The sequence below is a fragment of the Nesoenas mayeri genome (genome assembly GCF_963082525.1).
Source record: "Nesoenas mayeri genome assembly, chromosome: 16".
NCBI lineage: Eukaryota > Metazoa > Chordata > Aves > Columbiformes > Columbidae > Nesoenas > Nesoenas mayeri.
Window position 1 is genome coordinate 15906354 of NC_137562.1, and position 288016 is coordinate 16194369.

General features: G+C 46.6%; 3 protein-coding genes across 6 annotated transcripts; 1 reads left to right on the top strand and 2 right to left on the bottom strand.

Moving 5' to 3' along the window:
* Positions 1–15793: 15793 nt before the first annotated feature.
* Positions 15794–36861, bottom strand: CSE1L (chromosome segregation 1 like). The gene is made up of 25 exons (XM_080354769.1): positions 36779–36861; positions 34078–34173; positions 33360–33502; positions 31016–31117; positions 30430–30575; positions 30033–30123; positions 29668–29775; positions 28683–28775; positions 27751–27918; positions 27520–27649; positions 26135–26200; positions 25426–25628; positions 24497–24581; positions 23722–23783; positions 22820–22956; positions 22554–22657; positions 21992–22089; positions 20964–21114; positions 19997–20205; positions 19228–19325; positions 18934–19019; positions 18221–18302; positions 17662–17808; positions 16643–16874; positions 15794–15955 (listed from the first exon to the last, which is right to left on the bottom strand). The coding sequence occupies exons 2-25, from the start codon at positions 34160–34162 to the stop codon at positions 15866–15868; spliced, it is 2916 nt and encodes a 971-aa protein (XP_080210895.1). The 5' UTR covers positions 34163–34173; positions 36779–36861; the 3' UTR covers positions 15794–15865.
* An 846-nt stretch (positions 36862–37707) lies between these two features.
* ARFGEF2 (ARF guanine nucleotide exchange factor 2) lies at positions 37708–70418 on the bottom strand. 4 transcript variants are annotated; one of them, XM_080354468.1, is made up of 40 exons: positions 70204–70253; positions 67171–67300; positions 66305–66335; positions 65375–65498; positions 64880–65026; positions 64490–64669; positions 63861–64068; positions 63131–63202; positions 62695–62843; positions 62147–62277; positions 61393–61627; positions 61046–61145; positions 60683–60822; positions 59504–59612; positions 58833–59031; positions 57987–58098; positions 57230–57435; positions 56300–56384; positions 56037–56208; positions 54787–54938; positions 54472–54600; positions 53686–53844; positions 52392–52539; positions 51336–51435; positions 50902–50942; positions 50647–50816; positions 49905–50056; positions 49560–49732; positions 48815–48975; positions 47915–48045; positions 47693–47822; positions 47188–47323; positions 46299–46437; positions 46170–46224; positions 45808–45922; positions 45430–45560; positions 44233–44401; positions 43699–43837; positions 42513–42630; positions 37708–40887 (listed from the first exon to the last, which is right to left on the bottom strand). In XM_080354468.1, exons 2-40 carry the CDS (start codon positions 67193–67195, stop codon positions 40711–40713), a joined length of 5250 nt encoding a protein of 1749 aa, XP_080210594.1. In that variant the 5' UTR covers positions 67196–67300; positions 70204–70253; the 3' UTR covers positions 37708–40710. The 4 variants fall into 4 exon arrangements, with proteins under 4 accessions (XP_080210594.1, XP_080210593.1, XP_080210592.1 ...); XM_080354467.1 differs by lacking the exon at positions 67171–67300 and having other exon boundaries at positions 46299–46398; positions 70204–70418; XM_080354466.1 differs by lacking the exon at positions 67171–67300 and having other exon boundaries at positions 70204–70418.
* A 15796-nt stretch (positions 70419–86214) lies between these two features.
* On the top strand, positions 86215–199407 carry PREX1 (phosphatidylinositol-3,4,5-trisphosphate dependent Rac exchange factor 1; the record flags this gene model as incomplete). Its single annotated transcript, XM_080354510.1, has 40 exons — positions 86215–86373; positions 132186–132257; positions 135716–135838; positions 139806–139910; positions 142154–142255; positions 152322–152483; positions 156699–156832; positions 160068–160183; positions 161149–161298; positions 163696–163843; positions 165800–165900; positions 167721–167824; positions 168496–168545; positions 171573–171648; positions 174175–174247; positions 175387–175529; positions 176636–176728; positions 178791–178939; positions 179813–179898; positions 180619–180755; positions 181147–181318; positions 181778–181965; positions 182706–182867; positions 183431–183641; positions 184514–184775; positions 185725–185931; positions 188440–188528; positions 188917–188999; positions 189619–189709; positions 191480–191608; positions 192299–192340; positions 193437–193654; positions 194288–194387; positions 194747–194890; positions 195512–195626; positions 196057–196123; positions 196815–197002; positions 197689–197791; positions 198346–198413; positions 199365–199407. 40 exons carry the CDS (start codon positions 86215–86217, stop codon positions 199405–199407), a joined length of 4965 nt encoding a protein of 1654 aa, XP_080210636.1.
* Positions 199408–288016: the final 88609 nt, after the last annotated feature.

Below are 288016 nucleotides of genomic sequence, written 5' to 3' on the forward strand. Positions count from 1 at the left end.
TTTGCAGCCAAGTACATACATTTCACACACACACGCTGGTCACCCACAGATTCTGTTAGGGCAGCAAACCAAGGTTTATTCTTTCTTTATTTTTAGACGAAAAGGAGGAGAGAAATCGCTGCTGCAGGTACCACTGGGGGGCTCTTAGCAGCAACACAAGCCCACTAGTGTCCGTGAGCTTCCAACACGGAACCTGTGAACGCCCTTCAAGTGCGCGGGGGCAGCGATGACTCGCAGGGAGATTTCTAGCCAGTTACTGACAAAACAAACCTAAAAGGGAGAACCTACGTTAATACATTCATGGATACAAGTATGTATTTATTTATTAAGAGGGAGGAAGCTCCTGGGAAACGACAGATACACCAACAAATCAATCGTCTGGAATACTTTTACTCTGAAAAAACATCATAAACAGATCAGGCTCATCATACTACCAGCTGGATAACTTTGGTTTTTACTAGAGAGCGAAATTAGTTCAGATCTCATTACTTCAGAAGACCCATATGTAGATGATACTCGAATCAAGTCCTATATCTGATGAGTGCATTTGCAGCAGTTGCACATCGGGTGCACAGTAACTGTGAAGATGGTATCAGAGAGTCTATTGAAAGGAGCTCCAAGAAGCTGTAAAACCAGGATGAGATGTGGAATAAGACTCCAGGGCAACAATTTTATAATCACCAAGTTTCATTCCCAGGAGTATCAACAGAAATGCTGAAAACTTCCAAAACTTTCACCAAGAATAATCGCCTGGCAAAAGCCGTACAATGAAAGAGTCTCATTCCCCTTTCCTGCTGAACTGCAATGCCCTTCACAGTCATCAAATTAACCACACATTCTGAGAAGACAGCACCAAAATGTTCTATTTTGAAGTCAAAAACATCAGGATCTTCCAGATCCTGCTGGAAAGCAAGTCTGAAATCCTTCTCACAGAACTGCCTGCAAGCTCTTTGCTTTTAAAGCAAGGCACTACTCCTCATCTATTTGCCATCGCCTGGTTTAGGGACCGTGGAATTTCAGCTCCAAAATACACGCATTAAAGTGGTTTTCCAGTCAACCACACAATGCAGAGAGGAGCAGTATACCGAACCCTCGGAATCTTTCTTCCCAAGAAGGGAAGTCCCTGACAAGGATATTATTAGTTCACTTTCTATATTTACGGCGGCGCACGGCAGAACCTGAGAGCGGCAGCTCAGGCCGCTGTGCCCGGAGCCAGCGGGGCGGCCTGGAGCAGCTCTCCTCCCAGCACCCCCGCACAGAGTAACGTTCAGCTGCTACTCACACAAATCCGTGGAGACTTGAGGTCACATCCTAGTGCTTGAAACAATAAGGTTTTGGAAACCCATCCAATTTCGAATAGATTTCAGCTGGGCACATTCCATGACCAGACAAAAAGAATCGTCGCAGACACGTCCGTAGCTCATAACCTGCTCGTTCCCAGCACAGAGACCAATCCTGGCTGCTCAGTCACGACTGGGACGGTGCTTGGGGCACATCTTGCTAGAGTTCACCCCCTCCCTCCCCAGCCTTTCAGCCTCACGCACAACCCAAGCGACTTTGGAACCGACAGCAAACCCTGCGCAGCGTCAGAGCCCGGCTCATCTCCTGCATCGGGAGACTGCGACGATCCCACCCGCCCTCCTTCGCAATGACAAGTGCAGCCATCACTTGACGATGGGAATTACCATAAAAATACTGGGCCTCTGCAGCCATTAATTTAACAAGAGGGAAAAGCTGTATTTAACAGACCCGAGTGAGTGCACCTTTCCGCGGCTGTTTCTAGAGGCGGAGGAAGGAAAAGCTGCAATGCGTGATAGAAAAGAAATGTTAAGGAATCAATAAGCTAAATCTTTACTTGAAAGAGAAAGGTGAAACCTGCAGAGCGCGCTGCTCTTCAGGGTTTGTCCCAGGACACTCGAGTAGCTGAGCCCGCCAGCCTTTTGCCACAGCAGAACACAAATTCATTATCAGGGAGAACTGAATTGCAATGAAAATAACACTTTTCCAGTGAATGCATCATTTTTCATCTAAGTGAATATAATGCTTCCTTCTACATAAATTGCTTTATCATTTCTACATAAATTGCTACATCATAATCATGTTTCTCTCTCCTTCACCAACAGGCCAGATCAGAAGTCGCACCTACACCCTGCAGGCTATCCCAGTTCAGAACCCCTCCAGAGCTCGTTAGACTGAGTTCAGGCAGAACCAAAGCAAAATGGGCATGAAAAACACCTTGTGAACTGTTAAAATTACACAAACTTCCAACAATTTTAGACACTAGGTAGCAACTTACAAGATTATACCTTACACATTCATATATACAAATATATATGTTTTCTTTTTAAAAACATTTAGCTCATATGCTGGCAAGCAACTTCAAAGAACAGTATAACAAGCAAACTGGAATTTTGTATTTTTTCAGCTACCTGTGAGGGTTATGACACTGTAGTTGATTTGTGTGAACTATTCCACTAGGGTATAAGAACTTACTGTTCATCATCACACATTTAATGATAGGTTAGTTGGAGATTATTAAAGGGTTTCTAGTGCCTTCACAAATACACCCTCTACCCTATAACGGGCTTACAGGATCCCAGCTACCCAAGAAAAAGCACCACGATATAGAAAGTTGAGGCTGACGACTTACAAAGGCTGTTCCAGAGGACAGCGGAACCAAGACGCCAGTATTTCAGGTGATTTTACATGTAAGCAGGGTGAGCCACTTCCAACTTCTCAAGACAAATACCAGCACAAATAACTGAGCCCACAGGCACTCGAGGCACTGTTCGGACTTCACACACAAAGATACATGAACCAAGAAATGTTTCACCCATATAGTCTCAGCAGCTGATCACCTAACGTGCTCCTCCCCAGCCCTCCATGCTTACTCACTCTTTGCTAACTTGGACATTCATATTTTGAATTTTATTGAGACAGCATTGCACTAGAATATTATCCTCTCGATGGTAAAAGCTGCCATCCAACACCACCGTGACCTCTGGACAAGAACAAGCTTGGAGATGGATTTCCAGGTGACAGAGCGCTGTCACCCACCGCAGAGTTTAGAGTTCTGTGGGTTTTTGGCACATTAATGGCTGGAATATTCCCAGAAATCCTGAATACATCAAAATGCAAAGTTCAGAAGTCACTAAGGAAACCAAAATGCAAACAAAGAACTGCACAAAGATGTGAACATAGCCTACCCAGCCAGAGAGAAATGAAAATCTTCCTATAGAAAAGAAAGAATGTAGCATTTTCATATAAAAGTTCTCTTGGGGCCTTTTTTGTGTGGTGATTGTCAAAGGTGTTGCAGACAGAAGCCAGAGGATCAAACAAAAACCAGACACTTCCCGTGGATAATGACACTTTACCACAACCTGTGGTTTCTTTAATATCATGCAAATAAAAGGTAAGAAACTTTAAAGTTTTAAGCAAGTTTCCTGTACCTTTAGGAGATCCAGAGAGCGGAGATTGGATTTAGTTCTGAATAGGGTATTTATGATGGAGAATGCCTAAAAGGGAAAACAGAGAGTTAGTGGTTTGCTTCCCAAAGCTACAAAAGCATCGTGTGCAGCACAGGCCTCAGCTCTACGTGGGGTTTCCCTCGTGTGCCTGGGTGGCGAGAAGGTGCGTGCCCGCCGCGCTCTCCGCCGCGCCGCCAGCGCAGCCTGCTCTGCTGAGCACCAATCCTGCCCAGCCACGCCAGCGTCTCTCCTCGCTCCTGCCCCAAACCACGGCATTTCTCATATACAGCGCAATTTCACACCAGTGCTCTTTGCAGGATTAAGAGAGTCACTTGCAAGTTTTCTTTCTGTAGGAAGGCTTTCAGTTCCATAGAAATTAACCCGCTTCAGCTACTGAAGTTAGACCCAGTCCTTCATCCCCAAAGCCAAACCAGAAGCAAGCCACTAACCTGAGAGCCAAAACCTTTGGGCTACATATTCAGCCTAATGATTTATCTCATAAACAGGCATATAAAAATCAACCTAAAACTATTTTAGAATACAACTGTTTCAGTACTGAATGTGAAACCCGTCACTAAATGGAAATCAAAACGTATTTTATTCTGCTAACAAATACAGCGCGAAGCGTTGAATCCTCTCTTCCATGACTAAAGTCAACTGTGCACAGACACAAGCAACGTCGCTACCAGCAACAAAACGGGCAAGATCTCAGTCTTGATTGAGGTGAGAAGAGGATGCAGATAAACAAGCCCTCGCATTTACTTCAGATGGCCATTTGAACATCCTGCGACGGACCTCAGCCCTGCAACCAGCTGTCCTGGAGCCCTGCAACCAGCTGTCCTGGAGCCCTGCAACCAGCTGTCCTGGAGCCCTACAGCACCGAGGAGCACACAAAGTCTGAAAAGCGCAGACATCGCGCCTATTGTTTTAACTGGAGAGTGAAGAAGGAAGACGAGAGGATTACAGTCCTATCAGTTCAACTTTGCTCCTAGAAGTTTTTCTGGAGGCTTAATTAAGCACCTGGAAAACAAGGAAATGGATGATACTCCCAGGCAGGACCGACGCTGAGTTGTGTAAAGACAAGGGCATCTTCTCCAGCCATCTCTGGGGGTCGAACCAGGCTCAAAAACGAATCGCTCGGTGTCAGTTGGAAGCAGCGCAAGGTCCTGGGCAGGCCCTGTCTGCCGATCCAACACGGGGCAGAAAACCCACCAGCTGACACCAGCGGGGCGGGAGAAGAGTCGCAGCCAACACACCATTACCGAGCACCAGCCCACGCTGACGGGCTCTTTTAGAAAAAACTATCATCATATCGAGACGCAGAAATGGAAAGACAGCCCGAGAGAGACCTGGAGCAGCCCTTCCGCTCCGCACTCGGGGTTCCGGAGCCGCGGCCGCAGCCCAGCCCCACGGCGGGCACCGGGCTGGGCACACAGACCCGGGCAGCAGAGAGAGCAGGGAAAGGACAAGACAGCTTTGGAAAATTATAACCTACAAGAAAAACACTAGAGGATTTGGGCTTGCACATGCTGAAGAGCAGCAGGCTGGCTGGGGCCTGGCAACCAGCAGGCTCCCAGCACATAAAAGGTTTTTGGAGTGGAAAAGAATAATCTGTTCTTCATGCCTAAAGTGACAGAACTAGAGGCAAGAGGCTTAAAAGTGCATCAAGAAATGGCTTTCTGATAGTAATGATTGCAGTGAACTACACTGGTTTGGGTGACTTTAGGAAAGCAACTGATAAACACCCCATTTAGAGCGAGGCAGGCACACCTGCCAGCACAGAGGGACGGGCGCCCGCCCCCCCTCCCAGCTGGGACCCCCGTGACCGCAAACACACCAGTGTCCCATTGTCCACCCAGCCGTGACAGTGCATCTCCATCTCTTACCGGGGAAGACAATGGCCTTGGTGGTAAACAACAGGTTGGGCAAAAAGGGGGATCTTATGTGGGTCCTACCAGCCTTGCTCTGATAAAACACCTGAAAATACAGGAGAGACTAAACCCTCAAAAGAAAAGATAATTACTCCTTGTCAGGACCAGAATACGGAAAGGTGTCCTGGTCTTAGGATGGGAACAATCAGAGGGCCAGAAGTTATGACATTCTCATCATGCTGCTCATTAGGAACTTGTGTGTGCACCCGTGGACACTGCGTGCACTCCTGCCCTGCGGCAGGCAGGGCTGGGACAGAACACGAACAGAGCAGAACGAGAAACACAACAGATACCAGACGAAACTATCAAGATTCAACTTACAAGGACTTCCTGACATCACCAACTGAAAATCACGTCATAAACAATATCCCAGAAAAAGTTTTAGCTACAGGAAATGAGGTTTTAAATCAAGCATTAATTTCTTCCTGAAAAGCAGATGCGTCACTACAGTGCACCTGAACGGTTACCAACCCATCAGGCGCTTGGGAAGGAAGATTAATCGTTCCTTATCAACAACAAACTCTGTTCTTGGAGCGGGAAAGTTCATTTACCCCTATTTCACAGGTGGGCAACAAGAACACCAACCCCAGGTGCCATCCCTGCCAAAGGACGCGGCGCCCACGCGGGGCTGGTGGAGCCGAGACACGAAAGGAGCTGTGGATGCACAGTCACCTCTGACCGGTCCCTCCTGGTACCTGCAGGTGTCCCCCGGGTCCCCGGCCCGGCGGGCACAGCGGCGGCTCTGCCCGCACTGACACCCTGCAGCACGGGAGGGACCGCGGCGTCAGACAGCCCCACGCTCAGCGTTTCACCTGTTGTTTGCAGACCGGGGAACATCTCAGTGCAGGCGCTACCCTGACAAAGCATCGGTTACAAAGAGTCCCTCTCTCCTCCCTTTTTCAAAAGGTGTTTTTTAAATAACTCAAACATGGTGGCCGAGTCTCTTTTGTCCCACACTCAACCATTCTGGAGCGTGAAGAACAAACTGCCACAAATTCGAGGAGGTTTGTTGAGATGCTTCATTTCTTCATATACTTTCAAACCCCCCCCATCACTGGTAGGTTTGTAATATATAGCATAAAATTCTAAAGCGTTTGACTGCTGCAACAGTGGTTAAGAACAACATCTAGATATTTACACTTGGAAAGTCTAAATAAATATTCACTACCAATCAATATTAAAGAACCCCCACACGTTTGCGAACTTTACAGACTTCAGCCCATTTACACAGCTGTAAAGCGCTGGCTGTTTTCTTCTGAGATAAATCTTTATGCTATTTGGGCAAGACAAGGACTATTTCAAAGGCAGCATCCACTGTAGAAAAAGAGGATGCTCTTTGTGAGAACTGCCAAGACGAATTTTCAGGCGCGGTTACACTAAATATTAAGCAAATTAACCCAGAAGCTAAGACATGGGTTGCTAATAAGAGGACAGGTGATGAAAAGCTAAAATTTGAAAGTAAAATCTGAAGGAAATGAGGGAACTAGCAGATGTACACGTAAAGCAGACGGTTCCAAACATAACACACAATAATAAACCAGAAAGTGATAAGGAAATCGTTAATAAAGATAAATGCTTAAATGCTAACTTCTAGCCGAATTAGTATTGGGACAAAATACGTAATGATACTTTATCCTGCAGCAGAGCAGGCGACAGCAGCGCACTGACACCAATGACAGGTCACCCGGGAACCAGCGCGCAGAGCTGCGGTTCTAGTGCATCCTCAGGAAGTCCATTGAAATCATAATCGACCCCTCAGCACCGACCCCAGACAAAGCAATGATAACATTTTTTGAAAGTTTGTACGTTCTCAGAACAAAGCTGCTGCTTTTCAGCAGGACCTGAAAGGAACAGAGCGCTCTTCAGCTCTGCTCTGACTCTGTACACTTGCGTCTCCCCACATTTCTTTCAACCAATTAATACTTTAGTTTGGCTACAAAATACCTAACACTTTGACCGGCTGGTACTGATGGTGAACAAATGACTAATGATAAATGTGATGGAAAAATTTCAAAGAAAGAAAGAGTAGCTGCTTAAAATAATAATGCTAATTAAAAGAACTGTGTGTTGCATACATCCTTTAAGGAGACTTTTGAAATGAGATTCTGATCCAATATCAGAAAACAGAAAATATAGTAAAAAATCCAACCGATCTTGTCCTTAAATGTTCATCAAGATGTGACGACATCCAGAGAATATCTCTGTAAAAGTTTGAACATAGGAATTTGTTGCGCATATGAGATGATCAAGAGACAAATCAGAGGTGGCTGTATTGCACCATAGCTATAGCTGCATCATTAAAACTCAGATTTTGATGTTCATTAGTATTTAAAAAGAAATACATTCCTGCCAGTTTGAGCAAGGAAACTACATAGCACACTTGTTTGGTCTGGTTAAAAGAAGATTTTGTAAATATACTATTCCAAAAGTAGACAAAGGGCTTCATTGAGATATTTTATTTCACTGCTATATATACAACTGGCCTTCCTTTACAATCCAAATAATGTTCCTCCCAGGTTTGCCTTAAACCTGCCAGAAAAATGAGGACAAAAATACCCAGCAGATGAATAAACCAGAAAAATGGCTGTCAGTGTTACCAGCCGTGGTATCACCCGATGGACAAACAAAATGAACCAAACCCTGTGCCACCTCTCGGACAGACAGCGGCAGCACGAAGATTTAAAAGGAACTTGTTGCTGTTACATATCCTGAAAAACCGAAGTGTCGTGATCAAAACGCAGCGAGCGGCGAGGCTGGCGCAGCGGGGGCTGCCAGAGCCGCCGGGCAGCGCGGAGCAAGCGCTGGTGCCGCCAGCACCGGCTGCCGGTGTCTGCGCTGGGTCTGGACCGGGGAGGGCTGGGGGCGGCTGCTGCTGTTGTCACCACATCTGCACCTTTAATCACAACAGCCGGACGAGCCCCGTTCAGGCTCTGGAGTTTTGCTACCGAGATCATGTGCCCAAGACTTTACAGGAGTCAGTGACTGTTGTCGCCGCTCTGGGCAACCAGGAGGAGCCGGGTGGCTGCGGCCACTTCCCCGGGGGTCAGAGAGCCCGGAGCGGCTGCGGGGGCCAGAGCCACCGCTGTCACCCTCCGAGTGGAGCCGGCGCCTCGGGCAGGACCGCCAGCACCCCCCGGAGCCCCGTGGTGCCGGGGCCGCCGCAGGCCCCGTGTCCCGGCGGCCGGGGCGCGCAGCCCCCGCCGCTCCCGCCGCCCTCGCCGGGGACAGCTCACCTGCCGCTCCCGCCGCTCTCCCCGCGGCCTGGGCGGGCGGGCAGGGCCCGCGCTGCCCCCGCCAACGGCCCCGCCGCGGCTCAGCAGGCACGGCCCCCGGCTCCCCCGCCGCGCCCGGCCCCGCTCCCCCGCGCCGGGCCGTGGGGACCGGGCCGGGGGCCGCACACCCGCCCCGGGGCCGGCACAGCCCGTGCGGGTGAGGCGGCGCGGGGGGAGCGGCGGTGGGAGGCGGGGGCCTGGCCCTCCCGCCGCGGGCTGTCCCTCCCGCTAGGCCCCGCCGCCACCCCCCGCCCCGCTGCCTCGGCGCCGGGGGGAGCCCGGGCCGCCTCCCCCCTCACCTGGCTGCCTGGGCTGCGGCTCCCGGGCCGGCTGGTGCTGCGGGCCAGCGGGCGGCTCAGTCCATGGGCCGGGTCCCGGGGGGCCGGGCCGGCAGCGGCAGGAGGCGGCGGGCACAGGGCAAACACTAAAGAGAATGAGCGGGGCCAGCTCCGGCCGGGAGGAAGTGACGGCACCGCGCCGGGAGGCGGGGCATCCGGAAAGCCAATCGAGAGCGGTCGAGCCCACCTGTACACCGCCCCCCTCCGCGCCCTCAGCCAATGGGCGCGAGGGCCGGCTGCGAGCACCGCCTTCCGCGCCATGACTACAAGTCCCGGCGTGCCCCGCGGCAGCGCCGCAGCCCGCCTGGGGCGGGGACTACAGCTCCCAGCATGCCCCGCGCCAGCCCGCTGCGCCTGGCCAACATGGCGGCCAGGGCGGGGGTCGGGCCGGGGCAGCTCCCGGCTCCTCCCGGCTCCTCCCGGCGCCGCGTTCGCCCAGCGGCGGGGGGCGAGCCGGGGTCCCGGCGCGGGGCGGCCTGGCTGCCCGCACGCACGGCCGGGCCGCGGCCCACGGCGTGGCGGGAGCGGAGCCCGCCCGGGGCCGGGCCGTGCGGGAGCGCGGGCACGTCCGGGCGAGCGGCCGGAGCGCCGGGCGCAGCCCCGGGGGTCGCGGGGCCCCGCACCGCTTCGCGCTTCGGGTCTGCTGAGGGACGAGCGAGGAGGCGGACACTAACCGGCCATTTTAGCGGCCGCCGCGGCGCTTCTGCGGAAAAAAACTGACACGAAGGAAACGGGAGGAGAAAGAAACGGGACTGTAAGGGCGCTCGGGTTACACACCGGCGGAACGTGATCGTTAAACAAGGAGTGACCAGCGAATGGCAGACAGCGCTGCTAGAAACACTAAGAACTCCTCAGGCTTCTAAACACGCGCAGGTGGGAAAGAAAAACCACGGGGAGCCCAGCGGCGCGGGAAACGCCGAGCGGAGCCACCGCCGGGCGGAGCGGAGCCACCGCCGCTCCACAGCTGCATCCGAGAGCAGCGTCCAAGTCCCGTGAGCTAAATCCACACACGGCTGTAACTGCATCAAAGCCCGTGTCCCACAGCTCCAGCAGGCGGTAATTCCCTGCCCTAGCTTTGCTGGGGCTTTGGGTACTCGGGGATTGTTTCTGCTGCCTCCTGAAGCGACAACCTGGAGTGAATCCACGTACGTTACTTAAACCAAATCCAAGACGTGAATCTATTTATTTTGTATTAAGACAAATTCCAGCACTCCACTACTGACGTCTTAGAATTTCTAGTAATTAAGCCTTTAAATACTATTATATTGCTCTTGAAAGAAGAGTGAAACTACATGAACAGTCATGCACTCTCCAGTGAATGTGAGACGAGAGCAGCTTCCCGGCCTCTGTGGTCACGGTAGTAATCAACGTTTGAATAAATGCTATCACTAAATATTCTAAAGACAACATTTTTCCTAAGCTGTATGATTTCTTCAAGCAATACAACCGCTTTTTACAACAAGTCTGCACTAGCAAAGCAGCTCGCAAAATTACAGTCCCCAGTTGTGCTACAGCCAGAGTAGGTCAACCCATCCTGTTAGAAAAAGATACTAAGAGAACTTTTTGTTTTAGAAATATTTTATCTTTCTTAATAGGTAAAAATACATTTTAAGTTACAAGGTTGCATTGAAGCCCTATGGCATCATTCAATTGCAAGTCAGTAATTTCTGCCATTATTCAGGAAAAAAAACGTGGCACCCAGCCCACAACGTTTACTAACCCAATACATGGAACTTGGTTCTACAGTCAATGCACAAGCCTGCGTACTTAGTCAGAAAAATCACAACTACAACATTTCAGCAAAAAACAAATTAGAAATAAAAGCCAAAATATCTAAAGCTCCGTGTCCATTTCTGTATTACATACTGATATGGATTCCAAAGATACCACAAAGAAAATACATCATACACTTAAAATCAACGGACAATATAGCCTTTAAAAGACATTCTCCAGTATTTAAGTTTATAGATACATATCCCATATCACATTTACACACCTATTCATATGCTCTTGTGGTCTGTTGTGTAATAATATGTGCTGTTAGACGCTTTAATTATTCCAAGCCAGCAACAGTTGTGTTTCAGAAGGAAATGAAGTTTCAGCGGTTGTGTGACGGTTACTGCAGGGCGCAGTGTTTGTAACAGGAAACTTGTGCAGGGTTCTCGTGGAAGGTTCGGTGAGACAGGGAATTACAGCTTTTTGTTGTCGTTTTTCTTCTCCACATTGATTACGTTAAAACTTTAGTGTTATGTTCTCTTCTTCCAGAAAATTGTGACTGTCTGGATGAGTGTAAAATCTGCATGACTGGGACAAAAAGCACCTGCAGCCAGAGTACAAAGTGGAGCATAACTGAATTAAATATATATGTAATTCAGAAGTCTGCAGAACGCTTTGTTCACCACCTCAAATATCCAACACATTTGTGTTTGTTTGAAGGATATTTACTCCTCTAATATATCTATTATTAGTTACTCAAAAATGTTACAAGACTTTTCCACTTTTCTTTATGCAGCAGCTTAAACACAGATTTATTTCTAGCTAATAATTTGTAAACTATTAGAAACTTCCATTTTCTTCCCTGAAGCACTGTAATTACTGTGTTTTCAGATGTTCAGGGAGAAATCTGGAATTTGTTATTAATATATTTTCTGTGTTAAAATATTCAAAATACCCCTTATATCAGTCACAAAATCAGAGCGTGAATTTCTCACCACAGCTTTCGCAAGTGAGAACTTTTTACTAGGGAGCTAAATACACGAACTAGCTGTGCTAAAACCCCTTTGTCCTGCTTTTCTGACACATGACTCATTTGCAACAAAATGCCTTTTACTTTCTATTAAGACTTATTACTTTATTATTTTCCTCTGTTCCCATCGTGCACACAGCAAATCCAGCAGCAGCTTTGGCCTCACAGGAACGCGAGATGATCAGTTGAGGGAACGTCCCCGGGGCTGTGGCCCCTTTGCCCCAGCGGCCCCAAGAGTCACAGCGTTTGCAGCTGGTTCTGCTGCCCCAGCCCTCACCCCCCAGCAGCACCTCAAACTTCCTCCGGGTTATATTAACAGCAATTATGATTCATTTCTATAGGTAATGGTAGAAAGCTAAGGGAAAATACAGCATCTATCCTAATTTCTGATAGCTGAGTAGACTTATAGATAGATGTAAATTTCCACCAGGAAGGCACGGCTGGAACACGTCTTCATCGGGTAACGACTGCACCGCTTTGAAACCAAATGCCTGAGACAGGACAAAATATTTTTGTGATGCTTCTGTAATACCTGAAGGCGCCTGACTCATCTCAGAATCCACAGAACGGCACCAGGTATTGAGAAACACTGCTGTTTCTATGAAGAAAGGATTAGGCTGTTTTAAGACAAAAATCAGTAACTCTTATCTTAGCCCATATTTATATGGAGAAATAGAGAATCAGAACTCTGCTTTACTATGTGCTGCCACCACTGCAGGAACGCTGGTAGTATTGTGGCCCATTCACAACCCAAGAACACAGATAAATGGCCTTATTTTTGTGTGTGGTGGAATGTCTTGTTTTGGTTTTGTGTTTTTTTGTGGGTTTTTGTTTGTTTTGTTTCTCCTTAAACCATCAATAAGTATTATTTCTTCTGCTACAAAAGCCTTAGAACACTATTTACAAGCTGACAACCACAAGTCAGTCAGTAGGCTGCAAAAGCCAGCAGATTAGAGTCCTATGGTGTCAAAGTATCGAAGTATCCCGAAACAGGTGTCCCTGTGCACATTTCATACTCAAAAAGGAGTAGAGAATTTGAATAATCTTCTACTGTTATCAGTTGCAGGGGAAATTGGCCACTTATTTTCAGAGTGTTTTAGAAGATGATCCCAGGTGATGGGCAGGAGTTAATTGTCTAACATAGAATTAGATGCTCCCAAGTCCCCAGAAAACACATTGATAGCAGCATTGCCAGCCTGAGCTCTCCGAAGAAACTGGTATTTGCCTCACTGTTTAACAAGGAATACACCAAAGGTCAGCCTGCAGAAGTTAAACAATCTTGCGAAAACTGTTATGACATTGCTTGCATCAGTTTCCACTCACATTAACAGTTAAATAGAGTTGGAACACTGTGTTCCCCTCACACCTTGAGGAGGGAGCAGCGGCAGCGAGGTCCCCGCGCAGGAAGGGGCGGGCGCGGGGACACGGGCCGGGGCTGCGGCACGCACGTAACGGTTCATCTCCCTGGAAGGAGCAAGAGCTCTACAGAACCGCCTGCACGCCCTGTGAAATTGCACACGATTCAGGACTAAGCGCCACGTCACCAACGGGGCCACACGGAGCCGCTCAGCTCTGAGCGAACTAAAGGACAAGTATGCCACAAGTATTTGTTGCAGTCATTTAGGCACTTATTCACACGGACTGTCTGTCCAACAACAAGGAGTCCCACATTGCAGGAAGTGCAAGACAGCGAACATTAAGATTCACCAATAATTCTCCATTCAGAAGAGCCAATTTTTCTTTGGCTCCCTCTCAAAAAGGTTCTGGCTTGTTGCTGTAAATTCTGTCCAGTTCCATCTATGGTTGGTACCGGTACGATCGAAACACCTGTTCACTGACATACATCACAGCAACCTGTTCCCTAAAGAAAACGTGCTTAGGACTGCAGAACTAAGATGGTCTAATACAACGAGCCCCTTAACACGGCACAGTGCTGAAGAGCCCCCGCAGCACAGGGTTACTCAGCGCAGGGCACAGGCCGGCTGCTCGCGGATGCGGAGGCAGCACGTCGAGCTACTGGTGCACGACCACTAGTACCAACTCAATTCGGGTTTGAGGCTGGCAGGAAAAAGAAAAAGAAAAGAAAGGTCTGCACGTTCTCTGTAGAATTGTTCTCCTAATTATCCAAGGGAAAAGACAAAGCTGCAGAGCAGGCAGAGCTCGGAGTATCCTTTTGGCTGGCAGGTTTTGAATGACCGCGGCTCAATTAACACTGACATTCGAGGTAGGCATTCAGTTCCTTGCAAATGTCACATCTCCCATGTGGCTCCAGCCTGTCTATTGAAATTCATTCCGCAAGGCGCTTCGGCAGGCTCGTAACACACACCACAGTCTCTCATCAGCATTAAGGCGGATGCTTTTCACGATCACCACTGTATTATTTCACTCGAGAACTGCTTTCACTTCACACCTGTGAACAGAGGCTCTGACACTAAATGGCAGACCAGATGCAAGAAAACCTCTTGATGCTGACTCATTTAATACATTTTTAGGCACTTAGTAGTTTAAATCCATTCTCTAACAAGCAACTCTTTTCTTGATATATTAAAAGATATGGCCAGCATGCACACGGCATCTCACACGGCAGCCCCAGATACTGAAGAACTGAGACACAGCTGATTCTGCCCCATGCTTCCCCTCAGTAACTTCTGTAACTTTCTTGATACGAAGCCCAGCTTCATGAGGCATTCTAACTGTGATACACCAAACCAGTCCTGATTCAGCTTCATGAGGCATTCTAACTGTGATACACCAAACCGGTCCTGATTCAGCTTCATGAGGCATTCTAACTGTGATACACCAAACCGGTCCTGATTCAGCTTCATGAGGCATTCTAACTGTGATACACCAAACCAGTCCTGATTCAGCTTCATGAGGCATTCTAACTGTGATACACCAAACCGGTCCTGATTCAGCTTCATGAGGCATTCTAACTGTGATACACCAAACCGGTGATGATTCAGCTTCATGAGGCATTCTAACTGTGATACACCAAACCGGTCCTGATTCAGCTTCATGAGGCATTCTAACTGTGATACACCAAACTGGTCCTCATTCAGGTAATCTGCAGAAATTCTGTGGACAAGTAACAAACAATAAAATCTGTCATCTATCACATTGCTTGCTATCCCGTCAGTCTGAGACTCCATTGTTATTCAGCAGTTTGTCAGTCTCTGTAATAAGCGTCTTTCCATGCCTGCAGCACCAGGGCTCTGGATTGCTGGCAGTCTGGACCAGAACGGCTCCGGCATTTCACTGGTCACCGCAATGGCCATAACTACAAGGCAAACTGATGCGCTTGAAATTCCACGCTGACAGACCTAATCAGTATAGCTCTAAAAATCACTGCTTCAGTTTTAAGACAACCCTAAAAATCCACTTGGAGACTGATAACCAGTCTAAGAGGGTCTGTTACTTCGCTTTTACTGCGCTGCACTGACATTCGTGCAACGGGAAGGGCTGCACCTGCTGATGAGCGTCAAGAGGGACAACAGCTTTGGATCGGCAGCCAGAGTTCTAGATTTGCTCTGTATGATCCTGCAAAGCACTGAAACTCAAGATAAAGACAAACCCTCACAGTCTGACTGGTTTGTATTCTATCCTAAGGTTAAAACATTATCTGTTTTTAAACCAACTACATTCTTCTAAAACAGTAAGCGCACAGTGACAGGCATTTTAAACAAGTACTTCTTATTTATTCACAATTTAGATAAAGTTTAAGGAAAGACAAAAGAAATACAAAGGACAACATCAAAATGAAAAGGAATATTAGTGACCAAAGTGAGTTTCTACAGCCAGTGCTCTCCATACACTTCAAAACGTTATCCACACACCGCAGATGGAGATTTCAAACCAATCCCATAACAAACCACTAGGACTATTCCCTTTGGAGCTGACCCGGGAATGGAAGTTAGCCGCCTTTATGAGTACACAAACCACCACATTCTCTCAGTTGCTGCTTAAAGCCACATTTATCTTTCACAAGATGGATTCTGCAATACATTTTCAAGTAGCATTTTTCATTTTGTCTGAGCTCTGCTATAAAAGAAGTCAGCGTCAACCTTTTGTATAACAAACCAGCTCTAGATCTTGCTTGTGGAATAAATGCAACTCAGAGCAGTGTGACACTGGCGGCCTGGAGGTATCCTTGGAGATACTGCAACGCTTCTGCATTCAGACTGGTGCTCAGCATCGATGGAACCTTAAAACACACAGAGCAGAAGTGTCAACGTGCACACACATTAAACTACTGCTATATCCTGTTAATCACCGTGTCAATATATGGTACAAAGTCAGATGACATCCTGAGAGCAGCAGTTTTTCATATCAAACGCAGCTGCTGGAATTACTGTTCCTGCTGCTGATGGTTTTACATTCTACTTACCTGAGTCAAATATGGAAGAAGAGTAGAGAAACCCTCCTGTTACTAAAGCAGATATCTGAACACAACAAACACCAGAGCTCTCAGGCTACATTTACTTACCAAAATCTTGAACAAAGACGCTACGGATTTAAATAGTTGACTGGAAACTTAACTTGTTTAATTTCATATGAGCTGCCTGAAATTTCCTGAGTACATACAATTGAGCTGGAGACAAGTATTAAGTCATGTACTAACAAGGGGATAAGTTTTCCTTTAAGAAATGGAACATTTAAGCTTATTGCTAAATTAAGTACTGTGAAAATAAGACCTTTCTAAGGTTACAAAGGAAAAACCTTACAAAAGCTACATGCCATTAAAGAATAAAAGAGAGTAATACCTCGCATTCTGGTTGTGACACACTTCATTATGCTGATCAGCAAGCATTAGCAAGAGAGAGCCATTATCAAAAAGGCATTTCTCCTCTGCAGGATCTGGCATTAGCGCAGCACGTACAGCACCACCTACCCTGCCTGGGCACGCTGTGGACAGCTTGTGGAGAGACTGGGCCAGATGGATCCTCGGGTTGTTCACCATTTGACCGACAGGATCGTGTTCTTTTTTCCCAGCGAAGGCGAGCTGAGAGAACGCGGTCTGATAGCCGGGGGTGTCCTCTATGTCGATGAAGTGCTCCTCGTCGGGGATAGTGTCGTCCTCGGGCAGCTCAAAGAGCCCAATGAGGGCCTGCAGCAAAGGAGTCCTGTACGCAAAGGGGGATAAAACCGGACTGCTTAAAATACACCGGGATGGAGTATCTTGTACGAGAATGTTCAGATCACTTAGAACCCTTTCCAGCTTGGCCCCTGGAGGTATCCGATTAGCTATTGAAATCGGAGGTGCCCAAACTAAGCTGGACTTTAAGAATTTTCAATCTGTGTATTTTACAAGCATGATGTAGGTGATCATACTAAAAGCACAAACAAGGTATTTTTTATCAGGTCAAATTCTCATGAAACATAGCTAAGACGAGCCATTCTTTCCCAGGTGAAACCTTTTCTCTAAGTACGTTTTAAAAAGTTCTAGTTCGGAGCTCTACTCCCTGTCACTGAGTTCAGGCCCCTGACGCCCCAGACGGCCCTACGGGGGCTTCCCCAAAACTGCTGTCAAGCTATGACCTTAGAGCTTCTCTGCCAGGCTGTAAGTACCTCTGCTCAGGTCTCCTGACTAACAGAACAGCTGTAAGTCAAAACTGGGCCTAACTGTTCAGAAAGAACACAAGCTAAAAGCAAGCAGTGTATTTTCTTAAACGCAGCCCTAGTTAGCTGAGCCACTGCTCTCTCCATCACAAAAATTTCAACCTAGTTCTGGCATCTGCTTTGAAAATAGAGTTATATTTGTGGAGAAAAAGTGGTAGGAAAAGCCTGAAACTCAGCCCTGTAACAAGAGCAGACCTGAAGAAATCACAATAGAATACATTTTGATGCAGCTCACATCTTCAAAAACTCAAGCAGGCTCGCTAAGGGAACTCCCGGCAGTGCTGTACATACCACAGCTTGGTGTACTCCGTGTCCATCATCGGAGGACATTCTGTCAGTATTTTTGTAATGCCAACAGCACAGATTTTCTTTTCAACTTGTCCTGACACTTTCTGGATTTCGGGAATTATGATTTTCTCCAGAACCATTCCAAACATCCTACCACGACATTAAAAAAAAGTATTAGAAAGCCTTACAGTGACACAATCAAACTAGACACAATATGAAGCACTCGGAACAAGAAAGCCCCGTCATTTCTTAGGACGCTGCCCCGTTGCAGTAGATGTGTGATAGAAATCTAAGCACACAAGCTTTCCGCAAAGGGAGAATAAAAACATCACTCTCTCCTTTTTATGATCTGCTTGGGAGATCAGTGTCTTGAGTACCACCAAGGAACTGTGGCAGCAAACCAAAGACTGCTAGACAAAAAACCAACCACAGCAAAGAAACACTTGGCTAGTCCAATTAGCACCAATTGCAGTTTGCAGCTTCAGCTAAAGGAGACAACGGCTCCTACTCGAAAAGAAAAATCACACAGCAGTCTAAAATAATATTACAAAATGATACTGACTTTGGCTGTATGCTGTCGAATATTTCCTGCAGAGCTAGTGCCCCATACTTGATGCAGTACAAGTTAATGAAGACTAGGAAACCTGTAACAAGAGAAAGGTTGAATTCAAACTCCACAGGAAAACAAAACAATAGCTTTAGAGTCAGCAGCAAAACACATTCTAACAAGTTTTTAAAAGGGATAGAAACAGCAGTCCTTATAAACTCGCAGGTTTTGGGAGGTACCTTAACTTGCTGCCTTGAAGTTTGTCACAGGTTTGCTAGTTTAACGTAAAACCTTATCAACAATTTAATTCATATGAAGGCTGAATGACACATGCATAGAACATTTAACAGTAATAACACAACTACATGTAAGAAAGGAAAGTGTGGTCATTGTGCTCTGTGAGAGTGTAAGATTGCTGGTATTATTTGAGGATGAAATGGAGACACTTGCAGATAATGTCACACGGTCAGAAAGTATGAGGAATACACAAGTCTCCTCTCTCATTCAGTTCCATTCCTTCAGTTTCCATGGAACAAGCGTCACCTGCCGAGGTAACTGCCTTATATGCCATCCTTGATTACAGCGACCACTTGAAGCAAGTCACTGAGGTTCAGAGTCACTAGCGCCCCTTCATCCGCATCACCACAGGATCGCCATTCAGAACAGCTGCACGACCCAACCCGCGGGCATCACCAGCACTGAAGCTTTCCACATAGCAAGGAACTTACTTTTAATAAACTTTGTTGTTTTGGAATTTTGAAGTCTTTGGAATAGTAGAATGAAGATCTGTTTCCTGTACTGGGCAACCGATTCACTGGAAATTTAAAAGAATAGTTAGTAAAATCCTAGTATGGATTGAATAATGTCATTTCACAGAAAACATGGATAGCCTTATTCTAATCTATTTTACTTACAAATGTGACTTACTCCATTTGTTAAACATTAGCTATGAAGTGTACAAACACACTAAATATTAAAGTCTACAGAAATTAGTTTTGAATGTAATTTCAACTCGTACTCACGGAGGCATATGCTCTATAATACTGTTCAGAAGATAGAATCCTTGATGGTCATTAGCTTTGGAGGCAATCAGCTTCTGGAACACACCTAACAACCCGGGCTGCAAGAACAGCAGAGACAGCGCTTTATACAACAGCTCTTCACGTGTGACCCACCAGAACGCTGGCCCTCACCATCCAGGACACACACCCGGCAAAAGCTTTCCTAACCTAACCCAGGGCTCTGTTCCATCAGGACCAAGTGAAGCTCCTTTGAGCATTGGCCTTGATCACAACACCAAAGCCGGTTTGAACGTGTGTGTCTGCTCTATCGACAGCGCTGTCTAATCGAGTCAGGCTCAGCAGATCACGCAGAAGTGACACAAGTGTGCAGCATAAACCTGCTCCAAATGCACCAGTTCTCAGATCCAATGACATTTTAGCTCTTCCTCACTCTGAGGACTGTTCTGAACAGAACCTGAGTTGTTCTGATCCACAGGGTTCAGCACGAGTAAAATGAGACGGAAAAACTGTGGAAACTCATCTGCCTGCAAAGACTAAGTGCAGGAATTTTACATCTTAATTGACAAAAACATGGAGCCAAGGATTTATCTTAACCCCGTAATGGAAGAGCCTGCATTCATAGTACTTTTTGTCTATGTAAGCACCACTAATTTAAAGTCCAAGCACAAATTCTGCACCAAACCAGCTATTCTCTAAAGGAAAAATTCCCTTCAAATTTTTCCTGTGAAGACATGTGTAGAGGCACTCTGACTAAATCCATCCAACTTACGATTTTGTCAGCAGCAGCACTTGCTATTGTATTGGCACCCCGCTCCAAATACGCCTGCAGCAGTCGGACCAAGGGAGGAATGTTTCCTGTCCTTTCCCATAACACTGGCTGGAGCAGATGAGGAAACAACGCCATATAGGATGTCGGGATTTCATTTTTATGCATTTCTAGAAGTAGGGACATCACTTGAAACACATATGGAATGAACTCTGGAAAAGAAATGATGACACAAATTCAGCAAACACAGCCACAGTCAGTTCCTAGGAACCACGTATCTATTGATTTAACTTACAGTTTTGTGAGACTAACACAAAGATCACAGAATCACTGAATCCACTGGGTTGGAAAAGGCCTCAGAGATCATCCAGTCCAACCCTTGGTCCAACTCCAGTCGGTTTACTAGATCATGGCACTAAGTGCCATGGCCAATCTCAGTTTACAAACCTCCAGGGCCGGTGAGTCCAGCACCTCCCTGGGCAGCCATTCCAATGCCTGACCACTCTCTGCACAGAATTGCTTTCTAATTTCCAGCCTAAACTTCCCCTGGCAGAGTTGAAGCCCATGGCCCCTTGTCCTATTGCTGATGCCTGGGAGAAGAGACTAGTCCCCACCTGGCCTTGTTGAACTTCATCCCATTGGAATCAGCCCATTTTTCCAGCCTGTCCAGACCCCTCGTGCCTTCCCGCAGCCCGACACTCCCTCCCAACTTGGCGTCGTCAGCAAGACAATATAATTTAGAAGAATAATAAGAGGCTTTAGAGCAGCGATTGTTAGATATTTTTAAAATAAGCCAATACAGTTGATGTACCCTACAGAACAACCCAGATGCTTCCTAGAAGTGTTTATTAGGACAGTGAACATGCTGCGTTCTCACTTGAATCTCCTGTGTCACAGAAAACCTGCCATGAGGTAAATCATAGCAACCTATAGCAACAGAGAGAGCAAAAGCACTTTGATTTTAACTTACCTTGCACATCATTCTGTAGTATCTCAGTGAACACCATAAACAAAGCCTCTTCAAAGCTTCCAACTGCATCAGGGTTTGCTTTGCACGTTATCCTTATCGACAAGCATATTGATTCAAACATGTAATGGTTAAAGTGAGGTTTGCTTGGATTCTACAAACAAGTTATAAACAGATAAATCAACCCAAACTTGCAGACAAGTTACTTAGCAAAATCTATTTATTTAGCAACATTTATTTTTTACTTCAACTGAAGTCTAAAGTAACAATTGGGAATAAGGATGCTTATGACTTATTTATTAATATGCTAATGAAATTGATTCCACAGGTAAAGCAAACATAAAAACCTTTAAAGCACAAAGGAGGGGTGTTTTTATAGGCATTTTGAAGACAAGGAGGGTTTTTCAGAGGCTCTGCATAATCTAGCAAGTAGCTGGAGCATCACAAAATGAAAACTGGAAAAAAGAGATTTCTGAGTCCTCTAAGTGTCTAGTCCATTCTTTCTTGAACGCCACTTTTACACTGCAGCCGAGTTTAAACCATAAATAGTAGAGGTTTTTGGCTAGTTGATGAAGGTATCCTGAAGCATTCCCTAATGTGCATGTTCAAGAGGCTTAGCCCAGCCTGAACAAAACACTATGAGAACTTTACCCGCCAAAAGCAAGAAGATAATTCATTTCCTTTAATCCCACATTTAATATTAGCCTCAGAAGCTTCAGGGACAAAGAGTAAGAGTTGTGAGAAGAACAGATTATTGTAAGAGTAGCCTCCGCACAAGCAAACATTGATATTGGAACAAACTAGTCTTGCAAAAAGATTTCACATGCTGTTTCAAATTTCACATGAGAGCCGGGGAGAATGATTTGCAAATGTCCTAAACGGAAGGCTCTGCTTTCACCTAATCTGAAAACACCACCAGTTTACAGTATCCTAACAGAACACAAACAACAAGACACACATGAGCCTTTAGCGAGGCGGCTCTGGAAGGTGAGGAGGGAACACTTCTCAGCCCGTTTCTGCTGGTTCTTTACCTTGCTGACGGCCAGCAGCTTCTGGGTGAGCTGCGTGATGACAGAAGGGATGTACGGAATTATGGATTCTTGTAGCAGAGAAAAACTCCTCATGATGGCTGCAAATAAATGGACAGTATTATCTTCTGGAGACTAACACACACCGCTGTCATCCATCAAACACCTAAACCCTTTACCTTCTAGTATTAAATCGGATCCCAAGGAATTATGTACAGTAAGAAACAGCACCTACTGCAAGAGCAATCAATCTCTAATCATGACAAAGGATAAAGCAAAGCCTCATTATCCCCATTCCACGGGCAGAGCACAGAAGATTAAGCAACTTCGCAAAGTAAATAATTTGTCACAATACCATTATGTTTAGTGTTTCTCTTTGGTACCACATATTTAGTCAAGGATGACTTAGTATAGCCTGGTAAATGAGTGCAGGCTGCACACACCTCTTTAGCATGTTTGCATAGGTTAGCTTTTCCAAATAAAAATTTCAGTAGCCTGTAACCATACGCCTTGAGCTCAAGTTAACAAACTTACTCTTATATTGCAGAACTCATAAAGCATTTACCTTTCATAATGTATTCATTTTCAGATGAGCCAGGGAGCGTCAGCGCTTTAAAAAGGTTCGTTAACAGCACTTCTACAAATGGTGCCATTTCTGCAGCTGTAATGCTGTGAAACAAAACGTGGGTCTTCAATGATGAAAGGTAGTCACAAACTTCAAACATTTACAATACTGTAACGCTAAGAAATAAAAGATCCCCTACAGATACTTCTCACCCTTAAAGGACAAAACCTATGTGGTAATGACTTTATTTCTGCTTGAAAACTTACAGGGTAGTATTATTTGTCCCCCGCATGGTAAACAGTCTTTCAAGAGCATGGGCTGCGTACGTATGGACCACAATGCTTTCTGCTTGAAGATGATTGATTAAGAGAGGAATAGATACCAACAGTTGTTCTTTAGGTACCTACAAGATGTAGCAGCAAATTACACACGTGTCACACAAAAACACAGACGGTTCAACACTAGAGCAAAAGCACCTGAGCTCATCAGCTCACACGGAGCCTCGGCAGAGGGAGAAGCCTGAGAAGGCTCCTCCAGCGGGACAGCCAGCGGGGACCCCGTGCTGCCACTGTGCGGGTACCGGCCCCAGCACCAGCGGCACCGCTCCCTGTCAGCCAGGGCACGCGTTCCCGATGTAGATTGCTTTTTCCATTGTACTTTGAAACGGCAATTAAAAAGACACCAAGCTTTAGAAAATAAATTTAAAAAAAATCCCAGATGTTTCATAAGAGATGAATTAAGGCAATCTAAAATTTAGAAAGAACGTATTTTCTTACTGCATCTCACAGATCAGAAAAGGTAAAGGACAAAGCTGCTGTACTCTCATTAACCACTGCAATTATATGAGCAATCAAGTGTGTTTAGACTGACATCCACTCGGAAAAGTCTGAGTGTGTCACAGAACTAAGCATGCTGAGATGTTCAGAGCTCCCACACCGTATGGACAGCACACGGGCCACGCGTTCACCGGATATCCGTAACAATATCATTTGCTTTCAAAATGAAAAATCCAGCACGAAGTGTTATTTATTACTATCAAACACCTGTTGAATTAATGTAAGGCCAGGGTAGATAAACTAGGCTCAGCAAGTATAAAGTTACAATCTACAATATGTTTATGTCATAAGAGTAAAAAAAACAAAACCCAAAAACCAAAAAACCACCTTACTTGATTTCTAAAAATCATGATGTATTTGATCCCATCTGCTTTCAGCACAGGGAATTCATTCACTGCAACACAAAAAAATGCAAATGTTGATACTTTTAACGTAAATGTGATTACTGAATGTATACTGTGTATAGACATCAAGTGATTTTTATCCTCAAAAATAATACACACAACGCTATTCTGCTCTGCTTAGTGTCTCCATTTCTGCATGGGCGCCGTTAGAATATCCGTTTTAGTTACAAATCGCACCCCAGTAGCGTTAAGTGTACGGTTCAGCTCTCTCAAATGAAATTTTTCTTTCTGGCTCCAATTACAAATCCCAAGACAACACACTATGTTCCCAATATCATAAGATAGTTGCTGAAGCATAACATAAATTATGTGTCTTAACTGTAGACATCAGCAGTCCCGCTGCCATGGGCTGACACGGGCTCTGAGCCACCCGCTGGTATTTCAACACCTCGGGGTGTTGTACAGCACCCAAGCTGAAACCAAGTGGCTCTGACCGCAGGGCTCACAGGGCCAGCGGTGCACACACTGACACCGCAGGCAGCCCCAATCAGCTCTGCTCAAAGCTCCGGCAATCCGCTCTCCCCAAAGCTCGCCGAGCGCCGGCCACACCAGCGCCAACAACCTCCCGTGTGCCAGGTGTTCGGAGGCTCCTGTCCCAGAGGTTCTGCTGACACATGAGCGCCTGAGGCTTAAGAAACCGCAGCCGCTGTCAAGGCTGTAGCTGCATCACAAAAACGCCATGTAAAAATTAACATTAACTTACCATTAGCAGACTTTAAGTCAGGTTGAATGTGATTCACAAAGAATTCTGTCAGATTAACAAGTTCATTGGCTTGTGTTATTCCGTGCTACAAAAACAAAACCCAAATCAGCTCTGGTTTTAGATGTTGATATTCAGCTAGTTTTCTTACTCATTTTTATGTACTCTTAATAAAAGGAATCTAAAGCATGCGTGCATGTCATGAGATTGTTGAAACCACGTCTTTAGCAGAGAGCCATCCAATTCATTTGTCGTAATGTTTCTAGTATTGAGGTTTCAGCTGCAGCGCTGCTGAGGTTCAGAGCGAGCAGCTCAGAGCTGAGGAACAACGTGTAACACAGCAATAGCAAACCAAAATTTTACATAGAGAATAGAGCAGCAAAATAAACACTGTTTAGGTTTCTCTCATGAAAAATGCAACTAATTTTTAAAACGGGATTTTCAGATGGATATTTATCAATCAAGTGTTCTAAGTGATGTTATCCCATATGTGCCACTAAACAGCATAGAAAAAGCAAGACGTACAACTTAGTTTCCTAATGGATAGCAGACTCAGGTTCAGATTACACATCAGTTACCAGCAATCCTGTGCAGTAATACACAAGTGGAGTTGCGGGAAAAGACTGAGAACCCTCAGCAAAATTGCATTTAGGTGCTGTAGAACATATTTTACTATGTTTGCCTCAAACCTGTCCTGTAAAGCCACTGGGGGTTGAACCACAATAGCATTTAAAATACTTACTAGTATATTAAAATCCATTCTGTAGGACATTTGATACAATGCTACTGTTCCCAAATACAGTTTAGCTCAGGTGTGACTTTCAGTGGACCCAGCCCATCAGCTGCTTTCTCCCAAACACGCAGATCCATTCCCAGCCACCACAAGCATTCACTTGCCATCTCCAAACCAAATGAATAGAATGCAAAAGTACCTTCTGTGTCTGAGCTTTGGATGCCAAAGACGTAACAAGGTAAATGGCTGCATCTTTGTGCTTCCAGTTAACAGATGGATTCTTTGCATACTCTTGCAGCATAGAATTAACATATCCAGAAAAAATCCCGGTCACAGGTCCTTCGAAAAATTTGCACAAGCCTCTGACTAGATCACAAGCTGCTCTGCGCCTGGTGTCAATATCTGCAGGAGAATCAGAGGTTCTTTGGCTATGAGAAAGTAGACAGCTTTTCATATTAATAATCAATCATATATTAATAATATAGAGCTTCTCAAGTGACAGCCACACAATATGTTGTTATTGCAATCTCCACACTGGTGTGAGGGTATACGCAGACACAGCCCCTCCAGGGCACTTCAAACTCCACACACGGGAACTGAACACACCACGGTGGCCCCTGTTCAGCACTGACTTCCAGGCTACATCTGCTGAAATGAGAACGTGAGCGGCACAGGACACGCACCAAGCCAATTAAGGAAAAAACCCTACAAAAACATTGTTCTAAACAAAAAGACACTGTGGCGGGCACAATGTGACAGTAAACGCCATCGGAAACTGGATAAACTCTCGTGTGGTAAGGACATCTGCCCAATTCACAAAATAAGTTATAAAAGCTTCAGTAAATTGCTTCAGCTCTTTCAAGCTATATTTAAAGACGAAGTATTCTTAGTATAAATCTGTGGATTACCTGATCCTTCCAAATCCCTTCTTATATATTCTTCTGAATTATCTTCAAATGCTTCTTCATCAGCCGCTGAAAATATAAATATAGAGAAGTTTAAACACTGAGGTCTCTGGTTTTTATGGCAAAAAGGTGTCTTCTTATCAACTTGCTATTTTTTCCAAGTACTTTCTATAACATTAATCAAAATGAATCAGAAATATCCAGCCTGAGTAGCCTGTTCAGCTTGCTGCTGCCCCACACCTGAGTCCTGCATACTCATGAGCTGATGTATGAGGCTCCCAGAGTCACAGACTTAAGAGAGAGAAGCTTCTTATCACTGCAGTACATCTGCACTGCATTTTAGATGCTAGGAGCAATATGAGCCCATTAAAGCTCGAAGAAATAGACATCACGATTTATTAGGCCTACTCATCCTCCTCGAATTATTCTGATAGTCACTTTAATCATGAAAAGTTATTGGTGGCACACGACCTGGGCTTCCTATACTTTCCAATCTGAGATCCCAGTAAGACAGAAAAATTCTTGGATACACTCATACAATTCTGCAAAGCGTATAAGACAGCAAATCTGTTGTAGAAACACACGGAATCCCAGAGTGTCAGGGGTTGAAGGGCCCTGTAAAGCTCACCCAGTGCAATCCCCCCATGGAGCAGGAACACCTAGATGAGGTTACACAGGAAGGTGTCCAGGCAGGTTGGAATGTCTGCACAGAAGGAGACTCCACAACCCCCTGGGCAGCCTGGGCCAGGCTCTGACACCCTCACCCCAACAAGTTTCTTCTCAAATTTAAGTGGAACTTCCTGTGTTCCAGTTTGAACCCATTGCCCCTTGTCCTGTCCCTGGTTGTCACCAGCAGAGCCTGGCTCCATCCTCCTGACACTGCCCCTTTCCATATTGATCCCCAGGAATGAGTCCCCCCTCAGTGTCCTCTTGTCCAGCTCCAGAGCCCCAGCTCCCTCAGCCTTTCCTCACACGGGAGATGCTCCACTCCCTGCAGCATCTTGGTGGCTGCGCTGGACTCTCTGCAGCAGTTCCCTGTCCTGCTGGAACTGAGGGGCCACAACTGGACACAAGATTCCAGGTGTGGTCTCCCCAGGGCAGAGCAGAGGGGCAGGAGAACCTCTCTGACCTACTGACCACTCCCTTCTAACCCACCCCAGGTCCCATTGGCTTCCTGGCCACAAGGGCCCAGTGCTGGCTCATGGTCACCCTGCTGTCCCCAGGACCCCCAGCTCCCTTTCCCCTACGCTGCTCTCTAACAGGGGGGCTTTAATCCAGTACTAAAGTACACAAGAAGTAATCCTCAATTCTTAGTCCTGCAAAGCCATATATCATTATAATTTATCAGATTTTATTGTGTCTTTGAAAACTTGAGTCTCAAAAGTTACCTCTAAATTCCATATTGGGAACAATAACTTTTTCACAGATGCTTGTCAGCGTATTCTGGTCTTCAAACAGATGCTTGTAATGCGGTCTCTCACAAACCGAGGCCAGAAACTGGATTGCATTACTAACCAGCTACAACAACACAACCAGAACACGTAGTTTTAGCACAACTGACCAATTTATAATTCACGATCCATTATAATTCATTACAAGATCAGTTTATAACAGCTTACCAAGTCATATTTCACTTCCTGGCCTGTTGTGACCAACAGATTCCAGATCGCTGTTACGAAACGTGGCAGGTAGGGCTGGAATTCTTCATCATATTTTTGGGCATATAAAGCAGCATTATCACAGATTTGGGATTTCAAGAGCTCCAGTAATCCAGCTTCCTCTTCATCCTCACATAAAACAAAATTAAGAACTTAAACATCCAAACTACCACACTACTTAAATATTAAAAGCTTCAACGTATTTGAAAGAAATATTTGCCCTATTACTTTACCATGCTCTAAATAGGTCAATGAAATCCCTGCCCTGTCCTTAGAATTACTGTATTTTGCTGATTTGTACTGGAAATGTGCTGCAAGTCACCATGTCTACATTTCAAAGGAAAGTACTATGCACTCTCAGTCATTTAGACCTGAGAAAGTTTGACATGAAATGAAATTAAAAATGTAGCAGGAAAAAGACAACACAAGATGTCGAAAAAAACATGTTTAGAAGACACTGTATCTTGCTGCTGTAAATTGGAATAGTTGTAAGAGTAGTTCCCTCCCCTTTCCTATACCAGCACATGCTTGCGGAGCCACAAGCAGAGAGAACTGGGAAACAGTGGAAATTTCAAAGCAAAGGGGGAAGCCCAGTCCAAGGCCGGCCCTGGTCCAGCTGCCACCGGCCGCAGGACAGTCGGTGCTGGGCAGCAGCCACGGGCACAGCACAAAAGAGCAGCAAAGCGGCGTCCAGCAGCTGTGTGAGTCCCAAACAACCCTGACGCTATAGCACAGGATACACTTCATATGTCTTCCTATGCACCCTAAAGAAATGTATAGTCGCTTTGGCTCCATCATGTGGCAAACTACTGTACTGTATCTAGAAGACATCTACATTCTCAGTCACCTCTCTCCACCACACAGGCAAACCAGGAGGTGTATGCAGTACTTACATCGGTCTGTAAAAGCTTATTATCTAAGGTTAAAAGAGTATGAAAATTTGTCATCCATGTTTCCATGTTGTCTTCAAAAAACTCAGGAAGATCCTGTGAAGGAAATGCATAAATGTACATTTTAATTTCTGATTGCATTGGTTAGATAACATACCCACACTGCGTAATTCTTATGTATCCCCCTAATCTACTGAGGGACTCAGTGTGGAAAACAATCTTCAAAAGGAAACACTACTCCCTCCTCCTCCAAAAAACCCTCCAGACAGAGGCTTTGGAATACACCATTTCCAAAATCACTAATTTCTTACACCCTATAGAGCCAACAGCTTAATAAAGAAAGAACCTCATTGCCGTTTATTCTCCTAACAAGGGAGCACAAGCCTCCCTCTCAACTCCAGCTTGCCCTTCTCCCAACAGGGAAGAACAGCCCAAGCAACCAAGTCATGACCATCACACTTTACAGACTTATGTTCGCGCTGAGACACTAAATACATGTCACCTCAAAGTATCTTTTTACCATTTTTTGTATAATGCATTTATTTAATGTTGGAAATGCAGATCCGATTTCAAAGGGAAAGCCCCACGCTGCCAGCAGAATCCCCTGCACCACAGTGCTGCAGAGCTCCTGCTTTCAACGGACTTTGACTGGGTTCCTGTCAGTGCAGACGTGTCTCTAGGGGAGCACAGTGAGTACACGCTCAGGCAGTTGACTTCTGTCTCTCACAGCTCGTAACCAGAGCTACCCATACGCCACCGCCCTGCCATGACAAGAACTCAGCCCCTCTTGAACTGGGTGTAGATGGGGCCAAGCTAACACGTTAATTAACCCCATCCTCACTGTGCCTCCACTCCAGCCTTGATGCAGACTGCCAACTTTAATTTTTGTGACAAAGCCTTAAAGGCTGCCTCAAATGGATCCTATAAATAAGAGCATAACAGCTTTGTGGGATCAAAGCAAAACTATTAAAAGAACAAGGAGAGTCACCTGAAAATTTAAACTGTAGAACAGCTTCGCAATTAGAATGAGAGAAGAAAAGAGAATCTTCAAAGCACTGGCATCATTTGCGTGTGTGCTGCACAGGTCAATAGTTGCCTAGAAAAAGACATAAGATTCAGTTAAGTAACACACACAAACCACACTGACAAGAGCTACTGAAAAGCATCATATAACACTTAAAAAATACAGCTCCTTTTCCTCCCCTTATCAAACCCATCAGGTCTCATGTCATGACTCTAGTCTGAACCTCATTAACAACTTCAAAGCAACTATTAAGTTTTTATTTTGCAGGCATTCACAACAAGTGTTTCAGAAAGAGAAACTTTCTTTACAAATGATTCAGAAAGAAATACCTTAAAGAGATTTGTCAAGGGCAAAGCAAAAGCATCGAGGACAAGTTTGATCTCTGTCCATAATTCATTTGACTTAAATTCGTGCCGGTACCTGACAAGTGAAAGCAATACACGAACAACTTAATACAGTCTTCGCATTCATTACCAATTTCACTTGCATACAATTAATTTTTTGTGCTGAACCTTGAAAGAAATATGGTCAAGTAAGAAAGAACTACACAACATAGTTCAATACCATGTCAGCTGTATACATTCAACAAACACTTAAATTCTTATTAAAAAGTCAATAAGCATAAGTAGAAGCCATAACTGTCGACTCTTCAAATCTACAAAATCAAATCTAACAGCAACAACTTAGAGTTGGACAGAAATTACAATTCATAAACTCATATGATACCTTTTGAATAAAGAGTGAGCGGTGCGAAGGACCCCGTTAATGACATGGAAATCTCCACTCTGAAAGCGATTCACCATTTCTGTCAGCAAGTCTGGCCACTTCTGCGGAAAGTCCTCCCGACCAATAATACTAATGGCATCGCTTAACTGGAAAGGAAATACAAGCAGGACATGAGAGGACAGCAGGCTCCCGTGACAGACACGGCACTCACACCACAGGCTGCAAATGTCCAAGAAAAATGCTCATTATTCTTGTCACATTCAAAAACCACTGGGCTAAATATCTGCTAGTTTTCACCACAAATAAATAAATCTCACTTTAAATCCAATGTGTACACACATGTGTACACAGTTCACTTTCTGGAATTACTACATTTAATTGCCTAACACTAGAACTTAGCTGTAAGATTAAACAGTAACTGCCTCTAAAACAAGAATTAAACTAGGCTGTGACAATATACTCCAAGTTACTTGGGCTGGGATGACCGCACTGGTGAGGGAACTGAGCTCTGTCAGTGCCCAGAGCCTCCAGACACACTTAAATAGTCAAAAAGTCTCACGGACGCAACCAGGAACTGACCCATTACCTGCTTTTGAATTTGTTCGGGGCTGCTCAGCATCAGGGGCACTATGTTGGCTTTAATGGCTATCCTGTCCGATTCACATATTTTGTTCGGTTCATCCTCAACCTAAAATTAAAACAATAACCAGTATACTCCAGGCAATGAGCAAACATCAGCATTTCAGAAAACAATTGTTTATACTGATTTAAGTAACTATTACATAGCTAAAGAAATTAAGAAGATTTATTTTGTGCAAGCTGCCTCAAACCACACTTTCTAGAAATGGCACATGAAGATGGGCACAGGTAACACCAGCAAAACTGTAACTTCGAGTTATCTAATCAGTTAAAAGTGCCAATCAGTTCGATGTCCAGTCAGCCAATAGCACCAAGTGGTAATAAATGACAAAATTTCTGCTAAAGAAATAAAATAAGGAGGCTTGCCACCAACCAGTGACAGCAGCGATAGTCACATTAGCTGTGACCACAGCACTGAAGCTCAGAAACCTAGAAATTATCCAGCAATTAAAGATGTCAGCACCTCCAGAGTGTAATTCCACGGTCTCAAGATGCTTAAGCCAGATGGCACTATTACCCTCCTCCTTGCGTCCCTTTCACCAGCTTCCCATAAACTTAAAGAAACTCAGTCATTTCAAAATTTCAAGAGTTCTGTTCAGCGCTAAACAAGCAGCTACAAAAGTAACACATGAAGAACTTGCTTTTCTGCTCCTATCACAAGAATGTACAAATCATTATATACATTAAAAACCACTAAAAGAAGATGACCTCTAAAACCTGAGCTTCACAAGTTTGTATGATGTGAGAGGCAGCAATAACTGCAGTAGGGAAGCAGGACCCACTGCTATGCATTTAGACAGATGAGGACAGAGGTGGCGGGGAGATCAGTAACAGCACATCCTAGTTTTCAAAGCAATGAACCTTTACGCAAGACTCAAGAGGTGGCACATGGATGAGTATTTCGTACATACTGTAAAAACAAATGTAAAGAAGTGAACTGTTCCCTGCCGCCAGAAGTGCCCTGTACACCCAGCTCTCCAGACCCTCGTGCACGTCCTTGAGCAGGCAAAAAACCCTTTAACATCCACTGAGCTTTGCATCAGCCAAGTCCAAGGCTGCTAAACGGAACGGCAGCACTAGGTAAGCAAGCCCAGGGCTGCGTTTTGTTTTGTAGAGCTGCTCTTGAAATGAAAGCTTCCATTCTGGACAAAACAATGTGCTTGAAGCCATACAGCAATCATAACAGTCCTCTGGAGGCACTTACTGCATAGCAGCTCCACCTACTCCAAACCAAAACCTCACCCTGGATTACAGCAGCAATCCACAAAGAGGAGAGCACTTACAAGTTCTTCCACAACAGAACACTATTTCTTCTTACAGTATCTTACAGATCAAGATGCAATTTGGGAGAAATGGCTGAGAATACAGTATTACAGAAAGGAAGTTCTAGAAATTTCATGCCAGACTGAATGTACTGATCTCATCAAACACAACCAGATGCAGGACTGCTGCAGCTTCTTCACATCGTATCAAGGGGAGGGGAAAAATCACATGCAAATTTGTGAACTGGTACCAGCTAAGATGCAATGATGAAATACCAGTTTCCCCATAGCAAAGCAATGTTATACAGTTGATATTTTTCAGATACAAATGGTACTTTCAGTGAGACAAAGTATAAACAGTAATAATTTAAACCTCTCATCACTGAGGGAGCTGAGCTCTCCCATCTAATACTTTCTACCAGAAATCAAATTTCATGAATGCTGAAAGCTCTGAATCAAAAATGTTTCTGCCCTCTCCAAAACACAGGATAAAACAGGATTAAATGGCAATACTTTAGAGTATTTGCAGACATGACACAGAAGTGTTAAACCGGCAAGGCCACCAAAATAAACTGTCCCACGCTGTTCTTTGCCCCAGGAGCACTTTCATGAAAGGGAAGCCAGTATCATCGCTTTCAGCTCCAGCGCTGGCTGGAAATGTTTGTAACAGTACGACAACAGATCCAGGCCAAATCAGCCAGCTCACATGTATAGACACTGCCCATCCATTTTAGTTCAAATAATATTACTGTTAGTAAAATGTCCTTTAAATATTATGCTTCTGCAAAATACTCATATATTAGAGAAAACCATACATTTTATCACCTAGCTCTTTTTAACAGAATGGACTCCAACGGTCCAGGTTTTAGTCCCTCATCAGTAAATTACACCTTGTGTTTGTTCTCTGAATGATCTTTCTTTCCTCACAGAGTACACACATTACACACTCTTCAGGGTTACTGTAGAGTTTCTTATTGTACCTTAAAGGGATTATTAAATCTTAGCACAACTCCTCACGAGGATACCTACAATTCTCCAGTTCCTTTTAATGTAATTCTTGAACGTTACAGATGCACAAACTTTGATGACGTTTTCCTGTGATTTCTCCAGCAGCGTTAAGAGTAACAGCGGGTAGTTCTGGCTTCCTTCAACTGACTCAAGAAACTTCTCCGCTGCAAGAGAAGACACTGAGGTTAGCAAAGGCTGAGCTGGTTTTCAGAACTGGGAGTCCCATGATTCCTCAGGTGTCTATTTAAAATAATCAACACATCAACATATCCCCAGAGTTTCACAAGAACAGCAACAGGAACAAGTCTGACAAAAGGTACTGTAGTTTTTTATCAGACTCTTCTACTATCAAACCTGTGCTATGAACAAAAGCCCTCAGTTCAGAGCAGGATGTGGAAATATTGCCTCCTGACTGTTTTTACACACCACAAACTGATAGAAGCAAATCCTGTTCTATTGTGAACAGCAGCACTGTTGTAAATAATTACAGTACAAAACTAAAAATCAGGAATACTGGAAAATAAAATTATAAAAAGCAAACACAACTAATTCCTATTCACATTCATCCCTCATTGGTGGTGGGTTTTGTTGTTGCTGGAGTTTTTAAAGACGTTTTAAAGGATACTGAGGATTTCTGCAAAGAGGTTACTGCATAAACACCCACTGAAGTTTGCTATATATACAGACAGAAGAGCTAAAGAAGCCCTGAACCTTCTGGTCACTCACGAGAATCACTTACCGGGACGCCTTATACCAGGATCCGGATCTAGTGTTTTCTTTAGATACTCAGTTAAAGTCTGTAAATTGGCATCGCTCAGCTCCATTTTGGCAGAACCTAAAACCCACAAGTAGTTTTGTTATAAATACAGATCAGAAGAATCTGTCCTGTAAGCTACACGTATGTAAAACCAGAGCCCACAGAAGACACACCTCAGCTTCTTCCGACTCTGCCTCATAAAGCACGGTCCTACCTTATACATCTCATCCAATACAACAGCAGCTGATGTGCACCAAGCACAAACCAGAGAACACTCCACTTCCTCACCACACGGAACTGCTATTGTCTGGTTTCTCGAACCCAAACTCCTAGAACAGGATCACACATCCAGCAAACCATGAACCGGCACAGCCCAGGGATCATCTCTTGCCCTTTTGGGACCAGAGGAGTTTATTCTTCAGAGAACTACTGGCAGCCCGCAGAGCTCCGCTGGCTGAAGAGCTGGACAGGGCTGCCCCGCGCAACCGCAAACACGACACTGAGCGGACGGCGGGTCAGGGCTTGGTTACAATCGTACTCAGCACCACAGAAAGGTGTCAACAGAAATTCATTTCTTATAAGGAGACAAAAGGCTGTGCAGAGCCAGAGGGTTTGCTCGCCCTGTAAAATTAACTTCGATTAGGGTGCGAATTAATTTAAACTGCAATACTTGTTACAGAATAAGTCTGTGCAATAAGCCTAAATTACTCCTCTCTAGTAATCCTCCCACGCAGATTCTCTTATTTACCATAGTGATATATTAACTCCACTGCTTTAATTGGAATAATTACAATTACAGTAACAAGACGTGCTTTTATGGCCATGTTGTTCAGGATATCGTAATGAATTCTGCCCATCTTTCCTAGCACCAACAGCACAGTTCACTCACTACAAATAATGAGGAAGCAAAGATTTTCTTTTTTCTCTGGAGTCTCTAATCAGTAAGACTGAAATTTGCCTGTCCCACTTTGGATTTTTTCTATATTGATTACCAGTGCAATTAATAGAGTTTCTATTTAAGCATGTTTGCAAAGGCAGAGAGTTTTAATGACACGATTTTAATAATATAGATGCCACAGTCAAACTGAAAACAGAGAACAAAAGTATCACACTGGATTAAAAGAATGTTAACTGAGGTCCCAACCTATGTTGCCAAAAGCAGAAAGCCACGAGAGGCGGGCCTGCCACGTTCCAGCACCCTCCCTCGGGCCGCGCGCTGACCTGCGGCTCTTCAGCAGGTCACATCGACCAGCGAGACCCCAATGGAGTACAGCATAAGCAAACACCACCAACAGCCGGCTCGTCTGTCCGACAGAGCGGCCTCACGCACGTTAGTACGATGTTGAAACCAATAATTAATAACAGAGAATCATCTGCTCCAGGGAAGTTGTAAGGCCAAGGTGCAAATCCACACAGAAATCATTGATGAAAACTAAACTTGATTCAAATGGGAAAACAAAGAGATGACAAGACTGAATGACCTTTTAAAAATACATCCCATATGCGATATAGAGAGCCATGCGAAACACACACACCTTACAGCCCGTGAGTTCACTCTGGAGGCCAAATGAAAGGATTTGAATCCATTACTCAATCCCCCATACAAAAGGATAAATATTTTCACCTCCTACCTACTTACTCTCGTTTCTTTCTCTTCTTCTAGTCACTTTGTTTCTCACTAAACAAACCTGGTGCTACTCGCTAGGGATCCAATGCTTTTTGCTGCGTTGTGTGAAATGTGCCTCCTGAAGAGGCCTCAGAAAACGGAGTATTTTCAGACCAGCCCTCCACAAGTAAACCCAGTAGCTGTGCTTAATACACTAACTACTTTAGTACAGACCGCTCAGGAAAGAAAAACGAAGGGAGCAGCGGCCGCCCAGCCTCAGGCCGCGGCAGCCCGGGACGCGGCTCTGCCCGCCCGGCTGCCCGCGGCTCTGCCCGCCCGGCTGCCCGCGGCTCTGCCCGCCCGGCTGCCCGCGGCTCTGCCCGCCCGGCTGCCCGCGGCTCTGCCCGCGGCCGTGGCGGTGCAGATGCTCTTTACAGCCGCTTCCCCAAAGCGCGGGGGTCACCGCGGGCCCAGCCGGACACACTGTCCCCCGCCCAGGCTGCTGCCCTCAGCGGGCCGGCTGCCCGGAGCCCTCCCGCAGGGCCGGGAAGAGGAGCCCGCCGGGCCCGGTTGTTCCGCTCCCGCCACCACGGGCCGGTCCAGCCTGTCCCCGCCGCCCCGGCCCCACTGCCCCTGTCCCAGGCGGTTTACCGCGGGACGGGGCCGCTCCGTCCTGCCCGCCGCCGCCGCCGCCACCCTGCGCCTCCCCCGCTCAGGCCGCCTCATGCGGCCGGGACCGGGCCTGCCCACCCCGGGCTGCGGCAGCGCGGGGCGGCCCCGAACGGCACCGACCCGCTCACGCTAACTCGCTCCCCTCCCCCTCCCCGCCACCTCCAGACTGGCAGCAGCGAGAGCCAATGAGAGGAACGCCCTGCACAGCCCCGGAGGCCGCGGGCCAATGACAAGCCGCGGGAGGCGGGCCGAAGCGCCCCAGCATGGTGAGCTGCGTCTCTCGCTGCGCCGCGGGCCCAGCGCCCGAACCCAGTGCGGGGCGGCTCCGGGCCCTGCGGGCCGCTGGGCCCAGCGGCCGCCACACCGGCACCGGCAGCAGCGCCGGGCGGCGCGGCCCAGCCTCACCTGGCGACTCCCCCCAGCGGCGGCAGCGGCGGCGACGGATCCGACAGCCCCGGCTGCGCTTCACATTCAAACCGCGGTGAGAGGGCGCGGCGGCGGCACCGTGACCGCATCACGCAGGGCGGGGCCACCGCTCGGCCGCCGGGCCAATCGGCGGCTCGTCCTGGCCCGACGCGCTCCTCTGTGAGCCAATCACTGCCGCGCTACGGCCGGCCAATGGCCGCGCTCTTCCCACAAGGCCCTGGGGCGCCGCTCGGTGCGGCTGCGCCGTGGAACCGCCCCCGGGCATGGGCGGGCGGGAGCGCGGGGCGGGGGAGCGGAGCCGGGGCGGGGGCGGGGGGAGCGGGGCGGGGAGAGCGGAGCCGGGGACGGGCCGAGCCGGGGCGCAGGGGGCCGAGCCGGGGCGGGGGGAGCGGAGCCGGGGCCGGGCCGAGCCGGGGCACTGGGAGCCGAGCCGGGGCGGGGGGAGCGGAGCCGGGGCGCTGGGGGCCGAGCCGGGGCGCTGCTGCGAAGAGGCGGCCCCGCGGCCGGCGGGACGGGACGGGGCTGGGGCCGCGGGGCAGGAGCCCGGTTATTGATTGGAAAAAGGGACGTTCCCATCGTGGAAAAGGGCGGGAGAAAGGAAGCCAAGGAGTGGTGTATTTGGGGAGAGAGAAGAGAGGAAAACCAACCAACCCCGAACAGAAAAGAAAACAGAAGGGGGGGGGGGGGGGGGGGGGAGAAAAAAGAAGGAGGAAAAAAGAAGAGGGGAAAGGAAACAAAAAAAGAAACAAAAAGGGGGGAAAAAACACCCCCCCCAGCACCCCCTAGAAGCGAAGCCCCGCACAAGAGTGCTGAACTCCCCACTGAACAGAGCAGGCTAATGAAATACATGGGAAAAACAAGCAACACTTCTTAAAACTTTATTGATTAACCACTTGATTAAAGCATGGAATATTATAACAGTATTATACACAGTATCTTCATGTAGAAAACTTTACATAGTTCTTTTTTGTATTATATAATTTTGGTATTCTCTCAAAAATGTATACATCCATTGGGCAAGGAACGCTCTTTAAATTATTGATAATAAATGCACTTAATATGGAGATCTTCAAAAAACTTAGGCATTTTAAATATGTGAAAACATACATTTTACACAGAAATAACATTAAAGGTGCTGAACAAACTGAATTTACATATTAAAGGGAGCTGCGCTTCCGACAAAAAACTTAGTTCTATTTCAGACTAGAAGTTACATGTCCTTAATGACTCATTCTCACCAGTACGACAGCGAAAATTTGGGGTGTTTGCTTGTATTAGTGGACGTTGGTGCAGATTGTTTGCAGTTCCAAAAGCGAGACATGGATAACAAACCACTGTAAGAATAATATTTTCTTGTACTCTAAGACAACAGAATCAACTTGAAAGAGAGTTGTTAGGGTTTTCCTCATTAGCATCCTCCCCCTGCCTATTTCCTAGAGGGTCCCAACATAAGAATAACAAATATCATGCAGTCTCCATATTTAAACTGTTATAGGTTAATGGGTTTATAGTTTAATTCGTTGCATACCACTACTGTAGAAGTCTAAGAGGCTGTGGGATTAGTGTGTATTGCAGGGTGTGCGGATGCGGACCCCGCTGTCGCTGCGCCCAGCGCTCCCGCCCGTGGCGGCGCGTGGTGAGGGGCGCACAGCCGTGCGGATGCAGCCGTGTCAGGTATTGCACTTAACGGACCATTTTTATTGCTTTAAGAGGGATGATCGATTCCACACAACAGACAGGATTAAGGCTGTTACCATCCAGCTGCGTTCCAGCCCCCCTTCTCCATCACACACTACACAGTCCAGGATGGTTTGATGTCACGCGCCTATTTCAGCAGTTTATAAAGGGTATAGATACAACAAGAGCTTTAGTGAAGTGAAAGAACAGTCTCAGAGCTGTGGCGGAAGGAAAGGATGGGTGAAAGGCCCTTATTGTACCTGCAGAGACAGCACAGGTGCTGCACGCACAGTCAGGAAAGCCCCACACGCAACTGCAATGTAAGAGGTGACGGTTCAGAGATGGGTCTCGAGACAGGAGCTGCCGGGCTCTCAGAACTGCGGCGCACAGACAACGCACGCGGCTGGCGGGGCGCTGGGACACGCGCGTACATTCACTGAAGCTGTGACATTCAACAGCTCAAAAATGAGCGTTTTGAACGTTTCCTTCAGGACTATCTAGAACAGGAAGTAAGGATTGGCCCATTTTTACAGATTTAAGGAGAATTAAAATAAATACTTGATTTTTATTGTAACTGATGAATGGACGTTACCAGGGAATGATCCACACTACTAAACGCAACACAAAAGGACATTTCAAATGCAGCAAGTTAAATACCAGCACTACTTATTTCTCAGTCTTTTAAAATTGTAAAATAGAGCCATATATTCCTTGCTACTAAATATTAGTGTACAGACAATGTAACAGGCATTTAAAAGTTAAAGAGCTACAACCACCATTTATTTTTCTTTGGTTAAAAATAAAAAGTAAAAATAAAAATGTGAAAGCCTTACTATTACCATTGACTGCAACCCCGTTCCCAACAGTGCTTCTATAGAACAAGCGAGTTCACGGAACAGCACCATGTGAATCCTTTGGATATAGCTCACCAAAACCAAACAAAAAATCCCAACAGCTTGAGAGCGGAATATCCCAAAACAACCTCAGCCAGAACCGCCCTCCCGGGGCACTGCAAACGCACAATAACAGGCCCAATGCTTAACACCGTCAAGATCGGTTTGGTTTGGGTGTGGTGGGGTTTTTAACACTGTCACATTTGAGGTTTGGCTCCTATGGAGAGCGTCAACTCGGGTCTCCTCCAGCTGCCCCCAAAGCACCGACATGTATTGGGAACTCTCACAGTACATAAATGCACTTCAGTTTCATTTTGCTGGAGCAGTTCCATGGGAAATCAGTTTTCTTTTGGATCACAACAGGAATTAATAGTTGAGAACAAAAATAATTTGCACAAGAAGACAAATGGGAAGTTGCAGGTCTGCAGCAAAGAGACAGAACCTGATACAGCTTAAGGACGGGACTTCTTGCTAAACAGACACAATTACTGCTAAATACACTATAGTCGAGGGTAAAAAAGGTGGGATTATTAGTTCTGAACTTGGTTTTTGGTATTACTGTCTATGCTCTGTCCATGATCTGGCAACGTATGAAAGTAAACACAAAGTTTAAAAGTTGGTTTGTTTTTGTGGTTTGGTTGGTTGGTTTTTAATGCCTTTAACGCAAGACTAACAGGCTGAATAGAGCAGATGCTGCTGTGTGCTCCTGGTGTAACACCTGCCATGGAAACAGAAATAAGGCTCAGAAGATGAAGCACTGATATTAAAAAAGGTAAAAATTACTTGCTAAGCAGGAGGAAAACCCTTTCCCCAAATATCCTACAGGCGTGTCCACTTCAGCCACTGCAGCACGCTGCCTGCTCTCACCATGTGCACACAAAGAAAAACCCAGAGTGATCTAAGGTGGCCTTCAGCCACTGCAGTACAGTTTATTATGAACACATGTGCTGACATCACAAGGCTATACAAGTATATTCATTACTTCCAAGGGGCGTAATTTCTACTGAGGAGTCCAGCCGATTGATCGGATTTAGCTGGGATGCAAGACCGAACAACTGATAACAGACTAGAAGAGACAGACTTGATCAGAAGGATGACAAGCATCGAAACAAAGAGACTTTACATCTACTGTATTAACTTTGTAAGCAATAATTTAAATAAAACTGCTGATAGTTTTGTAGGATGGACAGAACAGGATTTCTTTCCTCCTCCCCGAATGCCACTGTGGTAAGAGCAACTTGCTGTGTTGATACACCAGGGTCCCATTTCTTCCCACCCGCTTCAATCCACCTCTGGAACATCACTGTATGTACACGGCCCAGCGACCGACCCGGCTTCGGGCTACCACGAGGGTAAGTTCATCCCGGGCGGCCGTATCTGCTCCTCGGTGACGCAGATTTTGAACACGACCCCGATGCGCAGGAAGAACTTGCGCAGCACAGCTCGGAGCTCGGGGATCAGGTCGAACTGCATGATTTCACACAAGTACGGATAATACGTTGAAGCGTGTGCCCGAAACTATCAAAGTAGAGATTTAAAAAAAGAGTGTTATTCTCTGTTACTGTAGGAAAGCACAGAGTCTCTGCCACGGCCACGGCTGCTGCACCGTGCTGACAGCAGGTCTGACCGCCGGCAGGCTCCCCTTCCCCTCCAGCCCCTGCCCGAGCGCCGCGGGCGCTGGGCACCGCTGCCCCGACGCAGCCTGCGGGTGGCCCGGGCGGCCCAGGCTGCAGGGGGTGCCAGGACTGCTCGCCCCCTCTGATGGGAATCTGTCCCGTTCGCTCCTCCAGCCTCGACAGAACATCTCCCACGGCACACACGGCACACGCAGCCTCGTGCGGCTGAACCGCGCCGGGAAGAAGTCTCCCCACTACGTGTGGGCATTTCTTCCCCTCCAGTGACTCATCACCTCCAGAACTCATTCACCGTCTGTTCCAGTACGTCCTTCCCCTCTCTTTCTGCTAATAATGACTTTATGTGCCTCTCAATTTATTTTACAGATAAGAGGTAAATGAGTAAAGTCCAACCTACAGAGAGCTCCACGTACGGGAGCCAGCCTGTGTCCTCATTCCTGTTGCACCCTCTCAACCCCTTCCAGGTCCATTACCCCTTTCACTATGGGAGAGCACAATGCCAGCGGTGTTTAAGACGCTCACCTGGCATGAGTTACACAACAAGAAATTGGTTTTGTCCTCTGTTGGTTTTCTAATAACACTCAGTATTAGTTACAGGGAAAGCTGATGGAACTCTCTGTTTCACCACAGAAATGTTATAATAAAAAGATGCTGGGACTGTGTACTAAGGAATGGCCAAGGCACTTTTTTATCTACAAAGAATTAAGACTATTCTGACAACGCACTGTAACCACACTAATTTCTTAAGATATTGGTAAATCGCAATAAAACATCCCAAGCTACACAAGAGTGAAGTGAAATGACACACTTTGCAAGATAAGAAGAAAAAAATCACCAGGAAAAAAACCCACACTTTAAAACAAGATTAAACAATATTGGAAAGCTTAAAAAAAGATACGCAACTTCTGGAAGTTTCTCTACACGTCCTAATGTAGGGAATATTTGCATTCACCTTTTCCACAAACGGGTCAAGATCCTGAGCATTATGTTTTGCCACCGCTGTGAAGGAACCAGAGTTCCCAGTTCACAGGGTGACATTCCCTCCGCAGTTCTGTGCAGCTGTGACCACACCAGCCCGTCCCTCACTGCTCGCTCGCGGTTGCTGTGAGAGCTCTGCAGGGACTCAGTGTCCCTGTGCAGCTGTGACCACACCAGCCCGTCCCTCACTGCACACTCGCGGTTGCTGTGAGAGCTTTGCAGGGACTCAGTGTCCCTGTGCAGCTGTGACCACACCAGCCCGTCCCTCACTGCTCGCTCGCGGTTGCTGTGAGAGCTCTGCAGGGACTCAGTGTCCCTGTGCAGCTCTGAATTGCACGGACACAGTCTGAGTTTTTACAGTGTGGAATTCTTGGAAAGGCAGGAAACGCGATGCTGACTGTGTTTCAAGGAGAGCACACGCTATGTGAACGAGCAAGCCACCGTGCAACACAGATAAAGACTGAATTCAACAGGAGCAGAAATGAGAAAACACCCGAATGCAAACAGACAGGACTCGCAGCCTCCTCTTACCTTCTCGTCACTGATCTTCAATGTTTTTGTTAGAAGCAGCAGCAGGAGATTGGTCCAAGCTTCCCTGTGGCTTTCTGAGTTCACAGTGATAAAGTACGCCAGGGCTTCCCTGCACACACTAGAGAGACCACACAGTTCAGACCGTCCATAAAGAAAACTCACAAGCATTTTATAACCTGCACTGTGTGTCCTCTCGTAGCGTATTTTGTTTTTAATCAAAATGCATTTCCATGGCCAAGTTTTCAGTCATATGCAGCTTTAACTACACAAATGTGTCTCAATGATGTTTCTCTTGCAGTGGTTGTGACAGATGCCTGAACTGAAGTAGTTTTTATGTTGTCAACAAGGCACCATGGAGCCAGAGTGTGATTTTCCTCATAAACGGTAATTGAAGTGTTGTCACCTTCAGCCTGCAAACGTTGTTTCCTGATCCTTACACCAGGACAGCTTAACAACATGACAGATCTCCCTCCAAAGCTCAGCTGCTCTAGTAAAGATCTGCAGAGCTCTGCACCACAGGTCAAAGAGGGATTACTACTGTATTAACACTTTGGTCCATGCTGTAGGCTGTTAAGGTACAAACTGTACCAGTTACTGTGGCTTACTTTTGGGCACTGTTTTAACTGAAGAGGGAACACAACCTCCTCTTCTACACACTAAAAAGAGGAATCTGTCCATAGGTGCTTACAAATCAGAATGGCACTGAATCCACCGCATTAATGCCAACAGCAACTTTAAGAGTTCTCTACATCTGATCAGACATTAGTACTCTGAACTTTCATGTACTAACAACTCACTTTTCAAATAAAAGGGACCACAAGACCCTTTTAGATTTATTTAGCATAATTTTCTGTGTTCACCTCAGCCCCCGATATACAGCATCTTACCCTGCACTGGTTACATTACCGTACCCTATTATACATCTGAATACCAGTATGTACTCAGATGAAGAAGTATTCATATACCACCACTTCATAAAGAAAAGCTTATGTCAGGCAAGAAGGCACTTCATTTATTCCAAGTAGATTGCTTCCGTATTGCTAAATCACCCTTCAATGAAGAGCGGTCATATCTCTATCTGTATCTATATACGTGGCGCGCTCTGCTCAGCCGGTGACCCAGACGCCTGTGCCAAGCGCAGCACCCGGCTGGGAACAGCAGGCAGCAGAGACGCCGCGGCTCTCACCTCAGCAGCCGGTGCTGGATCGCGTCCCACGAGTCCCGCCGGCTTTCGTCCACGTACATTCGGAAGAGGATTCTCAGGCAACAAGCCAAGCTGCTGGTCTCTTGCTTTAAGAGATTGGGCTTTGATTTACCCTTGAACCCTAGAAATCAGGTGAACAGAGGGAGAGAGGGAACAGCCACAGCTGCGGTTACTCACCAAGAGGTGGATTTTATCAACAGCACCTCCCACAGCGAACATGATGATTTCCTATCTGGGTAGCACTTCCTCCTCCTTGATTTGACTGACACCCAAGCTATTCTTACAAAGACATTTAACTACAGCAGCACCAAATGTGTACTTCTACTTAATCAAAAAAGCAGATAATTTAGCAAATGGAATTATTCAAGTTATTCAAGTTATCAGGAAGGAGACAAGTAATAACACACCACTGTCAGATTAACTGGAGATGATTGCAGTGATACACTTTCATATCTTGGTAGCTCAAGCTATAAATGGAGCTCGGTATCTTTATCAAACTAAAAATAACAGCCTCACCTGCTCTCCATAACACAGTTCGCTGTTCGTAATTTGAATTAAAGGCTTTTGAAAATGAATGAGACTCCTGCAGACAATCTAGTAACTTAAAGAGGTGATGTGAAGACATGTACTTATACATTCCTTGATCTTCTGTGTCAATGTGGATGTCTGCATCCAGAGAATCTCGCTAAAGGAAAGAGTGAGGGGGAGGAGTGTCAATAACATTCTTTTTACACAAGTGTAAGAGGCTTTGATACTTCACAGACCATACAACACTGATTCCAGATTCCATCGTTAGATACAAGCGAAATATCAGCGCGATACACCCCAGCAGGACGGCCCTGCCAATGTCAGGGTTGTACTCTCTTCAGTAGGATCTTTTAAAAGACAGAAATTATGACCTATCCTAGTTATTAATATGAAAAAATATACTAAGAACAACAAGGGAAGAACCTCCCTTATCAAGGCATAACAAAGTCACAGCAACTCAATATTGCACATTGCCCACCCCTGGGAGCTGAGTGCGTCTGCTAAATTCTGAAAAACATCAAAATGAACCATAAAAATAGTGCAAGTTTCAATGCTGCACAGTGTAGAAATCCCCCATCTTTGGCCAATGTCAAGTTTCATTACAATTGGTCAATATTTTCAGGTAACTTCGTCAGGAATTTAAGCACACCATCCCCAAACACATGAACGCAGTGCCCGAAGCTTCCAGCCCAGGGCTCTGGTTGCACAGCCAAGAGCCGCTTGCGCTGTTCCCTACAACCAGAACTCTAGGGACAAGGACCTTTCTGAGGCAGGTTAAGGAGTTAAATCTTGATCATTAACCTCGCTGAAGTTCAGCTCTGCACCCCCTCCTGTGTGAACCCCTAGAAGCTGAGCAAAGCCTCGGCTGTGGCCAAAGGAAGCCAGGCTGAACAGCAGGGAAGAACGCTCTCCCCAAAACAAACAAGAAAACCCTTCTTGATGAGTATGTGCTCATTACAAAAACAACAATATATTATATTCATAATAAAAGTAATAGTAATATAATAATCCAATGTGCAAGAAACAAGGCAGTCAAAAAACCAAATCACAGCTCAAGAACAACGCTGCACACATTCAGTGTAGTTCTGAGAGCCACCAAAAGGAAGAGACCGTGTGCTCTGTTTTGTGAACGCACTTCAGAGCATGCAATAGTGCTGCCACAGCGTTAGAAGTAAGTGATGGTACCTGAGCTGCAGCCATGTGCTCAGCATCCTCCTTCTTGCTGGTTGCTGGATAGAACACTATATTGTCAATGGTCTGTATCAATTCCAGCTGCACCACACACTTGATAAGGAGGCCAGCAAATAGCTTCTGGTCTGATGAAATGGAGTGAGACAAGTTTCAGAAGCAACTTACAACAATTCACTTACAACAGGTTAGCAAAACACATTACATTATCATTTTGATACTTAGTGATGATGTGAATTATCTTATAAAGAGAAAATTCCTCTGCAAAGCACAAAAACAAGTTACAAGTGCCCCCAAAATTTCTCTACAGGGCTACAGAAGTGGACTAAGAGAAGGTATAAGAGTTCATTTAATAAACTTGCACGTTTCCCTTACTTGTATAAGAACCACCTTTCCAGCTCTCATCTGTCGGATTTGAAAATTGACTTTGTCCTCTTTCTGAAGCATTTTTATCCATGCTGCTCAGAGACTGGTGATCTAGGTCTAAATCCTGGAAAAGAACGCAGAACAGTTCTAGCAACCCCAGCTCCCAGCCAGCTCGCAGATTGCAGCACTAATCGTAGATTCAAAGGCTTCCTGCACCCATTCTTTGTATCTTATTTCACAATGACACCAAATACAAGCTAATGGCAATTCAGGTATTTGTGGTTAAGTGTATTTACTACAATGAAACCTTTTGAAAGCCAACCTGACACACAACCCTTCGAGTTAGTTTGCTGCACTGAATTAACTCTTACCCAGTGCTTTTCAGCCGAATCCTCCTCCATTCCCGCCGGCCTCCACGTCAGCAAGCTGCGCAAGGGAAATGGGAAACGCTGTCACTCTGCAATTGGGTATTAGCATGAGAACTAAGTTTATGAACTTACACGTGAGGAATAGTAGTTTTGAAGATTTCCAGCATACAATTGCACGTCTGGCCCCAGACTTCAGGGCTGAATTTCTGTCCATTCAGTATTACCAGGTTTTCTAGGCAGTTTGTACCTGATCGAGCCAACTGCTCGTTATCTGTGAAAGAAACGTTCCATAATTATTAGCTCCCACAACATGAGTGAAAAATCAAGCATTCTCTATTACTGCTCCACTAAACATTTTAACCAATATCGTGAAATGCATGATATCTGAACTCAAAGCCTCCTTATACAGAATATTACAAGAATATCAAGCTTAGGAACCTAATGAATGAAAAATAATGTTTAAAAATAGACTTGATGAGATTGAAATCCAAAGAGGGAAGCCAAAGGACAGGAGGAAGCAGAACGGAAGCGCACAGCGAGACGAGGGCAGGACAAGCGCCATCGGAAAGGTGATTTCCTGCAGGGTGGCCCCTCCACACTCCGTGCTGGGAACACTGTGCGTTCAGGCAGAAGAGCTGGAGCCCAAAAGACTTTCTTTAACAAGTCATATCTTACAGTATCAGATGGCTGAAAGAAGGGCGGGGGGGAATCAGAATGCATACATGTATACGTATGTGTGAATAAATGAGGTGTTTTACCCATGGTGGTTGGCAGAAGATTAACACAACTCCCTACAAGCATTTGCTCTGTCACAACAGCACCATGAACACGTTACAAACACATTAACTAACTGATTAAATAGAATGATGCTCAAATATTTAAGACACTGCATGCATTTGTTACATAACATATTGTCCTAATGGTAGTTTTTATTCTTCCAAAATCCAGTGAACTTTCCCCTTCTTAAATAACGAGCATTTAAAAAAATACATTCATCCAAAGATACAAAGAAATAATCTACCTTGTTTTACACACCAGTGTAACTGTGCAAGTATGTCAGGGAGGAGGATCTCATTTAAAGCTTCATAAAATTGCGTGAATACATCACAGATGGCGTAAAGTGCATGGTTGCATGTAGTGGTCATCCACTCAGATTTCTGTGAGGAGAGACGAGACGTGGTTTTGTGTGGTTTCCCTGTGCCGACAGCGCTTGGCCTCACTACTGCAGAGGTCTTGCAAGCAGCATTTAGTTGGACACATGAATACTGTTCAGAAAACGACACATTTTCACAACGAACTGTGAATATTCTCCTTGAAAATGTACCGACAAGACAGCCAGACGGGTCCCCGGGCAGCGCTGCGCGAGAGGCCTCTCACAACACAGGGGACGGCGCCGCTGGCGCAGCGTGTGCTGGACGCACACGGACCACAAACGGCACAAACTGCTGCCTCTACTGGGCGAGTTCCTACAGAACCTCAACTGTTTGCTTGCTGCTCGGGTTGTGTGTGGGGGGGGTTGTTTTTACCTCTGTCTGTTGTTCAGGGAGTTTCATGTTATCAAAAATCCTAAAGACAATTCTGAACAGATCTTGCCACCAGTGCTTTTCGAAGGTATGGCCATAGCTCTTCATTATTTCAAACATCACTGTTAAGCCTCTATAAACAAACCCAAACAAACAGAGGAAAAGATGTTAAAGTGCATACCTAGCATCTCTTCACCAACTGAAGTAAAAATAAAGCTTTATTACCTTGTTCGAACATCTAATTTGCAACGATTGATGATACAAGAAAGTTCAAATAAAATGGGAAACCATCCTCTGACCCACACTCTGTCCCCAGGAGCAACATTCATGTCATCGCTTGTGTATTCTCGTAATACCTTGGAGATGGAAGGAAAAGAAAGATTAAAAACGAAAAAATGTTAAGGATCTTCCATGATGGCAGGTTTAGACAGTGCCAGCGGCACACATAGACCAGAAATGCTGGCTTAGCTTCGACTGTAACACTCAGCGTGGAAAATACAGCACAAATCTGAGACAAATCTACCTGTGAAAATACTGGGGAAAAAAGGGAAGATAAATACTTCAATCCATTCTACTGAAGTCCTGCTGAAGGCTTTACAAGTTGCAGAGGTTTGGACTTTAGGAAGCAAGATTGACAGGCAATAATTCTATAAATACAGGAAATAAGGAAACCTAAGTTTGGCATCAACCACTTCTCCCCTTTTCGGCACGCTGATCCGGCACGCGCGCCCTGCAGCGCTGACACAACTGCCACCTCCTCTGCAGCAAAGTGATCACATGAAGTAGTCACACAACAGACTGATGTAGAAAAATGTGTTTGTAACCATTTTAACTAGATATATTTAGTGTGATAGAACAAGAACTATTGTTTTCCAGGTCATCATCACACTATAAAAAAAGGACTATTTCATTTAGTTATTTCAAATTTGGACTGATAAGACTTGAATTTTTTTAGCTAGTCCTAGTTAATGCTTCCACAATGACAAAATTATTCCTGACTCTGAATAAGCTTTTAATACAAATGCTGCTGGGAGACTGAAAGCTCTCTTAGTTACAAGATTAGTCTCAGTTTAACAGTGGAAGACAGTGTGAGAATACACAAGGGTCAAAGTTAAACGAAAATACCTGTGGTCGTTCTGAAACATATTTAGCGCAATACCGAATAAGTCTAATAGCTTCCATGCTGGTGTCCGGAAACGCAACGTTACAGGCGAACTCAGAAAGACACTTCACTGCATCCTGAAATGAGTCAATCGCTGCTGGGAAGTGCTGCTGAAAAATATTTGCTGCAAAGAACAGATAAATACATTTAAAAATGGAGTGATATTGCAATCCACAGATAAACCAGCACTGACCTACGGCTGCCAGCCACGGCGCGTCACACCAGACAGACAGACAGGAAAGGACCAGACTGAAGGCCTGTTCACGAATATTTGGGTTGGTTGTTTTTCTTGGAAAGCGGTGGCAGCATGTTCTTAAAATACACTTTAGAGCAGGCAGACTGTATGAATTAAACTCTATAAGCAAGCGCACAGCAGTGTCACAAGCTTTATGATCCCCACCGTATGATACTGAATCAGCATGGAAGCTTGTGAAATGTGGTGGTTAATCCAGAAAAACTTATTGTGACAGATGGGGCAACATACAAACTTACTAAATCTATTCCAAACTTCCAGAGTCCTATAGCAGGCTATCTACATCTAGTTATTCCTGCCCATAGCAATCAGAAGACTTGAGGGGTAAGACCTGGCTGCAAGACCTTGTGTTTATTTACCTGGAAATACAAGTGGCTTATTCAGATGGGCCTTTTAAACAAGAACCACAGCAACTAAGTTGACTTGGGTACCCACATATATCCAGCATTACTTACTAACTATGTGTGCTGTGGTTTGGAAGGCCAGCTCCACAATATTCCCATCATGGTCTGACGCTGCTTGATGAAAGACTGCAAAGATATTCTTCCATCCTGAACGAATGTTACCAGCTTGAGAATTCACCATCTGAGCAATGCAGCGTATCACCATGTCCCGAATAGTTGGAGATCTTAAAAACCAAGAACAAATGGAGAGTGAGACTTTCACAAACAGCACAATTCACAATTCCCTGCTGGCACAAGTACCTGGGCCACTCCCATTTATGTGACAATCTGACCCACACCAAGTGACATCTTTAAGCAGGACTAACGCAAGCTAACGGGACGTGCAGTGCACCACACCTGTTTTTCTTCATAATATGCTCAAAAGGCCTTAGGAAGTCTTTCTGGAAGCGGAAGTTGGCTAACTCTCCCTTCTCAAGAAACTTCATTGACAGCTGCCTTAATGAGTCCACTGCAAAGATGGCGACATCCTCATTAGGGTTACATCCAACCTGGAAGAAAAACATTTTCAGACACCAGCTAATGTATTAATTATGAGTAACAAATTCATCATTCAAGTTCCATGTCAGTCCACTAGAAATCACTGGCATGTTCTGGTTTTCAGACACTTAGAAGATGGGGGGTTACTTAGAAAGGGCTTGCGTAGTCACCTGCTCCAACTAAAGGGACCCCTGGATTTTGTACGCAACAAGTGCAGAACTATAATGGCCAGCGAGACACTAAAAGCCAGTTCAAAAAAACCCCACCCAAACACGCTTTAGTTTCCCAAGGAAAGTAACTTTATTGTTCTGGGATCATCTGTACGTATTTTCAAGAAAGACCATCTTGGCATTTGACCAGAAAGATAAGACAATGGCATAAAACTACAAATCCAAAATCATATAATGAAGTGATTAAAGTCATACCCGTAAGCATTCCTATTTCTATACTTTAGATTTTAAACACGCATTTCCTTTAGGAGCCTTTAACTGATTTTTTTTCTTAATATCACAACCTACAGCACTGAGACCACAAAAGGAAAAAGCTGATTAAAGAAGTCCAGTTATTGATATATGCTCTGTAACCTGATTTTAACAAGTACCTTATTGAAGTGATCTCCAATCACGTGCCAAATCCTCGACCACTGCAGCCTGATGCGGTTCATGTTGTAATAGGATATCTCCACTATCTTCTGCAGGCTGAACATGCGCGGGTGGTGTGGGGAGGCCAGCTCGTCCATGGACACAGCACACAGCCAGCGGACAAAGTCAACTGGGCATTGAAACACACCCCCGTAAGTTCAGGATGCTACACTGCGAGAGTTCCTGTAACCCAACCAGTCACCGTACACACGTACCTATTGCATTTCCATCCAGCCTCGTTGATCCCGTAAATATCCTGTGGAAGAAAGGAGTAGCAGTTTTAGCTGCACATCCACAAGAGTCAATCAGTACATCTGGAGGTTTTACAATCAACCCTCCATGCCATGAACTCTGCAGCTGTTTCATTCTTACTCCTGGGCAGCAGTTCATGTCCTTCTCCTGGTCCAAGAATACACATAGCGCCTGTTCTCACATAAACTACGTCAGCTATACTGCAATGTAATGAGTCTTGTATTACATGCCTAAAGAGACAGACCTATCGGCTCCAGAGGAAGGATCTCTGTATCAGCATTTTCCTCACAAGAAAAACAGGCTTCAGGAAGAAAAGCCCCTGTCAGAGCCGGCACTAAGTGAGGACGGCCAGCAACCCCCGCTCCCACGTCCCCAGAGACAGGCTGTGTGTCAGTACCTGTCGACCGCCACCACCACGCTCTGGGAGCTGGTCTCTCCCACCGACTCCTGGATGCTCGCCATGTGCCGTCTGTCGGCCCCGCTCCCCACCAGGGTACCTGCAACACAAGCCACCACAAACCAGCATCAGCATCATGAAATCAGGACTATAGATTAAGCCTAGCTTTATACAGGTAGACAATGACTACTGCTTTCAATTAGCTTGTAAGTTACATGGAGCAGATGGTGCCTTTGCCAGATCAGTGCCAGATTATTACAAAATTAAACATCTGGTAAGAAGTATGTCTTTTTTATCCTTAGGGCATTGTGTATTGACCATCATGTTTAAGTAACAATGATGTATGCTGTTAATAAAAACTGGAAATGATAAAATATTGCTTTAAAATATTAATTCTAAGTCAGATACAAGTAGTTAACGGTAAGCACAGTTCTGTTACATTCAGCATCATCATAGTGTGTAGCATTGACTCCAAAGTATTTTCAAATTAAAATGTTTCCTTGATAGCTTTCCAAAGATTAAGGCAACTTGCCTCATCCCTCTGATTTACAGCTTGAAATCTAAGGTTTGTTTCTTGCACATAATGCAGCAACAATAGGAACTGGAACAGCAAGACCAACATGCAGATGTAAAAAATTCCTTTGGAAAACCAATTATCAATCATTGAAACACCTATCAGCTCCTAAAGACTAATGGCTTTTTTACTATTAGAGTGTAAAGAGAAAGAACTGTTAATACTGGTAGCAAAGCCATGACTTAGTAAGTATGGTACAACAGTCTTGACAACAACATGTTCCAGCAAGTAAATCTGGAGGAGTTTTGTTAAATATCTTAACCCAATTACAAAGTTAAAACGTATTTGGTAATTAGTCATCTTAAACTCATCTTAATATATATACATCTTAAAATAGAGCAGTTCCATTTTTTTTAAGTTTCAATAATCCAATATAGCTTCACCTGGGAACAGGTAAATCTATTTCAGTGTAAGACTGAGCTCTCTCAGCCCTCACACCTCACTTACACGTGCACCTGTGGCTGTCGAGATCACCGTCTTACCTAACCCCAGGCCCATGAACTCTTCCCCTCCGGACGCGTAGCCTTTGATGCTTCCCTCCCGCTCGCGCCCAGAGCCAGGCAGATACCGAGTCTTCACTCCAGTTCCTATCAGCTGTGCCAGTTCCAGCTGACTAATACATTTCAAGATCTGAAAGCAAAAGATACTTAAACATTTGGGTTTCTGGACACTATTATACTTTTATTCCTAACATATATTTATGTTTAATATTTATAACCTTTAAAACAACTGTGACAATGTTAACAGTTTTGAGGTACCTGAAACATGACCAACGCAACTGGAAATGAAGTGGAGTGATTCACTCCAGATCACCAGCTGCCATCAATCATGCCAATATGAGAAAAAATAAACAGCACTGAAAAATCTAACTTGGATCCCTAACTACTATAGGAAACCTTTTTATTAATCCTCACAGCATCAGCCTTCAAAACTATGAACAACCTGGCAGTGATCTTCTAGGGTTCACTGTCCCACAGAGATGCAAAGACTGAATTATTGCAGCTGCCACTTGGTGTAACCATGTCCCAACAGACAGTGAAAATGCCAAACCGGCGCCTTGCCAGCAGCACAAAATCCATTACCTCTTCTCTCTTCTTCCCCACTGCAGCTCCCCTGGGACCAGCACTTGTGAGGGTATGCTGTAAGCCAGGCCTAACTCATCTCAACCTTTTCTCTTGTGTTACTGTGTAGCCAAAGCCTATTGCCAGAGAACACAATGCAGCAGGAATGGCCCTTTGAGGAGCAGCACAGATTTAGATCTGATGAAAGAGCCCTGGCAAATATGCTTTAAGACAATACATACGATCCTGATGGCCTATCCTTACCTATCCCCCACCACGCTATTTTAACCCTTATTCTTCATGTGACTGTGGTATAAACGTTGCCAGACACCGCACAGACAAGTCTGGGCCTGTGAGCCAGGATATTTTTGTTCATGTGAACAAGAATGCAATAGTTTCTGTGCAGAATTCCCTGAAGTCAAATGAGATTTTAATATGGTTTTAATTACAAATCAAAAGCACATACAAAAATTACAGTATTGGTCATAGAGTGTCTAGAGGGTCTGCCAAAAAGTACAGTGCATTATTTTATATATGGATATACATATATTAAATAGCTACTAACAAAACAATGCACTTGCATCCCTATTTTAGATGAGTTCTGACTCATGCGGGGAGCTAACGCGGTTACGAAAGACGGGCAGTAGTAGGACAAAATCCTGCAAGTTTTCAGAGGACAACACAGTTGCACTATTTAAATTAACCAAGTTTTTACCTCATGCCAAGAGTTCCCAAGGTAGTTGCCATCTGTGTGAGCAACCGTAATAAGTGTCTTAATGGTGTCTATGTTCTTCTGTTTCATTTCTGTAATACTGGAGCTGGCAGTCAACAAGGAAAACCGAGCAAGCGCCTGTACATAAGCATCTCGTTCGAGCTGCAAGACACACAAACAAGCAACGTAACCAAGTCCCTGAGGAGCTGGAGAAATCTACTATGCCCACACCATTTCCCTTCTGTGTATACTTGGCACTATCAGAGCACTTCCCAGCTGAAGGAGAGCGGGAGGAAAATTCACAAGTGATCTTAATCGAATCATAGAATCACAGGATGGTTTGGGCTAAGGGACCTGCCCAGCCCCCCAGAGCCCCCCCTGCCATGACAGGGACATCTTCACCAGCTCAGGGTGCTCAGACCCCGTCCAGCCTGGCCTGGGATGTCTCAGGGATGGTTCATCCACCACCTCTCTGGCCAACCTGGGCCAGGCTCTCACCACCCTCAGGGACAACAATCTCTTCCTCATTTCTAGCCTGCTCTCCCCTCTTTTAGTTTAAAACCATCACCCCTTGTCCTATCGCAATGAGCACTGCTAGAAGACTCAACAACAAAAGGAAAGCTTGACAATATCAAGATCTTCAAAACAAACTACACCAAGATGCTAGTATTTTATTTTACCATTTCAAGAAAGCAGATGAGATGCTTCCTTTTTCTGGTATAAGTTGTTTGTAGTTCTTCATTCCCTCCCAGAGCCCTCAGCAAGCCCCACGCTAAGTTTTGTACAAACCTGCATCCCAAAGATACAGGCTATTCTAATTGCACATCGTATTCCTTCCAAACAAAGGGAGGCAACTTCCGTGTCATCGCAGTTCTGCAAGCCAACGCTGTACGCTGCCAGCAACGGGGTCCATACGAGCTAAAGAAAGGAAGAAACTAAGTTCAGAAACCTATCACAATTTTAGGCCAAAATACTAGGTAACCAAACCCAAACATATCCAGAGAGTCCACCTGTGCATCACCTCACTTTTCAGAGGAATTTGTGACTTTTTTTTCATGCTCAGAACTCTTAGCAATGAAAAGACGATGAGAACTTCCCACTCACCTTGAACATGGGCCTGACGTGATCCAGGTGAGTGGCACTCGTGAAAGGAGCCTTTGCGTGGCTTACGGCCTCCATAAGCGCTTTGGCTGTTTTAGCCATTTGTTCCATCTCCAGGTTGTACAACAACCTCCGCTGCTTCTCATTAGCTACACCTAAGGGGGACACCGCACAGCTCCATTGGTTTCTTTTATATAAGAGCACACTCCCTGTCTTCATGTTGAGCATCACAAAAAGGTATAGTAAATGAAATCTAAAGAGGGAAACCTTCCAGAATGTCAGAATTCAGGAGGCTGCCATAGGTTGCAAGGAAGGGACTCCAGCACTAAAACCCACAGCCCAACTTAAGGCTTCATTCTTTAAAAAATAACTAATTCGGCCCTTTATCGTGCACCACATCACTGGAAGCCAGAGGCATAAACTAGCATGTCGCTCTGCTACAAAAATGGATGGAAAATCCTTCATCATCTTAGGCTGACACCCTCAAAACAAACCAACTGGATAAATTAATAACTTGGTGTTTCTTTATCATTATACTAAAAGTTGCAAATTCAATTTTCAAGCAAATCAATTTTGCTCCTATTTTGAGGTAGGAAACCTGCAAACAGCAGGGAGTGCATTGAAAAACACACTATGCCGAAGACTCAGAGTTGGCTGGTTTGAATTACACCGATAGCAGCTGTTTGAGTCAGAGCGGAGCGCAGCCGGGATTCGGTTGCTGGTGCTCACTGCGCACAGGAGCCTTTATTTGGTGCAGACGGGATAGGTGACCAGAGATCACAACACACTCTGATCTCTCCCTTTTCAAACATTATCATAAGGGCTGTAGCACTTAGAGCCTCTGAACTAGAACACACTACTGACAGGGAGAAAAACCAACCTAAACCAAAAACCCACCTGCTGCCTAGCACATAAAAACAAGAAGTTAACTTGCAAAGTAAGTGCCACCTTCAGTTATTCTACCATTTCCCCCTCACACTTCCATTTAAAACCAAAACCAAACCAAATCTAGTTTCTAGTGCCTCTGCAATGGTGCCAAATACACTTACACAGCTGTTCCCTCCACAGAAGCAGCAGTATTAAGTAATTACTAAGCCAATTTCATTCCAAATATCTGTATTAGCCATTCTAAATACAAGTTATGTATTGCACAAAGGTGTTTTCAAAAAGGCATCTGAACTCCACTACGCCATCCAGAGTTACTGCAATAGTTCAAGAGCACTGTGGTCTTGCCAGTTCTAGATCCTTCTTACTTGGTTTACTACATTTGGTTGTTATTGCGTATTCTTTTGTCTCTTTCATGGCAATTTTCTTTCCTTCTATTTCTTCATAGATTGTGGATAAATACTCTACTGGCAGGTCTTTACTGTCATTGATTCCTCGATTCATTTTAATGTATTGCTCCTTTGTCATTTTATTTTTTACCTGTAAAAGAGAATTGAGGTTGGATATCAGACTTTGAACGCAAGTTCCAGGCAAACCGGAACTTGTACAATTGGGGTTTTTTGGTTTCTACCTGTGGACTGTGCAAGTCCGTCGTCAGCATGATAATAGAGTAGGCCAGAACATAGGCGGTGTCAGCGCTGGCAAACAGCGTTTGCCTGGGCGGGAAGAAACAAACACAACAGGTTTTAGAGTCCAATTCCTCAATCCACCAGCTCTATGTCTGCATGCAAAAAAACACGCAGAAGTGCTACGTGTTCAACTAAAGAGCTAACAGAGCCCAAAATTAGTCCTTACAAATGAATGAAGGCCCAAGTGTTTTAAAATGCAAATAAAAATGGAAAAAAAATCTCGTCTTCGCAGTGTGAAAATCCAGCAACGACTGCCATTTTCAAGTGCATTCCCAAAAGATTAGACTGTCTCCTTCTTCGCATAACCCTGCAAAAGCTAAAGAACAGCTTATTTTTCACTCCCAGGGTTTCATGGAAAATTATACACCACCAACCCAGAGACACAACACCTGGACTAAGGAACAGGAGCCAATTCAGCCTGAGCACTCAGCTAAACCTCAATGTTAGTTTATTGCATTACAAACAAGCGCAACACTGCCTACTTGATGTCAGCTAACATACGTACAACTTGTTCAACATCTAACGGGCAAGCAAAACCACGTAACATCTTATTAGCTATTTTTGCCGTGTATTCTTAATTTTAGCAATTGCTACTTATTACTGTTGGTTACACTTGACTGATCTACATGTACTTAAAAACATACTTAGGGCTTCCCTCTTCCAATGGATCATTCCAGCAAGTATTTGGGATTTAGGGAAGAGCCAGCCCCAGTTACACTTTCAGCGTGCCGTTTCCACTGTGGTCAGCACCCACAGCCGCAGCAGCAGCCGCTGCTCGCACGGGCCAGAGGAGCTCCTGACCCGGCCCCCGAGAGCCACAAACAGCACAACCGTTCTGCAGGTGCTTCTCCAGCACAGAGGGTTTGAATTACCGTTGGTTGCATTCAATATATCTAGCAGCAAACTTCTCCATTAATCTATCGATCTTCTGGGCTTCACCTGGCAGACGAAAACCTTCCAGAAATATACGTAGAGCAGAGACAAAGTCCTTTCCACAGAAATCAAGCTGGTCTACATAGGCATACATCACTTCCTTGTTAAACTTGTTGCTTTCCCCAAGAAATTCCCCTACTTGAGTCTAGAAACACAAGAGACAGTTATTAGTGTGCAATCCAACTGCCAGCTTCGCAAGAAAGTCCATGATCCCAGAATTGCACAGCTGTCAGTTTTGTAAGACTGATGTGCTCACTGAGCGGGCAGAGCAACCGCAGAAGGGACGACAAGAAACCAGAGCCATTAGAAAATACCCTTAATCCGAATATTCTTGCTTCCCTCACCCCCAAGGCAAGATCTGCATTCCTGTGAGCCAAGGAGGGCTCAGCGGTGCCCGGTTCTCCTGCAGCGCAGAGCGCTTTGCCACTGCAGTACATGATCTGCCTTTGCTGGCAAGGCACAGGTAATGCAGATAAAACACATTCCCGTTTATGGGGAATCCCTTCAGCACTTCATTGTAAACACAGCTATCTGCAAATCCTGGCGCAGTAAGTAAATACAAGTAGCACCAGTATTAAGTAGAGCAGCTTTCAGTTATGTACTAATGAAATATGAGCTAAAGAGAGAGCACATACAGACATCAGAAGATGGGGGAGATGACAGAGGCAAGAGTATTGTTATGCTGCAGGGTCTTACCGAACAGAGCCGCTCCTCTTGGTGCAGAAACTGGGCCATGTCCTCTGCCGTGGTGCCAAGCATGCCCTGCTCCTGCAGGTACTGTATTCCTCTCTTTGGTTTCTTATTAAACCTGTTCAGGCAAAAAACACGGGGAAACTGAGACCTACAACTGAAAAATATCACAGCCTACAAAATTTCAGTTTTACAGAGCCTTTCTAACCCAAAGACTGTTCTGTAGCTCTGTCTTTGTTTTCCAGATGGAAAAATGTCAACAAATGTATTAACTATATCACACCACAGGCTACATCTCATAAGGTACATTCGGTTGCTGATAAGCTTAAAAGTTACAGCCAACTCACTTAAAAACTGACCCTTTTGAAACATTACGAATGGTAGTTTCCATTAGATGTTTAAAATGTTGCTGTTTGAGACCTTTTTATAGCATTTGCAGACACAAAGATCTTCAAATGAAAGAAAAAGTAGTAAAGCAGAGCTGGAGAATTATTTAATTCTTCAAATGCTACTTCAATAAAAGACACCAAATGGTGTAAGAGCTCTGAGAGCTGCTCAGATCGATGTCCCTCTGGGTACACACACACTGTCCTCTCTGGTGCGGCTGGACCAGCACGAAGGAAAGCTGGGCAACCACCCTCCGCCCACCTGAGACATCACTGAGTTCTCTCCAGCTACAACAGCCTCGCGCAGCTCCTGACCACCGCAGGCAAGAGGCGCCAGCAGGAACAGCACTTTGTAACTGCTGTCCCTGGCGGTCTGACTGTGCAAGACCATAAGAAACAACATAGGTGTACATACAGGGGCTTTTTTCATGAGTGAACTTTTACTTTCCTGTCCTACTGGACTTACAGTTCTATCCCATGTTCGATTATTTCTTTTTGTTGCTTGATGACTTCGAATTGCTCCGGATCATCCGGGACTGTGGTCTGGGTACCCACGCTCCCCACGCCCGACACGGCGGAGTCCAGCGAGCTGACGCTGCTCCGCCTGCCCGCGCCGTCAGCGCACCGGCCGTCAGCCCCCTCCTGCTCAGGTGCTTTATACGGACCTGTTCGAAACGGGGCGAGACCTCAGTGATCCTCCTCAGCCAAAGGCTTTTAGGTAAAAAACACAACCAAAACTAGGAGAATTTTATGAGTTAATATTATTATTTTACCACATATACTTTTTGCCATTCTGTACTACATGAAGCTGCTGTACTGATGCAATTCTAACATAATCCACCAAAAGACAGAAGAGCAGCAGCAGCTACGGAGAAATTATTGCACTTCAACTTAGTAACTGCAAGATTTATCACACGTCTTGGCAGGCAATGGCCTGGCTAAAGCTGTTAAACAGAACCTGGTTATTTGAACCAGATACCTGAACAGTCAGTTACTGCAACAGCGTTAATAATAATTTGTAAAATACTTCATTTGTATCAACAAATCTTTACATCAAAACCTGGCATCCACAATTCCAAACAGCTTCTAAACGCTCTTATCAAACAACTTAGTGTCTCCGTAAGGAAGCAATCTTACCCAAGCTAGCCTGATGGTTGGGGTTCACATAAAGATCTTTGCTCCATTCTACCATGCATTTTAAAATAGAAACCAGGCATTCAAGTCCTTTTTTCCTTAGGCTTAGTTCCTACAAAAACAAACAAACAAAACCAAAACCCACTAAAAAACCAAACCAATACGTGCATATTCACAAGTTTTTAGAAGGCATTACACCACAGCATTCAAATCTTCGAAAGCTCATCAGTTAGAGGGAAATCAATCGGTTATACCAAGTTTCTGCCCCATGACTGCTGAGGCAGATACATCTGGGCCAAAAGCAACCATACCCAGACTGACACCAGAACACGTTCCAGCTGCCTTAAGCAGACGGTCTATTCACAACTGACACGTGCAGCCAAGAAGCAACAGGCAGCAAATCCTACAGGCAGCCTGCTGGTGTACGAACAACCACCACCACCTGTAGGCCTCCGCAGGGTCCTGCTCGTGGAGAGATCTGACAAGTGTCTCACTACCTTAGTTATGCAGTGAACAGTTCTATTCAAAGTCTGAAACAAAAGTCTCCTGGTTTTTACCTCCATTTCCTAGTCAAAGAACCACAGGGGGAAAAGGGAGAGGGAAAGAAAATAATCAAGCAAGCATTGATATAATTCTGGAAAGCGTGAGGCGCACTCAGCTCCGAGACCAACAGCAAGTGGACTCCAGCTCTGGCAGCCGTTAGGCTGGGCTAGAAAAGCAGCGCTGTAAGGCAGCATCAGTGCCAGCAAGAGCTGCTCCTGCTGGAAGCAGCCAGCACTGCCCCTCCCGCAGGGACCGGGAGCGCCGAGCTTTAAAAACATCCCCTTTGTGGTGGAGACACAGCATAAAACGTTTGTGCAAAGCACATACACAAGATGAAGGCATTGCTGGGTCATAAGCTCCAGAAGTAAGGTGGGGAAAACCTCATTTGATTCTCTCTCTCCATGGCAGCCCCAAAAGAGCCCAGAACAAGCCTAGTGTCACAATGCAAATATGCAGCAAAATCACCAAGTAAATTAACCATACTGCTTGGGCATCCAACTGCAAATCAGCTAACCAACAAACAGCAAGTAACATGAGTAGGTTACAGACAACACAAACCACGGGAGGTATCGATAACAATGCAAAGACAGCACCATTTATGAAGAATTAGTACCTTATCTTCCAAGCCGTTTCTCCTACCTGCAAAGGTGTCATTCCCAACTCATGCCCGCTTCGTCCCTGCGCGATTTTGGACAAATCATTTACAAGGCGTTCAAATATATTAGCAGCGTTTAAATCACAGTCATAGTTAACATAAATATCCACTACACACTGAGCATCTTGAAAAGAAAAGAGAGTGCAAGTATTAGGGTTCAGTGTAACAGCACTTTCAAAAAGAATCAGCCAGTTGGAGCAGGTAATGGGGGCGAATCTGCACATCTAACCCACCACTAGGGGATCAAATTCAATTTTTCACACTTCAACATTATATGTGGCATTTGTCTTCAAAATCATTTCCATCTGCTGCCAGAAAGTGACTGCTGTCCACACCAACGAAAATACCTGCACAAATTCTAGTTAACGTCTGAATCACCATCCATTTGTGTTCAAAGGAGCTTGAAGAAGTTTCTAGAATATTCAGGAAGATCTCTTTGAAGAACACCTGCAAAACACGTGAGGGAAGGGACTTGATGATCTGAAACTTACTAGAACCATGTAAAATGTGCAAACTAATTTCTATTCAGTAATTCCTCTTGAACAAGAGTATCATCTCATGCACGTTACAATTTTAACACAGTAAGCAAACAAAACTAAGACATTAACTTCTAAATTCCAGCTGTCTTTATCATTGCAATACTTCCATTTGGTAACTACAAAATCACACAAATGATGGTTAAAAAGTCTCTCACCTCAATCTGCATTTTTAAATGGGTCTTAAAATTTGACAGCAGCGTGAGAAAGATGGCAAGCGAGAGCTCAAACACGTCAGGAACAGAAGAGACCCCGTTTTTAGACAGCGCTACACAAAGATATTGCTTGATCGCATTGATGAACATTTCGTGTGTCCTGAACACCGGGCCAGCATTCTGCAGCACTGAGAGAAGCAGCTGCAGAGACACTATCTTAGAACGCAGTTCATGGGATCTAGAAAAAAATCCAACATTAAATAGATTTGTATTGTATTTCTGAATGCATACTCGTAGTCACCATCAGCACTACAGCTTTTCTTCCATGTCACGAAGAAATAACTGCTATTTTAAGTCATTGCAATGCGGGGGGCAGCAGGGGTGGAAATCAGTCTGCAAGTGACTGTGGACAACATCTACCATCTTAATTTAGAGATTTTCCATTAGCATTAACATCTTCGACTACGATACCAGACGAACGCAGTGCCATTAGGGAGCATTCCCCACTTCCCCATCAAAAACTTCAAACACCATAGTCAAGGCCGTTCCAACTGATAAGATTTACAAGCCCATTACATACACACACAAAAAAATCCTCAAGTATTAAATTCTTAATAATTTGAAGCAAGTTTCAATCCTAGATTGATCAAGCTGGCTGCAACAAGGGCCTGCCAGGTGCATTTTGAATACTTGCTTTACTACTTCTGTCTCCAAAAGCCACCTGAAGAGGCCAATGCAATAAGTACGGTCTCCTTACTTGGGGTCTGGTGGGCCGTCACCCAGTGGTTTCATGGAGAGCTTGCACAGGGACCTGAACACCAGGAAGGCATCCTTCTGGAGAACATGGGAAAACCTGGCAGCCGCGGGATGTCCAGACACATCCGCTTCCTTGAGGGCAAGAGACACAACATCAGATCCTCAGTGAGACAAAGGCACAGAGCAACAAGGAAGACCCCACAGCTCTCTGAGAGGCGGCTACGGATTAAAAAATATAACAATAAAAGTTCATTTGGCAAAGTTTAAACTAAGCCTAAGCAGGACTGCTAGTGATCTGGATCTTTTCCCACATGTTGACCAACTCTTCCACTCTGTCCCCATCCTGTATTAAAGTACAACTAGCATAATTAGTTTTAGAAGTTGGTTTCAGTATCTGCTTAAATTGCAGCTGCTGCTTCCTTTTCAAACCCGAGCAAGACACGCACGTTAAAGCTCCTGTCCCTTCCCTCCCCAAGACCCCACCTCATCAGTTGGCATGATAAAAACGTCTCTCCTAAATACACATCAGCATCCAATGGAGTTATTTACCAGATTGTCAGTGGAGGAAACAGACTGCCCATCATCTGGAATCCCGTTTGTTTGTACGTTTTCGTTACTAGAGCCAGGAAGAGCAATGTCTGCAGTCTCTAACGAAGGCAGAGCCTTCACTGTTTCTGTCACCTGCTTCTCTTCAGCCACTAAAGGGGAAAAGGAAAACTGATTAAAATCACCCATTGAGTGTCTTCCCCACGACTTTGTGAAGCTCCACAGCCAGTGGGACAGAAGCAGCGCTGCTTAACTAGGAAGTCTCTCAGGTACCAGCAAAAGAACAATATCGTGAGACAGTAAAAACCTGTTCTTACTGCCTTAGGTGTTCATAACAAGATACCTAGATAACAAAAAATAACTCCAATGCTTTTATAATCACACAAATAAAAGCTTGGCAATACACCTGCATCTATTTTACTTGAGAAGGTTTTGCTACCTTTCATGGCTGACTTGACCACATCTTCCAAGATGCTTTTAACCATCTCCTTCCCTTCATCAGTTGTTTCCTCTAATGAAACAAAGAGATAAGTTTGAATTTAGTACTTGTGCTTAGGAAGAAGAGTAAAAGGAGAAACATGACAGAGGCAGAAGGACTAACAATTAAAGTGTTCTTCAGTAGTTCTCCTCCAGCGCCATTCCCAAGAAGTCATAAAGATACTCACTGATGTTATTCCCACTGTTTAAATCAAAACATTGATATTTTTAATGCAGTGATTTTTTTTAGTTTGTATTTATCAACTGTTACAAACTTTTAGATTATCCTACATTCCTAATTTGGATACAGCATCTGCTTTTGATAGGGTCTTCATAATACAAATTTGTACCATGGGACTTCAAATACCTCAAAGAGGTTCTGCCACTTCCCACACACCATGATTGTCTTCCTTTCCTTCCTCTTTATCAACCTAATCAAGTCAAATTCCATTATAATTCTATATACATAAACTACACATAGTTTTACTAGAATTACAGGGAAGACATGAGCCTTTCTTCAATGGTTAGAATGTTGTAGACAGGAGCTAAGGATGGCCTGCACACTCTGAATGAAAATCCAAGCATGGTTTCAACCAATAGCCCCGCTCACTCCTCCTCAAAATAGCAGAAAAGTGTGTTTTCCGATAGAAACATCATAACCGAAAGAGCAGACACAACCTATTCATGCTCACCTGATGCCGGAAGAGCGGGATCCTGCTCCGGTTTTCCGTCCCCGTGCTCGGGCTCGCCGTTGGTGAGCAATGCGCGCAGCGGCGCGGCCGGCGCGCCCTCCTGCTGGCCATGCTGCGCGCCCGTCCTCGGAGACCTGCTCACCAGCGGCGCCGCGGCACCCGCGCACGTCTGCTGATGCGCCTTCTCTGCTTCTCTGGATTCCTGCATCTTCAACAAATAACACGAACAAATTAATCTACAGCAAAAAACGTAAGGGAAAACAGACACCTGTGATGGCTGATGTTCCTTTGTGAATTCATGTGTTAACAAGAAAGAAGCAGTGAAAATATAATCACTTGGCCAGTCAAATTGCAAAGAAACACTTCAGGCTGATTTTAAAAGCGTCTCATCATTTGTTTACACCAAGCCATTTGGCAGACACCACGGGGTGGAACCTTGCTACCATCAACAGCCTTCGGATGGTATTTTTAAACAGTAAGTTTCACTGCAGGCTTTGTCAGGTTTTTAAGCTACAAACCAACAGATACCCAATTACAAAGACAGACCCCTTAAAAATAAATAATAATAAACTTTCTGTTCCCTTGTCAAGCCTCAACATCTGAGACGAGGAAAAGTAATAGTTACATACAGCTTGATTTTCCATCCGTGTGAAGATGACATTTAACATTTGCGTAAGGGTGGCTTTGGCAGTTGTCTGGTTAATAAGATTTTTACTGGCCAGATAGATGTTGTAGCAGGTTCTAACCGTCTGAAGAACCGTTCCTTCATGAATTTCTATATACGGAGACGTTACTGCAGTGAGGAGAGCCTGAAAAAGTCCACAACACAGTAAAATATGAACTCCAAACACGTAGGCAGCAATACACTTCATGCGGATCTTCCACAACAATCGGTCGGTTTGTTATGAAACATATGTATCTGTTTATAACTAGGGCTTTCCATTAAATTATTTTCAGTTACAAAATCAAAGATACAGAAAGCAAATCAATATTGCACCAAAATGGAGCAAATAAAATACCTTGATGATCTGCAGTTGTACTCCTTCATCTGTTTGAGGACCCTGAAAGCAGTTGCAAATGGTTTCAACTATTCGGTCAATGAGCCGTTTCCCAGGAGCTCCGCTGTCTGGAGCATTGCCAGTGATATGTCCGTATGCGATGAGTTTCTAGGTAGAGAACGCAGGTTACACGACCATATACTGTTAAGTACAGCAGAAAAAGGGGGTTTTAGACTGGTTTTAACACAAAGATTTAACACCATCAATAAATCTTGCTACCAAACACTCAGACTGCCCACACATCCAGATAAAACAGATTTAGTAAGGGACAACACAAGCTTTTTCCACCCAGACCATTTCTTCCTACCATAACCAGACAAAATTCCAACATCCATGTTTGTACGTATTCACGGCAGAAAGGTTCTGCCCTTAAGCTGCATTTTTCTGGCAGAATGTAAGGAGGAACAAGGTATTACAGACTCAAGAGTGCCAGCTCCCATCTCCACAGCCACGCACCTGTAAGCAGTCCAGCGAAGTGCTGACGATGCGCGGGGACTTTGACTGGCAGGCCAGCTCAAACGGCAGGAAATATTTATCTGCTTCGATGAAGTTTGCTCTTGGTGGCTCAGCAGTGCCTTCTCTAGGTCACATAAGAAGAGTTATTAATTCTTCTTAACGCATATATCACAGCAAACTATGCTTCTGTCCTTTCTAAATTGAAAGCTCAAGAGCACACAGAGGCATACAAATGTAATGCAAGTTTCTCTCACACTTACTCCCTTAAAGAAAGCTCCATTTTATTAAAAAAACACATTAAAGCCACTTCGCATTTATTTATATTGCATCTGATCTTCTCATATCTTCTTCAAATTAACTCTTGCCTTGCTACACTCCAACACTGTCCCACTGAAATACTGGGGAACTCCCACACAATTAATGATAAATCCATCAAAGTTATTCTGAGTTAATTAAGCAGGCCCCATATGGGGAATACTAAGCAAAGAGAAACACATTTGGAGGCTCATTTCAAATCATAGTGCAGTGGGGGAAAACTGTTTTAGAATTTAGATTTAAGTAGCATTTAAATTGGTATTGTTGGTCTAGAAGTTAAGAGCATACACTCTCAAACAGAGGATACGTACTGCTCTTCATGATGTCCTCCCAGGCCATATTAACCCCAGCAAAAGGAAGTGAAAAACTTTTGAGACACCTCTGAGAAGTTTTGCAATGTTTTCATAGTGAAATTCAAGGCAGTTATGGCCTGAGTGCCCATGGCCACAAACGTTGTGTAACGGGAACACGCGGGCCATAGCACGCTTTGGCAGAAGGTGTGAAACGGGGTATTCACAAACCCATTGCCAGAATGAATATACACTCTTACATTTCCATTATCAAATTATTCCACTTGCTGTTTTCTGGCATAGTTTACAGCAATTAATAATTTACCTTTGCTTTTCCAGCTCCGCTTTTATTTCATCTGGAAGAAAAAGAAAACAGAGCATTTAACCCCCAGTGTAAGCTGCGTCAGGCTCTGGGCACCGGGGCACAACACCTTTTCGCGTTCCTGCCCAGCACCAGAGCCGGCATCACCAGGAAGGCCTTGCAGCAATCTCTTCCAGAGTTTCGGGCCATAATAAAAGCAGGATGAAGCTCATGCTGAGAATAACTACCATTCCATGTTAAGTAGATGGTTTAAGTTTGCTTGTCTTGGAAACTATATATTAAAATGAAGGCAATAATTGCCTGCCTGCAATTAGATGCATCATATGTCAATGTACAGTCAAGTGTGTCCCAGTGGAAGAAAACTGGATCCTGTGCAGAAAAAGGCATCGCTTGTGTGAGCTCAAGGACACGAGCAATGTCTTTCCATAGGTTGTCAGCACACACAGCAGTGCCAATCCAAACACACAAAGCAGCAGCAAGCGCTTCCCCCGGCCCCGCGAACGCTCCTGCATTGCCCAACTCCAGCCGCCCTAAACCACAAACCCAACACCCGCCTTTATCGATTCTCTTGAGCCACAGAGCCCTTCAGGAAAGGCTGCCACAACGAAGCACCATTGCCTGCGCTTTGCGCGGCGCTCTCAGACCACGCTCGCCAAGCAGCTACAAAGCTAAGGAACGCAGATTCATTTTAGACATCTGCCATTTGTACCCAGAGACTCCTCAGACACAGAACTGGACTCCCCAGTGAAGGCACGGCTTGAGAGATTTTGTTTTAACTCATTAACAAGCTAACTAAACAAATCCCGTTGTTTACAAAGCTTGGTGATATGTACATGGAGGTACCTGGGCAATCAAAGAAGGTCACATACCCGGGCTGGCTGCACGGTGTGTCATTCAAATTGTCCTAACAGGCAGAGTCACAGTTGGTCTGAGAGCCCCAGGAGCACCATTAGCATTGGACCAACACGAACTGCTGCGATCCATACGGCCTGTGTTCCACTGTCAATTGCTCAGGACAGAGATTGTTTCAGTAGATTTACTAAGGACCACGTGTACCTAGAGCTCCACGTAAATGCTTATTAAGCAGCTATTTATGTACAATACACTGGCTGTCTGTTGAAAACCAGTTTTCTTAAAAACGCAGTTTTCTAAAGCAGAGAACGGCGTCTCTGTTTATAATGGAGGGCGCTCGCTTCCCGCAGCCCTCCCGGGGCTCCCCAGCACCGAGCGCAGGACACCGCCGGCACACCTACTGCTGAGCAAGAGCCTCAATGAAGGAATCTATTCAACTCTGCCTACTCAACGTTACCACTGTGTATTTCAAAAACCAAACCCACACATCACTAAGAACTGGTTTTCTTCCTTCCACCCTTCTTGTGTTCACACCCTATTTGAGCCTATGACACTTCTCATATCTACACAGTCATTAAGATATTTTGCAGTGCAAAACTGCACAGTGTTAATCCAGTGAAATGTATGTTACTGGAAAAGGAAGAGAAAAAAGGGCAAGAACAGTTTACAATAAGAATGAAAGAAAACCTATATTTCTTACATAAGAACGGCAGCAATTTTCAGTAGTAATTTCCTGAAGTTCTCAGGAGCTGAACACATTCAAAGTAATAAAGAACTCATGTAAAAGAACACAAAAGCATCATTCCCACCATCAGAAATACATTCCTCTGTCTCACCAAACAAAAATGTAAAGCCTATGCAATTACCATAAACACTACTGCAGTAACACCACAGCGGAAACGGCAGAAACGGCTGCAGGACAACTTCTATTGGGCAGTTCTAGAGCACAGCCGTCCCTCTCTGTTCAGAAAAGGATGGATCACAGCCTCCCAGCACCAGGAGCAGATGCAACCCCCACACGACCCACGTGTGCCGACTGCTCTGTGAACGGTACAACACCTCAAGGCTCCACCAGAAAGACCACGGTATAAACAAGACAGCAAAGCAAATGGGATTTGGTAAGAGGCAAAAGGGACTATTCAAGGTATGAGATGGAGAAAAGAGAAAAGACAACAACTGACGCAACTCCCAATTCCATAATGTTAAGTTCACATTTCTCTCAAACTCAATTAGTTTTACTCAGAGATGACTGGACTTTTTTATTATTATCAAAAACACTGAAGCTTCTTTCACACTTAACAGTTTGTGTGGATTACGAAGTTTGGCCTGAACTCCTCAGGCAGCAAGCAGTGCTCTTCCCACATGCCCTACCACGTTTGCCATTGCACAGGGCTCCATAATTAAGCTAATACTTTTGAAATTGAAGTCATAGTCTTACTTAATATAAAGTACAAGCTTAATTAAACTTAACTGAATGTAACTAAAACTGTGGGGTTTTTTAATTTGTGTTAAAAAAAAAATAAAGCTTAACCTAAAAAGAATAGTTTGGAGAAAAAAAAATAAATCACATGCCAATATGAATGTGGTTTCTTTTATTTACAACTCAAAATCATGCAGCAACATTCACCAAATAGAACAGAGATCCTGCAGTACAGTCATCAAGGCCCCACTAGCGCAGGGCAGTTGGGCAACAGGCGGTTATCTCTGCGTGCTGACCTCGCTCCAGGCCAGGAAAGCACACGGGCTTTTCTACCAAGCCAAAAAAAGCCCATCACGACAAGCATTAACTGACCTCAAACATACTGTACCTTGAAATAGAAAGACACAGAACAGTTACAATCCAACACGTAAGTGCTAATAGGTGGCTGTTGCACAGTAGCCCTCCCCAAAAGTCATGATCTTCGATGTGTTAGTAAACATAATGACCTTCACTCGTCATCTTTCAGGAAAGTTCCCTTTCTTGCCCTCTAAATATATTTACATAGCAGAAAAACAGGTTCTCGGTCCTGTAGATGCACTGGGGACACGCTGGGGGAGGTACGGAAGAGATCAGGAAAAGGAAGTAAGCAGGAAAGCTCTCTAACTGCTGGGGCACACGTGTTACGTTATTGCTCACTATATCGACTTTAAATAACAACTAAAAAACACGCCTCTACCTGGTCACCCTTTCCTGGATACACCATCACTACAATTAGCTCCTACAAATTTCCTGAAGGTGTAGGAAGGAAGACAAAAACAACAGCTATTTTTGAAGCTTGCTTTCCCAGGCCACTTGACAGAACTTGCATTTGCCCGTTTTCCTTAAACACTCAACCTGTCTGTTTGTCTGTTGATACCATAAATGTCCCCTAAACAAAGGAAAAATATTGGTGCAAAGCAACAAGAGCTCTCATAGATACGTCACCTTTGCAGAGCAGGAGAGGCCAGAGAACTCCAACCATAAGAGCTATACTGAGCTATATCACCCAGGTTATTTTTTCCCCTTCAAGATATACCATATGGCTTCAGAATCTTAACACAGAGACCTATATCCTCAATCTGTACTTGTGGGAGCCTTCAGGACCAGTCCAGCAACTCCACAGCAGCCGTTTTGGTTCCGCAGACACCACAGACACTGTATGTATTCGGCTACACCGCTAACAGTTTTTAGCCAGCCCACCCAGGAGCTGGAGTTTAGACATCAGATCACGGGCCCTGGAAGATCTGAGGCTCTGCCAGTCAAAGGCCTGAACCAGCCTGGCTCCTAGTTCAAAAGCTTATAAAACCGGTTCCACAGTGACAAACCCAGACCATTCCTGTGTCATGCCGGGACCAGAACGCGGGAGCTCAGCTGTCTGGGGGTGTCCCCCCCGCATCCGCGCTCGTCCCGCCGGGCAGAACTTTCCCCGCCCCAAACCCCGAGCTCCCCGGGGCCCGGCCGGGAACCCCGCGGGGTGTCCGGGGCGGGTGGCGCCGCCGCCCCCGCCCGCAGCGCCCCGGCCGCCCCGGCAGGAGGGCCCGCGGGTCCCGGCCCGGCGGGGCGGGAGAGCCCCGCGGCCGGGCCGACTCACCGAGCGCCACCTGGCAGGCTCTCCGCAGCTGTCCGTGCGGGGGCCGCTTCGCCTCCTTCTCCGCCAGGATCTTCTCCAGGGCCCGCGACACAAACATGCTCTTGGTGCGGACGTCCTGCTCGCGGGCCGCGGGCTGCATGGCGGGAGCGGGGCGGCGGGGCCGGGAGCGGGTCGCTCACAGTCCCCTCACCCGGAAGAGCCGCCTTCCCAGCGGCCGCCACCGCCACGGCGCCGCCATACTGCCGCCGTCACGTGACTCGGGCCGGCACCCGCCTCCCCGCCGGCCGGTGAGTGACAGGCGGGGGGCGGGGCTGGCGGCGGGGGCGGGGCTGGCGGCGGGGGCGGGGCTGGCGGCGGGGGCGGGGCCAGAAGCGGCGGGGCCGGAAAACGGAGCACTGACCGTGATTGAATAAAATTACCGGGAGTCCCCGCAGCCCCGGGCGAGCTGCCGGGTGCCGAGCTGCTGCCGGGTGCCGAGCTGCCGCCGGGGTGCCGGGCTGCCGCCAGGCTGCCGAGCAAGAGGCATCGTTCCCGACTGTTTTCCTTCGGAACGGCGTTGCGGGGCTGGTTTAACCTTTTCCCAAGCGTAGCACTTGTTTAGCGCGGTCTTGCCCGCTGGGGGGCGCCGCAGGCCCGGCTGCGGGAGGGCACCGCGCCGCTCGGCCCGCGGGGCGCTCGGAGGCACCGGGGAGAAGTTACACGCGCTGACACCGTGAGACCTCGGGTGCCAGAGGCGGGGGAGGCTGTTGTCACGCCGCCCGTGGGGCTGCGCCGCGCCGGGCCCTGCGCCGCCCGCGAGCGGGGTTACCCGTGGGCCAGCGCCTCTTCCACGTGCCCCGGCCAGCCCGTGGAGCTCAACACGGACCCGAAGGCTTTGTTCGGATTTGCACCTCTCGGCTGTGACCCGAGTCCCCCGGTCCATACAGGCCCACGTTCACAGCTGCCGTTCAGCCTGGCTTAGCCCCAGGAGTCAGTTGCAGTTCAGCGGCAGATCGGGCCCTCTCGCACACTGACAGAGTTCAGCTGGTTTGGATTGCCTTCTCCTTTTCCATGAGCTTTTGATGGCATTAATCTACACAGTTGTCTTTTTATTTCAGTTTAGTTTTTAAAAGATCTATAAGCGGAGCATCTGCTTTCTGTCACTTCTTCACAAATGAACTGCTGTCCAAGCTGTAAAGTACCAGCTGAACTCAAGAGGTAACAGCAATATTCCACTGATGTCATGAGCCAAGCCGCTTTTCATAGCTAAATCATATATGACTAATACATTTGTCATGGCGATGTGCCGGGTTGTGGTTTAAATGTTTCTAATGACGCTCAGTAACTATTTATATGACTACTGCTTAAGAACAATCTGGCGGTTCATGTGGAACATCTCCCGTCTGTTTGAGCTGGAACACGACTTCCCCCCGCACCCTCAGGTACTTTAAATCGCTCCGAGGTGGGATTTTTCAGTTGTAGGTTAGTTTTGCATGCAACACCATACAAATGGGAATGCAACAGGACAGGATGTGTTAACTGTTACACATGCAAGATCAGAGCCAGAATGAGGGGCTGCTGTAAACCGCGGGGCCTTTCAGCGTTGATTTCATTACTAATGATTTTTTCCTCTTCCCACAGCAGTTCAGCTCCCCCACCACGTTGCTGTGATGTACCCCAATTACCCATGGCAGGCACTACAGAAATCTGCAGTGAAAACCTGATTCTGCCTCCAATTACAGATGTGTGCAATAAAAATGTTGATCCCTTATCAATGTAATGTGGCTGCTTTCTTAAATTGCACGAACTTGCGCGTGATAGGACACTGCCTTGTTCTTCGTGTACAATATGGTATGTCTTTCTGTTTCTGAAAGTTCTAACAGTTCCCAGATCAAGAGACGCCTGTTCTTGCAATAACAGACGGACTTTCGGTGGTGTCTTGTCTCTGCCTCTCTCAGGCCACCATCTGCCTGTGATGTTTTACGTGTTATCTTTACAGAAAATCTCAAATGCTTGCAATGGCTTCATACACTTGTCATATAATGCAGCACTGGAAATGTAGAAATCCATTTAGTGCAGGCATATGGTTAAGTAATATTTTACTATAAATAATAAAAAAGCATAAGGAATAAGAGATTTATAAAATAGAAGCATCACTTCCTTTCTGCACCAAGTAATGCAAACAAAGCCAAAACACAACCAAGACAGACACAACTCCACTACACTCTGCCCTCGGGTACAGCCGATCGGATGGGAAGGCCCCTGAGCACCCCATTTCCCTGCTCGGAAAGCAGGCCCGCGGTGGTGCTGCTCTGCCAAGGGGCAGCAGGGCCACAGCGCCTGTCGCTCAGAGCGGCACCAACACAGCGAGCCGCCGACACAAGAAAATAATGTGCACGCTGGTTTCATAAGCAGTGAAATCCCCTGGGATTCCGTTGCATGCGTTCAGAAGCTGAGAAAGCAGAAGTCTGGGGATCTTGCCATGGACCTGCTTTGTCTCCTACACCCAGTGCACGAGCAAACATTTTGCTGGCAACCCAGGCAGCCCGAGAAGGGCGGCGAGCGGTACAGCTGCCCCTGCGTCGGTGAGGACGCTCTGCCGTGTGCCCTGAGCTTGCCCCGGCCCAGCACCATGGCGCTGTTCAGCCCTCAGAGAGCTCCGAGCAAGCCAGAATGGGAACACCCTTCATACCAAAGAATTTGTTGGGCAGTGCTGGGTTAGATCTGGCTCATGTTTTGTTAGAAACCTCAAAATGTGTTGATAACATAGCTTGGATCACTTTGATTACGGCTTATCCTTACATGTCAGTGCCCAGCCCAGAAGATGATCTGTTTCAGCCCCTAGTGGCTTGGGTGTGTTTTCCATATGCCACACTGATATGTCAGCCTACAGAATATTTTAGTGCAGATGAAGGAAGGGACCTGAGAACAGACACAGGTCTCTCAGGTGACCTCTCCTCCAACACGAACCTGTGAGTTATGCGCAGAACAACCTGCAGCGTCTGTCAGCAGACGGCACGCTGGTTCATTTAAAGATGCACGAAGCAGAAAACAGGCTCAGAACCTCCTTTCTAGCATTGTAACGCATGTGAAAGTTTAGCACAATATAAAAAGGCATATATTAAATATGTCCCAGGCTTTTTCTTTCAGTGCCAACGCGAGATGGAGTCACCATGTTCTGGTGAGACGGCTGCGGGAGCTGAGACGACCCTTTCTATGGTGAGAGCCTGGCAGCCCCGTCCACCGCGTGGCTTTTCCGACACTGCTAAATGCAAGCGTCCGCCAAGCGGGAACACAGCTCCCCAGACTATTAGATTGCCTGAAAAGGCGTGAGATTTCACAGACATTCGAACGGGTATGTTCTCTATTAGCCTTCTGATTGTAAAGATTCTTGTTTTGAAGATTTTCTGTCTATCTCAAACGCTATGAATCCACTTGACAATGACAGAAATGCTCTCACAAATCATGGCTACTTTCCTAAAGCAGTAGTGGAATATCCTCAATGACAGGATATGCAAAGACAAGACTAGAAATTGCTTGTTTCTAACCAGAATGTCACTCAAAATAGCTCTGACTACGGAGACCGAATTAGAATTATTCCACCCAGAGATCTCATAAAGAAGGGATCGTGTATTCTTTTCCTCCACTCTTCTAACATCTCTGTTGTTTGACAAGAAAACAGGAAACACATTTATTGTCTAAATGACCAGGACAGATAGGACAATGTTGTGATTCCCACAGTTAAACTCTACGGAACTCCAGAACAAGCTGGACAACACATCAATCTTCTTTGCAAATAACCATTTATCATCCAAAAAAAGGGAACAAATAATATGCAGCCTTCAAACTCAGTAGCTACCAAGCAGGTAATCAAACTGCTAGGAACAGCGGGGTGAATATGGCAGAGACACACGTATGTGCACGAGTGCAGTGTGCCTGTTTTACAGCTGTCTGGAGGAACAGCAACAATGTCAAGATGGGGCCATGAGGTTGGCCTGTCAAAGAAAGAACAGCGTCAACCTGGTAATGGCGGAAGGGACTAAGAACTCTGCCCTTTAGAGGTTTCGAGGTGCTTTTGGTTGGTAGCTTGACGTGGTACTAGTGGAGCCCCTTTACTCTCGTGGTGAGTCCCTACCTATTCAGTGTAGCGTTAGAAAGGAAAAGCGTTTGAGTTTCCTTCCCGCTGGCCAGCGCCTCGCTGGGGTCCCGCACCCAGCACCCAACGCGCCCGAGCTCTCCAGGGCGTGCCGCAGTGTCCCCATGTCCTCCAGCCACACAAGGTCCTGGTCTCCACAGACACACAGCTCTAGCGTGAAATCGGGCACGCTCAGCGAGCAGCGCTCTCATCACCTTGAAATGAGATTTTGCAATTCATTTCAGTGACAAAGTAACGGGTTTGGTATCGTTCTCAGAAGAGCTTTCAAGGTTTTTTAATTGTTTTCCTGAAAGTATTTTAAATCACATTACCTGATATTTTGAGGGGAGAACGAGTTATTTGGCTAACTCAAAAGCAACATAGACTGACTCAACATTAGTACTGAATATAACACAGCGCTGCACACAGTTTAATTGCATGGTGTGTGCTCATGGTTGGAGGCACGAGGAATGAAAGCCTTTCCAACAGAAGGCAGACAAACAGGGAGAGGATGCATGTAGCTGCATGTATGTTTGCAAGCGAATTCAGTGCCAATTACAATAATTGCTGTTGAAGTGATGTAAAGAGCAGGTTGCGGCCAACACGTCTGTAGTGCAAGCCGTAAATCAGGCGCATGCAGTGCCTAACAGGTGCACGCGGTTCAGTCTGTATAAGCCGCTTCCTTGGCCCGCAGCCTCCCGGGCCGCTGCCCGCGCCAGGTGCTCCTCGCCGCCCGCCGGGCTGACCGCGGCGCTTTCCCCCCCACGGCGCGGCGCCTGGCGCGAGGAAGGAAACCTCACCCCAAAACACGTGCGAAATAGAAGGAATATTCTCGGGAAAACTGGTCTGCACAGTAGCTCGGTTCCCAGCCCAGCATTAGCAGAAATTCCTTGTATAATAGATGTTCTTTTCCCTCCGGCTGCCCATTTTTAATCATTTCCATAGGGACTGATTCTATTTATTCTGCTTGGCTTCTAGCTGTTTTCTCTGCTGCCCAGTAATGTACTTATTAGTGGATTTCCCAGGGGACTCCACATTTGATTCACTGTCTCAGCTCTCTAAATTTTTTCCAGTCCAACACTGCACGCCCTAAAATCAATAAATCCAGATGGCAAAGGGTTGTCCTGTTGCTAACAGTGTAATTGAGGTAACTGAAGGATCACTGAAACAAATTATTAAGCAGGCATTTATACAAGTGTACGGGTGGTGTCAGCAAGACATTTCCTCATGAGGTCCATGTACAACTCTCTCCCTCTCACTCCCACTGGTTTCTTCAGGTCCGGACCTCAGACTCCTGTATCTTTCCAACCAGCCCGGCTGGCAGCAGCTTCACACTGAGCTTGTGCTCCTGCCCAGGGAAGCTCTAACTGGGGAACAGGACACTGACAGCGTATCTAAACAGCACCAGGCAATGCCATGATATGGAGAAAATCACTCGCCAGGAGAGGCAATGTAGCTGCGTTTGCACTGTGCTGTGCCCGGCGAGTTACAGCAGCTGTGTCTGCCGTCGGCCCCACGGAGCACCCCAGTACCGCGAGGACCCCCTCTGCCCCGCAGACCGGCCACCGAAAGTCACATCGGGATTTCTGCACAGTGCTGATATTTGCCTTTCACCTTACTATTTTATCTTGAAGTGATTCACAAAGGATAAGAGCCATATAGGGAATATGTGAGACTTGGGCAATTCTAAGGCAATAAGAATGGAATTCTTCTTTCAGTATAAAGCCGGCAGGACAGGTCAGGTGTTCAGCTGCCTCTCTCACAGGACAACCTGGACTTTCTTATAAAAAAATCTGAAATGCTTTGGCTAAATCCAAACTCTGCAGTTTTCATATATTTCACGTTTCAAAGGATCAGCAACACGTCCAAAGCAAGCAGACACTCTCCCACACAATGGTTTTGTTAGAAGCCCATATTTCAATCAAAAACAAATTAGAGAATACATTTATTTTGTTAGTCCTGGCAGCAGGAGCTGCTACTGAGATCAGCAGCGCTCTGGTGTCTCTTGGGCAGAACACCAGACCCACAGCACTGGGTGCTGTAAACCACATCCTCAGATGTGCCGTACAGACACAGCTGAAGACCCTTCAACCCTGAGCTGCAGCCTCTGTTCATTGTCATCGGAACACATAATGTGTACCATTAGACGCATAACAGTGTTTAGACAATCAGAGATGTGACAGAACGTGAAGATCAGAGTTTAACTCTTGGTGTTCGCGTACCCCAGTGAGATGACCCTGGCGGCCTGTTTCACCGCGCGCCCCTGCTGGCGCTGCCTGACACCGCGGTGCACTTCTGCGGGGCAGCAACCCCGAAAACCGCCATTTCAAGAAGCTTCACATACTCATGCTTCAAAATTTTCCCTTTATAGTCTTTAGAACCATACCTAGGCCAGAAAAGCCCACAATTACCTAAATATATATAAACATTTGAAACAACTTGTCTTTTTAAAAATTGCAGCTGGAGTGCGAGAGCAGATGGGAAAACCCTTTTGCGAAGCAGTGCTGTGGATGGAGCGCGGGGTGAGAAGCCCAACGGAGGGGGAAGACACGGTGAAACTGAGCAGCTCCCGCAGCCGCAGCGCCCGGGAGGCGGGAGAGCCGGGCGGATCGCCACTCGCTTCCCGAGTCTCCCGAGAGGTGATAATGAGACTGTTCGCCGCATAAGCAAGCGCTGGTTAGACCTGCGTGTATGGGAGCGCCGCAGAACTGACTGATTGCACATTATACCTTTCTGACTTATTGCACGTTATATCTTTCTGACTTATTGCACGTTATATCTTTCTGACTTATTGCACGTTCTATCTTGCACACAGAAAAGCCTGTTTTGCACTGTACTTTGCTTTTCAAATAGGTAATAGTGTAACTATTCCGATTTTGTTGACAGAAACCTTGCCTTGAGTAGAAATGAAGGAAATATAATGCTAAGCTTCCAAAGATCCTGGTTTACAATATAACAAAATCTTGTTAGAATTTCTTAAACCGAAATTGAACAATAATTGCAGATTTCTAGGGTTCCACCCATCGCTCTCCACGTCTGCCACAGGCCTGTGCGTCAGCCCCGCTTTCTCACTAGCGGGACGATTCAGTCACACGGACAGTTTGATATGAGCAGCACCAGGAATTAAATTGGTAAATGACCTTCTCTCTGACCTTTCATCTGACCTTTATATCTCATCATTTCTGGTAAGGCACTCAGAGAGTCACCAGAAATGTCCCTGGCTTTCACCATACAGTACAGATTTTATTCATGCATGTGCAGAACTCTTGGTGTGTTTCACAAAGCCAGCTCAAGACAGTTCCTTGGCTCCTCGGTTCGGATTTAAGGCTTGTTTCCTCCCCTCTCAGCGGGAAAGGCTTCCTCTCTGCTCATTACTCTATTCATTTATTCTCTATTTGCACTTAGGTATTCTTGAGAGGAATCTTCATTTGGACAAAAGGAGCTTTGTTCTGGTTTTCCCTCCTACATCTCCTGCCTACTGGGCCAGAATTAACGTGTGTAGCCCAACAGGACCAGTGAGATCTGCAGTCACCCTTACTTTATTTAAGCTTCATTGTCTTTATCCTTTCAGTGTTGCCCAAACACTTCACGAGATTAAATATTACTGGAACAAAAGAAATATGTTGACAAAGCTGAAGCGTGTGTCTGCAGAAGCGGAGGGTACGGGACTGATCCTTCTCTCTTCCCTCCGGACGGGTTCAGCTTGTAAAGCCAAAACAGATTTTTCTGTGCTGTTGTCACTGACAATTTTTCCACAATTTCTGAGTGTCTCTGTCTTGTCATTGTGTTGGCTCTTCGAGCCTTCTTTTTAAAACCAGTATTTTAGTGCTCGTTTCCCCCTGTATCTCTTTACTGCATTACTTAAATCCCAGCTACCGTTGTAAGGAAACTTCTTATACAAAAATGTAGTTACAGGATGTTGTACTGACACAGAAGAAAGAAGCTGCGAGCTGTCCTGGTCTGGGGGTGTTGGTAAACATGCTCAGTCTGAAACTGAAATGGTTCCGTAGTTTGTTCAGTCAGCAGAGTGGCAAAATAATTTCCATATCGGAGTTCATTCAAATTTCAATAGGGAGACTGAGATTTACCGAAGCCACCCCCCGCCCTCATGCACACGGGCATCGCCAATGGCTTCAGCTGGCCTGTCTGAATTAGCGCCTTGCACACGCTTTGTCTGTGGCTGTGACCTGGTGCACACCGATCAGAAACCCAGCCATGGTCTAAACTTCCCAAAGGACCCACAGACTTCTGCCCCTCTAAGAGGAGCACAGCAAAGACGGGGCTCTGCAGGGGCTTTTGTGCTGCAGCAGTGAAAACACAGCCCCAGCAGCAGCCGTTCCAGAGCCGCGGCCGTTCCAGAGCCGTGGCCGTTCCAGAGCCGCAGCCGTGCCCAGAGCCGCGGCCGTTCCAGAGCCGCCTTTGTCCGCAGCCGGCACAGAGGTGGCTCCTCTGCCCGCGCCTGCGGGAAATCCAACGTAAGCGGCGCTCTGCCTTCCCCCCGGCCCGGGCAGAGCTCGCGCTGCGGTCTGCAGCCCGCAAGGGCTTCCAGAAAAGTCCGAACTGCCGAGGTCTGTTTCAGGGCTTGGGACTATTTATGTAATAAATCATCACGGAGATCGGCAATAGGTGTAAAGTTGTAAAACCAGCTGCAAAACCTACTTTGAGTCAACATCCTCGGAAAGGGAAAGAAAATTCTGCTTAGTGTTTCGTATTTTATAGTCACTTAGCGCCAGGGTGCACCTATGAGCTATAAAATCCAAAGACCATGCCCGCTGAAGACAAACACCTTAGATTTCAGTAAGTACTTTCTGTTTGAACAAAGCATTCTGTGGTATGTTAGCTACATTCAGTTCAGATTAACATGCCCATAACAATCCATGACGATTCCAGGACAGCATTGAGTCTACCTGTTGGTACTTTTCTTCAGTTTTGCCAATGAAATAGTATTTTTTCACTTCAGTCAAGCATTCTGAACAAAACTTCACACTTTTTACCTACGGACTTAGACTAGAAAGCGTTGGGCAAAATGAGGATTTCTCAAAAGTACCGAGCTTCTGAAAGCAACGGGGCCATGGGTGACACATTTGCTGTCATTAATGCAATTTGATTGCTAGAAAAACTGCAAGAAAACCAGATCTGCCCCATTTCCTTCCATCTTCAGTCCAAGACCTTCTCCATGTTGTGTTCTGGGCCATTGGTGCTTACACCAAGTTCCATCTTCTGTGGCAAAGCACATAGGCCTCCTCCGCACTTTAATCTGCTATCACTGGTTTCCTGTTATGACTCGTACAGCACTTACACGGTAATTCAAATGAAAGTGTTCCGTGATTTCACGAGTGATACTGTCAGTTTAATGGCAGTTTTATAGCTACACTTAATGTTGCTGCATGGATGGGTGGATGGGTGGATGGATGGATGGATGGATGGATGGGTGGATGGATGGATGCCTGCTGGTTAGCATGTATCTCATAAAACAGTTTTTCCTTTCATCTTCAAATCTCTGTTCCATGAGGGAGAATCTTTTTCCAGCTCTAGTTATAAACCCACACAAGTTTAGAAGTGGCTCCATCATTCTAGTGTCCACCTCTTCATGACTGTTTTTGTACACATTGGTTGTGCTGACATGGCTTTTCCCGTAAGATATACTGATGGTTAAGAATAATAGACACACTGTTAGGAAGAAGCAATTTATAAACAGAAACAAGCACCATCATTTGTGTTATTTTTTCTTCATGTACTTATAGAGAAAAAAATACAAAAAGGGAATTTTGCTTGGCTGTGTTAACTTGGGCCAAATACTCACTTGCAATACCATCTGCAAACCTCGGGCAGCCTCTCTTAGCACTGCTCCAAAACAATACATTTCATAAGAATGTTGATTTGTCAGCAAAAAAATGTAAGGAATTGCAAACTTGTAAATGGTCTCACATGGGAAAAAAAAACACTTGGAACAGCCCTAGTTTAATGGACTGTTTCATCAAAATCTGACAGACTTCCCATTTGCGAAATGAAAAAATAATGACCAAAATTTAGAAAAATCTCCAAGCATATTGAAGTTTGATGCATCTTCTTTTCCCCACCTCTAGTTCTGGTTCTTTAGATAAAAGTACCTACGCCTGCTGTCAAGACAATGTTTCTCTATTGTTGATTTTAGGGGTAAAGAGCCCATCATGTAACATTATATGTCAGGAATAATAGAAATGCTTCTTTCACATTACTTAAACCCAAAACTGCTTAAAAATATCCTGGATTGAGCAAGACCTTTTGATTAATTAAACCAAAAATCTTCTCTCTATTCAAGAGCCCAATGAGAACCCTTAATTACACAATCAAAAATTATGTCAGGAAAGAGCATCATGAAAATCTAATTATGCACTTTTTAGTACATGATTAGTTTTAAGTAGGTGGGTAAGACTGAGGAAGAGCAAAAGAGGGGAAATATGATAAAAGAGGTGAATCAGGCAGTGAAAAGAAAAGAGGTATCGGAGGAGTAATAACCAATACACCCCCCTCCCAGGGTGTCTTCAAAAATTGGATGTCTTGACTTGATTGCAGAATGTATGAAATAAGACATGATTCTTCCTCAATTATAGGCATTTAGGATTCGACACAAAGCTCACTGAAGCCTATCAAAAGGAAATAGGCTGCATTTCCAATTAATTTATGAGTTCAACACCAGAAATATGTTCAAAGAGTTTTGTCCATCTCACCTGACCTTATGAGGGAAACAACTGTCCATTCTCATTGTGCTGTCCCTCTGCTAAGTGAAATTGTGATATAACATTCTACAAAACGTTGTGTGCGGGTCCCATGATAGAGTTTATAGTATTTCCTTCTTACTTTTCAAATCCTGCATCCTTTTTGTCATGAAGTTGTGCTACCCTTGGGTTTTCTCAAGTATGAGTTACCAAATCAGTAGGTGCACGGGGAGGCCGGGAGAGGCGCAGGCTTGGGCGGCGCTGCCCACGGGCCCCCAGACGGCCCGAACACTGTGCCGAAAGCAGCTGTGCGGCACGCGGGGGCCCCTCCGACCCGGCTCTGTGAGCCAAAGCCGGGAACCGGGAATTCCTGAGCTCCGGTGTTGCACATATTGACACAGCGTTCTCGAGCAGCCTCTTCAGCTGTCTGCGTCTCAGTGTCCACACTTTCAAATGGACATAATAACACCCACGTCCTTCTGCCACACACCGTGAGTCTAATTGAGTGCTTTCAGAGTTTAACCGAATGTGTGTACAATACTATCCTCTAATCAAAGGGAATTCCACCCAACCCTGCCCAGCAATTCTGCTTCTTTGTTCTCCATGCACACTGTAAGCCTCTCTATATTTGTTCCAAGTCACTTTGCAGTCAAGTTACCTGAGCATTTCTATTTTATTTTATATTTGTGCTGATATTAGAAAAGGAAATGCAAAAGCTCCACTGGCAGTTTAGGTTCCTGGAGAGTATAGACCTGAGAAATTATTTCTGCAAAGCTCACCACAAACTGTATATATCTATAAACTCTATATATCTTGCTTGAAGATAAATCATTTGTAGAAATCAAAGGGATTAATTGCTAGCTCGAATAAATCAGCAGTGGTTTTAGTGAGATCAGTAAGCCACAATGATTTATATAGGGGTAGGTGAAAGGTGATTCGTGTCCACTACATACAGGCCAGACTCTGATTTCAATTACACGGATGGAAATCTCTATTAGCTACATTATTTTGACTGAAGTTTCTTGAATTACTCTGTATCTCTACAGATACAATGACAGGTTTTAAATTAGCTGCTGCAATTCAATAAACAGTTCCTGGAGTAAGGGTTTGTTTTCTGCTCAGCAGCAGCCATAAAAGCAAGCAGCACTTTAGAACCTGTATAGAAACAGCACACAGAACATCACAGTACCATTGAACAAATCCTTGACACACATATCTTTAATGTATTGCAGAAATCCATTACTACCATCTCTGAAAGAATATAGTAGAACTGCTATAGATACAGAAAAGAGCAATAAAGATGGTCAGCCATGTAAAATGGCTTCAATGCGAGGAGAGTCTAAGAGGCTACGGCATTTTAATTTGATGTGGAGACCTCTGAGGGGAAACATCCTGCAAAATCTTCAACGGTGAGTAAAGCACAAACCGTGATTACACTCTCTTGAAATACTGAAGTTAAGGTTCAACCGAGTAAATGATGAAAACAATTATACAAGCAACCTTGTACACTAACATACAGGAACCTGTGATTCAGTGGCTCTTTTAACACAATAATAAGAACAGAAACACAAAGAGACGGTGGAGATCAACATAGGAAAGTAATGTTCAGGCCCCTTGTCTCTTAGATGCTCACTGTACCAAACACCCTGTTGTCCACATGCTTTTCACCACAGAGAGGTTCAATAACCTGTGAAACTGCAGCATACTGAATTCCACTGAAAAGCTGTATAAACAGTTTAATAAAGCATGTGAGGCTGGAGTGTATTTAGTACCACAATAAATAAAGAAATAAATGGGATGAGTTCATATAAATCATATGTACAATGTGTGCACAGACAAAGGGTCATGCAGAACGTGTAATGCACTCGAACATCTGCTTTTGTCATCAAGTCACTTTGAAACTAAGCATGAATGGCAATTTTTTTATTCAAAATTTCCTAAAGTTTGCAGAAAAAGCATGTGTTAACTTCAGCAAACTTCAGAGCAGTATGCGTTTGGAAAGCCTGATGAACTTTCCTTTCAGAAAGGAGTAACAATGGCTGAGGGAGAATAAAAAATAGTGGGGAAGAGGCGGGTGGGTGCTCCACCAGACCTTCCTTGCTGAGGATGAAGGCTCTGCCAGTATAAACTAACAAATCACTCCAGATTTCTAAATCTTATTCTACAGCAAATGGGGTCCCAATCACATCCCTCACAACTTTCCTTCATCGGGCTGAGTGTGAAAGGTGTTTTCTCCTACCAGAGTGAATGCAGCCAGGATGCAGCCAAACCCCGTGTACGATTTGCCCCGTTCCCTCCCTGATGTTTGTTTTCTTTGGTACTGTGGACCACGCAGAGAACCTATCAACTTGGTGCTACTGTGGTAGACCATGTTCAAACAGAACAGCTCCAAACCACTTACAAGCACACGTAAATTAATTACATCTTCATGAAAGACTGTGAATTTCATGCTAATTGATATGTCAGCCTCCCGATAATTGACTCCCTGACTGTTTTACAAAGTAGCAGCTCTTTTTGTTTGCTTTTGAAGTGCTCACTTGAAAAAATATGGGCAGTAAAAAATCTCTTCAAAACTGAACAGTATTTGTAAACTGCTTCCTTCTAAAAATATAAAAAAAATAAAAACAAGCAAAAAGGAAAAAAGCTAAAAGGAACATATATTCAGTTGAAGCTTCATTCAGTTAACACACAATATTCCTTTAAAAATAAAAGAGCTTGCTAGCTAATTATGGATGTTCGTCTTTAAAATGAAAAGCCGTGCTAGCAACTCATAAAAGATGCATTCTAAAGTAAGGATTATGTGTATGTTTGAGATAATTTGGACTTTACCAAAATGAATTTTCCTACAGCTAAAAGAAAACCTTTCTAAAAAGAGTGGAAAATCTTCCTTTATTTTTAATGTATACTTTTTTCTTAACATTTTAATCTTTCCAGTCACAAGTAGCACCTTTTTAAAAAGCTTTACATAGTAAGGTTTCTAATACTAACAATAAAGCTAGAAAAGTGTTTCGAAGTAGCGCAGCTCACACCCGGTGTCAACACGAAGCACAGCAGCGGCGGCACCGCGCTGCTCAGCAGCACCGCACCGCTCACCCAGCACCGCACCGCTCAGCAGCACCGCACCGCTCAGCAGCACCGCACCGCTCACCTAGCACCGCACCGCTCAGCAGCACCGCACCGCTCACCCAGCACCGCACCGCTCAGCAGCACCGCACCGCTCAGCAGCACCGCGCCGCTCACCCAGCACCGCACCGCTCACCCAGCACCGCACCGCTCAGCAGCACCGCACCGCTCACCCAGCACCGCACCGCTCAGCGGCACCGCGCCGCTCAGCGGCACCGCACCGCTCAGCAGCACCGCACAGCTCACCCAGCACCGCACCGCTCAGCAGCACCGCACCGCTCAGCAGCACCGCGCCGCTCAGCGGCACCGCACCGCTCAGCAGCACCGCACCGCTCACCCAGCACCGCGCCGCTCAGCGGCACCGCACCGCTCAGCAGCACCGCACCGCTCACCCAGCACCGCACCGCTCAGCAGCACCGCACCGCTCAGCAACCCGCGGAATAACCGCCAGACTTGTGCGGCAAGGACGGGAGACACTTAACAAATTAACAGCTCCCAACCTAACACCTTTCTCATTCAGCCACAGGGTGGGGGCGTAGCTTTGGGGATGCTGATTTTTCCTGCCAGCGTATTGTTATTCAAATCGTTAGCGTCTTTCAGAAGTCTTGCCACTTGCCCCAAACAGAAAAAGCACTTGATGATTTTAAAAAGACATCAGCTGGAGACATACTGGCTAAATAAATGAAGGTACTGTAGTGACTTTCAGAAGACAACACAAGGTTAAACGTAAACAACTTGAAAGAAAAACTGAATTCAGAGTCTAACCTGACCTTCTGAAGACTTTGCTCGCCAGTCGTCGTCTCAGGCCTGGCCCAGGGCCTTCATCCCCGCAGCGCTGCTCAGCTCCGCCATTAGCACGCGCAGTACGGCCAAGGTCTGCATAAAATCCTCCATTATCCCTTGCACTTCCCTTCCCCTCAGCGCTTTCCCTCAGACGTTTTGAGCCATCGTGTTTCAGAACGACTTTGTGAAGGAAACATTTTCCACGGATGAGGCTGCAGAAGCTGGTATGACAACGTACCCCGAGAGGCACACTCGTGAAGGTGGTGCGAGTTGTGCGCCTTGACCCAGGGCTGCACCAGAAGCAGATGTGGCAAGCTAGTATAGCGTTGTTACTTGAGAAAGACGGTTTCCACGCCGAGGACTGTAAGCATGGTGGGTGTGCTCTGCACAGCGCGGACCTGGGGCCTGCTGCAACTGCACCTCAACTGAAGAGCTGGTTTTCATTTCGTGTAATATGATAAACGTGAAGCCTGAATCAGACTTCACGACAATTGTGTATGTCGGACTGCCATGATTTTCTCCTGAATGGAAACCAGGTGGAATGGAGATCAGTTTAGACAGAAAAAAGTCACTGTTAAGTTAAAATACCCAAGGAAGTATTTATTACATGGATTTATTACATTGTTTGTGTTACTGTTTAAGATAATAGATGTGATAAGTGTCACTTGAAAGTTCACATTTTTAACATTTTTTAAAGTTCCTCTTGAAACTCTTCATCCAAAATAAATTAGTAGGTGCTTGTGTTTTGAAGAAGGCCTGGCAGCTTTCTTATCATGCAATGGGTGTGTGTGTGAGGGGGTGTCTGTAGCTCGGTGTGTGATGGTGTGTGTAGGTGTGAGGGGGTGTCTGTGTGTGTGGTGTGTGTGTGGGTGTGTGTCGCTGTGTGAGGTGTGTGTTGGTGTGTGTGCGGTTGTGAGGCCGCGTTCCCGCCCCGCGCGCTCTGGCCCGGCCGGGCCCCAGGGGCCGGGCTCCCCCGCCGGCCCCTCCCCGTTCCGCCCTCCGCGTCCGTCCCGCCCGCCTCTCGCCGCCCGCCCTCGCCGCCGCCGGGGCTCCCCTCCTCTCTCCATTCAGCGCTGCATCGCCGCTCGCCGCGCCGCTACCCCGGCATGTCCCGCCGCTGGACCCCCCTCAGCGACCGGCCCCTGTAGCTCCTCCGGCCGCGGGGGAGGCAGCGCCGAGGGCGGCAGGAGGGGCCGCTGCCCAGCCGCGCCGGCACCGCGCGGCCATGGGGGGCTCCTGAGGCGGCCGAGGAGCGCGGCGGGAAGCGGAACGCCTCATCCCCCGGCCGCCACCATGGAGGCGCCGCCGCCGCCACCCGGCGCCCCCAGCGCCGCGGAGCCCGCCGGCTGCCCCAAGGACACCGACCGCCAGCTGCGCCTCCGCCTCTGCGTCCTCAACGAGATCCTCAGCACCGAGCGGGACTACGTGGGGACCCTGCACTTCCTGCAGTCGGTGAGCGGCGGCGCGGGCGGGGGAAGCCCCTCGGGGCAGCGGCGGCGCCGGGCGGGCGGCCCGGAGCGCAGCGCAGCGGCTCCTCCCGGGCGGGCCGGGGGCTGCGAGCGGGTCCCGGCGGCGCTTGGCGCAACTTGCGGGGAGCGCCCGGGCCAGGCCCGCTCCGCTGAGGGGCGTTCGTCCTGCTCGGGGGGCCGAGGGGGCTGTGCGAGGGGCCGCTGTGGGCAGAGCGGAGCGGAGCGGCCGCGTGTGTCCTGCGGGGGAGCGGCCGGCGGGGCGGCGGGGCCGGTGTGCAGCGCCCCGGCCGCGGTGCGTCCCGGCGCGGCTGCCCTGGCTGGGGGTGCGGGCACAGGTCCGGGATTCGGTCTTCCTCTCAGAATGCCTCATCCCCTGTGTTACTGCTGTTTAGAAATTACTGTTACACGCACTTGGAAACTCTACCCTTGCTGCCTGTTGTTTATAAATAAATAAGTTATATGTTTTGCCTTCATGTTAAACAATACTCTGGGGTTGAGGCGGGTGCGTCTGTGCATGTGGAGACAATTATACCGGCCTCTGAAATTATCCACGGACTAGTTGAGAAGTAAAACTCCATCTGGATGTTTCCCCTTTCCGATGTAGGCTGTGGATGTGGAATTCATCAGCATACCACCGCACGCTGCGAACTGCTGCAAGAGCCTGCAGTAAAAGTTACTAGATAACAGAAATGCCATAAAAAAGCAGAAGAATAAACGATTTGATCACACAGAGATCAGGAATCAAAGCAAGGGAAGTCTCTGCAGAGATTTCTAAAAGATTGGACAGGGCAGAAATTCTTTCTGGTGTTTTGCTAGATAAGTACTAAACCCTGATTTCATCTAAATGGGCTTAGACCCTGGACCCTTTTCGACTTGTCTTTCTGGCAAGGTTTTTGTTTGTTTGGTTTTTAAAATCAGTTTGTCTTCAGTGTTTTTCAGATGCACCCAAGTGCAAACTGCCTAGCATAAAAGATAAATGGAAAGGATGTGGTTGCTTTATGAACTAGTGTCTATTTAAATCCTCCTTTTCTCTCTCAAATAGTTGAACTCGGAGCCTTTAATTTCAGAAAGCTTCCACCAGAAGTGCCAGTTAGCTTTCTTTAGAGCAGGGCTTGTGTCTCGCTGTGAAGAGAGTCTTAAAAAAGCTGCGAGTTGCAGAATTGCCCCACCCTGGAGATAAAACAAAACACAAAACCTCAGAAACTCCTCTGTCCTAAGTACTGAATTTGGGATTTTGTCAACTGCAGGCTGGAATGCACATTCAAGCTGCATATATTTTTAGCTTCGGTTCCTACAGCAAAATGCATTCATAACATTAACTAATGGGATTTCCATATATTGAAAAACAGAACAAGTATTTTACTTATTCATTAACTTGGCAGTTTTCCTGAGAGCAGTAGTGAGTAATGTGCCTTAGGTAATGTCAGGAGCAGATACCAACAGTGCACTTGGCTGTGTTCTCAGATGGCACTGCAGACACTCGAGGCCCTTCACAGTCATTTTGTTACGAGCTACTAGTTTGGCTGTAGTAGTATTGTGGGGGTTGATTCTCATGGTGCAGCTTTACCCGCCTGTGGAGTTTGTGTTCCGGTAATTATATTTGAATAAAGCACTGAGGGAATAGGATATTTCCTATCTCTAGACCTTGGTTTAGAACAGCACTCACACACAGGCTTAACTTTAAGCATGTGTTGAATGTTCATGTGCTGTCCTAAATAATGAGTTTCTTCAATCATTGGCCTGGTTCTTATGGGCTGGATCTCTATACAACTGCATTCAGATAGTTGAATGATGTTAGCACCAAAGAAAGGGCAATGAGAATCTGCTGCAGTGTGTGAAGGTGGAAAGAGTTGTAGTGGTATGACATTTTTAAAAATAAAATCTGGAGTGAGAAACATTTTCTGCCTAAGTTTGTTGGATGGCCGTAAGTTAGTACCTTCTAACAAGATATCGCAAAGGAAAGAATTCTTCCCTGGCTCCCACATGGGGCAGCTGACGTGACAGGCAAGCTGTCGTCTGTATAGTCACTGGAATTACAGGCACTCATAGGGCAAAAGTTTTGCCTTGTGACACTAGCGAAAGTGATGCTGGAGCACTGGGATCCTGTATTCTCAAACCTTCTTGGGCCACACAAATAAAGTTGGCTTTACTCCCATTGGTTTGTTTTTCTGAGTGCTCTGATGTTCCTACATAGGAACTGCGGCTCCTGCCCAGGGGTTTCTTTCTTACCATCTCCTGTTCTCTGCAAGCAGCACTTACCCAGTGCAAAATAAAAGTCAAGTCTTACACTGTCTGGGGTGATGCACTCAGTTAACACTCAGATGCAGCTGGGTGATGTTAGGGGTTTTTATGGTGCAAGCTGTACTGAAATTGCTTTTACTTGCATGTGTTGCAGAAGCTGTTCAGGCTGTAGTGGGGGAAAAGCTGCAGTTCTGTGCAGGACAGCTGCAGCTCCCAGATCTTATGGAAGCTTGTTCTTGTCAGACATGAGATGAGAGATCTGAGGGATACAGGTTCCTTTGCTTAAGAAACTTTAATAGCTCGATAAATAAAGGAAGGCTAAATCTCATATCTCTCAGTTGTCACAATGGATTTTCTCTAAGTAGAGGGGGTAGTTGTGCTTTAGAAAAAGGTTAGGTGAGGGAATTTGTGCTCTTTGTTAAATATTTGCTATTAAAGCTCTAGTCCTCATTAAGTATTCTCAATAAACAATGTTTTAAAAAGCAAACAACTAAATTCTATGAGTGTATTCACAGCATTGAGGTTGCTTGCTGGCAGCAGCTTCCTGTGTTCCCTGGTAATGTAAAAGAATGTCTTAAGTATTTAATACTGTGGAATTGCAAATAAATCAAAGTAACTTTGATTTATTAAGAGTATTTTGGTCCTTTTTAGAAGACTAACATGTGACCACGTTAAAGGAAAGGTTTCATTATTATCTTTTTTGTGTGCTAAGCTGCAGGGAAAGCAGGTCTGCTACAGACATAAGGACTCAATCCTTATTTGCTTCACGTAAAAGATTCTGGTCATTATTTTGCTTCCATGGATTAATCAAGTAGGTATCATTAAAGTTACAGAACACAAGAAGGTGTTCCTAGTCAGTTTTGCTTCTGTCTAGTTCTGGCACTCCTGTTGGATGGTCACGTTACTGTATTATGTGTCAGAACTGTGGAAAGAATGAAACCCAGTAGCTTCTCTCTGTGGTTTGTTGACCTCACAAGAGGAGATGATCAGTTCCAAGGGATATAGTTATTATTTTTGCAGAGTGTGGATTTTTTATTAAACGGCAATACAATACAGATATGATACTCGTATGCATATCATGATTTTGAGAGTCTTACTTTTCCCAGATTAGGCCTCCAAATGAGGATTTATCCTGCTGAGAGAAGGCAAACTTTTCTGCCAGCTCACAGCTGATGAACTGACATTAGGGATTTAATGACGAGGATCACCTGCTGTATTGTGTCCTATTTGGTCAGGCAGGAATGGTATTGGAAAATACGGAATCCTCCTTGAGGAAGTGTTGTGTAAATCAGGAGTATTAACAGATAATACTGCCGTTATGCAGATATGTTACTAACTTTACTAATAAAGGCTCATTACACAGCCAAAGCTTTTAAGCAGCAGAGGGAACTACAGGGAATGGATGAAAACATCCTGCTGCCAACACCATTAAAGAGCTACTGATCAAATAAGAAACAAAGTGGAAAATTGTCAGAAGCTAATGGAACTTTACTAAAAGTTACTGATGGAGTAAGATAAACTTCAAAGAGATAAAGGCAGATAATTCTGCTCTGAGTCTCTGGTGAGATCAGAAACCGTAAGGATTTTCAGTTTCCAGGCTTCGAGATTCAATTAATCCATTGTGTGCCTTTGCTCTCTTTTAACTCTCTGCGATGTATGCAGTAATGTTTACATTTTATATGTCATCTTGTAAATATGTCTTGTCTATGTGACAAAATTAAAGCAGGTGATAGTTTCGTTTCAGTGACCAGGGGGGTAAAGGTCAAAGCGTCCGTGCGGTGGCATGTGGGATCGCTGGTACCCAGAGCGGACAGGAGTACGTGCCTGCCGGCGGCAGTTTTGGATACAGAGGTGCTGTGTTCGCACATTGCAGTGCTTGAGCTCACCCGTTCTCTGGGTACCTGCTCCTGCCCGTGGAGTCAGTCTGGATGGAGAAGTCACAGACAATTCATGGAGAAAGCAGAGGTGGTATTTTGTTTGAACGGCACACGGTCATTGCACAGAACCCTGGTCAAGTCAGCGATACCAGCATGCGGGAACTGAAGATCAGCTTTCAGGTCAGGAGATGCAGGAGCCCTGAGCAATTTCAGACATGCTCATTGACTGCTGTTCTGAAAATAGATTGAATAGTACGTACACAACAGTTAGATGTCAGTATTTAAAGTTTTGGTTTACCAGTTTGTAGACATAATCATATGAATTACATATGAAAGTTTAGTAACAGTAATTATCCAATGCACTAAACTGCAAAGATAGGTATTTTGTTGCAGACACAGGCTTTTTTTCCACCTTTTAATCTCACCGAACATGTAGTTCTAACCTGCACGTGCAGCTGCAACAACTTAGATAATTCCACATATGTAAAGCTAAATTGTTCTCCACATTGTATATAAAGATGGCTCTTTCCTATTTCCAAAGGCAAACCACCAACTTGTAATTTTTTGTGTCAGAATGGCAGGATGTACTTTTAGCTAGAGCAGTTGCTGTGTGTTCTGTGCAGGCGTCAAACCAGCGTGAAACTGTTCTTATCAGACAGGTATCAAGTTGGATAAATAATTGTATCAGGGCTGTTTTTAGGTTTTAATATTATGCCATCCTTTATATGGAAACTAGAAGTCTTTTTCCATTTTATCAATTGTATAAATATGTTAGGACATAGACCATCAGATAAACTGAGCCATGTCCTACAGACTCAAAATATTTGTGTTATGCTCCCTTTTCTTGCTGTAATTGATCTAGTATCTCTGGATTCTGCACTCCACCCTTCTTGAAATATGCCGAGCATCACAGGCTTTTTTTTTCATATTTCACAATCTTGTTTGCGTCCGAGCTGAGATGAGCTGAGATGAGGGCTGTGCTGCGCAAACAAGCGGCGCGTGGCTCGGCTGCGAGGTGTGGTTTCCTGTCCTACCCCTTCTCAGCCTGTTTCGGTGGAGACAGATAAACTCTGATTCTGGAAGGTGAACCATACGGTTTGGGTGATGTTGCTCCGTTATTATGAGACAGCTAAAAGAGCAATTGGGGAAAGGAAGGAGATGGAAATGTGTTTGGAAGTGATCTAAGTGACTTTGCTGTCCTGTGGTTTGGGTCGGTTGGTCACATCCAGTCACCTATAGACAGTTGTTACAATTGCAAATGAACAACATTTTCTTCTGTTGAATCTGCAAAACGTGGGTCATTTTCCTTTAAAGCCTGGTTCGTGACATATGTCAACTGAGGAAGGTCACAAGTTTCATTTTAAAGATCATGTGTGTAGCCCTTCTGGTTGTGAAGCCAAGTTTGAAGATAGAACATTAGCAAAACATAAATGCTCATGAGTTTTAGGGGCTTGTGTTGTGGCTCTTGAATATTTGGGGCTTGCGATTCTGCAAGTAGAGTTTTCTTTTCAGGCTAAGTGTAGCGCAAAATCAGCTGCTAGAGGCTGAAATGCAAACAGATTAAAAGGTTCTTTTGGTCTGGATACAAAGAGAGAATGTGAAGAAAACAGTGTGATGTAGAAAGTTAAAACAGAAAAGCAAAACAAAGAGAAAGCTCTGAAAATATTTATTCATCTGAGCCTGTGGACTGCAGAGCCCGGCTTACACGCCGTGGCTCTAAGAGCAGAGATGGAGGATACTGAATTCCCAAGATCTCTTCTGCTCTGAGATGCGTGTCTGAGCTTAGTCATTCACTTGGAAAACTGTCTGACCAGCCCATGCCTTTTTTCAGTCAGGCTTTGCAGTCAGAGGTGTATGGGAGTACAGCAGGTTTTTCATATGGACAAAGATGTTCAGTTCTTTTTGTGCTCTCACAGAGTCTCCACAATAGAGAAAATACCAATAAATCCCCTGTGTGGTTTCACCAGTTTACTGGCACGCAGGTGGGAACTAAAACTCCTTTCTCTTTGTGTGGTGTGCCTCCGAGCCTTGTCCTTTAGCTCAGACCTGCTTTGGTCTCCTTACATCCTTCTGAGTGAGGCGTTTGACCGGACTCTGCATCTCTCCCTCCCCTCAATGGCAGGGGTGTCGTCAATCAGCCCCTTTGCCGTTTGTCCCTCCCTCTCTTCGGGGATGCCAGTTGTTGTGTGAACATGTGTGGGCTCGGGCAGGGGAGGAGGCGGCTGCCCGGGGGTTCCCAGCCCGGCTGCAGCAGCACTGATAGGACAGTCTGGGGCTGAGGGTGCAAGGGAGGGATGGGGACCCGGGCTTTGCTGGGAAAGGGCACGTGGGCCAGAAGTGGAAGCAGCATCACACAGCAGAAATGGAGCTGCTCCACACATAGCTGAATGCACGTGTGATTTTACCCAGTTTTTGGCTGATTTTTGCAGGAAGCATACTGATACCTGCTGAGGGAGCTTGCTTGTCCTTAAATATAGGAAGAGAAAAAGTTTGAAATCTTTGCTAATTTTCCACTCCCCAGGTCACACCGCGTTTGTGCCATAGGCAGGAGTACTGCTTTTCAGGAGTGGGAAATGTGGTTCTACGATTTTATGTCATACCATAGAATCATGAAAAATGGTCCTGTGTTTTCAAGGCAGCTTTCGTGTGCCCAGGTGCTGGCAGTCCCGGAGCATCCCGCTGTGGGGGGTATCTGAGCCCGAAAAGCAGGCTGTCCCGGGTGCAGTGTGTGCCACAGGCATCCCAACCAGTCCGTGACAGACCAGGCGTTACAGAAACTACTTATTTCTGTTGCCTACCTATACTTCGCTTCAGGCACTTGCAAGAAAATATGAGCAACTGTAGGTGAATTTCCCTCTTCTTTCCAGCTGTAGAATCCCTTCTCTGTTGCTTTTCTTTCCAGCCTCAAACAGATTCTCAGCCTGCAATGTTGTTTTGGTAAAGGCAGCCTATACCGGTCACCGCCATAGTACACACTGCTGACCCGTGTGTATCTGCATTCATGAGCTTCATTAGGCCTTCATTAACTGCGAAGACTACCATCAGTTTTCTTGTGCTAAATGGGGATTTAGTGACAAAGTTTTGCAAAAACCTTGTCTGACCTCTCAGGTTTTGTTGAACCAGGTCTTTCCTCTGGCAAAGACTTTCAAATCTGCCTTCCATCTCCTTTTTCGAGATACTCTTGAAATTAGGAAATAGAAATATATTCTGAGGACCCATCTAGTTTGCAAATACTTTTTTCATTTTCGCGTAGCAATTGCTGTGATTGCAGAATTGAGTTTTGTGGATCAAATCTCTCAGATTGTCCCCAATGGTTGTATGTCCCGGTTTCTCTGACCGCGTGGCAAGGCTTCTTTGCAACCTCTTTCAGCCAAGCCCTTTTGTTTTGTGCTTTAGATGACATGAAAGCATGTGTAGTTCACTAATGCTGCTGCTTATTCCCATCGCCTTTGTATTGTGGTGGGATGCTTAATCCATGTTTACACAGCAGTATTTCCATTAAATGCTCTGAATTGACAGATGATCCCTTGATTAGTGCAATCAAAGGTGGTGCTGTTTGAATTAAGGATGTAAAAAGCAGAGTTGGACTTGTGGCACAGGGTGGCTGCTATTTCCTTCTCTTTTGAGGTGGCTTCAATCTGTTCCTCCCCTGCCCCCCTCTTTGTCTCTGTTTCTGCCTCAATATTTTGTGTTCTGTTTTCAGCCTGTGTGGAACCAAACAGTCCTGCTGCTTCTTTGAAGGATGGACTGGAAGCTTCACTATCTTATCCTGTTTCTTATCTATTTTGAAGAGTTCCCATTTGGCGATGGGAATGACTGCAGCATTCTCAGCCTTTGACAGCCAGAGGCAAGAAAAAGGTTTAAAATATGCAACAATGTCATTTCTTAATCAGCTACAGAGGCTTCATTGTGGAACAGTGCAATTCATGCAAAGCCATTTCTCATACACAGACTGAATTCTGCCTTTTAGTGCTTTTCCTGCTGGATCACAAACGGAGGCTGGGAGTGGGGCTGCACCCGCAGAACGCCTGGGACCTGGCCAAGGCGTTGGGTTTAAACAGCACTGCAGGTGAAGATTCCCGCTTGATTGCCGAGCCTGATTAAAGCTTTAACACTGCATATATGATTGAGTCAAGCTGCAGGGAACATTCAGAACTGCAGTAGATCTGCACTGGGAGAGAACCTCAGGGTGGTTATCTGGTCCGAAATGCCTGGCTCCTGCGTGCACACTCTTCACCCTTCTCTAGAAGCCGCTCCTCTGAAGAGCCGTTGGCTCCCTTTGAACTGCGGATCTCAAGAGCAGAGGAAGAGCAAACAGCTCTGTGGTGAGAAAGCAGTTCCCTCACTCTTGCTAACGAGCCCTCCTCCTCAGAAGAATAACTCATTGCTTGTACAGCTGAGAGCCATATGTCACACTGGGAGATGATGATTGCCCAGGGCTGAATGGGCGCTCTGACGGGCCACTCAGAACCCCGTGACTGACAGACAGACGGACGGACGGGTATTGCCTGTTCTGAGCATCCTGAGTATGAAAGCCCACTTGTATTTTCACCCTGTGCTGCTAGCACGAGAACTTGTCGCAAACTGGATGGCAATGAGGCTTCCTACAGTTCCACAAACAGCTGAAATTTGAGGGCAATAGATTTCAACACCTCGATTATCTAAAGATTAGGGTGATTACTCAGATAATAGGACTGTGGAACAGAGTTATAGGAACATTTATGTTCTTGTAAGGTTATTGGGTCAATCTCACTGCTATTGCTATTGCTATGATTATTTTTATGGAACCATGTCAGCCATACAAATAATACCTTGCTGCAACTCATCTGGTGTCTCGTGACTCATGGAGTAAATTTTGTGACCCTCTCAACCCAACTTTGATTCTGTGCTTCTGGTTTTGCATGTGGTCAGTTCTTGTGCCAAAGGGTTAATTTGCTGGTTCCCAAACCACTTATCTTATGTAAAATGAGGGCGTGTTTTTTTTAACAAGTACTGTCTTCTCGTCATTACAGATCTTTGTAGACTGGTCTTCATTTAGTTGGCCTAATAACACATTTTCAGTTTAAAAAAAAAAAAATAAAAAGAAGCAAACAATCTAATATGCTGGATGTCAAGTATATAGTCCCTTTGGATTTGTCAGTTGTTTAGGTGCCACTGGCTAAGATTTAGGATCAAAATTTTCAGGGCTGCTTTAAGCATATGTTAGAAACTGTTTGGCTGTATGTTTTGGGTGTGAAAGTGGATGTGATTGCGCTGAGAGTTTGACTTGCACAGTTCAGGCCGCTGGTCTCATTGTGAGCCAGTGTCACTACCAGTGACGCCAAACTCACGCTCTTTCTGCTCGCGTGTCGTGTCCTGATGTGTCAGCATGAGCGCGGGCTGGGTGCGGGAAGGTCGCGCTGCTCGCCCTCCCTGAGCAGCCCCTGTGCGGGGGCTCGCACAGCGCGGCAGCGCGGGGCCCCGGCTGGCCAGGCTGCCGCAGAGCCGCGCGCGTCTCCGGAGCTGAGCAGCTCAGCAACACACAGCGTGTAGCCTGAGACTGGATGGCTGTCAGACGTCAACTGCCTTTGTAGATGATAGAATGGGCTTAGATTTTAAAAAGCCTAACGACATCATTCACATCTTTTCTTATCTCCAGTAAATCACTTCAGTGATAACGCTTTTGTCTTGGAAGTTTTGCCTGCTCATGCGTTTGGCATCCTGGTGTGGTATGAGTGACTTGGAACAGCCATTCATGGGATACGTGGTAGAAATACAAGTCAGGAAAGAGGAAAACATAAAAGGTTGCATTTGGGGAGAATTTTGAAGGCTGAGGAAGCTGCCAACGGGAGTTCCGTGACATTCGGAGTGTCGCTGGTGGAGGGCTCTGCTTTGGGACAGACTCCTGATAAGAATTTGCATTTTAGTGAGTTCTTATCTGAGATAGGTGGGTGGGTTTTAGCTACACAGCAAAGTCTGTGCTCCCACGGGACGTTGTCTAATCTGACAACTGCTTTGAATTCATCACCTCACAGGGAGCCGTTTTCTGTTAACCTCATCACTAAGTGGCTAAAGAAGCCCCTTTCGTTTTGTTTGAAGGGGCAATAACAGAAGGTTGTAAAACTTTTGACCTGGTAGAATGTTTTGGACTCTGAAACCTGATTCTTAAACAGGATCCAGGTTGCTGTGGGAACAATGGACAAGCCTAATGTAGGTATATATGATTTGGCTGTGCACTATTTAAAATGGTAGGTCACAGAGGAGAAGGTATGGAGGCAAAAGTTTATCTGTCGTGTTAGATCTGATCAGTGGTTAATGCCCTGCATTGTTGAGCAAGAGACTTAGGCTACAAATGTAGTAAACAAAGCAGTGCCAGGCTGTTCTCTGTCCGTAAGGCCAGCTGGCATGGCCTGGTCTGGACCTGTACCGCTGACCTCTCGAGTCCCAAGGCAGGGCTGCACTTGGGCTGCCTGTTGGGCATGGTCCTCGGCCCATGCTCCCTGCAGCGCTCAGGAGAGCGCTGGTGGGCCTGGGCCGGAGGCTGCGGGGCAGCAGCCGTGTTCTGCGGCGCTGCAAGGCGCGCATGTCCCAGCGCTGCGCGCTGGCTGGTGCGGGCGCAGCCCAGGCTGTGACACATCTCGCTGGAACACAGCTCTGGTAGAACAAACCTGACTCCCAGCCCCAGTGCTGGCTCTGTGGTGCTGCTGCAGATGGGTCTGTGTCCAGTCCTTTGTCATTATGTGGAAGTTCTAGGTACTAGGCCAGAAGCGTTGGAAATATGTCTTGCCAGCCCTCCTTGGATTTGTGTCATTACTGACTCTGTTGTTGCCCTTTCTTGAAGTCTTCTATTGTTTTGTGGAGGAGGAGCCAGAAAGGCAATAAATACAGTTTGAATGGGTGGAGACTACTTCAGGACAGGGTAAAAGGGAACTGGATGTTAATTACCTAATTCTGAGTGTCATTACTAACAGTTTTGAGCTATAATAGGCTGAAAGCACTTTGGTCCTTCACATGAAGTGCCGCTTGCTCATTTCTGTTTAGTTCCTTTTTTATTGTGGAAAATCAAAGGCTTCAAATGATAATCACTGGACACTTGCATGTAATTTTTAGCTCACATCCCTCTGCGTGCTGGTGGCTCTGTCTCTGTCACCGACACTGCTGGGAAATCAGCTCGGATGGGAAGCAGCTGTTTGTGAGGAGAGAGTGTTGACAAGACACAGAATAAGGGAAGAACGGGGGGAAGACTTCCAAAGAGCTGCAGGAGTGTGGAATAAGGGAAGAATGGGGGCAAGACTTCCAAAGAGCTGCAGGAGCGTGTTCGCTACGAACATTCAGTTGTCAGATCCCCCCACAGGAGAAGGAGAGATGGATGTCGGGAAGACACTTTTCACAGAGTTTGGCTCCTTTGTTGGCTCTTAAAACTTTACATGGGAAACTCTCTCTCTGGCAAATACGTCTCCTCCTTTGTATGGGCACAAGTGTTTTGTTCATAGGTGAGGAGGAGAACACACACACACTGAGGATTCTGCTGTCTCGCGGGCTCTGTCCTGCGGGAGCTGGGGGCTCAGCCTGGTTCCGCGGGCGCCCGGCACCTCGCAGGATCGGCCTTTCCTGGGTATGGAGCATGAACACAAGGTACAGCTGGGAAATTCACTCTGACCTCTGTTTTCCTTAAAAACAGCTTAATATGCATCTTGACATGCATACAGCTAGAAAGAACAGTCAGCCTCTTGATTGGTTCTGTCTGTTGTACCGTGTGCGCAGTATGTATGTGTGTGTCCTAAGAGATCCTTTTACACAACAGCGGCCAGTGCGTCTTTCCTAAGCAGTTGCACAAGAAAAGCCACAAAGTTTGCAAAGTAAAGTATGAATCAAAATTTTTACAGCACACAACCAGAGGAACTGAAATTTGCCATCAGCAAGCAAGAGTGAAATTGCAGCGGCAGCAGTTGCTGTGTCCAGGTGGTGCGTGGTGGAGGCAGCGCTGCGTGACATCAGTTCTCCTTTACCGTGGTTCTGGGTGAGCTGCTGGGGCAGCACGGTGTCAAACCCAGCTTAACCCGGTGGGAAGACAAGTCTCAGGCTTTTACTTAGAGAAGAAGAAAATTTTGCTTTGAAGTGCGTCAAGAATAAAGATACTCATCTGAGTTTGTGCAGCACTTTTTTGGCTGTATTATCTCAAAATAGAAAACGAGTATTTAGGAGATGGAGAAACTGAGGCACAGAAAAGCAAAATGACTTGTCAAGAGGTTGCAGAGGAAGTATCTAACCTAACCGAACCTAAATATCTTGTCTTCTTTCCTTACCTCTTGTAGGAGAAAAAGCAGAGCAAAAGATGTCACCCAAGCTATGCTTCTTGTGAGAAGTGCAACAAGAATTGTAATTTTGTAATTCAGTCTTCTGGCAACCAGCTGACACATCCTTGGCAATTAGTGCTTGATGAATTGGTGGTCTTAGCTCAGTTCCAGGGGCCCTCTTGGGCATCACCAGCAGCAGTATTGCCAGTCTCTGCGGACAGAGCAGGAACCCAGGGCTGGGTGGCAGTGGCAGTGGCAGTGCTCCGCTCTGGAGCACCTCTGCTGGGTTTTCCTGCTCTAACCCTGTGTGAGCGTACGGTGCAGAGTGTAAGCCTTGGCTCTTCAGGAACTGCCAGTCAGCAGCTTCCCATGCTCTCCGTGAGTAATAAAAATGTAAATAAAGAAGCTATGTTATGTCTCAGAATTACTCAGTGACAGTTGTCTGAACAGTTGTGCTTATGCTAGAATCCCAGCAAGTGTTTTGAACCTCTCTGCACAGTTCTGATTTCCCAAGGCTTCAACTGCCTCCTTTTCTTTAGTTTTGAAAATGTATCTTCAATGAACACTCTTGTTGGACTTTGTTCTAATTCTCCTTATTTTCACATAAAAAGAGTTTGTTTGCCAGCTCCGACTCTGTCAGAGGCCACTGCTGCCTTGTTCGAACTCACACGGTACCAAAGTAAGATCAGTAGCATAACATATCTCATGATATTATTGAACCTTTTGAATAAGAGATGGGTGAGGGAGGGTGGTTTGGGTAGAGGTGGAGTAATACCCTGATAGGAACATTCGTTTCCGTTCTCTCACCCTGGTTGACGGGATCTTTCTGGAAAGCCAGGACTCGAGGCCCCAGCTGTGGTGGGTGCTGTAGCCCAGGATGCTGTTAGCCTGGTTTGCCCCATCCTCACACCCGTACAACCTGCTCTCACGTCCCGTTTCCCACATCACAGATCCTTAGTTGTACCCATCTGTATTTCTGTGGTGCTCTCTCCAGCAGTTCATCGGGCAGGTGGAGGTGCCTTTGCCAAGGGGAAGGAGAGGATGCTGTTCCCCTCGGCGTACCCGCTGCTGGTGCAGGGCAGGGACGCTGCCGAACGGCTCGGAGGAGATGGACGTGTCTGCTGGGACTGGGGGGCAGAGCAGAACACGTTAATATTGGGGATACTTTGGGATTGTATTTCCTGGCCATGGCGAACATCTGGAGGTGCCAGTGTATGTGCTGTGCCATTACCCTGGAATCCTTTTTTTTTTTTGCATCATAATCTTAGAATACAGTAGACTAAACCAGAAGATATTCCCACCAGTTTCACTCCAAATCACTGCTTAGGGCTTTGATTTATGTTTATATTTAAATCTGCTATAGCTTGTAGCTTAATTTATAAACACAGACTAAAGGCTGCAGCTGTTTGTTTAAACGCTCAGATGTTGAGTTGCGAGGGCAGTGTGAGCAGCGGGGACACAGTGTCCGGGCAGGGGTGTGACCTTCAGGAGAGGAGGGAACAGAGCAGAGCACAGCAACTGCTGCAGCCACCTAATGTAAATCACTTTGCAAATGAGAGTCAGAGTCCTTAGCCCAAATACATGTTAATTAACAGTTTATACTTATCTGCAGGGTGGCAACTGCAGTGGCTGAGGACTAGGCACTGTGTTGCCACATACACTTGAGACACAGCAAACATGAGGAGAGTGGTGGGGAAGATCCCTGGGGGCTTTCAGACCCATGTTTGCCGGAGCTGCTCTGCTGGAGCTGCCCCGGCTGGGGCTGCTGGTTTGTTTGGCTGTGCTGTGCCGCTGCAGCACGCAGGCCCAGCTCTCGCGGCTCCTCCAGCGCTTTGCTGGGCACCCAGTTCATCTGCAGTGCTCCCCACCATGAGACCAGGGAGATGTTAAATACAGCTGATATGTGAGTGACAGCTTCAAAGGAGGAAGAGAAACGTCCTGTCTCTGTCTGCTTCTGTTTACTAGGCTTATGTTATTATATTTGCCGTGTAAGCAAGTTTCAGCTGAGCTGGTGCAGTTGGTCAGAAAGGCTGAGACTTTCAGATGAAGTGAACACAGATTCCCGAGGCTGTGTGGAGTGTGGGACTTTGTTTGGTTGGTTTTGAATAGATATGTGGGGAGTAATTTGGGCTTGAGCGTAGTTTTTTTCCTGACTAATGAAACACCAGCTGTGGCACTAGTGAAAGAAATCGCAGTCTTTTCATTGCAAAGCTTCTGATTTTCAGAGATGCATTACCTGTCCATTTAAGTGGAATTACAGGATTCCTGTCTCTCGGTAGTGAACTCTTGGCTATTACTGATTCAAGTGGAGCCCTGATGAGTTTATATAGCAGTCATAACTCCGGATTCATAACCTATTGATGTGTGGTACCAAGTGCTAAAGCATGCATGAGCTGGGCATCTTGGCAGAGTCTGGGGGGAGTTATGGAGGGTATTCATGCATAAAGAGTGTGCTGCTAAATATTAGATGATGCTGCTCCGCAGCAGCTCGTGTCTGCTTTCCAGGCCTGGAATTCTCCAGTTGCAGTGGCTGTTTCTTCAACATAGCAAACAAACAGAAAACAACAAAAGCATTTGCTATATTTTCATATGCTACTGTGTACATCTTTCATTAAATAAAATGTCAGGGAGGTATTGATTCACTTCCATGTTGGGAACACAGTAGAAACTTCAGTCTGTGCTGCTCTGAGTTTTCAGAGGGAAAACTGGAATGTGTAAACGAGTGGAGGAAGCTGAGGGCAGCGTTTCTTCCAGGCACCAACAACTCCAACAAAGACAACAATATAACTTTGTGACATGACTGTCGGAATTCTAACATGCTCCATCATGTGAAGGACAGTCAGTTGTTTTACATCTCATTCTATGTTCTTGTAGATATGCAAAGTCACCTAACTTGATTAAGAATTTTCTCCTTCTAATTGAGACAGTGTGGACTCCCCCCCAGTCCTGGCTGGTCGCGGAGGTCAGAGGATGACAGCAGGTTTGTCTGCGGGATTCTCCAAGGTGTAAATCGCGGGCCGTTTCCAGCTGTACGCCGATTGTGTCCTGGGGCAGCGGGTGCTGCCGCCCTCTCCCTGCACACCCACACCGCACAGCCCGAGTCTGCTGTGGCATTTTGCCTGTTGTTCGGACGTTAGAATTTAGCTCCAGAACCTGGCTGTTTCACCTCTGCAGATGTTCTTGGCACCCAGCTGCCTCATGTGCCGTCATCTTTGTCCTGGATAGTCTCATTCTACTGTGAAGCGGCTTCCTCACCCCGCTTCCCCGCTGGACGGCTTCATTTCTCCCTCTTGCAGACAGCACTCGGTCTCCCCTTAGCGCTCTTGCCTCTCAGCCCGGCATTCCCACACTTTATAAATACACTCACACTGGTGCCATGAGCTGTCCCTCCCTATTTATGGATAGAATTGCAAATTTGATCCAGATGGTGCTGTTTTCTAAAGTCTGCTTCTGAAATCTGTTTGCAAGGTACGGTCTGCCGGAGCATATGCCCGCTCGGCTGTTCTCAGGAGTTCTCCCTTCAGGACTCGTGGCTGCCTTTGCTGTATCCAGGTTGTGCTTCCCGAAGTGCCTTGAGTCGGTGGGACCGGATCCTTTCGTTTGCCAGAGCAGCGCAGGCGGAGTCGAGAAGCTGCCGAGACTTAATTGTTGTTTTGTCATAACTGTTTCCAAGAGGCTTTTTGCTCTTTGAGCTTAATGAGAATGAAATATTATTTTACAGTATGTAGTAAAATGACAATTAATGATACCATTAGTAATAATTACTAGCTTTGTATCAAGAAGCGCTTGCCAGCAGCTCTGGCTGTGAGAGGGCTGTGTAGAGGAGCGCCAGCCACGTTTGCTGCACGTGCTGGCTGGACATGTCCGCGCCACCAGCACCCCTTGCACACTGTCCTGCTTGTGTCCGCGCCACCAGCACCCCTTGCACACTGTCCTGCTTGTGTCCGCGCCACCAGCACCCCTTGCACACTGTCCTGCTTGTGTCCGCGCCACCAGCACCCCTTGCACACTGTCCTGCTTGTGTCCGCGCCACCAGCACCCCTTGCACACTGTCCTGCTTGTGTCCGCGCCACCAGCACCCCTTGCACACTGTCCTGCTTGTGTCCGTGCCACCAGCACCCCTTGCACACTGTCCTGCTTGGGTTCTCTTGTGGACTTCATCTCACACAATCTGTATTGCTGCTTTTCCTCTCTTCTCCCTCTGTTATCTCTTTACGTGCTTACATTCCTTTGTTTTCAACACTGAAGAAAACCTCTCTGGAGGGTAGTGTGCCTCAGCATCTTCTCTTGAGCACGCGGCTGATCGCAGGAGGCCTGGAGGAGGGGTCTGACAGCTTCAGTTCACAGAGCTGTGTCTCCGGAGAGCAGAATATCAACCCCCACGGCTGTGCAGGAGTGAGATGTGCGCTCCAGTCAAACCGGGACCAGCCTGTGGACCAGGAGTGCGCCAGCACTGAAAGCCTCGGAACTCTAAAGGCAAAACACGGAAATACCACTCTCCCTACCCCCCACTCCCAAAAAAACCCACCAAAAAACCCCTTTAGGTTTTAAAGATGCTGAACTGTTATGGTGGGTAGGCCTCTGCTCTGTATCGTTTGTCATGTAGTTAATTTGTTGGTCCCCAGTCATCAGTTCCCACATTCAGCTGCTAGTTCTTGGCAGAAATGAGGCTGGCCGTTGGTGAGGAGCAGCACGGGCGGCGTTGCCGTCCTCCACGGCGGCGTTTCCTCCCCGCCAGCCCGCGCCGTGCCTCGGCGGGGACGCAGCCCTGCTCCGGTCCATTAGTAGTGGCTTTGAGAAGCCTGATTTACTGACGGCTGTGGGGGAGAAAATAATGCAAATAGGTTTTGTGTGAGCTTTCAAATCACGGTGGGTGCAAACTGGTCATGCTGCTTTCTGCTCTTGCCCTGTTATTCTTACAGCTCTGCAGAGAGATGACTTTACTGCTCCAAGTCACCTTCGTGTTAGTGGAGTGCTGAGGCAGGTTGTTTAGAGTGCGCGTGTGTCCTTTCTTTGTATCTTGTGCAGTGTGTTGCTGAGCGAACTTTGAAAATGTTTGTTTTAAATCACATAGATCTCCAAAATTGGCGAGAGTTTGTTCATTCCATATCAATATTGGCTCAAACAGCCACATTAAAAATCTCAACAATAGTTTTCTCACAGCAGAGCACTGAGTATTGCGCTAACCTCGCTGAGAAGGCCTCCTCCCTTCTGCAATGCTTTTTGACTAATTGGAGTAAAATAGAACAATAACATGTGGAGGGTAACTAATATGCAGGGTGGTTAGGAAGCCTGCTTAATTACTGTCTGTAATGTACTCTTACATCTTTGGAAGTCCTGCAAAGGGGTGAGTTTTGTGAGCAAGGAGCAGCAGTAAAGCGGTGAATGTATGCACACAACAAACTTGCCTTTTGTGATGTTTTGGGGTGGATTCTTTAGTAAGGGTTTCTATTTTTGCATAAAATCATGGCATTGTAGGTGTCTGGAGACCTTGGAAAGAGGAGAAAGAGGCACAATTGACTAATTAAGTCTGAGGGTTTGTGTCTCGGGTTTCGTGGGGTGATGGTTGTTTTACTGCAGGTCTTGGTTTTGGCACCAGATCTCCCCCTTTTTGGCACAGCAACTGTCAGAGCGAGCTCAGCATGGCGCCTGGGGCCTTTCAGGCTGACACCTGTTGCTGTATTCATTTCCTCTTTTTGTTCTGTGGACCGCACTGCGGGCAGTGTCGATGCGCTGGTTCTGCGCAGCGAGGGCAGCGCGCGGGACGCGGCACTCAGAAGTCGTGTTGCAATGGGGAAGTCCGCGTGCTGTTTGTTTCTGCTGCTGCTTCTCCATATGTAACAGTTGCAGAAGTTACAACTTTGGTTTGCATGCTTTCCTTCAAGCTCGCGGTAGGACAGGACGGACACCCCCTTTTGCGGTGTGCTGGCGCGGGGCGGCGTGCCCGTGCGTCCGGCCCGGCGAGGGACACGGGGGCCGGGTGCGACGTTCGGCTGCGGGCTCTGGCGCAGACAAGCAGTTCCTGCAGAATCTGTTTTGAGAACAGGTGCCAGCGTTGGAGAGCTTTGCCTTCCCTTAACTCACCGACTTCTCTGAGAAGTGTGAATTTGATTTACGGGGAGACAGAGAAAGAAATGTAGGATGGGAAAGAGAAAACTTGGAGGGGAGCGGGGGGAAGGGGAGCAGTGGCTGAGGAAAGGGAAATGGAGACAGACAGACAGACAAAGAACTGTTTCCCCTTTGTGGGGAAAGGGAGCCTGCACAGCAACGGGGCTCAGTTCAGCTGTGCAGGCTGCTTAATACCCATGAACTTGCAATTAAATGCGGAAGTGGCAGACAAGAGGCAAGCTAAAAGGAGATATTATTAAACCCGCGGCACTGGGGAGCGTGGGGGAGACTCGGAAAATGGACAGAGCCCAAGCCGTGAATGAGTGCTCAGTGTGCTGGATTGTGCTGCGGGTGGGAGGGGGGCTGCAGGCCTGTGTCGCTCAGAGCCCCGCGGTGCAGGGCCCTTTGTCCCCCTCCCTGGCCGCTGCCACAAAGAGCCGTTATTCAGCGCGCGGCCCGAGCGGACGGGCCGGTGCCAAGTGAAGGGTCCTGGCCGGGCCGGGCTCTGGGAGAGCTCTGCAGAGAGGCTCTGGGAACCCCGGTTGCTGTTTAGCTTGGAAGTACATTGTTTGCTGCTTGAATTTTTCTTGATCTTTTGCCTAGATAACCTCAACTGTTTCCTATTTTGCTCTGGAAAGTTACATGCGCCTGATCAGTTTTTCCTGGATTATTTTGCAGTGTTGGAGACACCCAAAAGGAGTCAGGACTGTTACTTTGTGGGCTGGCTGGAAGGTTCTGAAGCGGTTTTGTTTTCTTTTGGGTTCCAAGTTCAGAGCTTACTCCTCATGACAGTTTGCACATTGTTGTGTTTCTAGTAAACTGCTGGCCGGTGAGCGGTAATCCCCACCTGTTCCTGTAGGTCGTTTTACCTCTTGCTTCTGGCCAGCAGGTGAACTCTTCAAACAGGTAGAGCTTTGGGAGCGTTTGGCTGAAGATGGTGTGTGTGTGAGGTTCCTGGGAGCCAGGGAAGGACCGGGATTTGACAGGGAGGATAAAGCTGTCACATTTATTCCCCTGTCAGATTCCTTTGGATAACTGCAATGGGAAAAGCTTCTCTTAATGTTTATGAAACTCTAAGTGGAACATGAAGGGTGCTTTGTTGACTTTAACAACATCTCATCTACAAAATTCGTAACCTGTGAGGGCAGAGTGGGGATTTTCATCCCATAATCTGCCAGAATCGATGAAATAAAGGAGATTTAACTTTGATAAGGACTCAACAGAAAGTGAGCGCATTCTTTGGGATCTAACCTTATCTCTTGAATCAGTGGCAAGCGTCTGAAATGCTCATGTATTAAAGATGTTTCTGTAAACTAGGTTTTTGGGTTTTTTATTACTCTAAGGACCAAACCAGTATTCAGATTATAAGCACATGATTTAAACTGAAGGGTGTATATTATTAATAGGGACTAGAATGTGTCCCAGCTTGCAGAGTGTAAGTAGGTCATTGTGCCTCCTCTGTAGCGTTACAACGGCAACTCCGGTTTGCCTCACGCGTGCAGGCAGGCTGAGGAAGCCCTGGAATGGGGCGTTATTTGGGTAGCCTTTCTGACTGGTGCTGTCCTAACATTCTGCCAGTCCCTTTTTACTTGGTTCTCTTCCCAGGGTTGTGTCTGGTTGGTTGGCATTGTTCAGAGGGTCGCTCTATCTTTCCCATGTGTGGGGCTGGATTCGAGAGGCTGACCCCATCCGTGTTGGTGCTGCTGTGGACGGCACAACAAGCAGTTTTTCCTACTGTCGTTCGTCAGGGATGAGATCCAGCAAGCTGATGCAAAGCTGGTAGTTCTTTTTGTTGCTACAATCTGTGTGGATTAGGCATTGTTGTAAAAGAGACATTTGGCTGCCTGATGCCAGTTGTCTGCAGATTGTCTCTACATTGCAAATGGAGCTGTTGTCTAAATCTGCTGCATTTATAACTTCTCATTTCTCAGTCACGTAACTGGCACCGCACGACACTCTGTCAGATATTGATTCCTGGTCATTAGAGACGTGCGGTGGGACCAGCTTTGTGTGCATTTCTGACTCTGTGCCCGCACACCTTGCTACCCACATAATATGCTCTCTCACACCAACAAGGTGTAGCCAGGCGTGACGAGGAAAACCTATTGAGAATTTCACCTCTTGTGTCAATATAAGAGACTGCTTTGATCACAAACCATCACATGACTGGAAGTCTAGGAATGATGTGCAGTCTTAAGCATGTTACAACTATGTTCCTTGGATTAGAGGAGCCCCCTAAAAATTTTATGGAACATTTCAGGTCTGCGAAAGGACTGGGTTGGTAATCACAGAACAGGATGTGTCTTAAATACATGTTACCAATATGTGCTTATTGCTTGGAGTCACCACCGCCAGGCTTGGATGGAATGTGAAATAAAGCGGCTCCCCAAATGATGGTGGTTAGGGAAAGCACTGCTGGGCATTGTAATGAGAGCAGCTCACCTCTCCCACCAGCGCAGCTCTCCGTGCTCCTGGCTAATTTGGTGATTTGACGCTGTGCACAGATTCCTGTCAAAGGGAAGAGGTGTCTGTTTGTAATTTTTATTTCTTTCCTCTCTGTTTTCAAGCATATGGAAAAACGTGTGATAAACAATGTTGAGTAAAATTGCTCTGCATTGTCATCTCCACGATTTACTCGTGAACCGCTGGGGCTGCGCTGTGCTTTGGCGACATGGACGTTTTATCCGGTGAGGCCTTGCAGGCCGCTCTGAGCCCGTCCCAGGAGAGTCGCTGCCCCGCGGCACGCAGCCCTGGGCTGCCGCTCCAAACAGGCCCAGCCACCGGCCCCGTCACTGTGACCCGCGGGCCGGGGTGGGACCTGCAGTGCATTGGGCAGAGGGGCGGGTGGAAATGGCCAGCAGATGCGCGGGAGGACGGGCTGAGCAATGGGAGAGAGGACAAGACTTCAGATTCAGGTGGGGATCAAAGGCAAGGGGAGGAAATAAACGTTTTTGTTCCTAGCAAGACAGATTATGCATTGGCAGCTGGAATTGACATATGTCGAAGATGTCTTATGTTGCAGTCCCGCACCAACAGGCAGATGGTAGCACTGTGAAGGAGTTATACATCAGACTCCAGCTGTCCCTGCCTTCAGCCGAATTCTCATATTCCTTTGCCCTGGTGTAAACAGATGCCTCTTCCCACTTGTATTCATGTTTCACTGGGAACTTTGAAATAAGGAGACAGGAAATTTTTGGTTTGGGTAATATTTCTTTTTTCTATAGACCGTAAAGCTGGTAGGAGCCCAATGTAGAGAAATAGTATCACACTAACACCTTGCCTTGTACGTTAGCAGGACTCTGAGTAACGCAGTGTAGAATACAAACAGATGCAGCAATCAAAATGCCCCTAATAACAACACCAGCATTTTAAAAACGTGTACACGTGTGCATGTTTAAATGGAGGAGTAAGAAAAGATGGCAAGGAAAGCTGATGGGAATCGGCCAGCCTCTTGGTAGAGGCCGGAGCAGGCTCAAGTGGTGCAGTGCAGACAGACTGTCCTTGGCCATAAACAGGCTGAGTTCTCTGGGCTCGGTGCAGACAATGATTCTGGTCCACACTTTCAGGAAGGAACGATTTGTGTCGGAGGCCAAAGCACAGTTACGGTGTCCGGGGAGGGAGATCCGCGTGGCCGAGCGCCCCGCACCGGGACACGCCGTGTGGACGGAGCGACGGGCCGTCCGCATCCCAGCACAGCGTACATGAGGTGGAATGAGTTACGGTGTGGACTTTGAACAGAGTGTGATCTGGTGGTTTTGTTTCAGTCCTCAGTGGACTCTCAGGTGTCCTTTGTTCTTGCTGCACATGGATTTATTTCAGTGATCTGAATCTTTCTTGACTAGATCCGTGTTGTTCTGATAGCTTATAATGCTTCTGAGAGCTGAAGCGCGGCGATGGGCTCCCTTGGCGCTCCCTGCCCTCATCTGTTGTACATTATTCAGAGGCGGTCGAGTGGAGACAGTTCTGTACGAGCTCACAGGAAGAAAGGAGGGCAGGTCTCCAGAGATGGCTCTGGCTGGTGTGTGTTCTCCCAGGTGGGACTGCTGCCCAGAGGGGCTGCTCAGAATGGCTGAGTTTCCTTCTTGGAAGTTACTTGTTACGGACACAAAATCAAAGTGAGCTCAGGAATAGTGCAGAGGAGTTTTAAATCCTCACATATTCCTTGCATCTCAAAGACCTTTTGTAGTTGTTTAATGCAGCATTTACAAGGTTTAAATCTGTGTCTGCAATAACAAAAATATCTAGCAAGACTGGATCAGTCTAGGTTCCCAGGAAGACTGCAAATAATTCCTTTAGAAGGAGCTTCATGGGTCAGTCTTGAGGCAAAATTCAGCACATTGCGTGTGACCACGCGACCCGCTTCACGGTGCTGCCCGGCTCAGTGTCCCCTCTGCAGCGCAGGTGACGACAAAACTGGACTGAGGTGTTAGGACGAAGAAGCAAGTGAGGAATGAAGCAATAGGGAAACTGAACCAGTAGGAAACGGGCTGACAATACTGATTTTTTCATACATACCATTAGCAATGGTGGAAGTGACAGAACAAAAATGGAGCTGATGTGGACACATGCAAGCACACACACGACCCACCTACCCAGCCATGGCTTTTGCTCGTGATGTACCCATTTTTCCCTTTTCTCCCGGACTAGCCTTTTTTAGCATGCAAGCCCAGAGATGTGGCTGCCCCGAAGCGTCTCTGCACGCACAGCACAGCCGTGTGTCCCAGGAGGTGCCGGGTTCTTGTACGCTACACCAGTGTGGCCTTGGGAAGGAAATCCCGTGCTTCCAAACACAGGAGGAGGACAGCCCGCCCGGCCCGCGGGCCGCGTGTGTCTGGCTTAGAGCCGCAGAAAGCGCGGGCTCCTCCAGGCAGTGCCCTCGGGAGCTGCTGCCCCATTCCTGTCCAGCTGGGGGTTTTCTGCTGCCACAACAGTTTAGGCGTTAGCTTCCTGCACGCTGCCCTCCTGTGTTGTGTGACTAATTACTCTGGTAAATCTAAGTCATCTGAAGGGTTAAAAATGATTTTGCGAGAGCTGCTGTGTATCCCATGTCTGCTCAGGCTATTCTTTGTTATTTCTTGCGAATAGTAACTCATTTCAAGTGAAAACAGGCCTGACATCCAGGCCCCCACACCTCCCGGGTGGGTGCTGTGATCCCCGCGGAGCTCGGCGTTGGGCGTCACTCACAGCGTGCGGGGAGCGCCCCCGCGGCCCAGTCGGTGTCTGGGCAGTGTCTGGCAGGCTGGCTCTCGGTGACACCTCTGCTGATGGTGCCCCTGTAGATACTCATCACTTCATTGGCATTGCAGATTTGCTTCTGAGGCTCCTCCGTCACTTCAGCAGGGGTGGAGCAGGTTTTGGGGTGTGTGTGTGGGGAGTGCGCAACAGCTGCACATCCGCCGCTTGGAACCTTTGCCTCCTTTCCCGTCTGTAGGAGGCATCTCGGTGCCTGATTGCTGGCGCTGGGGACTGGGTGGAACCGGCCTCAGTGCCAGCACTTCAGACCTATGTGCATGTATTCAATGCCACATCATACACTGTGGTATAAATAGAAGAGCTGTGATGCTAGAGGATCCTAAGGAGCTAACCCTAAATTAGAGGTGTGGTTCTGAAGCTGTTCCCATGGGAGGAACGGAGAGGCTTCCATAACATGAACTCTCCAGTTTAACCCCAGCAGGACTGGTTAATGTGTTATACTGGAGGAAATGGAGTGCAGAGTAAAGCAACCTAGGAGTGCTGCGATACGGGCTCAACGTCTGGCTTGGTTTCACAGGCATCACCAGCGTGTCATCTTCCCTTCAAGTGTTAAATTCCACCAAATACTGTCATTCTAGGCAAGCCGAGAAGTGAACCTCTACAGCCTCATGAAGCTTGGGCTTCACGTGGCTGCTTGCATAAGGCTGGAGAGCAAACACAGCATTAATTGTGACACCACTGGGAATTGTACAGGACTTAATACGCCAGGTAGGCAGTAACTCTCCCTCACTTCCTTCCACAGAAATGTTTTAGATGTGTCTGAAAAATATACCCAGTCCAACACTGGTTTTCGTTTCTTACTTGTTTCACTTCCATGGGGATGCATCCTTATGGTGGGTCTCCGGGCCTCTCTGGTTTCCTCTGGAGGTGATTTCCCACAAGCTGAGATGGATTGCAGTGCAGCGGAGAGAACGCTCACAACGGGGAGCCGCTCGAGTGGGAGCTTTTGTACAGGCACAGCGTGAACAGTGCCAAGTGATGAATTGCCATAGCATGTCTGTGTTGCTCAAAGGACGATTTGGTGTCATATTTACCAACAGATTCCGAAGTCCATTCTTTGGTAGAAACAATGGGTCTGTTATTCAAAAGCCACTTGTACAAAACAAAATGTAATTAGCAGCTACAAATGTCAGAAATGTGGGAAGATGTTCAGTACATGCATGTTTAAATCGGTGAATTAAGGAGCCTAAAGCAGATCAAGAGAAAGGCCTGGATCTGTGACTGAGGTCAGAGGAGCCATCTGAACAGAGCGGACAAGCGAAGTAAGAAGGAAGTTTTGCTCAGTCGGACCCCTGTGCCCTTTTGAGAAGTGACATAGCATTGGGTGAACCCGTATAAATGTGCAGTGCTGTGGGAGCCCGAGTCTCGCTGCAGCCTCACCATTCCGTGCTTTCCTAGGCAGAATCCGTGTCTGTTTTGTTTGAAAATAATCCACAACCTGTCTTCTGTGTGATTCAAAAGAACCTCACACCGCATGGTTTAGAGGTGTGTGGAGGAAAGTCTGCCTTCAGCTGCACTGATCAGCAGAAGAAATGCCGTGTGAGCTGCTGTGAGCGGCCTGCTGGTGGGGGCAGGGGCTGGTTCGGTTTGCGGAGCTGCGGCCGCTCGCGTTGCTAAATGCAGCACAGGTGTTGTGGGTCTGCAGAGCCTGCAGGAGCAGAGCCGAGGATGTGGACAGTGTTGTCCAAGTGCTGCAGCTGGGGAGACGCTGCTGATAGCGGCAGCTGCATTAACATTTCTCCTGAGGTGCGGAAGGAGGGGAGGACTCATCTGCGGAGTTAACTGTGGGCAGCGTCTCTGTGCTGCCGAGAGTAGAGATCCTGCCATTTATTTCTAGAGCAAGTATGGTCCAGCTCTCTGGCTGGTACATTCCAGCACAGCCCTTAGGAGGCAGAAGCAGGCTCTGGCCCCCCAGGCCCAGGAGGGCTGCAGGCAGCTGGCATCTCGCACTGGTTTCCTCCCCCCCAGCGAGAGGGTCCCCAGCCCGGCGGTGCAGGAGGCGGAGGGTGCGGGGACAGGCTGTGTGTCCGGCCGGTGAAGCAGAGCTGTGAAGGTGTTGGTATCAGAAAGGAGACGTCACAGACCCACCGAGCAGCTCCCCGGGCTCAGGGCCCCACGGCGCCCAGCGGCGCTCAGCGGGACACGGAGCTCACACCGACTCGGTGCTGGGGGGTCACGTTGCTGAAGCCGACTGGAGCAAGTGGAAGCGCTCTGTCCTGGGAACTGCTGCCTCAACTTGGGTTTCTCTGTTATTAATTGTTTCTCTACTAGTACAACTTTAAGACTATTAAATAACAGAATTTACAGATCATTATTAATACTGACTTTCAAGGTTTTTGCCATCATGGAAAACGGTTTGCATCTTAAAAATAGTATTAGCTTCTGAAGTACGTAGTGAATACATACAGAAATTGAAGAATGAAGTCTCGTTGTTGCCCAGCGAACACCGTTTTATAGCAAAAAAAGAAGATATAATGGAATAGTTTATACTAGTTTCATATTTATTAAAAAACCTGTCTTCTTGTGGATGGTGTATACTTCAGGGCCGGACGATGTTTTTAGTTTTGAAAGGATTCTGTGGCATTTACTGAGAGACGGAGACTGCTCTTTCATGCGGATCCCCCATAAAACATCGTGTCCTCCGCTGCTTGTTGTGCGGAATTGGAGTTCTATTCTGCGCTAACCTCATTAGCGGCATTGTGCACCCCCCCGTCCCCAGAGACTTGGCCATTGTCAAGGGCAGCTGCATTTGCTTATTACAAGAACCTCAGTCATTAGTAGCATCAATACAAAGCAAAGCTCTTAATAGGAACCCGTGTTATAATTCTAGATCAATCCAATTTTCTTTTTAAGTGCAGTAGCAATAAATCGCTTTGGTTGCATTCACCTTAAGGGTTGCTACTTCTATACATTTGTAATAGTTTTCCTCCATAATAGTCTTCTCTAGTAGGTAGAGGAATAAGAAGTGTGTTGTGCCTTGACAAGTCAGATTTTATGTATTTTCAAGATTAACAGACAAAACCGTGAGTTCTCCATCTGTGGAAACGTCTCTCAACAGGTCTCAGATGTATTTCAGGCATTGCCGGGAAGCAAACCGAGTATCTTACCCGCAGGGCTGGCTGGGATTCAGGTCCTGCCGTTCAGATGGATCCTCTTGTATGTTAACTTCTGAGATTTCAGAAAGTCCTTCCATCCCAAAGCAGGACTGATTAGTTAGCTCTAACAAGAGTAGTGGGTTCTAACGTGAAGAACGAATCATTTCTGTTGCTTATTGTGGGGATGGGTTGGGAGCTGGGACTGCCCAGGAGCTGCAGCTCCTTAGGACATACTGGCTTTTGCAACGTGGTTCCATATTTGTTTAGGCCATGGTTTATTTTTTTCATCATAGTATTTGTACTTTGCAAATCAGAGTTCTTGCTACGGATAACTGATGCACAGAACTAAGGCATTGTCATGCGGATGCAGTAACTAGGACACCGGAACAGGAGCAAGCAATGCAGCGTGAGCCGCTGGTCTGAGGCCAGGACAGCGACTGGCTGTGCTGGGACGCCCGGGGTGTCTCGCCGTCCTGCCGGGCACAGGAGCTTTGCTTCTTGCCCCTGTGGAGGGAGCTGATGTGGTGTCTCTGATCCGCTCCTTCTGGTGCCGCACAGCACCGGTGCACTGGAATTTACATGCGAGCAGATCTCGCATCTCGGGGACGGCGACCCCTCTCCTCAGAACTGGGTTCCACTTTCTGGGCAGGTTTCCAAGATCCAAGTGTTGCTGAATGCGCTGGGAAGAGCTCGGAGTTGACATTTCTCCGGGGGGTGTTAATGAAAGGCAGGGGTGAGAGGCGGCTGGTTTCCTTAGGAACACAAAGACCTCAATCATTCCTGTTCTGCATTCTTGTACTGGCAGCCTGTAACACTTTCTACTGATTTCAGGATTCTTTTACATTCACTGTATTGCAATAATTAAGAGATTTGTAAGCATTTGACTAACATTCTATCATCCGACGTACGTTATGATTAAAAACCCCTGGATTGTTTTGCGTGTCTCTGATCATCAGAACAATTTATAACGCTGCTTCTTGAAAGCAGAATTCATTTTTGCTGGGGACATCTGTGCTGATCAGTTGCTCATCTTATTTATAGCAAAATTTAAACAGCATGCACACTTCTCCTTTTCAGGAGTCTAAGCACTGTTAATTTTGCTTTCATTTAATAGTCAGATTTCCTGTGGCTGCTTTTGTGGGCACTGAAGTTGTAAGTGCATTTGTGTTGGTGAGAGAGCAGCGCAGGCCGTCGTGGAAGAGGCGCCGACGGGAACGTCCCTCCAGCGCGCGACTCACCTCAGCCCTCTGTGCCCACCGCGCTGGAAAACTGATGCTTCTGGGGCAGCGGCAGCTTATGTTGCCGTGTGACACTCTGGTAACCGAGCCTATCTTTCTTTGTCAGGGAGACTTTCAGCTCCTCGTGTTTCTTCTTAGTGGGTGGATGCTGGAGAGGGCACCGAGGAAGTGAGTTTTCCTCACCCTGTTGAATGCGCAGGCCCTGGGGAATCCCGCGGTTACAGCCCCAGCGTGTCCGCGTTCCGCTGGTCCCCAGAGGGGACAGTTGTTGAACTTCCAGGCACGCTGACGAGGCCTTAACTTGGGTACGTTCTGCTTCCAGACAGATGTCCTAAGCCAATCAGGCATGTCTGATGCTTTCGTGTTGTCAGTCAAATGCCCCAGGTCCTTTCTTGCCAATTGTCCAGATTTGCCCAAGTCAGGTTCAGTGCCTCAGTAAACCTAAACCTTTGCAAACCATTAGCCTGAGCTTCCTCGGCAACCCAGGCAGTGGAACCCTCATTTTGGCTTCGTGAAGGGTTTTTAATAATTTAATTAAGCTAGTGTAGTCCTGCATACAAATAATTCTTTACATTCAATGGATGAGCTAAGGAGGTTTTGCTCCAATCCTAGTCCTGCCGCATGTTTGGTGTTCGGCTTTGTGACTCCCCCAGAGCCCCCGTTTCATGGCAGGATTGCGTCCGTCTCTGCTGGTCCCGGTGCTCGGGGCGGCCCCCGCCAGGCCCGCGCTGGTCCCGGTGCTCGGGGCGGCCCCCGCCAGGCCCGCGCTGGTCCAGGTGCTCGGGGCGGCCCCCGCCAGGCCCGCGCTGGTCCCGGTGCTCAGGGCGGCCCCCGCCAGGCCCGCGCTGGTCCCGGTGCTCGGGGCGGCCCCCGCCAGGCCCGCGCTGGTCCCGGTGCTCGGGGCGGCCCCCGCCAGGCCCGCGCTGGTCCCGGTGCTCGGGGCGGCCCCCGCCAGGCCCGCGCTGGTCCCGGTGCTCGGGGCGGCCCCCGCCAGGCCCGCGCTCCGCTCGGTGCCGGTTCTGCCGCAAGGCCCGTGTCCTGTCCGTTCACCGCGGCTGGTGAGCGGGGCAGCTCCGCACAGGGCTGTGTCTCGGCACCGCGGCCGCTCTGGAAGGTTTAGCCTGTTCATGGCCTGTTTCTCAGTTTAACATCTGCTACAGTACCTACATCTGTGACGCAGTTTGAAAGCAAATATGTGTTCTTTTAATATTTATGTGTACAAAATGGGTTAAATGTGGAAAAGCAAGGTGATAGTGCAGTAAATGGAAAGCTATTAATGGAAATCTAATATTCATTAGAAAAGAAAACACACAAAAACCCCAATGGACACCACGTCATAGGTACAATGGGTAAAAGAAACAAAGTAATAGAGACTTAGACTTTAGGCTTTCTTAGGGGTCACCTTTTCCCCTCAGTGACACACCTAGTGCCCCATTGACTTGGTAGCATTTCACCTGTATTTCACACGTGAAAGCAACTAAACTGGGTGCCAAGTACATGGAGAAAAGGTGTCCTGGTGAGTATTGAACACTGTGAAGTGAACGATGTCTGCGGCAATTGTCAGAAACTCGCAGAGTGTGCTGGTGGGATGAGCAGTTTGTTCTCGTTATCTTCTGCTTCCTCCTTAAGCAGCTGCCCCTTGCCACTGTCGGAGGTGGACGGACGGGCTGGGTCTAAACCCAAATGATGTTGTGTTGTCACAGTGAGGATGCAGACAAGTTATCCTGCTTCCATTTTACGTGTGAGGAAACACGAGTGGAGAAGGTGGAGGAATTTACTGCAGGTTGTAGGTGACTTATTCCAGGCTATAAGTGGCAACATTTTCTTGAGGGGATTTAAATTTAGGCATTGCTAAGTTTGTCATTCTGTGTTTAAATTTAACAACAATGAATAAATTGTGACTAGAGAACAATAAAAATTAACCCCTGACACTGAAAGACAATGACTTTTTCATCAATGCAGAGATATTTTTCTCAGAACAATCCTGTGTATTCTGGCAGGGGAAGTAATTCCCCTCCGTTGGGCCAGTCGTGTTGGGTTCAGAAGCCGAAGCCTCTAGAAACAATACCCGAGAAACACAAAGGGTAGGAACGAGCTGGACTCTCGGGAGAGAAGCAAATGGAAAAGTCTCTTGACACTTCCTGTGCAGCTCTTTACCCAAACAGCCGTGTGGGACAGCCGGGGAGCAGGGGAGTGCGGAGGGTGAGAGGAACTGAAGATGTGTATGTGTTTGTGTAATTGTTAACGCAAAATGCCATAAGCCTTGGTCTAAGCCATAGGAGTTTTAGTTTCGATAACATCAACATCCTTTCTAAGCAGTCGTAAGTCACATTGATGGTCTGACACACGAGTCATGTTCACGGTGAATTACCAGCAGGGAGTTCCCACGTTAACTGTGTTTCTGAGGTAGTGGCGAGCGCTTGGCGGGGAGTTTGGAGATCCAAATACAGAGGCACCAAGACTGAGAGGAACAGATCCTGCCAGATCTTCAACCCGAGAGCGTACCTTGAAGTGGTGTGAAGCCAGAGGCGTAGACTAGTGAAGCGCATCTGCAGAGACCTCCCCGAACCCAGCACGCGGAGCCGGCCTGGGCTGCGGTCCTGCGGAGAGCCGGTCCCGCGGCAGAGCAGCTGCCCTCTGCGCCACCGGGGATGCATCGGCTTTCCTCCTGCCGCTGAACTGGAACAAAACGTCCCATCACATATTGTAAACCCCAAAGCAAGGATGTTCTAACTGGATTTATCAAAGCGTGAACAAAGAAACAATGGAGCATGGAAATCGTGGCAAGATATGCAACTATGTTCCTGGGCAGTGCTCATATTGCCGCTGTAAGTTTTTTTTAATCACGTCGAAGAGACCATTGAATTTTGGCTTGGGTCAAAATCAATTAATAATTTGTGGCACAGCATTTAGACCCGTTCCAAGTTTTAACAAGGGCTCTGAAGTCCGTTTCTGCGGCGCGGGCGGCACGGGAAAGCTGCCGACGGGCCCCTCCTCGCCGCTGCCCCTGCTCGCAGGAGCTCTGAGTGCTGGGCCGGCAGCGGTCACTCGTGCCATGCTCCTTTAGCAGGCCCTTCTTTGACTGTGGTGTGAAACACGTACGCAGGTGTCATGGAGCTGTTTTGATGAGAACAGTGGCCTTCAGTGTCTCTCCTTGCCGCTTATACTGCGATTTTTTTTTTTTTTTTTTTACTTTGTTATCCAATTTCTGATCAAAGTTCCTCTTGTAATTACCTGGAAAGACTTAGTTTCTACCTGCTTTAATACGATCAATGTTCTATTTGTTTTACGGAGGGATTTGAAATGTTCTGATACTTTGCACAGAACCCCACCGTCCCTCCCTTGCACATTAATGGTGACTCATTAAGCCTTTGCAGGAAAGACAACAAGACCAAGAAGCACTTAAAGCAGATTTTCCTGTAATAACCCTGTGGCTATTTTGTGGCTTCAGCATTCAAATATAAAAAATTAATTATTTGAATTAAATTACTTTTAAATAAAATACTTAAATAAAAAATCTTGACACCTCCTATGATGGAAGAAATGCATTTCCTAGAAATTCTTCTGCCTTGTTTTGGGAATGAGGCTTAATGTTATTTGTTATAGTAGTGAAGCTGGAATGTTATTTAGTTGAAAGCAATGGATTTTGAAGTGCCTGCTAGGATAATGGAAAGGTTTTACAAGTATGGGATTTCTGGCAGCCCCGCGTGTGTGATTCATTCCTCTCGCAGTTCTGCCCTGGAGATGGAGTTTGGGCTGTGACGGTTCTCCTGTAATTAGAAGCATCGCTGGCAGCTCCAGGGCGAGGGGTGAGCTCGAGGTGGGGTGCCACCCGCCCCTGCCTGCCCTAAGTGACAAGGCGTCAGGAGGAGATGATGAAAGCTATGGAAATTAGCACTGTGATAATGAGCCAGAAAATCCCATCAGTAGGAGAGGACCTGCCACCTTCAAGGCCCAGGTCAACACTTCCTGATTTTGTAGAATTCTGCCAGTTCAATCAGCATGTGCGTTTGAACAGACTGATCCTCTGTTACATGGTACCAAGGAAGGAAGAGCAACCACATGAGCGGCAATAGGGACGGTGAGGATAGAGTAACTCGTCCTCTGTGGTGCCTCAGCCTGTGCATCCGAATGGATAACGACCCTTAATGTGTCCTTCCCTCTGACCGAGGCAGCTTTTCAGGCTGACAAATAGTATGTATTTTGGTGACACCTTGCTGAAGATGCCCACATGCAACCAGTCCACCTGCACTGGCCTTTGAAACTGGCTGCCCATACATAGCTTTACAGTAGTCTTTAATAAATAAGGAGGCTCTGTACAGTTTCTATATCTAGCAAGCAGTAATAAAATGCATTGATTTTCCTGTTTTCTGCTCCAGTTGGTAGAAGTCATAACACAAGAAACAGCATTGAGACTTTTGTGGGTAATCACATCTTGCCTTATGTTGCTTTCCAGAGCGGTGAGCGAAGCCAGCCAAGGTTTGGGTTGCAGGAGCCGCTGGGAAAGGATTGGGCAGGCGGCAGCGGTGCCGCACGGGGCAGGCAGGAGCAGTGCCGCACGGGGCAGGCGGCAGCGGTTCCGCATGGGGCAGGTGGCAGCAGTGCTGCGTGGGGCAGGGGGCAGCAGTGCCGCATGGAGGGGCTTGCGTGGCCTCAAGGACGCTGCTGCTGGGCTGGCGGTGGGAAAGCAGAAGAACCAGCCACCTTGGCAGGAATATTCAAAGGGATTGCAGTGCTGGCTGGCACGTTCCACTCAAACCTAGAGGCGCTCACAGCGTGACAGACCATATTTTCTATCAAAACTGGAAAGACAGCAAGCATCGGAATCAAATCGTGTGCAGACACCTGGCTATAGTGGTGATGTGCTTCCAGCTGTGAGGAAGGAGCATGGCCCTGAAGGAGCTTTTAGTTCTTTTGGAGAGGAATTAAAGAATAAGTAAAATCAATATGAAGACTTCTTGTGACATCCTATGCTTATTACTTCCTGCTGTGGTTTCTCGGTGTTTTGCAGGGGTGTTTTGTATCGCCTGCGCTGTCTTCAGTGGGTGACTGGCAGCAGGAGCGGCCGCTGCTCTTGGGCACGCCTGTTTGCGTGTTGTCGGGAACGCTGTTGTCAGAGCTGTGTGTTGGTTCTACAAGGTTCAGCTAAGTGCCGTGAGGATTTTTTTGCTATGTCTCACTTTGCTTCCTATCTGGGAGACTAGCGGGGAATATTCCTCCCGAGACATGCAGCAGTTGTGCCTTTGGGCACACCGAGGCCGTGGCTGAACAGACACAAAGCTGCACCAGTGCGAACCTTTTACAGAGTGGTGGGAGTTTGTGTCTGCACTGGCTTCCCGAACAGAACCAGAGCGAGCTGCTCCAGCGCCACGCGAGGCTTGCGGCTGTGTGTCCTTGTACATGGGGAGAGCAAGAAGGGGGCCCTGGTTCTGGCTGCTGCTGATCATGACCCAACCCAGTCCCTCAGTGCTGGCAAGACCTGAGCTGTGTCTCCAGGTCTCTCCCGTGCTCCCCTGGGAAGCAGGAGGCGCAGGCGCTGGGCTGGTGGCTCTGCCACCGCTCTGTGCAGACACGTCCCAGAACGGAGCAGCCTGGTGGCGCACTCTTTGGAGAAACCCACCGACAAAACTAACTAACTAAAAAACCCACCGCCAAACAACAGCAAAGCAGAAACAGACCAAAAACCCTACAACAGGGAAAATGGGAGGGATATCTCTGTATAAAATAAAATGGGCAAGTTTATTAAGTACAGGGAAGGTCCTTAGCTTGCTGAGAGGCAGGTAGCATGTTTTGTTTGTAGCCTCAGCACTGCTGAACTGCCTGTTACTTGTTTTAGTGTAAGGATGAGTGGGCTGCTATTGTAACAGAAGAGCCGTGGTGTTGCGATGAAAGCAGTATTCTGTACTTGAGTGGAGGGATGGATGGATGGATGGATGGAGAAGGCTTGACACTGAAGCCACGTCTTTGCTTTGGAAAATTTTCAAGAAAAACTGTGTGTCCTCCCCCTCCCTGATTATCGACCCGTGCTGCTTACTCACATTGTGGCACACACGCCAGCAGGGTGTTAGCCACAGGATGTTACAGTGCAACCTGTAAGCCTCTGCTATGTACCTTATAGTCCCAAAGTGTACAGAATAGAACATTAGCGTAGCAAGTTCTCCTGTTGCTTTGGTCTTCATGCGTGCACAATGGTCAATGGTCCTGCTCTGCTGGGCTGTACCAGGCTTCAAAGACAGGATGTAAATTTAAACTCCAGTTTAGACCAAGCATTACAGCCTCGTCCTCACTGTCTCCCCAGCTGAGCTTGTGTAGCTCTCTGTGCTCTAGCGGAAGGTTGGTGCTCTGCAGAGTGAGCTTTAGACAGCGCAACGAGAGCTGTGGGCGCTGCAGCTCCGGCAGCTCTTGTTTGTGCCTGCCGTGCACACGTGTGTGAGTTGAACATTCTCGTTTGTGCCTGCCGTGCACACGTGTGTGAGTTGAACAGCTCTTATTGTGCCTGCCGTGCACGCGTGTGTGAGTTGAACATTCTCGTTTGTGCCTGCCGTGCACACGTGTGTGAGTTGAACAGCTCTTATTGTGCCTGCTGTGCACACGTGTGTGAGTTGAACAGCTCTTATTGTGCCTGCCGTGCACACGTGTGTGAGTTGAGCGCTGGGGTGAGCGGGCACTGCGGCGTTCCAGCAGGAAGGCGGCCGTGTGGGAGTCGGCAGGTGTGTGCTTTGCTGTGTGAGTTCGCTCAGCGTGAGCAGCAGCGTTGGTACAGGGCAGAGGACGGGGGTGTGCAGCCAGGAACTGGGGCTTGGTTGATGCGATTGCCTCTGCAATCACACCCTTGTTTCTATCTCTACATCTATCTCTAGGCGATCCTCTACTGAGACTGGAGAGAGCCACAGGGCAGCTGGCAGTGTCAGCGCATCGGAACAGCAAACGGGCGCTTTGCAGGCCAGACGGGAGCGATTCCCGGGCCACGGGGAGCAGGGAGCTGGGCCTGGCTGGGGGCGAGGAGCGGGAGCTGCAGCCCCATTTTGCTCCTGTTTCTGCTTTATTCACTGTCTGTCGTGCGTTTAAACACAGTTCCTTAACTGGGTACGTGGCTCAAATGAAAACAAAAAGGATATAATAAAGGATCCTGTATTTAGGTGATAGTTGATGGAGTATCCCAGATTGTTTTCTTGGGATCCTCGGTGTACAAGAAGGCTGTAACAAACCCGCTGAAAGAGACTTTTCCTCTGTAAGCTTTCAGGATATTATTTGTAAACAGTTACACCTAAAAAGCTTTTGTATTTATTGTGTTTTCTGTTGGAATGCCCATCACTTCAATAGTCAGATGTCCAAATGCAGTTTTATTGGTGTTTTGCCTCGAAGCTGGCTTGTGCAGTTGCGCTCAGCTGTGCAAGCGGGATGTGTTTTCTCTCTGAACTGGCAGCTATTTAGGCAAAGTGACTGTGTGAAAATATATCCACAAATGGAGCCTGTTTACAGTCCAGGGCCTCACACTTTATTTTGTGTAAGTAAAATTGGTTAATGTTTTAATACAAAACTGAGTTAAAACAGGCATTTATATAATTGGCAGAACTTGAAAGTCTAGCTTTATTTATGTAGAGAATTCCGAGCATCTGAATAGATGCACCAAAAGTCATTGGCAATCTGAGACTGTTGCTTCTATTAAATTCTGGGGCATTTTTCCACTCTAAATGTTTTACGACAGATAAAAGCGCTGGGGTGTGTGAGCGCAGGCTGCCGATCGGCTGGGTTCACAGGCGCGGCTGCGACTCTGCAAAGGCTGAGCTGATGCAGCGTGTGAGCGCGGTGGGTGAGGTGTGAACTAACCTGTGTGCTCTGGGCTGCGGCGGCGTGTCTGGGGTTTGTTCTTGTTCTGGTAGTGATGGGTCAGTGGGGGGCAGCGCTGAGGGCTCCGAGGGGCCGGACAATGGGCTGGGAGCTGCCAAAGAATGGGGGATCAGCCCCAAAGGGATCTGCCCCAGGGATGGGGGATCGGCCCCAAAGGGATCTGCCCCAGGGATGGGGGATCGGCCCCAAAGGGATCGGCCCCAAAGGGAGCGCCTTGTGTGCATTTCTTGGCTGACTGTAGGTGCTGCTATCCAGTGTCTAATGAAAAGGCAGCTGAGGGGCAGGTGTTTGAGGAGAGAAGCCGGCAGCCCGGGAGCCCTGCTGAGCCGCCGTCGCTGCGCCAGCACGCGGCCGTGCGGTCCATGTCCTGTTCTTAGCAGGGGAGTTCCTGTGGCTCCATGCGGGTGGTGGCAAAGCCGTGTCCAGGGCCAGCTCCAGGTCTGCAGGTCTGAAGTGCCTGCATTACAAACAGCCGTTCAGTTCTCGGCGGACTGTCCTGGTGACAGGTCCCTAAGCAGCTTTAACCATCCTCTTTCCAATGAAAGGGAGAAACCTGTGGCGTTGATGCGAGCAGAGCGGGTTGCAGAAACCTACGTTGAATTGCGGAGGTGTGTTTCACATCTCCCAGCAATGTCACTTGGTTGATTTTGGATGAAGGGAACCCATGTTTTAGCTGGTTTTCATTTTAAGTTATCAGAATACTTTGAACAAACTGGTTTGATCACAAGGCCGCTGCTAGTGAAATTAAAATTTTAGTAATTAAGTTTTCCCATCTATTTGCACCTCCGTAAAGAATGAGAAATTGATACCAAAGCTACTTTTTAAGCGTTACTCTAGAATACACATAAATCAGAAACACAACTGCTCGCTCACTTTCACCACCACCCTCCCAACTCAGCACGAAACATTTGACCCGTGGTTCTAAATAGCTGCAAGTGCAGATGACCTTTTAATGCAGCCCTTGATTACGAGAGCCCTGTCCCCCCTCGTGCGTACCCGGCAGCGCCAACACATTCAAGACGAGTCAGAGGCCATGGGAAGCTGAGCTGCTGGGCTCAGGGGCTGCGAGCGAGCTTCGCGCTCTCAACTTCCCATTATGTTTAAAATATAATGGTCTAATTCTTCGCACTGGTTCAGAGGAAGCTGGGGTTTGGGACTGTGTGTGATATGATTGTGCTCGGCAAGAACACATGTGCAGGGAAGAAATGCCACAATGAGAGGGAGCCTGTCTTTGGTCTGTCACAACAAAGCAAATGTGGGTGCGGGGGAGCTGTGCACGCAGCTCTTGGGCTGGCTCGCCAGCACGCAGGTGATGTTTGCAGCCGCGGCCTTGCCCAGCTCCGTGGCCTGGCAGTACGGCATCATTTTCCGCGTGTGAGGAGGCACGGGACAGGTTGCTGTTGGGTATTGGCTGCAGTGAAGAATGTGGGTCTGGCGAAGCACCCCAGAATGGTGCTTGTTGACTGGCCCGGACACTTTGAGTGTGTAAACTAGACAGGAGCCTCGACCCGAGTGAGCCCGGCGGGGGTGTTTGTGGGGTGGCTGGAGCCCTGCGGGGCGCTCGAGCCTCCCTGGAGGCTCCGGGGAAAGGGAAGACAAAAAGCCAGGCCCCAAGTGACGTTGTGTGCCCTGAGGGGGATTTCTGGTCTTGTTCAAATTTTGGCATCGTATTTCATAATTAATGGAGGATTTTCTCCTGCCTTTTTGTCCAGTCTTTGCTTACTACTGTTTTCCAGTACAGGAAAGATGGCTGGAAGACACTGTGTGCCATCACCATGAGCTGGTGCACACTTTGAACAGTGCAGATGTTGTTAGATTGGGCTCAGTTAGGAAAACCAGCTCAGATCAGCTCCTGTACCTCCAGCAAGCAGATTTTCATCAGCTTAACTGTTTGCTCCCGCTCAGGGCTGGTGCTAAAAATGGGCCTGTGAGGTTAATGTTTCTAATTCCTCTTTTAAAACAATATGTGACAGACACTCTTTCCTTTTTTCCTCTTTTTGGGTGTAAATAGCTGCAAGTGCCTGGGGCAGACGTTGTGGGCGCAGCTGTGCGCGAGCCGGGGCCGTGCCGCAGGAGCCGGGGCCGTGCCGCAGGCGCACAGCCGAGCTTGGAGCGTGTCCTCTCCATGCTGCAAAGTGTAAATGCACTGCGTTTCTCTAAAAACAAACCAAACAAACCCAACCCCACTCTAATAGCTTTTTCTGACGGGTTAAATTTAAGCAAATGTTGAAATATTTCCTACCATGTTGCCTCTTCCGAGGTGAAATCCCAGTGCATCTGAAACCAGACAGAACTCCCTGTTTGGTGATGGGGAGGTTGTTTGTTTGGTTGTGTTTATTATGCTCTGCCTGGGTTAGCTCAGAGGTTTAATCTAACCTTGGAAATGCTATGATTCCATGTAATCCCATAAGCTCAGTTGGAAGACCGAGGGCCAGGTTGTCAGGTGGGTCCCCTCACGCACACATTGGTGAAGTTCTCTGCATTTACACACTCGCGCGTTTTGGTTTTAGAAGAGGAGAAAGACACGAAGAGGCCAATGAAGGGGAGTGTTCCAGAGGCTTGAGAGAATTAGGCACATAACTTTCTTAAGCTCCTTTGAAAACCCAAACACCTTGTGTTGATATTAAAAACGGGCTGGAGTCATACAGGGATGGATACTCACAGAAGGGCATGTTCAAGCTGTGGGTCTGTGAAGCAGAAGAGGTTTGTTGGTGTTTTTAATCTACAACAATGAGAATATTCAAGGTGTTGGATAGGAGGGAGAGCATGAAAAGGAGTCAGGAGAGACAAAGTATGTGAGATATGAAGAAATTAGTAGAAATGAGTCCTGAAGGGTTTCAAAGGTGAAAAATGTAGCTTTTGTTGGGCCCTGTAAGAAACGGGCTGTTCTGACCTGCCCGAGGATGCAAACGTTGGAGGGGGACGGCAGAGGTCAGGGCGGTGGGACGGAGGAGACCACGGGCCCCTCTGCAGCCCCCGCCGCTCTTTCACTTGACTGGAAGGTTTTTGTAATTCAAATGAGAGCAGCACCCCGTAAGAAAAGGATCTCTGTGCAGTGAGAAACGCTGCAACTTATGTCACTCTCACTTCCCTTTGGTTTCACCTCCCTTCATCAGTCAGCTCATGAATGAATCTGGTCTGACCTTCTGTTGCTGTTGCAGAATTCCAGTGTAAACGTCAGTACGCTGGCAATGCCGTTTGGGAGCTTTACTGAGGAGTGCTGCTAGATGAATTCGCTTGTGATGAGGCGCAGAATACTGTCGTGCCGAGAATGTCTGTGCACGTTAATTCTGTGTGTGCCAGCCTGCAGCGCTGCTGTGCTCATAGCGTCCGTGCTGAGAGTCACAGCCTCTGGTGCTCTTAGAAATGGCTCAGTGACACTCATTGTCTGGAGCTGTGTGCACAGAGGCTGTGGAGCCGCTGCAGGCCAGGAGGGTGGTCTGGTCGAACTCCCCACCCGGGCTCCCTCATGGCGCAAGAGAAAGGCGTTTGTAGAGGGTGGTTCAGCCTTTCCTCTCACCCAGGGCCCCGGCGCGCGGCGGCGCGTCCCTGGCGGGGCCTGCCCTGCTCTGCGTGGCCGGGGCCCGGGTCGCTGCCGGCACGCGGCGGCCGTCGCGTGGTGCCGGGGCGGGAGGTGGATCCTGGCCACCGTGATTTGTTCACAGAAACCATTTTGTGGTGAACTCGTGTCGAGAGAGCCCAAGGCAATGAAAAGCGACTGGAATGCCTGGGTCCCTCAAGCACCGCTGAAAATCCCAGTGCTGTGCAGTGCCAGTATTTTGCGGCTGTTTTTCATTAACTTCGACGTTATAGACAGTATAACGCTCAGTGGCAAGGCAGATGTAAGATGAGTAAGCCAAGCGTGGTCATAACTGCATGAGCCTTACAGTGCAGGATTGGTTAAGGACAAATCAACTCGATTTTTGGAAATAAGTCAGGCATATAGGTTACATAAGTAGTGGCTATTTATCTTATGTAGTATATAAAGAAATAAGCCAGTTAACTTACTCCAGAATTTTATTCATCCACACACTTCCATAATAGTAAACAGCTGAGTTTCTGGATGCTTCTCCATATTTGAGTTGGTGTTTATCAGATCACCGTATGTCAGACTAAGAAGTGGGGAGCGAGTTTCAAATTGCCGTGATCAGTGCTTAGTTACTGATTATTAAATTGTTAGTATCAGTGGAGGTTTTGCAATATGTGTACATGTATTTATTGCTTATACAACTGTACAATTAAGAAAGTACCCACTGAAAGCATGCTTCAGATAAAAACACCTCTCTGCTGTGATACACCTGTGTTTGTTTTGCGATGGTCTTGCAGCTGCACCCGAGATGAAGCCTGCCGTTTGTGCTCGTGCTCACGCGGTCTCTGTGCGAAGAGGCGACTGGTGTCCCAGGTCCCTGCCTTGGTGTGTCCAGTGTGGGTGTTGTGGGTGACAGCCCTGCTCAGGGCAGGAGGGTGGGCTGGGGGCGGGCGGGTAGCAGGGACGGCCTTGTCCCCAGGGCTGTGGGAGCAGCGGTTCTGAAGACAGAGTTCTCCATCTTGCATTCAGATACAGTGAAGTCAGAGCCGTGGTGCACGGGCTACCAGTGTAAGTAGCTCGCTCATGTCCAACATGGCCTGACGTGGTGCAGGCTGTAACCTTTGGAAGAGAGAAGAGGTGTCGTTTCCAGAGCTGTTCAGTGGAGTCTCTGACCTCGTGCTGGTCGGTGGCAGCTCGGGCTGCCGGCCCCTCGCACAGGTTGTATTTGATGTTCTGCAGTGTACGTGACTTAGTTTTTTAAATCATCTTGGTTAGCTGGTAGTTCAGTTCCTCTTCAGGGGATAGATCAAAAAATACATATGTACCAATAGGCTTTGAGGCTTTCAAGCCAATTTGATACACAGGAAGCCTGAAATTAGGGCAATAAAAGATATTTCTGGTGCTATTTCCTCTTACTCAACACCTCTGCCTACCAGGCGAGTCCCTGTTCAGCTGTTTGCTGGTGAATTAATGTGGCCGTAGATCTGAGCGACTTCTTGCAGAGTTGCTCCCGCACAGCTGTGGCTCTTTGTTGTTTTAAGAGGATCTGGAGAAAGATGTTCCTCACAGGGGAAACACTCTGTGCAGGAATTGCGCTGTGATGGACCCACTGACACTTACGCTCTTTCTTTCTGCACCTGACACTGGTAATTTAAAATGTGGTTTTGTGGCAATATTGATACAGCAGCCAGTAATTGAGCAATGGGTGAATATGGGGTTGCCAGTTTACGGTTTAAGGGGTACAATACTAAACTCGTTAAAAGTAGTAGAGTTGCTCCAGTGTTGCTCCACTTTACATGTGTAATGCCAGCGACATCAGGGTTGCTGCTGGTTTCCAGTATTCTACCTGAGATTTCACAGCTGAAAAACCCGAATCAGGCCCCACGTGTGTGTGCTGGGTTTTGTCCAGGACCATGAGAGGTGATTGGACACCAGTTGTCTGCGTTTCCACAGTGACGAACTCGTCTGTCCGTACCGTGCAGCCGTCTCCAGCACAAACAGCCCTGTGCGGTCATTGTTACATTGAGATTGCTTATTGCATTGTCTTTAGGACTTCAGTGCAGGTGAGAACTGCAGCTCACATGTAGGATACAGGATATTTATGTTTCCTGTCATTTGCATAGAGCTTTAGCTTATAAACTGCATATCGGATAGAAAGCAAAAGAACACGGGCAGGATGACAAGGTTCAGAGCTAACAATTGAGTAACATGGGCAAGGATGCACCTGCTCTTAAAACACAAACTTAGCAAACACTCATTTTAAGTCATCAGGCTGTTTCAGCGACGCTGTGTTCCCACAGGGCTTGGAGGCTGCTCACTAAAGTCAGTGGCATTTTTGGTGTGTTGCTTGTCCTGCGCTGGAGGCAGCGGCTGCTCTGACAGCTGCAGTCAGCGCCAAGGCTTGTTCAGGTGACAGTAAACACGTGCACTTGCAAATTCTTGTTCAGATCGCTATGACAGGTTTTACTCTGGATTGCCAAGACAGTGTGCAGCCCCTATGCGGTAGTTGCAAGGTGAAGATGCTGGTGATGGTCAAATGATGAGATTCATTGTCCACGTCACCTCGTCATTTTTCACTGTGAACACGTGCTCTTAGAATCAGAATGTCTGCACTTGCAAGAAGCCGTAAGGAACGGACTGCACAAGTGAAAGCGATGGATGCGTTTTAGCACTGGCAGTCCTAGCTGTTCTGAGTCAGTCCTGGTCACTGGCGAGCGGAACAGAACTGCCTCAGTTGTTTCTGCAGCACCGTGGAACTGCAGTCACCTGTTCAGAAGGCGGGTTTCGCAGGGCTGTGCTTTCAGAAGTTGCTCGTGGCTGCGGTAGCCAGCCGCCTCATCGCCGATGTGTTTCTGTTCTCCCTTTCGTTTCCCTCCGGGTTTCGCCGTTCGCCTGCCTTGCTGCCCGAGCAGAAACGTCCTGCTATTTCTGAACATTTGAGGAAGTATGTGCCTGAGCCATGGGCACGAGAACCAGCGCTGCCTCGTCCCTGCTATTCGCCATGGCACATACACTATGCAGAAGACGGTAAATGCTAATTTTGCTTAATGAAGTTAAAGCTACAAGTCAAAGTTCAACAGGGGCTGTTTGAGAAGCGTTAGAGAGAAATCCCAGTTGCTTCAGCCTGTTTCACATGAGAAGAGCTCACAATTAGCAGGTTCTTCCCTTAGAGCCTGCTTCGTGCTTCTGCGGCTCAAAGCTGCAGCAAAGACACTTCGTGGCAAAAGGTTTTGTTGCAACAGTCGTTGGAAGGATAGTGAACTGAAGAACAAAACATCTTAATGAAAAAGGGATCTTTAAAAGGTATTATTTACTGAAATGAACTTTTATACCTAATATTCTCAATTCGTAGTGTGTTTGTGTTAGTATTTATTGGAAGGAACTTACCCAACATGCCATGGTGCAGAAGGGAAGCACTTCACTCTGCTCACTGATTTGTCAGAGGTTTGCTTGGACGCTGCAGGGCAGCTGCCCTGAGGCGAACTCTAAAGGGTGTTTGTGCATGACATGAGCAGCAGCCTCTGGAGCTGCGGGGCTGGGGAGCTGTGGGGCTGGGGCGCTGCAGTGCTCTAGGGCTGCAGGGCTCTGGAGCTGCAGGGCTCTAGGGCTGCAGGGCTCTGGAGCTGCAGGGCTGGGGCACTGCAGGGCTCTAGAGCTGCAGGGCTCTGGGGCAGCGAGTCACAGTGCACAAATATGTGATGTTGATGCAACAGCAGAATTTTGAACAAAAACAAATCCTCTGTGGGCTGCTTTCCTAGTGATCAGCACGTAGGCATGAAAGATGAGACCTTCACAGACCTTTATCAGGAGAATGAAAATGTATCGGCCTGTTTTTTCCGTGTTTTGCCCGTGTTGTGCTGTGCCCTGTTTCTGTCTGGACCCGTGATGTGGCTGTTGTTTCAGTATTCCTTCCCCGAATCCCTGGTGGTGGGTGCAGGAAGCAAACAGCACAGCACAGTTCTGCTTTGGCCGCGGTGCAGGGGGGATCGAGATCATCCTGCTGTGTCCTGAGAGCGACACTCCGAGTCCCCGAGCCCCGGGAGTGTTGTCTCAAGAGCTCCCCAGAAAGCGGACCCCTCCGACCCCCCTGCTCCCGCAGCGCCTCGGCAATAGTGAATGCATTTGTGCAGAGATGGAAGTGTTGCAGGTGAGGGGGTTATACTGAGAGGCCCCTGAAAGCTCCTCATGGAAAGTACCAAGGACTAGACTCTTCTAGTTCATACTGACTTGTGAAGAGGTTGGAGCAGAGGCTGTTTTTTCCAAGCTAAAAGCAGTTTGGAAGGAAAGCGGTGGTGTCATGTGAACAGGGCATGCGACATTCTCCATGAGCTGCTGTTTAACAGCTTGTGTTCACCGTGCTTTTTAATTTGAATGACCGTGCTGCAAAGGATTCTGTTTGCACATGAGAAGATATTGAGGACTGGGGACCAAGCAGTTCTGCATCCACTTAGTTCTGATATTTTGGGTAGGGTTCCGTTTTGGAAAGTGGATACTACTTTTCTGAGACCAGAATCTCTTGTGGCTGTCTAGTTTTATTTTGACTGCAGAGCCTGCTGTTCATGCACATCAAGTCAAATCAGAGATGCAGATCTGACAAACTATCTGCCAGGCTGCCTGCCTCTGGCCCTCCTGTCTCCTCCTTCTGCCCCCTCCTTGCTTCTGTGCTGTTCTTATTTTCTGTTTGATTTCTCTCTCTCCTTTCTCCCGCTCACATTTAATGATCTTCTCAGACAAGCGTCACAGAAAAGCTGGTTTTTAGATTAACACAGGCTCTGCTTTTTTATTGACTGGCCCATAATGGCTAATGTGATTTGCACTTCTGTGTATCAGCTTTCTATTATTAGACCCGCTGTACTGGGACTAATATGCAGGTAACTATTAGTCGCCAGTGGAGCTGCTAATTTTGTAGATTAATTAATAACTCCAAATGGATTTGTTAATCTCTTTTTCGTTGGAGCCTACCCTGTGAAAGGCTGACAAGCGGCAGAGCCGTGGCTGAGCGGACACAGACATGTGCCCCTTTTAGTGCTGGGGGTCAGACAGGAGACGTGTTCACTGTCTTCCAAGCGAACAGCAGCGGCGCGGCCAGCCCATAGCTCCGCGTTTGGTTCGGGGACATTGCATCCTATCGGTTGTGAGCCGCTGCCAGTCCCAGGAGGCAAAAGGAGAAAGAGAAAGCTGAGTGTGCGTCAGCTGACACGGGCATTGCGCAGAACAGCCCCACTGTTAAAAGCCTTTTATTATCAAGCTCTAACAAAGCTGCTTTGTGCAGTAAATACAAAGAAATGACCCCCTTTCCCCTCTCTGTCTCAGGTGGGTAAGGAAGGTCCGTGTCCCTTGTCCGCAGCGCCCCCCGGGGCTCAGGCGCTGTGTGGGGCAGAAGCCGCTCGCCGGGAGCGGGGAGGGGGCTCTGTCCTGCGCGGGCCGGTCCCACTGCCTTCCCGCAGCTCGGTGCTGGTGCCGTGGACGGGGAGACTCCCCGCGCTCGGCTCAGAAGTGCCCTTTGCCCAAGGGTTGCTAATCAGCGGAGACTTGAGGCGGAAATCCCATGCAGTGTGCTTTGCTAGACTCGTTCCCCGGGAACAAATACGTCGTGGGTATGTCAAGTGCAAGCGCAAGTAGGTCCTGACTTCCAGTAGCCAGAATTATGCTTTGAAGACTGATATTTGGATCACTGTCCATTTGGATCTGGCTCAGAGCTTTTTATTGATTTGCCTGTTAAAGCTGAAGTCGTGCAGAGCTGAGGGAAGGGAAAACCTGGCCTAGGTGAAAAGTTCCAGCACTCTTTTGGCTGGTTTTAACCAAATGAAGTATGGCTAACAGAATAATGTGTCTCCAGTGCTGCCTAGCGACTTCTGCTTCCCTCCCCGAGCCTGCTGAACTTGCCCATAGGGCGCGTAGCTCTGACACGCCGCGGCCCCCGCAGCGGGAATGGCCTTTTGTCACTCTTTGCAGTCCTTTTTGCGGACATACGTCTTGATGTACATCAGACATGCTGCCTCCACAAGGCAACAGGGAGAGGGAAAACCTTCTCAGAACAAACAAACAGCCCCTCACCGTGCTCTCTTGGTAGTAACAGATAAGTAAGTCTGGAAGTTTCAGCAGAGCGAAGACATTTATGGCAGGCAAAACCAACAGCATTGTAGGAAATGTCGTGTGTGTTACCCTGAGTGTAACCCCGAGCCGGAGCTGGGCGGTGATTTGGTGAGTGTTTGCATTCTCTGAGTATTAAAGGTCAGCAGCTGTGTTAATGGGAACCTAGAGGATACAAAAGAGTGAAATCAAACTGTATCAGCCATTTGAACATAATCTTTTTCATGTCCGCAGGCATTTCTCCATCGGATCCGCCAGAATGCTGTGGACAAAGCTGAGAAGTACATAACAGAGGAGAATGTTAAGGTAATTCTTCCATCTTCCTCATTTTCTTGGTAGGGAAAATGATATGTAATGAAAGGATAGATCCAGGGATATGAATGTCAAATATCCTCATGTCATATTGATGCTTATTATTACACTGGTTCCCTAGGGACGGGGGCTCGTGTTGACAGTTTATCTGTCCGTCTGTCAGCCCGTTCCTGTAGCCGTCACCTTCCAGCAGTTTGTCACCCCAGCAGCTCTTTTCAGTAGAGTTTGACAAAGTGTGGTGTTGTCAGAGGTACGAACTGTTGGCAAGATTTGTGGAATGGTGGGTAGAGGACAGAGAGGCCTCTTCGTTTCGGTGTGTTTGGGAGGAAAGGCAGGGCAGGCACAGCCCGTGTCCATTTGTTTGACAGTATTCAGTTGGCCACTTGGCACCTACTGTCTTCTGCAGATCTGAAACGGATAGAGCTTCTGAGAAGGAGGCAGGAATGTTCCTTTGTGTTCTAGTGGGAAGGAATATGGGTTCTTATGGGAGGACTAAGTATTGGGAGACCCTTGCATAAGGAGGTTCCTGAATGAATTTTGCACTGGAAAGCGATACAGGATAAAGAACATAGGTGAGGTGCTTCTTTCTCTAGTGCCTGTGGTCACAGGAGGACTTGTCATTGGTTATTTTTATCAACACAAGCAACACTTTCCTTCGGTATTCTGTCTTACAAACTCTCATTGTACACATGTGCATGTGAAACCCAAACCCTCTCTGTACACATGTGCAGGTGAAACCTGATGATCAGTGGGGCCAGGTGCAGTTTGTTTGCCTTTAGAGTCTTAACTTCTTGGGCCTGTATTTGATCCTGTAGCTCCCAAACACCCAGTAAGTTGCCGTTTGCGGGCCCGGCAGTGAGCGGTGCCGTCCCGGCTGCGGTGGGCGTGCGTCCCGTGCGCACGCCGGTGTTGCTGGGGCAGGCGGGCCCGGCCCGTTCGCTGTTGGCCCTGCGGAGCGGCAGTGCCGCGGGATGGGTGGCTGGCGCCAGCAGTGCCGCGGCAGCGCGGGGGCTCGGCCGCCCGCTGGCTCCAGGTTCGGAAGCCCCGGCTTCCCAGAGACTCACCGTCCGAAGGAAGTCTGGGGGGCTGAACGAAAACTAGACCAGTGATCAGTGACAGTAGATCTCGTGTGCAAAAGGTAATCTCTGCATGGGAAATACTCTTAACCAGCCCCTTGCTAATGCGATGAACAGCCACAGATGTGGATGAAAGTTATTATTCTATCATTATTCATATATCATCAAAATGAATAATAACTGTGGCTGCCACATAATTGGACGCAGTGCCCGTAAAGGCCGTGGAGAAGACTCTGAATTTTCTCTGCTGATTTGAATGTATTTGTATTTGAAGTTTCATCGGAGTCCTCTGGGGAGGCACCACTTCATTTTTGTGCTATTCTTGAAGTGCCTGGGGGGTCTTTTTGAGGCCACTGTGAGACCTCACTTATTATAGCAGTATCCAGCTCTCAGTTACTGAGCTTCTCTTCAGTAATAAAGGGCCTATGCCTAGTGCTGGTGAAAGAGTCACAAAGGCACAGTTTTCCTGATCAGAAGCGATATTTTCTCCCCCTCCTGTCCCCTTTCCTCCTCTTCCCTAAATAATTTCATTATCTGTCTGGCAGTTGAAAGATATTTGTTCATTCTTCCCTCCTTGTTTCTCCTCCTGGCAGGCAGAGGCAGGACAAGCCAGGTGGCGTTGGGCTGTCCGGTACTCTGGTGTCTTGCTCACCCGCGGGCTGCGCGCTGGCTGGCAGCAGCAGGGGCGCTGGCGGGGACCGTGTACGTTGTTTGGCAACTTGTGTAAGGAGCAGCCTGTCTTTTCCGCTCCTCCTTCATGCAGCAGACGTGTCTAGAGGAAAATACAGGTTATTCTGGCGGTCACTCTCCTCTGAGCAAAAGGAGAAAATGCTTTTTAGGATAATTTGAGTTATTGCTCCCACTATTGTTTTTGCAGGTTTTTTGCTGGCACTGAGCGCTGGAGATCTCAGTGATCTTTGGCCACTCTATCTATCTATCCACTGCACGGAGTCCTGCGCCAGGCGCGGGCTCTGCGAGCACCGCAGTGACTAGCAGCTGCAGCAACCTCCTTACAAATGTGTCTAGTTTATTTGCTGCCTCGTGTGGGAATAACTCGATTGATATGTTAAAATTATGTTCCATCCACAGCAGGGCACTGATGCTGTTTTACTGATACGGTAGACTGAAGGCAGTACGAGTTGAGGGTGTACACAAGCCGCCAGACATAAGTCCTTGCATGAGGCTTATAAATGGCAACTGTATATTAGATATAGAAACATATGCAGTTAGAGTCTCTCTGCTGCTTTGATTGCCAGTGACTCTCCTTATCTGCAAATTGTGCTGCAAGCAGAGCTCTACTGACCACCGCAGAATTCATTAGATTACACAGATATTCCTTGGATCAAAAAGCACCCCCTGAAGACTGCCCGAAGGGTAAAATCATCCCCGACAGATGTTTTCCTCCTCCTGGTTAATCTCCTTTTGGCACAGCTTCTGGCAAAGCCGTGCAGACGGAGGCTGCCGTGTCATCACATCGTTGCAGCGTGCGACAGAGCCCTCGCATGCACGGGAACTCTTCTGGGAGCAATCCAGCAGGCCGAGCTTTCTGCCCTTTAGTTTGGTCCAGAGCCATCGGAGCAGATGCAGCGCAGTGGAGTGTTTTAGTGTATCCAGAGCTAGCCGGGGCTGTGAGGCAGCCGTGTGCAGTAGTGGTGAGCACACTGCTGTACCTGCCGTCTGGACTGAGGGGGCAAGGACAGGGGAGGTGCAGCAGGAGTTTGATAGCAGAGGGTATGGGTTGCACTGGGTACATGCGGAGAGGAAGGGTCCTTGAACTCCCAACCTTGTCTGCCCCTACAGAACCAGAGAGAAACCGGTTTTAAACCAGGAACTGAAGTATCATTCCTGTCTTTAATGATTAGACTTAATTTGCAGATTATTGCTTTTCTAAGTCACTGTCGCGTCACCGGTCACAGGCTGAACAGTGTGACATCTGGTGCATGAATTCCACTGTGTGAGGCTGACAAGCTTCGTGTTGCGGTGACGCGCTTTGGGAGGTGAAGGAGGTGTCACAAGAAGGAAAGACAAATTCCGTCCTGCTTCTGTCTCCTGCAGAGTGGGTTTGGTCCTTGTGATTCCATTCACCTAGTTGGTCTCACAGAATCTTCTCTAGACTCGGAAGAGGTTGCTCAGGTTCACCATGCGCAGGTATCTGGCAGGATAACCTTCATTTACAGCAGGTGCTGCAGTAGCAATGAACATTTCGGTGTGGGGCCAGGAAGAGGGCAGTGCAGAGTAATTCATTCTGTGAGTCCCTGCCCATGGTTTAAATCCTATCACAGCAAGTCCAGAGTCACAATCTTTTGGTGCTACGACTTCAGCAAAACACTCTCAGATGTATTAACAGCTAGCGATGGTTTTCTCTTTATATTTCAGATCTTATTTTCGAACATTGAAGACATTCTTGGTGTTCACAAGGAGTTCCTGGCTGCCCTGGAGTTTTGTTTACAACCAGAACCGCAGTCTCAGCATGAACTGGGAAATGTTTTCTTGAAGTTTGTAAGTACAATGACCTGACGCTATCTGAACACGCAGTTTCCTGCCACGGGCTCCCGCGTCTCCCAGCCAGCCCCAATCTCCAGGGCTCGTGGCGATACTGCGACAATGTGTGTCTCGTAGGGAAGTCGTAGGTAGGGTGGGAAAAACCTTGTGAATGAGGCTAGAACAATGGAATCCACATCACACTGCCTGAACAACCAGGTATTTTTAGAAACTCTTCATTTTTCCCATTGATTATTTTTTCCATATTTTCTCACGCAGCCGATCACCTTTGATTGCCAAGAATTTGTCCACTTTGATTCCAAAAAGCAGCACAGTTTTGAGGAAATGAACATTTTTTGTGTGCATTTTAAATTAAAAAGAATTGAAACCCTCAAAGATCAAAATGCAAACCAAAGGGCAACACCTCATTTAGGGCAGTTAGTGTCTGTGCACACATTTATCCTTTAGTAGACGGAGGGTAGTGTGAGGTGGCTTATCTTGCTGAGATGCAGCATAAGTTACACCTTGCAGCCTTTTGCCATGACGTAAATGAGTACCTGCATTCTGTAGCTAAACCGTACATAAAATCTGGGTTTTGGACTCACAAGGCCAGCTCAAGAATGCCGGATACAAAGTGTGGGGGAGTTGTGTGGTACAGGTGCACCGTGCCGGGTCCGGGCTGTTTAGAACGTTGGTTTGCTCGGTGCCCGAGGCTGCGCGGGTCCTGTGCGGCTCTCCCGCTGCAGCCCGCGGGACCAGGCGTGCCGACCCGTCGCCGCTGCGGGGCCGGGAACACGGACCGTGGGCAGGGTGCTGCAGTTGCAGTTCACGATCCTGCCCTTGCTTCTCTCTTTGGAACTTGTTCCTTGCACTGTGAAACTCTTCCTGTGGTAGGTGTTTGTTTTGTCTTGAACTTGGCCTGGTTTTCAGTCATGGATGCGTGCCATCCACTGACTGCTGTGTATACAGAGCACACTGTATATGCAAGATCAGTTATTATACACCTAGTTACAAGCTGCACTAATTTATATGCAAAGTTACCTAATTTACATCTGTAGTGATTTGAAGTTGTGCATTTTTTCACTTGGAGCAGCCCCCCTGAGATACAGAAAAATTAGAAAGCATGTACATAGCAGCCATTTCTTCAAATTCTTATTAACTGCATTAAGCCACAGGCCAACTTCCTATCAAAATACGTCCTATTATGCTTTCATAATCAAAATTCATGCTTTCACAGTTCATCAGGTTGGAGTGGACAGCAATTACGCAGCCATTCATTACTCACAGAGCTTTACCAACACCCCCAGCCCCCTCGTGTTTCATTTTCATTTATGCTGTGACAATTATTGAAATAACGTCGGAAAGTGTTGTATTGAGACCATGGCCAAGAATTGCACCAAATCTGAGGACTGACTGTCAGCTGCTGGAAAGCATAATGCTGGACTTAGTTAAGCCTTGAATACCTATTAGAATCATTGCCTACAAACAAGATGCGCTGTAGTAATGTATTAATATTCGTTAGCAAAGGTATCAAAATTAAATGGCTTTTGAGTAGTGCTGTCAGATCATCTACTGTGTTTCAGAGTGGCACCGAATAACCAGAAATATTAACATCCTGCCATTTACCAGATTCAGCCCTGGTGTATTTGCAGAATAAACTATTGGTTCAAGATTTTCTAACCGAACTTAGGACGCTATAGACTTGCTTTTGTCACCAAAATCAGGTCTAGCTGTGTATGCAGTAGATTTGCTGAGTAAGAAGGTGCCATTTTTATGTGTTCACATCTCTGACCATAATTGCACTTCAGTGTAGAGTAACTGCAGGTTCAGAATTCCTGGGCTAACATCTGTAATTATGTAACTGATAATTTCCTCACCAAGGGATGGGAGAGCCCGGGACTGCGTGTCACCCAGAGAGGAAATTAAACACTCCAGACACCGGGTAATTTAAAGCATAGTTCTCATATTTGTGGGTCTGGTGCATGCGAGGAGGCTCGGTGAGAGCACTCGGGTGCGTGGCGTTATTGCACCGACTCGAGCGCTGCAGAGGGGTTTTGTCGTGGTCGGTGTGTAACGTCCCAAAGTGCGGGCGCTCCGGGCTCAGTGGGGAGCCCGAGCGCTGACGTGTGCGCTGGGGCAGCGGATGCTGCTGTGTTAATGTGACTATTTTTAGTTGCAGGCGCGCTGCTTGTGTGCGTCCCGGGAGCCGAGCGTGGCTGGGAGGGGGAAGCGCAGCACAAACTCGTGTATCTGTCTTCTCACTCTGTAACTCGCCAGTTTTTATGATTTAAAACAATCCTGTGTTCTCAATAGCCTCTTTCCTATTGTGCTGTGGAGCCAGTCCTGCCTTTTCCTGCATCTGGTGGTCAGAAGCTTTTGTTTCTTTTCAGCTTCCCAGTATTAAACTCCAGTACTAATAGGAACAGCTGTAGATAAAGGATAAAAGTCTCCACCATCTGCATTCCAGCTCTTTACACCATGGTCTTTGTTTTGTACCATTGTTGTTTTGTTTGGACACACATCTATTTATTCTCAGTTCTTCCTTGGAAGTGCAAGGAGGAGAGAAAAATTCTGTCGCATCAGTGGTAAAGCAAAGCCCAGAGCATTTTCGGTCTCCGAGTGCGTACATCCATCTGCCCAGAATGCTAAATCCTCCTAAACCAATATTAACACCATTTCTTTTCCATCTGACAGTAGTGAAGGGAATGGGCAGAGCGTGCAGCTGTGTTCCCACGGATCCCTGTTAATTAACCCCTTCAGCTGGCAGCAGTTTAGTTGGGGTCCCTGTGGCCGTCTTGGCAGTAGCCGGGTGCTGCCGGTGTCTCCAGCTGGCACAGGAGGCTCCAGCGCTCTGGAGAGCCCCATGAGTCCAGTCAGAACCCCCCAAAATTGTCTTCCTGCTTGCAGGGAGGTGAAAATGTTCAGACAGAATGTTTGCAGGCCAGGATCCTGAATGGAAAACGAATGATGTGAACAGCACAGCAGACGGGAGGGCTTTGTCTGCACGGCCTGTGTTACCCGGCAGAGCCCCACGCTGCTGCATCTCCGTTATTTTGATATGCGAAGCGGCGTGTCTGGGCGCCTCTGCACCGCACTGCGCTGTGGCACAGGAGCCACCCCGAACCAGGGTGGTTTTGGCTTCTGAATCATTTAAGCTGGCTGCAGCGCTGTCTGTGATTCTGGAGATGGGTAAAGCAGAACGCGGGGCTGCCAGCAGACCCCTGTTCATTAAACAGGCATTTCATTCCACTGCGTGTGCTGGCGGGTGTCTCATGTTCCAGTGTAAGTACCTCAGTCTGGTTGGGAAGCCATCTTTCCCTTCCTTTAGCTTCTGCAATGTCTTGGCTATTTTGTGTGTATTTGATGAAATTCCTCCATTTAGGGAGGCTGTTGTGGACAGTTGGCCCGGTGGTCAGTGTTGCATTGAAATGCCTGTTTCAGAACACAGAGTGGACCGGGCAGCTCTCTGGGGTGTCCCCGCAGCCCTGGGGACGGGGGTTTCCAGCCGGCATTGTTAGGGTTCCCTTCCAGACCGCGGAACCTGTTCCGGGGCCTGGCTCTTCGCAGCCCCGTTGTTCGTCCTGCGGAGGGTCAGCGCAGCTCCGGCGTCAGCTCTGGCTCCGGGCTCCGGGCTCCGGGCTCTCTGCGCCTCGCCGCTCCGCTGGGACATCCTCACACACAGGCCCGAGATAGCAGAATCCATTCTTGCAGCAAAAGATACGTGACTTCAGTCATACATTAAGAAGAAGAGTTCTGGAGGACTCTGTGCTCAGGAAGCTGATGTTGACTTCAGAGTCAGTTAGAAATTAGTGGAACACCTCTATACGTTATTCACATTAGAGGAGTATCACACGCTTCATGTAAACTGCAACCCTAATGCCGCTCTGAGTGCACACCCCTTTGTAAAGAATTCAGTATCGGACTGTGGCAAAACAGTCATTCCAGCTTTGTCCGAGTCAACAAGTTCCTGTGTTTTTCCTTGCAGAAAGACAAATTCTTTGTGTACGAGGAGTACTGCAGCAATCACGAGAAAGCACTCAGACTGCTGATGGAGCTGAACAAGATCCCAACAGTGAGAACATTCCTGCTGGTAAGCACCTTTTCTAGCACCCTTGACTTGATGATCTGACTTTGCACTGCGCTCAGAACTCTTCGGTATCTCAGGAACGCTGGGCATCTTGCAGACGTTGCCCATTGCAGGTATGCAGCGCTCCGTTCGGATGGGGATTGAAATCACTGGTGCCTTCAGAACTAAGCACAGCTCTGGTGTGAGTAATTCCAGTGGAAATAGGGAAGTGTTTCTTGCTTTTAAGAAACAACAGAAAGTCTGAGTAAAGACTGCGGTAAGACGTCAGCCGCAGGGCCGTGACTGCTTCCCGGTGGATCTGACTCCCTGCTCAATTCTCTGGCGAGTTCACCAGCCCACCAGAAAAGCATGGCATGCTTCTGACCCCCTTTCCCCACGAGTCCGGTTGTGGGCCAGAAATGTAGCCTGGGTGAATTGTTTTGACTGCGTTGTTGCACCTTGTATCAAAAATGCCCCAGCTCCCTGTGACGTTTTCGGGTCCGTGTTTAGGGACTGCGGCACAGTGCGTTGAAATGCCTCTGCAGAGGCTGTGCTGGGGCAGAAACAGCTGCACACGGTGCCTTCTGCCCACCATGTCTTAGTATTGCTTTTTTCCTTATATGTTTCCCCTGGCAGCCTTTACCTCAGTTCTGCTTGCTTTTGGGTGTCTTGTTTTCGGGGCCATGGATGCATGGCATTTGGAATGGGGTTGGCAGGTGGGTGAGAGTCTGGTCCAGCACATCAGCTTGCTTTCAGTAAACGCTGTGAGGTAAAAGGAAGCCTGTCAGTTTGCAGAGGACGTGCTTCTCTTGTGTCCTTTCTGCCAGAGGTCTGCTCGCTCTTCAGGTGGTACAGCAAAGGGAAACTTCTTCAGAAGTGCTTGTCGCAAGCAGGGCCTCGCGCTGCCCCCCGAAGCCAGCGCTGCGGTGCCCCCCGAAGCCAGCGCTGCGGTGCCCCCCGAGCCAGCGCTGCGGTGCCCCCCGAGCCAGCGCTGCGGTGCCCCCCGAGCCAGCGCTGCGGTGCCGCCGTGCAGGGAGAGCTGGGTTTGGGTTCGGGTACAAAGCCGTGCTTGTGAGGGTAGATTTGGCCCGATTGCGCCCTCACAGCTGCTGAAATACAGAATGTGGGAATGTGTTTGAAAATTCAGTAAGTGTTAAGGGCAGTGTTGAGCCCAGTGCCAGAGAGGGCTGGAAGAAGAGATGGGAAGGACTGAATCACTCGAGACTTGGAAAGTTGGACAGTGAGCGTTGTGAGCTGGTAGCCAGCGCCACAGATCTAGAGCAGGCTGGGGAAGGGTTATTTTACAGATGATTGTCTGTAAAAATACCAGTTAGGACTAATGAGATTTAGGTATGATGTCTATGAACATTCCGTGAAGAGGAGGATTGTTGAACTGCAGCCAAAACCCCACTGGATTTCAGTGTGTCTGAGGCGCCGCACACGTTTCACAGGGGAGAACGGTATCAGTGGTGCCCAAAGCAAGCGCGTCTGGGCTGAACTGAATTTAAACCGTCTCGTCTCTTGGCAGGACAGGTTTGCGACTGGGCTGATTTCTGGGGCCACGTTGTCCAGATTCATGATCGAACGTAGGAGTGTAGACTTAGTTTATCTGAAATAGATTTGAAGTCCATCTGAGTCCTCAAAATTAATGCTGAAGTTTGGTTTTTTTTTTAAATGAGCGTCAGAATTAATGAAACCTGCTTTCCTTAAATCGGCCGTGTGTCTGGCCGTGTGTCCAGCTGTGCTTACACACAGCGTTTCACCGGAGAATTGGTGGATGTGATGCAGGGGACTCATTTATTTCAAGTCCACTTTGATTTCTTTCAGACGTAAGGACAGGACTGCAGTTAATGATGTGATTACTAATTAGAGTTCATTTTAGCCTTCAGGGGTATTCTGGACCAACAGCGCGATCTTTGCACAGTGGATGAAGACCAGTGGTCGGATCAGTTGTGCGGGTGGGCTGGGTTATTTAATGGTGTGTGATTGTCATTGTACTGTTAGGCCATTGTTAGAGCCGCGAGCTGTGCAGTATTGCTCTGGGGAGATACCTCTGCAACAGCCACTGTTACCCGCAGTTTTGATGAATGAAGAGCTTTGCGGGCAGGGTGGCTGCGTTACAGTGGTGAATGGCCCCATTTCCTGTGTCTTAGGTGTGGCAAAGTGCTTTCTGGCCATAATATGTGTTATAGGAATACAAAAGAATGTCGAAGAGTTTCTGAATGCTTTGTGTCTGAGGTAACACTTGTTCCCTTTTTTGCTTACAGGGTTGCATGCTGTTGGGAGGCAGAAAGACGACAGACATTCCGCTGGAGGGTTATCTGCTGACTCCAATTCAGAGGATTTGCAAATATCCTCTTCTGCTTAAGGTAAACTAAAGAAAGTATTTCTCCAGATCATTGCTCTATTCTTGGAGTGATTCTGCAGTTTTTTAGCCCTGACTTTGACCTCCCTGCTTTGTGCTCCCGGGAGCCGGATCCTCGGAGGGGAACTGCTGGGTGGGCGCGGTGGGAGCGCTGGCTGGTGCCGGCAGCCGCTGGGCCGTGTAGCGCTGGCAGGGCAACGCACTGCCTAGTGCCGTCCGACTTCAGTTCTCTCCAGTAGTTTACTAAGGCTTCTCAGGGCTATTTTAGCCACTTCCTGAAAAGCTGCGTTCAGATAGAATTGTATCAGCGCCCTGAGGACTCTAAATGGGATACAGCTTTCATCATGAGCTCTCTGGTCGGAGTGTGTTCAGGTCAGTAATGATCAAAATCCTGTATCATCTGACAGCTGTTTGTCAGCTTGTTTGAAAACTGTTTGGTTGTCTCAGATGAGTCCCCAGTGGACGTGTGTCGTTCAGAAATGACTACTGCAATCGGCACTAATTGGCCCCCTTGCCAGTATTGCTGTAGGAACTAAAGAACAGCAGACCTAAAAAGAGCTGATGTGCCTCTCCTCCCTGCAGTCAGGGCTGGGTCACTTGCCTGGCGGGACAAGGAGAGGGAGAAGGAGCAAGCGGTTTCTGCAGAGCTGGCCCTCGTGCCTGCTCTGCGTCTGCAGCCGTCTGCCGGCGCTGTCACGCTCGTGCCCACTCAGTGACGGTACATTTGCTAAAAGAAAAACCATTGATAACAAGTATAAGAAGAAATGGCCTCGTATTTGGAAAGAGTTGTGAAAGAGAGAAAGAATTGTGTGGCGAGCTGGTCGCAGGCTGACCGCGTGGCTCAGCCGTGTGTCCTGCGGGGCCGTTGCAGTGCTGTGTCCGTACGTCCAGTGGGAATGAAGGTTTCCGTAGGTACAAGCTGGTTAGCTCAGTACCCATCTGTTGTTCCATTTAAAATTGTTGAAAGCTGAGGGGGTTTCATTTCGGCCAGGCAGCAAATCTGGCTCAGTGGGTGGATGGTGCCATTACCAGGGATCGTTCAGCTCAGCAAATACCGGTGATGGTTACAAAGTGGTGTTGATGCTGGTTCACTAAGGCAGTGAATTCGTAGTGAATAAATTGTATCCCATTCACGATTTGTTTGGTACTTGGTAGCATGAAATGACCAGAGCGGCAGACACGAGGACAGCCCAGGGCTAACACAGGCTGCTCCTGTTCTGCTGGGCAGGGGAACACAGCTCTGCAAACAGCTAAAAAAATAGATTTAAAAATAGCACAACCCTCAAATAAAGTGTTTTCTCTCCCTTTGCTGCTGAGCTGCAGTTACTGCTCCTGAAATAGCTGTTTGGTGTCCATGGGGATTGGATCTTATCTCATTCCCAGGGCAAACAGACACTGCTGTGTTCTGATCAGAAAAGCCATAGACCAGAGCTGTGCGACTTTCCTCTTTTACTTTGTTCTGAGCAAAAGTTTGTGAACACTCAGGGTTTCTGATGACTTTGATATGACTTTACTATAGCATGAGTATTTAGTATAGCAAGTAGTTAGGTTTGATGAAGGTACCATGAGCACAAGTTAGTCAGGCTCGCCTGTGTTTGAAAGTCAACCTGAACAGTAGGGCAGGGAACACATTTAAATACTGTAACTGTTTTTTATTAATACCATATGTGAGTATTTTCTTCAGAGTAATAGGACCTAGCACGGAGTTGATTTGAGTTACTTAATTAGGAATACAATACCGGAATATCTCCAAGTGCAGCTATTCTCTAAGCATATATGAACAGTAATTTCCAATATAAAGTATGGCATCCTGCAACTGGTGATCCTCTGTTTTCTCATCCTCTGATGAACGTGTTTGGGGTTTTGAACTGACAAACGATGGAGCAGAACAGCGATTGAAATTGGTGAACGGTAAATTTCGGGTTTTGTTGTAGTTTCCATTTCCGTGCACAGTGCAGCTCTGACGCGGCCGACTCTGAACAGGTTTGGGCTGCGCTGCTGCTGTTCTGAACTGGTTTGAGTTGTTTTCATGGACATCTGTCTAGTTTGCAAGCCTTATATCCATGGTTTGAAGGATGGGACTCAAACCTGGCCATGGTGTGTCATAATCTTTGTGCAAATAGAGAAGTAATGATATTCATATCTTTATTTCCTTGACCCAGCTTTTGTCTGCTCCAGATAGCACGCAGGAAATTAGCACAGAATTTGTTGGTTAGTAAATCACTTTTACCCACAGTCCAAAACCTCCCTAGTGTGACTCCCACTTCTTTTTCTTGCTCAAGCTTCAGCAAATGATTTGAAGTCTATTGGGGGATATGGGTGTTCTGAATATTTGTAGCAATGAGCTTAATTATTAGAAAGCAGCTGGGCTGGGCTGGAAGGACCGGCCGGTGCTCGCTGTGGTGGGCGTTGTGGGCCGGTAAGAAGGAAAGAGGCGAACAGATGCACAGACCTTGAGACCAGGCGCTGCGAGCAGCTCGGGGCCCCGGTGTCTGCAGTGTGCGAGACCTTCCAGCTGAGCGGCTGGACTGAGGCCGCTCTGTCTCACCCACCGTGACTGTGTGGCTGTTAATGAGTGTGAACTGCACTGCTCCAGAGGAGAAGCAGCTGTTGCGTAAGCCAGCTCTGAACAAAAATAGCCCTTTTCCCTTCATAAAGAGCATCTATGTCAGCAAGAAGAAAACCCTAGGGGAGTGGTGGTCATGAGTTAATCACACTGCTGGGTGGGATTAGGAGCAGCCCGTGTCCCCTTCCGCCCAGCACGCGGGAATGCGCAGGACGAGGTGTGCACCGGGCTGCGACGGCCAGCGCCTCACACACGTGGCTCTTGGTTATGTCTGTTCTCCTGAGGAATTGCTCAGGCTCCAGCCAGAAAGCACATCTGATCCTTTCTGATCCTCCAGAAAGATCTCACAACGCACACAGCTCCGCGGAGGGTTTATGGCAGTGACCATGTATTGCTTCACATGAAGGACAACTCGCCGGCCTTGGGAGGGAAAGAAAACCCTGGCTGCAAAGAGCTGGGTGATCAGGTTCAGAATCCTCTTGAAAGGAAAAGCCGAGAGGGAGGCGCACCCGGGACCGAACGCGGCGCCAGCCGGGACCCGAAGGGAGCACTTGGACCCTGAACGTGGTGCCACCCGGGACCTGAACGCAGCGCTTGGACCCTGAACGTGGTGCCACCCGGGACCCGAAAGCAGCGCTTGGACCCTGAACGTGGTGCCACCCGGGACCTGAACGCAGCGCTTGGACCCTGAACGTGGTGCCACCCGGGACCCGAAAGCAGCGCTTGGACCCTGAACGTGGTGCCACCCGGGACCTGAACGCAGCGCTTGGACCCTGAACGTGGTGCCACCCGGGACCCGAACGCAGCGCTTGGACCCTGAACGTGGTGCCACCCGGGACCTGAACGCACCGCTTGGACCCTGAACGTGGTGCCACCCGGGACCTGAACGCAGCGCTTGGACCCTGAACGTGGTGCCACCCGGGACCCGAAAGCAGCGCTTGGACCCTGAACGTGGTGCCACCCGGGACCCGAAGGGAGCCCGGGGAGCCCGTGCTGTGCATGTAGAGCGGGATGGAAACAGGTCAACTGGCTGTCTCCCCTCTTCTCAATCTCCATCCCTTCCACAGCTGCTTAAGGATCAGAACTTTCTAACTGGCCCTAATTGAATATATTTAATCTCTGAGGTTTGGTGTTTTGGTTCCCAGTCCCCCCCAAAGTGGTGTTGCTCTTTGGTTCATGACATTGCCTGGTCGACATCCAACTCTGTTAAACGTGATCTATATCCTACAGAGTGGTAAGGAACACTGCCAATTTGTGAATTACACTGCTGTTTTCCACGCTTTTTATATAGAATCACAAATAACTGGGAGTATTTCTAAAACTGGAAACATGTCTTTGTTACATTTGAATTTAGCATGTCATAGATTTGATGGCACATGAAATATAATCGGTTGTACTGATTTATCGTTGCTCGTCTAGTCTTCACCTCCTGGAAACATTGACGTGAATTACGAATTTTAAAAATCTACAGAATATAGAAACCTGGTGTGATTGGCAGGTCCCGGGTGGAGCCAGCTGGAACATCTATTTTCTGGTTAGCTCAAGTGGAAAATAAGTTTTAATACAAGCAAATATCAAGAACTGTAAAACACAAATAGAAAACTCCTGGAAACATTTATTTTCACAGAAGAGTGTGGTTGGGGGGGGGAGTTGTTTTGGTTTGTTTTTTAACCCCACTTTTGGAGCTGAGCTGTTTATTAGCACAACTTTTAGAGCTGATAAGTGAAGAAACACGCTGTCTTCGTTACTCTGCGGTGCGGAGCTGTTGGGTGAGGGGCCAGCGCAGGTTCCCTGGCTCTCAAACTGTTTTACGTGTGCGCTGGTTGCTGGTGCAACGCGGGACAGCCTGGCGAGCGTGGTGTGCAGCAGCCAGTGTGCAGCACTCGCACTCGGTGCAGAGTCCCTGCACAGCACTCGCACTCGCTGCACAGAGTCCCTGCCGAGCCGTGCCTGAGCGTCCCAGGGGTATAGAGACAGGAGGGGGGAATCTCTCAGATACAGACACTTGTAAATTTCTGCTGCAAAACATGTTCAGTTGTCAGGTTTAAGTGCAGCGAGAGTCATTTCTGTGCAGCGCGGGAGGACACGGGGAGGGTGGCAGAGGCTTCTTTGGAAAAAAGATCATTTGAGCAGAATAACATCCTTTTTTCTGCGAAATGTTAAAATTGCATTTACGTTTAAAGCCCTGCAGTTTCCTCTGCCTGCTACATTGTTCGCTTATCAACCCTCCCGTCACCTTTCACACCTTCCTGTGTGAAGTTCTTTTTGCTGAGCTCTCTCCTCGCAGGTTTTTTGTTTGCTTGCTTTTTGGGGACTTAAGCATAATTAGTGAATAGACAAATGTACGAGCAGCTGATGTGTCTTATGTGATGCAGTTCTTATATTTAGATTCTATCATGTTTAGAGCTCTTCTGGCCTTAAGCTATTTAAAGCTGCATCTGAGACTGAAGTACTGCAGTTGGAAATCCTTCTGCTCCATTGTGTGATCGAAACGTGGCGTTCCGGAGCGGCTGGGACGGACGCTGGGCGCTGCCGCTGGGTGCGGGTGCCGCCGGTTCCTGCCCGCGCAGACGATGGTGCTGCGTGCAGGGTCACGAGCGGCGCGACCTCGATCTCTGCAGCTACCAAAGAGGAGCGAAGTCAAAGGAGAATTCAGTGCCCAGAGGACAGAGTTTACCTGTCTCAGTTCTTTAAAGAGCAGAGATTTTTTTTCCCAGCCTATGATACAGAACACCATGGCAAATTATCTGTTGTTGTTAAGAAGAGAGAAAAGTCAGAGCATAATGGTGAAGATGGCAGAGGCTGTGAGAAATACCAGCTTTTCTGTTCTCCACTGCTGGTTCGTCTGCAGGATTAACACGTCTGTAGCTGGGTTTTATGAATCAGTTTAAGAAACTCTTTGCAAGGAATAGTTTTCTGCAAGTGTCAGCAGACTCATTTCCTGACCTTACTAGTGCACAAGTCGCAGTGCGTTCGTCATTCCAGAGCACGACATAAACGGGCTTTATGGAGGACGAGACAGTCGTACCCAGCGTTTGCCATCTGGTCCGTCTCTCAGCTGCCTTTCAAAATGTTGTCAAATGCTCGCAGAGTTGACACGTCATAAATCTGTCACTAAAATGAACAAGCACCCCGAGCTCCCTGGCTGTGTCAGAACCGCCAGGCTGGGCTGTGCTGGGGCACGGCAGTGTGGAGCAGCACCAGCGCGGAGCACCAGTGCGGGGCAGCACCAGCGCAGCGCAGAACTAGCACAGGGCAGCACCAGCACAGAGCCGAACCAGTGCGAAGCACCAGCAATGGAGCAGCACCAGTGCAGAGCAGTGCAGCAGTGCAGAGCAGCACCAGCGCGTAGCAGCACCAGCGCAGGGCAGCACCAGCGCAGGGCAGCACCAGCATGGCTTTTCCTCCCACACCTGAACGCTTGGCAGCGGTGGGACGAGTTCCCTACCCGTGTGTGCTGCTCTGGCTGCTGAGGCTCTGCCGGCCCGTCCAGCACCCTCCTGGGCTCACCGGGGCAGCAGTGCCGGCAGCTGGCGGCAGCGGGAAGCTGCTGCCTTCGGTGCAGCATGGGACGGCGGGGAGGGAAGAGTGCTGTCTCTGTGCCTTGGTGATACTTCAGAAAGGGATGTTCAGACATCTGGTGTACACATATCTGGTGTACACATATCTGGTGTACACATATCTGTTCCCAGAGCAGTGTGGGTGGCACTTGAGCTGCAGAGTCTTGGGGCGAACGTTCCGCGCTCTGTTCTAGAAGCACGGAGCAGAGGCTGGTGCCACCAAGGTGCATCACCTCTATCCTGCCTTTTCTTTTTGAACACTTAATTTACTTGGTCTCATCTTCAGCAAAAGTAGGATAAAAACTTCCAGAGGGGATTTCATTTCTGATATCAACTGACATTTGTAGCAGCCACCCTCTTTTTCCTGTACATGTGGTACTCGCTCAGTACATCAACCAAGAGTTTGAGGTCATTAACTCCTCTCTGTTAAAGGGATTCCCGTCTGTCAGCACATTACTCATCTCCTCTGGCATCCATCTGACAAGAGCCATTGTCAGTCTCCATTTGTAGTTTTCTGAGAAGAGAAATTGTAGCTATGAGTAAATTCTGAAAATACCCAATCTGTGCAGGGAATGGCATGGTTATATTTCACTGGGCAAACATCAGTGTTCCCGTCCGTTCCTTTGGGCCGTTCCTTCTCCAGGCTCTGTCTGTGAGGGAATGAGAGCGCCTCCCATTGCCATGTTTTGATTTTCCTGGGGTCTGTCTCTTGCATGACTGAAAGGAGTCTCAGTGGCCAAGTAGTTTCATAACACAGTGTAGATTTGACTTTAAAGCGTTCTGCAAAACCGAGAAGTCAATGAATAAATAATGACAGTGCTTTGCACTTCTGTAACGCTGGGTCTCTCAGTAGTCCTGTTGCGAGCAGAAGGCAACACTGGGAGGGTCTGTGCGAGGACAGAAACAAACCTGGCCTACTTTTACCTCTGGCTTCCCGCTTTCAATGTACCTTTCGGTTTGCTGGTATCTGAGCACCTCGCAGTCTGTTCTGCAGTAGGAACGTGCAGCTGGGTGTGCACAAACCCGCCACGTGTGATGCTGTGATACTGTGTGCTGCAGGCGACTTCTGCACGACGGACTTTGGAGCAGATCTATCAGCCAGCACTGGGACGGAGCAGGTTCCTTGATTTAGCAGCTCAGTGTCTGGAGCAGGAAAATGGTTGGATTAGCAGCTCATGTAGTTACTGTAAGTTAATGCAAGCTTCAGCAGAACTTGGACTTCAGCCCATGTCCCTCCACGCTCTGACAGGCCATGCAACCTGAGCCTGAAAGTGCCACTTAATTTGATCTGGGGGTTGTGTGTGGATTAAGTGAGCTTAGGAGCGGTGCTTGCGTGGCCGTGTGGCCAGCTGGGGCATGGCGGGCGCCGGGAACACCCACCCGCACCTGAGCTCGGAGTGCGCAGCGCCGAGCGGGACAGCACCACGTACGGGCTTTGAATTTGTGCCACGATGGCAGAATTTTGTGTGGCAAAGAGAGTCTTGCTTAGGTTAACGTGCTGATGTGGGGAAGCAAAAGACAAATGAGACCACAGAGGAAGCCCAGTTGGAGCCCACGGCGGGCGCTTGGGGATTGCGATCGCTTACCCTGATGATCAGCGGCCATCGCAGGCTCTGCCCTCGGCTGCGGGACGGGGGGTGGAAGCAGCGCTGCTCACAGGGCTGTGCGGGCCCTGCCGCTATTCAAACGCATTTTGCAATTCAGCAGCAGTTTGCCATTTAAACACAGGACTTTAAAACAAACAAATAACATGTTGAGGCAAAACAGAACATAGTGAGAATGTTAAATATTCCAGACAATCTAAAAATGTGGGTCTTAAACACAGTATTATGTATCAAGATCAAATTACCAGCCTTAGTTATGGTTTCTTTAATGTATTTTTATCCAGTTGTGGCTGACTATAAAATACTGTTGGTTTAAAGAAATGATTAATTTAGAGTTGACAGTGGTTACCCCCTTTGCCGAACTGGTTAATATTGTCGGGTCCCAAGTTTTCCCACTGCGGTTTTTCACGGGCGGTGTTTAACCGGGCCCTGGTGCGTTGGATCAGTGAATTCGGAACTCCTCCAGAGCAGACACATCCTTCATCTCTGTAACCTCTGCAGCCTAAACACGTGCCCCCGCCTCCTCAGCATAATCTGGGGAAGAGTCCCTGCTAAGCTCCCGCTGCTCTCTCAGCCCTTCTCCTTTCCACTGGAGCATATTTGCCTTTGGGGAGTCCTCTGCGCTTGCCACAGGCTGAAACACTGACCCGAGTGCCGGGAAGGCCTGATTCTGCACGTTCCCTGCTGGTGGACAACGTACTGACTCTTCTGTAAATGAATTTCCTACTCCATAACACCAAAAGACAGGCAGATCACTTTTTAATCATCATCACAGGCAAATCAGACTCACCTTGATTTGTTGCCATTTAAAATAGCTGTGGATGGTGAGAAACAAAACCGCCGTGTCCCCAGCCGCCACCCCTGTCCCCACTCCCGTGTTCCCAAACCTCGGCTCTGCCCCAGCCCCGAGTGCTGCGGGTGTGAGGAGTGGGGGCTGCACCCAGCGTGCGTCATTTGCTCTCTGCTCCTTCATCCTCGTGCTTTCTCTGCTCCAGCCTGAGCTCCCCGTGAGCTGCTGTTCCGCAGGGTGGTCCTCTCACGTGGCTCCTCCACGGCAGGAGAGCCTGACCCTGCGCTGGGCTTTCCACCTGCCGCAGATCCATCAGGAACATCCCCCGCTGCAGCGCGGGGTCCTCGTGGGCTCCATCGCGATCCCCTCCGTAGTGCGCAGGGACACCCCGGCTCCAGCCTGGCCTGCGCTCCTGCCGCCTCCCTGTCGCACTTCGGTGCTCTCAGGGCCGTCTCTCACGGGTTTTTCCTCTCTGCCTTGCGGCGTTTTGCCCTTTCTTAAGCGCATTTTCACAGAGGCACCACCAGCTGCCCCAGCGGGCTCGGTCAGGTCCTGCCGGCTCTGGCAGCACCGGCACAGGGCGGCCCCTCGTCGTCCCCGCAGCGGCCGCTGCAGCCCCGGCTGGGGCACAGGCCGCGTGTGCCGAGGGGTCTGAACTAGGAGAGGTGTCCTGCTTTGGCTGCTCATGGGGCAGCTCTACTCGTAAGTAAATCGATTTGCACTTCAGTTGCGTTTTTCTACTGGTAATAGATCTAAACAACCTGGATCCTAAAGCTTCGCTTGGGCTGGGATTAATCTGGACCTACCTGATGGTTTCTGTAAGGGCTGTGGGTGGGGTGCGCAGCCTGGTGCTGTCCCTATGAGGACACGTAGTTCATGGAAAACCCTGCTTCCGTGGCTTGAGTGGTTCTTGGTAAGACTTGCTATGGCAGAAGTTTACTTGGTCCAAAGGGCCTGCTCCAGCACCACCGGCACGCTGGCTGCACGTCACCGCGCTGGTGCGGCGCCCGAGGGGCCTGCTCCAGCACCACCGGCACGCTGGCTGCACGTCACCGCCATGGTGCGGCGCCCGAGGGGCCTGCTCCAGCACCACCGGCACGCTGGCTGCACGTCACCGCCATGGTGCGGCGCCCGAGGGGCCTGCTCCAGCACCACCGGCACGCTGGCTGCACGTCACCGCGCTGGTGCGGCGCCGGGGCCGCGGGCAGGTGCACGTGTCGCGTGCCTGTGAAGAGGACAGTGTGCTTTTTAGATAATCTCTGAATTTGTTTGGCTTTGGTTCACACTAGAAGCAAACGCATGTGACACAACAAAATACATTGAGCTCTCTTAATTTGGCTTGTTTAACACGTGTGATTGCTTCATTTATTTAGCAGCGTTCATATAAAACAGCAACCCTGCACAAATGAACAGAGAACAGTGTCTTGCAGTAACACGCCCACAACTTCTCTTAAATTTGGTAGTGCTTTTGGCATTTTCCTCTGGGATTGCACACTAACGTCTGAGCCTTTCAGTGAGCCGCCTCTAAGTTTACATTGCTTTTTTGTAAGGAATTAGCCAAGAGGACTCCCTCGAAGCACCCCGACCACCCGGCCGTGCAGAGCGCCCTGCAGGCCATGAAGACGGTCTGCACAAACATCAACGAGACCAAGAGACAGATGGAGAAGCTGGAAGCCCTCGAGCAGCTGCAGTCGCACATCGAAGGATGGGAGGTACGGGAGGACGCGCAGGCGCCCCGGGGGCATTTGCCGCACAGATAATGGCTGAAGTTCAGTGACTCATGGTGTGGACAGGGATTTCTGTGTTCTGTGTGATCTGTAAATGCCTTTGGAGGGGTGGATGGCATCACGCTGACGGGTTTAGAATTTAGTGTTTATTTTGGGTATGCGGGCTTCTGCTGAATTGTAGCAGAACAAATGGATTATGAAAGAAATAAAGGTTTTAGAGCTGGAATGGGCTGCAATTTCAAACGGGCAGAGCTCATCTGAAAGACAAGGAAGTCTAGAAGATAAAATCAGGACTGGTCTAAATAACAGAAGTTTCTCTTTCCATTTCTACAAGCCTTTAGTTTTTCTGAGACCTTTAAAATTTAGGTCAGCTTCATACAGTTTCCTGTATAAAAGATAAAGGTGAGGTTAGCGAGCCTTAGATTAGGAATAACTGGTTTATTTGTGTTTGCTTCAGTTAAGTTACTCATGGATGTGTTTACCAGTAGGTGGATCTGTGTAGGTAGGAGCATTTACCATGGAAGGGAGAAAAATCAGAGAGGGAGAAACCAGCAGTGGAGCCTGGGGGAAGCGGAAAGCGGGGAGAGGAGCCGCTGGGTCGCACCCGGGGGGTCAGGCTGGGCCGAGGGGCGAGCGGTTGCCTCGCGAGGGCTCGCCGGGGCCCTGGGGGCGCCGGGACCCTGGGGGCGCCGGGGCCGGAAGGCTCGGGGTGCGCCACGGGGAGCCGGAGCGGCCGAGCGCTCTGGCGGGGCGGCCGGCGCCCGCGCTGCGCGGGGCTGAGTCTGGGCTGCGCGGCGGATCGCCGCCAGCTGAGGATTTCTGTTAGAGGTCGTGTAAACTTCCTCATGCTTGGACTCTCGGGTGCTCTCCATAACTCTCTTTTGGGTGGTTTTTTATCTTCCATGTATGTTTTAAACCTTGATGGCTTTTTCCCTGAAGGATGTTCTTGGCATCCCGCTGAAGACGTGAGAACAACGCAGATATCCAGCTGTGTGTTTTTTGGATAGCAAGCTCAGCAAACAGCGTTCTGTATAGCAAGACTTGTAGAAGCAGTTAAAACCATTTCAGGTTCAATGCAACCCAGGGGTCACGTAGGCAAGAGGCACGGGCTGAACTCTGGAGCCTGAAGCATGACTCCCGAGTGGCCATGATGCTATAAATGAAGTCATATATAAACTTTCTGGGTTTTTTAGGATTTAACTTATCTACAGCGACATTCCAGGGCTGAAAACCCTCCCGGATCAGTTTATGTGCACTGTTTTGTAACGGAGTCACCTAGGTCACTCAGCTCAAACTTTCAAGAAGTGTTTTGTCCGCCCAGTGAGCTGAGGAGCATTTCTGAGTTATTCCAGTGCCATATGAAAAGGAAGAAAAGCAGCTTTGTACATCGCAGATACAGGCCGATGCTCTACGGGGTGGCATTTTTCTCTTCTGTACATGTAAAGGACTTTGAAATTGATTGACAGCTTCTTATCCTCACAGTGCTAACAGTCTAGGCTCCAGAGCAAAGTGCTGTATTTGTAAATAGCTGGCATTAGTTCTTTCAGATGTATTTTGCAGTTATTCCTAATAAGAAAGGCTTCTAACTCCTGTCTATGAAGGGGTGAAATTGCTGAATTAAATGGATTTTTAGCTTAACAGCGCAGTGCTGTGAATGGCAGAGCTGGCTGTAAGCTACAGGAGGGAGTCAGGTCCGAGGGGCCTGCCCCAGCATCACGGGCCGGCCCCGTCTGGTCTCCGTCACAGGGCTGCTCCTCACGGCACCTCTGCTCGCGTCCATCCCTTTGGAACGCACGGAGTTCTTATAGTCTGTGTTACGGATTAGGTTCAGGCAGGTCCATTTAATTCCGCTTGATCCTTCTGGGAAACAAAGATTAGTTCAAAAAAAGGGGAAAGAAAAGTAGAGGAAGCATGAGAAGAGCAGTTTTTGTGGAGGATGTCTTTGCTTGCTTAGTGAAGAACAGGTTAATGTGTTTGGTTTAACTCCGTGTTGATTTTTCTGGGGGAGAGCTCCTCCTCACAATTATTTCTACTGAACAACTGCTCCATATCTCCAGGTTCTCCTAGTCTGAAATGCATAGGGAAGGAAAACCCCCATCGGAAACCAGCGGGAGTTGTAAGATATGTGTTAGTGCTTAGGCAGATCAATCATTTTATAATTGGCTGTAATTTGCAATTCCACTAGCTATGATGTTTTCTTTTGCTTTCTTTTCTTCCCCCCTGCTGCTTGGTCCCACTCAGAAAGGTGAGGAATCCTGTGGTATCTCTAAAAACATCAAACAAATACTCCTGCTCTCTTTCTTACTGTTGACAAGCCTCTCCAATCAGTATAAATGGAGAGTAGTTGGGTCAACAGCAACAGGAAATGCATGAGCCGTGTTTAGATACCATCAGATGGGTCTGATGGAAGAGCAGAGATTCGTAGATTTTAAGGCAAGAAGCAAGTGTTGCAATCATTGGCTTTCACTTCCTGCACAAAATAGGCCAGATGATCTTACCCGTGATTCCTGTGTCGATAAAAGGTTGACGCCGGTTACGATGTGACTGTGCTTATTGCTTTTGCTGTGTCTGGCTGGTGGGGTGCTCTGAAGCCTGGATTTCTGCATGGGCAAACCACACGAGGAGCGTGTTTCTGTTGTACAGTCGGCCGTGCCTGTTGCTGTTTGTGCACGTGTTAGTTGGCCTTTGGGGTCATAATGCTGAGATACAGCGATTTCTTCTGGAGATAATAATGATCAGCAGCTTGTTTTCAAAATGTCAAGTGCTCATTTCTGGACATGTATTAGCTCTTTCCGTAGAAAGATTAAGAAATAAACGCATATCAGGACAGCAGATGGAACTATTGCGTTTAGCTGGTTCCTGCATCGTTCTGTCGAGAACGTACAGAAACACGTATGTGGAACACACAAACTGAGGTTGCGCACTTGGCAGCCTTTAAAGAATAACTGCAAGCAAGACATGGGCAGCGCAGCTGGGAAGGTTTGATTCAGAAAATGGTGTAATCAGAGCTTCATTCACACCTTTAGATGGACTGCATTGCATTTAGAAAGGCTCGGTTCAGTTTGGAGCCTTCCCCTGGGCAGCTTGGTGCAGCAGACTGCCTTCCTGCCTCAGGCCTCCCCAAACATCACTCCTGCAACGCCTGAAATAATTCACGCAGATCCTCCTGCAGGGACTTTTCAGACAGAGCTGCATTCCATGCCTGTGCTCAGAGGGATCCTCAGCTTCTCTAAGTACCATGAATTGTATTTTACACAATTTTTCTATTATTTGTGAGTACAGGGTTAATGGACCTTTGGAAATCAAGCCCTTCTGTTGATAATGAATGTCTTGCAGTCCAGACTCAGTTCTCTTTTCCATTAAGACTCAAGGCAGTGGGTCATATGGGTTATATCATCTAATTTACTTCCTTATCTGCATGCTGACTGTGGAAGGAAGTCACCATTACCCCAAGTTGTTCTTCCTTTCAACTCCGAGAGAAGCGTGAAAACGAGTGATCCAGAACGGGATGATGAATGTTTCCGAGCCCTCAGGGAGGTTTTCTGGAGAGGAGCCTTGACGCTCTTGTACCTTTGAAGTGATTTCGGGTTAGTGTCTGAGGGTGAGCAAACCGCTTGGTTTGGTCACCGGGGCGGCTGAGGAGCGGGTTCCCAGCACCTGGGGCCGCCGGAGCTCGCGGCTGCGTCCCAGCTGCCCCGAGAGCAGAGCCGATGAAGAGCTGGAGAGACGCGTCACCGCGGAGAGGGTTTTGCAGAGAGATAGTTGAGAGTGACGTGTGTCAGTATCAGAGCTGCGATGTCGGGGAAATGCCATCATTCTTTTATAAAGCATTCCTGAAGCCATCGCTTTTGATATTCGCGATGATAGCTCAGAGCATGAAGGGGGAAGACTAATGGTCTTGAGAGCCTCACAATGCAGCTGCTTTGAGAGCGGAAGATTTCTTCAGGAAAACGTCTGCTGGAGTTTAATAGAGGAGATTTATTGTACTGTATGCAGGCTCCAAAAAATCTTTGTAATCCAGAGAGAATATTTTGTGTTTAGCCATATTATGGCTATAATGCAGACTTCCTCCTATGTGTGCATCAGTTATTTCACAGTTTAATGACATGAGGTAAAATAATGGTGTTTTAGTAAAAAGGCCTTCATTACACACACACACAAAACGGTAGAAATCAACAATCTCTCTGTTCTGTGTTTCAGGGGTCAAATCTCACAGATATCTGCACTCAGCTCTTGCTCCAAGGGACTCTGTTAAAAATCTCAGCAGGAAACATCCAGGAGAGAATGTTCTTTCTATTCGATAATCTGCTGGTCTATTGTAAGAGGAAATCCAGGTGAGTGCCTCTGTCCGTACAGTTTCAGAATGGGACCCTGCAGAAGTGGGTCGGATCAGTTACCCATCACGCGCTGTACTCCCTGTCGCTCTGTGGGGCTGAGGCGCAGCTCTGACTTCCCGCTGTTCCTGACTATTGCTACTAGACTATGTGAGAACGAGGTCACTACGTGTAGGATGAATACGCCAGGCAGTAATGGCCCCCCCGAGAAGTGCACAGTCCAAAAGCAGGAGCTGGTACAGTGCAGAAGAACACGGAGCGGGTTCTCGGGGCTGGAAAGCTTCCGGAGCCGCGGGTCTCCAGGAGGCTGTGAAGGAGCAGCCTTGCCAGCTCCACCGGGGGCTGCGCCGAGCAGGAGGGGGTGACCCGAAACACTATGGAAAGCCAAGAAAGGGGAAAGTGGAAGGCTAAGAAAACATGGAGTACATGCAGGGCACAGAGGAGTGAGGAAGAGACGCGGATTAGCTGCTGTTCAGCATTCACAGTCCATGTGTTCTGTGTGTTTTCTTCCTTATCCTAGTAGTGATTTTTGCATCATTCCATCTTAGAAAACTTAAGCATTATTAACACCTACTGCTTATTATTAAAATAGCATTAGCAGTTTGGGGAGCACTTTGCTTCTGCACCAGTTGTGCTGTATTTCAATTCGTCACAGCTCCAGTCTCGTCCTTATGTCTCGGCCTTTTCTGAATTTGCGGTGCATTCTCTCCACCCCAGATCCTCCTCCTCCTCCTCCTCCCAGGTTACACTTCTTTGCTGGGGATGGCCGGGTGGAGTGGCCGCCCCGTTAGCAATCCTCACAAACCAGACTGTTCTCTCCAAACAAAATCCTCATATGTCAAAATTTGGGTTTATTCTCCAGTGTTTTGTTCAGTGGAAATTTTGGAGCCGTCAAGCTGGGCAAAAATAATTTCAGTAACGTTCAGACTTTGTGTGTGGATAATGCTGAAACTGCAAAACATAAATACAAGTTACTAGGTGAAATAAATCTACAGTAAAAATTATTAGGAGGTAATATGAACATTTAAATTAAATTGAAGAAACTTAACAGAATTCGCTCTTATATGTCTTTTAATGTCACCTAACTGAAGCATTCTGACTGATGAAATGCAGCAAGAAAGAGAAAACAGTTCACTTGACACTTTACCAGATTTGTCGAAATCCAAACTCCCTTATGAGACAGAAACCTGCGGGTCTTCCAACAGAAAACTGTTCCTTCAGCAAAACCCCGTCTCACGTCGTAGCTGGAGGAGCTCTGAGCGCGGCAGTGCTGGCCCCGTTGGTGGTTCGGCCCCCGCGCTGCCCGGGCGCCTTTCCCGGACACCGAGACGGGGCAGACCAAGCGCTGCGCTGCCTTTGAGGCGGCTCCTCGGCTGCGCGCGGGAGGCGTCACTGCGCTGCTCTGCGGTTCGGCTCCGTTGTGGAGAGGGCTGCTCCAACACTTCGCTTTTCCCAGAGGTTCCGTGTTGTTTGTCTAATGATGTAGCTCGAACTGATGAAATGTTGAGTATCTGATTTCCATTAAAAGCAGAATAGTTTATTAAGCCTGCTGGGAATTGCCTGATGTAAAAGATGTATTTAGGGACTGGCGAGAGACTTTAATGCTGGATATTTCTCCCGTCTAGCTGCTATTTATAATTAGTCCAGGGTGGAAATGAACGTCTGTCCGGTTGTGCTGGTGCGGTGGTTTGGCGGCTGCTGACAAACAACTGGCCTGTTAGTGGGACATGGGTTATGGAAAACCAAAAAAACCACCAAAAAACAACCCAACTTGAAAAACTACTTGTGTGTATTCCTAATCTGAAATGGTTCTCATCTCACTTGCACTGTGCTCATCTTGTAGAAATCACTGGAGTTTTATTGACTGAAATGCAATTCAGGCCTCACTCTCTGATAAGCAGTCAGCAATGCAGCCATTTGAATTTAGGCATCTTATATTTTCACAGTAGTGTAAATGAGGAGCAGTGTTGTTGAGACCAGTTTAAAGATGTGTTTAGAACTGGAGTTAGATTTGTGGCTGTAGATCTGAGCCTGCAGTCTCATCCTGCGCAGAAGCTTTGGGCAGCCTGACAAACCGATGACATGGACTTTAAGGGCTGAGTGTTGCTTTGTTTTTTTAACAGGATCATAGACGGCTGTTTAAATTGAATCCTGATGTCAGGAACAATATGTTTCATGTGGGGAAGTGGGCTGAGTATTGAAAGGGTTTTCGCTGAGGCTGCCAGGGCAGCTTTTCTTTGGGCTCCAACAGTCGTCTTTAGGAAATGATCTAATAGCTCCGAGATCTCCGTCCCTGTCAGTCTGCTGGTTGTAAGTACAGGGTCATCACTACGTGTGTGTGTGTCACTGAAGCTAGTTGGAAAAGGAAAAAGCGTTCAGCAAAGCGTGGTGATTCTGCTGTCGCCTCGGCTCATCACAGATATTTCACTTGGACAGGAATTCGCTCCCCAGCTGTTTTTTATTGCTGTGTTCCTTCAGTCTGGCGAGCGCCTGGCAGGCTGCCGCGGCAATCCCTCCGCGCGGAGCCTGCGCACCCGCCGTCCCCAGCGCTGACCGGCGGGGCCGCCGTGTCCCGCTGCGCCTGGCACGGCTGGGCTGAGATGTCAGAGCTCAGCAGGTGGCAGCTGCGGAGTTTAAACCTATTCTAGACATAAAAATCAGAACATAACTAGCACCGGAAAGTGCTTTTCTGAAGTGGTTTGTACAACACTCCAACAGAGGTAAGCATGGGAACTTTGGTGCAAAATCACCACAGCAGCACTTTCCCGAATACCACATGCAATGACATTTAACACACGTACAAAAGACCACATGACACTAACCTCTTTGATTTCATTTCGTATTTGAAACTTGGCTCACCCACCACAAATTTACCAAAGCTTTGGGCAAGCAGAGCAGGCAAATGTCCCATCGTGTGAGGTGATGTGCGGTCTCATCCCAGAGCCATGCACAGTGCAGTTCTGTTGGCATTTCAAGCAGTTAGTTGTCAAGAGTGTGAATCCTGAAGGCATCCCAGTTTTCACGGAATCTCATAAAGTAAGCTCTTTATCGCGGTTCTGACGCTGTTGTACACTCATCTTTGAGAGCTGATCATTTCAACTCTTTACAGTCAGAGACATGGTCAAATAACACACCACTGGAACCCTTCTTGAATGCTCGTGTCTCAGATGATATATGTGTACATGTGTTACACTGTATGCTTATGTATTGCTAACAGTCTAAATCCTAATTGCAGAGTTACTGGGAAAAAAACATCAAAACGGACAAAGTCAATCAATGGGTCTCTTTATATCTTCCGGGGCCGGATAAATACAGAAGTCATGGAGGTGGAGAACGTGGAAGATGGAACAGGTAAGAGACCAAATCCCGTCTTTTAACAGCACAGCAGGTCCAGATCTTGTGTTGGAAAGTAGTACAAAATACTTGTCCATCCCCTTTCATGCAACCTTCAGTAAGCTCTGGAACTTCTGATGCCTTCATTATTAGACCAGCTTTTACAGTTGAAAGACTGGACCTGCGTGCAGGCACTAGTCCTTCATTCTGAAATGGCGGTATGAAGAGTTTGTGTACACAGAAGCTTGTCTATTTTTTCTCCTAATCCAAGTTAATTTAGTAAAAGATCCTTTATCTTCTTTCCATCATTTCTTCTCTTACATCTTAAGCCATTACAGCTATAATAACAGAACTTCTGGATCTTCATCTCATTTAGAATGCTACCAAATATTAGTCTTAGCATCAGATCAGTAGCGTGGAATGTGGTGATGAACAAATATGGGAGTGCGGTTGTGTTCGGTTGTTGTGTCCTGACACAGGTCAGAAGGCTGGGTGGGTTTCTGATTTCACCCACAAAGGCCAAACCAGCCTCTGCTGCTGTTGTAATAAGTCAGGAATTAATATTATGTCCTTTAAAGAGTTGACATTTCAAGAGTTCCCATGTCCTGTGGGCAAAAGTCCTTACGGTGCAAGAAGTCAATGTGTCCCGAGAAAGCTCAGAATAACGAACCTGGACAAACACCACAAACCTTTCACTGATGTCACTGTAGCTGAAATAGCCTAGTTCTGGTGTGGAGTTACAGTGTCGCTCTTAGGACTGAGCCGTTCAGTCCATGGCCAAGCCACGGGCACTTCTCTTGGTGTTCTCACTCCAGAGTGGTAAGTACCAACCATCGCACGGACAGTCGGTGAGCCTGGAGCATGAGGAACACCTCCAGGAGTCAGGCTGTGCAGGAAGAAACGTTAGTTACGGTGTTCCACACCGATTCATTAAAGTAGCAGCCATTCTGTTCATGGTGTGCGTTGTGCTTTGGGTTTTACAGCAGATTACCACAGCAACGGCTACACCGTGACCAACGGCTGGAAGATACACAACACAGCCAAGAACAAATGGTTCGTCTGCATGGCCAAGACTGCCGAGGACAAACAGAAGTGGCTGGATGCCATCATCAAGGAGAGGGAGCAGAGAGAGAGTAAGTGGATAATGTATTTCCTAATGCACTGAAGAAACTTGAGTACCACGGGGAAATGTATATGTGTGTATAAGTATCTGAGAGAAGAAGAAAAGTCTGCAGTTTTTCTTCCATGGGCAGAATTAAATTTAATTGATCGATCAATTTCATTTTTGCTATTTTATTTGTAAATAAGAACAACTTGTATTTGTGTCTATCAGTAAGGATCCGGATCCAGTAAGGATCCAGTAAGGATCCGGATTTTTTTTAATAAGATACGTTTTTTGGCTCTTCTACCCTGGGAATGTAAATGGTGTGTCTGAAAGCTGCAGGACTCTCCATTGTACGGTGTATTTTCACTTGGTGAGGCCCCTGGTGCTCCGCAGAATTTCCTGTGCATCGGGTGAAGTGTGTGAGGACACAGGAGGTTCAATGGAAGGTGAAAGACAGGACTAGGAGAACAGACCATGTGTGAGCAGGGAGCCTGAGAACACGGGAGGTGATGGCCATAAACACAGGAAGGGAAAGGGGCTGTTCCTCAACAGAAAGTTTCTCAAAGTTCTCCACACAGCGCTGGCTCTCGTGAGGGTGGGTTTTCTGGTGCTTTTTGTCATACGGTTTTATGGCGTGGCACTGATGCCGGGCGCTGGGGACAAGCACAGACATTCTGGCGGGCATTCCAGACCTCACTGGAAAATCTCCTTTGGATCAGAGCGCTCGCAGTCACTGAGGTGTCGGCGTTGGTGAGAAGGCGCAGTGCGATCCCAGCTGCGCGGGGCGCGCGGGGCAGGCCGTGAGTGCCCTCTGCCCTTCGCGCCGGCAGCGCGGTGCGTGCCCTCTGCCCTTCGCGCCGGCAGCGCGGTGCGTGCCCTCTGCCCTTCGCGCCGGCAGCGCGGTGCGTGCCCTCTGCCCTTCGCGCCGGCAGCGCGGTGCGTGCCCTCTGCCCTTCGCACCGGCAGCGCGGTGCGTGCCCAGCCTGACGCGTGTACACCGCTACGCGGGCTGTTCGCTGTCGCGCGTTCCTGTTGCAAACGAGCCTCAGCTACATGTGTCAGCATTCGCGTTGAATCGGATCGCAGTGTTGGGGAAAGAGGAGGATGAAGAATAACGGCAATAAGCCAGGGGATTTACGGAGCCAAGACGTTTGCCAGATAGTGGACACAGAAAGAAATACTGTATTCAAATGTTATGCAAGTCTGATTTCTGGAATGTGCATTTCAAGCCTCTAAAACAAATGAATTAAGTGTTTTCAGAAAGCTAGAGAGCAATTCTGATGACACAGAAGACTATTAATTCATTTCAGTATCTTGCTGCAAAGCAACAGGATTTATGTCCAGCCAGGGTGAGCTGCTCTTCCCAAAGAATGTACAGTCCTCATTTTATAGCCTTACACTCATCACTTAAATTCTGCCTAATGTCAGTCTCTATAAACATGAGGCACGTAAGTCCAGGACCGGTTCAGGCTGCCAGTTCTCAAGCTGATCTTGGAGATGTCTAAAATCTGTGCCTCACCTTTGGACTCCCGGGCTGCCTGAGTGTGCAAGCTCTAGGATAAGGTAGCCAGAAAACAGACCGGTTTGTTCAGACCAGAAGTGACAAAAGGCCTCCAGCAGCAAACCAAACCAGCTTTCTCACGCGCTGTCCCCCTGAGGCAGTTTGCAAACCCACAGGAAGAGGGGACGCGCGGGTTCCCGTCACCGCTGTAACACAGCCACCTCTTCTCGGAGACCATCCCCGGGCTGCGGCAGTTTTCAAGTTAACGTGAGCGATGTGGAAACTCATACAAAGTGGGCGTGAAATTGTCTCTATAGCTAATTATCTACCATTCCTTTAATCATTCAGTATTTCTTTCACTGATTCAATACTACGATTGTCAAACTGTATTTTTAGCCTAGGGGTATTAGTAAATAGGCTAATTAAGGAATGATGAGAAAATAATGGTCTTGTCTAGTTTGGATTTATTTAGGGTTTCAGCAGTTTAGTGTTTTGGCCACCAGTACCAGAACCCCCAAAGTCCCCTGCTCGGCCAGGCCTGCAGCCGCCTCGGAAACTGGCGCTGGCAGTGACTGCAGGGGCAGAAGTGAAACTGCAGCGGGAAATGCGTTTCAGAAGGTGTATGTTGTATCTCCCTTTGTCTGGAACTCCTCCGTGTCCTGTAAACCATTCTACTCTGTGTGATGTCATGTAACCACAAATTTAAAGCTACTTTTTAAAATGGAGAAGAAAAGCTGTAAGTATCTCATTGGTGCTAAACTCACCAATGACAGTTTTGTACCCAGATAAATAAATGACCCTTATTTGCAAGATAAGTCAGTTAATTTTTGTGGTTTTACCACTTTGTCTGTTTGGCCTCAGCTTTTGACTTTGACACTTTATCTGATGTTCAGGTTCTGAAGGAATTTGTGCTCTGTATTCCAGGTTTGAAGCTGGGGATGGAGAGGGACGCATATGTCATGATTGCCGAGAAAGGAGAGAAGCTGTACCAGATGATGATGAGTAAGAAAGTGAACCTTATCAAAGACAGGAGGAGAAAACTAAGTACTGTGCCCAAGTGCTTTCTTGGCAAGTAAGTGGCATTTGAATTGAAAAGGCCGTTTCATACCAGTTAAAAGAACAGTCTCTGGATTTTCTGGGGCTGGTGTTGTGAGGTCAGATCAGATGTGCTCTGATGCAGCTTGGTTGAAAAGGCCATAACCCCCATCACAGTTGTGACTTATTAAATTTAATCATTGATTTCTATTTCACGCCATATGCGGGCTGTATGGTGACAGCTCATTCTATTGGATAGTAACTCGTGACAGCTGTTTCTAATCAGCAAAAGGGTTAAGGAGAACAAGGCTAACAAGGTAACAGTGTTCCACTTCAGTTTAGGGCAACTATTTAAGTGCTGTAAACAACCATAGGCCCACTCTACGTGCCAGAAGAACGTACAGCAATGGGGCAGCTACCCGGGTGCCTGCGGTGAGTGCGGTCGCTGGCCAGCGCGTCTGGGACGGGGCGCTCCACGGGGTCTCGTCTTCTCAGCAGTGGGTGTGCAGGACCATTCTTACTTTGCATCCTTCTGCAGTTTGTATTGTTTCGGTTTTTAAGTACTCCTAGAAACAGTTCAGAATCCCTGGGAAGTGGCGAAGGAGCTTTCCCTAGAAGGGAGGCTGGCTGCCCACTGCAGTGCTCCGGAGCCTGGCAGAGCTCCGCTGGTTTCCATGGGATTCCTCTGGCGTCGCTGAATGGATTCTGCGGCTGTTTCCGCGCTCTGGCAGTTACAGGGCAGCCCCTCAGGGAACTGAAGCTTTCAGTATTGAAGCTGTTGTTATTATTCTCAAGGCGAAATGCAAATACTACCTACAGCGTAGATGAGTCAGCTCTGATAAGCATGAAGAGACTAAAAATACTTCGTTTAGAGCCCACAAGTGGAGGCTGGATACTGGTTCTGATAGGCAGCAACCCTCTGCACGCTGCCAGCCGCCCAGCTGCTTTGTCGAACTCGCTTCTCCCGTATGTCGCTCTACTTCCATATATTCCTTTTGTTCTTCTCTAGGACTTTAACACATTTCTGGTATAATTGCTAATTAACCTGGCAAACAGCTCAGCCCCCTATAGCTTTGGCAGCGCTGTATTTGTCAGGCTTGCAATGCCCTTTTTCTATACTTACTGTTTCTAATTGAGTAACATCCTACATATCTATTAATTTGGGGCTTTTATTCTGCCCACATGTGCAGCTCTGCCCCTCACCAGCGAGAGGTGGTGTTGTGTGCTGCATGAGCAGACAGACTCGGCACCTTTAGTCTATACATTAAAAGCAGAATTTATGTATCTGCCAGGTACCAACTCCAGCAAATGACCTTAAATTAACCTGTCAGTGGGACTTGTGCTCTCTTTAACTGCTCTGTGCTTGAATCTTCTGTCCTAAGTCCTGCTGTGGTTCCATGAAAGCAAATGCGGTTACACCACTGGGGCGAGGGGGTGGCAAGAACCAGACCCGGTGTAGGAAGGCGAGCGTGTGTAACAGCTCAGACCATGGTCACTGCTTGGGAGGGTAGAAGCAGCTGTTTTCTCTACTGTCCAGCTTGTTGTTTTTAAGGTCAACAGCTAATCTTGCTTTCCTTTTCCTCCTTGGATGTCTGGATTGCTCAGTAAAATGAGGATTTGCAGCATCTTTATAGATCCAGCCAGGTCTTCTTTCCTTTTGTGTGCATGGTATATAGGATGAGCCAAGCTGAATGGTGGGGAAGTCATGGACAGGAGATCCGAGTCTTCTGTGAGCATTTCCTCCAGAACCACAGGAAATCAGGCCACTCAGTAGAGATGTCTTCACTTGAAAGAGTTCTCGCACTTGGCTCAAGGAGCAGGTCTCCTCTGGTGGGCCGGTGACTTGCAGGGCCGTGTGTCTGCTTAGATACAGAGCTTCCCTTATGTACTGCTGTGCTTCCCTTATGTACTGCTGTGCTTCCCTTATGTACTGCTGTGCTTCCCTTATGTACTGCTGTGCTTCCCTTATATACTGCTGTGCTTCCCTTTGCAGTGAGTTTGTATCGTGGCTCACAGAGATTGGAGAGATAAGCAAACCAGAGGAGGGGGTCAACCTGGGACAGGCGCTGTTGGAAAATGGAATCATTCATCACGGTGAGTGCTCCGCGCCATAAAGAGATGCCACGTTTTGGCAGTGCCCTGGAAATGAGGGTGATCGCAGAATGGGGCACAGGCACAAACAGAGTGAGGGGCTCCAGGTGATGGGTCATTCTTTCTAATGAGACTGCTTGTCATAAAGAAAAGATATGATGAAGAGTTTCTTGTGAGATTTGTTCCAGCTCATTTGGCGAGAATATCTCTCTTCAAAATAGTGATGCCTCATATTTCTCCATCGTCCCCAGCAGATGACCTTGAAGTGCTGTGACGAGGGGTATTTTAGAACTGTAGGGTAGTGTGTGCAGAAATGCTGCATGACCAAAGTAGCTTGTTTGAAAGTTTTGTGTGCTATCTGCATTTCTACTAAAATAGGGTCTTTCTCCAGATTCTGGTTCCTATTATTTTCATATTACGTTATGCAGACAGAGAACATAGTCCTATTCTAGTTAAACAGCAAATGCCTCAATTTCAACATTCAGGTGAATTTAGCTGCAAAATGCACATCAAAGGCATATAGTATGTGGGTCTTAAGTCACCAGTGGTTTACATTTCCATACTATCTCTTGGAAACCAATTTAAAGAGGGGAGCCATTTAATTAGGCTAGTCTTGCTTTAATCTCTTGGTATCTCAGCTCCACAAACTTGTCTTTCAGGTGAAAATAACACTGTTAAGAAATTACATCTGTTATCTTCTTTTAATTAACACATAGAGAAATCCAATCTGAGCAGCACCACGATCCTCCGTGCACACGCGCGTCCCTTCCCGGGTAGCAGGACACACTCGGGCACGTTCAGCCTCTGAAGAGCTTTGAGCATGAGCTCCAGACTGCTGAACACTTGGGGTCCTTGGCCCGACCTGTGGCTTTAGAGACCGAAACACTCTGGCTCCCGACCGCAGGGACCCCTTTGGGTGCAGAACGCGCGCCCGCGCCCCCCTCGCTGCCTGCGGTTTGAATGCGTACACCGGAACCGTTGGGGCACAAAGCTCTCCTGAGGCTTGTTCTTTATGCAGACTGTCTACCTCCCCATGACTTCCCACTTCAACACTTTGAGTGTCCTTTGTCTCTAAGCACACATTTACAGCTCAGAGAAAGTTATGCTGTTACATCCACTGCTCTCTTTATTCAAATGCCAAGGAAGATGCATCTGGTTTGGTTTTAATGCTCCTGTTAGTGAGAGTTCCTAACGTTCGTGTCTCTAGTGACAGTTGTTCTAGACATTGGAAGGTGTTTGCAATGCTGCATTTACTTAAGGAAATAACTCTTGAGATTTTGAGAAAGCATTGAACATGAAAGTATCCCCTTATGTGTCTCCTAATGTAGCAAGAACTTAAAACTTCAGCACCGCGCTGAAGCCCTTGCCCCTGTTCTGCATTAGGCAATGTCTTTTATCTCGCTTTCACTTGGCCTAACGTTGCTGTCAGGTGAAAACTGCTGAACTTTGGACAACTGCAAAAGCAACTTCAGTGCTGTGGCAACTGTTGTGGGAATTTGCAGGACTGTGTTCAAAAGTTACTGAAAAAAGTCAGATGGTGCCAGTTATCTTCATTAGGACCATTTCCAGAGCCTTACACAACTGAACCGGGTGTGAAAGGAAGAAAGGTCAATTTTATTTGAGCTGCGGTATTCTAGAAATCTACTTTTGTTGGTGGAGCTATTCAAAAGTGCACAGAGCAAATATACTAGATAAGGGGAAATTTGAAGAACTGAGTCTTTCAGAAAACAATAGATACCAGCAAATCCTTCGGTGCAGATGTACCAGCCTGTGGAGAACATGGCAGGAGAAAAGAACCATTTATTGTCATCCTGGTGTTTTAGTTTCAGATAAGCACCAGTTTAAGAATGAGCAGGTGATGTACAGATTTCGCTATGACGATGGAACGTACAAGCCAAGAAGTGAGTTGGAAGACATCATGTCCAAGGTTTGTATTACCATTCTCAGTTGGAACCTTGTGATGTGTCATTGACCTGTTGGACAGCAGATCCCTAGTGCCGTTTGTCTTTGTTGCATGAAGCTGTCCACCCTAAAGCCAGAGCAGACATTCACTCCACACAGAGGAAGCAGAGCTTAGCAATAAATAACAGTACAGTTGTGACTGCACCCAAGGCTGCTCATCACCATCCTAATACACTACCAGAAGGTCTTAAAGGGGAACAGTAACCCATAATACAGCCTGTCTGCTGAAAATCTGGGCATTATGGCTCAGGGAGATAGAGGAGATCAATATTTAAGTGCTGGTCTTGGTAATTGTATGTCAAATGAGTTCTGTTCATCCCATATAGCTTTTAATAAATTGGATTTCTTCTTATGGACATCAGTCCACGGGTTAATTATGAGGAAGGATTAATGGAGAAAATGTTGGAATGGAGGTGATTAGAGATAAAAGAACAGATTTCTTTGGCTTCTGGAGGCAGGGAAGGAAGAAAAGAGCGTTTGACAGAGAAGATAAGGGAACTGTTTTGAAAACCAGTTAATCAATAGATAATTCCAGCTGAGTAGAGACGTCAGTGCCCAGGTTTTGCTCTCTTCAGCTAGCCAGTGTTCCTTTAGAAAAGGAGAAAACTGATAATGCCATGTGTTTTCCTTCTTCAGGGTGTGAGGCTCTACTGCCGACTGCACTGCCTGTATACTCCAGTGGTAAAGTAAGTTCACCTTCACGTTCCCCTTGCATAGGTTACCTGGCTTCGTTAAGAGGACGATGTGTTGCTGTTGAAATCTTTCTTATTGTGCACAGCAATTTTCTGCGTTTTCTCTGCTCTTTTGGTCCCCTGTGTCTCCGCAGCTGCGTTGTGCAGTTGTGCTGCTGCGGGGGCTGCTGGAACCGGGCTGGGGCGCAGCCTTGCGCCCGTCCTGCCCCGCCAGCTCGCCAGAGCCGTTAGCTCGGCGCCTGTTCGGCTGCTCGCTCCGGCGCTGCCTGTGAGTTCAGACGGGTGTGATCAACCAGACTGCTGGCTCAGGGCACACCGTGCGGTGCGATTGTAACTGCTGTGCTGCTGGGGCTGGAGACGATGAGAACAGATGCTAGAAGTGATGTGAGCAGAGTCCAGTGTGGTGTGGGGCTCTTTCATTAGGAGTACCCTAAACCAACAGAAACCGGCCTGAGGTGGAATAAAACATGGAGCTGTAATTTGAAAATAAACCTTGAACATTTTGAGTGGCATCTTGAGAACGTGGACCTGTATAAATGAATGCTGCAGAATCTAGATAATCGACACGTGCTAGTTAACGCTCTTCCCAGGTCCCAGGAGATGCTTTTCAGATGTTGTTGCCTTACTTTGACATCAGGTGAACGTTTCTGGCCTATAATGGAAACTACCTTGAACCACGTGGGATTATATACCCCGCTGGAAACAAGGCGTGCTACTTGGGGGGATATTACGTAAAAAGTAAAACACTTTCAAAACCTTAGATGTAAAGAAGGTTCTGAATACGTCTCTGATCCAGTTTGGGAAGCTGCGGGGTGGGAGAACTCCCTCCACTGCCAGGGCGACGGACAGCACTCCAGGACATGGGCGGCTGGGCTGTGGAGAACACCGCGCTCCCCCGGTGTCCGTGGGGCCGCCAGGCTCTGCCGACGCGGCACCGCTCCCGCACCGCTGCTCGACCGCGCGCTGCACCGCTCCCGGTCCCGGGTCACATCCTGCGATTCGTGCTCTGCTCTCCTTCAAGCGAGACTGAAATGGGGGAGAGGTCAGTGAGCGAATGTTGAAATAGCCGTCCTGACAGGCGTTGGACTGCAGGCGCTGAAAGGCCGGGCCCTGGACCAAGGCCCTGGTGCCAGCTTATTCAGAACTCCGGTTCTGTGTCAGCATCTGTGTGGAAATGTTGGGAGTTGCTTCTCACAACCTGGAAACCCCTACTCACTAGCGCTCAATATTTTAATGCTTTGCTTTATTGTTCTGACATTTCCAAAACATATTTTCTCAAGATAAGAGTGTGAGAGGAAAATCTGCCCAGAAAACTCCCACAGTTGTGTGCTGGGCTGAGCACGTTCCTGGGAGACAAGTCGAGCGGCGTGTGCGCCCCGTGAGGAAAGGTTTGTTCTGAGGACACGGATTGCTGGAGATGTTGACACGGCTGATGTTTTTTCCAGGTTCTTTGTGATTTCTCACACGCTGTGCTCTGCAGACTCACGGGCACTTCTGCTGCACTCAGCTGCAAAAGCCAAAAAGCCAGCCACAGCACCTGCGTATCTGTAGTTGATTAGTAAAAGGAAAACTTGAGTAGGATGAATTGTAGATGGTGGCTTGTGTTTAGATTTTTAGAAAAAAGGAAATATCGCGTGGTGCTAAGAAAAGAGGTTGTTTTGACAGAATGAAGGATGAATTCCCTAGAGCTGCCGCGTGGATCCATCCGGCCTGTGGAGCGGTCACAGTGCCTGGGGAGTTCCCGCGCGCACTCGTGCCAGGGAACCCCGGCTTGGAGCAGAGGGACCGGGGCGAGAGGGGAGCGGGCTCTGCAGCGCCGCCCAGCGCTTGGCCCGTCCGCTGGGACCCTCAACAAGAGGCGGCCAACTAATGCAAATTAGTTGTGGTAATGGCTTTGTGATGTGGAACTAGGAACTGGATCAAGACCACCAAACATTTCACACGGGCCAGTAAACAGCCTTGGAATGGAAAGAGCTTTTCATTCCCCTGTGAGCTGGATTAAATACAGTGACCTGGAGGTGAAAGGTGCTGGAGCCCAATGTCCTGAGCCACATAGCCCTCTTATATTTGTATCAAAATTCCTTAGAAGTATTTTATGAAAGACTCAAAACATCCATTCTCTCCGCGCCTCTGAGAAGAGAAATGGAAGAGAACTGGAAAATGCAGCAAGTTACCATAGGGTTTGTTTTCCCTGTTCTGGCACCAGCGCTGCTCTCTGCGGGGCTGGTGCGAGGTGCTGCGAGCTGGGCTACACGACCCAAATACAGCGCTTGTTTTTGTAATTTACGATGGCTGAAGTTATCTTGTGCCATAAAAGAACACTGTGTGCTCTCTTTGTGTATCACTTTGTGATACTTTGCTAAGGGAAGTAAAATCTGAACAGGCGCAGAGAATCAGGAAAATCTCTCGACAGGGCAGGCTAAAAGGTGCTTGAATCAGAGAGCCTCGAATAAAGGGGGCAGAGGGGGACCCTGCAGGGTCACTGCCTATGGACACATTGATGGGTAATCACTAGAGAAGAGCTATTTCAGTTTATAGATGGGGCTGACGCTCAGTGTGAAGTGGCCGTGAATGGATTTAGGGTGGGAAGCGCAGCGGGTTCCCGCCAGGAGAGCGCGGCGGGCGGGAGCGATGGCGGCGGAGCCGGAACCGGAGCGCGCGGGGCGCAGAGCGGCGCCCGAGGGGCGTCCCGGTGCCTCTGTAGGAATGAGCTCCCCGCAGACGCTTGGAACACATCCACAGAAACCCGCATCCAACGGCCCTGTGCTCATCTGGGACATCTTCCCAATTCAGGTGTCAGGGAAGTTTAGAAACTGGTCCTTTCTCCTAGAGAAAACCGGTATCTGCTTCCTGTTCTTCGTCTTATTTGTTTGTCACTGAGAATCTAATTTTCTTTCAATTTATAATTCTTCTTTCCTCAACTTCATAATAGTAGGTCACAACAGTATATGTAGGTTTAGAGTATGAAAGAAGCGTTTACTTTTTCATCCTGATTTTCCTTGAATCCTCTCTCTTCATCAGAGACCGTGACTACCACCTGAAGACGTACAAGTCAGTAATCCCTGCAAGCAAACTGGTGGATTGGCTTATCGCACAGGTAAGAAAATGGGAAGATGCTGCTGTCTTTGATAAGGAGCTTAATTTTTCAGTCCCATTTCAAAGTCAATAAACCACATTTATCTAGAGAACATTACAACATAATTAAACATATTCCGATTCTTTGAATTCATAATCTCACACTTTCTATTATTGTTCCTTTGATGACAACTTGTTATTTGGCAGCTTATGAAGTTCTTTCTTACCCAGGAGCGGTGAACTGCCTGTTCGCGGGGATCTTTTCTATTCCTTGTGATTTTTGCAAGATGTTAAAAACACTCTTGATCTCATTTGGTCTGGTATAGGTGTGGTACAGTTTCAGAGCTCTACACGGACACCTACACCCGTGTCTTCAGCAGCTGCAGTTGCCCCACATTTACTGTGTAATTACAGAGAAGCGCCTGTAGCTTGAGAAATCAAACATTGAGCTCTGCCGGTCCAAAGCGATCCGACGGGAGAGCGCGCTGTGCTGCTTGCCCGCATGGAGCCAGATGCACGTCCTGGTTTTCTCTTAAATGGTGGGCTGATTCGCAATCCCATTAAGTCCTACACGGCCAAAATGACATGGAGGGAGGACAGTCTGACTGGGGATCCGGCCTCTGACAGCCAGGGGTGTGTTCTCCTTCAGAGATGTTTCCTGCAATTGCATTTGACATCCTCCTGCATTAATAACATTGGTATGATTGAAGGTGGTTCTGTACCGAGTAACTGAATGAGAAGGGAGTAATCAGTTGTTTTCCTGTTAAGAGCATGGAGAAGAGCGAGGATATTAGTGCTGATCTTGTTGTATTATTACATGTGGTTTAACAGGGTCTTCCTCGTGGGGGGAAAAAAAGTCTGCTTTGGCCAAAGAAGAAAGATGTAATGAGGCTAACCCGGCCAATGTAACAGCTAATGACCGGGCTGTAAATGAGGCTAACCTGGCCAATGTAACAGCTAGTGACCGGGCTGTAAATGAGGCTAACCTGGCCAATGTAACAGCTAATGACCGGGCTGTAAATGAGGCTAACCTGGCCAATGTAACAGCTAGTGACCGGGCTGTAAATGAGGCTAACCTGGCCAATGTAACAGCTAATGACCGGGCTGTAAATGAGGCTAACCTGGCCAATGTAACAGCTAATGACCAGGCTGTAAATGAGGCTAACCTGGCCAATGTAACAGCTAATGACCGGGCTGTAAATGAGGCTAACCTGGCCAATGTAACAGCTAGTGATCGGGCTGTAAATGAGGCTAACCTGGCCAATGTAACAGCTGGTGATCGGGCTGTAAATGAGGCTAACCTGGCCAATGTAACAGCTAGTGATCGGGCTGTAAATGAGGCTAACCTGGCCAGTGTAACAGCTAATGACCGGGCTGTAAATGAGGCTAACCTGGCCAGTGTAACAGCTGGTGATCGGGCTGTAAGTGAGGCTAACCTGGCCAGTGTAACAGCTGGTGATCGGGCTGTAGGCAGTAAGTGATTCAGACAGCAAAGTACACCACCAGCTCTTGGTCTGGAGAAGGGAGCCGGGGGCCCTCCTAATAAGAAAGTAGTGTTTTATTTCCTTGACCTTTATAAATATTTGTAAGACTGAACAGAGCAAAAGAGCAAGAACTTTTTTATAGCCAAAGAAGTGGTGTCAGCTGTATTTTCTACGCTGATCCTCCCCACCTGGAAGTCGTTGGCTGTTACACTTGTGACAAGAGATTAAGTTGGGTCCTCAATGAGGTTTAGTCTTTTGTATATTTGAACAGTTGCATTTAGATGTGACGTGTTATTATCCCCTGTGTGTCGGGACTGGACAGGCATTAAGAGCTCTGTTATTAGATGCACCGCACCTTTGCAGCTCTGGAGACATGGGGGGTCTGCAGAGCTGAGCGTCGCTGACTGACATTTCCAGATGAGGTCTGTGCTCATCTTTGTTCTCAGCCTGCTGGCACTGGTAGGAAGATCGGGTTGTAAAATGAAATGGAGAGGATCCAGAATCAGTGAAAGAACGAGCCCCTTCCTTCAGGGATTACCTCTGAATATACATAGGGACCATAACATAATTCACAGATACTTTCCGTCTGAATCCATGGGTGTGGGTCAGATATTTCTGCTTTCAGGCTCTGACTGCTGAACCCACTTCTCTGTCTGACTTTGCAGTTTACATACGCTGGCTTTACTCAGGTTTTTCTCTCTTTGGTTGAATATAGATGAGATCTCTCAGCTTCTCTATGTAAGAATGAGTTTTCTGGTCTATGGCTAATGGGTCCTGAAGTCTTACACTGTGATTGCAAATAAAAACTCTTTACATTGAGGTAATGTTATGTTGCTTTGTGGGTTAAACAACTACTTTCCAGAACCCTGGTCTTTGTCATCCTGGTTCCTGTAGGAGGCAAGAGATGCTATATATAGGAATGAATGGGATTTGGGCAATGGGGTAGCTATTTCAATTTCGTGCTGTTGTGCCCTACAAAGAGAATCCTGCTCATTTCAGGGGAAAGGGGAATAATTTAGCTTAGGAAGTCATCTGAGATGTAATACTTATCTTCCTGTTTCTAGGGAGACTGTCAGACTCGGGAGGAAGCTGTCGCGCTGGGTGTTGGACTCTGCAATAATGGCTTCATGCATCATGGTAACGCATCAATATTACTTCCCACAGCCAATTAATAGAGCTCATACTTCAGTCAGATTAGCTGAGAGTCTGAAAATCCCTTTGCTATAGGCCGTGCCATATACGCTGACATGTACACTATTGCAGGCATCCCAGCAGGTCCTTCTAAAAAGCGTTCTCTGAGCTTACAGAAATGTCTGAGCCTGGTACCTTCCCAAGTGTAACCCCCTGGTAATCGTTATGATGAGCCCTGAAATGATTCCATCTCATTCAGAGCCATCAGACCAATGCACAAGTACATGCTCTTCTGAAATACCAGCAGGAAATGTCAGGTACAAAGGGGAATTGCCTAGTTCTTGCCGCTTGGACAAGCAGCGCCATCCTCAGTGCCGAACCTCTGAAGCTTCCAAATGTGAAGCTGCTGTTAGACGTTGTCCATCCTCAGTGATGCTGCTGAGCTGGGGGAGTGAACGAATCACACCCGTGTCCGTATCCAATGACACATCAAGTCCTAAGAGTAAAACCCAGTTTGTTCAATGAAGCATCCAGTTCTAGTCATAACTAACATTTACTCTCCATATTTTGAACAGTGGTTTTGAGAGCAGATTATTGTAAAATGCTAATAGAGAATTTGTGTAGTGCTTGATAAGAATGGAAGAACAACTGTTTTTCTTTAAAGAACTCGATCTGTTTTGAGCCCATGTAAAATTCCTTACGGAATTTTATAGATCTCATTTCCCTCTCAGTTCCACTTTAGGGTGAAAAGCCGTAGTATGTTTAGCCATCTTAATTTTAAACAGCCATTTTACCCCCCTCTGCTCGTCTTTTAGTTTTACTATGTTCATTTTGACATGAGGAAAGGAGCATGAGGTATTGAGTAGCATCTTTCTTCCAAGAAGATCTTTTGCAATTTATATGCATTCTACACGCCAGGGAGGTCAAACATCATATAATGAGCTGCCATGCACTGAGAAGAAGAGTTTAACCTTAAAACACAATAGTGACTTCAAAACACAGAGCTGAAGAGCTGGCTGGTAGGGATGCATCTGGGCTTTGCTCTGTAAAGGCTCTGGAAATATTTAGGATTTCCTTTAACCTTGTGTTGTTTCTCTCTTTCTCTGTGTAAATGCATGTATGTGTTACACACACATTGTTTCCAGTCCTGGAGAAAAGTGAATTTAAGGACGAATCCTTGTATTTCCGCTTTTATGCTGATGAGGAGATGGAAGGCACCAGTTCCAAGAGCAAACAGTTACGTAATGACTTCAAGCTCGTGGAAAATATCCTGGGAAAGAGTCTTCTGGTAAGAAATACATTCATACAAACCTTCTTGTTTCCGTGGAACTGGTACTGCTGCATGCTAGAGAAGAATGAGAAGGAAAGTTACGACAGGGTAGAAATAAACTGGGGAATTGCACCTGTAGCTTGATTTTCCTTCCCTGCATGAACGCTGATTCTTGAGCTACGTTGCTGTAGAGCTCCCGCTTCCGTAGCTGTGCCGGTCCCGGCGGGGCGCAGCACGCGGCTTGCTCGGGAGCACGGCGCCCGCTGCGCTCCGCCTGCGGCTCTCCCCGCGCTGGGTGTCACAGGTAGAGATTAACAGCATTCGGGGCACCGCTGTTCTTCTTCCCGCTCTGCCCCCTCCTCCTCTCTGACAAAATTCCACCTTCGCCCTCTGGTTTTGATTAAATATGCTTATTTCTGATATGGTCTCAGTTTTTAACGTGGTTGTCTTTCAAGATTAAACAGCTGCTGCCTGGCGTTGGAAAAACTGATTGGATTTTGGGGGCACAGAGATTATTCTTGTAGATGACAAGTTGGTTAATTGCTTTAGACTCCTCAGGGATGGATGGTGTTCAGCTGCGGAATTGCAGGATGTTACCGCTGTGTAACACAGAACGAGTCATGGCCTTCTCCAGCTATAAACTGAACCGTCCCTTCAAAAGTGAAATGAGAATTGGATGGGAGAGCTATCCTAGAGATTGTTTTAACGCATTATATGATTCCTGCAGAAAGGATGATTCTGGTTTTTGACAAATCTAGTGAAGAATGAAGGGCTAGAAGTTAAAATCAAATGCAGTTTCTGATAGAAGAGTTGATTAACCATTGGGACAAACTCAGGATGGGAACCGATTTCTCACTTCTTAAAGCCTGCAGAGCGTGACGGGGTAACTCCGGGAATTCTGCTTGAGCAGAGGAAGGGCTCAGTGCAGAAATTCCTAGATGAAGTGTTGTGGGTTATGTTATGCAGGAGATCAGAGCCAGTGACCTGGTGGTCCCTTCCAGCCTTACGAGCTCCAAGTCTGTGTCAGTCGTGGCTTGCGGTGAAAAGCCCAATTTCTCATCTCCATCCTTCAGCTTTTCAGCTGACTCCGTATTTATGAGACATTACCTTGTGCTCTTGTTAAGATTTTACCAGAAGAGGACGACTATGGATTTGACATAGAGGAAAAGAACAAAGCAATTGTGGTGAAGTCAGTTCGACGAGGGTCTTCTGCAGAGGTAAGACCTGACCTTCATACGAATTTTGGGTTTGGTACCTAAGAATATTTCAATGCTTTGAAAAGGTACAAAACGATCCTTTTAATGGTCTGTTTCATTGTAAAGGCAGCTCATAGAAGACTGGGTATCTTCTCCAGTCCTTGTGGCCATAAGCTGTTCCTGGGTGAGGTGGCGGGTGCGCAGGCGCCGGGCAGCAGCAGCGTGTGTGGTGGCAATGCCTCGGGTTCCTTGGCTCACACCTGAGGGAGGAGGGGAAGGGAAGGTGGTTTGGGACAGCAAATATGTCCAATGAGAAACAGGTTTCTTTGGGTGAAAATTGTATTTTTACATTTGTATTTTTTCCTTAAAAAGCATGCACACGTTGCTCTGGTGAGCCCTGGTATTTTTTAAGAGCTCTACACAATATAGTTGCTTTTTTTCTTTGATGGCCCAAATGTCATAGGATCTGAGTATTTCATAATCGTTTGTTGAATATTTCATAATCATTTGTTTATCCGTTTAAAACCCCGCATTGCATAACACAACGTGATCCTCCCTTTGCTGAAACAAGGCACAGAAAGACTGGAAGTCTATTTGTTAAAAGGTATTCAGGTGCTTTTAGCACCTCTGAAGATAAGAAAGGACTGAATGACCTGTCTGGGGTTTTACAGTAAATCGTGGCAGCACACAGCGCTTCTCATGACCAGTCCAGGACAGGCGTTGCAGAACTTTCATGCCCACGTTCATTTGTTGGTCGCTGCCTTAGGGCGCAGGTGGGTCCTGGGTGCCTTGCCCCATGCAAACAGGTGGGTCCTGGGTGCCTTGCCCCCTGCAAACAGCTGAAGTAGGCAAACTGATTTTGGCAAGTTGAGAATGTCAAATGGAAGGAATTTTGAACCAAGGTTTAATATTAAAATTAAATTATTTCGGTATTCCCGGTTCTCGTTTGTTTTGTGGTCACCAGAGAAACCAGTCTGTGCTCTGCCTCATACTCTAAATAACACGGGTTGGCCAAAGGTGTTATTGATCCAGACCTCTGCTGCGAAGTGCTGCCTGGCAGAGGAAGCTCCCGCCCGCCCTTCGGCTGGTGCCCGGGGAGCGTCCAGCACGGCTGTTGTGTTTTAAGGCAACAGGAGAGCACAATTTTCTGATAAATCTTTCTCTTGATCTTCCAAGACAAACCATCTGTGACCATGAGCCTGTCTTTGCAACCTGATCTAAAACACTGCTCCAGAAGCAGCTCACCCTGCACCTCTGAACCAGGGGACTCAGCTCATTCTGGGAAGACCTGAGCTCCAACTGTAGTGGATTCCATTACATTCTTGGGCTTTTTTAATTGCTTTGTGATACCAGAGAGATACCCAGCATGTGGTTCTGTGTGGCTCAGCAGCCGTAGGCCACTTGGAGACCCTGTGCCTGCTGTCACACGCTTTGGGGACAAAGATGAAGACATCCAGCTTTCTTTCACAGTGCCTGGGACCTCGTTGCATTCATTAGGACTGTCAGACTTTAGGCCAGATTAAGATTCCACGTTGACCAGTTGAGTGGGCACAAGTCTGTTAGCTGTGTGGATGTATTCCATAGCTCGCTGTGTGAGTTCGGGCTGTCATCTCTTTTCCCACCGGTGACGAGGTATAAATTGTTTTTCACAGCTGGTAGTTGAAGACTGTTCTTGGCTCCTTGTGCCTGAGCTGTGGGAGGTCACGTCTGTCTCTCACTGGTATCACAGCCGGTCTGTTACAGTCCTGTAGTTGTTAGTCCACCCTCCTTTTTTTATAGTCTCCTCTTTTAATAGTTCCCTGTTAAAAAAACTTAGCAGAAAAGTACAAAGAGATATCTGTGCAAAGTAAGACGTATCTGTGGAGTGGCGCGTTTACACGGATACTGGTGAAACGTGTGTTTTCTGTAAATGCAGACAACTTTAAGGGTGAGTAACGGAAGATTGGATGAACCAGCACTGTCTGTACAGTGTTCCATATGACAGCAGTCCTGGGAATGTCTGTAAGTGGCGAACAGTTGGAGCCTGAGCTTTCAGAGATGCTGCCGATCATGCAGTTTCCCGTGGCGTTTGTCTCGTTTGCAGATGGCCGGGCTGCAGACGGGGAGAAAAATCTACTCCATCAATGAGGACTTAATATTCCTACGGCCCTTCTCCGAAGTGGAAACCATCTTAAGCCAGTCCTTCAGCTCAAGAAGGCCGCTTAGGCTTCTGGTGGCCACCAAATCAAAAGAGTAAGTGGCAGGATGGGCAGATAGTGAAGATTATCTAGAAATGTCAATTACTAAATATTTTTCTACAGCTTGTAGTGAAAACACTTTGCTGCGCAGAGGCTGTTGGATGGAAGAACAAAGGACATAAATGAAAGAGACCAGAGTCACGGGGTGGTTTTAGTGGTGAGCTATGTGCTGCTAGGACAGGTTAGGATGTATGCTCTTTATATGGCCGTTAACTCTTGGCTTCCTTGGGCAGAAACAAAACCGAATCACAAGGATTGTCGTTCTGTCTCGGGAGTGAAGCTTCTCAGGGAAAGCAGTTGCCACTCCATAAGGGCTGGCTTGGTTTGGGATGACTCTCGTGGTGTCAGCCCTCATGGGTTTTCAGTCCACGATTGTGTGTTGTGATGAGGCTTGGCCCTGTGAATGTCGTATCAGATTCTGTGATCCCAGAATTTGCCATAGAACTGAATGTATCAGTGAGCACTTGATGCTGAATTGACCAGGATGTCTTGTCCAGTTTGTTCTGTTTTTAATGGAAAAGATCCTGAGCTGGTGTGACTGAACAGAGCTGCACTGCAGTCTGCCTGGAAATGGAAGTGAATAGAAATACCATTAACAGTTTTACTTGTGTTACTCACTTAAATATGTAATATGTTTGTAAGTGCCAAATTTTAATTAACAAAGAGAATCTCCAGTTGCTTTGAAGAATGAAGATGGAGTGGATGATTTCTTCAAGTCTGTTGAGTTGTTATTTATCTGTAAATCATGCGGGTGCTTTCTTTAACGCAAAACGTGGTTGTGAATGGCGGGGAAAGACACTGTTAGAACTGCCCAGAACTCTGACAGCCCAACTTAAAATACTTTGTCTTCTCCTTGATTTGCCTGCAGGATTGTTAAAATCCCAGACTGTCCTGAAGCACTCTGCTTTCAGATACGGGGAGCAGCACCACCATATGTTCATGCTGTAGGAAGAGGTAAGCAGAGAGGCTGTGGTACAGTTGAGCTTGGAGTACAGCTAAATACACGTACATGTGCATATGAGACAGATCCATGGTTCATTGTCACACTTCTAAACGAGTTCTGACAACTGGCTTTAATGGCCATAATGACTAGGAACCCCTGTTGCATATGGAATAAAACCATATGAATTTTAAATGACGATGTCTTAAAAAAGTGCATCACTATAACTGTAGATTTCTGAGAGATGGATTTGGGTCTGAGTCTTGGAATAAACCACTGAAGCTGGTTATGGCACTCTAGTTCGAAGTACATCATGGTCTTTTTCTTAGACCCTGGTAAATTGTGTAACACTCAAGTGTTCTGTATCTCTCAAGTGCAATAAGCTGAAACCAACACAACTGTTTACATTTAAGCAATGTCTCAGCTAATGTGATCATGAGGCTACAAGAGCCATATAAGAATCCCAGGTGACTTCCCACAGGAATTTCAGTTTCTGCCGTGGATGCATTTAGATCTAGGAGGTCTCTGCTTTTCCCAGCACTACTGCCAGCATGAAGGACAGATGCACGGTATTTGCCTTACACAACAAAGCTCTCAGAATAAGTGCTCAGTAGCAAAAGCACAACAGCATTCAGTTTGCTCTTTTTCTTACCCTTAAGCAGAAACCCTTCGCCGCGTTCCCGCTGTCTCGCGGTGCCGCGCTCCTCCTGTGGCACTGCTCTGCTGTTTTGCAGGTTCGGCGGCCGCGGCTGTGGGTCTTCACCCGGGACAGTGTGTTCTGAAGGTCAACGGGAATAATGCAACACATGCAAACTACGTGGAGGTTCTGGAGCACTTCACAGCCTACAGGACCAGACAACAGGAAGCACTGGTATGAACACAGACCTCAAAGGAGGTGCATCAATTCCTGCCCTTCTCCTGTGCTTGTATGCTCACTGTTCACAAAAACAAACATATCTGCCAAGGTCCTCGTGTAACTGCGGGAGCTGATTACAGTTGCCTGTAGTGGCAAAACATCGAGTATACTATGTGTGCCACTTCCTACACTGCATACAGTACTAAATATTATTAACTATTGCTAAAACTGGAATATCATCCAGATGCTTATCTAGATTTTCTATTTTCTGAAGTTCAGGGGAAATCTGGGGGAATGTTGGTATTTCAGCCAACTTAGAAGATATAAACTTGACAGCTAGATTCACCTTTGTAGTCCAAACACATAGAGATTGGGCATTTTTGCTGAGGCCTATATCTCCCGAAAGGGCTTGTACCAGTGGGTGTACAGAACACACGAAGATGCAGAAGAGGACAGGGTTCAGCAAGCAGCACCCGGCGCCTGTGTGAACGGCAGCCACCCCGGCCCCGGCACAGACCGCTCCGCCCTGGACGGAAGCGCAGCGTTGGATCCCCTTCAAAACAGCCAACAGGAGTCAGGTAAAGATCCTCTTGGGGAATGAAACACAGGGACAATTCTGGGGCTCCACGAAGGAAAACTGTGGTAGAAATATCAAGTGCAAGTGTTATCGTAGAATAGCTTTTGTCTTAGTAAAGCTTTGTAAAGTAAAGCTTCTGCCGGGGTCTGTGTGTCTGAACATGGAACAGAACTGAATGTAGTGTGCTGTGCACAGATGTGTGCGTGCACACGGGGAAGAATCAGTGGGATGGGAGCATGTGCGTTGTCTAAACCTCTGTCACTGTCTCCAGTAGTGGCCAAAAGCAAATGTCTCCCTCAGAACACCCTCCCAGCCTCTAGCGGCGTGTTGTTCAGAGACTCCTTGAGCCAAAGCTTGTGCCTTTGCATTTCATAATACCCCTGGGCAGGTTTCCCTTCCCTGTGACCACCTGTGTTCATGCGTGCTGCCAGACACCCCTAACGACTTATTTTGGTTCCAGCCCAGACCCCACAGCCCATCAACTCTCCACTGGTGGCTGGTGAAGAAACACCTCTCGTGAGCCTGACTGTGGATAACACCCACCTGGAGCACGGCGTGGTGTACGAGTACGTCAGCAGCACGGGAATCAAATCCTTTGTCCTGGAGAAAATTGTAGAACCAAAAGGTTGCTTCAGTCTCACTGCAAAGGTACCAGAAAACCTACCTGGCCAGCTTCATTCCTAAACAGAGCAGGGAAGCCATCGTGCAGGCGTTTCTCTGGTGGCTTGACATGGCTCTTCAGATGAGGCAGCATGTGGTCTTCTCAGCCTTGCTTGGAGTTTTCTACATTAGAATGCAACAAGTTGTAATAGCTCGTGTGGTATGAGCAGGTCAGCAAACGCTTCCAGGGCTGCAGCTCTTGAGGCGGAGGGTGGAGAGCCCTCAGCTGTGGAACTATTGCTGTATCTGTCTGGTAACATACTCTTGCTGATACTCAAGAATTTGCTTGACCGTGGAAGAAAATCAAGCATCTTTTTGCCATCTGGTAGGCTGGATGGGTCGCTAAAGGAATCGAGCAGAACGGCTGCTGTTGGAAAGCAGCACTGCACTTAGTGTGTTGGGCGTCTGTGACAGCAGTGAGCTGATGGTAACTGTTCCTGCCACGTTACTGCTGTGTCCCGTGAAAGCAGCCGGCGCAGGTAACTCCAGCGGAGCACAGTGGAGATTTTGATCCACTTCATTTATTCTAAACATTTTTGAGGAATGTTTTATGACTCGGGGGATTAGACACAATAGTAGTTCTCAGGCGGTAATCCAGGCACCTCGTTCTGAAGGCAGCTTTATTCAGCCATGACAACGTGGGGGCTTTGCCTCTTATTCAGTGGAAGAAAACTGTATTTTCCCTCACTGTCAAGTCTCACATCATTGACATTGTGTCTTTTGTTTAGATTTTAGAGGCCTTTGCTGCAGAGGACAATCACTTTGTAAGGAATTGCAAAAGACTCATATCCCTGAGCAGTGCTGTGGCCACCATGCCCCAGTATGAGTTCCGGCAGATCTGTGACACTAAGCTGGAAAGCATTAGCAGAAGGCTCGCAAACTACCAAGAGGTACAGCACTACTCGTTATTGGTAAAGTCTCAAGACAATACTTAATTGTGATAACTGGGTCTTAGTATTCTTGATTAACGAGTCCAAACTGCTTTAGAGGGAGGTGTCCTCGAGGCGTGAGAACAGCTCTGCAAGTCTCTGACATTGCAAGTTTTGAGAAGAAAGGACCTTATCTGTAAATCACTCCTTTCAGTTTGTCAGAGCTGTGGCTTATAACATAATTGCAGGTTCATTTCCACCATATTATTGAATAAATATGACAACAGAATGATCAGTGTGTGATTTAACATGAACGTAAGTGTAGTGTGTCATAGTGTGAACAAACTATGTGCTTTTTTGCACCATTACCTGAGCTGTGTGAAAAGAGAGTCCTAGAACATATAGCCGATTGCTTTCAGTTGTTGTTTCATGAGGTTTTTTAACATGTTATTCCCGATTGTGTGATCCAGCTGCAGCAGAAGTTATATGATTGTGGAATAGGAGGCAGGAAGAGAAAAGCATTGTCTATATTGCCTCATCGTTTTTGCAAATGAAGCAGCACGTGCTTGCTTTATTTCTCCCAGTTTGCAGACGAGTTGAGAACGAAGGTGAGCCCGGCGTTCAAACAAGCCCTCATGGAACCGCACCCCCTCGGCAGCATGGACTTCTGCCCCACCAACTGCCACGTTAACCTCATGGAGGTGTCGTACCCCAAAAACACTACCTCGGCAGGGAGGTCCTTCAGCATCCGCATTGGGCGGAAGCCCTCTATCATTGGTCTTGATCCAGAGCAAGGTGATCGTTAACTTTCAAATTGTACCAATTTTATCCGCATTAAAAGTTGTCTTTCTGCTGCTCAGCAAGGTCAAAATAAGTTCCAAAGAAAGTCTTGCCAGTACCCTTTTTTCCTCATTTTTTTTAGTAAAAATGCCAACCTCTTCGTGCTGTACAATAGTCGTGCCTTCAGCATAAAGAGACTCCAGGTCGAAGGTTTTTAGCAGCTAAATAGTGTGGTTGTCTCATGATAATTAAGTGTCCTGGGGAGCTGTTTGCTCTGATAGAGCTGACTTACCGACTAAAAGAACATAGAGAAGGGCCAATAGTGCTGTGAGGAGAGGTGTATTCAGGGGAAACGTGAGTCAATCAGACTGTAGTGCTGTGAGGAGAGGTGTATTCAGGGGAAACGTGAGTCAATCAGACTGTAGTGCTGTGAGGAGAGGTGTATTCGGGGGAAACGTGAGTCAATCAGACTGTAGTGCTGTGAGGAGAGGTGTATTCGGGGGAAACGTGAGTCAATCAGACTGTAGTGCTGTGAGGAGAGGTGTATTCAGGGGAAACGTGAGTCAATCAGACTGTAGTGCTGTGAGGAGAGGTGTATTCAGGGGAAACGTGAGTCAATCAGACTGTAGTGCTGTTTCCTTTTGTCATGACTAAATAAACGTCGTGCATTGGAGCTGAAAGTCTCTAGTCTGTCAAGGGGATTTTTTTTCTTCTCCTTTTTTCTTTTTTTTTAAAGAATGATTGTTGTCATAGAATGTAATTATATAAAATAATTCTGTGAAATTTTGATTTTTCCTATTAAAATTCCACCTATGCCAAACGACTATTATTGGGATGGAGTGGGGAAAGTCATGAAAGCTGCACTAACTAGACCTTTCAATCTGTAGTAGGTACCTTAAATCCAGTCTCGTACACTCAGCACTGCATCACCACTATGGCTGCGCCGTCCTGGAGGTGCCTGAGCGCCCAGGATGGGGATCTGGATGGCAGCTTCGGCCAGCAGAACGGAGGAACCGTTCAGGAGGAAAGAGGGCTCAGTTTTCTGCTGAAACAGGAAGATCGGGAGATACAGGACTCATACTTGCACCTTTTTAACAAACTTGACGTCGCAGTGAAGGAAATGAAGCAATATGTCATTCAGATAAATAAGTGAGTAGAGACCCCTGTGTGCCCTGCAGAGAGCAGCTCAGATAGGGTGCGGGCGTTAAGCTCAGAAAGCGCCGCGCCGGTCAGCCCCGTCTGCCGTGCTCACTGCTGCGTGTGTCAGACCTCCTCGTGCAGATCCACCTGTGTATATATTACTGTCCTTCACTCCTAAAAGTCCACCTGAATTCAACAGCCACTGTTTTGCTCACTATATATTCCAATATAAGAACCTGTTTGGCGCCAACACCAGTTTTGGAATTCCATATAAACAGAGTCTATATGAGATTTTTGAGATTTTTGTCTATCATAAGGCAGACTAAGCCACACTTGTGATTTCAGGCAGCTTTCCCTATGGCACCTCTGCTTTCCCTTCTTCCCTTCCCTTCTCCTGGCAGTACCGATGGAGGGCTTGAGCGGTGTGTCTGTCCCGTGCAGACGTGGCAGGGCTTTGGCAGCGCGATCTGGGGGGGACGAGGCCGTAACTGCCTGAGCTGCTCAGAGCCGCTTCCAGGAATCCCGGTAGCAAAGAGGAACAGCCCATTGTGCACCAGGGTTCCCCCCACGGGAGAGCGTGCACAGCCTTGGTCCGACGGCTTTGGAAGGGGGGCAGCGCTGGGCAGAGCCAGCGGCTGAGACGCTGCCCCGGAGCTGAAACCCAGCGCCTGGGTGGAGAAACTGAGGACTTGGGTGAATTTAAACCCACCATGGTTACAGTGATTCAGCAGAACCCTATGGGGCAGGGTACCTATGGAAAGAGGACCTTTGGTGAACCGAGATTCATGGATTTCAATGATCCCTGTTCAGAGCTCGCCATTTTACGTAGCTGTAATCTATGTAAAATACTGACAAGTTTGGTTTCGATTTCATATCCCCAAATTGCAGCCTTAGTTCTTGTGTGCCATTTGCGAGACTCCCCCGCAGCCCCTGACAGCTCTGCATTCCTCTGTTGCAGACTGTTGTCCACCATAACGGAACCCACGGCGGGCGCTGCCTGCGAGCCCCCGTCCGCCGAGGAGGCGGCGGCGCCTTCGCTGGGCGCAGAGGAGGGCGACCCCGACAAGGCGGAGCACGGCGGGATCAAGAAGGTCTGCTTCAAGGTTTCGGAGGAGGACCAGGAAGACTCTGGACACGACACAATGAGTTTCAGAGACTCCTACAGGTTAGTCTGCAGATGGTGCCAGGTTTACCTTGCCCAGTACAACGTTTCAAAACTCAGGTGTGGATTCAGCAAGCAGGAGGGCCTTGTGTGGATTTTTTAATCCAAAGCCACACAATTGTCATGTGAACTCTTGCTAAAATTATGTTTTTCCAAAGGAACATCCAGGAATTAAACATCTAACTCCCTTAGTCCCCTGAAAGAACTACTTTTTCTGACTTTCATTATTTGAAATAACATTATTTCCAATCAATTAGTCTGTATTCGCTTAGTAAGGTATTCACTAGCTATAGTTATTTCATTACATTTATTACAATGGAAACACACAGCAAAAAACCTTGTGTAATAACAATGCCAAGATACCAACACTTCTAAAAAAATGGAATAAGATTAAATAAATAGGTCTAGTGTGACTTTTCTGTTGATATATTGTATAAGTGGAAACTACGGAAGCTCAGCAGAGTTTGCAAAGCGCTTGGTCTTGAACAGCCGCTGCTCTAAGGGGATGTTTCCCTTCCATTCCGCAGGCAACTTTCCCAAAAGTCTAAGACACTGAGACACAGAAATGGACAGCGAGATTTTTAGTTTAATGGGCTTTGGAAACCACAAATGCAAATGTTTAGTCAGGTGTCTCAGAATCTTGGGCTTGGGACATGACTGATCGCTTCTTCTCCAGAATATTTGCTACCAAAGGCAGTTTCCCACATGCCAAAGCTGTTTCTTGGGAGGAAACATTTGGAAATTCAGCCTCTGAAGAATCAGAACAAGTAGCAGTCATGTCTAACCATGTCTGACCATTGCAGTTTTACATCCGTAATAGGCCATTTTCACATTTGTAACAAGGCCGTAACACTTTGCCCGTGCGACGCAGCAAAGACACTCCAGAGCGAGTTGGGAGGACCAGAGTGACCTGGGCGAGTGACGCGTCTTTGCAGCTTGCACGCTCCCGGCCTGGTCTTCACTCGCTGTTGGGTCTGTACTAGTAAGGTCGAGATGCGCTGCATTCGTGTCGGCCTGCGGAGGTGACAGAATGGGACCCGTTTCCATTGGGGGGTCTCTGGAGCCCCCACGGTCCAAGCCCTCGCTCGGGACAGGCCCGACAGGCTCTTGTCCAGCTCAGTACCGATTGTCTCCAAGGAGAGCAGCGTGGAGTCAGTGAAGAAACGAAACCAGCGCTCGCCGTGCCGAGATCTGCGGCAGCTGTTTATTGCGTTACATTTAAATCTGCACCTGTGCCCCGAAGCTTTTTTATTGAAATGTGCTGCATTTCTGTAATTGTTAATAGAATCCCATTTATGAACACTGTTTAGTTCAAATGGTTTCTATAATTGAGGCTAATCTATTCTGGGTAACAAAGTGACATCAAAAACAGTCTCTGTGGGTCTGTCACTTTCTTGACAATTTTACACATAAATGTAAGATGAGAAGATTATTCTGTCTTATCTTTATTAGACAGAGACAGAGAATTAAGCATATATTACAGAGAATAGTTTCTCAAGGGATAATAAAATGTATTTTGATGGTTTTTGATCTGAAAAACTACTGAGGACCTACAGAAATAAGCGTGTTACAGATAAGAAAATATCTTGTTTGCATTAGCCATGCTTCTTTCTCTGGGATCATGTGGACATGTAAGTCAAATTCGATTAGGGTTCATACTGCAGAGTAGTTGCCATAGGTATTCATCTTCAGAAAAGACGTCTGTCTTTGGTAACGGGTCTCACGAAGGGAGGCGAGCACCCTGCTTACGCGTCTCTCAGCTGCGCTTGTGTTTCTCTCTTCTTTTCTCTCAGTTTAAAATAAAAACAGAGGGAGAGATAATATGAAGAATTTTGTAGGCTTTGTTTTGGGCTTGTACCATTAAAAACATGGTGACACGACTGAGATCCGTAGCCTTTTTGGTTACTTGTATTAAGCTACGGTTACTGTACAGTGAACTTCAAACAGAGGAGGTTGGCGCCACCGTTTCCCACGTGTGCATGTGCCCGTGTTGCTATGAAGCCAACCGCGACTCCTCTGCTTCCTGAGGTAGTTTAGGACCTGCGGTGCCTGACGCTCTGACGTTGCAGATTCCTTACGTCTCCTCTCCCGTCTCCAGTATCCGTGCTGGTGGAGCTGGGTGCTGGTGTATCCTGAGAGCTGGTAACAAATGCCTAGTGGAGATTCAGTCTCATAGATCTTTGTTGTTTCTCCCCTATCGATGCTCATGGAGCATGTTTAATGATGCTATCCAGGTGATGTCTCTGGTGGGAAGTCCATTTTCATTATTTATAGGATGCAGGTAATATATTAAGCACTGAGTGGTCACTACAAATGAAGATGACGTCCTGTTACAGTGCCAGCCCCAGAGGCCTTGCCTAATGGTCGTTCTGCATGCCATTAGCTTTTCTTTTGTATATGCAGAACAGAATTAGTTCTGGGGACTGCACTGTTAACCAAATCAGAATGGTAGTGTATCGGACTGTGTAAGAACAGCATGTTTTCAGTCACCTTCCTTGCTTTTCTCTCTAGTGAATGCAACAGTAACCGGGACTCAGTGTTATCGTACACCAGCGTACGGAGTAACAGCTCGTACCTGGGCAGTGACGAGATGGGCTCAGGTGAGTACGTGCGTAGGTTCGATGCCTATTTCTCGTACCAGGCCCCTCAGTGGAGCTGATAAGTCTTTGGTGATTAGAAGCACTTGCATGTTCAAGTTGCAAAGGTAGCTTCTTCAAAACTGATCACAAGAACGTAAAGATAGAGGTTTGTTCTTTTTCTCCTGAACCGCAGTGAATTTGGAATACAGAGAAGGTATTAGGCAGGATAAGCTCCTTTAGTTATTTGAGATTTGCATTATATGAAAAATCATGAGTGTTTTGATCTGTGAATTAGAGATAAAGCAGCGATCACTCATCACCCCCAGCGGTGTGAAATGTGCTCGTGTCCTTGTGGCCGCGTCACTGATGACGCTGGTAAGACAGCTAAAAGCTTTTCTTCTTTCCTTAGGAGATGAGCTTCCCAATGACATGAGGATTCCTTTAGACAAACAAGACAAACTTCATGGCTGTCTGGAACACCTTTTTAACCAGGTATGTAAAGCATCACCATTACACTGAATTGCTTGTTCTTTATCCATGTCAGTACAACACATTGGAAGTATCGGATTGTTTAATGAAATTGTATTTTGAGGGAAGGCAAACTATCGAGGTTTTGGGGTACAGTGTAAGCAAGTGTATTGCAGGAAGGCTTGAGGAATCGATTTTGTCAACGTTCACGTTGGCTTCTGTGATTTAAGCGAGGTTGACCTGCCTTATCTCAGGCGTTAGACTGGGGAGAAAAAGCTCTCATGAAAAAAGGAAAATACGGACAAAATTCTAATACCTTGCGTGATCTAAATGGATCACACTTACAGATCTCAGGAGAGTCCTCACAAGTTGAGCCAACGGATGTCTTATAGATGGACAGCACCACAGAATGATTTTGTATCATCTTTTCTCTCATCAGCACATAGATCATCATTGTGCAAAATGCTGTATTCAGTGTGAGGCTCGTGAGGCCAGTTCATGGTTAGAAAGTCTTAATGCTATTTGTCAAAGAGAAATCATTCCAAAATACAAATAGTGTAATGGCGTTTGCATTTTCCTGCAAGAGTTCTGTTCAGATTTTCTTCTGCAGGTCTTGCACTCATTAAAAACCTTCCAATTGTAGGTTGATGCAATCAATGCACTTCTCAAAGGACCAGTAATAACTAAGGCCTTCGAGGAAACCAAGCACTTTCCAATGGACCACAGTTTGCAAGGTAAAGAAAAAGGCTGATTGTATTTAACAATGTGATTTGCTAGGACTCCTGAGCTTGACACAAACGCGAATTCGCTATATGGCACACAGAGTTACTCAACTATGCAGCCTACCCAGTCAGATATTAATGTCAGGTACTGTGTCTCACCATCAAAATTTTGCATCCTTAAAAGGTCATTTTCACATGAATTCCTTTGGAAAGACACAGAAGGCTTTTCTGTTACGTGCTGCTGAATCCTCACAGCTCTGTCACAGTCTCCAAATGTGCCCTTCGATGTGAGCACAGATCTGATGTGAGCGCAGGTCCGGATCTCAAGGACACAGGGTAGGGCTGGGCGGCGCTCCAGTGAGCGCTCTGATGAGCTGGAGGGGCGCTGACCCCTCTAGATCTGACGCAGCAAAAGGTTCTGCCCGAGTTTGCTTAATGACTTATTCTGCTTTTCTTCGTGTGGATAATTGCCAGAGTAAACTCATCCTCATATGACACATATTTTGAAAACCAGTTCCCATATAGAGCAAGCAAATGATACCGTATTTTCTTTTTCCTCAGGGAGCATGATGAGACTTTGTTCTTTATGGTTTTGGGGCCCAGGATGTGGTTTCTTGTCCCACTGAAATACACAGGACTTTATTTTCTGAACATTTGCTCCATTTCCTTTCCCACTTGAACTCGGAGATGTTTCCCATCGTTCCTGCTGTACTCAGGTGCCGCAGTCGGTCCTGTCCCCGCTCAACCCGGGACAGGCTCTGTTTTGAGTTCCAGCGGCAAACTTGAGAACGGGGCTTTTTCTGCCTTTTTTCCCCGCCGTGACTCCAGAAATAACTCCTGTGAGGTTACCTGAACTCATCTCTGCAAACGTTCCCGTTTATGTAGAATATCTGTTAGCCTTTCCATGCACTGTTTGAGTGAAGAAATAACAGACACCCTGTGTTCACTTCCTTTATGTTATTTTGCTTAACCCGTCTCATTAGTTACACTGCAGAGTCTCCTAGTGGAGTTGTCTGAGCCCCGCTGGTCCCTCTGAGGAGCAGACGGGCCCGCGGCCGGTCGGCCGGAGCGGGTCTGGGCTGTGGGTCCGGCAGCCACGGCGCAGCGCGGCAGCCACGCGTGTCCGCGGCACGCCGCCCCGTTTCTGGTCACCAGCGCTTGTTTGGCTCAGTTTCTCTGTGTTTCTCTGTCTGCTTATGCATTTTATCGCCAACAACGGGGTATTTGGCTTAGCTACACAGCTAAGTCGTGGAGAATAAATCTTCTACTCTGTAATTAAATAATTAGCTTCCACCAGGTGAAAGCAAGCAGAATATTTCATAATATCTCATCAGTATTATGGGGTGTGACAGCTGCGGCCAAAACGCTGATGTGATTCCGCACAGGCAGAGTCCGGACCTGCGACAGAGCTGCCCGTGTTGCTGCAGGCAGAGGAGCCGGGGGCTGCGTGCTGCTGTGCGAGCGCCTCTGCTGCGCCTGCCCCCGCGCACACAGCCTCCCCCTCCGAAACAATGCCAGGAGGCTGCTGAGAACAACACCAGAGACTGGCTGCTGAAAACAATGCCAGGAGACAGACGGCTGAAAACAATGCCAGGAGGCTGCTGAGTGTGACGTTATGGGAACTGCCTTTTTCCTTCTCTGTTAGATCTGTTAAGAACGCTTCATTCACAGCTGCTGCCATTGATACTGTGTCTGCTCTCATCTGTGTACACGCTGGATCTCATAAGCCGCTCTCAGCTATGTAGCATTTCCTTAATCGCTAACAAAGTCTGTTTTTTCTAGAATTTAAGCAGAAGGAAGAAACCACAGTGAGGTGCCGGAATAATATTCAAGCCAGCATTCAAGAAGATCCGTGGAACCTTCCACTGCGCATCAAGAACCTTGTTGAAATCATACAGAAACACGTGGAAGGTCTGTAAATTCAGAGTTTGTTATTGGGTTCGGGGAGAAAAGATCTCAATCTAATCAGGTCTAGCAGTTCGTTTTATCATTTTATCATTTAATCTCAATTTGTACAAAGGCTGCACTGGGCTCTAGAGAAGAACAGGTAAAACAGGTTATTGGTTGAAGAATCCTGGTGCTATATGGTAAAATCTCACCTGTGCAGCCATTCCAAAGAACCTTTTTCCCTTGTTTTATGTCATCAGCCAATTCAGACAGAATTATATCAGATTGATCTATTTCCTTGTGCTTTTTTTAACCCTTTTGGAAAATGAAGAGCGATAGGCTTGGTATGTTCCAGAATGAAATGAATGTTAATCAGATACTACAACATCCTAAACCATTGCAGTCTGGTCGAACTGGAACAGGAGCAGAATCTGATGTTACAGAAATCACCTCCTTAGGGATTCATCTGCTTGTGCAATTTGTTTAGAACAGTTTATGGTAGTTAACAGAGCACTTAGCCTGTACAATTGTTTTATTTACACCTTGTTTCTGTTTCAGTCATTAAAATGTCTGTGCGAACAAGGGCTGCCAGAGTAAATAGAAATGGCCGCGCAGGGGGCAGGGATGGTGGGGAATGAGAAAACTTAACCAAATGCACTCAGCTCTCCCTTGGGATCGTGTTAACGAGGACATTGCTTTTCTTCACTGTTCTAGATGGGAAGAATCAGCTGCTTTTGGCCTTGTTAAAATGCACAGGTAAGAAGTTTTGATTTGTTGCAGAACAAGATCGTATGTACAAAGTCCCTGGCACTTAGCTATGTGTGTGCATACATTAGAATGCTGGTCCGTGAGTCTGTCCAGACCAGCCAGTGATGTCAGTCCTGTGTCCATAAAGGCTGTTTTCAGTGAAGCAGATATAATGACTCGTAAGTCCCTACCTGTGCCCCATCTCCAGCAGCATTTCCATGAACATCCTCTGGAAAGAACGGAGGAGCAGATGGCACTAACTGGCTCTGGTGGCTTCATGGCACCGGGCTCCTTTGCCGCGGGGCCGGTCCCAGCGCCCCGAGCAGCACGGCGGGACTGGCTGCCCCGCGGGGCCTGGGGCGCGTGTCGCTCTGTTGTGTTCAGTGCTTACAGACATAGTCCAGGTCTTCAGAGCCTCTGGGTGATGTCTTCAGTTCTTTCCCTGGGGACGGTGCGGCGGCGATGAGAGGCCGCCGTGCCTGCTGGACGAGTTCAGGGGGCTGGGAAGTAGCTCTTCACTTATTCATGTGCCTGCAATCCCCTTAAGTGTGACAAGGTTGATGTGACCAGCGTGTGGCCGCCTGGCAGGCGGGCTGGAAGCAAAGTTAACACAGGGGAAATTCTCCCAGGAAACATAAACCAATTGGTACCGTATGGGCAGGCCCGGTTAATGCGTTAAGCATATGGGAAGCCCAGAAAATACAGATGGATGGGGAAGATGAATCTCTAATAGCCCAGGAGAGAAGTAATGGCAGAGAGCTTTTTTCAAGAATTCTCTTGCTTCTGTAAACATGAAAAGAAGGGAAACGGTCCAGATACGGCACTGAGGAGTTACCGCTCTTCCCAGCCAGAAGAAGGCGCTTTGCAGATGGCAGGGGCAGGAACAAACAGTCAAGTGGACTAGAAAACGTTCCCACACGCGTGTACTCAGCTACGCTGTCTTGATCCGCGCAGCCCGGTCACGCTGCCAGGGGAGGGTCTCTGTCTGTTCGGCTGCGCAGCAGAAGCCAAATGTCGGGCACACACGTGCAGCTGCTGCTTTGGCAGCGAGGTGAGAAACAAGTGTACTCACGACTCCTCTGTGCTTCTCTCCCCTCTCTGGCAGATACTGAGCTGCAGCTGAGACGGGATTCCATCTTCTGTCAGTCTCTTGTGGCTGCGATTTGCACCTTTTCAGAGCAGTTACTGGCTGCTCTCAACTATCGATACAACAACAATGGGGAATATGAAGAGAGCAGCAGAGACGCCAGCAGGAAGTGGCTGGAGCAGATAGCAGCCACCGGGGTTTTACTCAACTACCAGTCCCTCCTGTCCCCCGCTGTGGTAAGATGAAGGGCCGCGGCACCCGGCTCTGCTCGCACTTGCCTGTGAGAGTCCCTGCTACTCACAGCACAGCCAGAGCCCCTTCGCTCGAGCAGCGTTTACACCCTCACTGCAGCGACCTCTGGGGGTTCCCGCTGCTGACAACCATGTGCCAATATTCCACACCCCAGCATCTTCATCTCCTCACAAATTCCAGGCCCGCTGTCACAGCAGAACGCTACAGGAATCTGTCTGCCTCTGTTTTGCAGTGATGCTGCTGCCTTTAGGGAGGTCTTAGTGCTCAGCTGTTGCTGAGGCATGTGTGGCCTGCCATCTTCTGGTGAAAACACACACTTCTGCAAATAGGTGAAGGAGTTCTGAGTTGTAGGTGTAAAGTTTGGAGAAAGATACTTTCAAACTTAGTCCTTAAACCTCTCTGCAAATCACATCAAGTGACACCTGAGCAAAGGGCAGCTAAACTGGTATTACAGAGGTAAAAAGCCATTAGTAATGACCTGGCTGGGATGGAGTTTATGGGAAGCTCTATGTTCTGGTCTAGGTGTGCTGAACCAAAGCATTTCCATAACAAGCACACCTTCCTGCCACTGATCTCTTCCTGATCATAACCGATGTGTATCTGCTCTTTGCTCTCAGAAGGAGGAGCGCACCATGCTGGAGGACATCCAGGTCACCCTGACCGAACTGGACAAAGTTGCCTTCTATTTCAAGCAGCTGGATGAAAGTCTTGTAGCAAGTGAGTATTGAGTGTTTCCTTGAAGCTCTTTTTGATTTCTTGCTGGTTTTATGGGTTAATGTCCTCCACGATTATAAATCTAACAGGCCATGCCATGACTATGAGGTGCCATGAAACAAGATGGGCTTTTAATTATTAACCGTGTATATTGTATCATGGCATCAAACATCACACTAGGTCACGCTGTGTACCTCAGTGTCCGTCTCGGAGCCCGCACGCTCTCAGTAACGGCTCTCCCGTATGCAGCTGAGCGTGGAGATCTGAAACATCATTAGACAATCTAACAAACTCGGATAGCAATGGTTTCACATTTCTCCAGCTGTGGTGAAGCAGCAAGTGTTCTATCTGTATTTCTGCAGACACTCATGTCTTCTACCACATCGAGGGAAGTCGTCAGGCGCTGAAGGTTATCTTCTACCTGGACAGCTACTACTTCTCCAAGCTGCCTTCTCGCTTTCAGAACGGGGGAAGCTTGAAACTGCACACGGTGCTCTTCACAAAAGGTATCTATAAAAGGCTTTCTTCAGCAAAATAAGCTGATGATGTTGAAAGAGTCAAAACAAAGAATGACCATGAAGCTCTTAACACAGCTGAGAAGGACAGACATTGAAGAACCAGATCCTTCTGTTCCAGGAGGACCTGGAGAGTGCCAGATTTTAGACCAAGGCTCAGTCCTGCCTGGATGGGGCTTTCTTGTGCCTCCCTGTAAAGATCCAGGCCACAGGGATGTACTGGACTTCCTGAGCAGTCTGATCTAGTGTGGTGTCAGACCTGCCCAGGCTGCACAGTGTTTGTAAAAGCACACACCATGACAGAGTTATCTGGGCTAGAAATTACCTTGTTAAGCAAATATTCACACCAAAATACAATACAGGAGGTTTCCTTCAAGGGGATATTAATTGGGAGTAATTGCTTTTAGACAAAACTGCTTCCTGTGCAGCTCACCTTTATGGTACTACCACTACACTCCCATACTGGGAAATGTGTTGAATTAGTGCAGTGACAGAATCAGCCTTGACATGATCCAACAGTCATTTGCTGAGCAGTGAAATGATAGAGATAAATAAGTAAATTAATTCTAAAAAATCAAAACCATAGGTTTAGTAAAATGTTTCCTTCCTCAGCTCTGGAGAGCACGGAGGGGCAGTCCCAGCCGCCCGGTGCATCCTTAGAAGAGCTTCAACAGCAGATTAATGGTGCTTCACTTGAAAAGGTGCAGCAATACTACCGTAAACTCAGGTATTTCCTGCTTATCTTTTGCTTTAAAAGACACTGAAAAAAGTGCTCCTTGCTACGGACCTTAGAACGTAATGAAAAATGGGTTCTGTCCCGGATGGTTTCCTGTACGAATCCGGTGTCTCGTGTGGGAAGCCTGTCGGTGCTCCCGCGGCGAGCTCGTCCTGAGCAGCGCGCCGCGCGGGATGCGAGTCCCAGCTCATTTGACTTCGGAAGTTTTGTAGAGATAAAATTACATTAAAAAGGGGAATTTGGAATGTTTTAGTACAGACTCTGTAAATTACTGCAATCAAAGTTCTTCAAAAAGCAGATCTTGAAGTACAAGGTTTTATTTAGGCTGGCCTTCTCAGATGTTTTCTACAAGGTAATAGACATTGTATGTGCTTGAAATGCGATGCACCGACTAACATGGTTCTTGCTGGCCCTTTTGCAGAACGTTTTACCTGGAGAGATCAAACTTGCCCACTGATTCCAATACTACTGCGGTGAAGATTGACCAGGTACTGTTACTTCATGCTTATTTCTGCGTGAGGGGGTCTCTCAGACCCCAGTCGCGGGACAGCCCTGTGCCAGACTCGTACAAACCCAAACGTCACTCAGGAATTGATCCCTGCCCTGAACAAGTGACCTGAATTTCTCTGATGCTTGGCGTGCAGAACCACGGCGGACACAGCGCCCTCGCTTGTGCCCCGATAGGACTCCATGTCACCCTGGCTGCCCCTGCAGCATCTGATGGTAGAGTGAATGAATTGATTCGCCTCTCCCACAGACACATGAAATGAACAACTGCAGAATTTGCAAGTTGTGCTTTGGTCACAGTTACAGAAGGAAGCAGCAGCAGAGCGGTATTTCCCTGCAGAGGCAGTCTGTCTGGCGGGGCAGGCGGTGCGTGGACGTGAGCATGGAGGGCATTAAATGCTACTGCAGGGAAGAAAAATCGGAGACTATTTTGACAATTATAATATACATTGTAAACAATTTATCTATAATTGTGGACAGTTGCCCCAAACCTAGGTAATTGTCTATATTTTTCCACTTCTGAAGTCCATATATATTCTAAATAGCTGTTACAGTGTGGCAGTTACTGTTGTGTAGATTATTGTGCTTAGACATAGGATAAAGAATTGTAAATGTCTGTACAAGTGAAGGTGTAAATACGCCACGGATGCATTTTTGTACTGCTCTGTTTAGCTTATTCGCCCCATTAACGCGATGGACGAGCTGTGTAGGCTGATGAAGTCTTTTGTTAACGCAAAACCGGCGCAGTCAGGATACTGCAGCAGCAACGCGTCGGGCGCTGGGCTGCTGCCCGTGTCCTCCGAGCTCTGCTACCGACTGGGGGCCTGTCAGATCGCCATGTGCGGCACCGGCATGCAGAGGTGAGGTTGGGCAGCTGCGCGTTACTGCTGCGGGGAGAGCTGCTGTCCTGTCCAGAGACTGGAGCAATACAGTGGATTCTGTTCAAAGCAATAGAAAGGTAGATGGTAATGGAATATAATAAGGACCTAAATCTACTGCCATCTTCTTTTTAGGGTAGCTTGTGACTTTTAATACTTTTGTTAATAATTAGTATTGAAACACAGTCTCTTTTTTATGTTTCGGTGCATCATCCAATGCAACTGGGTGATCTCAGTGCATATAACTTTCAGTCAATGTTGTCTTCAATCACACACTGAAAATGTAGGAAGCTGCTCAAAAGTGGCATTAGAACCTTGGCGTGTGCAGCATCGGTCCTGAGCGCACCCGGCGCTCCCAGTCCCTCACAACCACCAAGTAAACAGACAATTCATTGTGAATAAGTTCACGTGGATGGGTGCAGAGCAGCAGTGGAATGCAGCGTTGTCCGATGCTGCTGGGGACTCAGACAGCTGCAGCGTTTAGGTGGAACGAGACTGGAAAGGCGGGACTGAGGCACTTGATAGTTTCGCGAGTAAAAACTTAAACAATTAAATAGAAGAACACTAGCTAACAGAAGTCATACTTAACAAGTAGGCATGCTGTACATACGTATTTATGCAGTTTTCAGTACGATCTGTGATTCCATGCTGCTTGTTCCTGTGTTCAGGAGCACCCTGAGCGTGTCCCTGGAGCAAGCGGCCATTCTGGCCCGGAGCCACGGACTTCTGCCCAAGTGCATCATGCAAGCCACAGACATCATGCGCAAGCAAGTAAGTGTCTGGCTGTGTGTGCTGCGCGCCAGCGTGCCGTTCCGGGAACACCTTTGTACAAACACCAGTTCATGTCAGCGTGGCGCTGTATTTTGTGCACTACAAACCCACAGAGCCAAACTTCTGTTAATGTCTGAATAGATACGCAAATATTGGACAGGAACAAATTCACTTTTGCGTATACAGGCGTGACAGCAACTAGAATACATGCTTCAGTGTACAATATTGAAAGTGTGTGCCTTGATGGTTAGAAAGTAGAGATTACCCAGTATATTTAAGACAGTTTCTGTATATAGAAAGAACAAGTCTCAGTCACAGTGTTAAATAGGAGAAATTCCCTAGTGCCAGACAGCAGTGCTTGTAAAGTGCTTTGGGACCAATTCCATCTTTTAAGTAAACACAGATGACTAATGTATCCACCCAATGGATTCTAAATCTTCTGAAAGTAGTTAATGGATTCTCAAATAGAAACCATACTCCCATTATAATATTTTCCCCTAAGGATCAGATGCTTTATCAATACTGTCAGTACCATAAATTCTCTGTTTCCTCAGGGACCAAGGGTTGAAATCTCTGCCAAGAATCTGCGAGTGATGGACCAAATGCCGCAGTGTGCGCCTCGGTAGGTTATTATGTATTATGCATTTTATCTGAGTTCTGGTTTTATGTTTCTGTAACAGTTGTGGAGTTGCTGTTACAACCAGATTGCCTGAGTAGCCATAGTGTAAAAAAAGGAACAAATTGCTGCTGTTCTTTCTCACTGTACTAAACCAGTGCACTGTAGATTAATCAGCTTGACGCAATTTCAAAGTGCCTGCGTTTTCTGAACAAAGTGCAACTGCGCAGACAGGGGTCTCTGCCGGACTCAGCCAGTGACTGAGCGCCTGGCAGCCAGCGGAGCGCTTAGAAAGAAAAGCTCCCGACTGGCAAATCCGCGAGTCGCAGGCCGGCGCTGCTGCGGGGAGCGGGGGGGCGGGGGGGCAGGGGAACGGGGGAGCAGGGGAGCGGGGGGGCAGGGGAGCGGGGGGGCGGGGGGGCAGGGGAGCGGGGGGGCAGGGGAGCAGGGGAGCGGGGGAGCGGGGGGGCGGGGGAGCAGGGGAGCGGGCTCTGGGCCCGTGGCAGAGCGGCTTTACGAGCAAGCACTAAGTCAGAGTAACCAGAGGTTTTTCAACTGTATCAACAACCAAATCCGTTATTTTATCTGTTGGGTGTCCCAGTCTGTATGTGGGATGAACTCTCTTGTTCGGGAAAAATATTGAAGTGGATTTGAACCAAAGGAAATAGAAAAGGAGAAAAGGGACGGTTGGAGACCCAAATTGGGACAAAGTTAAAAGGGAGTGATGGAAAGTCTCAAATAGAATTTAAACAATGATTGTAAATATTTCAGTTAGTAAATCACTAGTGGCACTTCTAAATTTGCAATTATTAAAGTCAAAAATAGTGGTATTCTTGATATCTAATTACCTCTAAAGCTTGCAGAATGCTAAAGGAGAAACTGACTCTCATACTCTGCCATGACGTTATGTTATCATCCTTACGATATTTAATACCAAACTCTTCATCTGCCTTAAAGACTCTATAGGTTGTGCCAGCCTCCTACAGATGGGGATTTATAGAAGCGAGCGCGACGGCCGCGTTGCAGCCCCTCTCGAGCGCTGAGCCCCGCCGAGGCCCGGGTGAGCCGCCCCGCGGTGCAGCCCCAGGGATGGATGTGGCCCCGCGGGCTCCCGCTGCCCCCGCCGCTGGAGGAAACCCGAGACACCCACCGCACAGCCTATGGACCGCGCTGCTGTCGCCGGGGCCTGGAGCGACCGGTCACTGGGGACTTGTCTGTGCTGCCACCTGAAGGTCGTGGACTTCCGGACTGGTGAAGAAAACGCCGACGGACGCGGGTCCCCCCCCGTGCTGCACCCGGCGCCCAGCGCAGCGCCGGCACCGCTCCGGTCAGTGCCCTCGAGCGGCAGCTTCGTAAACACCACTGTTCATGAACTGACCTGCACTTTGGAACAACACATAGCACAATTTGTGGTTTATTCAAATATGAACATAAAGAATTTCTTCTGGAGCAATTTTCCACTTCAGCCCAGTGAGAACCAGTCTCTCTATGCTGCAGAGTATACATTCCATAATACTTCTTAACATTACTTCATTTTACTTACTGTAGCTTTCAGGTTTTTTATTAACTCTTTCTACTAATGCCCTGTTGTACTCTGGCAATCCAGTGCTATTGAAGAGAAGAGAGGGGGAGTGGAGGATTTTAAAGGAAACTTTACAAAGGAAAAATACAGTCTTATAATCTGATTATTTGAACAGATGTAGTTTTTAAAACAGGTCAGAAGAACTATACTTATTTATGTGGAGTGGAATATGTGTTTTCGATCATGTTATTATATATACAAGATCTAAATAAAAATTATATTGTTTAAAATGGGACCAAGATGCTGGCAATTACACAGCTACTCCCAGTTTACTGAAAAAAGATCTACATTATTTAAAATCTTTCAATATTTAAGTAGTCTTTAATACAGTTATTAAGATGTATTAGGGTTGCTTTTAAGTTAAGAGAGAAAAGGAATGGTGTATATAATGTACTTTATATTTTCTTGTTTGAGACCTTGTTCTCTATCCTGTCAGTATTACCCTAAGCACAGTGACTGTCTCCACGTTGCTGGCTGGAACTAACTGCGCCATGTCGGCAGTCTCAGGGCAGAAGTGACGTTCCTTGGGAGCGAGTGCCTTACCCAGCGCCCGGCGGGACCCAGCAGCGCCTGGCACATGAAGGTCGGGGTTAGTTGTGAGGGTGTTTGGGTTTTAGCTGGCTTAACTTTGTTTTATTAACATCCAAACCAACTCAAAAATTAAACTTAGATTTTTTCCATTTGGATATGAAGGGCTCTTAAATTTTTTAATCTACACATCAACACAAACTGGCTTGTGACAAATTGGGGGTGCAGATTGTTCTGAACCTTCTTTCTTAATCTGTTTTTCCTTCACTCACAGACTGGAATAATTTTGGGGAAGGACCGTGTTTCGTTTAATCTCTGTTCTATCATCCCTGTTTCTCTGAGTCCAGCAGCCCGTGGCAGGAGCGGGGCCAACCGTGGCTCCCCAGCTGTGAGATACGGGGCTTGGCACCCAGTACCCATTTGTACTGCGGCCACGGAGCAGATCATTATTTCAATGCACTTTCTGATTATTTTGTAAATTTTGGAAGAGTTATACTTGCCCTTTGCTGTTTGAAGAAGAAATGGATGTGTCTACTGAATCCTCCTCTTAAAATGTACTTAGTATTATCAAAATAAGAACTGTAGAGCATCCAGAACTAGAAGAGGCCGAGCTCCCCACGCTGTGTCCGTGGGCTGCTGGGCAGAACTGGTCCTGTTTCCTGGGAGCAGCTCCGCGCGGAGCAGCTCAGGGCATCGACACTGCACTGGTTTACATGGAAAGCTGTATGTTATTCTCACTGAAAACGTGATAGAACTTTTTATTATTAAAAGTTGGTTTATATTGTAAGTAAAGAAGGTATGATCTTATTTTTCTGTTATATCCTCTCTACATTCTGATATCTGCATGGACTGAGGAGCGGGACGTTCAGGCTGAAAGGGAACATTGTTTGACACCAGCTCAGCCCGGCCGGGTGAGCCAGGCTCCTCCTGTTTGTGCAGCGTCGGCCACAGATGCCGTTTCACTGCAGACTAGAACAGAAAAACTGTTTTAATGCTGTAGAATTGCAAGATTTGAATCCACTGCTGGAAAATACAGGTTCAAGTGGAAAACTAAGAGGGCAATGCACAAGCCAACCTGCAAGTAAGGAGAGTAGATCAGGGCTGCAGAATTTCCAGGGCTAAAAGCAAAGGAAGAATCAGAGTTGCCGGGACCGAGCAAGTGCAGGTTTCACAGATCTGGAACATCTGCTGCCGTGGAAATGTGGGAAACGCAGCTGAGATGGAGCAAACGGAAACCAGCAGCGCCGTGATGAGGTGTGTCAGCGGCCGGCTCGTGGAAAGACGGCACCACTGAAAAGAAAGCGAGGATGGGCGTCAGCTGCCAGTGGAATTTCTCACATGTCAGTCCAGTAATTTTTTCTTAGCGTTTTCATTTATCACTGAAGCTCAGCTCCTACAGGGCTGGGGGTGATTCTCAGCTGGGAGGCGCTGAGGTGGCAGCTGCGGGCACATCCTGCTCCCCTTCCATGGGGCAGTTAATGGATCTTTTGTGAGACCCCGGGTCGTTGGCCAGGGGCATCAGGAGAGAAGATGAGGTGGAGAAGCCAGGAAGCTTCTGGAATGCCAGAGCCAGATCTGATCAGACTATAAAACGGGGTGCCGGCCGAGGATGCCCTTTGTGTGATCTTCTCAGAGCCGCTCTCTTACTAGCAGGTTACACAGAGCTGTATGGTCGTGCCTCAAGTCTTTAGAGATACTATTCTGTTTCAGAGGCTACTTCACATAGGAGGAAGACAAAAATTGGAAAAATAAGTAAGCATAAGGAATTCAAATTCAGAAACCAACCACCTTAATCCAACAGGGCGAAAGAGTGAGTCATGCCCGTTCAGAGCAATAGGAACGATCTGGAGGTTTCTGTGTTGCCCCCAGCTCCTGACGAAGGAGGGCAGCTGGCACAGCCAGCCCGGGCAGGACAAAAACCAAAACAACACCCGGCACACGCAGCCACCACCGAACCCGCAGTCCTGCAGCAGCTGGGCTGTACGTGCCCGCACCTTCCAGGACCAAATACTGAGCAAGTTACTCAGATTATCCATTTCCAGCTCGACTGGAAAGAAAGCAATAAACCTCATTCTGACACTTCTGACCTGTCCCTCCCCTGCTCCGTGTTTCCTCACCAAAGCTCTGTGCTGCACGACCCCTTTTCCCGGGAGAGCCCCACCGAGCTCCTCGTCCCTCTGGCGGTCCTGACAAACACTCCTCCCTGCCAGAATAATGACTCCTTTGGTAAAATGTCAATTAATGCCCTGCAGAGTCTGCAAAAAAATAGGTCTGTTTTTAATGAATTAGGATTAAAATTAGTAACTAATGTTTGAATCAAGTGATTATTATTTTCTTGATCCTGCTTAAAATTAAATTTGGTTATAGGCACTTTGAAGGCAATGAGCAAGGAATCATTATTATTTAATCAGCTTTAAATTGCTTACATAATTACTTACATGAGTGACGTATTTCCATCTTGAGATAATTAAAAATAATTAGTATGGCTTTATCACAGTTTTAATGTGCAAAAATCAAATTCATATTATTACTGGTGCTTGAATACTTGCGCTTTTTTGGATTGAATTTATCTGCAAATTACTGCAGGGCAGTTAATGAAGCTGCCACATGGCTGCCTCGCTTGGAAAGAGCGATTGCAAAGGATGCGCCATTTATCACTGATCCAACACCAACTCAGCTCTATTTTATTTTTCAGGGGGTTTATTAAGGTTTTCTGAAAGAATAATTTATTTTGCCTGCTCTGGTGTAAACGAAAAGTAGACTCTGTAAATTGAACGGAATCCCAATGCTCTAGAGCACATATAGCACAAGCCCAGCAACGACGGACGGGTGGGAGCGGGGATGAACACCCGCCTCATTCTCGCCTGTCGCGGACCTCCGGGCGTTCTCTTCTCTCACGCCAGCAGCGCATCGGTCCGAGGCCTGAAAGCCTTGGCTTACCCAGGGAGGCAAGAGCAGGAGAAGAGTTGAAGTATTTTTACATTTTAAAGCCATCTAACTCTAAAAGGCAACTTAATTGCCTTTTAAAGCAATTTAACAGATGGAGATGAAAAGGAGGAGCCAGTATAATGTCATTAACCAGAAGTGCTTTATAGACCACATTTATTAATATTTCTCATTAGAGAATTACACGGGGGTTTTGAGATGCCGTCTAGACCACGGCTGTGCTTCACTTATTTTTATAAAGGCGAGATAATTAGGAAGTTCAGAAGAGAAGTTTGCCAGCTGTTCGGGATCTTTGGGGTGTTGACACTACTCTGATTCGGCACCACGTTCCCGTGGCTCCAGCAGCCGCGGCCCCAGCACCGCGCCACAGCCGCGGCCCCAGCACCGCGCCGCGCTCCCCCGCGCTCTCGCTGCGCCTGCCCCGGCTGCGGGACGCCCGCCCGGGCCATCGTGCCGCAGTGCGACGAGCTTCCCCTGCCTGCTCAGGAGATCCCTGTAACAACGACCAGCCCCGGGCCGGCAGCTCTGGGCTCAGACCAAACACTCGCTCTGGTTCTCTGGCTGCAGTGCTGAGCAGCTTGCAATCATACTGAAATGTATTTATGTCCACAGCATCCCCATAAAGCAGGAAGCACTATTTCCTCTCTGTACAGCTGGGAAATAAGAAGATCTCAGTGGTCCAATTCTATCTGAAATGACTGCATAAAAATTGTAGAAAGACAAGAAACAAATGGTACTTTTCAGGAAGGATGGGCACGATCAGCACTACGCTTCTCAGATCTGGCTTGGGATGTGCCAGGACTTGTTCACCAATGGTGTGAAAACATTTCATATGATAAAATGTTATTTAGGATTATGAAACCCAAAGGCAATAGAAAACAGCTGTGGAACAATGCTGCAGTAATGACTGCCTGAAAGGATTGAATGGCAACTAAAATTCACTATCAGCAACTGCAGAGTATTGGTCACACATAAACCAGCCATTAGGCCATGGATGTACAATGAGAGGTTTTACATTTGATACTCAGGCTTTGGAAAAGCTTTGAGAGTTCTTGTGGCCCATTCTCTGCAAACAGCAGTTCAGAGCGCCCTGGCAACCACAAACAACAGAATCATTAGGAACGGAGAAGAAAACATAGCAGAAAACCTTATTAATTCTATGGTGCCCCCAAGTCTTAAACACTCCGAGAGTTATTGTTACGACTCAGGCCCCGCACACTGTGGAGGCACCTGAGGAGGTGCCGGGGAGCGGTGACATGTGGCATGGGTGTCACGGAGCCGCCCGCTCCATGTCCCGCAGCCGCTGCGCCCCCAGGAAGCTGCCAGATGGGCAGCCCCGGGCTTCCCCATCGCCCCTGGGCTTCCCCATCGCCCCCCTGGGCTTCCCCATCGCCCCCCTGGGCTTCCCCACCGCCCCCCTGGGCTTCCCCACCGCCCCCCCGGGCTTCCCCACCGCCCCATCTCCTCTGGTCCAGGAGTTTTCCCCATTCAAAATGTCTGTTTGGAATCTGCCTTAACTATCAGAGTCTGGTCCTAGAGTGATTAAAAAAGCCATTGGAAACTCCATATTTTTAGCTTAATTCCTCATTACCAGGTAGCTTTTATTCATGGATACTCATAAAATTGTAAAATACATCAAATCTCATGGAAATACCAGCATTAGGCAGCAGTAAGTAAAACCCCTGCTGTTTCCAACAGCCTTTTCCAGACATCAAAGCAGGCAGAGGGAAAGTCTTCATGACAAGTAGCCACGACTTACAAAACCCCACTCCCAGGTACCGCGTCTCTTTTGATAAAGGTCCCAGGAAACGTCCCAACTTCCAATCAGCAGTGGAATTTAAGCTACAATTTCATTAGTTTCCAGTTTCTCTCTTTAACCCTGTGTTCCATTAGACTCACCACAGCCAGCACTCAGAACAAATTGCATTTCGGAAGATTAACTAAGTCAGATGGTAAGGCTAAGTGCACGATCTGCTCTCCCTCAGCAGTCACGGACAGCTCATCAGCTCCTGCAGTAAGACGCGCCAGGCCCGGTCTGACGGAGCGGGGTTACGAGCGATGGTATGTTTTCATCACCTGATTTTTTCCCTTTTCCACAAAGCAGCGAAGAGCACAGGACTGCCAAAGGGAGCACTGACACTCTTTCAGTTCCTGCTTGAAAACACTATAAGAGATGATTGCTGCACAAAACCACGTCAGGATGCATTTTCTCCTGTTTAAGCCACCTTCCTTACAGGAAGAATGATCATTCGATATTAAAATTAAAATCACCGCTAAAGGATCAATAGCTAATCCTACAGATGAATCACAGCAACAGTATCTAAAAAGCCTTTGGCTAATTCTCTTTAAAAGGCGCCTCCACTGAAAGCAGTGACAGTCCAGTCAGTATGAGGGAAGGAGAAGTCGGCTCTGCATTCAGATCAGCCCTGCAGTAAGTGCTACAGGATGATTTAACACAGGATGCTGTAGAACAGAGACAACAATACGCCAGATTGTAAAGAAAAAACCAAACCACACTAAGTCCTTTATCCTGAAAGCCCCATAGACTGTCCAGTGAGGAGGAAGGGACTGCGGCACTTCAGTGAAAATATGAATGGAAACTATGAATAAACAAATATAAGATTAAATGTTGCTCCTAGTCTTGCTGCTGAGGAAGAAGCGCCAGCTTCTGGCCAAAATTCTTCTAGCATGCGGAGTCCACGGAGGGTACACGTAGCACAGGTAACCGACTCGTCTCTGCTCACGTTACACCAAGGGCGGAGCCGCGCACAAGTCTCAGACTGGTCAGGGCGCGCCGGACCCGCCGCCGGGACCCCCCTGGCCGGGACCCCCCGCCGGGACCCGGGACCCCCCGCCGGCCGGCGCTCCGCGTTCTGTTCTCGCAGCGGCCGGACTGACGGGGTCCGGGGTACAGCGGCCCCGCCCCGCCGGGCGCCCCCGGGCCCGCCGGCCAGGAGGGGGCGGTAATGCCCTTCGCCAAGCAGGGAAGCTCGGAAAGACTCAGAAACGCAGACAGGGCGTTCAGGGGAGGGGCGGAATCTGGGAGGATTCACCCGGAGCAACGCGGGTGAGATGGCACTGCAGGTAACAGGGAACGCAGCTGAGCTCTTCTAACATTTCTGTGACTATTTTCATGATTTCTTTGATGTCTGAAAGAAAGACAAATTATTGGAAAGGTATACAGCCCCCAGAGCTTTCGGTTCGGTATTATTTTTAGCACTAATCACATTTGCATATTGCAGAAAGAACAACACATTTCCAGCTGGCATTCAGCAGCTGTGTGTTAATGTTATTTGTGAAAATATGCTCAAAACCTTGTACATTAGAAATCTCAATTCAAAAGATACATGCTGATTTTCACAGCCAAGCACCCGGCAGAATAAGGGGAGGAATGTACCAATCCCTCCGAGCACTCGAGAGTTAACTTCTCAGAACCGGTGGGGAACTTTCCTGGCAAACCGCTCACAGAAGCTCCCATGAGAAACACTTTTTACATCAAATATTCGTTACATCATCACGAATACACACCGCCAGTTAGTCAGCAACGTATGTCAATGTAAGAACAGTCTCTGTAAGTTACGTCTCACTGGTTATGTCATCCAATGAAATTATGTCCCCCCAAAAATAATGGCTCCAGGAGTCCAACAGAACATACAGTTCTCCACATTTGGAAATCAGAATCATTTCCCACTCGACATCTATTTCCTTCCATCCTAACTTGCAGCTAACGTCTTCCCGCCCCGAGCGCTGGCATGGGCAGATGTGTCCCCTCACCCACCCACTTTCTCCAGACGGCCTCTGATCTCCTGGGCTGTCAAGCTACAGGATAAAAACTCTGTCAATAATCATGGCTTCAGCTTCCTAAATCCCTCCATAATTCTCACTCCAGTCAGTGTCAGAGTAATTGCAGTTTCACGTGATCAGTGTCCTAGCCCAAGTACAGTCCTCCATCTGCATAAATATTTCCTGATGTGTCTTTTCACCAAGCCCTGGGAGATCAGTAATTGTTTTCTAGCACAATTGTTTTACCATTTTGGTCTTTAGCCTCAAGTTCAAGGTGTCTCCGAGTTGCCATCCATGTGAACGTTATTCTGTTTCCAGCATAATGTTCTTCCTCATTTATACTGTCATGTCTCCTTCTCCTTCCTCAGTGAGAACTGCCTGTCCTTAAACTCTGTATCTGGGTAATGTAATATTACAGCCTATTTCCTGAACCGGCCACATTTCAGATACTCCGACTACACCAGATTTATCTTTAAGCAGCAGATGTCCTTGCTCTTGCAGTCGTGTTTGCTGTCCCCCTCCCTGCCTCATCGCGCCCTCCAGCCAAGCATTCACCTGCTGAACAGCAGCAGAGGCTGGTCTGCCTCCTCCAGCTACCTCCTCACACCGGTCCAAGTGGAAGAGGGGGCTGCTGTGCACTTACTATCTCTGTGAAAGGGAAATGTAACGTCTACATCAGATCACCTGGTTCCAACAACAGGAGGTGCTCAGTAAAACCCTCTAACATAGACAAGGCCAAACAGCGTTATATAGGAAGAGCTTTCCCGTATTTGTAGCTCGTGGAAGCTCCTGAAGAGTCACCTGCAACTTTTCTCAACTAGAGGAAGGCACGTACGTCAGTTGTGAAAGAGCGTCTGTACCAATTTCTGGTTCCCGGTTGCTAAAAGCCAGAACAAATGTCACTGCGCCTGTGAAAGACAGGTCCGAACCTCAGAGGTGTCTGTGGACACTCTCACTTGAGTGCTTCTGGATCTCAAAGGCTCTTTGTCACACAGCTCACAACAGAGGTTTTGCCATTTGTTCCTACAGATACATCTGCAGTAGCAAGAAGACCACAGTATGTCCTTCCTTTGTCCTTAGGCTGGAACAATTACCGTCCATCTGTCACTCTGCCTTTTACTCCCAAGAGGACAAGCACGCAGTCTCACATTTGCTGTCCGTGTCTCCATGATCACTGGCTGCTCTGGTGCTACAGCTCTGCACACCAGCGGCCTCCGCTGCTCTAGGAGACACAGCTTTACACCCAAGCTCATCAGCGTTAGCCATGAAAATGGCACACGGTTTTCCAGCTCACACAATCACTGCACATTTTATTTCGTTTTTATTTTACTTGAATACATGTACTGCATATGCATTAAGCAGGCTCTGCCAGAAGCATCATTCCAGAAACATATTTAACTCGACAGGCTGCTTGAGTGGAACAGCAGCGTTCCGTGTCCCGTGCTGGACCGCGTTCCTGCCTGGCCTTGCCTTCCCGTCCCTCTCCCACCCAGCAAGAGCAGAGCAGCTCCTGTGCCGCGGTGCTGAGCAGCCCCTCGCGGCGCTGGGCCCGCACTGGATGCGGCCAGGGGCACAGCCCAGATAACAGGCAATTTGTTTCTCAGAATGTGCAAAGAGGAGTAAAATTCTGATCCATTGTCCGCACGTTCAATGAAAGCAAACCAAGCCATCTCTGTATTTTTGTGCAGTTAGTGTTACTTTCTGAGCTACGATGGGTTAAGTTTAAATTTCAGATCTAACTACATTTCATATGACAGAGCAATGGCCTGTATGAATTCAAGTGTGTTTCTTTCATATGAAAAGTAAATTTTGTCTCCATTTTCTTGCATTAAAAAAGTCAAACCGTGGCATTTCAAGTGCCCACAACTGAGTTGAAGGGATGCCAAGAAGAATACATGTTAAAAGCCGATTGAACATTCTGTAACTGAAATGCAGGATCAGTGGCATGAGGTACTCATCGAAAAAGCAGCAGAGTTTTCACCATGGCATCTCTGAGGGAGCAGTAAAACACCTTGAAGCCCTGAGAACGCATCATCAGATACCTGAGCACTTAGTCACTTGAATTCAAACACAAGTGAAAAAGAACATTATCAGAAATATTTCTTCCTCTTCTTTTCAAAGTCTAACCATTTTCTAGAGCTGAAGAGGAGAGAAAGTTAGAAAGGCCACGGCTACTGCAAGATGAAACGTCTAACTCGCATTACCTGCTCTGTACTCCATGGACAGCAGTTGAATGGCCGTCCCGGCTGCCAGGCTGCACAGCCAGCCCAGTTTCAGCAGCGGGAAAGCGCACGCTCAGGTGCCCAGTCTGACCTGGGCACGCGCTTTCTTTGTCTCTCCGCTGCCCGGTGGGAGCAGGAGATACCTTGGCCAAACGAAAATCAGGTACAAGGGATGGAAGACAAACCCAGGCCCGAAACGCCCACCTTTGTGCTCACTCATGTGCAGAAGAGACGAGACATTTAACGTGGGGAAGCTGTCGTGCAGCAGCGCGCTGTGCCCCACGCGTGAGGCCGCGCTGTCTGCCGGCAGTAAGCTCGGCTTTCCCTCCCTGGGCTGCCTCTGTGGGTTATAACCACCATTCATTCTTGGTCCTAACTGACCAGAAAAGAGTCACTTTTACCCCAAGCTCACAAATACTTTCTGTTGCTAGAAAGGAGATGTGATTTCGTTCCTTAGGACAGGTGGTTTCCTTGGTTTCTTGGCAAGAAATGTATATATTTACAATACTAAGATTGAGTCAAGTATATGTTGCCAAACATTCATGTCCTAGAAATACTGCTATTTCCTATTAGTTATTACACCAACTATGTAAAATGCCATATGGCCTTAATAACATGCCTGTCACTTTCAGAGAGTAATCACTTCAATTTTGGCAGCATTAATCTGCAATATTTGCCGTCTCTCTGGGTGACATCGTAACGGTGCAATGCAATAGAGATCAGCATCTCCCAGGCTGTGAGAAAGGCAGTGTCTGAGCAGATTATGATTGAAACCAGAAAAGGCCATTTTCTTGAAAAACAATAAATTATTTACACTAATGCTATTTTTAAGAATATTTGGAAAGGGAGAAAGGGACCACATGACTCATATGGAATTGCTAAAACCCTCCGAGGTTCAAAATCTGAATATCAGAAAACGTAGAAAACACCCTGACTCCCAAAAGTAAAACATACAACTGCTGAATTAGAAAAAAAAAAAGATTTGTTATTATATTCCGTGGTCAACAACCCAGCTAAGGACACCGCTTACATTTGTAGTGTGAGCACAGATTTTAAACCCTTGTACCAATTTAATTCTGGAGGATTCTATTTTAATTGCTGGATAAAAGAGATGCCGTGGCTCTGTAACTGATTAGAGATCATCCGCAAGAGCCAAGTGAGCTGGCCATGCCCGTCCTGCGGGCACTGCAGAACCTCTGCATGCGTTTGCGAAGCGTTAGTTCACACGCGACTCACCGTACGTGCAGTGTAGTCTCAAATGACTTACGACCTGATTTGGTCTCATTACCCACATAGTGAAGTGATGTCTGCTGCTATGTTAATTGCTTGCCAGTCTGAGAAGTGGAAACAGAAGTCAGAATTTGTTAGCCTGCACAAACACCAAGTAAAATTAACATGCCGAAAGCCTGGACCTGTGTTCACTTCATCCTGCGCATACATAGACTAATACCCTGTCAAGACCTACATATGTTCTTAGCATTATTACATTAACATTCCTGCTGATGTGAATGGAAGTGAAGTCAGCAGAGGGTCTGAGCAGAACCAGCAGCAGTGACAGCACCGGAGGCACGGCCGAAGCTCAGAGATAACGCAGGGCTGAGCCAGAGCTTCCTCGCCAAACCGCCCACAAGAACCCGCGCAAACCTGTGGCACCAGTCGCAGCTTCGCTATATGATCACACTTGAAGTGTGCGTGTGGATCTCTCCCAGGCCGAACAGACCCCGGCTGTAAAAGGCCAATGCAGCCCGTATTTGCAGCCCTGCTCTGCAGATGCCCCCCCCGAGCACACACAGAGCACACACAGAGCACACACAGAGCACACACAGAGCACACCCCCGAGCACACCCCCGAGCACACCCCCGAGCACACCCCCGAGCACCCCAGCACACCCCCCAGCACACACAGAGCACACCCCCCAGCACACACAGAGCACACACAGAGCACACACAGAGCACACTAGCACACCCCCCAGCACACCCCCCAGCACACCCCCCAGCACACCCCCCAGCACACCAGCACCGCCCCACCCAGCACCGGCAGAACGCGCAGGCCCGGAACGGCCCAGGTGCTCACCCACCCACCCACCCGGTCAGCACCCGTGCAACTGGTGCAGCTGCATGCTTAACTTTTAAATTAACAGTCTTTTATCTTTCTAAATGTCCAAGTGATAGAAAATTATAGCACATTTATGTGAGAGATTGTATCTTAATTTCCCATATTTTTCCTGTCCAAATACAAATAAGTCAAATGAGACTTCTACATCTAAGCAAGAAATCCTGTCTCTAAATCCCCTTGCAGCTCTGTACCAAATTCCTCCCCTGTCGGCAGAGCCGCACACCGTTCTCGAAGATGGATGTGAGCACGGGGACTGTTTGTTCCAAGGTCGCTATTAAGGAGCAAGATGAATGCAGCGCGGGAGCTGGGAGGGACGCGGCACCGGGGCGCAGGGTGCACTTCGCAATATTTATGCTCCCCAGCCTGTTCATTCGCTATGGCCTGCAGTGTATATCTGTAATTTCCCAAGACAGATCTGCCATTACACGCATCACCCAGCGAGTGCAAACAGCAAGATTTATCAGCACGCTAACAAATGACTTTATGACGAACAAATATTTCCCTCTGTGAAATTAAAATTAAATGTCAGTGGCACGGCTGCCAAATGTTCATCTGCACTCAAATTGGTTTGTACTGAGATCAAGGATCAGATCTTTTTAAACAATTCTAAGTCTCCTGAGGGTCAAATTGCCGAAAGGGAACCCAAGGATGGATGGGTGAGCAAGCGGAGAAGAGGATAGACTTGAATAGAAAAGCAAAAGAAGAATCCAAATGAAAGATTACTGGCATTAGCAGAAATCTATTAGCTCTGCAGAAGATTTCAAGGTATCAGCACTTGTCTGATTATCAACGCCAAACAAGTGCCAATGGGATTCAGCGTTGCCAGTGCTGTGAATACCAAGGAAATACGCTCAGTTACGCGTGACCTCCAAAAACCCTTTAAAAAACTGTATAAAATGATGGTTACAGAGAAATGGTCGAAGACTGACACAGTGGCACAGCATTCGATTCAGCCCCAGAGCCCAACCACGTTAGCAGCACTGACACCTCCTGGAGCAGCTCTTTCCACAGGCTTGTTCCGACATACATGAAAAACAGGAACGCGTTCAAACTTTCATCCTTCCCAAGCTTGTGCTGTAACAAGGAACGAACAGATATTGGGTGTTCTCATCAGTCTGTGCACAATACACTCATGGTAACAAACCCCACAGACCCTCCAGTTTCTCTGCAGTTTCTTCTGCTGGAAAACTGATTTTATTCTGGAACTGCTGTAAAGCGTGATGGTTGTTTCAAATGCAGCAATGAACCAATTTTACTTACAAAATCCCAGCTCTCTTCACGGGCATCTATAAATCTTTGCCCTTTGGACCAGAGCTATCACGCATCCCAGCTTGCTAACCCCTCCTAATTTAATGACACACGTTTATTTGGAAATACTGTAGCAGAACAGCTTCAAAAGCATCACTTTGGCATTATTACACTGCGAGAAATTACGGTGGTTTGGGGTCTTCTAGCCTAATTAGATTGCATTCTGTTCAGTCATCCTCAAATGAAACTTCCATTTTCAAAGGGTTTTCTGAACAGTCTGCTAATGAAAGAGAATTTATAGTATTTATGGGGCAACAGTATAAATGGAATTTAATAGCCAAGCGTCGGCAGGGAACCGTCTAATCTTTATCGAACGCTGATTAGCAACCAAGGATTTCTGGTGAGATAATGAGCCCTGGACTGGCTTCTATCCAGTTTTTGACACCGGCACCAATGCACATCTACTAATTGCTAGAGGAATGCATATAATAACTGAACTTCAACTAATTAGTAGAAATTTAACCAAGTCTTTGAAGTTTATATCTTTGAAATTCACTAAAATATCAAAAGTCAGGTAATCAGCACAGGCACTCAGCGCACCCCTTGGTCTACCCTGTGCACACAAATCAAGTGATGAATTCCCAGAACCAGGTGATTCTGAACTCTGCAGTGAGAGCGGATCACACCAACTCCCACCAGCCCAGACCTGGGAACTAAAATCGGTCCCATGCAAACTGAACAAGCCCTGCACATCTCGAGTAATTTCAGGTCCCGTGACAGCGTCTGCCTGTGAGTTACCAGGTCCGGAAAGCTCAAGAGACCAAACCAAAATCACTGAATTCTGAGCACCCCAATATCTAGATCTGTTTTCTTAATCCTCACTAAGAAGGTCACCACACTGGAACCTGAGAGCTGAAGTCAGACACACAATCGCACAGCTGAGCACAGAATTTTATGTATTTCTAGACACAAGACCCCGAATTTTTTAAGCTTTCATATTTAAATGGAATTTTGTCTCCATTCAGCAGTCCCCAAAACATCATATTGCTGCGCACTAATACACATTTAAAAATCCCTGACTACTTATGCAATTGCAAAAAAAACCCAATCACTACGAATCTCAAGGTCCATGGAAACAGGAGTGACCCTGAGCGAAATGAAAATACAACAAAACCCAAAACAAACCAGCCAACCAAAACCAAACATCCCAAACAAAACACACCCCCCCACAACACACTGCTTTCCCTCTCCTGGTGCACGAGGAACAAACCGACCCCGCGAGCAGCGTGCCGAGCACCGCGCCGAGCAATGCACTGAGCACCGCACTGAGCACCGTGCCGAGCAGCGCCATCGCAGCCTCCAGGAGCTCCGCGAACCGCAACCGCAGCACCTGCCGGCACGCGCTCCCGTCACCGCGCCAGAGCTGCCGGCGGTCACGCACCTGAGAGACGGAGCCCAACAACAAGGTGAAGACAGTTCATCCTCCATTCCCGTGTGCCACCGGCCCGGGTGAGCCAGAGCAATGCTCACTAATTGGAATCTGTTAAACAGGTGAGCAAGGGGGTTACTCTCACTGATTAGAAGCTCTTAAACAGGTGAGAATAATAGAGCCAATAATTTGTGGATGCCAGTGGATAGGTGTGACTGATAAAAGAAAGACTAAGACTGAGTCGGAGAGCTCTGTGCAGGTTTGTAGGGAATGTAGATTGAGGGAGATTTCAAAACAGTTATTTGACTAAATGAAGTTTGAAATTTAAAAAAAGAAGCGATATATGTTCCATCCAACTAAAAAATGCACTTCCAAAATACGTGTAATTGCTATTTTGGCTTGGAAAAGCGAAGCTGCAGAGATAATTAACTTGCACGACATCTCAAACATCTCGTGTTACTGTCATAAATATGTACGCCTTTAGTGGGTGGTTACTAACTGTAATTACATCTCATTGAGTGAGAGAAACTATTACTTCAGGTTCCATGGTACAAATCCCCAAAGCTGGAATGATGCATGTGAGAAATCTCTGGATATTGCTGTGCTGGATGGGAAATTGAGGCTGCTTTGATCCATTCAAGATAGCAAAAAATCCTGAGTCTGTACAAAAAACCAACCACGAGCAGGGAGAAAACACACAAGATAAAGAGAACGTTGACATTGTCACAAGATTACTGACGGGATGAACGGGCAGCGCTTGAATTATTCTGGAAGAATCGCCCGTATGGAAGTTTTCAGTTTGTTACTCGCAAAGTCCTTTGAAGAACAAACTGCACTAAATTCACTATAAAATGGTGACAGATAAGCAAACACACATGGAAAACTACTGGAAGTTTGCTAATGCCCTGCAGGTTTTCCCTATTTGTCTTTCCTTTTGCCTATCTACCACTAACCCAGAAACAGCTGAGAAACCGGCTGATTAACCGCAGGCAGAGGTGGGTAAATAACTCCATGCATACAAATCAGCACCACAGTCTTCTGGAAAACTTTCTCTGAAATCCTTTAGGAGCTTCGGGAGCTCTGCAAATTCTGTATCGATGTCCATCTTCTACGGGCATCTCCTCCAAAGACCTGTCAAGCTCATTCTCCTCAAGTACTTCATTAAAAAAAAGCGGGGGGGGGGGGATATTAGAATTCGCATTCATCTGTATCAAAGAAAAGAAATGAGATTTTATTGCAGTGGTGACCTCCTGCATAGCTCAGCAATAAGCTTTGCGTATGTATTATGTATTGTAGCCTGCAGCTGACCTAATTTCTCCAATTAGTTTATTTCCCATAAGGACGCAGTGACGAGCAGGTGGTTCTTCAGCTCCTTGCAGCCGCAGGATCCCTGGGCTGCCCTGGACACCACAGCGGGGGCACCCAACAGTGGGGGGACCTGTGCTCCCCTGGCCCTGTAACAAACAGCCGTTTTCTAGCTGTTGTGTTCTCAGGGAAAGGTGTATTTGTCTGTGATTGTATCCCATTGCCTCCGGAGTTACTCCTAATAAGAGGCTTTTAAAAATATAGCATAAATAGTTATCACCATTGCATCAAAGGACTGTGGGGCATGAGAACCTTCAAGACAGATGTTTTTATCTTTTGGGTTTTCAGTAGCGCTGCCGTTCATTAGGAAAAAAGCAACAAACAAAACCACAAAAGCAGCACAGCACAAGAACCGCGGTTCCGTATGGACTAAGTGCTGTGTTTATTCGCAGCGCGCCAGTGGATCGGTGTAACCTGCTCTGCAGAGAGCTGCTCTGGGGCTCCGGAACCTGCACACAGAGATAGTCACCTCCGACACTGTGGAGCTGCTCTCTTGAGTGCAGAGCCCCGAAACAGCGCTCGTGGTTGGAGGGTTTGCACGAAATGCACACTAGTGCTTCCCCCTTTCTAACTGAGAGTTTGGCTTCATGTGGCCGTGAATATTCATTGGTAACACAGGACAGCTTCTGAAAGTTCTTTCAGTTTGTCAGGCAGCAAAGGGATGTGACTGGAGACAGTATGCAGCAAACAGTTCATGGCAAGGGGTAGCTCCATGGGGCTTCTGGGCTTTTTGAGCTTTTACGACCAGTGAGAAACACCTCTGGTGTAGAAGCATATGCATATAAGACATAGTTTTATAGGATTTTGTCTTTTTACAAAAGGAAAAAGGTAGAATGTGTCTTGAGCATGTGAAGAACTTGGATGTCCCTATGACTGAATGCCATCCCTATTTATACCCTGCTGGATATTTGCCTAACAAGTCGGAGCCGGCAGGTTGAAAAGCTACGGTAATGTAGCTAGTGCATGTTCAGAAAGTAGTGCCAGGGATGCAAAAGAAGATTAGCAAAGTATTAATTTAAAGGACTTGCATAATAAAATGAATTTCATTCAGTGTATCAAGGTTTACAGGATGTATTTGGAATCTGTAGTGGATCCAAGGCCACGGGAAAAATTATACACACTTTATACCTCTAAGGAGGCTTTTCTAATTTAGGCCCAGGATTTCAGTCAGAAATACGAATTCTCCCCCCTTCGGTCTGTCCCATTCCATCCATATCTGGCACTTCACTGACGAGTTTTTAAAAGGGAGCCTTTCTCTACAGTTCCGATTCAGACGCCCTCCCCACAGAACCCTCACAAACCACCTCCTCCTGTGCCCGGTGCTGGGACCTGGGGAGCCTGTTCCCCTGCAGTCGAGCTGCAGGCATCTGCAGCCAACGGGCAGGCTGCACAAGAGCACTCTTCTTCGGATACAGCTTTCTCACTTGGTTTACTTTTTTCCACAAATGAGCTGTTGAATAAATAAAGAGGTTGTCTCTGACTTCTCAGAAGATGTAAAAAAACCCCAACAACCAAACAAAAAATAGCAGTGAGAGAAGAGCATCCAATCATAAGATAATAAAATCAGTAAGAGCTACCAAAGGCAACTGTTCAGTAAACCAGTCCCAGCGTGGAAAGCTCGAGGCAGATGAGGAGCATACATCACACCGGAGTGACGGCTGCATGCGGGTGACGTACGGAACGACCCGCTCAGTCACTGCAGCCTTGTAACACAAAATGGTAAGGAAGTTAATGGAAGAGGTGGAGTTATGCAATTGTGTTCTTTGCTAGGTACATAATTTCACATTCATATTTTATTACTTTATAGAAATATATCTTTGCTTCACAGTGCACGAAGAAGGCGTAATCGGAAATGACCAGTTTGGGCCTATGTTTTTCTGTGAAGGATTGGACTGTTGGTTCTGGGTTTGTTTGCGGGTTTGTTGTTTGGGTGTTTGGTTTTTTTATATCAACATATCCAACCGTTTTTCCTTCAGCAACCTCCAGTAATAGAAATAACATTAAAATCTCATCAACATTCTTTTAATATATTTTCCTGGTTTTACTGAATCTTTTTCATCCAAATGCAGAGGCTGTCAGAACAATGGATGTCAGCTGCATTTTCTGCTCCCACTAGAATGAGTTGTATAACCGTATGTTATCTCCTGACTATATAATCACTGATATTTCTCTGCTCTGTGGCATATTATTGTGACAAGTGCAGAAAAATAGCATCAACAACCTTCTGTCTCTCTGGCACACTGGAAAATCCCGAACAGAAATGGAACAGAATGAACACAGAGTAGTGAGGCTCGGTGCAGCATCACCGAGAGCTCGTCACCCCTGGTGCCTCCACCTCTCCTGCTATGGGCAGCCGGGCAAACGTCTTTCAGACAGAACAGAAATCCGCTGTGTGCTGCACAGCATTTAGGATGCACTTTACAATTTCCCCATCTTCCCACCACATTCCTTCACAGGAACAATCTGTTTCAAGAAGGGCATGATAAGGTAAGAAAAAATTACCAAAATACTCCAAAGTACCAGTTTTGAACATTTCAGAGCTACCTCCTGAATGTCACTTGCACTATTAGGTCTTTTCCACATTCATTGGAGAATTAGTTTTTAAGAAATCAAAGTGTTTTGAACCAAGGCCTTGGATTGTCAGTTTAAGTTTCTCCAAAATCTTCTTTGCCTTGCTTTATTCCCATTGACAAACCATCTTTGCTTTGTTTATAATGTTCACTGAGTACGAAGGCCTGATACACATTATGCTTGAGATAGGTAAGCTACATGATAAATGGACTTCATTTTTCTTACATTGTTAATTTAACGACTAGCAATGTATTGCTATTTCAAATAAGCTGCTCTGTTCTCTGAGTCTTGGACCATACATCCTTTGTACGGAGGTTATTTATTGTTTCTATTGCACCACTGGTGTACATTGCTTCTTACAATTACTGATTATATGACGGGAGAAAGACTTCAGTCAATCATGGCCCTGAAGAGAAATGTTCTTTTCCCACCTCCGTTGATAGCTTTATTAGCATCGGGCTGAACCCATTCCTAGCTAACATCATTGATTCCAATGGCACTACAACAGCCATGAATTATGTGCTCACATCCCATTTATCTATCTGCCCTTTCACCGTTAGCTACCACACCTTATCTCTGCTATGCCCTGAAGATGGACAGTCCAGTTTTTGAGGAACGGAAGAACTCGATTCATTTGACTTTGTACTGAATTACCCCAGTCAGCCCCTCAGAGCTCAGCCCCAATACCAATGGGCTAAACGGCGCCTCTTCTGCTCTGCACCCCCTGCACGTTGTGGTTGTCTCCGTGAGGCAGCACAGCCTCGGGATGCCCTCACTCCCAGAGCACCCAGAGCGCGCCAGCGGCTGCGCCGCCAGCGGGTTGGTAACAGACAGCGCACAGCCGCCCCACCAAATCCTGCACCAGCCGCTTCTCTGCAGAGCTTCAAGACAAAGCCCTGGAACAGCGACCGGACTGAGTAACAGACGGGAAGGACACGCTGGTTTGCGAGCCCGGTGGGGTTATTTGTGAACTGTTCTTCAGGAGGGTGGGAGGTTCAACAGTTCCCTGTTTCCCACTGGTGCCCGAGCTCCAGCAGGATTTGGTGCAGAGCGCCCCGTGTCCTGCGGTCCCCGCAGCGCTCCCGTGTCCTCCCCAGCCCCGACAGTCAGCGCTGGATGCTTTCCCAGGGGCCCAGAGATTTCACTGAAGAGCACTATTTATTTCTACATTGCAGTCATGGCTTTATTTTAACAACTTAATACAAAGGCCTTGGTTTCCCATCCTTGGATAACATGTAATCTGCAGAAACTGTTTAATTACAAAGAGACACAGGAGACAAGATTTGTTTTTTCTTTGGTCTGGACAGAAGAGCAAAGAAAGGCCTTTTCCTTTTATTAAGTCTAATACCTGTTAACTTGTGGTTATTTAATATTAATTGCTACTTAAATGTGGACTTTCTTACCTATTAAATTTGACCTGTTGATGAAATGTTTATGGCAAGCTTAGAAATCTGCATGTGGGTCAGTGAGAAGAGTAGTTGCTGCTCTTAATAGCAGCTTTTAGAATACAGAGCATTAAATGCAGTCCAGTTAGGGTCTTCCTTCTAAAGGTATGTTGTTCATCCAGCTCTTTCAGCAAGAGACATCCAGCACCTTTTCTTGAATAGCAAAGTACATCAGTATCTTTCTTACTTTATTTGATTAATGTAAATGATTTGCCTGCAGCAATCAGACTCTGTTTGACAGGATAGTCATTATACAGTGACAGAGATTAGTGAGGTACTTAATCAAAACCAGCAGTGATTGATACTCCGTCAGTTTTGGTCTTTAATCAGCGAAGCTTTCATCCAATCATCAGCCATTAAAGAGTCTCATTTGTCTGATTACTTTTGGAATATTGGACTTAAAAAAATAAATATATAAAGGTAAACGATAGTCTTCCTGTGACACTACCCAGATATACGACTGCTTTCTGTAGTGGCGAAAAATACCCTGTATCCACAATAATTTAGACAGGAAGGTTTGCTCAGATGGTTGGGATGACGACAGGGAATGTTTCAGTGCAGCTATCGAGCACCAGCGGAGTTTGGCCTCCAGGGAACAATGACTCATTTTCACTCTGTAGCTCTTTGGAGGCCCGCTGTCAGTGAACTGGTGGTCTCAGTCCGGGTCCTAGAAAACCATAAAGTTGACAATGAATTTGTCACTTTTCATCTCCTCTCATGATGATTAACCGAGATCATAATGTGGAGATACCAACTCAAATAACTGACATTTCTTTCTGAAGGTGTGTGTGATTTCCTACGTGACACAGCACGAGGGAGCCAGCTCCTGGACATCACCTCCTCTCAGCTTTCTCTGCACATTAACAACCTGTCTAAGCACAAAATGCAAGCTGTGTTTCAGTGCGGACCGTGCAGCTACGTACATTCCAGGCACCTCTTCAAGAGCTCTAAGAATCTCCCAGCCTTGATGAATTATGGTCTAAACAAAGCCTAAATTGGACTGTCAAGGTGGGGTAGAGTTATTAAGGAGAAAACCTTCATGCTCAATATTGATGTAAAGAGAGGGGCAAAACCAGCCGGTGATAATTGTGTAGCTGAGGTGGATCCCCTAACAGGCAGAAAGGTAAATGAAGTGCAAATAACAAAGCCATGAGATTCTGCTCCCTCCCAATAGTCACCGAATGGAAAGATGAATACCGTCAGTTAAATAGCTGCAAATATAAAAGGTACCAAAAAGACAGGCTATAGTCTGAACAAAATCCTAGAATTAGAAGTATTCTTCTTTCATATTCTCAGAATGGTGCGTTTTTTCAAATGCATGTTAATATGTGAAATTAGCACAATGCTACAGTACTCATGGCATCCCCAAGCAATATTGATACATATAAGCACATGTACGTTTCATATATTGCATAACCAACAATAAATACGTTAACATTAAAAACGGTCAATATTTATGAACCACCATTTCCAAAGACTAACTAATCTCATGAAAGAGGCTTTGGGGAGAAACAAAATATTCAACAGTGAGGAGTCTGAAAGGCCAGTAAAATGAAGACGAAGACATACTCATGAGAGCAAAGGCTAAGGGAGAAATTAAAGGACAAACATGCACTGTTTAGAAAACTGCTATAGCTTATTTTCCTGGCATATAAAGAATGAGATGTCAGTAAAGGAGAAAACTGACCCTTGCGAGACAGCCTGAGTAATTTACTGAGAGTACAGGATGATTCTGTTCACATAGTTACTTAATCATTTCTACTCACACTTGCAAAAAGTGATTTGTTGAAAACTGCCAAATAGATCTCTCTCCCAAAGAAAGAAAACTGAATTATAAGGGAGATGATCAAGAAAGACGGACCCCAGTGCTAACGTTTGGCTGTCACGCATCCAGCGAAAAGCTTCACGTGCCAAGCAGAGGTGAACTCGGTCCTCTGTCCTCTGTCCTGCGCTGCTGGGCGCTGTGCCAGCCCCTCCTGTGCCGCCGCCGTGGCCGCCGGGCCCAGCGCTCGCAGCAGCGCCGGGAGAAGCTCACGAGTCGTGGGAGTGCAGCGTGTTCCATCGGCATCTCTACCCCCCTGCTGCTTTCTTGACAGGTAAAATTAATGCCATTAATTCCATATCATTCCTTCTCATCTCATTTGCTGGTACTGCATGCAGTGGGATTCCCGGCTGGCCACGAGAAGAGAGTTCAGGCACCGCCGTCAGATTCCGGCTGTGAAATTATGAACATGGTGTGGCCAAGTCCTGATCCTAAAGGAAGTTGCAGGGGCAGGAGATATTGATTTTCAAGTGTTCATGTATTAATCTTTCTTCTTTGAAGAAGAGAAAGCAGTGATGTGGAGAAATAAGAACACAACTTTGCTGACAGCATAGTGGTTATACACCCATTTCCAGAGCCATCTGGCCGAGAGAAGGCAAACCACCAGGGCTGGATGGCATTCCAGGGGGGAATAAATAATCACATCACAAAATATGTTCCCATCTTGGTGTGTCATACAGCCAAGTAAGGTATATAGGCAGAAATGCTGACATCATTTTCCACCTCTTTTTACCTAGCCCTATTCGTGGCAGTACTTATTTACATTAAAGGGTGTTGTGAGGATGTTTGCCTACATTTGTAAGGCATTTTGAAGAGAGGATGCAACATCCAGCAGGAACGCTGAGATCTGGTTTTCTTGATGCATTTTAATCTTACAAAACAAAAAAGCACTGTGGAGGAATTTTTTTTTTAATCTTTTACATATGAGTGGTGTTAAATGACAAATTGCCTTCTGTTAACTGCATAAAATATGTATACTCAAGGAAGGTATATTCGAGGATGGTGTATCAGTTCTGCTACAGTTCTTACACCTGACCTACACTTTTCCTTATGTCACTGCTACACAAGCTGTGCCCCTTAAGTATTTAATTAAAACTACAGCTATTCTATCATGTTGAGCTCCTTCCTTCTGGTTTAAATGATTCCAGTCTTAGATAAGAATAACACATGATCATAGCTTTAGATCAGGTGCTGTGCAACATACCTTAAACTCTTACAGAAATGAAGATTAGAACCAGTCTGTAAACGTGCCATGCCTTTGGGCTATAAGGAAGCCCAAGAGCTATATAAACAAATCTCAATTATTTAGCACTTACCGCAATGCTTTTTAGCTATATATAGGAGTAACACATGACAAGTTTGGCAAGGAGTGGATTAACAGCCATCTCAGTAATACCCAAGAGGCACCACAACCTCTGGCCATCATTTATTAGAAATGAGGGTGGTTGACCTGTTTGAGGGGGGCTGCGGGAGGGTGCCCTGCGGGCCGGGCGAGCGGCTGGACCCGCCGCAGGGCCCGCGGGCGCAGCCCGAGCGGCGGTGCTGGGCCAGCGCCGGCGCTGCTCCCGCCGCCCGCCCGGCACGGCCAGCGCAGCGGAGCCGCCGCCGCAGCAGAACCCCGCGGGTCACCGCAGCCGCTGCAGCTGCGGGAGCCGGGCCAGCAGAGGGCAGAGCATCAGCCGAGCACAGCCCAGGCCGCAGTCTGGCCGCTGGTGCAGCTTCTGAACTTGCATGGGTGTTAAAAGGTGGGGCTTCATTTAATAAACCCACGCTGGTTGTATAGGAGAATGGACTGGTTTAGACAGAACACCTCCAGTTTCTGAAATATGCCTAAATGAAAAAAAGCCTCCTGACGGCAATATTTTCTATGTAAAATCAAGAGAATACATATGGGTTTACAACTACTGTTTCACAAACTCTGAGTTTTGATGCGAAGTCTTCACTGTCTCTAAAGCAAGAGAGGACCAGTTTTGTACAACATATGCGTGAAAAAAGTCGCTATAACGAGTGTTGAACGGTTATGACTGTATTGAAGCTGATACAGCTCTGCCATGAAGTGGTTAAATAAAGCTTTTTTCTTGAGAGATAACTGTGGTTATTTTCTTCTTTCTAGAGTTTCTTTATATTTCTTGACCTTCCTTCCTACCAGAATGTCCGAAGAGGGAATGGATCACCTGAATCCACTCCAGCAGAGCCGGGGCTCCCGTGTTTGTAACCACGACACTGTGCACACATACAGCAATCTCGTTTATTTGGGTACCAAGGTAAGAGGATTTCCAGCCTTCACCAGAGCTGGTGCTCCTGGCTGCGCTTTGGAAGCACAATTTAACGTAACTAATTTACTAGGCTCACTTGAATGTTAGAGTATATTTTTTAGGCACTGATGTATACACTCCATGCAGTTCTGGAAACAAGACTTTCAAGACTTCCTCTCCCACTCCATTTCAACAGCAGGACTGAAACAACAGCAGTAGATTCACAAAATCCTGCCACGCCAGGCAATGAAGGAACTTTTCCTTTGTTCCTTGGGGAGATCCAGTGGGATTCAAAGGACAATAATTGTCCATGTTCTTATTAGGCTGGCAAGCAAGACTCTCTGGAATGGGATCAGATATTGGCTTTAGTGATGCCATAAAATACTCCCAGACTCCACAGCTGTCTCCAGGAAGGAGGAAGCAAGATGAAACTGGTTTTCAAAATGAAAAGCCCACAATTTAAACCAGGGTCTGCCATAAGTTCTACAGGCTTCTGTTGGGTGTTACGTAAGGGATCAAACTGGTCCTGTTGCATTAACAGTACGTGGATTGCTCGTTTTAAAACAGCAATCATAATTTGGAGTGAAGAACATGTGGTCCGTAGCTGGTTAATTCTAACAGAGTTAATACTGTGCCATTTATGTTAAAATGAAAATCTTGGCTTGGCTGATGTTTTCAGTTATGTCATTAATCATCACCCATTTCAGAATGGAAAAGAGTTTTCAAAAAAGCAATTTAGCTTCATACAAATCTAAACTGAACTTATTATTGCACACCATTTCACTCGTATCCAGTGTTGTTCTCATTCCCAGTCAGATATAAAGGAACAAACAGCTTCCATGCCTTCAGTTGTGTTTTGAAATCCAAGAAAACAAAGAAGCAGGTTGTTAGCGCAGCGCTATAACATATTCATTATATGCCAGCTGAAGTATTGCAAAGTTTGCATCTGTTGTCATGAAGATAGATCGATATTAAATAGGATTCATTACCATTTCACACCATTCTAGCCGGTATTGTCCCTGCTTTCAAGCTAAGTAAAGAGCTATTTCCACAACAACAGCAGGATTCATTTGTATCCTTTCAGAACACACAACATCATTACCTCTCTGCCAAAACAACCTGCTGATGGAAGGCCCTTCTAAGTGATAAATCGCACAGTCAAGGAATGTAGTTCAGAAGACCACAATCCCAAAACTGTTCTCTCTTGTATTCCTAAGCTGTCTGTGTTGATGAGCTGATGAGTTTCAATGTCAGTAACTGTATTTTCCCTCTGGATGTACACATCTGTTATGCAAGTAGTTTTAGTAACAGTGCACAGGTTGAAAGAATTTGATTAATCCAGGAGAAAGAGTCCAATTTCACCATTTTTTCCATTGATAAACACACACATAAACACCCACAGAGATTCTATGTGTATACCCCTACAGCAGTAACCACACCAGCAATTCAAGTCACCACTGGTATTACGGTGAGCCAGCTACGGCTCGTTTGATCTTTGGGAGTTATATTTTCATGAAATCAATTCAGTTTTCAGAAAGAGGAGGAAGGGGGAACTGCCAGAGCACTGAGAGGACGGCGCCGGCCGCTGCGGGAGCCTGCGGGTCCTGCCCGCTGTGCTGCTCCGGGAGCTGGGCAACGCGGGGACCCGCGGGCTGCGGCACCGCGTGCCCGTCAGAGCCCCGCGCTCCCCAGCTGGGCGCACAAAGCGTTCTCCTTGATGTTCAAATGCTCTTCTCGACTGCATTCCTCTTGCAGCTTGTCACTGGTGCTCTTATTTCACTGACTCCGGGCTGTTTTGGCCTCGCAGTACTACCCATCTGCTCAGCTTCATCCTCACTGCCTCTAACAGCCCCAAAACCTTGGCTCTAATAAAATAACGACAGGGTTGGAGTATGTGGATATCATGAATATATTAAGCTGTTCAAATGCAATTTCTCTGTGAAAAATTCAAGAAACAGATTCCCAAATGAAAAATCTGGGCTCTACCAAAAAGGTGGTTACATTTCCAGTCCTTTCCCTGTGCTGTCTTCTGAGCTGGTCTAAGTATGTCCAGGTTTGTATTAATTCCCTGCACAAAACGACAGAATCCTCCTCACATAAAAATCAAACCAGATGCAGACAGTTAGGTGTATGTATATCCCACAATCAGATTTACATTCAATAAATGCAGCACCACATCTGCACACATTAACTTCTGTTACACTGTAAGTTAACACATTATTTAGAAACCACAACTTTTAAAGAAATTCCAAAGGACCTTCTTGCTTTCACATTACAGATGGAGAAAAAGTTCTACATGCTCGATTCAGTATCTGGTAATAATACTGTACATGAAATTACTGTCACACCTAATTACAGAGGCACTCAGAGTGTTGTGTTATGCGTAGCAACGGCAAACTGCTGCGAGAAAATGCCATCACTTTCCCAAAATGATTGCATTTCCTCACGCGATTTCCTCCTGAAACTGAGACCAGAACGGCTGCAGCTGGAAGGGCCATTGCTGCAGGGACCCTCTCGCCCGAGTGCCGGATCCTCCCGCCCAAGTGCCGGATCCTCCCGCCCGAGTGCCGGATCCTCCCGCCCGAGGGCTGCCCAGCAGTTCAAACACGTTATTAAGGGTGTTGCCCAAACGCCTCTTGAACACCCACAGTCCTGGGGCACCGACCGCCGCTCTGGGAGCCTGTTCCAGTGTTTGACCGCCCTCTTGGCAAAGGAATGTTTCTTAATATTTCCCTGGAAAAAGCCTGAATTTTGCAATGGTATTGACATTTCTAGCACTGACTACATCCATTTTATTAGTGCTTAGGAGAAAATTTTTGCCGGTTTTAATTTGTTTCTCGGATCATACAGCTGTGCTATTACTCCTACACTTCTTGGTCTGATATTCAACCTTCTAAGAACAGACAGACTGCTCTAAAGACAGAATGAGAAGAAATCAGTATAGGTAGCATACATTTCATTTGCACAATGTACTGCCTCAAATATGATAATCTCTCTAAAAGAAAAAGATACTCCAAAATGAAATGCAAAAGACAGAAATATATATATATAGCCTCCATCAGAGCATAGCTTCCATGTAGATGCCTGCCCGCTGACAGATCAATACAGAATATGGAAACCATTGTAAAAAGACTTAGGTTTTCATGCTCTCATTACCCATATTGCAACATTGACTATAACACACACACACACACAGAATAAGTAATAAATCAATCAATAAATGGGATAGATTTTCTGTGTCAATCTGTGTGACAGATCCGTCCCGGTTCTGGTCCCAGGGGGGATTCTGCTGCTTCACGCTCCAACGCAGATCACCCTTCTAACACACGTTTACTGCTGAAAAGCCATTAAGACTGTAGGTGAACTTTCTCCTGCAGACAAAGATTGAACCTCTGGTATGACTTGGATCACAAGTCATACATTTGCTTTCTGTATCCAGTTTTTCCATCCTCAATGCCACAAAACTTCAATTAATTCTGTAGAATTAATTCTCCCAGGTAGCCCATAAGCACTGGGTAAGAACTGTGGATGAGCTGTGGCTCTTCCCTGTAACACACGCCCACCCCACCCTAATTTTAGCTAAAAAAACCAAACCAAAGCAACTTAGTAAACCTAATGAGACAGGCGCAACAAGTCTGAAGTTTCACTGAAGGTGTTTAGTGCTAATTTGTACAATCCATACTTCCCCATTAGGGAGGTTGTGGTTACCACAGGAATCAGTTACTCTTGTCTTCTTCAGGACAAGAAAAGAGTGTTGAGCTGAGCGAAAGAACAATCCAGGAGATGACCGAGATTACATGAGCAGGCTGAGAAAACCAGGAAAGCAAACTAAGAGACAAAAGCATCCCTGGTGTCACTTCAGTGAAGTTAATGGATTGACAACAAGGATCAATTTGAGACTTGCGATCAGCGTCCGGAGGGTCGACAAGGTTCAACATGAAACAAGAACTGGGCTGCCTGAACCAAACACTCCAAAGTGACGCAACAGGTTTCTGGGCAGTTGGAAGCTGCTTTCTGCTGGTTTCCTGTTTTCATTGACCCTTCTAAGAGCCGTTCAGGGCCTGTCACTGTCAATGGAAAAAGCAATTATAAGCACAAAGCTTTTCCTATATGAGCAGATGGTGACCTTATCCCTGAATTTCAGTTCACCAGGCCACATACAGCAGGCTTTCACATTAAAATTTCATCAAGAAGACTGTACAGATGTAGAACAAAGTGATTTCAAACAGGCACAAAGCAAACAAGGAATGTGTCTAAACTGGGCAGGTTCGAATGACTGAAAACAAAATAGCTTGTGACTTGTTCTTAATAGCGTTGCTCAATCGTCAGAACCAACAAAAAACTTCCTCCGGCAGTTTAATATATATAGAACCAGCAACATCACATTCTTGGTTTATCAAAACATCAGTTGTTCTTATTCACTCTGGTGTTCTTCAGGCGATGGTCTTAAGGTGTGTATTGATACATCCTACAAATCCTGAAGACCAGGAAATGTTCACTCTTTAGCTTTCCAGAATTAACCTTTTGACAAAACAATCACAACAAATTTAAGGGAGAAGAATGGCCAGCAGGCCACAGGCTCCGCAGCCAGAGCGGGTTCCAGGTGAGCTGGCACGGGCACTCCGGCGCCGGGACACCAGACCAGCACCAGTGCCGTGGCCCCATGGCAGCGTGCACCGAAATGCACAGCTCTTAGGTGGTACATAGAGAGGATCATAATGCAAAATAATCTTGGAAAACTAGATAAATAATCAAGAGAAGCAGTGAAAATGAAAAGAGACCATAGCTATACATGACGCGTAGGACAAATTGACTGTACAAAGAAAAGAAAGGTTAGAAGGCATCTGTTTGCAAAGGACATGGGGTTTAAAGTGAAACGTCAGCCAACACACTAAAAATGTCATCGTTTGTTAAGTACAGGTCAAGCAAACATATTGCAAAGAACAATGGTTCCTGCTCTGAAACTCAGGGAATGCTCTGATGATCTCTCCATGTCCCTTCTGGCCCTATTGGTCCAGGATACAAGCTAGAGAGCCACTGGGTACAGTCTAAAATCCATTAAAATCTCATGAATTCCTTGCAATGTTACTGACGCTGCATCTTTACGTGTTTGGTGGGTTTGGTTTGGTTTGGTTTGGTTTGGTCTCTTCCCTCCCTCTTGTTTTTTTAGGCTTGGCTAACTCAGTTTTGGAGTCAGTATAAGGATGTAGTTTAAAGAGTTAGGATTTTCAATTTTGTTTCTTTAATTTAAATGTGATACTTGCACACTCCCTACCACAAACAGCAACAAACATCCACAGATCCAAACTGGTGTCTGGACCTATGGACGTAAACTGAATCTTTCCACAGATAAACTACCATGTATGTGACGGCCACAGCTGAAAACTCAACCCAGAGCACGCTGAGCTAACTCACATTCAGTTTCGTGATACGGGGAGATCTTAGCATGAGAAGATCTTTCACATCTGCTCTGGTAGGCAGGCGAAGCTTTTCATGAACACATTTATTTGTTAAACTGGAATAGGTCAGGTACAGAGAATCAATGCCCTTAGACTGCGGAAATACTCCTGAGGCTAGAAATTCTGAAATCAGACAGTTTTTGAAATGTCCTTTATTAACTGCTTTCTCAGAGAAGTCTAAGAGGGCATATTCATTAGCCTCATACTAAATTGACCGTGGTATAATTTGCATCATATAACAACATGACAGTAGTGAAACCCTGAAATGACACCAAGGGCTAAAAAAAAATCAATTTGAAGACTTTTCAATTAAAAGGTAGCCTATAAACCTGCAAAGTCCCATAAACAGAGAAGGATTACAGCTGGCAGTGCTCTCAGTGACTTCATTTACATGTGAAAGAGCTCACACTCTCATTAATTACACTGCAGACACAACCCTGAACATCCAGGGCATGGGGATTCATTTCTCATAGAAAGCTCTAGCTTCTCTCTCTATTTTCTTTAAAGATTGTTCATCTCGCCGGTGTTCACAAACCTGCAGAAACCAGCCCGGTAAAATATGCCAGCGACAGTGTGACAAATATTGATATCGAAATTGCTTTGGTGTGAGAGTTTTATGCATTTCAAGCCTCTTTAGCTAAACATTCTGCTTATCTCTTCTGCTAGATGCTCCTGTGATTCCCCTAAGCATTCTACCATTAATTCATAATTTACATAGACATGAATGGGAGTTCAAGAAATGTAAGCACATTTTGAGAAAAAAAATCTGTGGCTGTGCAGTCCTTTCTTTAAAATCCTTCCCTTCTCCCTCTTCCATCTCTGTTAACATCCAGGTTACAAACAAACGAGTTAAGCTGCAGCTGAGATCACACCCGGGTTGCCCGGAGCGGGGAGGTCCCTCCCGCCCCAGCCCGGGGTTGTGCTCTCTCTTCCACCTTAACAGCTTTTCCTATCTCAAAATCAACTGTGACATTAATTCAAACTCATTAATACAAAGCACGGGGTTGGATACTTTTCATTGCTCTGTTGTAATCATAGCTGCTGTGGGACGATGGAACACGTGAATGTGTGTTTACCCTCAACCCACACGTGAAGGGGAAGGTCTCCTGGCACTGCAAATCAGCTGAAGAGCTATTTAACCTTTTCTGGTATTGACATCATTTCCCCTGGGAGGGGAGCAGACCCTGCCACAGGTTACAGCTTGTATTCAGCACAGTAGATCTCACCCAGTCTGGCAAAGGTTCTTCTCTGGCAATTAATTCCATGTTTTATTCATCCCAGAATTCTTTAAAGCTGCAAATCAAAATGCCAGTCTGTGCATTGCTAACCACATTACGAACCACCAGTATTGCAAATAAAGGTGCTTTTTGCATAGCAATCAGGTTGCCTCTTCTCAGAGAAAATGAATTTAGCTCTGTATTTATCTCACTAATTGCATTCACAGCACTACAAAGTATCACCTGCCTCAGATTTACATTATGCAAAAGTCAATCTCTAAACCAAAAGTGAGCCATACGTTTCCTCCCGAGATCCCCAAAACAGATTGTTTGAACTGTCGATCTATATGAATTAGATTTATCATGTGTAAACTAAGAGGTGAATTTTGGTGGAAGAGTCTGTTATTTTCTCTCCAGAGAAGTAAACTTGGTGTAACAAAATCACTGTGTAGGTCTACATTACAGTTTTACGATGGCAAATGATATGTATAATATAATGGGTCCAGTAGAAGTAAACAGTAGGTATTCTGCTGTTATTAAAATAAGAAACTCTGAATTTCTTCAGTATTCAGAAACTGCATTTCAATTCCTTTCACTTTGGATACGAACCCTTCTGGGATAATCGCAATGATCAGAGGACGGACAGGGCACAACGCAGCCCGAGCGATCGGGGCCTGCAGACACTGCGTTCAGAGCTCGCACGGAGCAGCGGAACCAATCTCATGACAATGAAGAGAGGAGAACCAGATGTGGGAGAAATATCCGGATCGCTACTACCCCCCCCGGGCCCGCTGCTGCTCTGTGTTCTGTCTTCCCTGTTACTTGTTAGCAACATTTGATTTTCTCCATGCCTCTCCTACCAAGTTTCCAGTTCCAGTCCCTGGTACAACACGTGGCACCAGATGCTTATATCACAGCCCTCTGGGCAGAGCCTTCTGTCCGCAGAGACTAACTGGGCAAACACAGGGCTGAACTTCTCATAGCGCACCCTGAGAGCCAGGACTGGCCTCTCTGCTCTGCCAGAACGGTGTTCTGCAGACAGCTGACGGCAGCTCTGCAGCTCACATGGAAGGCATCTTTCCATACCATTTTCCAGACATGCCCCTGCTCCTGGTGTTGGATGGGATAAGTGCTATGCAGATTTCCTTTGCAATCTCGGGCATACACACACATACACACACATACATGGACGCATTTTCAAGGAACGTTAATCCAGCCGCAAGGTCAAGCCGTAGAACATGCAATCTTTACTCTGCATCTTTGAGTTTCTGCACTATGAGTCTTGAGTCACAACCTAAAATGATACTTACTCCCCATGATCCATTCGGTTCAATGAAGAGCAGAGCAAAAGGACTGTCTTAAGACTACACGGGTGATGAATAAACTGTCATAACTCTATGCATGTTGGATTTTCCCTACTTAAATGCACAACTTCAAACTGTAGTCTTAAGAATACTTCTGAGGATACTCTTTGTGAACTGAGAAACACAAGTACTTCCAGCTGACTTAATCCAGGCCACGTTACTAGGTAATATTAACTATGCAACAGACTGAAAGAACAAATCCCTAATCAAAGCTTGCAACATGCCTTATGTTACTTTTCACTGTAAAATATTTCTGTCCAGCTTCTGCTGTGCTTTGGACTCCTGAAACACGCACACGGGGCACGGTCCTGCAGCACCCGGGAGGAGAGGCTGCGCGGACCCTGAGCCTCACACTCTGCGTCAGTGCCCTTTGCCACCCGGGAAAGCCGGACGACTCACGGCATTCTGTGCTGGTTGGACGGGAAGCCTTGCAGAGAGAGTTTTGCTGACAGATTCAGAATTGCCTGTCTCACAGGTCACCCGCCCTTTACTTTAAGACTGGAAAAAATATTAACATTCATTTTACCCAACAAAACAATAGAAGTGCTGCTTGTGTCTCCTGGCAAAGAATATAGGTGGTACTAAGTCCCCCATCTGGAGGTGACAAACCCTGCTAGTGTCTCCGCGGTCCTGGCCATGCCTGTCAATGCCTCTGCAAGCACCAAGCAAAGCAAACTGAACTAGGGCAGCGTGGGGGGGTTAAACTTTTAACCTTTACATGAGTCATGCCACTGTAAAGATGCTACCTGCTAAATGTACCTCTCTTCTCTAAAATCCTGTCGTGTGAGAGAAAGGATTGATATGCACCAGCAATCACAGATCAATACGCTGTTTGTTTATCGCTGATGGGGTAGAGCTTTTTTCTCTCTAATGTCTAATGACCGAGGTTAATTTTCTAATCAGATGTGCATTTCCTCGATAACTACATTTCACTGAAGACAGTCATCTGGATGATATGAGACACAACACATCAGTCACTGTGCCGTGCTGTTTCGGTGCAGTGCAGTGCCTCTGAGTCGGACGAGAGCCCCGCAGACCGTGCCTATCCGCTTTCCTGCGGGTTTTGCATTCTTGCAGTTACAGCGCAAAGCCAGATGGTTCAATCGATCAGGCCTGGCAGGTGGATCCTGCTCACCAACCCGGGGACAATGCCAGCATTCCAACAGCATGGCTGTTCTGCCACCTCCACCTCTCAGCTGGAAATTTGTCAGAGGTGAGTGATCAGAACTCCGCTTGAAGAATGGACATGAGCGGTTTGGCACTGCACCACAGCAACAGGAAAACAGCCAGGCTGGAGGCTTGAATTATGGTCTTGCTCTTTCCCCTCCCGCTCCCATTGCCAACTTTTCTTAACGTCCTTTCAAAAACCTGGCTTCATGACAGAATGCAAAAAAGTGGAAAGAATGATGTTCAGGTTCCCTCGGATGTACTTCTTTGCTTGATCCCACCCGCACTGAGCAAGAAGCCAGTAAGTTTGACCTTGGGGTTCTCAAGCAGAGAAATGGCCTCGCATCACCTTATTCTCTTTTCTTTCTTCCTCTATTCTTTTTTTTAACAAATTAAGGTGTGATTTTTCTGTACTTTTGGTTTTGTGGGGATCTGGATTATGAGAAATCAGGCTGAGCTGAGCTCTACGCCAGCCTCCTGGGCCAGCAGGGATGTGTTCGCCTCCATCAGAACCTACGAAAGGCTCCTGGTTGCTCTCATTCCCAGCAGCTGAAGGTTTGGTTTGCCCTTCAGGCCCCTGTGGCATCTCCTGTGTTGGGAAGAGAGCAAGGCGGGAGGGGTCAGCTCAGCTGGTTGTGAGGGACGCGGCCAGCTCCTGCTCCCTTCGAGCTGGAGTAAATCATTAGCCTCTTTTTCTTAATTGCCTGTATATGCAGCCTTCCCAGGAGCCGGGATGGACAAAGGCCTGTGTGCAGGGGAACAGTGGAAAATGAAAGGGAAAAACAGTCTGAGTGTGGTTGAACCGAGTGCATTTGAAACAACATCCATGAATACAGCCTTACAGTATTTACTTAGCATCACTCTTTAGCTTGTGTTGTGGTTTTTGGTTTCATTAGGTTTTTTTTTAATTTTATTTTTTGTTTGTTTGTTTGTGTTTTTAATGTTTTGCTCTGTTTTCCCCCCAAGGGAGAATGAGAGAGGCACATGCTCCTGCACTACAACAAAACACATCAGTTCTGCTCACTTCTAGAAATTCTATCCTCGTGTTCCCAGTTCGGACTTCACAACCCTTCCAGGTGCTGTGACCCCAGGTGTGTCACTGCTGCTCTAAAAGCCAGAGGGTAAGAAGCACCAAACGCTCCGCCCGCGGTCGCTGGAGCCGCAGCCCGCGCTGCCGCCCTCGTGTGCAGAGCGCTGGCGCCAGCCCTGCCGCCAGCACCGCTCGCTTCGCTTCCACCGGTAGGTGTGCGTGCACTGACACATGGGGGTGTTCCATCTCCAAATTACGCTTTTGGCTTGAGCTGCCCCTTCCGTATAAACACATTAACTCCCTAACGTTCACGTATCCCCTGGACAACTCTCCAGCCGTGAGGATGGAATTCTGCCAGCCAAAATGTTCTGTTTCATTCTTAATGCAAACAGTTGCTTTTAAGTGCTCCAGGTTTATTGAATGAACCAATAACTTGTTTATGTAAAATATTCAGGGAAAATTTCCACAATCCTTCAGTATATAATTCCAGTTTGCCTTTAGATTCACACAGTATATCAACAGGTCTTTTTTCATACATACAGAGGCTCTCCTCTATGGTCCAACCTTAGAACAATGCTTATTCTGAAAGATAAAACCGAGTGAGCAGGAAAAGCTGAGGAAAACAAAGCACGCCAAAACGTTCACATAAATAATCAAACAAATCCCTGCCATTCATCAGTCCAAACTGACCTGTCTGGACATGACCGAGCCATGCCGGCTGGAGATGAGGGAAGTGTTGCTTGGCTCTTCCTCCATGCAATTTATTCCTCAAAATATTTGATCTTAAACAGGTTAACTGTTTTCCTCTGCCCCCATTGAGTCTGTCAGGAAGGTAAATGCACAGCCAACCTTAACACGCACTTTCCCAGGAAAGACAGTAATTTATCATCACAAGAACTACAGTGATCCAGGAGACATTAGGAGCTTGCGAGCCAAGTGACCTACATATTGGCAGGGTAAGGCTACAATCAGCACAAGGAATCTCATATACACAAAAGAAGCATGACTCCATCTGGTTCGAGTTGCCATCTTGCTTTTATCTCCTTTTGCTGAAAGTTTTGACTGCTGCTTTGACTGAGCATCTCTTTATGTTACAGCCTAACAAGAGAGCAATTGTATGCAGCAACCCAGCATTCTCACACTGTTATGATTATGTGCTGGTGGGAAGGTCTGGAAAACCACTAAGGGTGTATAAACAGCAATAAATTAGTTCCACCTTCCTTAAGTGGTAAGTGTAAAAGGAATAGTGCAAGCAGATACCAACCTATTCTTGGAAAAAAATAGGGAAGACCTCGGGGTCTTTTCGCACATCCATCAGGCCAATAACCACTGCTCCTGTCGAATATCAACCGTCGCACAACAACAGGCTTCGCAGCCCGCACAGGGCACTGCAGCACGTCAGACAAGTGCTCCGGACCCCTTCCCGCTGACAACCCTCCTCCTGGCAACCAGCAGCATCACAGCGCAGCCTGCCCAGCGCCACTGCTCAGCCTGCCCAGCGCCACTGCTCAGCCTGCCCAGCACCACAGTGCAGCCTGCCCAGCGCCACTGCGCAGCCTGCCCAGCATGGGCCCCGACCCCGAGCCAGCCGCTGTTCTTCGGAAGACATGTTGGGAACAGAACTGCCAATAATATATTTCTTAGATAAAGCTTTGTCATGTCAAAGGCAGGATATTTTGCTCTTTCCTTTGCTTTTTGACAGAAATCAATCCTCTTTCTGGCAAAATTAGTCCCTGGCAGTGGGATTCCATCGAAGAAAAGGGCACCCATCACGAAACAAACCAAGTTACATTTAGAACACATCACACTATGTTACTGATTCCTCCTCTGCTGGGAAGTCAACCTAGGAGGTCTCATATATGTCTACTACAATTCACCAAAGCAAAACCAGGAGCTTGAAATTTCAAGTTGATGGAAATACGACTTGGATGTAGCCTGAAACTTATAGCTGAGATTGCCCACTGAAAGAGCAGCGCCATACGGTTCCTCTGCATCTCCTGAACTCCCAACTCATAACGTGTGCTTATGGAATAAATTGGAATGGCTGGTATATTTAAGACAATGAATGAAGTAGCTGTAGTGGATTACCTGCTTATCATTGCTTAAAATGTTAACACAAATTAGAATATTTTGAACGCTGATCAAATTCCTAGTGGAACTACAAATACCCGTCACAGCATTCAGGAAAGGATCACACAAAGAATCCTTTGCTGAAGAGACAAGGGGGAAACCGTCTCCAGAGAATTCTGTCTGGTTTGCTTCAGAAATTCCCATCTCTGGAAGACAAAGGAGGAGGAATCTTGCCCTGATGCCAGTGTGAATTTAGCTGTGTCTCCATGGAAACAATGCAAACACATCTGTTTTCTTTTTGCACTTGCGATGGCAGCATCCTACAGAGAACTCAGCACCGCGGGGAGCAAATCCAGCCTTCTGGGGCAGAAACAGGGAATTCCCTGCCCCAGTGACCAAGGCAGACTGGGTTTAATTCACCCCATCAGTGACCAGTGTCACCAGAGGACCAGTGAGTGTAAAGTCATGGGTTAAAGCTCAGGGCTCATGTGTCTTCATAATTGCATTTAATGTTTAGTAAAATAATAGATATTAAGCTCTTCTTGCAAGAAAAGGAAATAAAAATGCAGGATATTCAAGGCCATGGGGTGAAACGCAACATTGTACAATTCTGAAATGTCAGTGTGACATCGCAGTGTTGCCACAGCTGTTCTACATTGCTGGCCCTTTGTGTAGCCAGCACAGATGAACAAGTCATGAGACAACAAAGTTTCACTGTAGAAACTATTTCCTATATACATTATTTATAACTTTATTTTACATTTCCACCAACATTTATTCATTGCCAATTAATGAAAGAGGAAAACGCATTGCATTGCACAAACCCAGAATTCTTAACCATTCCAGCCCAAAGCAGCAGAGCCGGTGACCTGCTGCTCGCTAACCTGAGACCCGCAGCGCGCAGGGCTTGCACCGAGCACCTCGCTCCCCAGAGCAGGGCGCCGGGGGCCGCTCCGAGCGGACACCGGTAACAGCCCGGGGAAGAACTGACTGGTATTATGAATTACTTTTCTAATTGCAGTGAAAAATGATGAAAAACACATGTTAAGTGTGAAATCCATTATTTCCTAACAGACATTTGTCACAACAGCTATTCTCCCATACAGAAATAAAGATTAGGCACACGTTCTTCATCTCTCTCCTTCAAATGTGAGCACTTCAGAACAATAGGATGAGCACATATTTGGGAAGTTAGCTTTCCCTTGACTCACCGCAGAAGACAGGCAGCAGAACACAAGAAAACATTTAGACAGAGAGAAAATGAACCAAGTATGAATACCGAGTGTCACAGGACAGAAGGGAGAGCTCTGGGACACCAGCAGGGACCAGAGGAGCTGCCGCGGGCTCGGGGGCGTCAGCCCGCGTCCTGTGCCCAGAGCTGGAGCTGCGGCAGCACACGGGGCTCTGCACAACCCAAACCCTGTTTCTGGTCAAACAATGACCAAACAAATATTTGAGACATTTATAAGCATATAACTGTGGAGAAAAATGTGCTCTATTTCATTGCCAGGATCCACAATACACTCCACCACAAAGATTCAGTGTTAGAAAGAAGTTCTTATATCTTCCTTTTCTCAGTGACACATCCACCTCTTTCCTTGTGGTGTATTTCATCTTCCGGGTTTCAATTTTCCAATGTCTTCTAGTGTATTTGTGACACTGAATGATGATGCAGCAAAAATAAGATTTTCTTAGCATCACACATAGGAGGCAAATGTTTCTTTGTGCAATCAGCACATCACCAACAGTAAACGGTCCTGCTGCTACGTGTACTATGGGAGGGCGGGGGGGAGTTATTAAAAACCAGTCCAGATCTCTGTTTACGACTCTTGTGCCCCTCACCCACCAACTTCTCATTCTGTCCCCTGGGAGAACAACCTGCCGAAAGCTGCAGGAAATCTTGCAGGTAACGGGGATGACCTTCAGCCTTTCCATTTTCTCTTCAGCAACAATGAAGATTTAAATTAACTGTCTTATGTACAAATGTTATTCCTGAGACTCTTGGGGAGCAGTGCTCACAATATCCCCGAAAACTGCACTCCCAACATTCAAGACTCAACTTAACCACAGGACCAGGCTCCTGAGAGGCTCAGCGTTCCCCCTGCTCTGCTGCTGAAGGATTGCTGTTCCTAGAAGAGTTCCACTCTGTAAGATAAGTGTTAATACATTATTTCTGTAGGTCTCCAGGGGCTGAAGTTTGAATTTAATGTGAACTGAATAAAATCATTTGCTTTTTATCAGCACGGTCCACAAACCATGGTTTGAGGCCAATATGTGACTCCAAGGAAAATGAGTTTAGCTCCAACTCCCTAATCCCTGGATAAGATCACAAAATCACTGCACATCACTCAGCACCGTTTGTCAAGAAACGCCTGCCTCTGTAGGAATAATAAACCCTGAACTGCAGTCACCGGCTGCTTGAAGATGATGGTGTGCGCAGGTTCGGGTGAAGTGTGCGATTGTGTGTGGAGCAGAGGGAGTGCGGCCAGTCTCGCACAGTCAACTGTGTACAGAACAGACAGCTCTAAGTGCCAAACGCAAACATACTCAGCCACAGACTGATCCAAGAGCTCCCGAGCCCAGGTCAATCCCATTTCACATTAGTAGCACCCGATGTTTCTTCAACTCCCACTCAATAGACTGAAGGACAAAATGCAGGTAACACCTACAAAATAACTTCCAGCTTGGATGGGATGATATTAACTCGGGAACTGCAACATCCCCTGTCTACAGGATTGACGGCTGAGAACTCTACTGCTCCAGAACAGCACGTGAAGAGCAAATTAGGAGAGGTATCACAGAGACAAACATCTGCTCATTAGCAAAGGTCGCGGTTTTGCCAGGGAAGACAGCTACTTAAAAAGCAGCATTCTTCATGCTGGAAGACTGAGAACCGCAGCAGCATCGTGCTGCTTTAATCTCCAAATTAGTACACATTTTTGTCATGTCAGGGTTCTACATCTGTTTAAACGTTGCAAACATTTATGAATATTAATTACCATTTGTTCCAGAAAAGCTGCAAATCAGTTAATTAGGAACATGTCATCATGTTTATATTGTCTAAAGGGAAATCTAAACCACAACAGAATATGGAATTAGGCTAGAATTTAGCCTACAATCACCATTTATAAATACATAAATTTGTGCGCTCAGAGCCACCACGTAACAGGAGGTGATCTCTTTTTCTTTTCCCCTCTGGTCGTATTTAGATCTAAGAAATAAATCCGAAAGCTGAAAGACATGTTGTGACAACATTCCTCTGCCAGTCAGGCAGAGCACAGACCAAATGGGGCAGCCTGGGACTCACAGGGTCAGCAGCTTCAGGAGCTCAACAACCCGGGAGTCATGGGGAATGAACCCCTAAAATCAGCAATAGAAATAAATTACCCATACATAAATGACATACCGACAAATAATAAAGGCTCAACTGGCAAATATTTAACATTGGAAATTTCATTCTTAAACACCTTCTTCCAGCACTTCTTCGGCTAATCATTTCAGTGGTTTATGAATGCAAATTGCTGATTCTCCACACTCAGTTAATTTTGTCTTTAAACAATAAAGTCTCTTCACTGATTCACATCACTTATATCCTGGATCATTCATATACTCCAGCCAGCAACACTTATGATTTACCTGACTCCCTCAAGGTTTGGGGAGAATATATTAACAGCGTATATAAATGAGCAGCACAAGTGTAACAAAAAGTCCTTTGACTCTCCTGTGAACATCATGGATTACAAAGAGGCTCTGCAGAAAGCTATAGCCAAATGCTGTTTGTGTTAGTATCCTGAGTTCCAGAAGTTCTACCTGTGAAGCATGTTTTAAGGTTTCTCACTAAAGAAAGCACATTATTTAAGTCTGTTAATCAATGGGTCTGAAGAAAATCAGCAGCGTGCCCTGAGTGAGCAGCAGCCGGACCCGGCGACGCTGGCGCGGTGACGTTGTCTCAGTGCACGGGACACAAGTGTTGTGTGAGGGACGAACTTGTGTCTACACTCAAATGCAAACCTCTGCCAGACGGAGAGCAGCGAAGGACACAAGGCCCGCCACCAAAAAGAAACGTATTTCACTGCACCAGCTTCTCGCTGTAGGTGGATTTTTGACTTCAAATGACTTTTGGTGAATACTTGTTCACTCTTTTTCTACTCATTTTCAATTAAAATGCATAAGCATTATATTTCCACATCATCAGAAAAGCCTGAGAACACTCCCAGCGCTGCCATGCGGCTGACAGCTAACACACCAACGCTTGGAATTTTACGCATTGCTTCACAAAGAGCATCTGCATGTAAATTTTACCTCATTTTCTCCACTTTAATGAAAATGAAATAATGTAGAGCATGTAAAGTAAAAGAAAGGTTAATTCCCTCTCTCACACATTTTCCCCCTTTCATTACTGTTACGACTTATGTGCACCAGAAAACAATGTATAGCGTGTTTCCTCATAAGTTAAAGCCCAGTTGAAGTTAATTACTACTTTCTCTGGTTTGGGGCCATCGAGTCCCAGCTCAGTGCTCATCAATCCCCAGGAAATGCCTGGCTCCTGAAATCACTATTGCTTAGTTGGGAAGATAGCAACCAACACAGCGGAGAACATGCAGCCTTGCGCTGGGAATGTGTGGGGCACGGGCTCGCGCCGAGGAACCCTTTTCTTCCATCCCCCATGATCAGGACTCGAGAACAACCTGGGATGGGAAATAAATCTGAGGACACAAAGAGCTTCAGCAACAGACCAGCAGGTCATAAATAAACCCCCCACAAACGCCAAGCAGTTCTGTTTTTCTTTTCTCTCTCAGTTTTTTGTAATCGTTATTCACCCTGACATGAATCCTAATTAAAATTTTACACAGTGTGTCTTTTAATTAGCCATGGCTGGAGTGGTGAAAGCTATCAATATTTAGCAGGATAATTGCACGAAATGACTTTTCACAAATGAGCAGCAGGCATGAACCCACTGGGCGGCGGGGGGCTATTCAGACACCCGCTGCGCGAGATGGGGTGCCGCAGATCGCGGCTGGGAGATAATAACGCACACAGGGAGCGACACATGCTGCCACATTTTGTGCTTCATTGCCTTTCTGCAAACAGCACTTGGCTCTTGTTGCACTCAGGACATCAGGGTTCACACAAGCTTCAAGCTGGTGATTTTCCTCTTTATGCTGCTGATTTATTTTGTCTTCAGTAGAAGGATGTGTTTAATGACAACACGCACAAACAAAAGACTGAGACGCAGCTCCACGTATGGCCTAGTTGGACTGTACTTTGCTAATAGCGCACAAGACCAAGAACAGAGGCTTGCTTGCTTGCTTCCTATTTTTTTATCAAAAAGGAAGGAAAAAAGCTTTGCCCATCCTGGCAGAATACAAAACAGCATATAATTTCTGTTTTGCAAATGCGTGGTGTAAACGCACTCAGCTTTATTTTGAAATACCTTTGTAACAGTTCACTTCTCACATAACCTTTCTCCTCTTTCTTCACAAAAGAACTGGGACAGGCAAATTGCAATGTAACGTGCTTGCTATGGCACAGCAAAACCCCAGGAAACACCTGCAAATGTTTCCCGTGTGCCAGGAACTTGCACCTCGGTCACCAGAAACGAGCAAAGGAACGAAGGTCTCTGCCCAGATCTCTCACGTACCCCAAGGGGCGCTGCCGAGGCTCCAGCAAAGCTCGCACGCTCCTGTCCCCCGCAGCTGCTGCAGAGCACCACCCCGACCCTTCCGACTCCCACACCAATCGACTAGAAAAATAATTACACGCAATAATCTATCTGGAGCCAGCAGCATCTGGATTGGGTGAGTAACCCCAGAGATCTTGTTACACGTTCACATCATTCACAATACATTAATCTTGCTGCCAGTAAAAGTAATTGCTTAAGAATTAACTTGGGTATTTTAAAAGGCACCTTACCCTTCATAAAAATGAGAGCTCTGTCATGTAGTGAGCTGTACAAAAGATACAGAAACCAAAGAGACATTTGGATTAAACAAGAAAATAGTGTTGGACCCTAAGGGAATGAATCTGCCATAAATGAAAAAGAGATCTAAACATAAAGTACTATGGTAATTCTTAAACTGAGTCATTATCTCTCCACACTGTTAATAGGTAATGAACACCCAAATCTCTTGGATGTTTGGAGAAAAAAATAACACGTTACTAAACAGCAAGGCCTAGATTTCAGACACATTAAATATGTGGTCCTGGTAATCCGTGCCTGGAACAGGAGGTTTAACAGGCAGAAATACCTCAATAGCAGAATAGTTGAGTCTGTTTTTCTAAGAAGGATAATGTGTGACTACAATATTGCAGTCGAAAAGTTATTCAGCTGGGTATAACAGCTGTCTGAAACCCTGGCGAGTTTGCCATGTGTTATATAACGCAGGGCTTTCAATTTAGCTTTGCTCCCGCCCAGCTGGTGAATGGTGTTGATGTTATGAATGAAATGCACACAGATCTATTTCTCCTTTTCTTTTTAAATACCAATGTGCGTCATTATCCCTGTCACAACTACAACCATCTTGTGCTATAGTATTTACCCTTGGTCTTTTAATAAGAAGCAAACGTGCTACAAATATTCCAAGCACGAGTCACAGACCTTCAGCCCAGGGAGCAGGGGAGAGGAGGGAAGTGAACTCGGCGCCTGTCGGTCCCCCGGCCGCTGGCGCTGGGCACCACGGGCCGGGCGGGGCGGGCGGGAAAGCCACCGCGAGACCGAGATGGGAAAAACACACACTGCGAGTAGAAGGGAGATGGAGTCACTGACGTGTAAATACCCTGGAGCACCCACTGGGAACCAGGAATCACCACAGGCAAGCTGGAAACTATAAAGAACTGAAGAGAACAGGATAATCTTAACCAAAAAGGAATACAAATTTGAAAAGCTTGGAAAGCTTGGAAAAGCAAACCAGCTGTCCCTGCAGCTTTTGTTGTACCTAGAACAAGTTCAGAAGGTTCTCTTCTTGCAAAGCGAGTGGGCAGAGGAACACTGGAACACCTCCTGTGTTCCAGTTTGAACCCATTGCCCCTTGTCCTGTCCCTGGTTGTCACCAGCAGAGCCTGGCTCCATCCTCCTGACACTGCCCCTTTCCATATTGATCCCAGGAATGAGTCCCCCCTCAGTGTCCTCTTGTCCAGCTCCAGAGCCCCAGCTCCCTCAGCCTTTCCTCACACGGGAGATGCTCCACTCCCTCCAGCATCTTGGTGGCTGCGCTGGACTCTCTGCAGCAGTTCCCTGTCCTGCTGGAACTGAGGGGCCACAACTGGACACAAGATTCCAGGTGTGGTCTCCCCAGGGCAGAGCAGAGGGGCAGGAGAACCTCTCTGACCTACTGACCACCCCCTTCTAACCCACCCCAGGTCCCATTGGCTTCCTGGCCACAAGGGCCCAGTGCTGGCTCATGGTCACCCTGCTGTCCCCAGGACCCCCAGCTCCCTTTCCCTACGCTGCTCTCTAACAGGTCATTCCCCAACTCACACTGGAACCTGGGGCTGTTCCTGCCCAGATTCAAGACTCTACACTTGCCCTTGTTATAGTTCACTAAATTTTTCAGTGGCAATGTTCCAAAATGTTCCAATTCCATTTCTGAGTACTGCACACATCTGGGAAGATTGCTGGAACACATTATCATGACTGGGGGATGGGAGATAAAGAGGTTAGCTCTGCGGGATTTGATTTAAAGGCTAGGGAAAAAAAAAGAGGAGTAAACAACAGATCAAGGATAATAATTCATATTTCTTTGCAATACGGCTTAAACTTTTTATGTTATAAACTCTAATTTTAGTCATACTATTTCTGCTTGTGTTAGTAAAGTTTAAATTATAATTTACTGTTATAAACTGGAGGAATTCAGCTGCCATAAAAGATATCTCTAAAAAATAATGCTACAGAAATTAGATCCTTTGAAATAAATTCTGGAAGTTTCAAGCTCCATAACATCATATCTGGCAATTTCTTTCTAGACATTTAACCATCTTCCCAACATGATTCAGATCCTAACATTCCTTTTATGTTAGAAAATATGCTTACAGGCTCCTTTTCCCTGGATTAAACTGTCTTTTCTGCATTTTGAAGTTAATTTCAAACCTTAGGTTGATAAATGTCTCTGCACTAAATCAGAAGGATGGTAACAACAAAGCCTCCAATTAAACCATGGTTATTCAGCCTTGAACTGCTCGCAGAAGAGCAAAACTCAGCACACTTTTAAAAGAAATTTGAAAAAGTCACACATATGATCAAATAAACCTGAAACCTGCTCAGCATTCATCACTTTCTCTGTCCTTTGTTGTTTTCATGCACAGGTACAAAGTCTCGTCTCTCAAACCTTTTCCAGCCCCACGATGCATCCACCCCTCTTGCAGCTCTGGGACTGCACTGGCTGCTTCTTAAACTGACACAGAGCTTTTGACAAAACAACCTACACAAGGTGTCACTTGTGCTTCCCATCATTCCCTTAGGAAGTTGGTGGATAAATTACAAACAAATGTTATAAATCTAAATATTTGGAGAAACTGAAAACCCACCTTGGACTTGTCTGGGACAAACACTTATATCAAAGTAATTACAAATGTAAATACATATTTGCCCAATAAAAGCTGATATTTGATCAGCAAATAGCTATTCCAGCACTCTTCCTTACAGAGCATATCAAATACATCTTTTCATTACAGATTTTTTAATATTGAAGTTATGATTCTGCTCAAACATGTACTTTTTTGGAAAGGGGTTCATATTCCAAATGCAAAACTCAATTAGCATATATGTTGTCTGCTCACCAACATCTTGGCCATTGTGAACACTGAGTTCAGTAAGCTGGAGCTACATCCCTGACATACTTGTTTTACCCTTTGAAGCAGAACATAAGAAGTGCAGAGGCAGTTTGGTTCAGCTCATCAGTAGACAGTCATTTTCCCATTAGCTTGTTTCCCAAAGATTAGCAGATAGTAACAATCACTGGACGCAAACAGCTCGGGTCAGCCTGATTTGATCCTACAGACTCATGTGAACGACCCTCATCTCATTCCCAACACCTTCACCCACAGATTAGGATTTTAAAAATCCCACACAGGTGATCTGTAGCTGGTATTAATCAAAAAATCCACTCTCTGCCTTTCATTTTCATTTCTTCACAATCAAACAGCTCTGCAAAGGGAACAGAATAGGCTTCTGGCCATGCCATTGCTAAGAATAATACACAGACTATAAGAACTCGACGAAGATGAAATGCACAGTGAAGTTACCCTTCTGGGTCCATTAAACAACATTTTAAACTATTCTAATCATAAAGAGGACTATTTGGCCAGAATGTTAATGATAAATGTTTTAATGGATTTGGACATTTAAAATCACCTTAAAACTACTAAGACATCTTTAATTCAAAAGACTGGCAGGAGATATTACAGAGTAGGTCATGTCTTTATGTGAAAGACAGGAGGCAATATAAAGAAAAAAAACTACCATTGCCCTCTTTTTTTCTACAGGTTTAGACTGGTTAATTAGAAGAAGTTTATGTCCACAATTAATATGTAATGATTTTTTAAATTTGGACCAGTACAAGAAAACCAATAAAGATAAAGTACAAATGTACCCGTAGTGAACACTAAGAAGCCTTCCCTTCAGTAGCTGCAATGGGCCATGTTAACAACACAGATTAAGAAAGGGTACGTTGTATAAAATGGAGCTGTGTCAACATTCTGGAGCTGAGGATCTGGCCCAAACATCTCATGGTATAACATGCCACAACCTTTCTACCTTTCACAGTAGATACATCTACAGAGCAAATTAGTTTATCCATGTTACAATGTAATAACATCATAAGATATTTATAGAACATAAGACACTAATATGTGAGCCTGGCCAGACTCGCCATCAAGGAGCAAGAAATGTAATTAAATGGCTCAGCTGGGGATACTGAAAGATTAGTGGTAAACCGCTAACCTACAAGCTAGGAGAGAGTACAGCAATGGCACGGCTCAGCCCTGAAAGAAAAAGCTGGTAATTCCAAATTAAATTATTTGAACGGAAATTGATCTCTACCATACCTGCACCGATCAACTATCAGCTCTGATGCTTCTACAGAGCGATGCTGCACTGGCAGGAAAATTCTCTGTGTGGATCTAACAGTGATGCAGAGTCACTACTGAACAGCTCTGGATGGTGAGTGAAATATGGAGGCTATTTAAAATGGGTATTTTTTTAGGAATGTATTTCACAGAATCACATTCATTAAATTTCTCCCCGCCCAGCTCTCAGCCTGTCCAGGTCTCTGATGGCAGCACAGCTCCCAGTGTCACCACTGCTCCCAGCCTGGTGTCATCAGCAAATCTGCTGACAGTCACTCTGTTCCCTCGTCCAAATCACTGATGAATATATTGAACAATCCCGGCCCCAGCACTGCCCCTGAGGCCCTGCACTGCATACAGGCCTCAGCTGGACTCTGCCCATTGACCACGACTCTCCGCCAGTTCACAGTCACCTCACTGCTGGACCACTACGTGCTGCTGGTGAAGAGTGAAACTCGGAGATGACTTAAAGTCTTCGAAGGTACCTACCTTTCTGTTCTTCATCTGCAAATTACAGAGCCACTGGTCACTTTACAAGTGTACGTGTGTAGCACTATATATGCGAAATACAACTTGCAGACACCATAAGAGAAAATTCCCAGTGATAACTGTGTTCAATTCCTCAAGCATTTTTTAAAAATGCAGAAATCGTGTTTTTCTAGATTGGTATTACTCCAAAAGTATACAAATAATAGGAAAGATCCGTGAACTTGCAACCAGAAAAGATGCCACATGCACATTCAACCCGTACCAAATCTAAGTATTGGATCTATGCATAAATCTGTATATGCAACAGTGAGTAATTTCATAGATTCCCCGCGCTCTCAGTCTCATTTTTAGTTTGTCTTGTTCAAAATGAAATCATCAATCATGAGACCTGTAGCCTATTTTATGGAATTATTTGATCTTTCCTATTAAAAATACAATTAAAGCATGTCACTCCTCTATACACATCGCATATGTATGCACAGGCATGATCTATTGGTACAATCACAACTTCCTGACTTTGGTGAAATTGCAAAGCTTCATTAGAAAGGAAGAGACGGAGAGCCCTGGTAGTGTTCAGATCTTTAGGGGGTCATTTATTGTTGTAATAAATTTCATTTTTCCATCTGAAGGGTAGAGTCTAAACACTGTAATAGAGTAATATTGAGGAATTCATTTTACCTTGTTTTTTCTTGTGCTGAGATGCTAGTAAGGGAGTTTTTCAGCTTGGCAGGCAGCCATTGCCCAGTGAATAATGTGAGCCCTGTCCTGCAGTGTAAAGCTGTACATCTTCTCAAAATGTTCAGTCCCCTGCTAGATTCCAATGAATCTTTGCTTACAAAGTGTGTCTGCAGAAGCTTCTACAGCAAGGAACTTGGATGAGATTTCTAAACTATACATAAAGTTCTTTCTCCCTTTGCCTCTTTTTGCCCATGAAATGACTTCATGTATTCTTCCTCCTTAAAATGCTTTTCCTCAACATACTGGAAACAGGAAAAAACAATCTTCTGTAGTCTAGCTAAGGTGCCTCAGGCTTTGTCTTCCACCCAAGCCTTGAAAAAATGTGCTCAGTAATGTCTAGTGCCACGTTCTCTACTGTGTCAAAGCAGACATGCAAAGTATGCAATTGCTCAGTGTCATTGGCAGGGCTCCATTATAACTATGTCTACTCGAAGTACATAATGAGTGTACTATGCATTTCAAATTAGGAAATTGGGTTTAGTTGCCAGTAGCTGATGCAGTAAACAGGCTCTATAAAGGGTGACTTTTGGATATGCATCATTCAGATCAGTCAGGCTAGCAGCTGACAAAGACACTGTTCTTAGAAACTACAGAAGGTACAAAGCCAAAGAGCCCCACTCTTACCCAAAATGCAGGCAGCCAGAGCGAGCGAATGCATCCAGATGGGTGTATCTTGATGCACCGGACTGAAAAGAGAAAATCCACATTACAAAGGGATTGTAACTAAAATTAAATCAATTTTAGGTTACATGTAGAAACCAATACAGTAAGTTTTGCTTTTGCACATGTGGAAATCAGAAAAGTAACATCTGAGCATGCGTGGGTAGCAGAAGGAACTTGACTACTGTTGTCCATGTGTCAGCACAGTAACCTGCTTTCATGTGTAACTCACCAAAGAAGAAACCTAACTTGTGAAAGGAGATAACGAGGCACTTTTCTTTACCTCTCTGTATCATCTGGAGGCTGAAGGAAGGAACAGATTTACAGCTACTGTCCAACGTGTTCTTGCAGCCACCCGAGCCGCACGCCTCCAGCAGCCGCCGCTCCAGCACCCCCGCCGCACGCGCTCACCCGCCCGACCCCACAGCTCAGCTCGGGCTTCGGGAGCTGTAACAAAGCTCCCCTGTTTGGTGCAAGGATTGCATGCTGCCAGCACTGAACACAGCAGATTAATTCATCAATGTTTGCAAAGCCCTTTCAAACAGAAAATTGCTCTAGAAGCTGCAGATTGTTATTGCTGAACACTCCCCTGTTAGCACTGGAGTTATAATCAATTTCTCTTAATGTGTTCTGAGTAAGAGGATAGGAAACATGAGACTGCAGTTATCAATTACCACAGTTATCCAAGAACATGCAAAAACTCGCCGTTTTGATAGCTGTCTTTACACAGAAAGACTAATCTTGGAGTCAAATAAACAACTGCCTTATCATCTGACGTTTAGACAGCTGTTTCTGTATGTACTTGTCGTACACATTGTTGATACAGTTATTTTCTTTACAGTTGTTAGTCAGCAGAAGACAGGGCCCTGTGGGGTAGGAACATACCATTTCACCATTCCCTGGCACTTCAGTGGTTAGCACTGTCCATTCATGCTTTTGTTTTCTCAATAGTGTCGGCACCTGAGCAACATTCCAACTGGTTTCAGTTCTGCAGCTTCTGAGACTGATTTGTTTGTTCAGGTAAATATCCTACACAACCTAAACCTAGGCTAGGTCTTGCAACATTTCAAATAGCACTTTAATTTTCATAGCAGCTCCTGAGTCATGACTGGCACATAACCAAAATAAAACAACCCCCAGCTTTCGACAGTTTATAAAAAGCGGCGACATTCCCACAAATCTGCTTTGTCTTTATAACAAAGCAGCTTCTTTGTGAGTAAGGCTCTAAGACATGTTTCTGATTAGTTTATTCAGTCCTGAGGTTTTGGTTTTTTTTTTTTTCCCACTGGGAATTTAACATATTTCACATGAAAAAAAAAATTCAGCCTTTGTTTTCACAGCCCAAGTCCCACTGTCATGGTTTTGGCTGGTTCACTTCAGAGAACTAAATCAGTGGCCCAAGTTCACACTATCTGGATCTTTAGGGTTTGTTTTGCATTCATGCTAGTGTTTAATTACTGATGCTGTCAAGGTAACTTGATATGTCTTTATTTGGAAAAAGGCAGTTGACAATCACAATCAGATGTGTTGGACTGATTAAGGCTAATGGATCTTTTAGGGCATTAGGGATTTAAAACATTTGATTATTGCAGCTAATGCATATCAATATTTTTAACTCTACTGAAAGCACCAGCCTAATAGATCATATTTTGCCCAACTTCGTGTAAATAAAAGATGTGGGAAGAAAGTTACAGGGTGACTATATGTAATATGCACACACAATCTCTTGTTGGAAGTGACTTGAAAGCACCCACTAAACCCCAAATTCTTAGTGCAAACACGTAGTGTGGGATTGGCAAGAGCTGTTGTTTCTGGGCGGATTGCTGTGATGAACACCTGCTGCACATGCAAACCACACCAAAATGGTTTTTGAATAGTTTTCTTGAGGTGCCAGACCCTAGTCCCATTGAACTCTTCTAATTAGGCATTGGAATATTTTTTCATGAAGAAAACATAAAGCTTTTCAGGCATACAGTGCTCTTTATCATGAACTCTGTGGAAAACTGTTCATTCTCCTTGTCCTTGGTCTCCTGAACTATAATCACTTGCAGCTTTACCTCTGTGCACAGCTAACGCACTGTTTGACCTGTTGGAAAAACGGGCTTATTCTCTAAAATACTTTCACACAGGATCTGTGATGATTTTCAGATGTTTGCTGTGATATTTCACAAAAAACACTGCCTAGTTTTTAAACTTTGTTTTAAGCACTAGACTGCCAAGTCTATGCCACTTAGAATGAGGGAGGAAGAAATACTGTTAGGATGGATAACGACTGGACGCCTGTATTCAGAGATGTTATTTACTAGTTCATCTGCTATAGCTACATAAATTCGCAAACTATTATTACTAATCAAGTGCACTTCTTTAAGCGTGACTGTCGTGGATCTCACAGATGAAAGAACGATACATAGCCAAGTTCACCAAATTGCCCAAGGTCACGTACCAAGACGAGTCGGGCGGGAGCTGCGGGCGCGGTGCAGCAGAGGGCCGCCAGCCCTGAGGAGGGGGCGACGCTCGTGAGGGGAGCGGGGGGGGAGGCGGGTAACGGCGGCCGCTGCGGGCACGGAGCTCCGCACGGGGGGCACGGAGCTCCGCACGGGGGGCACGGAGCTCCGCACGGGGAACGCTCCCTGCCGGCCCCCCACCTCCCCGGCGGGCGCTCGGGCGGCAGCCCCGGGCAGACGCGGCAGCGCCGAGAGGAGGCGCCTCGCGGCCGCTGCTGCCGCATTGGCCGGCGCGAGCCGGGCGGAGCGGGGCGGGAGGGACGCGGCTCGCGCGGGGGGCACGAGCGGAGCGGGCGCGAGCGGAGCCCGCCCGGCCGCCTGTCCGCGCGCCCCGGCCGGCCCCGCCGCTCGCTGCCCGGGCGGGGGCGCCTGAGCCGCGGATCGCCTGAGCCGCGGATCGCCTGAGCCGCGGGGCGCCTGAGCCGCGGATCGCCTGAGCCGCGGGGCGCCTGAGCCGCGGATCGCCTCAGCCGCGGGGCGCCTCAGCCGCGGATCGCCTCAGCCGCGGATCGCCTCAGCCGCGGATCGCCGGCGGCTCCGGGCCACCTGTGGGTTTCCGCCGGGCGGGTGCTGTAAGTATCGCCGCCCCCGTGCGCAGCCGGCGTGGGGGCGCCGGGCGGGCTCCGGCTGTGGGGGCGGGAGGCTCGGCGGGCTCGGCTCCCCCGGCTGCTCCGTGTGCTTGCGGGGGGAGCCGGAGCTGCCGGCTGCTCCTCCGGTTTAACCCGTGCAGTAGGAAAACGGGGAAGGTGTGCGGGGACATCCCCCCGCGGGCGGGAGGATGAGTCAGTGTCGGGGAGGTTCTCCCCGGCTGTGAGGAAGCCCCTGCCCCGCCGCAGCCTGGCTGGCGCGGAGCGGCCTGTGGCGATACCGAGGAGGTGAACGCCGGCTGTGCGGGGCGGGAGCTGCGGGTGGGACCGCGCTGCGGGGCGGGGAGCCCAAGGTCACGCGTGGGGCAGCGGCCGCGCTGCGGTACCGTGTGCTGGGCCGGTGCCGAGCCGGGCCGGGCCGCTCGGCAGCGCTGCGGGCTGGAGCTGCGGAGGGGTAGGTAGGTCTCTAATTAGCTTATTTATTTGTTTCCTGTAAAGCGTTCCGCGTGGGTGCAAAGCTGTGCAGAGGTACGGTGCCTGTGTCATCTCTCTTGCTTTCTCCAACCTACAAACACGTGAACATGTGCTCTTGCTTTTCTGTGACTAACGTGAAGTTCATTAGATTAAAACCAGAAATTGCTGGTTGAAATATGATGTTTTTTCTTCACTTTTACCATGGCAGTAAGTACTGTCTGTGCTGTTAACAGTCAGTGCCGTCAGACAGTAGTTGTGAAAAGCCCCGTAACGGGTTAGGTGTCAGCTGCATTCCACAATAAATCTGCAGTGCAATAGCTTTTATGCTCAATGCGTGTGAGATGTAAAGCGTGGTGGGCCGTGCTTGGAGAACTGTTGCACTGGAGTATGGTGTGATTAAGAGTTCTCCAAAGGATGCAACTGGAGTAACTGTTTTAGTGCTAGCTATATGCATAACAGCTCTCTCCTTCCCTCTCTCCTCTCCAAATATAGTTTTAAGGAGTTTACAAAAAGATATTTTTCTGTAGCTTGTCCCTGCTAATGTTCAGTGTTTCTCAAGTTTCTCATTATGTGGAAGTAAAAACAATGTATGTAAGGATGTTGTTTTGATTAAACATGTTATGAGAGTCCTCAGAATCAATACTCTTGAATTTGGTTGATCCTTGCATTTTATAACATGTGAAACCTGGAAGTTTAAGTGTGCTTTTCAAAATCTAAACTAACCCTCTTACCATCTTTCTCAATTTTACCTTTATTGCTTTGCTTGCTTTTGGGGAATAGGGAAATGCAATATGACAGATGTTTAGGAGAACACTCAAAATATTAGTGTAAATAGGACAGCTTTATTTTTAATCTGTTTTAGGGAGTATTAGTGAAGGCAATAACTTCATGGTGATGGAGTAACAACTGTAAATATCAATACCACACAAGAAGTAACACAAATATTGGATGAAGTCTCATTGCTCCAGAGAAACATGTCCCATTTAGAAATGGGCAGTGCCTTATTTCGAGTTTCTAAAAAGAAGGCAGTTGGATTGCCTGCCTTGTTTGAAGACCTTAGATGGGCAGCAGTCATTGTGACAGGCTGGAGTTGTTGATCCCTGGGGTAGTGAGTACTGTTAACAGTGGTTCAATTGGGGTGTCATTATCTTATGTCAAATTAATAATTATATGTATGGATCTTCTCTTTCTAAATGTAATTACAAGATTATCTGAATTGAAGTTTATAGGGAGTGAACAAGGTAGTATTAAATGTTTATATGTGTCTTGTCCAACAATTGCAAGGAAAAGCAAGTTTGTTCTCTTCTAATAAGCCCTGTATCTGCAGCCTCAGTGACTTTGTACAGGACTGCTGTGAGGGGGATGAATGGCCATCTTTCTTTTTCCTAGGAGTGTTTAAATGGGTTGTGTGTAGTATCTATTTTCTTCCCTTTTTAGGCAATCTGGGGAATAAGTATCTTTAATCCTAAAATCACTTCTGATGAATGTCATAACATCTAGTTTACATTACTGAACTCAATATAGAAAATAATATTACTGTATTGTGGAAAAACTGCATATTGGTTGTTAAAAAAGTAAAACTTAAAAATGCATGTACTTTGAAAACTCAGGGCTTTGTTCTTACTTCAAGTTGTTTCTTTTACCCAAATTATCTTATGGACATGAGGAAATATCTTAAGTATTGGAGGAAGCTGGGTTTGTATATGTGTGAAGCAAATCGAGAGCTCCGTGAGGTGTGGACTGTTTCTTTGTGCTGTGTCAGGAATGATGTTCTTCTGTGGTGCTGGGATTTGAAAAACTACGGGGCAGAATCCAAGTGGATCTGGGATTCTTCGCTGTAGTTTTGCAGAACTAGATGGATTTTCTAATGGCCTGTTTGCTTTCTTTGGCTCAGACCTCAGGTTAGGGTGTTCTGGAAAAACCATTCAAATTACTTTATTGTGATCCTGATGTATTTGAATTAAATGATTTCCTTGTGGTTTGCATTATAAAAAATAAAGCTATACCAGGTCTACTTAGGAGAGCAAAATGGGGCAAAATCTAGTAAGATTGTTTCTGCACTGTTGAGATAGTCAGCTTCATCGATAAGAGTTCAAATGAGTTTGATGGGGCAAGTTCTGAGTGGTTGTCACTGCTCGGTAAAGCCGTGGTTCCAGAGCACTTCTCTGTGATGTTTTTTGTGTGTGTGTTTTGGTTTGGTGGTTTTTTTCCTTCTTCCCCTAACTTTAGTACACACTGACTCAAATTCATCACCGATTTTCTCCATCTGTGTGGTCTTGCAACCAACATGGAGCTTGTGCTGTTGGGGAGGGAAAGAACAAAGATACAGCTATGCCACTGACTGTAATGTTTAGAATTATCAACTTGTTTTTTAATAAAAATACACTATATATACGTATCCTACTAATCAGGTTAAAGGAAGTACCCGTTACTGATAAATGCCTATAAAGATCATCCTGAAGTTACTAGCTCCTGCTGTTGCAAATGCAATTGCCTTCCATCACCCTTATTTCTGGGTAAATTCCATGCACATCGGGTTTGTGTGTTATTCTGTTTAAAATAATTTACCCTTTGGTTTTCATCAAGGTTGTTAAATGCTTTTCATCCCTCTCACTCCCTGCCCCGTGTTGCATCTGAAGGACTTTCTGAAGAACCCGGCTCCTTTATGTCATCCTTTCTGTGTCAGAGGGAGTGTGTAGAACACTTCAAAGGCTTAGAGAAAAATTACATGATTCTGCTCTTAGGTGATACATGCAGAACAAATTACCTTACAAAAAGCCACTTCATTGTGCATGGTGAAAGGTGAAAAGGCATAATTGTATCTCAAGACAACACTGCAATGTGTCCTCTGCCGTCTAATTCATTGGGCAAGTCTTGGGATCTTGCTGTGCATCTAGAAATACCGTGACATGTTGGTCTCTGTGATCCACTTGGATTCTTCGCTGACTGCTGCCAATCCTAGCACGCTGATAAAAGTGGAGGCGGCTGTAAGAGTGTAGATAAGTGAGTTCCAATTAGCGCCTCCAAATCTTTATCAAATTATCTGTCTTTAGTCACACTTGTCTGGTAGTCTAACTACAGAATCAAAGCAATCTTTAAAAAATGTTATTGAATTTCCTTGCATGTCATATTTGCATGTGTTATCTTTTCAGTGCCGTCTGCTGGAGAACAGAGCTGCAACCAGTGGAACGTGGCTATGATACAGACTTTGTAGGTTCTGTAGCTGTTCTCAGTGTGATATTATGGCGTCAAATTAGCAACTTCGGTGATATGAACTAATTTCTTCATTCAGACTGTGACTTTTGTTTGGTAAAAGGATCATTAAACTTATGCAAACATCCTATGTGCAGTAAAAGATCTTTGGGCCCTGACAAATGATAAATGAGAAAATTACAGGTTGTAGGAAAATGTAAATATCATTCTTTAGAAATCTATCCTCTAGCAAGACAAAAATGTTCCCCTCTAAGCAGTGAAGGATTCATTATGTTCTTTTCACATCCGTAAAGAATGCTGGAGACTATTTTGCATACTTAATGCATATCGTGATGTCTCTTCCTTTCTTTCAGGCACTGCTGTTGAACTGGGATTTGTCCTGGTTTTGTTAAGCGAGTACTCTAGCAGTGCGCTGTAGAAAATGTTGTAGCCTCAATGAACTCCTCCCATAATGTTCTGGTTAATTTTAAGTCTATTTTATGTTTTTCTTATTAACAGCTTCAGTTTTCTTTTCTTTCATCAGCTGTTATGTGACAGATTAAAGTAAAGGCTCGCATACTAAGTCGCTTTGCATCAGATGACTACAGGTAGTAGAAACTTACATGTTAACTTACGGATGCATTTAGTATGGCTTTAGAGAAAGGCTTAATCTAGTTTCAGATGATTCTTGTGACTTTCTCCCTGTCTGTAGCTGTGTAAGGATTTGTGGTGTGAGGTTAAAGCACCAATGTCACCAGTTTCAGGAGATAAAAGCATCAACAATATGATGCATTTGCAGTAGCTTATTCCAAGCCTTTCTCCATTTATCAGTTACCTGCTTAACCAAATTTTGTTACAAAATTCTTAGAATATTATTTTGAGTATTTCTGCTCTGTGCTAATGAAACTCCTCTAGATACGAAAGAGTTATTTTAGGTTTGTGTTTCTTACCGAATTCAGTTAGTTCTGGTTTCTCAACTTTAGAGCATCTCTGATTGCGTGTTCCTGATGTAGAATGGAGGTAATGCAGCTGTGGCGGCAGAGATGAGTGTGGCAGAACCACCTGATTATAGTCAACGTCTTTGCTTTATAGTGCTTGCTTATTTTCAGGGTTCTAATAATATCAAGGAAAGTCAGTTTAAAACTAGCTGAGGCCAAAATCAATGTAGTGATAGGAATAGCAAGAATGGAAACATTAAAGTTGTGGGTAATTTGGTGAGCAGGAACATTGTGGTGTCTTAAATGTTAATTGTAAAGATGTCTTACTAAAGAGTCACTAGTACCATTTCTACTTTTCAGTGTACATAAATATTCTTAATCTGTAAGTGGAAACATTTCTGCTATCGATTGCACGGCAGGGTAAGAATAGCTCTCCGCTCTTGTCTGAATCAACATTAAATCAGCTTGCCGACCAGTGAACTTTTACTGGTCTACCAGATTAGCTTAACCTTTTTTAACCAAACCCAAACTACAACAAAACACACTAAAAAAAACCTGAAATAAAAGTCGAAAGCTTCGTGGGTAAAGACAGTTAAAAGGCTTTCAAATGTCTGGTCTCTTTTAAATACCTTCCAGAAGTCAGTTTTAAAATATCCGCTCTGTGCATTTGTCTCGGTGGTTCAGTTCGTCTGGCAGTTGATCACACTTTTCTTTTACTGATGAGATAGTCTCAGAATTAGCTAATCCAATCTGCAAATCAGGGTTTAAAAATGTGGAACCACAAGATGCCATTTTCCATACTCTTGATTTCTCCTATTCCTTCCTATACCCTAGGAGAAAATGAGCTGTCTAGTTTTGATTTATTTTGCACAACACAAACGAAGCTTGTTAAGTCCAAGTCCATTATAATGAAATGTTTGAGTGTATGTCAGCTTCCCAGAACATTGCATTGTGTAATCCAGCACTTCACTATTCTGACAAGCTGAGGAAATGTTTCCAGTAGAGGAATCAATCAGAAGAAATGAATCATCATCTGTGGGGAGAAAAAAAAGGGGGGGAGCAAAAATATTTTCCTGTATGAATTAGACTTAGTTTACTTCTGAGTGAACTCCGGCTGCCTCCGGAACAGTTCTAACCTCGAATAGCAGCATTGCAATTGTTTGTTGTGTTTGTGCTCTGTATTCCGCTGACACAGAAGGAAAGAGCAGCAGCGAGGAAGTGACTTGTCTGAACCTTGATCCAGGTTCAGTCGCTGCTGCTCAGTCTGGGCAGGAGTTATTTCACTTTCTCCTGCAGTAGCCTGAGGAGGAGTAACTGTCAGACTTCTCTTGCTTAAACGTATCTCTAGTGGTGTTGTGTCCTGAAGGAAATGGTCCAAGTTTACTTGTTCCATTACATTATCTCTTGTTGGGGAAAAAATGTTGAATGTGTTCTATATTGTCCTCTTTCCTTTGTAAGAATGTGTTCTGTAGAAACCACTGATAGAAAAGTTATTGTACTTTAAGTGGAAACCACTGAAGAAGTCAGCCATTCTTTGTGGTAGGAGCCTTAGATAGAGTTCCAAGGTGAAACTATTTACTGCATATATGAACTTGTCATTTTATTTCTGAAGTAGGATGTGGTCACTGTTACAGTAATCCTATCGTTGATGCACAAGTTGTGGAAAATATAAGGGTGAGTTAAAAATCACTTTCAATACGGTATAGTTCACTGTTTTTCTGGTATGTCAAGGTGTAGACTTACGCTTGAGTACCTTCATTTGCCTTTTCTTTAGAGTAACTTGTGTAACAACGTTGATGTAGTGGGCCTATGTAAATGATAGTAAAAGAACAGAGGTAGCTAGGAGAGCAGCTACTGTGGCATGCTGTGCTCATATTGGTGTAGTTGGGGATAGAGAGGAACATTAACCATTTCTGCCTTACTAAATAGGGCAATTATGTTGCAAGACTTTCTATTTTGGGGTGGTTTTATCAGCAGTACTATTGTGTGTATACCGAAGGTGGTCAAACAGAATTTGAACAGAGTAGCTCAGTTTGTTTCAACATATATTGGAAGATAACTTGTCATGTATTTTATTGGTCTACTTTAAAACTATGTTTGGGAATCTCAGAAGTAGAAAAAACACTGGGGGCACTGAAGATGAATAAAACTCTGGTCCAATCCAGCACTGTCATCCTCACAGCAAGGCAGCCACAGAACCCCAGGGTGTCAGGGATTGAAGGGCCCTGGAAAGCTCACCCAGTGCAATCCCCCCATGGAGCAGGAACACCCAGATGAGGTTACACAGGAAGGTGTCCAGGCGGGTTGGAATGTCTGCACAGAAGGAGACTCCACAACCCCCTGGGCAGCCTGGGCCAGGCTCTGCCACCCTCACCCCCAACAAGTTTCTTCTCCTCTTTCAGTGGAACCTCCTGTATTCCAGTTTGCACCCATTGCCCCTTGTCCTGTCACTGGTTGTCACCAGCAGAGCCTGGCTCCATCCTCCTGACACTCCCCTTTATACATCTGTAAACATGAATGAGTCCCCCCTCAGTGTCCTCTTGTCCAGCTCCAGAGCCCCAGCTCCCTCAGCCTTTCCTCACACGGGAGATGCTCCACTCCCTGCAGCATCTTGGTGGCTGCGCTGGACTCTGCAGCAGTTCCCTGTCCTGCTGGAGCTGAGGGGCCACAACTGGACACAAGATTCCAGGTGTGGTCTCCCCAGGGCAGAGCAGAGGGGCAGGAGAACCTCTCTGACCTACTGACCACCCCCTTCTAACCCACCCCAGGTCTCATTGGCTTCCTGGCCACAAGGGCCCAGTGCTGGCTCATGGTCACCCTGCTGTCCCCAGGACCCCCAGGTCCCTTTCCCCTACGCTGCTCTCTAACAGGTCATTCCCCAACTTACACTGGAACCTGGGGTTGTTCCTGCCCAGATTCAAGACTCTACACTTGCCCTTGTTCTATTTCATTACATTTCTCCCCGCCCAGCTCTCCAGCCCGTCCAGGTCTCTGATGGCAGCACAGCTCCCATTGTCAGCCAGCTGGCAGTGGCAGAGATCTGTCAAGCCCGGTGCTGTATCTGGTGTTGTATCCGGTGTTGTATCTCTGTTTGCAGGCAATGGTGGCCCGTACGAGTGTGAGAACACACATGCAGATGTTGCTCTTGAGGAGCCCTCTGGCTCAGCGAGTTCTGCAAGTTGTACTGTGCCTACGCTGTTGCAATTAACAATCCTTGATGGATTTTCTTTGCCTATAAATGTATCTTGTCACTAAATTGAACCTGTTTAACCATTTTAACAATTTTTGAGCCCTTGTGTTTGGTGCTTTTCACAAAGGCTCCTGAAACTTTCTTCTGGGTGGTAGTTTGTAGTTGTGAGCTCTTCACTAAGTGTGAATCAGTGAGGTGGTATGAAGAGAAGGGAACTGACTTCAAGATAGTTGAGTAACTGTAATTAGAATAAGATCATTTACAAAAACAAAACAACAGCTGAGAAAGAGGAAGTTCCTTGTTAGTCTGAAGTGGCAGGTTGAAAGATAACGTTTCTGATGGAGGAAGGATCTTTAGTTAAAAAAAATTGTTAATTTAAAACTTTATTTCAAGTCCTGCGGAAAATTTGTATTCAGAAGAAGCAGCAATTAAAATTGCTCATCTGATGACTTACAAATGTGTTTGGTATATTGTGAAGATGATTTTATTCAAGTTTGAATCTGGTGAGGATTCCTTGACTCTTAGTAGGCACAGGACTGAAGCAGTTAATAAACTCATTTCCCAGAAAGCCTTTTTGTAAACAGTTTCACAGGTTGATTCACTACTCTGTTGTAAAAAGGTGGCTCAGAAACATAATTTAGTTGGCTATACATTTTAAATATTATTGAGCATTCCACATCTATTGAAGGGGTGAAACCAAACTGCAAGCGATGACACTAAAGCAAATGGTGTGGAAACCATATTGTGTAGGGTGGTGATTTGGTTAGTGGAACTTGTGATGTCTGAATGCTGTTACATTTCACATCATCTGCTCTAGACACCCTGTGCTGGAGAAATTGTGTATTCATGTGGTCATGAAGGTAGAATGGATAGTAGTCCAGTACTTTATTTGGTTAAACACTAATTTTATAGATTTTTGGTTTTTATTAGGGTCTCAGTGTGAGTTTCAGCAAGAGAACTCCTAGGCTACATTTCTGTAGCTCTGCAAGAAGTGCAGAAGGAAAATGTTAGGTGTGGGATCTCCTAATGCAGGTGCCACCTGCCTCTGGATTCTGGGAAAGCTTCCTGCTTATTATAAACTTAAACAAAAATACTGCAGATAATTTAAAAGTCTTGAAGTTCTTCTTTTGCTTTTATTTATTCCTTCCATCTCTTGGGAGCTTGACAGCTGTATATTTTTGAGCAGCGGTTTTGTTAATATATGTATGAGCTGTGCAGACATTTTCTTGTGCAAAATGTGATTTCACATCCATACGCAGGCAGGTTTTTTCTGTAGCAAATCACACCTTTTGCTTTTTGCCTTCCAGTGTATACATCTTAGTGTTCTATTCATGGCCGTACAAAGCTTTAAATAGAACTTGCCGTTTGTCTCTCATGAATCATGCATTCGTCAGTGTCTGTGCTACATTATTAATCTTTAATCTGAGGATTCAAGTATTGTTACTGAAAACATGCATCTTAGCCTGTTTTAATATCACCAAGATAGGAAAAAAATGCCAAAATCATTCATTACGCTGGTTTTTCTTATGAATGATTTAGATGAAAATGGAATTACTCTGTTTATACTTATGAAAGCTCATATACTGGGACACAACGGGAAAAATAGTATTTAAGGAGGAGGGAGATGGGGTCCACGGTTGCTTGATTTTAGCATTGTTCTGCCTGTGAGAACCACCTGCCGTCAGTCAAAGCTCATGCGTTCAAGCCATGAAGTGCCCCTTTTGTTTCTGTAGGTGTAGTGTAAGCAACACCAGCTGTAGGAGGAGGGAAGATGGTTCAGATTTTGGGAAGCTTCAGTAGAATGTGTTATATTATTCTGTGTTATGTGTTATGTTTACACAGCTTGGTGTCACCAGCAAACTTGCTGACAGTCACTCGGTTCCCTCGGCCAAATCATTGATGAATATATTGAACAATCCCAGCCCCAGCACTGCCCCTGAGGGACTGCACTGCATACAGGCCTCAGCTGGACTCTGCCCATTGACCACGACTCTCTGGCTTCTTCCCTTCAGCCAGTTCACAGTCCACCTCACCACCTGCTCATCCAGCTCGCACTCCCTCAGTTCAGCTGTGAGGATGCTGGGGGAGACTGTGTCAATGCCTTACTCAAGCCAAGGGAGATCACATCCACCGCTCTGCCATCATCCATCCATCTTGTTATGTCCTCATAAAAGTCAATGAGGTTGGCCAAGCACAACTTCCCCTTGGTGAAACCATGTTGACTGCCCCTAATGACCCTCTTATCCCTGATATGCCTTGAGATGGCACCAAGGAGAAGTCGTTCCATCAGTTTCCCAGGGATGGAGGTGAGGGTGACCAGTCTGTAGTTACCTGGATCCTCCTTCCTGCCCTTTTTGGAGACTGGAGTGACATTTGCTTTCCTCCAGTCCTCAGGCACCTCTCCCATTTCCCAAGACTTGGCAAAGATGATGGAGAGCGGTCCAGCAATGGCCTCAGCCAGCTCCCTCAGCACCCGTGGGTGCATCACATACGGACCCATGGATTTATGGACGTCCAGATTGCCCAACTGCTCCCTAACTCAGTCCTCATCAACCCAGGCAAACTCCTCCATTGTCCTGCCTTCCTCTGGGGCCTCAGCAGTGTGGGGCTTCTCAGGACAGCCCCCGGCAGTACAGATAGGGACAAAGAAGGCATTCAGTAACTCTGCCTTCTCTGTGTCTTCTGTCACCAGGGCACCCACCTCGTTCATCAGTGGCCTACATTACCTCTGCTGTTAGTTTTATCTGCTACATATTGGAAAAAGCTCTTCCTGTTGTCCTTGACCCCTCTCGCCAGGTTTAATTCTAAGGAGGCCTCGGCTTTCCCAGTTGCCTCCCTACACCCTCTGACAACAGCCTGATATTCTCCCCAAGTGGCCAGCCCCTCCTTCCATGATCTAGAAACTCTCCTCTTCAAATCATGCTGTGTGGGAACAATACTGTTTGGGAGAACGGGGGCAGGGAGAATGTCCCCAGCTAAAGCAGAAAATGTGGCTGCTGGAGGTGGCTGTTCAGGAGCTACAAGGTGATAGGAGGGCTGGGCCACCAAACAGGTTTGTTCCGATGCTTGGCTGGGGTGTGCAGGAATCTTTCCTTTGGCTGCTGGACAGGGAGTGTTTGAAACCCTGGTATTAAAGGTAACAGAGACTTTCCCCCTCCACCTTTTGATTGGTTCCTGAATGAGAGATCATCTTATCTTTATGTACAAAAATGCCTTGTTTGAACAGATGGAACTGTTGCTTTTTCATTCTGTGATTCAGGTCTTGATTAATTATATGCACATTAAAAAATATAATTTAGATGAAGCTACAATATTCAAGCAGAATTGTTGAATTCTGAGAGTCAGTTGTGGTAAAGAAATACTTGCCTTGTGATTTACTGATGTACTTTAAATGATTTGCTGGGTGCTGGGGTCACCAGATACCAGCATCAAAATACAGGACCTGTGTTGCTGAAGTTATTCTCAAGTCTAGCATTGATTTAACTTTGACTTATTTTTCGCTTTGACTTTGAATTTTAGACTGAGTAGGAGTTTGGCACTGAGTCGCTATACCTGCTTGTTGCTTTTATTGGAAAGGTAGTATTTCAGATTAAGATGGTCTGTGAAGAAAACAATCAGTTCATCTATACCTCAGAGTTGTAGTGTCATATGGTGCACCTAGAGGTTTGGTCCATGCACTCCCACCATTCAGCTGCTTGTGTTTGTTGTCTATGGATAACTACTAGTGCACCTTGTCTGCAGTGATTTCTGATGTGTTTTTTCTTATACAGCAACAAAAAAAGGAGAAAATGTTAAGAACAGGAGACTGGTTATAAACATGGCAGCAATTAAGGCAGTTTTAGTAGTCCTAAAAGACCAGGTAGATGGTCTCTTAATTAAACCTGATGTAGCCATGGCTTGCTTGGTAATTCATGCAGTCTTTCTGAACCCTTTTCTTTAGCGCAGACTTTCCTAAGATGATGCAAATCTATTGGATACAAACCAGTCCTTAATGTTTAATCTGTTCAATATTGTCAATTCTCGCAATGCTTGGTCTATTTGACTCTTCCTGTTACAGCTCTTGAGGTATTTTGTTCATAAAAGTCTGTATTGAGGCAAATACTTCTGTATGTGGTATTTAAGTCCTGATCAAACTCTCATTAAAACCCGATATTTCAGGCTTTTTGTTAAACCATATAACATTTTTTAGACTTGGGTATCAATTACTTCCTTGAATATTTTGCAGTGTAAAATAAAGCAGCCCGTGTAGACTGTATACAGTGTTAAATATTCTGGATTTGTGTGTGTTTGCCTATTTGCATTCAGAACCATTTAAATCGTATGCATGTGTGTTTATACACTGCATTTTGTTTCATGAAAATAATGGGAAATTAGTTAGAAGTAGTATGAATCATGATGACAGACTTGGTGCCTTGGTATCCAAGATACGTTAACATGCTGATAAGTTACTTGTTTTCCTGCTGTGAGAACTGGTTGCTGTATTTGATTCTTTAGCTGAATACAAACTAAATTAAATCTGCAGTGACCTATATTGTGCTCCAGCTAATGACCCAGTTAACCTCTGGTTAATTTTCTGTCTCTTGGTGTCCTGGGAACAGGGACATGTTTACTTCAGTTGCCACAAACCTTTAGAAATGTGCCACTGGCATTTATTATTCTGGAGCTGTGTGTTTTAATAGAAATTAGCTAATGGGCCGTGGGGGTCTGCAGAAGTTGTAGAATGCCAATGAGGGGTTTCTTTCATTTTCCTCCACCCTGATTTACATGACTAAACTTTTAGCTTTCCTTGGTTTTGTTTTTGTTTCTCCAGTATTGATCTGTCTCCTGTGGAGGAAACAAACTATTTGCTTAACGTGCAGGGGACGTTATTGTTGGCAGCTTCCCAGAGGCTTCCTCTTCTGCATGCCTCAAACGAAACTGGAACCAGCGCAGACATTGGCACGAAGTCTGCAACTGATGTGGTTTTATCATTGCGTGGTTGCGTTATGCAAATAAATCTGAATATAACCGTAAAATAATAATAATGAAGATCTTGTCTAAGTGCGGATCTGAATAGCACTTCCTCTGATGCAAATAGGATTCTCTGGCAACTGGGTGGGCTTGTCTATGAAATATACATTCTTTTTCAGGAAATGAAGTTAAACTGATACAACAACCAGCAGAGCAAGGTGAACTGATTATCCACACCCATTTGTATTAACAGTCCATAATGTCTGCATGAAGGGTGTTTTGAGTAATGTGTAGTCCAAAACAACCTGGACCTTTTCTGACATGTGGAATGTTTGTGCTTACAGGTTGAGGCCTTGAGGAAAGGCTGTTCTGGAGCCAACTCTTTCTGCTCTGCCTGTTCCTCAAACATTTGCTGTCTGTTTCCTTTGGGAACGAAATCCTTTCTTACATCTTGTTTGCCCATGACCAAGCGAGCGGGTGCTGGTGAAGCAGCGCGTGCTCGGCCGGGCAGCCGCCCTGGGGCAGCCGAGCGGTTCTGCCGCGGCCCGGAGCCTGCGCTGCCCCTGTGAACACTGCGCTGGGAGCGGGGCCGGGGAAGCCTGCGCTGTTCTGAGCTGTAGAACGCTTGTTCAGACACTTGTCAGCTTTATTTAGGGGCCTTTCAGGACCTAAGAATCACTGTATGATGATCATATGTTAAAAATGTGCACCACTGGGAGGGGGAGAAGAATTTTCTGTGAACAGGTTCTTGGGGACTTGCTCTGTTCAGCCCGGTGGCTAAAGCACCACACACAATAAGCAGCGTCTGTGCCTTGGGTGCATTCTGCAGTTTTGCTGGAGACCAGCTCCTTCCACCAGCTGGGGAAACGGGCATTCTCGGTTTATCTGTGCTCATTTCCCTGTTACCTGGAAAACCAAATTAAACGTGAAAAAACCCTTCCCGAGACAAGCCTGTACGAGCTTTATCGCTTGCTGTGAAACCACAGCCATCTGAGCAGGAGTTCGCATGTATTCTACCTGGTGGTTAAACCAATTTCTTCCTCTCTTCAAAGAGCCCTGTCCACAAAGGATCCACCGCATCGCATACTGCTGGGTGTTGGAACCCTCTCCTCTTTGGGAGGGGGGGGAATTGTGTGACTGTAGAAAGAGCACTGAAGTTGCAGTTTGTTGTTACAATGTGGCTTTGTGCCTGAACGTAAATGATGAAAAGTGTCCTCTGTTCTTCTGTGTTTGTGGTTTTTGTCTGTTGTGTGTGGTGTTGGTTTGGTTTGGTTTGTGGTGGTGTTTTTGGAGGGTGCGTGTGGTAGAGAAACAAGGAGAACATAACCTCTGAGTCACTTTGCTTTTTATGAAAATTAAGTTTAAACAAAATGAATATTAAGTATCTCCTCGTTTACTGACTGGAGCATTTTGAAAATGAAAACTCTGTCGGTCATGCGAGAGCCCCGGGAGTTCTATGTACAAAGGGAGCTGCAGTGCCCCCAGCTTAGTCCCCTCTTTTCTGTTTACGAGCTTATTCTGTCAGGCTCTGTTAGTTTTGGTATTGTTAGCGGTTTAACAGGATTTCAGACTTGCTGGTGGTCTCCGTGGGTCCTTTCCCTGTTTCACCTCTGAGTATTCCTACTGCTAGAGGAAAAAGCAACTGTGACTGAGAAGATTGGAATTACACACAGTGTAATTCCCTTATTCATAAATTTATAAGGGAATTGCTTTTCTTAGTTAGTGGCTGAGAGGAACCAACTCACAAGCTTTTGTAAGAGAGGGAGCATACTTTTCAGCTATTTCATGTCCGAAGCTCAATGATATCTCTTTATTGTCTTCTCTTAAGTTTAATAAGAAATGGATGAGAGAAGTGATGCAAAAGCAATACCTTACTCGGAATCTTTACAGACAGAATAAAGCATGACTCTGTCAAATCTTGTTGAATTTGTTTTCATAGTTTCAGCCCTTGAATATAAATGTAGAATAACTTGAACTTTTTTCCCCATCCAGCTGAGTCGCAGCCTGCAATTGTCACTTTGCCATAGTACCTGACTGTCAGAGTAAAACTGTGCAAGTGGGAAAGAAGATATATGGAAAAATATGATTGGTTTGGAAGTTGGGGGGAAGAGGTAGCAGTTAATTCCACGAGTTTAATGCCAAATTTAATCTCTCTTTTGTGTCATATTCTGTTGTTGCGCTGGTGTTAATTTGGAGCCAAGTGACTTCAGTACAGTGGCACCAGGGTGCTTCAATAAGAAGAGCAAATGTGCTCGCTCTTACCTCTTTAGACCCTTTCTCTTTGAAGATGTGTTGTTTACCATTCAGGAAAAGTCAGTGTTTGGGCAGATACACCTGTTGTTGTTGATGCTTATAGCACAAGCAAGCCTCTTTGGATCTTTGTGTGCGGTCTCCTGGAGTTTGGATTGAAATGATTTGGTGTGTGCCAGGCTGTGCCAGGCCGGGTGGGCCGGGCTCTGGTCCCTGCTGCTGCGCAGCGCTGGGGCTGCTCTTGTTCTCAGATGCTGTGTTTCACATGCAGCCGGTGAATCTTGAACAGCGCAGGAAAGGAGACGCTGTGGTGTGTGATAGGTGCGAGGTCTGGGAAGCCTTCTCTTTTAGGTGTGCAGCGGCTGAGCCGGCACGCCTGGCTGAGCCCCGGCTGAGTGTGTGTGCCGGCGCTGGCTGGCAGGCTCGCTGTGGGGAGCGGCCTTGTGAGTCTTGCTGTGGCTCTACCTGTGGTCATTTGGCCAAGGGATCCGTATCTTTCAATGTGATGATAGGTGTGTTATGAAAATTTGGAATTCATTATTTTGAATTTAATGTGAAATGTTATTAAATGAGTGCACAAAGCCTATAAACAATTAAAAAGCAAATGCTGATCATTCACTTGCACACCGAAATTCAGGTTTTTAACTCTACCTTCTTTCTGCTGCATCTTTTCCTCATGTTGGCTGCAAGTAGAACTCAAAGAGATTTCCAGAATTTTATTAAAACATGAAATCAGAAACGTTTCAGACTTGCAGCATTAGGAGCTTTCCCAGTGCTTGCTTCAGATAGGACCTTGCCATGCCCAAGGTATTAGATACACGCTGATAGAGAGAAAAGAGCTTCGCATTCACTATAAATGTAAAAAGGCTTTAGACGCTGTTGATTATCTGTCGCTTTGCATGAATAACTACGGCAGCTTGCGAATACATAGGATTTGGCAAAGAGACCAGAACTGCAAATCCTTTGCAGTAGCACTGCACTCAGATTAAGTTCCTGTGAAATCCTTCTTGCCTCAATCACTAATTTCACACTCTAGGGATGGAATCGTGAAGAGTTTATACCATATAAATCTTACTTTAATAACAGCTTCCTTGAGCTTTAAAATGTTTTTAGGAGTTATTGCTTTTTGATAAGGAAATAGTATATAATGCCATCGTAGTAAATATTGTAGGCTGTTAGATGTTTTATTTTATATTTGTAGCATCCTTGACAATTTAGAGAATATTGGGAGAGTGAGGCCCAAAACATCATTCTAACAGTGCAAATTCTATTTACTGTGGTGTTTGTGGGCAGGAATAACTCTTAAAGCATCTGTTAATAAGTTACTTTAACTATATTTGGAAAATAAAACTTGATCTTGCAACATCTTTTTAAATGCAGCAGAAAAAGAATAAAATGGATAAAGCAGTTTGTGAAAACTTTTACATAATAATATTGTACGTCAAAATCAGTATTTGTCGTATGCGCCTTCTGCATGGTTTTGCTGGAAGAGGCGGTTCCCAGTGCAGGACAGAGCAGGCGCCCCAGGCGCAGCCAGCGGGGGGGCTGGCACGGCACGGCCCCGGGAGCGCAGGGAGGAAAGCGGGATCTGGTGGGGGAGAGGTGTCCCTGTGGCAGGTGAGCAGCCCGCGGTGAGCGTAACCTGCGCGCCACAGCGCGGCCCGCAGAGCGAGGCGGCTGTGCGGACACCCGCGCTCCTGCAGCTGGGTGATTCTAGATCATTGTGATGCTCATCCAGCAGAGACAGCGTAACCCAGTGCAGAGTGCTAGCTAGTGCAGAGCTGGAGTCTGGAAGTTACTGCCCAGCATGAAAAGGGAGAACTAGGTGCAATATAGGATGCAAAACGGGTCCTGTGAGCTCTTTGGTTTGTTGTCCCTGGCTGGTAGCTATTTACTGTTGAGGGGATCAGACTGAGTCATCCTGTCATCTGTAACTGGAAGGAAGATGCCAAAGGTGGTTTTGGCTGTCTGAGTCAATGGTGACGGATGGAACAGGGTCACCCAGAGCCTGCAGATTATTTCATCCGCTTCGTCCTTGCTTGAACTTGAGTGCCGTTTCCTCAGTAGCCCCGTTCTCCTGCACCAGAATAGCTTGAGCGTGTGCTGGGTTCAGTGAGAGCCTCTTCTTGGTGGAACTCTGTTTTGTACTTTGCTAATTAAGCCATCGAACATATTTCATCCTGGTGGCTAAAAAAAGGGTCAGAGCTGAAAATTGTCAGCAAGGATAAGAGATTAAAGACCAGAGTAATGTCTTTTCTGTTCAGTTATTCGTATCGAATGAGTGTGGTGACTGGGATGAAGGTAGGGGGGAAGTGTGTGCATTGTATTTTATAGATTATCCCTATTGGTTCTGATGTGTAGGCGTAGATTATACCTGTGTTCTTGTTTAAATAAACCAGCTATTTTTTGATGGTACCAATGAAAACGAAGAACTACAAATGATCTGTTCTGCCTGGTATCAGGATCTCTGAAGCCAGAATGTTTTTCTGTCGTTCTGTTTTGTGTGTTCTCTATCAGTGTTTTGCTACCACCATGAGCTTCGGAAGTAGCTGCCTTTCACTACCAGCTTATTGTGAAGAACATTGCATTCCAGGTGCTCCCCAAAGTGCTTATAGAAATGCGATTGATAACACCATTCACTGTCTCATTTGCTTCAAATGTTATATCATCTAGGCCATAGACTAAAATCGCTACGGTAAGAGGGCAGCATCAAGCTTTTGGGAGCTCTGCGTTGGATCTTAACAATATAATCGCATTCTAGTTTAAATTGAAACTTCGCAATAACAAATTAACAAGGAACAGCAGATAGTGTCCTATAGAAAAATACCTCTAACTGGTCTGATATTTTGGAAGACAAATGTCTGCTTAAGTTGTAGAAAAACCAATTGTTGTTACAACTTATGGAAAATATGGAGGCACCTGTTAATGTCCACAGAGTAATGTGGACACTGAAGTTTTTTTTCCCCAAATGATCCTTCTTTCTTAAAGGATTTTTCACAATAAAAATATCATACTTCATAATATACATTTATATCAAAATCAATGTGCAAAGCATGTGATTAAAAGACAAGTACAGTTGGCATTTGAACATCAATTTTAATTGAGGTGGCTCCTCTAGTACGTTCTGTGCACTGCAAGGAAATTAATGGCAGTCTTGCAGTCCTTCAAGAAAAATGAGTGATCCCTGCTGATTCCCAGTTCCTGCGCTTCGTTCCTGACCCCGTGTTCTGATAGCCCCGCTGCTTTGGAGAGCCGCTGTTTATTTATACATACAGGATATTTCACTGCTGTGAGGGAGGCTGCGGGCATGTCAGAATTCACCAGCTGGTTCAGGTCATTACGGCTTGAGCAGCTCTTTCGTTTTGAGTGATTTATTTAGTCGGCCTCTCATTGAGTCGTCAGCAGTTGGGAGAGACTGTAACCATGTGCAGGAAAGATCCCAATTTGTCAGCTCAAGAGAAGGGGAGTTGTTTGCAGGCAGAGGGGGAGGATCGAGTTCATCGTGGGGCTGGCACGCTGCTGTCCCCAGACGCGGCGCTGCAGGGACGGTGGTGTCAGCTGTCACTGGACGTGAGTAGCGTTTGTTGCACTGGAAACAATTTTTTAGTAGTATGGCTAAACTAAGTTTCTTGAAATAGCCAACATACAATGGATGTAAGTAGCTTTCTTCAGTGTTGCGATAACACACACAAAAAAGCCCAGTCCTGTGTGGAGGTTGCCGTTAGTTTTAATGTGGATTCCAGCTCCAAGCTGACTTCAGCCACAGTTCTAAGTTCTCAGCCACTTTCCAGGAGTCCCAGTTCAATCCTCCCTTTCCCTGGCCTCTGTAACTAGGAGCACCCAGTCCTCGGCTGTGAGGGATTTGCAGCTGGGGGAATTGGCTCTACTTGATTCAGGATGCTGTAGCGCACTCGCTGTGCTTGGTTTCTGGAGCTGGTTTGGCTGCACAGCATCGCCATCTAAACACATCAACCCGGTCAGACGTAGCACATTGTACCAACCAAGCAGACGTGGCACTCAGCTCCTCCTAAGACATCTTTTGCTGTTGAGAGGGGGGAAAAAGCCCCCACAGTAGCTGACAGAACTACTAAGCTGTCATCTTCTGTTGGAACCAGCACTCCAGGGGGGTGACGTGCACGTGTTGGCGTGGGGGCTGTCAGGTGTTGCTGCCGGGGAACGGTGAGTCTCAGCAAGCACAGGGTTCTCCTTTGCTTTTCTCTTGGGACAATTCAGCAGCAGATTATCCGAATCTAATGTAGTATTGTGTGTTTGCCTTCTGTGATGATTTACTATAGTAACAGCTGCGTAAAGAATGAAATACATCACTGCTGGACAAAAATCGTAAATAGAATTTATGGGCTATTCAGTGTATTATATGTCTTAATAGTGCAAGACAATAGCTGGGTACAGTTTACCATATTACTCATAAAAAGCTGTAAGTACACATAATACAACCAAGAGTACAAGCAGTATGAAAACTAGAATTTGGCTGTAAACTGTTTACATCTTCCTTTGAAAGTTACTTGGCACATTGTTTATAGGCTTCAGTTGTTCTGGCTCAGGCTGTGAGGTACGAGAGCCCAGAGCCACAGGGTAATGCTGAGGACAGACACTGCAGCAGGAGCTGGTTTGGGGACACAAAGTGCATGTCGGAGGCCTTAGTTATTTAGGCTCCTCTGCTATGTGTCACTAGGACAAGACATATTGCAGCAAAGCTCAACAGAATTTAATGTAAATATGATCTTTTTCACCCTGAACCAGAAATATTTGGTGTAGCATTCTGCAGAAGTCATCGCAGACATTAGTTTCAGTCCTTACTAAAAGAACACAACTGTAAATTCTTTAGGTTGTTTTAATATCCAAGTTCTTTGTAAGTTTTTCTGAGATTTTTCTTCTTTCTGCGGACACATTATTATTAATGACATCATGAGTTAATTGTGGTTTCTCATTTTATTAGAAAGCAGGAGTTAGGTTTAAAGATCCAGGCTGAGCAGTTCCCTGGGTACAGGGTTGGTGCTGTGGAACGCGGAGCAGTGCCGACAATGCAGGCGCCATGTAGAGGGCCAGCGTGGCTTAATTGGGGTGAAAAAATACCTTCTATACAGGAAGCATGCTATTTTTGGATACTTACATTGACACAAATCCCTTGCGAATTAAACCATTTAATATATGGAATGGAAAAAGTCTTCTAATCTTCCTTTTGAATGAGCCATGAAATAGGATCCATGAACAGCCTCAAGTGTGAAGAGGTTACTATGGCTTGGGTCCAATATTTTTTATAAGATATTAGAAGAGTTGCGCTGCCGGGAACTTAAAGGAGAGCTTATAGCCTTCTACAAGATAATGCAGTATATGTCGGAAAAGATGGCCATTTTCAAGGCAAAAGCTTCCAGTTCTCTCTGGAAGGGGTGTTGACTCTCCCTGACAAATGCATACTGTACTCACAAAGGATTGCTTTCTAGAAGGAAGTAGTTAAGGAACTGTAGTTGCACCCCTTTCTTGTCAGCTCTAATAGACACTACAGTGACTATGATTAAGAGATTAATACATACTTAACGTTGTTTTAAAAATTATATTAGGTAACTTTTGGTTAAAAGTCCCAAGTTTGATGCAAGTTTCAAGACACCTTAATATCTGGGATTTGTATAATAATAAACTATTTTTGTAAAGCATTGATTTTTAACATGGTGCCAATTTTTAAGCCTTTTCCCCCATCAAGCAACATGCTTTGTCTGACATTAAGCTGTTGCTTCTGCTATACAAATTAATAATATTGACTGGATGGTAACTTTATAAAGTCTTATAAATTTCAAATCTCTCTCCTCACGTGGGTAACCTTTTCTTACGACCTGATTTAGGCTTCAAAGCTAAACCACAGCAGGTGAATAATATGAATCCCAGTTGCTTATTTGAACAGGTTTTTGATGATCCAGGGTTTTCTCTTGTGCTGTTCATTGCTCCACGTCCCTGTCAGCAGGCTGGAATCCTCAGCGCGTGTGCAGGCGGGGCTGGCTGAGTTTGCTCCAGTGCAGCGGCTGTGTGTGCAGACCTGTCTGCTCTGCTGGCACCGTGGCTGCGGTTCTGCTCTCCTCGGGCTCATGCACACAACGCTATGACTAGTAGCATCAGAAATGACTGCCTGTGGTTTCGCTTATAACAGAGCTTGAAAATTCTACATACGTACCAGATCTGGAGGTTATCCTGCTAGGGAAGAGTCATTGGAAATACAGCACGTGCTAGGAGCAGACTTGACGCGCAGCAGTGGTGCCGTTGGGCTGTGTCAGTCGCAGCCCGCAGGCCTGCACGTGCCCATCGCTGACCGCAGGCGTCCTGGCGAAGTCTTTGTTTCTCAGCTTGTAGTAGTAATAACAAGTTAAAAAAGATTTGAATTCATTTTGGAACCCACAAGTACCATCATTGCTAAACATAACGCCCATTCAGCCTTGGTGACAGAGGAACTTGGAAGTGAGCAGAGTAGCATATAGGTTCTTGTTTAATGCTGGAAGGACAGCTGCATGTGGAAAGTGTGACAGCAAAAACAAGTGTTTTGAAGGAGAAAAGGATGTCTGAGGGGCCAAAGGAACAAGCAGAGTTTTGTAAAACTAATTCTACAACAGGAAATAAGACTGCTTGTGGCTGGTTTTGTGAAGTGGTGTGGTTCCTTCGGCAGCGCCGTTATCATCCTCGTGTGATGCTGCATCCAAAGAAACTGGTCACACCAGCATTCACTTGGTGCTAGTCAATGGTGGCATGGCAGTCCTTCCCACAGGTGGGTACACAGCGCTGGTGCTAGCTCAGTGGTACATTTTGCCGTGTTCTGACTAAATCAGTGCCTTGAAGTGGGAACATGGTGATGTTCTTACATTGTCTCTTCGGAGGAAACTTCAAATTATGGGATTTGCCTTGTGTTCCTAAAGTCTGATTTTAATGAGTGGACTGTTCTAGTTATATGTGCAAATAAAAGCAAAATTGTGTGCACTGGTGACTCACTAATTTGTTCATGGTAATGTTTTACAGCTGCTGGTACTGGAAGCTTGATTGCTCGCCTCAGTATTCCCCTATAGAAGACCAATTGCTGACCTTGTGAGTATAAAATCCTCTTGTACTACGTTAATTGCCTAGTCTCTGTGGCACTTAAAATTCACTCATGTATTCCATGAGGAGATTTGTAGGCATGTTCAAAGTTTATTTACTGATAAGTAGTTTTGCCTGGGGAACAGAGCTCAAAGTTTCCTTTTTGTATGCAAAAAGTAATTTTATGTTCAGTTTCCAGGAAATCTCTTTTTTTCAAATAATGGAAAGCAGGTATTTTCCTGGCGGTTGAAAAGTTGTCAAGTGTTTTTCTGGTGGTTGATCTTTACAGAAAGTGCTCGTTTACTGAGAAAACTTGACAAAAGAAAGCATTATTGTAAATCAGTGTAGCTGTATTAAGCTTAATAGATGTATTGACTTCTGACAATTGATGGTCTGGTGTGGACAGGAGGGGTTTAAAATTCTGAATGTAGTTCATTGATACTGTGGCTTCTCAGTCAAGTAGCAATAAACGCACTCTGGGCTCTGTGAAACTATCAGGTTGGTGGTTCCAGTGTTCGAAGTCACTAAGATAATCTGTTAAGATACAGTTTTTTGAATCATGTCACATTTGCATTACACTGAGGAGAGTCTGTCCTGTGCCCGGTATTCCACATGGAATACTGCGTCTTTTTCATGTGCTTTGAGACAATTATCAGTTTGAGTTGTGCTCCGGATTTGAAACTGATACTGTGGGAGTCTGGTAGCACACCAGCACAGCGTGATGGACATACGGTCTGTCTGTCTCCTCCCTGGCATCTTCACCGTTTACACGGATGTGATTGCCGGTGTACCTCCCTCGGTCTTGCTGTCAGACCTCCAGCTCATGGAAGGACGTTACGGGAATGACCATTATGGGTAAGATGCTGCAGTGCATTGGTGCTGAACGCTGGTCTTCACAAGAAATTCAGATGACATATTAGTGAGATTAGTACTATAGGTGAGCTCGGGCCCAGGCTGGAATCTTCAAAGCATATCTTATTTAAAGATCAGTTCATTTACCTTTTATTGAAGCGAGGAATCAAACATCTGTGCTGCTTTTTTGCTAATTACCTCTGTTTCTGTTTAGACAAGCTGTTCGTATTCCCTCTCTCTTGCATTTGGAGAGATCTCTTTTCTGTCTGCCATTCCCTTCTCTTGCTCTCTGAACGCTCTAGAATTCAGTTGGCTGCGTTTCATCATTCTGCTCTTTGCTCTCTCTTTGTCACGCTCTTTGCAATGACAGTTGTAAGCACAGACCTGCTGCTTTCCTGTGGTGCTGAGGCAGAAGATGGTGCAGGGTGACGCACAGGGGCAGGCAGAGGAAGGAGCTGGTGGGTGGCAGTGACCGTCCTGGGGATGTGCCGTTTCCAGCCCGCACACTGGGCCGCTCGTTTCCTGGTGTGTGCGATGGGGAGCCCCCACAAGGGAGCAGCGCGAGCTGTCCCGATACGTGACCAGCGGAAAGCTCTGTGCTTTTCTGTGCCTTCTCTCCCATGAACCCAAAGAGCTGGTGTGTTTTGTTTGTTCTGAAATATTTCACTTCATAGTAGCATAAATCTGCCAGTCGTTAATAGAAAGGAATTTGGACTTTCTTGATTATGAGGTTGGTTTTTATTCCTCCATTGTTGCTTTTATATGTTTTTACCTCTTGTACAGAGGACTTTTGGCATTGAAAATTTTGTGTTGTGCTTCTGTTTGGAGCATGACTGAGAAACTGCTTAAATTATTGATTAATTTGTATTTAATGTTGGTTCCAAGATTCTATAATTTTGATTTAACTACATGTGTGGTGTTAGCAATGCATGCTTATTACTCTGTTGCAGAGTGTCTTATGTCATTTTATAAAGAACAAATCTCTTAGCTAGTGTTCAGTATCAACAGTTGTGGAGTGTGGTGGTGGTTGCGTTTGTGCTCATGTTTTTTCTTTGGTTAATATTTTTTAACTCATAAATACGCAGCAACGCTTTCTGTACTGTGCACAGAAAAAACACTCCCAAAGCCACCCAAACGAGAAGTTCTCCGGTGTGGGGAATGGAATAAAGATGAGCAAACTTCACCTTTCAAACTTTCAGCTTTCACTGTGAGTATTTTGCACAGCTTGAGTTACGTTGTAGACCAAGGAGATAATTGCACAGCCTTTGAGCCTGATTCTGCTTAAGTCTGTGGATAATGAGAAACACTGCAAAAGTGCTCTAATTAAAGTAAAATTCTTCGCAGCGCCAGCAGCTGCCAGTTTTAGTGGCTGCAGACTTCTGCATAGCTGTTCTGATCTCAGGAATTGGAGCAGGTAGGACTTAGCTTTGCTGCAATTCAGGCTTCTGGCAGTAATGTGGAGGCTACGCTCAATCCTTCAGAAATTAAGGAGCTAGAACAATAGTCTAATGCTACCTCAGAGGAGTTATTAATGGATTTCTGGAATGTCTGTGTGGCGGTGTAAGCCTCGCCCTGTTGAGGAAGTGCAGAACCTCTATCTTTGCTAATTTTAGGCTGTTTTTTCCCGTTCAAAGCGTCTGAGGGTCTCCATACAGCACGGTCTGTTAAGCTGTAGTTAGTTGTCAGAGCCCTGCTGGTGATGTCTGCTCTGTTCCAGGCGTAAAAGTGAGCCGTTTGTTACCTGTAATGTCATGACTTGTTTCCTTGAACGGTAATTGATGTCAATTGTAGATGATGTCTATGAACTTGAAATGGTGTTGTTTATCTGCTAGGGACCTTGAGAGCGTGATCGTCTAACTCAGCCACGGCGCTATAGATTCCCTCTGTAGTGCCAGTATTGTCTAGGGACATAAATTACAGCAATTAAAATTAGCTAGACGAGAGCAAATGATGCATTATTAATTGGCACAGTCATTAAAGGGCTGCAGAGAACCTAAAAGAGATGCAATGTCAATACTCCGGCAGTGGCAGTAACAGGCGATGTGCAAGACCAGGGACTGTTCAGAGCTCAGGTCACTGAGACATGGGAGCGATGTGGGATTTTACGACCGCGGGTTAGGATTGCTGCGGCACACTAACCGTGTGTAGAAATGGGAAATTTTTGAGCCCGATAGCATTCAGATGACTATTCTGAAGACTCGAATAGTGAAATTAATTTCTACCTAAAGATTGTATAGCATTTTATTTTAAAGAAGTTGGAAACAACAGAGAATTTTAAGGAAATCCTGACAGTAATCTGGAGAATTTAAGCAGAAAATGAACATTTTTCAGCATTAAATATCATAATCTGAGCTCATATAAAGAAGGGTAAATCTTGGTACCCTGAAGAATGAAGGTTTAATTAAGAGTCTCTTTAAACTGCAGAAACAAAGTCCTGCCTGTGCCGTGCTGGGAAATACGGCGATCTGAATAAGAGGCTCATGGTAATGCAGCTGTATATCAGCTACTTAATTATTCATAAGCCTTCCTGTCAGTGAGTTTCAGTGATTTACCTCTCTCAGCTAATTTGCCATATTGGAAATACTGCTTGTTTTATAAAATTGTTCATTTATATTGCTATAAATGAGAAATGAATGCTGAAAAGGAGGTTTCTTTCATGACAGAGAGGTTTTAATAATTGATTTGCACAGCAAAATAAACTTTAAATACTGAAGGTGTTAGGACAGCAGCGTTTGTTTTGACAGCTAATAGAACAGTGTATGTCTACAGGGGAGAGTTTAAACTCTAAAGCAAGCATCTCAGGTTTTTTCTCATCTAAGGGATCCCAGCGAAGTTTTAGCTTTTCAGAACTTACTGGTGCTTTGCTATTCTGCTTGCTAAAAACGCAGATTAATTCACCTCGCTGTGTACCCCAGAGTTGAAACGCCGAATGTGATTAGCCGTGCTGCGCAGCCGCCGCGTCGGGTGGCCTCTGCCGTGTCACAGTTCGGTACTGTGCCTTTAGGCAGTCCGCCCTTGCCAAAATGAGCTGTCTGTTTCCTTTTTCCAAACCGCACGCCGGTCTGCACCAGGTGTGTGCATAGCCACGGGAAAGCAGCACTAACCTGCGCTGCGTCTTCTCAGAGAGCAGCCGCTCGCGCAGCAGTCGCTCCGTTAGTGGCTGTATTAGACATGTACCTGTTCGCTTAAATCAATGTTCCTGACTGGTTAATATTCCTGTGGGCACTGAGAACCAGATATGCCGTGACTCTGGCTACTTAGTCTTGGAGCTGTGGTTAAAACCTCACCCGTAAAACGGCCTTTTCCTGCTATGTCTGCGGCTCTCTCTGTGTTCAGAGTAGTAGGAGAGTTCCCTTCCTCCAAATATAATGATTTAGCACTATATCACAATGAAATGTGTCTGCTTTCTTATGTTCAATACTTATTATTTTTGCTTTAGATACTTGTGTGTTACATCCTTGAAAGGCTGCCCTGGTGTGGAAGGGCGTGCTCAGCCATCAGTGCGGGTGCGGAGTGGTGCAGCGTGCTGCGTCACCGGCGCTGTTCTCTCTGCGTGTTTCTGTGATTCAGTGCACGATGCCAACCAGGAACTGTGGAATTCAAGGTCTTTGAGGTCTAAGTAACTAACAAGCTTCCATTATTCTATTCCTGGTTTCCATTAATTTTGCTGCTGCTCTTTTCAGACTTTGAGGCTGTGTGGGGAGCCCATTGCTGGGAGCTATAATTGGGGCAATCAGTACAATTGAACCAGAATGGTGAATATTGGTTTTAAGTCATGCAGGCAAATCGGTTTTGCTCTTGTGTCCAAACCGTGCTTGGTGTTGCATGGAAGAGGTGAAGGCGGTAAGCAGCAGAGTAACACAGGATCAAGTGGGACGGCTCTGGAGGGTGTCAGCACAGCACCTCCAGGGGCCCCGGCAGCACCACGTGTGTTCAGCCCTGCGCAGAGAGACGATACAGGACAACCATGTAACAAGTGGTCACAACAGGTTATTTGCCATAGGGCAGCAAGCAACAGACCACAAATCTGTGGTTTTGTTTGCTTAAAGAAGCGTATTGCTGTTCCTGTGTGTGAGTTTACCACCTTCCCTTTGGTGGGCAGTGGTGAGCCAATTTGGGAAATCCAGGTGTTGTCTGGGTGTTTAGATGGGTATGGGAGCTTATAAATCTTGTTCGTGTTCAAGGATTAGTGACAGTGTAATTTCCTTTTCCTGTGTTATCAGTTACGTGTTAACGCAGCAGATTGTGAGAAACTGGCAGAGCAGAGAACTTGTAGGTGTAATTGGGCAAGGCTTTGAGAATTGGCCAGTAATTTGTGTATATGGTGCAGTGTTGAGATACTCCATTTGCAGTTGCTTCCGAAGGTCCCGCTCTGCTGGAGAGTCTCTTCTGCCAGACGCAGGAAAGCTGCCCAGGCCAGGTGCCCCACGCTGTTTGCACATATGCAGGCTTGTGTGCTGTGTTTAAAGATTCATCGTTATTGATTTTCCTTTCTTGAGCTTGTGTCATTTATCACATTTTAAAAGATCAACTTCCCTTTCATAAACAGTTCATCTATGATTCCTGTTCAATTAACCAAGCCGGGGAACAGGCGTTCCCTGCAGCAGCACCATCTTTCAGAGCAGAGCTCCTTCTCACGGGTTCTTTGAGCCAGACCGAAGTCATGCTGTGGATGATACACCTGGTGTGTTCCCAGTTCACACGGCAAGATAAGTTATGCTGGAAAGTTTGCAGCGGCCTTTGCCAAAATAGTACTTGAATCGCCAGCTGCCGATAGTGGTCACAGGCACGTGGTCTGACCTGCTTCCCTCTGTCTCTGTTGTTGCAATGTTTAGCTTCAAGGTAGTATCTTGTATAGGCCACGCAGGGCCAAGAATTCACCTGTTAAATAGTAGTGCCCTCTCTTTTTCAGATGGTAACAGAGAGAATCTGAAAGACACTGGCCTAACTTTCGGAAGTGCTCAGCATTTACGGTTCCAATGACCTTCCACTGGAGCGCTCAGCACTTCTGACATTCAGTCCGTTAATACCCCAAACCAAGAGAAGGAGGCTGGTGCTGGTAGAAAATCAGTTCTGAGCTGTGCTTCCAAACAAAGACATTTTAACAAGAAGTTCCTTGATTATTAACACAACTATTCAACTTCTGAAATATTTAGGTCACAGTATGATATGCTGAGCTTAGTGGAATTGGGGTGACATAAATAAGGACAGGATGATGAGATCAAGGGCCACCAAAAAAAGGAAAGATGCTGAGGATCCCAGGGAAGAGGAACAGGAACTTCAGCCCTTTGATTGGTACGTCCACAGTCCTCTGGGCTTCAGTTCCTCCTTTCTGAAAAAAGAACATACGCGTAAGTGTATTATACAAGAAGCTGAACAATTTTATAATGGTGGCTATCTTGTACAATTTTTACCTCTTTTATAGAATATGAAACCAGCATTACCATGCTGTTCATTATGGAGATAACTGTACTTACATCTGTTGAGTTTTGCATAATTTGCTCGATATCGTAGCAGAAGTTAAGGATTTATCTACAATTGTTCTAAGGTAGGCGTGGAGTTCTTTTGACTTTCTTAAAAAATCTCCGTTTTCTGGGAAGCAGGAAATAAGTCGGCTGGGAATCCTACGCGTGTTGTTCCTGTTGGGCGCTTGCTGCTGGGGGCTCAGGTGGCTCTGGAGAAAACGGTTTATGAGCAACCGAGAATATACTTAAGCTACATTACATTATCTAACGCTTCTGTAACAGAACGTGGCTTAGCAGTTTTCTTTTTTGTGGGAATTTGGAGTTGTAAACCTTCCTGCTTAATCTCGGTCTCCTCTTTCCCAGGATGGCATTTTGCTGGGCAGAGGAGCACTTTGTGCTCTGTGGTTCCTGGTGGTATCCACTTTGATTTTCAGTTGATTATAATTTGCTTTCTTTGACTGCTCGCTTCATTTCGCCGCACCAGCGCCTTGTTAGCTGCTGTTTCCCAGGCTCTGCCGCCCCCCGTCCTGCTCGCTGTTGATGAAGCGGCCACAAAGCCCTTTACCCAGCTGCTAAAGGGGAAAAGTCAAAAATCAATAGTGTGCCAATCCTCCCCAAGCGCAGCAGCAGTCAGAGGTAAATGAATGATTAAACATGATGAATAACAGTGTAATGGAAGACACGAAGTAGGGAAAAGTGCTCACTTTAGCCTAAACTCAGAGATTTATTGCTGAGTACTACAAATAATGGCATCATCAATCTTCCAAGGACTAAAAAAGGCACCACCGCAGCCAGTTTAAAATGCAGTGAAGGAAACCTGCCCTCCGCCCCGCTGCCGGCTGTGTCCAAGTGCTCTGCAGCGTGGAACACGTGCTGCAAGAGGAGGTCGGTGTGTAACCTTCACGGTGAACAGGGGACGGTGCTTGTGCGGTTCGGAGTTGTCAAGACTGTTTGGCAGAGAAGAAAAAATCACGAACATCAGTGACTCTGAATGTGTGTACGAGGATGCCAATAGTCAAACGTTGAGCTGGAACCAAATGACTGGCATAGATCAGCCTTGTAAGATGGGACTAAGATGGTAACTGTACTCAATAAAACAGGGAGAAAAAAGGAATATTACTGAAAGAGTGAAAAGAGAAACTTTCCAAGGATATGAGGCAAAGAAGAGAATTTAAGAGTTAGAGCTTCTGTGGGACAATGGGAATAATTTAGTGATAGATGCTCAACAATGCCTAATGTTTCTAAGCTAATTCTTTCCTTGGCTATTGATGAAGGAGAAGACTGGCCAGAGACACACGTTTTCCTTACATTTGTTCACCAAAGAGGAGGAAAATATACAGAAATTACAGTCGGTATTACATAATTAGAAAAGAATCTTTTGGCTGTGTGTAGCTGCAGCCTGTGGAGTTAGGAGCGGTCTGCATCACAGGAGAAAGCCTTCCAGCACAGCCGGTCCCGCAGGAAACAGCGCTATGGGTTTTGCTTGAAATCCCCTATTTTAAGAGTTTTAAACTGGCAGAGAGTGATGTGTGAGGTGTCTCCAGCCGTCCCTGCACCCGGGGCGGGTCGGTGCTGCTGGCGCTGTGTGCAGGCAGGCGGTGCAGAGCCCCCTACCCGCAGCTGGGACGCGGGTCGGTGCTGCGGGACGGGCAGGTTCCGGTGCTGGGCTGCGGCCGCCGCGGCGCTGAACGCTCTGCTGGCCAGCTCAGGGCTTCCCAAGGCTCTTCGTTCAGTAGGAGAAACAGAACAGTGGTGAAGCTGCTGTGGTTGCTTTCCACCTCTGAATAAACGGGGCGCTAGGACTTGTTGTGTCTTTAATATGAGAAGTCTTGGGTGACTTCAGCTATTTTGAATTCAAATCTCATCATTATCTTAGTTTTCAGTAGCAACTTCTCACACATTCACATTCTAGATACTTGAATTAATCCTGTGGTTTTTAATGGGGCACATCATCGCTGTTCTGGGTTTCATTATCGCCACGACGTATCTTGCGTATGCTTCCTTCTTTCTTTCCTATTAAAAATCCTTTAACTTTGGGATCTCTTCACTCCTCATGCTTCCCGTGACCTATTGGCTCTTCAAATAAATTCCTACTCTGATCTATTACTCTTTTGCACTCTCCTCACCCTAAGTACTCGTATGGAATCCATTTATCTTATACGTATGTATGTCTTCCATAAATACATGGCATCAACTGAGATCTCCTCCGAGGATTTGTGTCTCCCGTGTGGAACTTGCCACGCTGCACATTTGATTTCATCGGGTGGTTCTGATGCTGAGTGTGCCCTCCCAGCGAGGCCGGGAGGCGGGTTCGGGGCGGCCGCCGTGGAGCCCCAGGTCGCTTGCCCAGCGACATTTCTCAGCAGTTTGGCAGCAACCTCTTTTTATTACACGTCCAGTTAATTTGCTATGGGGTCTGGAATTGATCTTTAAGTCCCATTAAAATCAGCTATTTTAATTTTAATCCTTTTTCCTTGGAAGAACAAAACTAGTATCCTGAGGTATTTCCCAGTTACTGTCGAGTAGTTAATCCAGCCTTTTTCTTTAACATTCTTGACTGAACTATGGTCCGAGAAACAACGAGCAGCTTTCTGGAGGAGCGTGCTGGGTTTACCAGCAAAGGCAGGCGGACAGTGCCAGGGCTGTGACCGATTTGCTTCCTCTCCTGCAGAGCACGGTGTTACCTGTGTTCCCGGGCACTGCATTTGTGTTTGATACAATCACTCAGGTTGCATCGTTAAACTCCTGGTTCTGTTTGAACGGGAACTGCCCTGTATTATGTTTTACTGTGTGCAGTCTGTTTCTTGTTGGCATTCATGCTATGCCCGATTCTCTCTTTCTCGTCTTTTCTGGCTTTTGCTTCCTTTTGGAGCTGTTTGAGGGAAGAAGTGATCTAAACACATTAATTTACTTACTATCCATATGGAAAGTTTAGATGTATTGGATCCATCTTAATTACTCCTGTCTTTCTGCCAGTTTGGAACACAGCCGGGAGAAATATGTTCTGGCAGACACGTTCTTGGGTTGACCTTTTCTCAGCCAGTGAACCAGCGCCGGCAAGACTTTTGACAGAAGATCATTTTAAAAAGATATTAAAACCAAGTTTAGATTTTTTAATTTCAGAAAACAAACCGTGCGTGTGGTGTTGTGGTGTAGCTCGTTGCTCTTTCCTCGAGGGTGTGGAATTTGAAGGTGGACCGGTGTTCTCGGTAGAGATGCCGGGACTGTGGCTCCTGCGGCAGCTCAGGCCATCGAATTTCTGCCTTCAGCAGTGGAGTGACTTGCCAGCTGAACTTCTCTCAGCTACTTTGTCTTTTACCCTCTCTTCATTTTAGGGAGTAGGGGCTTCTTAGATGAGCTTCTACCACTTTTCTTCTGAAGCGGAGAGTGACTAGAGCGCTTTCGCTCCTGCTCATCGGCGCGTCCCCTGCGTCTCACTGCCCAGCACGAGGCGGGAAAGCACGGAGCCGAGTCAGAGCTGTGAGCACTGAGAAAATACGCTTGGACACGTGGAACTCCTCAGGTCCTGAGCGCTGCAGCGCCACGTGAAGATCCTCACAGAAAGACTTCCCTCAAGCAAAGATAAGTCTTGTGATGTTGGGCCCTGCAAAGACAGACCCGTTCTGCCGAGCTAGTGACCTGAAAGTTGGACAGTGGATTCTGTCTCCCTCTCATGAGGAAAGTCTGTGTGGCTTTTCTTTCCCAGCAGCTCTCTCCGTGTTCTGCATGAGGCTCTGCCACAGATCTCACTTGTCACAAATGCTGACTGCTTGTGAAACCCGGTCTTGGGAGCTGACAGGACATCTGGCTCGCACTCTGCACATCCTCACTCTGAGGGCTTGGGGCCCGACCAGGCAAAAGGAATGTGTCTGTCTGTCCTCTCAATGGGCTTGCTCTGTATGCAAGTATTGTGTAAAGACTGCTTCGGGCAATCTGTGGCCAAATACAAGCCATATGAACTCTTCGTTCCCTGGGCAGCTGAATCATCAGGGGATTAGACATATAAATAGCAAAACAATTCTCGTGTTTCAAAGCAGCCCTGGCTCCTCAGGGTGGGGTGAGGAGCTCCTCGGTATCTACAGCCTCTCCGTAAGCATTAGAGAAGGAAAAAAGCTTCTTATTCAAACGCAATTTGAGGATCTCACAAGAGCTGAATGAAAACTTAGAGTTTTAAAAAAGCTTTTATAAAAATGTTTTACTTTTCAAGTTTGAGAAACAGGAAAAAGATGGTTTTGCTTTTCCCTGAGGTCACCCAGTGATTCTGTACAAACTCGTTTCTCATATAGACACTGTCTGAGGGTCAGCAGTTCGTGGTTGAGACATCGATGAAGAGAGCAGGTCAGAGGACTTTAAGCTGCCAACTCTGTTCTCCTGCTCTGTGCTGCTGGTACTTCTGTGATTTTAGTCCAAGACCACAGGCTGCCTTCTCTGTTACGAACAATTGGAGATCTGCAGCTGTCTTAGAAACGTGGGCATTGCCGTCCCTTGGGCAAACACACGATTCTTCTCAGGTGTTGTGAGCTGAATTGCTTAATAGTAGATAAGCTATATCAGACTTTGTGATTATCATTACCTGCGGAAGTTGAATTTGGTTCTTTCCGCATGCACATAAAGTACATTATGTCTTTTGTCTTCAGCAAAAGTTGCTTGATAGCAATGTTTTCTCTCCTCGAGGCAAGTTCTTTGTCTGTACTGGGAGATGGTTTCTGTATCATGTTAGAGCCCTTACGGCCTGTTTGGAAGGACTGGCTTCATGAAATCGCTAAACAGCGTGGTAACCATGCCAATCATATCCTGTTCATCTCTCTCCTCTCAAAATGACTCACAGTCTCAAAACTGCTGCGGGCAGGATATTAAAATCACTCAGCAGTTTGCATGCAGGACATCCTGGAAACTTCTTGCGAAGTATGAAACAAGTTTCCTTCCTCCAAGTCTCCGACTGACGTTCTGGGAGAGTGCTTGAGATATGCGATAATTTCAAAAGCAAGTCAAGATTTGTGCTGGTGCTGTTTGTGTGAGGAGCTGCTGCTGGATCTGTTCTGGCACCATTCTGAACTGTCTGAACTCCTGTTTTATCTGAAAAGTGTTGCTATGCACAGGAGAACGTTCTAACTGAAAATTTGTTAGATAAGAGATTTCTCATTCTTTAAACATCGATCAGCTCACCTGGCATAAAGCTTCTGGAACTTGTGATTGACAAAGGGTTGTGTTAATGCACTTCTCTGTAGAGCAGAACGAGCATTTGATCAGTTGATGCTGTTCTGTCCTCCTAGACCACAACATTTTATTTACTCTATAACAATTTATCTCATCTTACTAGAGGAGTCTCATTATATAATGGACTGAAGTTGACTCAAGGTGTACACGGGATGAGGCTCTTGTAGCAAAAGGTTTTACTACATCCCAGCTGGATGCATTTGCTGCTGAACGTCAACTGCGTCTTCACGCCTGTTTGTCTCTCGGGAGCTGCTGGTGCTCAGTTGCCATCTGAAGTGCTGAGCTCAGCTGCCCTAAGGACACCTTGGAACAGACCCCGTTTGAGAAATCCCCCATGGTGACGGCACTTTTCACCAGCACGGCGCCCATTCGTCACACAGTGGGCATTATCTCAGCTCCACGGGCTGGAAGGGGGTGGCCGTGCATCTTAACCGTTGCTTATCTGTTAGTGTCGGTGTACAAATGCCAATGTTTTCTACTCAATATGCAACAGGGTGAATCTGGAGCAGCAGACTGTTCCTAGCAATCCTAGTTATTCTCATGGTTATTCGCAAAGTTAGCTTGCCAGGTCCCTTATTTATTTTTAAAAAGGCTGTAGATGTTCTTAGTCTTTGAGCATTATTTAGTGAATTCTCAATTCATGTTAAGGTTTTTTTTAATCTTCTGAAGCCTTAAATAATTAAGAAAAATCATTTTAACATGCACCTATTGACTTTCTAGCTACTACCAGATAACTTCAAATAAATAAATCATGAAAACAGCCTGATAGTTCACAGCCAGAAGTGCGCGTTGGTGGGGAACGGAGGAGCACGTCAGAACAAACACTGGTCTGTGACCTCGCATGCATTTAGAAATACACAAGCCCAAAGTCTGCTGGTGGTAGGAAATGCTCGGAATGACATTCTTGTGCAGCAGGAACCTTGGATGGAATATTGAACTTCACTAAAGATTTTGGCCTTTTTAAAAATCCATTCAACTGGAAATTATTAAGCCTGAAGTTTGTCTTGACCTATTTCTTTGCTAGTAAACAAAATTCAACCCATTACGATACTGAGCTGTAAATACTGATTGGCACTTTACCATCATTCTCACTTTCTGGTTTTGCTTTAGCACTTCTGTTGCTCCAAGTCTGTGATGACTGGATAGGTGTCTCCAGGAGCTTTGTGTGGATACCGCTTTTTGCTTTTTTCACAAAAACATATGAGCCCAATCTGCAAAAACAGATTTTAAGTTTGAAATCTCATTTGAACAAGTTGCTCTGTATCTGGAGATACACAGCAGCTCTTCAGGGTACGGTGAGAACCTCCTCCAGCTCGGAGCATCCAGCCTTGTCTTGACAGAGTCCCTCAGTTCCGAGGAGGCACACGGGTGTTCTCATGTCAGACGCTCCCATTTGCAGGGGAGGTAGTTGGCATCTGTCATCTTTGGGGACTGACGTGTTTCTCAGGAATTCTTACTGTCATCGACGGTGAGAGTGACCAGTGGTACGGATGGCGTGGAGCGAACTGGAGCACCGGTCAGCGGTTGCGGTGCCGGAGGGCGGGAGCGCTCAGCTGCAGGGCCTGCAGAAAGCTCCGTCTGTTGTCCAGCCCGTTTCCTGGGGGCGCCAACCACTGCTGAACGATCAGTTCGCTCCATTGCGGGTTGTAGGTGAGACTGGCCGTGGGTGGCACCTGAGCTGTGACGTGCTGCTCGCTGGGAACGCCGGAGCTTCGCAGGGAGAAAAATACAGACTGTGCTTCTACTATAGTCAATAATCAAATTCTCTCTGAATTCGGGGTCAGACATCATTTTCAAGGAATGAATGAAATCAGGAAAAAAAAAAGTATTCTAAGCAGCTGTGATATTTCAAAATAATAATAAAAATTAAGAAATTATGTTTAGATGGATCAATGGGGCTCAGTTTGTTCCTTGCTAAATATAGCTGCAGCCAGCAATGTTCCTACAATGGCGATGAGGTAGAGTTGGTTTAATAAGTGGTAAATAGAGAGGATGCTGTTGTGAATCTAGAGAAAATGACATAGAGCTAAGTATTTTTCTCAAATGAAAAGAGAAATCATGATTACAAATAATAACTCACAGTGACAGTATTGAATAGCAAAGGGGCTCAGCCGGATCTTGTAATATGCTGCAGACACGAAGAAAACACAGGTATCAGTGCCCTGAAATAGACATTTATGTGACAGCAATAAAATGAAAGGTTGAAACCAAGGTAATGAGGTAGAAGAGCGGGGTGCCAGCCAGATGACATGACTGGGACCTTTTATCTAATTGCCCATGACTCTGAACACGGACAGTGGCTGAGGATTGGTTTTAGTGCGTTAGGCAACTCTGTCATCAGCCCGAAATTTTCCAAGGGTGATCAGAAATCAGATCTGTTTATACAGATGTACGAAAAAACCAAACTCAAAGCTGAGAAGAAGAAACAGGGTTGCAGGGCACGTTGCTGGGTCAGGGGCTGTCAGTTAAACTGTGTTCAGCTGGTTGTCGTCCTGTTGCTCCACAGCCGGATATTTCAACACCCAGGTGTAAGAACAGGCGGCCTGAGCACCGCGCTAAAATGTGGTGAAGGCCTGCAAGGGAAAATCAGGTCAGGATGGGAAAACATCTGAATAAATTATGAAATCATTGCGTGCTTACGAGCAGCTGTTGTAAAGGTAATTTACACATGGGGAAAAGGAGGGCTGCTTTTCTCACTGTCGATCTCTTCTCTTCTTTAAATGGGCGGTGTGACCAGCAGTGATGTGTTGCATTTGTGTCCTCTGTATAGATATTCAGGTGCATCGGATGCCTTATTAATAATATTGATGCTCAGAACACAGAATTTTGCGTGTGAATTCAGTATCATTCTAATAGAGTTTTCTTATGAATTCCTGTTTGGCTTTCCAGGAAAGGTTTGCTTTGCATTTGCTGTCCACATAGCTAAGCTGTCACTGTATCAGAGCGCTGGGGTGGTACCTTTGTTGCTGTTACAACTTCCCCAGCATCTTCGCTGCTTCGATATTTTGCCGAGTAACTTGCATCCACTGTTGTGTTACGATGGGAATTCATTTGATTAGTCTTAAACTAGAATTATAGTGTCTTGACACATCGTACGCTTAGAGTTGTAACTAAATTCATATATAGTATGCTTAATCTTTAGTTTCACACTGAAGAGTATAGTGCATTTCTTTGCTTGGTATTTGGATCAACTGCGCAAGGTGAATTTTTCCCTTCTCCTTTGTTTGCCTTGGCTGTGTTGCCCGTTTCCATTTTCATAGCACCTTAAAGCATAGGAGCAATTTCCCCCATAATGTGATTGTGTATTTACAGAAAGTGCAGCTTGACTTTAAAAGATAAGAGCAGAGCG

Coding starts and splice junctions, on each gene's coding strand:
- CSE1L (XM_080354769.1), bottom strand. CDS start 34,162: ATGGAGCTGAGCGATGCCAATTTACAGACTTTAACTGAGTATCTAAAG. Junction 22,957..23,721: donor TCATGATTTTTAGAAATCAA/GTAAGGTGGTTT, acceptor TACATCTTGTAG/GTACCTAAAGAACAACTGTT. Junction 21,115..21,991: donor AGCTGCTGGCCGTCAGCAAG/GTAAAGAACCAG, acceptor ACTTGTTTGTAG/AATCCAAGCAAACCTCACTT.
- ARFGEF2 (XM_080354466.1), bottom strand. CDS start 70,342: ATGCAGCCCGCGGCCCGCGAGCAGGACGTCCGCACCAAGAGCATGTTT. Junction 56,385..57,229: donor TATATTGAATGCAACCAACG/GTAATTCAAACC, acceptor CTTCCCGCCCAG/GCAAACGCTGTTTGCCAGCG. Junction 52,540..53,685: donor TTGGGAACTCTTGGCATGAG/GTAAAAACTTGG, acceptor TTTTGCTTTCAG/ATCTTGAAATGTATTAGTCA.